The 287,636-nt window shown below is 39.6% G+C and overlaps 15 protein-coding genes and 2 long non-coding RNA genes across 21 annotated transcripts; 8 read left to right on the top strand and 9 right to left on the bottom strand.

Moving 5' to 3' along the window:
* Window positions 1-3,925: 3,925 nt before the first annotated feature.
* RFX6 (regulatory factor X6) lies at window positions 3,926-40,998 on the bottom strand. Its single transcript, XM_068677641.1, has 19 exons — window positions 40,726-40,998; window positions 40,446-40,602; window positions 38,621-38,744; window positions 37,015-37,076; window positions 29,679-29,756; window positions 26,228-26,255; window positions 21,229-21,336; window positions 18,651-18,728; window positions 18,450-18,563; window positions 17,213-17,262; window positions 16,274-16,433; window positions 15,334-15,478; window positions 13,903-14,012; window positions 11,655-11,772; window positions 10,426-10,548; window positions 8,827-9,036; window positions 7,788-8,297; window positions 6,561-6,779; window positions 3,926-5,393 (listed from the first exon to the last, which is right to left on the bottom strand). The coding sequence occupies exons 1-19, from the start codon at window positions 40,880-40,882 to the stop codon at window positions 5,227-5,229; spliced, it is 2,718 nt and encodes a 905-aa protein (XP_068533742.1). The 5' UTR covers window positions 40,883-40,998; the 3' UTR covers window positions 3,926-5,226.
* Window positions 40,999-59,252: 18,254 nt separating this feature from the next.
* GPRC6A (G protein-coupled receptor class C group 6 member A) lies at window positions 59,253-74,661 on the top strand. Its single transcript, XM_068677642.1, has 6 exons — window positions 59,253-59,636; window positions 60,976-61,279; window positions 63,231-64,058; window positions 66,913-67,125; window positions 68,543-68,666; window positions 69,620-74,661. Exons 1-6 carry the CDS (start codon window positions 59,404-59,406, stop codon window positions 70,738-70,740), a joined length of 2,823 nt encoding a protein of 940 aa, XP_068533743.1. The 5' UTR covers window positions 59,253-59,403; the 3' UTR covers window positions 70,741-74,661.
* A 109-nt stretch (window positions 74,662-74,770) lies between these two features.
* On the top strand, window positions 74,771-79,034 carry FAM162B (family with sequence similarity 162 member B). Its single transcript, XM_068677645.1, has 4 exons — window positions 74,771-75,299; window positions 75,579-75,690; window positions 78,409-78,517; window positions 78,753-79,034. Exons 1-4 carry the CDS (start codon window positions 74,786-74,788, stop codon window positions 78,849-78,851), a joined length of 834 nt encoding a protein of 277 aa, XP_068533746.1. The 5' UTR covers window positions 74,771-74,785; the 3' UTR covers window positions 78,852-79,034.
* Window positions 79,035-80,044: 1,010 nt separating this feature from the next.
* Window positions 80,045-99,141, bottom strand: KPNA5 (karyopherin subunit alpha 5). Its single transcript, XM_068677643.1, has 14 exons — window positions 99,000-99,141; window positions 97,588-97,721; window positions 95,079-95,180; window positions 94,897-94,996; window positions 94,021-94,115; window positions 93,208-93,339; window positions 92,329-92,417; window positions 91,380-91,479; window positions 89,642-89,805; window positions 88,513-88,591; window positions 87,361-87,486; window positions 86,518-86,645; window positions 85,479-85,657; window positions 80,045-83,654 (listed from the first exon to the last, which is right to left on the bottom strand). The coding sequence occupies exons 1-14, from the start codon at window positions 99,001-99,003 to the stop codon at window positions 83,467-83,469; spliced, it is 1,620 nt and encodes a 539-aa protein (XP_068533744.1). The 5' UTR covers window positions 99,004-99,141; the 3' UTR covers window positions 80,045-83,466.
* Window positions 99,114-107,353, top strand: ZUP1 (zinc finger containing ubiquitin peptidase 1). Its single transcript, XM_068677644.1, has 9 exons — window positions 99,114-99,395; window positions 100,533-100,649; window positions 101,741-101,850; window positions 102,635-102,803; window positions 103,237-103,425; window positions 103,778-103,946; window positions 104,634-104,785; window positions 105,131-105,351; window positions 106,539-107,353. Exons 1-9 carry the CDS (start codon window positions 99,224-99,226, stop codon window positions 106,584-106,586), a joined length of 1,347 nt encoding a protein of 448 aa, XP_068533745.1. The 5' UTR covers window positions 99,114-99,223; the 3' UTR covers window positions 106,587-107,353.
* A 17,443-nt stretch (window positions 107,354-124,796) lies between these two features.
* LOC137854352 (amine sulfotransferase-like) lies at window positions 124,797-133,441 on the top strand. Of its 2 annotated transcripts, none has more exons than XM_068677658.1 (7): window positions 124,797-124,956; window positions 127,475-127,645; window positions 128,750-128,958; window positions 130,072-130,198; window positions 130,877-130,971; window positions 131,619-131,799; window positions 132,842-133,441. In XM_068677658.1, the coding sequence occupies exons 2-7, from the start codon at window positions 127,507-127,509 to the stop codon at window positions 132,964-132,966; spliced, it is 876 nt and encodes a 291-aa protein (XP_068533759.1). In that variant the 5' UTR covers window positions 124,797-124,956; window positions 127,475-127,506; the 3' UTR covers window positions 132,967-133,441. The 2 variants fall into 2 exon arrangements, with proteins under 2 accessions (XP_068533759.1, XP_068533760.1); XM_068677659.1 differs by lacking the exon at window positions 124,797-124,956 and adding an exon at window positions 125,623-125,710.
* Window positions 133,442-136,217: 2,776 nt separating this feature from the next.
* LOC137854354 (amine sulfotransferase-like) lies at window positions 136,218-144,482 on the top strand. The gene is made up of 5 exons (XM_068677661.1): window positions 136,218-136,370; window positions 139,994-140,164; window positions 141,253-141,461; window positions 143,054-143,180; window positions 143,852-144,482. Exons 2-5 carry the CDS (start codon window positions 140,026-140,028, stop codon window positions 144,088-144,090), a joined length of 714 nt encoding a protein of 237 aa, XP_068533762.1. The 5' UTR covers window positions 136,218-136,370; window positions 139,994-140,025; the 3' UTR covers window positions 144,091-144,482.
* A 283-nt stretch (window positions 144,483-144,765) lies between these two features.
* On the bottom strand, window positions 144,766-153,054 carry RWDD1 (RWD domain containing 1). The gene is made up of 7 exons (XM_068677660.1): window positions 152,896-153,054; window positions 151,609-151,674; window positions 149,823-149,953; window positions 149,056-149,199; window positions 147,721-147,853; window positions 147,036-147,098; window positions 144,766-145,696 (listed from the first exon to the last, which is right to left on the bottom strand). Exons 1-7 carry the CDS (start codon window positions 152,966-152,968, stop codon window positions 145,584-145,586), a joined length of 723 nt encoding a protein of 240 aa, XP_068533761.1. The 5' UTR covers window positions 152,969-153,054; the 3' UTR covers window positions 144,766-145,583.
* A 1,098-nt stretch (window positions 153,055-154,152) lies between these two features.
* Window positions 154,153-157,080, bottom strand: CALHM4 (calcium homeostasis modulator family member 4). The gene is made up of 2 exons (XM_068677655.1): window positions 156,219-157,080; window positions 154,153-155,432 (listed from the first exon to the last, which is right to left on the bottom strand). The coding sequence occupies exons 1-2, from the start codon at window positions 156,774-156,776 to the stop codon at window positions 155,034-155,036; spliced, it is 957 nt and encodes a 318-aa protein (XP_068533756.1). The 5' UTR covers window positions 156,777-157,080; the 3' UTR covers window positions 154,153-155,033.
* A 14-nt stretch (window positions 157,081-157,094) lies between these two features.
* TRAPPC3L (trafficking protein particle complex subunit 3L) lies at window positions 157,095-186,973 on the top strand. 2 transcript variants are annotated; one of them, XM_068677663.1, is made up of 6 exons: window positions 157,095-157,217; window positions 157,518-157,659; window positions 168,897-168,994; window positions 171,936-172,035; window positions 185,103-185,288; window positions 186,066-186,973. In XM_068677663.1, coding segments are annotated over exons 3-6 (408 nt in total). In that variant the 5' UTR covers window positions 157,095-157,217; window positions 157,518-157,659; window positions 168,897-168,992; the 3' UTR covers window positions 186,186-186,973. The 2 variants fall into 2 exon arrangements, with proteins under 2 accessions (XP_068533764.1, XP_068533763.1); XM_068677662.1 differs by lacking the exons at window positions 157,095-157,217; window positions 157,518-157,659 and adding an exon at window positions 163,299-163,591.
* CALHM5 (calcium homeostasis modulator family member 5) lies at window positions 178,432-188,829 on the bottom strand. The gene is made up of 4 exons (XM_068677656.1): window positions 188,668-188,829; window positions 183,844-183,940; window positions 182,985-183,539; window positions 178,432-180,884 (listed from the first exon to the last, which is right to left on the bottom strand). The coding sequence occupies exons 3-4, from the start codon at window positions 183,522-183,524 to the stop codon at window positions 180,495-180,497; spliced, it is 930 nt and encodes a 309-aa protein (XP_068533757.1). The 5' UTR covers window positions 183,525-183,539; window positions 183,844-183,940; window positions 188,668-188,829; the 3' UTR covers window positions 178,432-180,494.
* Window positions 188,830-190,760: 1,931 nt separating this feature from the next.
* Window positions 190,761-193,385, bottom strand: LOC137853036 (calcium homeostasis modulator protein 6-like). Its single transcript, XM_068675112.1, has 2 exons — window positions 192,864-193,385; window positions 190,761-191,610 (listed from the first exon to the last, which is right to left on the bottom strand). The coding sequence occupies exons 1-2, from the start codon at window positions 193,383-193,385 to the stop codon at window positions 191,200-191,202; spliced, it is 933 nt and encodes a 310-aa protein (XP_068531213.1). The 3' UTR covers window positions 190,761-191,199.
* A 12,720-nt stretch (window positions 193,386-206,105) lies between these two features.
* On the top strand, window positions 206,106-208,954 carry LOC137854343 (uncharacterized). Its single transcript, XR_011095103.1, has 4 exons — window positions 206,106-206,163; window positions 206,434-206,486; window positions 207,518-207,646; window positions 208,784-208,954. It is a non-coding gene; the product is annotated as an uncharacterized lncRNA (long non-coding RNA).
* On the bottom strand, window positions 206,402-209,452 carry LOC137854342 (calcium homeostasis modulator protein 6-like). The gene is made up of 2 exons (XM_068677647.1): window positions 208,931-209,452; window positions 206,402-207,630 (listed from the first exon to the last, which is right to left on the bottom strand). The coding sequence occupies exons 1-2, from the start codon at window positions 209,450-209,452 to the stop codon at window positions 207,220-207,222; spliced, it is 933 nt and encodes a 310-aa protein (XP_068533748.1). The 3' UTR covers window positions 206,402-207,219.
* A 12,455-nt stretch (window positions 209,453-221,907) lies between these two features.
* Window positions 221,908-224,758, top strand: LOC137854345 (uncharacterized). Its single transcript, XR_011095104.1, has 4 exons — window positions 221,908-221,965; window positions 222,236-222,288; window positions 223,320-223,448; window positions 224,586-224,758. It is a non-coding gene; the product is annotated as an uncharacterized lncRNA (long non-coding RNA).
* LOC137854344 (calcium homeostasis modulator protein 6-like) lies at window positions 222,204-225,254 on the bottom strand. Its single transcript, XM_068677648.1, has 2 exons — window positions 224,733-225,254; window positions 222,204-223,432 (listed from the first exon to the last, which is right to left on the bottom strand). Exons 1-2 carry the CDS (start codon window positions 225,252-225,254, stop codon window positions 223,022-223,024), a joined length of 933 nt encoding a protein of 310 aa, XP_068533749.1. The 3' UTR covers window positions 222,204-223,021.
* Window positions 225,255-243,072: 17,818 nt separating this feature from the next.
* DSE (dermatan sulfate epimerase) lies at window positions 243,073-277,660 on the bottom strand. 3 transcript variants are annotated; one of them, XM_068677649.1, is made up of 6 exons: window positions 277,527-277,660; window positions 265,516-265,984; window positions 253,765-254,018; window positions 249,927-250,166; window positions 248,205-248,412; window positions 243,073-246,208 (listed from the first exon to the last, which is right to left on the bottom strand). In XM_068677649.1, exons 1-6 carry the CDS (start codon window positions 277,549-277,551, stop codon window positions 244,447-244,449), a joined length of 2,958 nt encoding a protein of 985 aa, XP_068533750.1. In that variant the 5' UTR covers window positions 277,552-277,660; the 3' UTR covers window positions 243,073-244,446. The 3 variants fall into 3 exon arrangements, with proteins under 3 accessions (XP_068533750.1, XP_068533751.1, XP_068533752.1); XM_068677650.1 differs by lacking the exon at window positions 277,527-277,660 and adding an exon at window positions 276,900-277,165; XM_068677651.1 differs by lacking the exon at window positions 277,527-277,660 and having other exon boundaries at window positions 265,520-265,658.
* Window positions 277,661-287,636: the final 9,976 nt, after the last annotated feature.

The raw sequence follows: 287,636 nt of genomic DNA on the forward strand, positions 1-287,636 counted from the left end.
GAGTGGCTCTGACTTCCTTATCATGAGGGTGATTTCTGGTCTCCATGAATGGCTGGCATTGAGACTCCGGGCAGAGCTCTTCTTTCTCTCTTGGAGATAGACGGTTGGAGCATGCCTCTGGTTATAGCATCGGATGGGAAGGTAATGAGCTCAGGAGCAACTTGGAAAATTATTTTTCTCCCTCTGTTTTTTTCAGATTCATATAATTTACTGCAAGTTTTTAAGTTGTGATGGAAATCTATTTTGTTTCCCACAGTCATTTTATTTTGTTGAAATTAAAAACCAAAAAGCCAGTTTTAAAAGTGGGAATTTTCTGACAGGATTTTCCGCATGAGGTCTTTATAATGGAAAAAAATAGGAGATCATCTGCCCAGTTCTCTACTGTCTACTTGCAATCATCATGTAATGGCAATATACAAACTTTGGATTCCAAGTACTTTTAGTTTGAGGGTGTTTGAATGGAGAGTGCTCTGAACAGCACAGATCAGCAACCTTCCTCATTTTAATAAATGATTTAGGGGATTATGATGAAGAATGAGGCTTTATTTTTTGTCAGAATTATTCAGCTTAAATCCAAATTTGATCTTTCTTGAAATCAAGGAGGGAAAAAATAAAAAAATAAAAAAATAAAACAAGCCAGCCTCCAGCATCAATCACTCACATTTTAAAATTACAAACAAACCTGGTATTTTCTTTGATCCTGTAATTCTTCATGGTTATGCTCATCTTCTGAGAAACACCCAGAATAATTTTCTTGTTCTCCAGACCTCTGCTTTAACTCCCCAGGAACACTGCTTATCAGACCTTATGGTATCAACTTCTCTTCTTGTTCTGACATTTTCCTTTGCATCCATTTACAGTTCCTGATATTATATTTACACATCCACACATTTTTCTCTGTTTGCAACATTAACCTATTAATACTCTTGCCACAATCAAAATTCTATGGCTGCCTGTGCAATTAGATTTCCAATTTGTGCTCATGACAGATCTGGCACACAAGTGTGCATAATGTAACCAGGTGGGTCCTTGCAGCAATATCCCCAAATCTCAGTAAAGCTGACTTTTGTAACTTATATCTAGGTTCAGCTTTTTCCCTTAAAATACCTACATGGTTCCTTTAAACAACGTTTCTCTCTCCTATGAAGAAAGGCTGGGAGAGCTGGGGGTGTTCAGCCTGCAGAAGAGAAGGCTCCAGGGAGACCTCACTGAGGTCTTTCAGTACTTAAAGGGGTCTTATAAAAAGGGTGGATAAGGACTCTTTACTATGGTAGATAATTATAGGGCAAGGGGGAATGGTCTTAAACTACCTGAGGGTAGATTTAAATTAGACATTAGGAAGAAATTCTTCTCTGGAAGGTGTAGTGAGGCACTGTCACAGGTTGCCCAGAGAAGCTGTGGATGCCCCATCCCTGGAAGTGCTCAAGGCCAGGTTGGATGGAGGCTTGGCCATCTTGATCTTGTGGGTGGCATCCCTGCCATGGCATGGTGTTGGTACTAGGTGATCTTTAAGGTCCCTTCCAACTCAAGCCATTCTATGATTCTATGATTCTATGAATGTTTAAGTAAAATAGACTTGAAACTAATTTAAAAGCTCTTTACAGCTCCAGGAATAGACTGAGTTCCTCAGTCAATATTATCTGTCCTGTATTCAAACTTCAGGAAGATCAGACCCTAAAACAAAATCTAACCATATACATGTACCTAAGCTTATACCCTGTCAGTTATGTATAGCTAAACTACCACATTGACAAAGACCCTTATTCTGGCTTGATGACTTCTTTCAGGCTTGCAAGTAATTTGGGTTTACCAGGTTAAGGTAATCTAAACCCCAGTCCTATCTAAGTGTAAACCCAGTCACTAGCCCAGACATAACATTAGAATTTACTCCAAGACTCACATTTTTGAAGCTGCTCTCCCTTTTCTGGAATGCCTCCTAGACTTAACATTGGTCCTAGCTCACACTGTTACTGATCCAGGCCTAGCTTTTATTCCACCTCTTAGATGAAGCTAATGACTGTGTCTATGGCTTTTACTAGTTTTAAGGCTCTAACTAATCTTAAATTCATAATTAGTTCAGATTCATTTGTTTATGCTGGCCTGAACCCCAGCCATGACTTTAAATTTCCCCGTGCCAGCCTCAGACTTGTGGTTGACAATATGGTCTCCATCAGCTAGAACCTCAAGTTATTCTCACTTAGAAAGTTTCTTCTAGGCCTGACTTTAACCTAAAGGGCCCATCTTCTTTTATCTCCAGATGTAAACTTCAAATCAACTTGAAGTTTACTTTTAAGACTAGACCTTGAAAAAATTATATCTAGGTTGCTGATCTGGAAACAGGTTACATATGAGTTCAACAGTCCCTGCTAAATGCACATTTCACCACTTTCTGACAAAGTAAATTTTACTTCTAACTATAATATTAATCTATATTAATAGATTAATCTATATTAATAGATTAGGTCTGTATTTTGTTTCATTTAGAACTAAGTACATTTTGTGAGTCTCTGTAAGCAGCAGCATTAAGCTGAGCTTGATGCTTCTAAATCTAATATTCACTCATGGTCTCAACTCCATGTTGACCCAACCCCTGTAGTTAACCCTAACGCCAAAACTGACTGAGACTGTATATAGGATATTGGCAAATAGATCAGAAGGATTTCACTTGTTGTTCTTCCTTCTCATGGAAAAACAAAACAAACACCAAAAAGATCCACTTTTCAGTAATATTCATTTGACACTGGTTGTGATCAATATCTATATATTTTTTTTAATCTCAGATTTCCTTGCATGCATATGTTAGAAACAATATATTAATGCATATACAGAAGTGTAACTAACTGAACTGAGTAATGCAGAGCACCAAGTGGCCACTCCATTAATTCTTAACGTTATTTTACTATAATGCTGCCACACATCCAAAAGTAAGAATCTTCCCACGGGGTATCCCCAAAAGCTGTGAGTGATTGTGTTTCCCACAGATAAAACTTACTCCATTCATCAAACCACATATTCGACTGAACTGGTCATAAGATGGACATTTCTCATTTGTTTTTGTTAGATACATTTATCATGTTTTTGAATATTAGATTTTTTTTTTCCCTGCTCTTTGTTGTTTATAATGGACTGAAATTTACAACAGTGTGATACTTCATGGTACTCTGAGTTTTGCAGTCATTATGAGAATCGGCACATTTAAAGCTGTTGTTTCTTATCTCAGATAAAGAGCAGATAACGTAGTTTATGCCCCACCCAAAAAAAAAGAAAAAAAAAGCCCCAATGCAAAATGGCTCACATGAAAAAAAAAAAAAAAAAAAGAGAGAGAAAATGACACATATAAATTACATATGAGTCACTATATGGCACCAACTGTGCTTTTTATGTAGGACCTGATGGACTAAAACCCCCTCTGCTAGTGGTTGCCTACTTCCTCTAAATTATACATATTTACTCTCATAAATTCAATGATCTAGGAGTTTCCAGTTTAAAGTAATTAGGCCATGCCATTTGTCAGCAGAGGGAGCCAAGTAGTTTAGAACAGGGATATCTCTTCCCCTTCTACTTCCCTTCCCCATTTTATCCCACTTGGAATGGGAGGGATCTTTGCACTAACAACAGATGAAATCTGTGTTGACCAGTGTAGATGGAGATCCTGAATTTAGGAGAATTTATTCTTGTTTTGAATAATTATGAAGCAATAACTCTTTTGCAGTAGTTACTTCACTTGCTGTAAAACCCTGCCCAATAAATATTTGCTTGTATTACCACAAAATATCATAGAGAATTTTTGTTGAAACCAAAACTTTCCTGCATCAGTAGAGCATTTTTGGTTGCAACATAAGACTTCACCCTGAATTAAGAAGCGATTGAGCTGGAGTCTTCATCTTAATTACTGAACTATGGTGTCTCAATTCTGCATCAAATATTTCACATCATGAATTATTCATTAGAAAACCCTGTCAATGTTCTTTATTACTTTTTTTTTTTTTTTTTTTCCTTGTGGTCAGACTTCATTACAGAAAACATGGAAGGAACTCGGACATTAAATAGGCTCAATTCAGAAGACTGCATTTAAATTCAAATTTAAATCTAATGTTGGGTCCATCTGATTATAAAATAACATCTGTAGTTTCATGACTACAAAATAAGCAAGAAGCTTATTTTATATGTATATTCTTTTCTCTGTCCTCTTCAATATCATTAAATAAATATTCTTCACCTGGCTTCTTCAAAAAATACATAAATGAATTATTTATACGTAGAATGTGATGGCACTTGTAAAATATTTTTAATTAAAACAGTAGATCTGGAGGGTTGCAAAATTTTTTGATCATCTTTACTACTTTGGGGCTGAATATACACAGTTATCTTATACCCATGAAAGTCAATGAACATCTTTTTGTGGATTTCCACCAGTAGAAATTTGGTGCTCATACCACAAGTAATATCAAAATCCCATGACATTTTGTGGCATAGTTTCATTTGTTTCAGCTATCCCGCTACAGTAGCAGGCCACTGAAATTATTTAGCCTATAATATCTGCATGTTTTGTTGGTTTTATTTTAAGAGAAAGTGGTCCATTTTAACAGAAAAAAAAAAAATCCCACAATATGTTTTATTTATTTCCTGAGGACTTTCACTTACACAAGTAGGCACTAGACATTTAAAATTGACTTTCCAGAGCACAACACAGGTAAAAAAGAAAGAAAAAAAAATTTGTTTAGTTTCATTTAAAACAGTAAAATTGACCTTGTAAACATTTCCATAGGAGGTAGGATACATACATTTGACAATTTTGTCAAATAAGAGAAAGTAAACAGTTACTCTGTGGTCCTAATAAATAATGAGCAACACAGGCATTAAATAAACATTTTTATATAAAAAGATATAAGTGAAAGACTAAAATAGCATTTTTAATAAATTAGGAAGAGATGTAATCATTTCTTTACAACTTAGTCTTGCTTTCAAGAATCACTGGTTCTTTATGCTCACCCTGAATTTCTGGCTTAAAAGCTGTAATGAAACCAATCCTGAGTGATTCACAAGCATGACACAATCTGAATATAGCTTCTTTTCCATGTGGAGGGGTGCTAATATCGCTAAAATGGCTTTTTTTACACCTATGTATAATACTTTTCTAATTCATCAGCATAAAAAGATTGTCATCATAGCCTTAATGTCTGAATTTGGAAAGTAAGCTTAAGGCACTGACATGTCTGTCCCAGTTCAGGTTCCCCCAGCAGCTGCTCCCATGAAGACTGTGTTGATTGGTGGTAAAGATGATACCATCTCTCTGCTTGGTGGGCCATGAGACTCCATATTTTCTTGAGGAGGGAACTGACCAGACGTGCCATACATACACTGGGAAGAAGATGTGGTTTGCATGTTTGAAGCTGTGGGGAAAAAAGGTTATAATCACTGCAAGTTTTCTATCTGTTTTATTTAACAAAAAACACAGTACAATTTAATCTGATGGAAGCACTTATCTACCAGGTGCATCATCAGAAGGACTGAAATTTCAACAGTCTTACACTTCACTCAATTCACTTATACTTCTATAATTTTTCTTCAGTGGCTCCTCAAACCATCAGGGTATAGGTCAAAATCACATGTCAATGAACTCAGCTAAAAATCCTGCTACAGGCCTGACAATTACAGCCTGAGTATAAGCCATCCCCTAGTGCTAAGCTATTTACATTTGCTATATTCATTATTCCATATCTTGCACCATTCAGGTCCATATTCACTGATGGTACTACTGTCAACATGTGGAACATATTAACACAGAATACACAACACACTTGGTGGGAACAATCCCTTCAGCATAGTGCTATCTTTTTCCCCTTCTTTAGCATCCTTAAAAGAACTGACTATTGAATTCTTGCAGAGACTTAAAATTTCAAGTAATGACTGATCTTCTGTGCATGCTTAACAGGTAAGTAGTAGAAAGAGGTAACCTTGTGGAGAAATGAACAGGCTGTGCCCTAGTTTACATCTTCCAAGCAATGCTTGTAAGCACTTTGGCAATATAAAAGCAAACTCAGCTACCATTTGTTTGATACACATACCAAATTAGGTAATTTCACCTAAAATTCACTGTCAGCAGGAGATTTGCCTAATGCACATAGTTGTTGAAGCACAGGACAGAAAGGGAGTATACTACAGGAAATATGTATGTAGACTTCCCTGACGTAGGGTTCATTTGATCTGCTTGACAGAGAGGATCGTAAAGAGCCCTTAGAGGACCCCACTTCATTATTAGCTCACTTAACAGTTAGAAAATGTTTCCTAATATCGATTTTCCTGCAGTTCAGGCCAGCCATTACAATCCTCATGGACAACATATCACAGCCCTCTTAACAGGAACAAAGAGTTATTAAACCCACTGCCTTGCAATTTTAAGGAAACAATATCTTATGGTACATTCCAGGTGGATGTATTAGCTGTTTCATCTCTATATTGCATCTTAAATGTGGTATATGTGAGCTACAGTTTAACTCTCAGCACTTGTTAAGATGCCAAACAGTTCATAGCTGTTCCTCAGTACTGGATATACTTACGCATAGGAGTCCGACAGACAATAGAAGGTGGGGACTCTGTGTAGTATGAGCCTGTTTGTTTTCTTCCGCTGTCATCCAAGATATTCAGTGGATCATGTATATCATTGTATGATGGCAATGATCGAATGCTACTTACACTGCTGATTACAGAAACATGTTGATCAACCATTGATCCAAGTCTGTGAGATTCTGGATAATTTATATTGTTTCCATAATATCCTATTGACAGGAGATTGAAAAAAAAAAAAAAAGACAAAAAAAAACACAGCAGAGCGAAATTACTATTGAAAAGAAAGGAATAGGTAATTATTGGCTGAATCCCTCAAGAATAAGGTTATTTATGTACACGTATCGCCTAATAACATCAGTAGCTCATGCAATGATTGACCCAAAAGAGGGGTAGGTAACGAGGGAGTAAAAAATCCTAGGAGTGCAGTCATGCCTTCAGCACAGAATTGCAGCTCCATTCTAAGTTCAGAATTAAAGAGCAGCCTGTTATCAGAGGAGAGAAGAGACACCGTATGGACTCATATCAGTCACGTGGACTCATGGAAGGGAGTTCAGTGCTCCCTTCTGAAGCTGACAAACAAGGAAAATATACATAGAAATTCTGCATGGTAATACAGCATACAAAACTTCATATATAAGCAATATTTCCATTGTGTCTTTCCTCCAGAAGAGAGTGGCCTTTTGCTGACTATATCTCTGAAGCAGATTGTGGCAACAACTTTACACTTGAAGAATGGGAAATATTAGGGCCAAAGTCTCAACTTAATGCTAATGCAAATTTTTATTAATTTCTCTTTCACCATCTTGACCCTGTGATTAGAATGGCCCACTATGCTGATCCCAAAAGTAAGTTATCTTATGCCTGCTCTGCTTCAGAGTAGGTGTTCTGGGGACTGTTCACGAGATTGCTAATCACAAAGGCATCCTGGTTTTGCTTCCTTTGTGCAAGACACAGCAATGGTACTAGAAGAAGATTGACATAGGTGCAACAGAGGCATTTGAGGCAAACTGAGGATTCCCCAGAGGAAAACAAATCCTGAAGTAGCTCATTAAGCTGCTTTGGAATCTATGTGTGCCATCAGAGAAGTGGAAAATGGGAAGGTATAAGTAAGAGCAGAAAAAATGCTTCCATAGGGAAAAGCATAGAAAGACTCTTTCACTCTGGCAAAGAAAGAGATACAGAAGAGAAAAATAAAATATATTTGTATATATTAGTACCGTTGGAAGCATTAGGGGCATAAGTTGCTCCTGGACAAGTAGACACTGAGTTGCTCAAGAAATTGAAGCTCCCAGTATTCAGAAACTGCATACTGTGAGTGTCCTGAGGCATGGATGAGGGACCATAGCTGGAAGGAGATCTGGCACTGTATGGAGATACAGCACAACTGTTGTTGAAGTAGTCTCTGGAGAACTGCTGTTCACTTAATGCATTGAATCGGCTGTGCTCTGCTCTGTGGTGGTAAACTCCCGGCGTGGAATGGGCCTGAGTTCTGAACATAGCCTGGTAGTTGGAATTGTTTCCATAGTAATTCTGGTTAGTTTGTGACAAAGTCTGATAAAGGGGTTCTGAGTAGGAAGAGCACTGTGAATGTGTGGATAACACCGGGCCTACACTTGGAGGTCTCACAGCCATCGGCCCCTGGTTGATAACACTTCCTCGGCTGACCAGGGCGGGTGAAATGGGTGGAGTCATCAGGTGACCAGTGCTTTCAGACAGCTCCATCTGACCTGGAATAATAAACATTAGCCATCAATAGTGTTACTATTGCAGTACAGCTGAGTACACGGAATGTGTTAAGACACTAATCCACTGGTGAAGTGCACATTACCATCTGAAACCTTTACAGCATTGGCTCCCACCCGTACAATGCTGGTTCTTTAATTCATGGTTTACGGCTAGGAAACTTCCCAATTTCATTTTCCAGGTTGGAGGCTTCCACATTCAGTGTGAAATTCCAGCAGATACAAGCCTTGTGTGCTCAAGATGTTGTTGTCTGTTCACACCTCACAAGAACCTCATCAAGCTATGACATGTAGGATATTTTTTACCACTGTACCAAGAGGATCTCTTACTGGCAGGGCTCTACAGTTGCCCCCTTCCATGAATCAGTGCAGAAGATGAGCTCATGAAATGTTATTTACTAGAGTTCCTCAGAAATACATATGGTCATTGTTACTCTTACAGTAATGTGATACTGTAGTCTGATAGAGTAAGAAGTAAATATGAGAAAGAGAGATTAGGAGAACAGATACATACCTGTCAGCTGCATATTTTCACTGTCTCCTGTGGCAAAGGGATTCAGACCTGAAGGTACAGTGCTGGGCTGGCTAGCTGACAAGGACACATATGTTTGCTCTGCTAGGCACTCATTTTTGACTGAAGTGTCACCGGTCAGAGGAGCAGCTTTGTTACGATTTGCTAGGAAGCATGAGCTGGGTGATGCAGTGAAGGTGGCTTTGCTTGCATCTGGAAGAGTAAGTGAAAACTGTTGGTGGCTGTTTTGAGCGCTCATTGCACATAAGTTAAACACTAGTATATAGGCAGCACATGAACTGCCTGATCTGTTCATGACTTCACTTGTTTATTTTAAAACCCAGGGAAGCCTCCATCTTTTGCATGCAGTCAAAAACAAATATGCCCTACTCTTGATCTTCCCAGAGGAACTGTCTGAATTATACTCCCCGACCACAGATCTACAAAATAGATGCTCTTGGTGTTATCAGCTCCTTACTGAAGTCATCGTAGTAAAGACATGGATCAAATTTATTTCCTTGTAATAAATGTCAGCAATGAAGTCAAGCAAATTACGCTAAGGCTCATGATACTTCAGCCTGAAGAATCAACAATTGGAGTTTTAGAATGCTTGAAGTCTGTTTGTTTTCATACAGACGTATAGAAAAAAGCATTTTTTATACTCGGTTGTTCTTCAGTTTTCTGCAGAATACTGATAAAATCAGTGGAAATTTTGCTATTTTCCAGTGGAAACCGTAACTTCACCCTGTGGTTTCAAACACTTCACCTAAGTGTTCAAGGAGAAGGCAATTGCTACACAGGACAAGGAACTTCCTGAAGGATGATTTAAAATAAAAAGTGCATCCATCTACTCTCAGATAAATTCTATGCAAGTTTCTTGCAGCAAAGTGTAGATTTAGAGTAACAACCACCAAAGATGTAAGAACTGATTACAGATGTTAATGTCAATCAAAAGTGATTCAACAGAACCCAGTGGAGTTCCATTGCATTTTGGGGGATTAACTTGAACCAGAATTTGATCCATTTCTTATAAAAGACCTGGAGCATATGTCTTCAAACTGTCTAATTCTGAAGAAGCCTGGTAGCTGGAAAATATATAAGATACTATTTTAAGCTCTTTTTGTTTTTCTTTCACATAGTAATACTTCAGTCAGATGCTAAGTAGGGTTCCAACTTGTGTTCCAGTCTTGCAGGGACATTCACATTTTGTTAACATTTAATACATTCCTAGTTCAAGGTGTAATTACATATTTCAGCTTTGGCAGAAAAACTGGATTGAGCATTCCTGCTCTCTCTATTTTACTTCTTTTCACACTGCAGTTTGTGGTCCTTCAGTTGCATCCACTAAAGTGTTTGAAGCACCCAAGATCACTTCAGTAATCCTGTGTATTCACATTCCCACAACGCATTATTAAGTGAACCATGGCTGACAGTGGGAATAAATTGCCGAGTGAATGTTCACAACCTTTTCAGGTGAATTTGACAATGTCACGTAGAACTACACTTTCAGAAGACTGTAAGGCTGCTTTTGCTTAAAGTTCAACAAATATGCAAAATTCTAAAAATGCAGGAACACATTCAAAAGAAACAAGCTCTAGTTACCTAAATTCTTCATGTATTTGTCTAGTAGATTCTGGAGTTCTTGTTCTTTGTCATTATTGAACTGTGTCTCCATGGCAAGCAGGATGTACTCATCTAGTAGCATGCGGACCAAATGAAAAGAACCTTTTGGAGGAGAAAGAGAGAGAGAGTAGCTGAGTTATCTTTGTGACCATCTCTCACCACTCTACAAGAAGCTGGTGAAACAAACAAATAATTGTGGACTTTAAATGACCTGGCAAGACCAACAAGGAATAGTGCCTAACTTCTAGCTCTAATCTCTCTTTGCACTGGCCCACCTAGCTCAATTGTTTACTGTCCTGTAGGCTATTTGACCACTAATTACATCAAAGAAAAATACTGATGAAAGTGAGACATGCTTTATACTTGAAGAGGGCACACAGTGGAGCTAGATAAGGCTGAAGTCTGCCAGAATGCCTCTTCTCTATTTCTGTTTGCCTTGTGCTAAATAACCAGACAATAACCGGTGAAGTCTTTGGCCTCATTTCAAGGATATATGACATTAAAAATGTGTCTGTCCTTACAGCTATTTCAAATAGCCTCTGAATTTTAGATAATGATGTACCTACAACTACAAAGACAACTTGGGAAATGATGTACTGGATTTAAAATGGATTTAATTTTCTCTAACATTTTCTATTTTAAAAAATATTCTGAGAATTCCCCAGTAAAATATTTCTAAAGATGGACCTGTGAACCTTAATTTTTAAAACCACAAATACTGTTGAATTAAATGTCTGCTGAACCCATAATTAAATAACACCAGCAACCTACCAAATTCATTGTGCTATTATGAAAACAAATCCTGCACAAGAACACCAATTTTTTGTTTGTTTGTTTGTTTGTTTTACCAAACTGGTCCACATGTAAAATTAATAATTAAAATCTTCAGTCTTCTACTGAGATACATAGTTATAGCTCCAGTGCCATATCAAAACACAGCTTCTAGCTCTTAAATGGCAAAGCAGTATCAAACAACAATTCAAGAGAAAAATACTTTCAGAAAATGAACATGTGACACAGATCACCAATAAGTTACTGCTACCATTTACTGTAAAATGTTAGTTTGAAAAGCACATTACACAGTATTTGTGGCTTTGATCAAAGAATCTTTAGACTATGACAGGCTTCTCCGCTGAGGAAGTAGTGGAAGGTAGATAAATGCCAGCACTTATGTACAAAATATGAGTGTTTTTACAAAGTCCAGGTACCAAAACTTGATGCGTTGTTTAGAGTTAGGTTATGCATCACCCGAGCACCAAAAAAACTCCATTTTAGAAGAAAGTCTTGAGCCCTCTTCTTTAATGACCTCCCATTTTGCTTGCTTGCCTGAAAGACAGAAGTAGTAAAATATTGTAGGTATGCTAACTTGCTTTCTACATAAGAGAGGATAAAGGAGAATTGAATATTCTTAAGAGTTCAAGAAGTCCTTGACTCAGGCTAATGTGGTAGAGTAGATCAAGCTGCCTGAATCAAACTGTTTTCATAACACATGTCCTAAAGTGATAAACAGCAGCATTCACTCTTTACAGTGCAAACAGAGTAGAGCTCTGACCATGTTAGATGAAGCAAACTGTTTACCACTTGGGTTCTGGCTGTGCTCTGAAAACATAAATTAGCTTGCATTCTAATACTTAAGATGGCAAATTGTTCTGTAAATATATGGGTATACAGAGCAAAAAGAAAACAAAAACAACAACAAAACACCCTCTAGTGCCATGTTATTCCACAGGGAACAAAAATTAGTCTCTGTAATTCAATGTTCTGTAAATGATTAGCTCCTACTTAATAGATCTAGACTCCTGAGGAGTCCTGAGGACTTGCTGGTATTTCTTGCCCCTAACTACAGGAAAACAATGCTAAGAAACATATCTGTTAACTTTAATAATACAGTACTAAATAGAAGATGCTGAATGGGAGAGGGCTTCAAATGTTTCTGCCTGGTCTGTTTATTCAGAATTGTGTTTTAAAATTGTGGAATTAATTCTGGACTGTAATCATTCCGTTCTAAAACAAGCTGTGATTGCTCAGCCTCACTGGGAGTTTTGTGTCTATGCAAGTGCATGTGAAGACTTGGTTGGGTTTTGTTGCCCTGACTCACCCAAAGCACCTCACTGTGCTGCTAACATATGACAGTAAATATTAGTAAATTCAGACTTCTTTAGAAAGAAAGAAGATATGACTCTCCACTGAAATTTGGGAAAACAGGTGAAGAAAGGGAAAATGACATGCCCATTTCTGTAGGTGGCAGAGGAACTCTTCTGCAAGCCAATCAAAGCTAACTGAATTGCCTCTGCCTCTTGCACCCATTCATATCAAGATAACATTTAATTTCCAGACAGAACAGTACCTGATGCGAAGACCAGTCTTTAGGGCTAGTAGTAAGCAATATCATGTGTAACATTTCTTTCTGCTACTTTACATTAATTAGTATCACAAATTAGGTTAATATCTCTTCCTTGAGCTATAACTGAGAACTCACTTTGTTCTGAACCATAGTGTAATTATTCAGGTACCTCAAAGGAGGCTGTAGCGAGGTGGGGGTTGGCCTGTTCTCCCACGTGCCTGGTGACAGGATGAGGGGGAATGGGCTAAAGTTGCGCCAGGGGAGTTTTAGGTTGGATCTTAGGAAGAACTTCTTTACCGAAAGGGTTGTTAGGCATTGGAACAGGTTTCCCAGGGAAGTGGTGGAGTCACCATCCCTGGAAGTCTTTAAAAGACGTTTCGATGTAGAGCTTAGGGATATGGTTTAGTGGGGACTGTTAGTGTTATGTCAGAGGTTGGACTCGATGATCTTGAGGTCTCTTCCAACCTAGAAATTCTGTGATTCTGTGTGATTCATTCATAACTACATCCATATAAAATACTTGTGATGAGAAAGCAGATTGTAAATCAGGGAAAAAAAAATCCCACCAAAAGTCTCAATTACCAAGTTAAGCACCTTAAAAAGCTAAAAACTCTTTCATCTTTGTCTGTAGAAATCCTTCTGCAGGTTAGCTACTTCTGAAACCATCTGCTGCACTAACCTATACCACATACACTACCATCTGAATAATATGAAGGAAAGATCTGCTTTTTTAAAGGACAACTTTGGCTCACCTTATTCACTGGGCAATACCCCTGTAATTCTGCATGCATGCACAGATAAGTTATTTTTTTTTCCATGTAGAGCTTGTGACAGTGTTGACTTTCATGTTTTAGTTAAGATACATAGTTTTTTCACAAACATAGTTTTTTCACTGACTTTGTTTTTTCAACAGCACTCAACATGATTAATTAGAACTAACGGCACTGAAACCTTTCACATCAAATGAAGAACACCCTGGTCACTATGAAGATACAGAAGCAGAAATGAGAGTCCCACATAGAAAGTTAGTGGGACTGCATAGTTAAAGGACTGTATCAAGAATAAGGGGAGTAGAATTTAGTCTTGAGTCAAGCAGAATATTTGACAGGTACCTTGATAACCCTTTGCTCAACCACAGTATCCAACCATTCAATAAATGATTCCACAGTGGCATTCTTCTTTAGAAGGTCCTTCAGTTCTTGGAACACTGTAATAGAGTCATCTACCACGTAAAAAGGAGAACATATCATTGCATGCTATTCTGAACATGAGAAAAAGCCACTCACCAGCCATATGACAATATTGTAGCATGGAAAGGAAAGGCAAAGAATTAGAGCAGTGAAGAAATTAATAATTATTCAGCAAAGTAAAGAGACACACATTTATCACACACACATACATATTTTAATTATTTTAGCATTACTGTGATTCAGTATAAATTTACAAGAAGATATAAGAAAAAAAACAACACAAAAAACACTACTATTTCCATTCATTTTTAGGTTCAGCCTTGAAAAATTATCTATTGCTAAGTTTAGCAGAACAGATCTATCTGTGATGTGGCTGACTTATACACTGTCTTAAGGTTTTCCTTATGTTTTACAAATTTCTCACAATATAATGTAAAGCTAACTTCCCTACTTCCCATTTGGGAGAAAGTGCCTGAAAGACCAGTTATTTTCCTTTTTTTTTTCTTAGCCTGTGTGGCAGAAGAGAAAAATAGAAAGCAATTACAGAAGAAATAGGAAATGGACTACTTGAATTAAAATGTGAATAGGATTGTGAACCATTTTGTGAACCATTATTTAAGAGAACAAACTTTCATATCAAAGTAACACTCCTTAGAAGATGACACATTGCTATTGCTCTTCTTTCAGCTCTCCAAACTCTGATCATCATGCTTCCTATGACAAAAGTTATATTTTCAAAATAGAAGACAGCTAAATCTTTTTTTTTCTTTTTTTTTTTCTTTTTCTTTTTTTTTTCAAGAATAGGAATGTATAGCAATATGTGAAAACAACAACAACAAAAAACACACCCTCAGAATTTGTACTTTACTCCATTCTATTTTGTCTATGAAAATAGCTATTACACTTCACAGATAATTGGTATGGGTTTTTAAAGATCAACTTTCAGTCAAAAAAAAAAAAAAAAAAGTAAACTAGCTCAAGTATCTATTTAATTAAGCTATAATTACTGTATACTTTTGAGACATTTTTCAAGAATCTTTGCTAATATCCCCACAGGATCAAGACAAAACTTCAAAAGGGCTTTTGTTACAATTAGCAACTGACATGAAAATTATTTTTTCAACAACTGTTTAAAATCATCTACCCAGGACGACTTCCCAGTGCAAGTTTCTATTTTTGTAGGATATACTAGGGCAAAAAATTGCTTTTCCTAAACTAATGTTAACACTGAGCCAGATCAGAAAATGTTGTATCACTGTGCCTTTTCTCAGTCCATCTTCAAGTAGAGTAGCATGGCAAGGAATGAAAGAGTAGATTTCTGTTAATGTTACAAATATATCACCATGGACTTACATTCACTGTAGACTTCCCCATCAGAATCTGTGCTCCCTGAGACTGCAAGGAGTGCCTGAGAGCCAATACTATTCAAATCAACTTTTTCAATATCCGACACCATGGAATTCACCACATGCTGATCAAACAGGGCTGGCCGAGCAATCTGTAAGAGAAAACAAGTAAAATGCTGAGAAGCTCGAAAGAATTCTCAGAGAAGAATCATGAGTTGTCTTTTCATAGCTATTTCATAGGTCAAATGTGATAATGTTTCTCTTCCATTAAAATTCTAATGCTTTTCTAATGTGCCTTAAGACACACAAGTCTGTCTTAATATTTATACAACAGAAAACTAACTCAAGGTGAATACATAGTGTATCTACAGTTATTCATGAGGGCTACACTCTCAAAAGCCCAAGCTGTTAGCATTTAAGCTCCCGGAAAGGTACTGTTTCCTTTTCTACAATCTAACAAACCATCCTGCGAGGCGTCTCCCAATTGAAGACACTTGTATCCTGCCAACTTAGTGTCGGAGCACTCAGCTACCTATCACTCACATTCCTTTCAGTCAAACTGCAAAAGAGGTAGGTTCACATAATGGGCAATACAGTGAAACTTTGCTAGGTGTGAAGGATTATCTGATATTTTCCCATTTAGAACTAGAACAAATATCAAAAATTACACTTTATCATATGATTGCCTAAAGTTCCCATGACAATAATTCACTATAACCACAGTCTTTCCTCTCTTTTTATTCTCTTTCCTACTACTTCTTTTGAATTTCAGAATGTCTTGATAAGATCTGTTTCTGTCCTCTTTCTTACGTGCTGAAAATGACAAGATGCATGTCTTTCATGGCTAATGTTGAAGATTTAAAACTTGATGCATTACATCTCCTAGCCAGCAAGATGAACTGAATGTAATTGTCAATTTTCTGATGTATAAGTCTTATTCTCTTTACCTGTGCTAGGTGTAAGAATGATGTCTGTCGTTTCAGGGAAGAAACAAATCTTCGTGCAATAGGCAATTTCTTATCTGTCAGGATTTCTGGTAGATTTTCCAAAGAAGAAACAACCCACTGTTCCCAGTTTTTTGCAAAATTTCTTATATCTGCCAGTAAACTACAACAACAAATGTGTTTTAGAGAAACATTAATTAAAAAAAAAAAAAAAAAAAGTTTTCAATCTGTGATACACAGGCTTCTGGACAGATCTGTGAATTATTCCTCAGGTAATCCTGAAAGGAAACAGATATCTGAACCCACTCTGAGAGAAAAAAAAAAAAAAAAAAAAAAGTAAGCCACATGCTAATAGAAATAGGTTGAAAACCACTAGCATTAAGAATAAACCATAAGAAATCCAAGAACTTTTAGCAATATCTGAAGCTTGAAGTCTTAGACATATAACTCCAAACATAACAACCTCCAAATAAAAAAAAGGAAAAGTGAGAAGATTCAGAGGTAATTTATAACAATCCTCTTATTAATATCTTGTTGAAAATAATGCTTAGATATCATGATTATGCATAGGGCCTGAAAACCTGAAAAGTGTTCTGGAAAAAAAAAATCTTTATACAATGTGAGCCTTTTTTTTTTGGGGGGGGGGGGGGGGGTAGGGAATGCGCAGGGCCTCTTCTAGGGTTTTAGTGTAGAAGAAACATATTTCAAGATATTAAACAAGACACTGAAATGGGACATTAAAATAGTGTCTATCATTTTAAGGCCATTCTACTTCTATAGCTGTCCTCAAAGCTGACAATATTTTGTCATACACATTCTACTGTTATAAAAATGAACATAAATATGGTGAGAAAATTTCTTTAGGATATTTAATTTCTGTTATTTACTCTATATCTTTGTGGAACATGCCTAGCAATCAGAATGTGGAGTTATTATACCTACCTTTCTGGCATTTCTTGCATTGTTGCAGGGATGAGTACATCTGTAAGGACCTTTAAAAAGGTAACAGAAAATGATAGCAAACTTCCACTGGCTATTTACTCATTAATGTCTTATCTACTTAGATTACAAAGTGATAAGGACAGGGAGTTTATACAGAATAAAGCCATTCAACCTACTGTCCAGATTTCTCCCAACACTATTAGGTAGGAACATCTTTATTATATATATTTATTATATACCTAGATACCTCCCATCCCTCATATATGCATCTTTGCAGCATGCTAGTAAGACAATAAAGTATTATCACTCCCGTCTTACAGTAATCTCCCAAGTTCTCAAGAGCTATTAGCAGTTTGACTCTTTTACCATACTGCATGTGGCACTGAAGGTGTTCAGGGTTTAGAATAAATCTCTTATGGCTAAGTGCGGTGAGGAGCTGTGTTGGCAAAAAACTCTGCCAACTGGTCTCCCTCCTGGGGCATTTTATTGCAAGAGACAAAGTTGTTGGACTATATTCCAAAAATCTGTTTCCACCAGCATTGTAAATGCTTTGATAAAAATACAGTAGTACTCCTCCTCCTTTCTGGCAGCTGCGCTGCCAAGAATATCTAACATGATTATGAGTGAGAAATGGTGAGATGGACAAGAGAGAGAATGATAGATTTATGGTTTTTGAGTAATTCTACCTTATCAATTTTCTAATTCGGGCTCCTGCAGTATTTCTTCTTCTGTCACTTTACATATTTATTACGAGTAGAGTTAGTATTGATCTACTGGGACATGAGGTTTATAGCAGGAAAAGCCTCATAAACACAAGGTACAATATAACCTCTACAAGTAAATGAGGCTTAATGACTCATCTCCAGGGTAGTAATTATGATCTTCAGTGCTAATCACCTTCTTACTTTATAGCTTGATATGTTTCTAAGACATACCTGTTTTTTTCCTTTGTGTATTTTTCCCCTGTTTTTGTACATTAAAGAATGACAAATGTATGACGATAAGGTAGTAGGTGCTAAACAGCCTCAAGTCTCTTCCTTTGACTGCTTAGTGTTTTTTATTATGCCATTAATTATTTCTTCCCATTGACAGGTAGTTGTCAAACGTGTTAGAGAGGGTATGACAATCTTTCTAAGTATATAACATGGCATCCTGATATTCTAACTGATATTATTTTTGCACAAACAAAAGCTATACTATGGCTGAGATTATCCGTTGAACTAAATACCTAACTTACCTTATACAGAATTGAGTCACAAACGCAGAAGATGTCAACAATGATAGGATTTTCGAGCAGGGGAAGAAGATGGTCAGGCATTCCTTGCCAAAAATGTAATAAGAAATGCTGAATCTAAAAGAACCAGAATCATGGACATAAACAATGCTTTCTTGTCTGCCTGTGCATATATACCAAGAATGTGTATTCAAACAATCTTACCTCTTCAAAGTTCCCATTAATTGCATTGTCAAGGACACACTGACAGTGTGTTTTGTACATCATGATAAGGGTATCTACCTATTTTGGAAAAAGAAAGATTAAACAGTTTCTTAACTCTCTCTCCTTTCTTGCTACAGTGATCTGTAGCTGTCTGTAGCTAGAATTTAAACATACAATATAAACTGTATTACAATGCATAATTACAAGTAGGGTCTGTATATCTTGAAGTGATGACATCATTCATCTCTCTTTTTTATCCACATCTCTAAGTCTCAATGTTACTGTCAGAACTGGAGCATTTGAATCCTGTATACAATGTGAACATGTGGATATCAAAGTAAGACAATAGCTAGATTAGCCAGTCAGATGGCAAGGTAAATTCACTTTCTGAAAGCTAAGATTAATCCTAAAGAGTACTGCAAGTTAATCATTAGGCTACTATAGGCGTCTATGAGTGTTCTGAAACATCATCTAGTTGGACAAATGAGAAAATAGCTGCCAGTTGTTTGGTCAAAGTTTAATCACTGCCTTACACGAACTGAACTTTAAAAAGCAGAACTCCTTTTCATCTCATCAGGCTAATTTATCTGACTGGAGTGGTCCCTTATTTTAATAACCCTGAAGAGATATTACAAGAGTTTGTAAAAAAATTACAGTAAGTCCTAAAATTTGTAGTAAATTACAAAACAAGAGTTTTGTTAAATATTTGAAGGAAAGAAAGATGGATGTTAGCAAACCCATTCTTACAGTGTAGAATCATGAAAAGTTTTGTTCCAGTTTGTGAACTTCTCCAGCAAACCAGTCCCAGGTTTTGAATGAATTTAGTACAGCTTTATTTCAATCGGTCTCACATACAGATTTCTTTGGAATGTGTTTTGCTGGCTTTCACAGCTGCTTTTGTAGCTACATGTCTTTGAAAAAGAGTGGTAAAGACTGAGATTCAAGAACATTATGAGGCTTTTTTTTTTTTTTTTTTTTTTTTGAAGGGTTTGATGAAAAATTTGAATTTTGGGTTATTTTCTTGAGAAATATAAAATGCAGAAATTATCAATTTGTTTTAGTGCAGACTGATACATTTATGCAATCTCCAGAAAATTCAGTTACAATTTTAAAACCTTTAATGAAGGAGTCTAACTTCATGTGTGGATGCTTCAACAGAGTATCTAAAGTTCACTTAGGCATTTCCTTGATTTTAAAGACTTGTACAGGTCATTTAACTTTTGTCCTCTGTTAGAGCTTTAAATATTGTTGTAATCATAGTATTTTGGATGAATCTTAATTTAGGGGACTGAGTGATGGGACTGTAAGTGAAGGGATAACAGTGTGACTGCGGGAGAGATTTCAATAACTCTTGGCTAGATAAGCTGAGTGAGGGGAATGACAATAGAGAAAGAAAACAGGAAGTAAGAACAAGGAATGAGGAAAAAGTAACAAGGAGAAAGAGGAAGACACACACATAAAGTCATCTCTCTTCCCACAGCTTCCTTGTAATTCCAGAAGTCTGTTCCCAGAGGAACACAACGGGCTCTCTTGGGCCCCTGGGTCACCTGGTCCCAACACCAGAGCAGCTGCACACTGACAATTCAAAATGAAGACAAAATGTGTTTTATCTTTTTGTTCATTGCTGGAGTGGTAAAATCCAGTTTCTCTTACAATGTTGTATTGGATCTGTAGGAACCTCAAATTCTACTCAGATTTATATGTTACAAGAACACTGTATATATGAGAGAAGTCAACTCACTAATGTAGTCTACTGCAGCAGGTGATGTACACTATTGAGGACACCAGTCCTTGGGCTTTCTTTAGAACCTGTAAGATTTCCACCTAAGATCTGTGTTCTACAGATGGCTCCTTTTGTTTAGTTTTTCACATCAGGAAACCCGGGCTTCACTACTTTTACAGAACAAACTTAAATCAATGTATGGCTTATAAAACAAAAATCATTAAAGCAACGCATCTCAAGACAACCACCATCAGGACCCATACTGGTGTTTAAACTGGAGAGTTCACAATTTGTACCAGAAAGATGTCTAGCACAGTTCAGGAATTTAGCAGATCAGAAATATAACACAGACTTAACACATATGCAATCAGTCAGACATAGAACATACTACAGAAATACTTCTAACTGACCCTTAGGATAATCTCAAAAATCCCATATAGTCAGATTTTCACTGATTCTTTTCAAACAATTAATGAATGAGTGTAAAGTTCACCTAATTATTTGTTGTGAATTATTTGTTCTGATCTAATCAGAACAAAATTTACCTTAAATCCAAAGGCATTTGGAATGAATACAACTCTGAGTTATTTGTTTGTTTAGCTCTCCCCGTCTTACATACCATCAGTTTGTAAAATACTAGGTCAGTTAATAGGTAAATAATTCAACCACCTTTCCAGTGGAGAGCCAGTTAATCGGTGTTAGTAAAGGTTTGCCCCCTCTATAAATCAGTCACCTCTGTTTGATTGTGGACATTTCTGGCTCTTTCATGTCAATACCTCAAAGGCTAAGATACGAAGAAACATTCTGTGGCAATTTTTGATCTGTAAGTTAGAAGAGAAGTAGCTCATATTTTACCTTGTCTTTAGAAATGCACCCTTGAAGCAAAAGATGTTGAGCACTTGGAAACTCTGGGAGGAGAGTTCCAGTTTTGGAACTCAGAGAATATTTCCGAGTGAAACCACCCTGAAATGTGAGAGAAAAACGGTAACATTGAAGTACTTAATACAGCTTCAACTGAGTCAAACTATTCATACTAAACTTGTAAAGTTTAAAGGGTCCCTCAGCATTCCAGAATATTTACATTCAGATCATCCTTCAAAATAATGATACTTATCCAGATCTGGATTTCTGCTCAGAAAGGCAATTGAGGATGTGCCTAGATCTAAATTCTACCAATTCGAGTTTTCAGAATGATACAGCCTTCGAGACACATTACTTCATGGAATTCTACAAGCTTTGAAGTTAGCCTGTGTTTATAAACTAAAGTAGAATATAATCTGTTACTCTCCTCTACAGTATAGGCTTGTGACATCCTCAGAGCAACCCTAAGTTTTACTGAATATGTATCTTTCTTGTGCAAGGATATAGGGTACTGGTGGTATTATTGATTTCATCTGCTCTTCCCTCTCTGATAGCACTACAGTAGTGGATTCTGCTGTTTTATTACAATAACCATTCAACCAAATTTAGTTGATCATAAAATTTGATAATATTTTATGGCATTATAGGTGTGATGGTATGTAGGGCCTAGGGACATTCCTGAATGATGTATTTATTATATAGCTATCTGTGATTGTGGAAGACTTGATGTGAAGCCCCAGAAAATATCTTCCAGTTCTGTCACCTACTGTACTGAAATAGATACACATAAACATATGTACCAAGAGCTTTGTAGGAAAAAAAGGCAGGATCCTGAGCTGCATGCCCTCCTGGGGTATGACACTGATTTTAACTGGCTTCCTCATAATCTGTTAAAATGACCGAAAGTTTGGCCATTCACCTCAGAGACACTAGACTTGGTGCTGTGAACATTTTTGGAGCATTTTGCTTTTGTCCATAAGAACAGAATAAAACTGTGCTGGGTAGTACAGGCACATACAGTCACAGATTTACACAATAGAAAGAGCCCTGTACAGCAACTCAGTCCTGAAGTTCCAAGTCAGAGGTTATAGACTGAACCTGGAAAGAGGAAATGCAGTTTCAAAGGGACTTACAGGAAAGGAATATATCATTTTGCTAGGGCTAACTCTTTAACAACAACAAAGAGAAATAAAATAGAAAGGGTGGTTATTAACAATATGATCTCAGTTTTATATGTCAGTAACTATGGTATTCCCAGAGGTTTCATGTTCTCTAGCTGCTTTGCTGAAGCACTGTCAACACTGACCTGGAGACAAGACAATTTTTTCTTGAATCATATTAAATTCTGCTGATCTGAGAGTTCCTTGCAGTTCTTAGAGTTCACCTCTCTAGCCTCTTTGGCTTGTAACTTCTGAAATATCATAAACACATTTTGTACTAGTTACAGACTGAGAAAACATCTTGAATAGCTAGATATGAGCCTCTGGAGAGCTGAGATTTGCCAAGGAAGAAACAGCCACTTTGTACATGCATGTATTAACCAGACGCAATATAAGGTAAATCAATCTTCGTTTAGTTTTGTAACAATACTCTCGCAGAATCTGGTTTGATCTTTTTCTCCATAAAGTATAACAGTCATATTTTGTAGTTACATGATATTACTATGGTTATATTAATAATGCATACCACATTATGCTTATTAAGCTCTAAAACAATATAAGATGAAACCCTCATCCTCAAGAGAAGCAATGAAATCTATACTATCATGCTGTCCTTACTGAATGAATCATGCTTATTCTCATAGGATTGCATTCAAATCCAGAGAAGACTATTTGGCTGAAACCCTTTGTTTCACTTCAGTCCACCCAGTTCTCATGTCAAGGCCTTGCACAGGGGCTTGAGCATGCCTGCTACATATTCCTGCAGTAAATCCACTACTTCTATGCAGATTCATTTTGTACTAATGGATGGAATTTATGGCCATGCCCTAGACATTTGAATAGTACTTGAAGTGGTATTTTGCTACCCTTTTCCATACAGTCAGATTTCACTTAACAGGGAATAATAGGTATATAGATAAATGTAGCATAAAGGAGTGCAAAAGAGAATATTTTCCCAAAAACTTACCAATTGGAAGCTGGCTTCATGTGAAATTATCTCAAATACTGAATTCAGAAAACTATAGCTGTACCTGGTTTATTCGATATATATATAACCCCCTATTTTTATAGGGTGGTATGTCTGCCTAAACAGATAGCCAAGGATGAGTACTTACATTATGTAAAAAAACTTTGCCTGTGCTATCTACTATCTAAGTACATATACACTCTAATTCCAAGAAATTAGAGAAATTTAAAAGCATTAGTACTTCACATCAATACTTTTGCAGTTTTGTAATTGCCTATAAGTAACAGGAGTTTTGTTTTGTTTTGTTTAATAATAGGAGTAATTTCAATTACTTTATTATGCAATTACCCATGAAATATATGAAAATGTCTGATTAAAAGAGATTAGTTCTTTTAAAAGAAGGCAGTGATGGTGGTGGGTGCCTTAAAAGAAGATAATTTGCAATGTTTTGTACCTTGCTAATGGACTTATATGACTGTGCCTCAGCTCTAGGCTTAATATTTTAACCCACTGCCACTTGCCCTTTCAATTTAATGCCATCTGTTTCTAATGGCCATTTAACATTAAGATAATGACAGTAATATTATCTGCCTAATTAACCATGCAGACTCTAATGGTGCACTAACTGGTTTAGATAAAAGAATTTGCTGATATCTCCCCCTACAGCGAGAATACTAGAAAACGTGATAAAACATACCAGAAGTAAACAGTGTCCCTGGCACTCAATAAGTGTTCATTCAAATGCCATTTACTCAGTATATTTAGACAATCAGTGCTTTAACATCTTTTCAATGTCTTTATGTTCTTACTGGGAATTATACCTTATGCAATCATTGTAAATCTTTCTGGAATACCTAATTGCATGTGCTTTCAAGCAAATGAATAAAGATATATCACCTATTCACTTTAATGGAAAGCATCTTGCCAAATTTTTAGTAAACTGAGATTACTGAAATTCAGTTTTGACCACAGAATCCTGTTTTTCTCTTAAGATCTGTCTGAGTAATTTCATATAACATAAAGCTACACAATTGAAACCTCATACTGGTATTTCTTTTGTCATTTATTTCCACTGACTTCTTTGTGATTCTTTTTCTGGGAGGACCAACACACTGAACTGTGGGGCAGAAGCAAAACAGGTTTATGGGACTGTGAATTCCCAAATAGATTGAGAATTCCACATCTGAGATGGAAAGAAAGTGTGTATTCATTCATTTATGCGAAGGGAACCAGAAATTTTCATCCTCCAACCCTGAAAGAACAAAAGTTTTAGCAGTGCTCTTAAATCCTTGAATATTTTGGGGATATCCCCAGCACAGCACTATCATTTTTTTGATAAGATAGCTGATTATCTGAATGGGGAAAATAGAGCAGATCTAATCTGGAACCTCACTAAAATAATTGACATGGTGTCACTATGGGAAATGATTAGTTATGCTGGTGAGAATAGGGATTAGTAGAAGAATGTAAAATGTTTAAGAAACTGACTCTAATTGTAATGCTAACATATTGTGTTGACGGTGAAAACTCTGGGCTGAAAAGGAATTGAAGTAAAGATTCTCAAAGATCAGACTTGGGACTGATGGCATTGAATATTTCATAGATTAAATTTGCTGACATGAGCTAATGAAATCATCAGTAAAGAGGAAGACCAAGAGGTCACATAGAAAGACCTGGATGGCTTAGAGATAATGGCAATAAAGGGGGTGAAAATCAATAGAGTAAAGCTACACTCTCAGGGACCAATAAGAATTTCTGCTATCAGCTAGGAATTGCTTATCTGGAAATGAAAAAGGAGAAAACCAGTTGTGTATCAGTTGGTCACAGAGGCTATATTTAGTCTAGTAAATTAAATGGAGTCAGGAAATGTTCCCAGACAATATTGGAATGGTATCACTCAGTATTATTCCTGGCCTTGTTTTTGCTCATGCCAACAATTCCCAGACATGCTTCAACAGCTACTGCATACTAGGGGCTTTTCTCCTTGGCATTGTGTCTGAGATGTGACTATGTTGTTTTGTAGGATTAGGAGTTTAATAGTATGGATACAGGCTATACATTGTAGTTGAACTCTGTGCCAAAGAATGATCCTGTGAGCAATCCTTAACTATTAATATAGGAATGCAAGAATCTGTCATTTTGTAGTACAAATATGACCAGAATGACAGTGACTGTCCCAGAGGGTAAAGTAGTGAAACTGTAGGTTATTTGTGAAACACACACACACAGCTCTATGATTCAATAGAAGGGATATTTCCGATAGAAATTGGAGCCTTTTAGAAAAAGCCTTTTACAATTTTTTTTAATATATATATATATTTAGAACAAAATTAAAATGTGAAGTATAGTGAAAGGCTATAAGGCCAATCAAAAGTGAATAGAGTTGCTGTTTGTTCTGTCTAGCAATCAAAAGCAGTATAAAGATGGATCATAGTAAAATGTTATGATGAGCCAAAAATATAAAAAGATAGTGCTGGTGAAAAGGTATAAAGTTCAGTTTATTAAAAGCATTTTCTCACTTCCAATCAGACCAACGAGATTCTGAAAAAGTCCTACAAAATTAATTGATGCAAAAAATTAAGAAACTAGACACTGATCCTTTGTTTGTAGGAGGGTCTATTACAAACTTCTGCAGTTGTGGGGAGATAGGTTGGAACATGAACCCTGGAATCTGCCTTCTAATCTGATTTTTCTTAAAGTATTTAGAAGAGCAGATACTCAGCATCATTAAAAAGGGTTATGCAGTCTAATCTTTAATGCAAGATACTGCTGGAATTTTAAAAGAAATGAATGTGAACAAAACCACAGGCCACAAATACTATTTTGATTATGACGGAAATGAAAGGAAACTGACTACAGCACTTACCTCATTCTTCAACTTGCTTCCAGAGAACCTTTGAAAATAAATATAATTAATTACTTTTTCATAAGCACATTTTTTATTTATATATATATATATACACACATATATATACACACACATACGTGCAAGCATATACGCATACATACATACCTATATATACATATAAAATAGTTATATAAAATAGATCTACTGGAAAAATGACTAGGTTTCTCCAAATGTAATGATAATAAAATTGTTGTTTTTTTCTTAACTTCTGCCATTGCCATGCAAGTGCCTGAGGGTATCAGGGAAACCTGCTGAAGATATCTTTTAAAGAAAACTCAGAATAGAAAAAAATAATCTAGAATTTATGCTTATTGGAAAAGAAATGAAGAAAATTTAATGATCTTTCACTCTCTTTCACCACAGTATTATTCTGATGCAGGCAAAATCCATTTCTGAGATGAAAGATTCATTAGCTGTCAAAAATATGTTGCAGTATTGTGACTGTGCTATTAATAGTCCAATTCAGAGATTCCCAATGACGTTATTGGACTATGAGGCAACTCTTCAATGCAAAAATTAGAAAACACACATTTTAAATTATAGTTGCTTCACTAGACAGTGTGTAAGGATAGAGATGCTAAAGGATAAGTCTAAAAATAGATGTGCAAGATAACTACAGCTTGCTTGATCATCATTTCCTGTTCTGCTAGCTGATAAGATACTGTGGGCAATATGAAGTCGTATAATTACTAGCAGAAATTTTGTGATTTCCTACTGTTCAGATGCTCTGCTGACAGAAAAGAAAATAAGAGGCAGAGGGACAATGGAATTCCACCTGCCCAGGCCAGGCACAGTTTACATCATGCGATGATTCATCATACGTTACTTTCAGAATTTCCTGATTTGTTGATAGATGAGCATGAAAGAAAGTGTAACTCAGTTGACTGTGAGTTGCTAATCAGCTTCACAGATAAATGTTTTTGTTAGGGACTGCAGATTTCCACGTGTACGGCATGAAGTACACAGAATGTACAGTAAAAACACTAAACAGCATCTGCTAGCATTACTCCTCCAGAGCCTTAATCACTATCTATAGCTTCTCAAAATGATGTGTACACCAACAATTTTGGTGTTAGGTATGGTCCTTTCACACTGCAAAGCTTGATATTTAAAGTAACTAGGAGGTCAATTTACAGCAGAATTTAAAGATTCAGGCATTGACAACCCTGCATTTAAGGACTACTGTGCTCAGCTCAATTACCTAAATATCAATATTAGAATGACAATTAAATCTGAAATGGCAGTAGAGGCCTATATTTAGGCAACTAAACCAAGGCCCCTTTTAATCTTTTGACAAGCTGCTATCTAATATGCAAGTCTTGTAGTAAAGACCTCCATATGCCTTTATTTGTGCTAGTAGGCATGGTGTGATCTGATACCATCATCAAATCGTATATTTTCCCTGCCTACTTCTGCTCCAAGTTTGACTCAGAAACCAATTTTATAGCTTACTTACTAGAACAGATATCAGGCAAAGGGCAGAGGTTAAGATGGATCATTATATTCAGCATCTAGCAACTGGCACATTCACTCTCTATTTTGAATCCTTACACTACCTGACTTTTCTTCTTCAGAAGCCTGTTGTTAAACCCAGGCTACTGCATCATTGTCTTCACACAGCCATATCCAAACACAGTGATGGCCCAGGGTGTTCAAAGTCAGTATTTGAGATTCTGTTCTAAATCAGTTAGTGTCTGCTGGACCCTGGAAATTCAACACCTCCAACATGAGAGCACAAGTCCTAAAACAACTAAAAGGTTCCTTACTAGTGAATCTTAAGCAGCTTATCTTCATAAGCTGAGAATCTAGTCCCTCTCCTCATATTTCTTTCTGCCTTGGTTAGTGAAACAGAAATGCTAGCAGTACACCAGAAAGCTATTTTATAAAGGCTGTATCAGAAATCAGGGCAGCAGAATATTCAGAACAAGCTCCCCAAGTACGTCTTACAGTTTATATGTCTGGGATGGATTGATTCAAATTGGCTTCAGTTCCTCAGCATCAAGAGTGCTGTTACGCATTGTGAGACTGCTACTGATGCACCTTAGATGCTCTTCTGACTTATCTATTTTCTGATCTCTCTAGAGGTCATTTTTAAAGCACTTCACAATGATTGTAGGGACAACTAGAGAAATCTGTACATTTCTTGGGGGAAAAACTTACCCGAATTTTAGGAATTTCCAGACATGATTCTTTTGGTGGATTTGGCATAAATTGCCTAAAGATACAGATATGTAGAGGGTGGGATTTTCAAAGGTGTGTAAGAGTCTTTCATTTGAAATAGGGGTTGACAGAACAGTAAGTACTCATGAAAATTTTGATATACTCAATGAAAATTCTGATATACTCAATACTTATGAAAACTGTCTGACGTAAAGCTGAGGACTAAGAGTGACTATATTCCTTTAAGTGAAAATAACTGTTTTTAGTCAATTAAATGAGCAATTTGTTCAAGATAATGCTGCATTACAGAAAAAAATGCATCTAGCTGTGTACCAGGAATACCTCTACAGCTCTGGATAAATAATGGATAGAGAAATGGCATATTCTAATCTTTTATACCTTAAGTCCTGCAGTAGAAAGATCCCACTTTTTCAGCATTACTGGCAACATTCCCCTCAATTTTTACACTTGCCCTGTTGTTTGGAAAAAGTATCTTTGGATATAGCGTGAATCTGCCAGCAACTGAATTTTCTGTGTGTGTTTATAAAATCCCTTATTCCTTTCCTTTCTCAGAGTCCCCACATATACAGGCACACTGCCGTAGACAATGAAAGCCGTCATTCAAGCCATATGTGAACAGAGACATTTGTTTTACGAACTATTAATCTTTGGCAAACCAACAGGCAGCTATCGTAACGTATTGATCCTGCTAGCTGTCCCTTAAATAAATATAATTAGAGCTTCCTGGGTTAGGTTTAAACTGATATTAGCCAGTCAAAGGATCTGTAAATATTAATCTACACTGACCCCTCCCTCCTGCCCACAGGTGCCAGCTTCACACCGTTCTCCAGACGTTTCATAATGGGAAGCTGTCCTGGGGAAAGAAATTGGAGGGTGACACACAAGCAAACAAAATGAGACAAGTGTTCTGGAAACCATGTTTTGCTGCTTTACACTAACAAATCCTCTTATGATGTAAACTGATGCAGCTCTACTCTGACTTCAATGGGGCCATACTGGAAGATACAAGCAAAAGATCTAGATCAAGATGTTAAATTAAATCAATATCTTTAGAGAGCAAACCGTTCCCTAAATCTGTGAATGCCAGTCACTGACATATACAACAACATTAGTTCTGATATCATTTAGTGTTCTATGATTTCCTCAGGGAAGTTTAAAGTTACATTTTTATTGACCATCTTTCTAAAGTAGGGATAGAAGCTATGCCTCAGATGTTATGTTATTGTACCTGGTTAAGCCTTTTCCAGAATACACAGAGTGGTAGTATGCACTGCTTTCTTTAATGCCAATGCCATAATAGTGATACCTGTGGAAGAGAAAAAAAAAAGAGTGCTTTTATTACTGTGTGACATAAAACAGACTGTCAAATTGGTTTTTGATGCTACATGAAAGCTTTTCTTTACAGTTTCCACTTATTCCTTTCACTAACATAGAAAAAATCTGGTCTCATAGAAAACAGTATTGTCACGATTTGATCCAAAATTCAAGGCTAGCATCTTCTGTAAATTTAAAACATTTTCTCTCTTTCAAGAATGTTTCTGGTAGAACAAATGTCCCAGAAACATGTTACATCTCTTTTCCCTGACATGCTTTCTCTTTCATTTTATTTTGTTTGTTGCAAGGGTTTGATCCATCAGGTGTAATCTACCAGACTTACCGCTGTTATGTTTAGACTTCTACAGAGCACTTTTCAGTTAAAAATAACTCCCCAGTAATTTTCTCCCCTATAAATTAGTGTTCAGGCCCCTAAGACTAGAAATGTTAATATCTCATTCATCCACTCATCTCTCAGGTTGTAGGCTGACTGACTGCTGCATTATTTAGTTGCTTAAGCAGTTATCAATTGTTTCCCTCACTGCTCTCCTGGAGATTATTGCTCCAAAAACAGAAATTAAAGAAGGAAATGTTTGTTGCTCAGCTTCTGCATTTCTGAGCACATCTTAACCAAAGACACTGAAGAGGGTGGGTTGGTGCTAAGAAAACTAGCTATGCTGTAGATACTGCTTTCCACTGATTTTTCTACAAAAGAAGTGACCTTCAGGAGTAGGGCAGGAGAGCAAGCTGGGGGCAGCTCTTTCTTCTCCAGTCATAGCAAAGTTTGCTTGAGTTCATCTATCAAGGGTGATAGGCCCTGTCTTAAAAATTCAACAAAGTACATTTAAAGTGGAGTTAAACCAAACTTGTCTAAGAATGTTATGGACTACATATTAAGGATCATTTGGTTTTAACTAAAATCATCTTGAAAACACCATAGCAGTTAAGTTTAACCAAACTGCTTCAAAGTACCACTTGCTGTTGAAGTACCTTGATTGCAAACCAAACATAACATACAGAGAGTACATTGCAACATCATTGCACTAATTTCACTGAAACATCTCAAAGACTTGCATCAAAGTTTACTCCTAAGACACAAATCCTCTGGCCAATAGTTTATAGAACACACGAGTTTTCAGCTCATCTCTGCTGTTCCTGGTGATGCCCATTTAAAACAAAAATAAACAAAAATTCACAATCTTTCTGTTTGCTTTTGTATAGGATAGTTGCAGATAAATACAAAAACCTCAAATGCTTTACATTTACAATGCTGACTAAAGGCATTAGATATATATTAAGGAGATGTTCATTAGGGTAATACGTTTGCTTAGCCTAGGTGTCTTTGAAAATCTTGGCAGAAAGAGTCATTCTGTTTCTGGACAGTCTGTTGGGTGCACTCAGGATTTTATAGCCAAGAAATTGTGGCATAAAGTGGCTGCATAAACCTATGGCATCACAGGTTTTATTGTTCATCTGAAATTGATGAGTATACATAGCACCACTGGAACACGGTGGTACCTGGTGACCCTTAGGAAGGCCAAAAGTTTCTTGATTATTTCTCTACTGTTAGTTTTCTTTCCCCATTAGCATATTTCTCTGATGAATGGTGATGTGGTGAACGGAGCATTTTAAAATATCTGTTCATACTCAGAAGCTCATAGGACCATCTGCTCAGTACAGTTCTCTTTTTACCCAGTGAAGTCAGAGCTCACTGATCAAATCAAAGAGACACTTCAAGGTGGTTTAGGATGCCTTTCATTAAATGTGACCTTTCTTTAAATGTCATAATGCTGGACAGTTGGCCTCCATCTCAGATACAGTAGTGCGTCATCTCTGTCGTGAATTAAAGTCCTGAAGGTTTTAAACCAACCGCTTTGATTTATGGGTATTAAACAGATGGACTTGAGCCAAACACCTGAATCTGAAAATTCCAAATATTAGACAGAGTTCTGGCAAAAATGCTAAAGGCATGAACATTTTTTCCTCTTTCATGGAAATTCAGTTAGTTTTAATGTGACACAAGAAGTTTTAAAAATATGTAAGTATGGATCTTTTGAAATAATAGCATTTACTTCAACTTGAAGTTGCACAGGATGAAAAACTAAATAGAGCTGTGACCAGTTCTTTAAAATTGCTACAGGCAGAGTAATTTCTTTGTAATTAGCTATGTTAACAAGCAGTGGCCTGCATCTCATTCCAACATCCCAAATCTCTCAATCACATGTCATTTTGTAAATTCTAAAAATAAAACTTCACACTTTCGCCACAAAACTGGAATTCCCTGCTGTTAAAGCTGGAGTGGGCCAGAGGCCAAAGAAAATCAGTAGCTTTTTACAAAGTTAGGATTCGATATCTAGATTATTCACATCTAATTCAGTATAAATATATTTGGACTAGAAACAGGAACTGTTGTATGATTCGGATGCTCAGGTTTCTGATGGCAGGTACAGTACTTGTTCCTGTTCTGGAATGCCCCAAGATATCAGAATTTACCCCTGTGACCTTTTTTTCAAACTGCAGAATAGATTATTTTTTTTCAGTACCTATTCAGTGTGTCTTAAAGGCACAGAAATTATCCTTCTAATTTCCTTGAATTTTTAGTACTAAAAAAGTACAGCTTTCCAGTCATGACACAGAAGCAATAAAAGAATAAATAAATTATAATCTGTACTTTTAAAGTTCTATCTGGAGTACTTCACAGAGGAATAAGGTATAAAGATCTCTATTCTCTTACACTCCAAAGTTCTTAGAATAGCTTTGACTCCCTGTTGATTTTTGACTTTTTAGACTTTTTACTCCTTGCTGATTGAAGTAGACTCATTCCAGACACACTGACCATATCTTTAACCTACATCTTCAAGTACCTTCTATGTCTTTATGTGTGTATTTATATGTTTATGTACAGTATATGTACATTCCACTCATATTTCTATTGTATAATTCATAAAAGGAAAACAGTCATCATATGGAACTTATTCCCTATTTTTGTAACAAACCTTTTAAAGAACAAACTAAACTGATTTTCTCTTAATTTCAGTGGCTTATTATAACATATGTTCCTATGTAGCTAGTAGCCCTGATTTTAGCATACACTGACAGAAATGATAGCTGATAAGGAAATGATAGGCTTAAGCTGTTCAGGGACTTGCAATAACTTGTTATCATGGGGCCAGCTGCCATATCAGTTTTATTAACCCACTAAATCACTCCTAATAAATAAGATAATAGTTTTCAGACATCATGGATAAAAGCTAAGATTCAACATTGATCAAAGTCTACAAAGAAATTAAATTGTAACTTGAGCTCAAACAGCCTTCTGTGTGTATGGTCTGAGCAGTATGTTCATTTTCCTGAATAGCTGCTCCAGGTAATTCATGTACCATGAAAAATATAACTAAATTCTAGTAGTAGCATAGCATGTTCAACATTGCCTATGCAAAAAGGTGGATTTGGAACCTGTTCCAGGTTTGGGTCTTCTGCCATTCAGCAGGGATACAGAAGTCTTCCCCTGCTATTCAGCAATCTGGAGTAAGCAGCATGGGTAGTGTTGCTAACAAAATTGTGTTTATTTTTTTGTACTTTCTTGGTCAACTCTTTAAATGAGTGTGTGCACTCTGTGCAAATAGGTTGTTGTATGTAAACACAGAGGGAGAGAGACTCTGAGGACAGTTCTCAATAATCAAAAGTTCAAGTAATCAAAAGTATTTATTAGAGCCATTTTAAGGCCCTCCTTTATCCAGAACCTCAGATGAGAAATGCTGCTCAGAACTAACATTGATGTAAGTTCTTGCACATTAGAGCAGCACCTGTGTCTCAGCTTAGATCAGCAATACTTTCTGAAGTTCAGTTCATGTGAATTTTAGAAAGAGCTTGGACTTGTTTTGGTGTGGAAGAAAAACGGCTGTCACCTTGGAATAGTTGGAAGAGGGAACTGACTTTCTTTGTTTTCTTCTGTCCACAGCCAGGCTCTATCAGTGTGTTACTGTGTATGCATACAGTATGCAGTAAGGTGCTTTATTCCTAGGGAGGTAGCTTTTCTTAGCACTATAAGAATAACGATTCCATTAGAAAGTAATTGTCTTCTTCCTTTCATGCTTCTGCAACATCTGAGTACTGGACATTGATTGCCTCCTAGGCAATGCCACCACACTAAACATCTCTGTCAGGAATAGTTAGTTCTATTACTGCTCCTCCTAATATTATAGCAAAATAACGACAGTAACAACAGAACTAAAACAATGTCACTCCACTATCACGCTTTAAAAAAATAGAATTTAACCACTAGTAAGAAGTGTCTCTTACCAGTCCCAGTAACATATCTTATAACATCTAGAGTTCAAGCTGATAAAAGCAGAGAATAACTAGTCATTTAATGGAACTGTCCCTTACCTTACATATTAATTTAATGGAAATACTTCCATAAATGATACTTGTACGACTAACTGCTACCTGGCTAAAGCAGAAATGACTTTGTTCCTTATTAGTGAGACTATGGTTCTGATATGATCCACAGCATCAGAGATACTGGTTATTGCTTATACTACTGCTTCTCTGTGACTATTTGCTGCTGTATTCAGTCTCTGAACTGAAGATATTGTCACTTGTGCCTTTTATGAGGCTCTTTTCTGCACAGCCAGAACAATGTAAATCTACTGTAGTGGAAAAGAGAACTGCAGACAAAAAGTCTCTGAGGAAAAATCTAGTTAAAAAAAAAAGGAGAAACAAATGCCAGATGTTCAAACAAAACCTGCTGATGCCTCATCCCTTTGAGGAAATTGCTCAAGAACAGTTAATCCATATGAAAATATGGCACATAATACCACCAAGGTCAGTAGGACTATTGGATCTGCTGAAGAAAAGCTGCCCATTTCTGTGATAGTCTTGGAGAAAAGTGAATTACACTGACACAATTACTTTTGTGGCGAGATTCCCATGTCAAAAACATGTTTTGAAACACACCCCTTTACTTTAAATTATGCAGATACATGACATTTTTGGAGGTTTGGATCCTGATTGGATCTTGTTTATCAATGTATTAGATATGTCAGATCAAAAATATAATGAGCATTTGGCAGTCTTTTCCCCTTGTATTCTCTCATTCATTATGACTTGAAAGTAGTTCTCCAAATACATTGGGTTATGAATGTAAGACTTAACCGAGACATTGACGAACGAGTAGGTTGTCAAATATTCCTGGGGACTATAAATGCCAGATCTCCTAAAAACTTAAACACAACAGCAATTGTCCATCTGCAAAGCTGACTAAATCTACAGTAGCTTATGCCTGTAACTATAGCTCAACTTTACCACAGCAGACACTCCATTAAATCTCTTTCCCCTATAAACTACCCTTCTAAATGTAACTCTCCTCAAAAACTCTCTCTTCAGCAACTACAAAATAGATTTTATAATACTTTTTCCTGAAAAAAAAAATCAATGGATTACAAATTTGTAAGACTGTGGCAGAAGCTAAACAAGAATTGTCTTGTATTATAGAAAGGAAAACATTCTATGTAGGCTTTCCTTTGGATTTGTTTTTATTAATGATTTATTAAAATAAATATATGAGATATACTAAAGAAATAATGTCTTTTAAAAATTGTAATTGAAATTATTTCCCACCTTTGTATATCAACAAAACCTAAAATTCATTAATGGCATCTCCAGTGAATTCTTCATCAAAAATAGGGTGGTCTTACCTGCCTATTTCTGATATTTCTAAGGTAGGAAAAGAGGCGAGCATAACAACATGAAACAACCCCTCCAGAATTGTTAAAGTAAACAATGCATCTTCCAGACATTCCTAATATATTACAAAGCACTTAGGAAAACCACAATCTTGTAAGTTTTTTTTTTTCTTACTCACATTTTTAAAGGCATGTATATCTCAAAATATAAGCATTAATAATAAATGTTTGACTTCTATGTATACACAGAAAGCTGGACACAATGCCTGTCTTAATTTGCTCCTCATAGCATTGTCTTATTTTTAGGACAAACCTATTTTGCAATCAATAGAAATTTACAGATAAGGATCTGATCTGAATTAGATTTGGGACTGAAAGCCCAAATTTAAAGTTTTTTGAAAGTTACTTAAAAAGAATAAAACTATTTAACTAGCCTTATTTTATGTAGAATGGTACAGGCACAGTAAGTTTAAACATATTTTTGTTTGTTTGTTTAATAAACAGAGATCAATAAACATTGAAACTACAATTTAATGAACAACACTAAGAAAAGCTCAGAACCTGTGTTGGTTTGGAGCAATACATAGCACTTTTGTATTTGTGACTCCCCAAACAAGGGCAGAGGTTTCCTAAAATTACCTAATTCATACCTTGACATCAGCAATACCCTACAGCATTATTTTGACTTCTCTACGTTTTTTACATCAATACACCACACTTTTTTTTTTTTAATTATTATTATTTTATTTCCTTAAGAAGGAGCATTCTAAATTAAAAATAATAAAAAAAAAAGTCAAACTGGGGACAATTCAGCAGTCTTGGTATGAGGGCACTGATGGGACAGTGGATGTAAGGGATGTTGTTCCAACTGTTCTCCACAGTTTTACACTAACTTTGTCATGGCCTAAAGCATGATGTCAGAACCTGAATCAGCAAAATATTTTGCCATAGGTGATGCATAAATATCTATTCCCACAGCCTAATATTCCACAGTTGAAATATACAAATCTACTGGATACATTATACATGAAATTCCTACACTACAGACTGTGTACTGATTAGAGCTTTTAAAAATTATCCATAACAAAGTGCAAATATATAATTTCTTTTAAATTTAAGAAGATATTTTTTTCTGGTGTCTTGAATTAAATCACTATTGTTATCAAGAGAACAGATTGAAAATTGTCATATTTGCGAAAGGCAAATCAGTTAAATAGCACATTATTTATAGAAAGATGAACGGCTGTAACAATATGTTATATGATTTTTTTATACATATATGTACATATATAACATCTTGACACGTTATTTGCAACCAATGCAAGGCTCTTTGAAAATGATGATGTTTTAGAAGCTTAATCAGTTTAGTTTTAGTAACTATGCCTGCAGTAATGTTTTAAATTCAAACACTGTATCAGTTTCATCAGGTGCATGAAAGTTAACACTAACAGTTTTACATCTGAATATCTCCTCTACCAATTACTACACATTAAGGAGGCATGGAAATGTATTTAATTCCTAGAATGTATTCTGTAAGTGGATACACAGATAGTTGTGCCTTACTTTGAATGGCCTCTTGTTCCAAGCCGCCTTGTGGTAAGGAGAGGGAATTTCTGGCGAATGGTCTAAAGAGAAAATAACAGTATTAATTTCTCACAATGGTACACTTTTTTTTTTTTTAAAAAAAAAAAAAAAAAGCAAACTCTTCATGGAAGAAACTGGAGGATAAATATGCAATCTACTGTATTTCATGAATAAGTATTTGTGACATGTAAGCCACAACATAAACAATTAAGCATGTTTTACACTGCAGGGGTCCTTCCATCCTCGTCCATCTCACTGTATGCCCCCAGTCTTCCCACCCTTTTTGTGTGTTCTTCCTTTCAATTTTCCCTTTTACAATGTGAAGTCTAGTTTTCTTCACTGTGATCCTACCCCATTCAGGTCCCTGAAGTACAACTGTGTCTTTCACTTCAGGGATCTAAACAGAAGTGAGGGAAAGATTTGGCTGCTAGGTATTCCATTTTGAAAGTCAAACAGCTAGAAATAAAGTGATTTATGTTTTGAAAATTGTGATCTGAAGATTAAGGCAAGCAAATATTTACCCTGTGGGCAATTCTATCTCCTTCACTATCAAAAGGCTGCACAGGCTTAAACATACTTATCCGCTCTGAAACCCTATGAAATTTTGGTTATGCTCCATGTTGCATATATAAAAAAAAATCATGTTTTGTGATTTAATCCAAATCAAGCAAACTGTTCGGTCAGTGGACTCCTGAGATTGAGATTAGTGTCCTAAAAATATTTCACTCTTCCTGTAAATGATGCTTAAGGGAAACGGTTTATTAAGTAAAAAAACTAATTCAGTAATAGAGGTAGAACTAACACCTTGATCTAAAAGCTAGATCATGGTCAAAACAATGTTTAAATGGAAAGCTACAGTCTTCCTCATTTATACTGAAACTATGTAATGAAAATTAGACATATACTTTCTCAGTATATCAAATTTGAGAGGAAAAAGTAAGTTCATTTTATTAACTGGATTTTACATCCATTATTATTATTTAATTAAATTAATGCATTTTGCTATCTATGAACAATGAACAGATCAGGAGTGTTTAAAAAAAGATGATCCTTGAAACATTTTTGGTTTCCTGTTTCACTAACTACTCAGGGTTTAATTTGAAGAGTTCACATCTCCCTTTCATTAAATGATTTCAGGATTAATTGTAGGGAAGGGTAGAAAAGAGGATGAATCAACAATTTTTTATTCAGGAGCTCTTTGTGTTATTAATTTTTATTCCTCTTCTTATATTGCTTATTGTGTCACTTCTCACTTTACACTCCCTTTAGTATAATTAAAAGTGTCTTCCATATCAGATTGGTTTTTGTGGAATGAGCCCTATTAATGTCACCATTAAAAAGAAAAAAAAAAGAAAAAGAGAGAGAGAGAGAGAAATCAAAGGGAACTTCAGTTCCATTCCCCTAAAGCTGTTGTCATGAAATCCTTCCATATGTTATAGTAGTGATTAATTTGACTCCATCTGCATTAGCAGTAGGAAAAAAAAATAATAATTTAACAGGTGTACCTGACACAGGTGTACCAAACTATTTGTTTTAGAATCTCTGAGAATTAGTCTAATGAATTATGAAGACTTTTACTCTTTACCTTTCCAAAAGTTGCAGCACAAGCAGGTTCTAGCTTCTCTTTTCTGCAGAAGTCTAAATAATGTGCATAAAGGATGCATCTTGGTAAACAAACTCCTTCACAGACAATATAGTTTTCTTCCAGCCTGTATAGAGAAAGAAACTGCGAGAGTAAAAAGCAACATATCATGTCTCTCCAATTTACTTTCCTTCTGTTTTTATGGCACTGCCCTCCTTTTCATTTTACTGAAGATATCCATGACAGCACACAGATGAGTTTCTAATGAACAAGACAGGCACAAGAGACTGACTCCACATTTCATGCTTAGGGAAGTTGCAGAACATGGAAAACATGGGGTTTTCAAACATATTACAAACATATAACATATATATTATTCAAACATAAGGTCCCTTATTCTTAATGAGCCTTTTTCAAAGTCTACACACTTTTGCTTTAAATAATTTTGATTTAAATGACTACCACCTCAGAGGCAGCCTTGCTCTGAAAATATGAGTACTAACTATGCTGTGAAAAAAATGGGTTTAAGGCTGTCCTCTGATCAGAGCAGGGGCTTGAACTTGCACATTCTCTATCTTTAATACCTAGAGTTATGTCTCTTTTCTTCCTACTTTTGCTTTTTAGTTTCCTCACTGGACCTGGCGCTATTTCTTGACCAAACCATACTGAAAATAAAAGATCTGACATTTTCTGGAGGGTGTGCACTTTTACACATCAATTTACAGAAGCCAAGTGCTTAGGCGAAGGTCATCAAAGTCTAATCTTAAAAACAAGTAAAAATTGTCTGTCTTCCCTTTAACTGAACTCTTGGTAACAGCTAGGTATTCCACTCTTGTCTATTTCTTTTCTTTATCAGTCTCCATTATCTGCTACTCCCAGAATGATTTGTAATAAATTTGTTTCTTTTCAAATTACAACAATATATATGAAAATACTATATAATAAACACTGCATGCCAAATAATTTTGCACTGACTCACAAGACTCAAATCCTTACAATTTAATGTCTGCTCTAAGAAGTCAGATGTAGACTAAATTAAAAATTTGCGCTATCTGGATTATTCTTGTTTGTTTTTCAGATGGAAGGAAAACTCTAAATTTACATCTGTACTTGGTAACCAAGTTCCCATTTATTCCATTATTAGCTCCCTAACTTCAGACATTTCAGACAATTCAGACAATTCATACAGGTAAAGACCTGTATGAATTGAAGTCTGCAGAATTTGACCTCCTACTTGTTTAATTTTTGCCCAGATAAAATAAAGGTAGGGTGTCTGTGGGTGGTAGAATATAATGTAAAAATATATATAGTGAGATGATGGAAGTCGAACAGCCATGGACATACAAGTTAATTAAAGCATCCATTTGCAAATGGGAAGCCTGAGGTAACTTTTCATTTCTGCATTTTTCAAGACCTTTGGGCTTATCCTTTCTGGGAAGAAGGAATAACCCGATTTTACGGGAACAAAATAACGTATAATCGGCTGTCCATGTGTTGATTACTACCGTGTTCCCGCACACCCGGGACGAGAAGCTTTGTAAGCTCCTGCCAGGTCTCTGCTGGATGCTTGCACCGTCGGTTCAGGCGCAGTAAGCCGATACTTGGTGATTTTTCTCTTGCATAAATTCGGTCTTTCCCGCTTTTTCCCAGCCAGTGCGGGTGTGACAGAGATCTCTGTTAACGGATAAACTTCTGGTAATTAAAAATAAAATAAAATAATCGGAATTTAGGGGGAAGGAGGAGCTGCTTTGTACCGGGGCTGATGGCAGTGAGCCCAGGAAGCCCCCAGCCCCCTGTCAGAGGCAGCCCCGCGCCCGGCCGGCCCTACCACTGCAGGGTGAGCTGCGTCTGCTTCTTCTTGTCCTTCATCATCTGCGCCACGCTCCTCTTCGCCGCCGGGCTGCCTCCCGCACCTTTCAGCTTGCCGTCGCGGCCGTCCCCATCCTCGTCGTCCTCCGAGAGGCTGTCGCTGCCCGCACGGAGCTCTGCGAGCCGGGGAAGGGAAGAAGCGGAGATGCCCGGGGGCATGGTGGAGGGGGGGGGCTCCGTTAGGGCCGCTACCTCCCCGCGGCTCCCGTTTAACGGCGCCCTCCCCACGGGCCCCTTACCTGACTTGATGGCCGATGGCTCCGGGAGCCCCCTCTCGGCGCCCGCCCCGTCCCGGGCGCAGGGCAGCAAGCCGGCGGCCAGCAGCTCGGCGTAGCGCTCGTCCTGCCCGGCCGGGAGGCGCAGGAAGGCTCCCTCCTCCTCGGCTCCCTCGGCCATGCTCCTCACCGGCACCTGCCGCGCCCCATGGGCTCCTCAGCGGCTCTCCGGGAGCCTGAGGGGAGGCGAGGAGGGGCAGGCGTGCCCCCGGGCCGGCCCTCCCTCCTCACGGCAGCCGGGGGAGGTCGGTGCCGAGGGGACGGGGCTCGGCCGAGGTGCGGGGAGGCTCGGGGGGGCTTAATGATTAACTGCCGGCGGCCTGAGGGAGCGGCGCCCCGCCGCCATCTCCTCCCAGGGCGGCCCCGGGGGGCTCTGCTCATCCCCAGCCTGTGAGGGTCGAGGAGGAGGCACCCCCCCGGCACCTGCTCCTTAAGTCGCCGTGGTTCTTTATTGCCTGGTTTAACTGTTGGTGCTGGAACAGCACGTCTTGGGTTTGTGCAAATAAATCGTGCCGGTGTTTTTCAGTATTTTTTTCAGTATGTTTTTCACCCGGAGAGGTGGCCAGGGACCATAACAGAAAGATGGAACAGCTTCTACACGACAGCTGTCAGCTGGATGCAAAATTAGCATCACCACTGCAGCATCCCCTGTTTTAGTACGTCCTCGTCAGAGCAAAATCCCGGGCCCTGTGCTCTTTTCTATAAAAAGGCTGGGAGATTCCAGCATGGCTTGTGGTGGTGACCAGCCCTGGGGTGTGCTGCCAGATGAATGTCAGAGGCTCTTTCAGCCCTGAGGTAGTGCTGGGCTGTCACAGGCACGAGGCTTGCAAGGAGCTGTTCTCCCATCTCCACTCTTCCATAACGCCTCAGCTCATCGGTCCCACCAATGGTACAAAGCGATCGAATATTATCATTTCCACTCCTGCACAGATACATCAGCAGACCAGATATCACCTATCGAATCGATATTTAACAAAACCACAGTTGTGCCCATATCTGCCAAAGGCCTCAAACGGCTTCACAAGGATGAGTGACAGGCTTCTGAAATGACAAACACCTGTGGGATAGTCCCAGAGTCAAAAATGACATTTAACACGAACTTTCTGCTGTTGCCATTTACTCCTCTGCCCATACCTATGTAAAATACACTTCCTTCCTTACTGGTTGCTCTATTTAAACATTTCTTCACATTTATCACGTCTCCTTCTTACTTCATATGTGATGCTATATTGACATTGTCCATATGGCTATGCCTGCACAAAATTCTGCCTGTGCATCAATTCTCAGCATAACTCTTTGAGACAGTTCAGCCTCTGGTTTTGATAGCTTTGTTTTGAAGTTGCAGCAAAATCACATTTGGCCCTTTAACTTCTCTGCGATTTTTGGCTGACCTGACTACTTTAGAGCCTGGCCCTTGAAGAGCGGTATTTCTACAGTATAATAAAACGTCCCAGCTACTAACTGTTGTGATGAATCTACACAATTCTATGTCTTCCTGGTAATATAGAACTAAATGTATCATTTACTGTGTAAGAGCAGGATTCTCTCTCACTGTTTCTTCAGAACATCTTTGATGACACTAACAAATTCCAGCCATCACCACACAGGGATTAACTGTGTGAGGGGTCTGGTCCAGGGACCAGCTAGTTTGCACCCCGGGGCAGCGACCATTTATAGTCCCTTCCTGCTGTTACTGAGGGCCAGAAACTGTTTTAATTAGCTTTACCTAAAATTGATGATTTAAGAGCCATTTTGGTAAATAGATGTTCTCATTGGATTTAGTAACTTTTTCTGGCTCATACAAACACTCCTCTACTTGTTCTTTCAAAGCCAGTGCATGATTGTTGTGTGGTGTTATCTGCTTTGTATGAAACCAAGCATATGTTTGCAGCAGTAAAGAAAAAAAAAAAAAAAAAGTAAGGCAGTGCTCCTAAGTAAACATGTAATGTTTAAAGCCTGCATGAGAAAAGTACATCATCCACTGCCAATATGTAAGGAAAAGTATCTGCTCTGTATTTAATAGAAATATGGCATTTTTTTAATAAGTAACATACAGTAAAATATTCTTATATGACAGTGTCCTTTAATAAACTCAAATTGTTTTTAAAAGTTTCCATACAAAATCTTTGACAATGAAACTAATTAATAGGAGAGGAAGATTAATCCCAGTATGCAAAGAGAAATTCTTGTGTTTGAACTGTTCACTCATACAGCAATATTATAACCAAATCCCTCTGCTTTAAGGAAAATATTTTTCTCCACGTTGTCTACTGTACACGAGGTTGGAGATGGCTGCTGTGTCTGGGTATGAAGTCACAGGGATTTCTGCCCAGCAGAGCCTATTACTCTTGTCACGATGTATCGTGCCCCTCCTATTGGCACGAGTGTGTAGGTTTGCATGGTCATGATGACGTACAATCATGAAGTTTGGGTTTGCTTGTTTTGTGTCTTATCCTCTGCTACAGCTTTCCTGCCGATGTTCTTGAAATTTTGGTTGTTGTCTCATACTGCATCGTTTTCACAGTAATGGAAAGTAGTGCCAAAAGACATAAAAGGTTGAAAGAAATCATATCGTCCCTCCCTTCCCTTCCCATGAAAACAAGGCAGGATTATAGACAGGTATCTTTGTATGATTCCCAGAACAGTTTGTCTCCCTGGTCCGTAAAGCTCTCCAGTGAGGGCAGGTCACATCATATCCTGAACATCTGTCAGCAAAAAAATGTTTACTGGTGTCAAACAATCTCCCTTCAACAGGAAAGACCTTCCAACACCCCATATTCCTCTATCCCAGCAAGCTAGATCTTATTTGTGATAGTATTTTGAACATCAGAGTGGAAAAGGAACATATTTTTTCTCTTTTCCTGAACTTATTTTTGCCTTTTTGTTTCACCATGTAAGTTTTCCATTCCTCAGAGAATACCTGCTCAGTGGTCATCGTGTCATGCTTTGTAGTCAGGGAGTTCTCAGAGTAGTTTTAAATGTCACATTTCAGATACTGGTGTGGTACATCTGTGGTATATTACTGGCACCGAGGAACTCCTGACATGGACTGCCAAACCCAGCCAAATAGCCCAGGGAGCTGTCCACAGATTTGCAGCCTGCAAGTAATTTTTTTTGCCACTTTGCAATTTTCATTGTAACTTCCTCAGAAATAATGATGCTTTTACATTATTTGAACTAGAAGAGTTACCCTTGCTTTGGTCTTCACCTTTTATCTTACTTATTTCACCCCTCTGCCTTCTTTCAGACAATTCCTACCCCTCTTTGTACCACATCACTTCCATTTTCAAATCCATTTACCAGTCTGATGAGCAGATCTCTTGTTTCAGCTCTGCCTTCAGCGACACCTTTGCTATTATTTATGTTTATTTGCCTGGCTTCTCTATTGCCTTTGCCTCACTAATGCATTCTGAAGCACTTAATCCAGCATTAGCAAACTATCAAAAGTCCATCTTCTGTTTACTGAACCTTAAAAGTGAGAAGTTGTCACACCTGCCTATTGAAAGCATTGATTTAGGGCAACTGAAAAGGTTTCTTGCAAAATAACTACCACACTCTATAATACTCTTTTTACCTGAAGGAGTTAATTCCTAGTTTTCTGCTGTTTGATGTAATCTCAGAAGCATTCATCCTGATGGAAAGGTCATATTTCATATAAACAAAACACAGTGCTTTCATTATCACTTAGTATTCTTATCCGTGTCCTGTCTTCCAAGGCTAGTATCATGGCTAGAAAAGTGCTCTGAGTCCTTTCTAGCAAACATCTATGAACAGCAAAACTGACGTTTTCAGAATAGTTTTCATGCTAGAAACAAATCTTCACAATTTAGTTCAAGTTTTGATCTGTTGCCCATCTAACAACCAGAATAGACTCCTGGACTAACCCTCCTGAAGCAGGAACAACTTTTTACCCTGCACACATCTGAGTAGAGCAGCATCTAACAAATAATGCAGCAGATGGGGATAAAACCTCCTTGTTTTTTAATCCCATTCCTGGGATTCAGAGGCTGACTAACCCAGCACAAAATCACCACCTCAACCTCTTTTGAGATCCACATACCCAATCCTGAGCAGTGGCAATAGGTGTTCCAGCTCTTTGCTGGAGCAAAGGACAGACACCAAAAGCTAAGGCAGCTAGACAATCCTACTCTCCCATTTGAGCCCTGTATGGCTGTTTTGGACAGTTTACCCAAGATTTGTGATCTTGGTCTTTGGGAGATGGAAGGAAGGGTGCAGATGCAGAATTGGGCTAGCTGGGGACATACAGGATAATAGCATGAACATTAGAGCATTGTTAGGAATTTTAATATCATTTGGTGTTGTGCACACTGAGAATTGTGGTCTCATCAATGCTGCTCATTGCTGAATGAAAGATAAATTACGAAGTAAAACTGTTGAAGTATCCACAGAATCTGTTTCTTTATTATTTTCCTGTTTCAAAATTGCACTTTTTTAATTATTATTGAATTGCAATCATGTTATTTGTCCCTGGACAGGAAGCATGGGAATACATCTTGTGTAACTGCCTCAGAGTTAGTTTTCTGAGTCCCATCTTCTCACCTCAGTCTCCCTTTGCAGCTAGTGGAGAAACAAGGTTATCTCACAGGGATAACTGATATGAGTCACATTACCCCTTGGAAGAAATCATCCTTTCACAAATCTGTTTCTCTTCCATGTCTGTAGTGAGGAAGCCTTACATGGTTTTATGTGAATTTTATATTGGTTTAATCCCACCAAAATTCACAAACTGGATAAGATGCTCAGATATATGGGATCTGTAGCACAATAGAGTTCTTGTTTATGATTTACATGTGAAACAACTTTTATGTCAGCACCCAGATATTGCAGCATTTCATCTTGCTTCAGTGTCCCTTGTTATTGTTTTCCCAACACATCACACAGCAGAAAAATGTTTTCAACTTCATTTACATCTGTGTGACTTGCCAATAACATCTTGAGGGATTCTGTGTGTTTAACTGAAAAATGTTTTGAAGATAAATGAAGCAATAGAAAAACAATTTGTTATTGATTTGTTCCTGTGTAACTTCATGATATTTACATAAGTGCTGGAAACTGTTTCACTTCATATCCTCCCCAGGAAAATGAACTACACAGAAGCTCTGATATGGTGTTGATGTCAGGGCTATTTGGTGTGCACTAACACCTATTTCTTTTCAAATATGCTTTTGAAATCCATTTCTGATTCCCTGCGACTCATTACTAGGAACAATTTTAATTTCCAATAGTTTGAACAAGAACTTAACTGTGGGGCTGGGAACTTCTGCCCTTTGTAGGGAAATGAGGGAGCATCCTTCACTGAGCAGATGCTGCAGCAAAACAGCGCAACCTGCACGAGTGCCCCAGCAAGCTCTGTGAGCCCTGCTGCTAGTTCTGATGGTGCAAAATCACACAAATGTGGTTGGGGAGTAGCTGTGAAGCCAAGAGAGTGAGCAGATAATGGTCAAAAACATGGATTTATTTTTTTTTTTAAGTTGCCATTCTGTCTTATCAACAGTTTCAGTCTGTATTATATCACCCAGAATATTTCGTGTTTGATTTCAAAACATTGAAAATCTTTTCCATCTTAGTGCTAAAAAGGTCCACAGACCTTGGCCTGCCAGCAACTGCATGAGCAGTGTCAGGTCAGTGAAAGCAGAGGCTTGCCTGACAAGGTAATTTGCTGTAGGAGCTTAGGGATCCCTTTGCAAGGAAGAGATGCTGGCATCCAGTAGATGGTGATGTTTAATAATGTATTTTCTGCTCTCACTCCAGCTGATACAGCCAGACCTGTCTGCCTCTCTTTTTACTTGTGCATTTTCCTTATTTCCTGCTCTTAAAACCTGTAACTTAAAAACCATTCTCTTTTGTACAGAAGTTGATAGTTCTGTGTGTTCACCACTCCCTCTCCAAGCAAACTTCAAAATAAACAAACTATCATTATGCATCTGTATTATAGTAGCCCCTTCACAGCTGACGTGTCTCCAACCTCTACAAACTCAGGGAGATTCCACAGTCTGTAGGGGGCCGAGGCAAACCGCAGCTGGGGACTTCATAGCCTGACCTTATGGAGCTACATGGAAGTAAAAATTGCCTATGCTTACCTCTCTCAAGGGTTCGTTAGTTATCTTGGGTTACTTATCTTAGTTTTAAAACACTGTTTTTTCAGAGGAAATGTTTTCTCTTTGCCAGATTGTGAGAAAATGTTTGTATTCATACAAGTACATGCTCTGACAAGCTTGCGGACTGAACAGCCACTTCACTATTCGTGTATTTGCATTGTGCTTTGGTAGGCAGCATCCATGGGAAGAAAAGTCAGGAGGCCAGCTGAATTTTAATCTGGACAGCTATACAAACATCTCCAGTTTTTCTGGGAATGATCCAAGAATAGAGCTTAGGTTAGAGAATATGTTCACCCTCGAAGAAGTGGTTTTGAGAGTTTCTGTAGATACTCCAAACAGCTCTATTAGCAACACTTGTTCTTGTATATCTAGCCTATCTGCAAATAACTGCTAAATAGGTGTTAAGAGAAGCAAACCACTAAAGTCAAGGGACTATTCTCTTTATGTAAAGTCAGGTCCCAGGGGCTCTACCACCAGTTGGGTACAGCTCCATAAGACACTGCATTTCACAGACAGCTCATCACTGCTGAAAATGGGTTGTTTTCCTTCTCTCTGCCTTGTGCAGCAATAAGCTGCTAGATCTGCTAAACTGAGTGTGTAACCACAGACCTGTTCATGGCTGTAACAGGTAACGTGCATCTGGCAAAAGATCATTATTAGATTCATGCAGCCTTCTTTGAACAAATTATCTCACACAGATACTGTGCAATATTACACTTCTGTAACACATTTAACTAACCTTTTATTTTTTATTTTTAAGTCAGGGCTTGGGTAGTGGGCAGAAAACCAGCTGTGTCCAGGGGAGGGAGTTGTGTGGAGCCTCACATGCTGCAGTGGACAGAGAAATCTGAGTTGAATTGTGCTGCTTGGTAGAAGAATACCAGATATGTTAAGTAATGGTCTGAACCATTCATGGTCTGAACTTTTGGGTAGACCTGTGCGGTGTCAAGAGTTGGACTTGATGATCCTTAAGGGTCCCTTCCAACTCAGGATATTCTATGATTCTATGATTCTATGATAATGGTCAGGTTGCTGGTAGGCAGGGCACTTTCCAAACAATCAACGTTAAACAAGCAGCCTTGCTTATTTCCTACTCTGTTTAACACGCTGAACCGAAGAAGGCTGAATACCTCCTCGGACCCAGCCAGCCTCAGCTAGTTCCCTCCTTTACCTAGAACACCTTCACCAGCACCTGTTCAACCTGCTAAATGTTGTGAAAACATTAGACAGGTCTTGGCTGTGTCTCTTATAAACAGAATGAGTGAACACGACATTTGTGCAGGATTGAGCACCCCGTCCCACAGTAATTTGAATGACTGCATGCTCTGATTCATGGTGTACCAAAATGATACCGTAGTTTGAAGTATTTCTCTGTTTCCATTCCAGCACCCACATCCTGACAAAGCAAGACACTTGCAGCAGGCTGATTATGCATCAGCTCCTAAGTGACTGAAGTCCTCTGTAAAATATCTTAATTCACATCTTGAAAGTGAAAAAAATTACAGTGGCTTTGCATCCTCTGAGCAGAGATTCATCCAAACTTTTATCTGTCCACACACTTCCTGTCAAATCTTTGACAGGGATACTTTTGTTGCCTGCCAGAAAAGGGTGGATTATTATGATGGTACATGGCAAAGGGTGCTATAAAAGACAGGTTTTATGGCTTGCTTTCCGTATGTCTGATTTGCCCTTGGAAAAGTCACCTGCCATGTCTGTAAAATAAAGTTAAATGTCTCCTGGAGTTCAGATAGCTTGTAAATCTTTGGGGGGAAGAACTACTTCTTCTTATGCGGAGTGCTTCCTCAAAGTCTCAGACTACAGAAGTATTACAAGCAATAGTGCATACTGATATCTATGAGTAGAACTATTACAATTGCCTTGCACAAGACAAACTTATTTTTGTAGTTATATATATATATATTTTTTTCTGACTCTTCAATGTAATCCTCCTATTATTCTTTATAAGGACTCCACAGTAGATTATCTGATAACATTTTTATTTCAAAATTAAGGGGAATCTCATAAAGAAATTTGTTTGTCCTGTCTATTTTGGGGTGCAAAATGATGATGTTGTAACAAAGACCAGCATTTGGTGTCTTTATTTAGCTACCTTTTTAATTTCTCATATATATGCACATAAAATTGAAGAAAACAGATGGATTTATCTTCTCATTTATCTAAATTCCAATCAAATGCTACTGATACACTTCATTAAAAACAAGGCACTTACACATGCACTGTTTACAAATGGGAAAGAACATAAATAAAACAGACTGAAAAAGGGCCAGACCTGATGAGAAAGATCTTTTGGGAATTAAATTCATGATGAGAAACTTTGGACATGATGTTTCTTTTTCAAAATATTTTGTGTTGTATTGATGAGAATAAACAACTCTAAAAGTTCATGTACAAGATTTTTATTAAACACCTACATATGCATTTTTTTCCTCCCTCTGGCACTTTATATATCCCACAATAAACATATTAATAATTACAGAAACAACAGGAACTTCCTCAAATCCTCTATTAAAGTAGTCCTGGAAAGGCAGTTTGAAGAATTACTTTTAAAATGTGTGTGCCTAAGTTAGTCTTCAAATGAGGTTATTATCTGTAATGTAAGCATAGAGGAAGCCATGTACAAAATGTGCAAAAGGAGTTAGGAGAGAGATTGCCAGAGATGTTGCATCTATGTTAAATCCTCTGAAACACAATTTTCCAATTAGTGAACATGAACCAGAAATGTTTTCCTTTCATCCTCTTATCTCAGAGAATGAAATTATTTTTAAAGTGAATATTCATTTAAATAGATGCCTTCTACTCTAATTTTGAATGTCTCATCCATTTGTATTCTCTGATTACTATGTGGTTACTGTGCCAGAAAACACAGGGTGATTTCAAACCTGGAGAACCATGCTATCTGCAACCTCCTGCAGCCAGAGTTTGGGATTTTCTGTGCAAATTGCTATAGAGGATTTCACCATTCTTAGCGGAGATCAGTGTCCAGAGGTGAACAGGCCCAAGATGAGCACTTCTTTTTGTTACCTTACTTTAAAGGAATTTCTCTGTTATTGATGAAAGGTAGGACAGGTGATACAACCATCATTGTTTGGCTCAAGGATATCATGTCATGTTGGGCAACTGGGAAGAAGTTAGATCAAGTCCATGTATTCATCCACCTCTTCTTTATGCCTCCCTTCAGAGAATGTACTATTTAAAAGTGTTCTGTTGTTAATAAACCAATTTAGTTCTTGATGCAATTCTTCTCAGTATTGGTAGGGAAGGGGATTTATTTAGCCACTAGTCGACAAGTCATTTAGTATCAAAAGTAAGGTTGCATAATAATTCCTACTAAGGAGATTTGCTTATGATTGTAGATGAAGGTTTTTGTTTATTTGTGCAAGAGAACCTGTAATAGTACTACTGTCATCTTGGAATATATAAATACAAATAAAGTGGCATCTAACTGGTATTCAAACTTAACGTTTCATTGTCTACTTCTTTTGTGTATGGTAACCTCTTGCTTTTTCCTGAAAACAAAATCAAACAGCAACAGCAACAACAAAACCATTTTAGTTTTACATCTAAACCAGTCAAACAACAAGCATGAATCATCAGTGTGTGATCATAGAATATCCTGAGTTGGAAGGGACCCTTAAGGATCATCAAGTCCAACTCTTGACACTGCACAGGTCTACCCAAAAGTTCAGACCATGTGACTAAGTGCACAGTCCAATCTCTTCTTAAATTCAGACAGGCTCGGTGCAGTGACCACTTCCCTGGGGAGCCTGTTCCAGTGTGCAACCACCCTCTCTGTGAAGAACCCCCTCCTGATGTCAAGCCTAAATTTCCCCTGCCTCAGCTTAACCCCGTTCCCGCGGGTCCTGCCACAGAATCCTTCCACAGGATCATGACCTGTGGAAGGACAGTGGATGGCAGGAATAAGGAACTATTTGATGTACATATACTGAATGATGCATCAGAAACACTATATTAAAATAAGTTGTACTCATGACAAGATCTGTCATGAGAAGGTCTGTCACACTTCAGTCCTGGAGCATACAGAGCAGTCTAGTGGAAACAAGACACCTCCACAGAATCAAGTTGTAAATTGCTCTGGTGTAATTCAGAACAGAATTTTGTTTTCTGTTTCCTATTTTTTCGCTAATGAGATAGGACTAGGTATTGTGCCTGTGTGCCCTTTCCTACTGCCTCACTTCTTGGAATCATGTAATTATGTATCACCTTTCATCAACCTATAAATACATTCACAGAGTCTACTGACTTACATGCCAGAGAACTGATGGAAATGCAACCCACCACCATCATCGCATTTTTATTGTGAAAATAATAATGAAATTACCTTGTAAAAAGCAAAACCTCCAGAACCTGCTGCCCACCTACAACTTCTTAGACAAATATATGTTAAAGAATTTTGCATTCATGTGAACTAGAACATTTATTCTATAGTCCTTGGAAACTATAATAAAACTCATTTCAATGTAGTAGAAGTAGGTGAAGGATTTTAACTGCTCTGGATATGGAAGTTATTATTACATCATGGACAAGAACTTGGGCAGCCATTGGTTATGAATTAACAGCTGTCATTTCTTTTAAATCAGGAGGTGTTTTTTTTACTTCATATTTTGGTCTTTTAAGGTGCCCACAAATATGATTTTTCTTATCACTAGAAACAAAGTGAAAACAGGAATTTCCCAGTGAGTGATGGAAATCTATGTAAACAAGTTGATGTGTGAAAAGAAGGAAACCATGCCGATTTTAAAATAAGAACAAAACAGATGGGGAAGCACTACGTGCAGTGGTCTCAGCCTTCTGAAGTTCTTTTTGCTCTCTGTCTCTTGGGATTACAAAGCTGATATAAAATTCTTTGCTGTTGAAGCGTGGGAAGTTGTTAAAGTAACTTGTAGCAAAAAGTTTCATGATTATCCTTTCAGATTTTAAAGTGGGACAATTTATTACAAGACATTGGTAAAATAAGTAAACTTATACAGATAAATACAGATATTTATCTCTAGGAAAATACCAACTTTGAAAATAACAAAAAATGAAACAAAACAAAACCAACCAAAAATACAACTGCATTTTTTTTTTAATTTTTAATTAATTAATTTATTTATTTATTATGAAATCATGCAATTTCTCTCTTTCAGTGTGAAAATGATGTTTTTGTCAATATAGGTCACAATGAGGGAACCTGAAAACTGCAGGGAACTGAATGCCTAAAAATCTACTCTGGAGAGATATAACTTAAAAAGCTGCAAAAATCACATAGCCAATTCCTCAGATACCTTTTTCTTTCCATCTTGGTAGATTCTAGCCAATTCTTTTAGTCTTTTGATTAGCTGTTGACACGAGTTATTCCTGCTTCCCATTAATGAAGGTAATGGTAGTTGTTCTACCACCTGCAACTTCTGAGGCTGGATGATCGCAAAGAGGTTTAATACCAAGTTTAAGATAAAGAATGTTTTTGTGTATTGTTAACTATATATTATTAACTGTGTATTGTATTTAATAAAGATGAACACATGTGGAGATGTAACTGCAGATTACTGATTTTGTCCATTCTTGTGGTATGTCTTCAAAGACAGTTTCTTGTCAGTGAGGAGGAATGATTTCAAGCAGATTTTTTTTCCATTCCTTGTTTAGCCAAAGCTAGTTATGCAGTATTTTTGTTTATATGAACCCTCCTTAATTGACAATGTAAAATATTCTGTAGAAAGAACGTTGAATGTTATTCCATGAGATTTAAGAGTGAACATTTCCCAATGGTCTTAAGTTGTGAAACTTTGTTGTTTTTTTTTTTTTCTCAGTCCTTCACTCTGAAGATTGAAGTCAGTCTCCAGAGTGTGTCTTGCAGGTTTGCTGTTTGGGGTTCTTTTCCTTATCTGAAAGGAATTTTTACGAGTGTCACCTGTTCTGCCTGTACTCTCTTTGCAGATGTATGTTTACTTTTATAACACACACAGTTCAGCCTTGTAAGGTGAGCTGAGATCTTTTAAGATTTCAAAAGAAAGAGAAAATAAATTTCAAAAGTCCAGAAAAAGTGTGATAGTGACAACCTTGAATCAATTCTCAAAAAAAAAAAAAAAGACAAAATAAGTTGAGAGATGTTGTCCAAACTTTTTGGAGTCAGTTTAAAATGTATTTAAATATCAAACTTGAACTACATTAGCTGCGGCAAACTCTATTTACTTTCAATAAGGTAATTCTCTGCCTTTGCTTGCCTTCAAAGCTCCATACAGCTCAGTTCAAGACCTTGGTCTCCAGTATGAAGTGAAGGAGGTATAGATGCCCTGAAATGGGGTCCCCAAAGATGAGCCAGCTGAGCTCAGGACTGCCTACAATTGCCAGTAATAAATACTGAGAAAAGCCTTAAATCTCAATTATCTCTTCTATAGTTCAGCACCAATGGACACCAGTCCTTCCCTCAAAACACTGCTGGAAGCAGTACTATCACAGAATCAGAGAATAGTTGCAGTTGAAAGGACCTCTGGAGATCATCTAGTCAAACCCTAACTTATCTTTCCCTGTTTCTAATAGCTGTGTTCAGGGAGAAGGTAAGCACATATGTATTGGCTCAGGTATGTGTTTTCAAGACAGTAACAAGAAGGGGACATTTATGAAGTTAAGTTCCCATTCAATACTTATAGAGATCTTATAAAAGGGATGAAGAAGGACTATTCACTAAGATGGATAATGACATCCCTGCCTCTGGCAGAAGGATTGGAGTTAGATAATCTTTAAGGTCCTTTCCATTCTATGATTCCATGAAATCAGGGCATGTGAAAAACAGTTCTTTCCCTGGTGTACCATACTAGATACTGCCAGCCAACATGTTCCGGAAACATGGTCTCTATTTTCCTATTTTCTATTTTCCTATCTTAAGATTTTTAAACTTATAATTTCCAGAATTATATTTGATAAAGTATGTTGAGAAAGGGATGAAAATGAGTTATCATTCTTTCTTGTGCTGATATTTGCACTGAATAACTGAAGGCTCTGGCCAAAGAGAATGTGAATAATTCCGTGATATCTCTTAGTGCTGAAGGTATTCCTTAAAAATTAAAGTTAGGGTCTACCTAACTTTCACTCCATGTTCCTAACACAGTACTATTTCATTTCTCTTATTCTAAATACTGCTTAATATTATTAAACCTATACCAGCTCCAAAACAGCTGAAGAAAAACACACATTTTTTTAGAGGAACTTTTATTGGACAAGTACTGTAAGAGTTAAACAAACAAACAAGCAAGCAAAATGCTAAGTACTATTTGCAAAAGTGATTTAGTGAGAATAAACACAAGGTCACCAAGGCAACTATTTGGATTTAGGTAACTAGCTGTCCCTTGAAGAGACTATGTTCAAAGCTAAGACCCTCAGATCCCCCATTTCATTTTAAGATATCTAAAAATCATAACCACTTATATTTTAACACTCAAAAACTAAAAGCCTTATTTTCTATTTTAAGGTTTGTTCATTACTAATAACACTGAGAGAATCAGCATCAGCTTCATACCTACTTGCTACTGATATTTTCATGTGAAATGACTCCCAGCCTGACTTTCTTGCATGTGGGAATTACTAGAATATGAATAATACACAAGGCACTACAAGCAGTACACACCAAGGAATTTCTGAACATAATGACTGTCTGAGGAGGGTGCCTGATTATCAGGCTACCAGAATTTTATCAAAAAAATCCTCAGTGGCATTTCAATGAGTATGGGGCACTGGGACCAAGAGATCTCAGACCCCTTCTTTAAGTAGCAAAGGTCTCACTGTCCAACAGCAAGCTGTCATTGACAGAAGGGCTGCCCCTCAGGCCTCCAGCCTTTCGGGAGAAAGCCCAAATATCTAGGCTAGAGGTTTTCTTTCCCTCTGGATGGCCCTTGTACTACAGGTTGGGCCCAAATGTTTACATTGTCAATAGGTGAATGACATTTTTACTCACTTGTTTTCCAATTAAGACAGGAGGAGATGGAGCAAAGGAGAAAAATTAAACCTGGTGAATAAGAAAAAAAGGATTTGTCCTCTCCATCATGCAGCTCAGCTGACATGCTCCAGAGGACAAACCCAGTGAACTTGAAAATTGAGTTAGTTTGTTTCTCAGGAATTAATGTTGCTTGGCTTTCATCCAAGTTCCATTTCATTGTTGATTTTTTTTTTTTTGTAATGTTTATAAATAAACATTTTTTAATTGGATACAAATAAAAATAATGGATATTTTCCTTTCTATTATTTAATTTTATTATCTGATATTAAGCTTAGAGAGTTCTCAGTTAGTAGATATTTTTTTAAAAATAATAAAAATGAAGTAATGTAATACCTGCCTCTATTTCTGCTCCATTGTGTAAACTTTCTTCACAAAAACTGTGTACTATAAAATCTTTGGGTTAAATACAGCAGCTCTATTAGTCTAGAAAGCTGGCAATCCCAACCAATATTGTCTCCTTGTGATATTTTGACTTCACTGCTCTCTCCTGTCTTTATTAATATAGATGCAGACCACGATACTGAAAGATAACATCTCCTTAAAGTGATTGCATGGAAAACAAAATTATTTCGCAAGGGACAATACCTTCTTGGTAGCCTGGAAGGTGTTATGCACTCATTTGTAATGGCTTCCCTGCAGGAAACAAATGTTGTTTCCAGTTGCAATTTTTTTTTTTTTTTTAGTGGTGATTTTGGAGAACTGTTCCACACTATTTTTCTTGGCATTTCAGGTTTTTGAAGAGTACCTAAGTACTCATAGTCAATACATACTGAGCTCCACGCTGACTCTGTTTTTTTCATCAGTATGTTGGCCTTCAACCAGCCTTTCATTTATAGTTGTGAAGCACAGCAGCTCCCATGGGCTTCAGCAAGACTGTGAGGGAGCTGTGGGCCACATGTGAGTCTTATATGCATGCTGCTTACTGCCCCCAAACAAAGGCAAGCCAAGGATTGTCTTGTTGGCCAAAGCAAAGGGATGCCATGTCATCTCTTGTGTAGGTGGGAGATGACAGCAGTCACCGGCATTGGTACAGAACAGCTTTCTAGGGTGTTAAGGCTTATGCATTTGTAAGGTATGTTCCTCTAATGTAGCACTGATTTGTGCAAGGACTTGGCTTAGTTTAGCTGGTTTTGTCCTGCCTTATCATTATGTTATTTCTTACTTGTATCAAAATACCCCACTTTACCTGGGGGCTCATCATAACCTTAGGAGAGTAGTTATTCTATGGGGCTTATGATCTAAATGGAAAGGCAATATTGTTTATCATTTTACAGATAAGATATACATCAATAGAAGGTTAATTCTAGAGTTTCAAGGCATTTCAGTACTAATTCATTTGAGAGAGTGATGGAGGTTTTCAGAAACCTGACTGTAAATGACAGGCTTGGGTTGGGAAGTTATGTTGGAAGTCTGTGCAGATCAGACACAAGTTAGTGGTAGAACTGGGGACAAGCTACTCAGTTCAGGGCTTTAAAACTGTGGCTTAGCTTCCTCATTTTGTGGCTCATAATTTCCATGGGAGCAATGTGAGAAGAGGTGGTTCCCCTTAACTCATGTCAGCATTAGCTTCCTTACAAATGATAGCCCTCTGGCTTCTCTTGCACATCCTGGATTGTGAAGCCTTTGCCAAAGGTGTGGCACTGTTGCAAAAAAAAATTGTTAAGCATAAATTCACAAGAAGTCACCTGCTGGATCAATGCTGAACTTGGCAGGGTTCTCTTCAAAACCATCTATTCTGGTCCTTCTCCAAGGGAAGCCAAAGACCAGGTGGAAGAAGCAGTCATTCTGGCATGGTCGCAGGTAATTTTGGGACATACAATGACCCTAACAGAGTATTTCTGTATGCCACCAGTTCCTTTAAAGGCTCGTAGAATTCAACTGTGACTCTCATTACATCTTTGGGTTTGGTATTTATTTATTTTTTTTCTGCTTTTCCATGGTTCATTAAAGGCTGCTTCTAAGACATGATGATACATCAAGAATTCCCCTGAATCTTACAACTGATTCTACTTGCCATTTTGCGTTTGACTTGTGGAGGTATCACATCCTCTTATATTTTTCTAAAGAAATACTCCTATGCAGACAACTGTGAAATTCTACTGACGCTATAATAATAATTTTAAATAATAATTAAATTTTATAATTAAATTTTAGGTGAATAACATTTTGTATTATACACTTATTTCTATCGGTACTTAAGAATCAAAGAAAAAAAGTATTTGCAAACACTTCCTGTTAATTCTGCAGTACCCAATTAGGCTTACCTATCTCAATAGTGTTTTGAAGTACTTCTCACTACTAACAATTGTGAGATGTAGTTCTTGAAAACAAGCAATAACAATAAAAAAATAAATAATAAAAAAACGCCTCCCTGTGAAAATATGTTACACTGTGACACAAACCCAATGTAGTTGAATTTAAAGCACTCCTCATTTCATTGTGTTTTTATACATAACATGAAATTAGGCACCAACTATATGTAATGTTTATTTTGTCAACTTCTGCTTTCCAGAATGACCAAGTAATGATTTTTGTTTCTAGGTAAAATCCTCCTCTATACAAATTAATAGCTTTCTAGGGACTGGGCAGAGTAGAGTTTATTTACTGCTTCAAATCATAGATTATAATAAGTGTAAAGTTTCAATTATCAGTACTGTATTTCGATTGAATCTTTAATGCAATACTTAGCTCCTCAAATGCTTTACTTTATACTAGAGGCATATACCTTAATATTTCTTGTAGCTTGCTTAACAAAATGATTAGTTCTGATCCCAAGCTTTAACTACATTAGGTATTACTTGGCAGAAAGTTTAGAGGAAGTTTTATGCAAAGTCAGGGAATAAGAAACACCTGAGTATATGGAGCAAGGCTTGAGTGAGAATTACTTGGGTGGAGAGAAATAGGTTCATGAATATTTGCAAGTGGATCTCATAAGTCAAGGTCAGAATCAGAATATACTTATGCTGCTATAAATCAAAAGGAATAATTTTGGAATAAATGGAATTTTTACAAGTCAGTATAGAAGCAGAATAAACTGCTATACTAATCTCCTCATAAACACACGTCATTAGACACATTAAGAAAAATGCAAGCATCTGTTTGCCCTGAACCAGCAGTGAGAATATCACACAGAAAGAAAGAAGGCAGATGAAAGAAACATAAGCTTTTATATGATTAAAAAAAAAAAAAAAAAGTTGCTGAATGGTGACTTAACTGGGGATTATCATTTGAATTTGCAAGTAGTATCTCTGTTGTAAATGGGTACTGTAATTACAAAGAGACTAGTGAGAAACAAGGCAAAATATAATAATCCAAATCAGTTATATAGTATGCATCGTGTTTATCAGAAAGAATATGTAACAGATATCCCATTTCTCTGTTTTGCTTGCAAGAAAACAAAGCTTGATTCAAAATTTCTAGGTACAGGCCAGCTTTCTTATAATACAGTCAGAGACAATCAGTACTATGACTGACCCCATTCCTTTGACACTGTTTTGGCATGCTGCCAAAAGAAGCAAAATATGAAGAAGCCATTATACGTAAATAGAAAAGCCAGTATCAGTAAAAGAGTTATTGTCAAATCTGTGTCTCTTACATAAATTGGTATTGTTTAGCAGCATCAGTAATGTTTCTATCCTAAAGAGGTTCATTTTGACGTCTGCGGTTGGAGTCTATGAAAGTTGAATGTCCAGCCCCTGCTTCTCTTCAGTTCCTTCCTGGCACAGAATCCTATTCTGCAAGTGGAATTCCTGCAGATCTGAGTGGAATGATGGCACTGAGAAGGGTTGCAGCTGATCCTCCCTGGTACAGGAGCTGCTTACATATACCGGTGTCCTCAGACAGAGGGGGAAGAAAGTGTGCTTCCCCCCTTTCATAGTCTGGTTTATAATACAGAACCTGATCCAAAGATTGCTGAAGTCACAGAAAGCTGCATGTGCATCAGAACCATGAAGATAAGCTTTTCCAAACCATTTTTGTACAAATAAAATAAAATTGGTTGAAAAAAGAGAAAGGTAGATTTTTATTTTTTTTTTTTTTTAATTTTTCCTGTTTGCTTGTTTTTAGACCACAGTCTGATCTAAAGCCCACTGTGGTGAGAGGGTCTTTTTTTGCAGCACTCTTTGGACTAGACCTAATCACAGTAATATCACTGCCATGTTATGTCATGACTCATTACCCTGCACTCAGCTGGAAAGCGTTCAAGACAAGCCCAAATTTATACCAAAATATTTTCTGCGTTTTTCAGATTACATGTAAGTCCAATAATCTTTGGACACAGCAGAACAGATTCAACGTTTAGCACTTCCTCCTGAACTCATTTATTTTTTTTCCCTCCCTCTTTTACTCTCACGCCCCTGCACCCTCACGCTTTCTGTGACAGCAAAATAGCCTAAGTCAGTCAAGCAAATACAAGCACCTTATGAGGTGTGACTAACTTTTGAGCACAGACTTTTCCTTTCGCTGCTGTTTATAGATGACATAGGAACACTTGTTGGCACTGTGGTTAGCTTAATGGACTTAAAGCTGGTAGTGAACAAGAGAACTAGAAACATGGCAATATTTAGCTTTCTGATCGTCTGCTTTGTGATCAGCGCTGACATCGCCTCCTCTTGCCAGAATACAGATGACTTTGTGGGTGCCAGTTCTCCAGGAGACATTGTTATAGGAGGCTTGTTTGCAGTTCACAGTGAAATGCTGCATCCAGAAGAGCATCCCATCAAGCCAGTCATTCAGAACTGTGCTGGGTGAGTAACATGAAAATTACATACATTACAGAAGAGATCACTGGCATCTGGCTTATGCTTCTCATATTAAGATCAACAAAATCTGTTTCTCTTGCATTTCTCAGTCTTTAAGAAGACCTTAGACATCAAATAAATCAATAATTATGTAACACAATGACAAAGAATGGGAAAATTACAGTAGAAAATATTATGGCTGTCTGATGAAGGGAATGATTATTTGATCCTATTTCAGTCTTCATATTTAATCAAGTAGCCTTTGAGGTTTGTGCTGAACAATCATTTAATTGCCCTGTAAATACCAATTTTTGGCTATATGTCTAAACTAGTCTGCTGTGCAGTTCATTATTTGTTATGAAGTTGCAACCAGCTGGTTTGATCACAAGCAGTCTTCTCTGTTTTATTTAAGCACATATAGAAGTGTGTCGCTCACCCCACAGGGCAGATTACTTATAATCTGTGATAGCACTTTGCTGACTAGATTGTAATTGTTGTAATCACTGTAGTTATTATATCTTGTACTAAAATTATGACATTATGTTACGGGATAGGAAATACAGACACCATGTCATGTGCGAATTCAGCTTTAGAATGTACATCAAAATAAGTCTTAAGTTGTCTCAAGACCATTTGAAATTTATTTTGGTTTGTAAGATTTGTAACTTCAGAAACCCTAACCTGAGATGACCATTGGTTACACTGCAGGCAGCCTGTTGTAGCACATTTCTGATTAAGAAAGTGTTATCATGTCCACTAGCAGGAAGGACAAAAGCTGTACTAAATTTGTCAGGTTTACAGAGGATTTAGGAATGTTTATGCAACCACTGGAAGACATCAACCTCTGAAATTTCTTCTTCTGTTCTGCAATATTTAGTCATCTCTTTGCTTCAAGCTTTTGTTGAAAATAAATTCATTTTTTAAAAATATGCTTGGTGGATCAGATGGAACAAATTGCAACAGCCCCACTGGCTTTGACAAATACTTGTTGATATCACTTGCAAATTTTCATATATTATAAAAAAAAATGGTTTTAGCACCATTTTTTCAGAAAAGCATTTTTATTCAAGCATAGTTGAAGTGTTTTTTTGACTTTGCTTGTTCTTCTATTTAGGTGAGACAAAATATATGATTTCTGGTTTTTTGTTCGCTTGTTTGTTTGTTTGTTTGTTTTGTACACTAAACCCAAGCAAATTTCATTAAATGTAATTTTCTTTCAATAACTGTCAAATTCTAAAGGATATGCTCAAAAAACAAACAAACAAACAAACACACAAACAAACTGTGCTTCAGCCTTAATCCTAGAAATGTTTTTCTAAAATGAAACTTGTGTGTTTCCTGACAGCTTCGAAATTCAAGTTTTTCTTCAGACACTTGCAATGATACATGCTATTGAAATGATCAACAATTCGACATTATTATCTGGAGTTACTCTGGGCTATGAAATCTATGACACCTGTGCAGAAGTTACAAAAGCCATGGCATCTACTCTGAGGTTCCTGTCTAAATTCAATTCTTCTAAGGATATTGTAGAGTTCAAGTGTAACTATTCAGACTACATACCAAGAATTAAGGCAGTCACTGGAGCCAGTTACTCTGAGGTGTCAATGGCAGTTTCAAGGCTGCTGGCATTGCAACTAATCCCACAGGTAGGTCTGAGGGAATTATTTCATTTTGGACAGAGGGTCAAATTTACCATGGCTAGAAGAAGATGTGGCACTGATTAGAGGGATTGCGAGTCACATCTTTGTTACACAGCAGGATTTGACTCAACCTGAGAATATCAGGAGAGGTGAGATTGAACTCCAAATGGAAGGCTTGATCCACTTGCCTAAACAAAGGCAGGTAGGGCTGTTTTATATGCCCAAGGTACACCCCTCCGCATGGTCTTCAAGCATGGCACTGTGTTTTTATCAGCCTGGCAGCACCACTGGATTGTCCTGCTTGGCTGTGATGGTTACTTTAGAGTACCTCAGTTGCCACTCCGTGCCTTTGTTCAGGCAACCAAATTGCACCTGCTGCGTCTAGTTTAGCTGCCAGTGAATATAAAAATGCCCAATCCCAAGTTAAAAGCCAAGGCACAATCTAATTCAGCCAGAATTTGGAAATTCTCTCCTGCCTGAGAGACATTGGATTTTGGAGTCTGGAAATGTTTAGAGAAATGTTGCTCTAAAATACAGTTTTAGTTCTGCTGCTCTTCAAGGAGCTGCAGAAGAGAAGGAATACAACCCTGTAGATTCGCACTGGTCCTTCCCAAAACACCCTTCTCTATTTCCAACCTGTCTAGTGCTAGTACTAGTGCATACAGTCCCATGCTTGCACTTAGGCCAGTGCTTCTGCTACCACTTTAACTGCTGTAGAGAAGTTGGGGTCAAAGCCAGGACTTGCTGTCAACAATGAAACAGGAGATCCACCTCCACACCATCTTCTGCCACAAGTTAGGCATGGTAATTTAACATATATTATCTTACTGCAAAGTAGCAACATATTAAATAAACCTGCAAAACACTTAAAATCTGAACTAAATATAATTCTAACTGAATCTTTTCCTCTGCAATTGTAGGAAATAATTATGATCTCCAGCTTCACCGTAGGAACTATAGTTGATATATAAATTAAAATGCCACACTTCAACTTAATTAAAAGGCAAGTGATGAAACAAATATTTATAGTGACATAGAGATGGAAAAGGTGACTCAGCAGATTTTTCTCATCTATAACATCTGACATTGTCAATAGTAGATTACTACCAATAGGAGATTAAGACTGATAGTAATCTGCTGACAGCATTAAGTTTGGCAACCTCTCCAAATAGGTGGTTCTCATTTTGGAAAGTTTAGATTTATTGTTTAGGAACTGTCAAGCAATGTAGGAAACACAAGTGTAGGGAAAAAGGAAAGAAGGAAGGAAGTAGGGAAGGAAGGAATTATACAAGTATCAAAAAGCAAATAGATTTTAATAAAAACTTTCCAACTATGTTTTTTCTTGCTACATTCACAAGAGAAAAAAAAAAAAAAGATTAATTTCTTTACATGAAAGAATTAAGAATGATTATATTATTCTTCAGTACCATTTTTTTTTCCAGTAGGCTCTTCTAACAGACCTTATGACCCCTCTAAAACACATTAATTAAATTTTGGAGAGAAAGTATATGCTGGGTGAAACAAAATATACTCAGTGTTAGAAAAATACTGCAAAATGTAAGTGTACTAGAAATTTGAATAACTCCAAGAAAGTTTGAGCACTTCCAGTGTTTTAAGTGTTGTCTTGAACAGCATGCTGATGGTATCTCAACAGATTAAAGCAAAATCCTTATGCTAGCATACCTGTCATAGGTATTTTGAAAGGTTTTATTCTCTGCCTTCACCAAAGCAATTAGGTGCATGAGGATGAAAAGAGTGGAAATGGTACCAGGTATGGGTCTGCATCCTAACAGCAGGGTGAGGAATCCTGCCCCAGCTGGGTGTACCTTGGTCATGCTCAGTCACGGGAGGAGGGAGCCCCGGCTCAGGTGGGATGAAGAAGTCGTGGCAGCTTTGGGTGTCTCAGCATCCTTTGGAGGAGAGCTCTTCCATAACCTAACTATTCTCTCCTCCTTAGGTCAGTCCCGCATCGTCGGCTGAAATCCTCAGTGACAAAATCCGGTTTCCTTCATTCTTCAGGACTATACCCAGTGATTTCCACCAGACTAGAGCAATGGCCCACCTGATCTGTGAGTCTGGGTGGAATTGGATTGGAGTGATAGCCACTGATGATGACAATGGGCGCTTTGCTCTGGAGAGCTTTGGGGTCCAGGCCATGTCAAACAATGTTTGCATAGCTTTTAAAGAACTGCTGCCTGCCTATCTCTCTGACAAAACCTTTCACACCAAAGTTGATCATGCAGTCGAGAAGATTGTCAAGGAAACCAGAGTAAATGTTATTGTAGTCTTTATGAGACAGTTCCACGTGCTCAAGCTATTTAAGAAGGCAATTGAGAGAAATGTAAATAAAATCTGGATTGCAAGTGATAACTGGTCAACAGCAGTGAAAATCAGTACAATGCCCAATATTAGACAGCTGGGAACTGTTGTGGGATTTGGATTTAAGAGTGGAGACATATCCACATTCCAAGACTTTCTGAAGAACCTTCATGAAAAGCCCACTGAAAACAACAAGTTTTTAGGTGAATATATTATGCTTTTGTCAGTCTGTGCACACCTGGAATATTATGATTTTCAAATGTGCATTTCAAACCAATCCCAGGATGATCTGATGCAAAATGTTGAGAATAAACAACACATCTGGAGAGATGACTTTTTGAATGCCAACATTGAACCCGGATTTATCCATAGTACTATACTTGCAGTCTATGCCATTGCTCACGCCATTAAAGGGCAATGCAAAGATAAAAACTGCAAGGATCCCTCTGCTTTCACTCCCTGGGAGGTATGATGTTAATTCTTTCAGGTGTCATTCTCTCTACGTAACTTCCTTCTCATTTTTCCTCCCACATTCCTGGATTTGCTGGCTTGGTCCTTGTACTAAATGCCTTTTTATTCCTGTTCCTGCCTTTCTTCACCACTGCATGGGCAAACTGAAATCACAATCCTTCTGCCAGAGCAACAGTTGCCAAGTGCTGCAGTGTTGAGAGCCAGCTTTGCCTTCCTTGTTTTGGCTCCTGCAGACACAGAAGCTCCAGGTGCTAAGCTATGTCTGTGTCCTGCTATAGATAGAGAAGAATTATTGCAATTCACACCCACCATCTCCTTCCTAATGGATACAGCAGCAGCAGCTGGAAATGCCTGTCTCCATTAGTGTGGATGGGATCGTTAGCTCCTGGGCTTCAATAGCTACCCCAACTCTTCCCACATCACCTTTAAAGGGCATGCAGAGAAGGCACCAGCTTGGATGAAGGCTCCAGTCTGTAGTTTGCTTGCTACCTTACTAGCTACCTGTGCAGGAAATAATAGAAATCTGTAGTCAATCTATGGCTGACTTATCATCTGTTCTGCTACTGAAGGTTGGCCCTGTTGCTGCAAACTACTGTAACACTCAGCAACAAGTGCTGAGTGGGTATTTGAGTGACGGGGATGGTACAGAAGAGGAAAGTTTCCCAAAGAGTTTCGATTTCCCCCTCTGTGTCCCCAGTTTGTCCATGTCCAGCTTATATACCTTTATAATGAATCTTTACTTGAAATTGAAAATGCAACAGACCATTCTTCTTTCTGATCTTGATTTATATTGAAGTGACTGGTAGGAAAATGTGGCGCCATTCTTAAGATGGGTTAGGTACTTGTTATCAGACTCTACTGAGTGGGAAAAGGACAGGAAAATTCAGACAAGTAAACCTGACCTGACCTTTTACCTGAGAACCTGCTCAGAAGTATTCACTTTTACACACTTTTACTCAGAGGATTAAACAAAAGTTCATTTAAAAGTCAAACATCTACTGAACCACTCTGACTTGCTCTGACCTCTTATCGTGGGTCAGGGCAGGTCAAACCAAGATAGGAGATTTGAAAAAAAACAAACAACCCCTCCCCCCCCCCAGAAAAAACACCCAGTAACAATCAAACTCCTACATGAATTTGTAAATGCAGATGGGACAAATTCAGGACTGGTCTACAAGGGATGCTGAATTCATCATTACTGAATTAAATCCCAAACCACCCAAATTAAAAGTCCTGTTAAGAGGCTTAGAACTCATGAAGCAAACCAAAAGAGAGTTATTCTCCCTGTGCTGTTTTCATAATACATTTTCTCTACACTAAACTAAAACCCTTCAGAAATCAGCATACTTAAAGCTAGGGATGCAACTAATCCTTATCACTTATCTCCACATACAGAGAAACAGCACTGTTATTGCTATTAAACACGTGCAAAAATAAATATAAATTAAATCATACTGTAGCTAGTTATTAGCTCTTTCCGTCTGAAGCTCAAGATGTATTCCAAAAGTTCTATTGTTTCCATAGTTTTTTAGGGAAATTGAAAAAGTGGAGATGAGAAAAAAATAAATGAGTAGCCTGAGGATACAGAACAACAACAATAAAAAAATCCTGTTTAATCCCACAAGACTTTGCAATGTTCAACTAAAATGAAATATCATTTAAAAGCACACTTATGTTTTTCATAAATTTATAAACATGCAGTGAGAATGTATGAACTCTCGTAAAAGTGACGTTATATCTGAAAAAATAACACGTCAGATTTGTTTATACATATATATGCCAGAGACTTTTAAAGTCATATATTTGTCAGCATTTTCTTTAAATGCTACGACTATCACAGAAAGATCTATGTAAGATTGTGCTTTTCAAAAGGCAGTTACATTCAGGCATTCACCAAAACCTTGGAGTTTTTTCTCATTAATTAACCCCTATTACTAAAAATTGTTAAGCCGGCAAAGGGATAAAGCCTTTGCTTTAATTAGGAGCCATAGTAGCTAATGAAAGACTTTTTATAGTCTCCTTGTCAATGGGGAGAAGGTAATATGAGCCTTAATCTCTTCTTCTCTAGATTCACATAGAACTTTTTAAACTGTTTGTGATAATGTAAAGAGAAATTTCATCCTACTGTACAGAATGGCTTGTAACATTAAGCTGGATAGTTGTCTTATCAAAGAGTGCTTGCTTTGATATTTCCTGTGATTTATCAAATATAGCCTTGCTGTCCATTGCTATTGTACCACATACCACCTCATCTGAGCAAGCTGGCATTTAGTGTTCATTTCTTGACTTGGTGTCCCACCTTGCAATATGGAGTATAAGAGTCACAGGTGAAAACTATACTAAAGTAGATATTTCCAGACCCTGGGAGAGGAAGTCTGGGGGAAGAAGTCTGGGTTGCCAATTTCCTTCCTTACTCTGGAAGGAAATGTCCATATCTACTTTGCTGACAGTACAGTAACAACAGGAGCTTCATTCACAGTCATTCTTTACAAGAAGGGAAGTCCCAAAGGCCATTGTTTCCTGAAGGCAAAATCTTTTTTTTTCCCAACGTTGTACCAAAACCTCCAAGGCTGGAAAGGAAAATATGAACATGGGTATTTGTAGACATTGCATAGAATTAAGAAATGATTATTTGTGCTTAATAGTATTTTTTTTAAGTCAACAGGATTGTCAGAATAATGTAAATCTGTATAGGATGTCAGATTAACAGTTATACAGATCCCTTTTAAGATTTTTTTTCACTCCTAAAAAGCAATATATTTTTTTATTTGGTATTAGCATATATATCTAAAAGTATTGAGTGTATCCCACTGAAATGATATTGATATGTCATCATTTCTTCTGTTCAGCTCCTTGAAGAACTCAAAAAAGTTAGAGTCATTGATGATGATAAAGAAATCAAGTTTGACTCCAAAGGAGATATGAGAACTAGTTATGATGTACTTCTCTGGAAAGAAATTGATGGTCGCATGGAAATCACCACTATGGCAGAATATGACACAGAGAAAGGTGACTTCATCTTTGAGGATGATGAGAAAAAAAAAGAATTTCTGAACTTAAAGGTAACTGTCAGTTTGTTGACATAACACCTGAAATTTGCTTCATATGTGTTTTTCTTCCTCTGTTAGTCACAACTAAAATATGTGTCAGCTAGAAATCTCTCATGTACTTTCATGTTTTCCATTTGGAGTGAAGCGTCCTCTCTGGGTATATTCAACTACTATATATTTTGAGAAGTACTTGAGCCTGTAAGCAGGCTCAGTGATTTGAAATTTAGTTATTTCTCCAGAATGCTCTTGAGAGGTTTCGTAAGTTACATCTGTCCTAAGGATGCTATTCCAGAATCTTGAATTGGGTTTTAAAATGGAAAATACTTATAAATGTACCCTCTCTTACATAAGGCAACCATTTGTTTTGTACATGAAGACTCATATCTGCTGACTTTAATGTTGGGAAAAAAAAAAAAAAAAAAAAAAAAGTCTTGTTGATTATTTACTCCTGTTAGAGCTGGGGTCAGCACAATTGAAAGTGTATGAGGTAGGCAGCACCATCTGGAGCCCTGGCACTGGTGTAGACAGGACTGGTGGGTGGCCCCAGCCAGTTCCAGCTGGGTAATGTCATCTGTGCATGGGTGAAGGCTTTGGTTTATTGTGTAGCTCTAACCAAATGTGGCTGTGCTGCAAAGCACTCACTGCTAATAGGACAGAGGAAAGGCAGTTCACTGGGTGGGATGAACATAGTTTTTATGTGAAGCCTCAGCCAGCAGGAAAGGCTGAGGATAGAAGAGGACTTCACATTTTGTCCCTTTTTGTGACACAGCCCAGGATGGCAAGGAAATGCCTCCATCTGTTTGTGAGCCCCATCTGGGAGGGAGAAGAAACAACAGTGTCCCTCAGGACTGCTTCTCCATTTTATAAAACTTGTCTTTGGAAGAAGGACCTGAACTCAGGCCTTGTGAGAAGGCCCTGATCACACACCTAAGAGTGGGGCTTGGAAATTCAGGGGTGATCTGCTGAGGGTGAGGCATGTTAGAGCTGTGGTTCAATGCACCCACAGAGCTGGAGTGTATGTCCTGGGGTGTCAGGACCGCACTTGTGATGTGGTCCACCCTACTCCCCTCTCAGAAGCTTCTGGGTTTTCTCTGGATCTGGATTCTAGAAGCCTAACTTCTAGTTTCAAAGCTGGATCTGGATTTTTAAAGGTATAGAAAATCACACTAAAGTAGGGCCAAACAAAAATAAATATATATATATCAGGTAGATAATGCCCCATCCTGTCACTTCTTGAGCGTGTGGAGAAAATGCAAGAAAAATTGCCTACATTGCCTTTTTACAACATCATTTTCAGATTCCCTTACAGTATGTTAGATACAAAAAGAGATTTCAAACCGTAGTGTTATTGGAGGGCTATTTTAAGAGTTCATTGTAATTAGTAACACCTGAGCTGATAGATATATGTTTCATTCTCTGCTCACTGCAGAAGGTTCAATCAACGTGTTCCCAGCACTGCAGACCAGGACAGATGAAAAAGGTTACAGAAAGTCCACACACATGCTGCTACGAGTGTGTTTACTGCCCAGAAAACCATTACAGCAATCAAACAGGTAAAAGAATTGTGATCCAAATAAAGGCTGATTTAGAAATCAATAGAATTGTTTGGTTTGTGTATAATGAGCCTTGGTAACCTTGGGTATAATTTTGGAATGAGATTAAAATATTTGTTTATGCTTGGTTTCAGAAATATGAAAGGGAAGAACACTCTTCAACATATAAAACTTGGTTTAAATATTTTTAGAAGACCAAGCTTTAAACAATCAGATTTTACAGTTGACTAGCATTATCCTTGATTTGGATGGAAAGTCTGGCTGACATTTCTGAGACCACATGAAAATAGAGCCTTGCTTCCATATCTTTCTGCAGGACAGCCAGCCTAGTGGAAATATGAAGTTAACTATTTTGCATGCTGGCACATATTTTTTTTTTTAAATCTTAAACAGGAGCACTGTGAAGTTAGATATGACCATACAATAGTATTTTCTAGTGTCAAATCCAATGTGTACTTTACTGATGGTTCATTTGTAGTGTGAGTAAGGTTTCTAAAAGTCAGAGAGTAAATACAGAGGAGAGAGATGAAATTAAGAAATTTGGTGTCTTCAAAATTATTGATAGCTAGCAGAAAGAAATTACTTTTTATCCCCTTTTCTACTCAAATAATAATGAAATTTCTCCCTATTTGGCAATGGGAATTTTACAGAAAAAGCTCTCTTTGAAAGCATAATCTACAGCAATGTTTATTCTTGCTGTTGTATTTCAAAAAATCTCTGAGAAGAGAAAGTATTTTCTTGTAAGACTAGGTGGATGAAAGAAACACAGTTCCTTTCTGGGTGGACAACCAATTCAATCCCAAACTACCACTCTGGTTTCACTGTGTCTTTCCAGAGCCAGCCACTGCTGGCTCCCTGGGGCCCCAGCTCCTCTGCCAGGACTGTGTCAGCAGCAGCCAGAGCCATCAGATTTATTGGGGTTCCGAATTTATCTTCCTTTTTTCTGCTTTCAGATATGGATTACTGCTACCGGTGCCACAACAAAACCTACTGGGCTCCTGTGAACAGTACTACGTGCTACAGGAAGACGATCCAGTTCCTCAGCTGGACTGACTGGTTTGCTATTTTCCTGCTCCTCCTCTCCGGTTTTGGGGTTGTGCTGATTTTCTCCATCAGTGTCATATTTACTAAAAACTTGAACACACCGGTTGTAAAGGCATCCGGAGGTTTAACTGTCTGCTATGTTATCCTCCTCAGCCACTTCTGCATTTTTTTAAGTACCGTCTTCTTCATAGGTGAACCCACAGAACTCAAATGCAAAACTAGGCAATCCCTCTTTGGCATAAGCTTTGCACTTTGCGTTTCATGTATTTTAATAAAGTCGCTAAAAATTTTACTAGCCTTTAGTTTTGATCCCAAGCTGCAGAATGTCCTGAAATGTGCATATAAACCTATTCCCATTGTGGTCATCTGCACTGGGATTCAAGTTATCATTTGCACCTGCTGGCTAGTATTTAGGACGCCTTTCGTAATGCAAAATTTCTCAATTCCAGGATCAATAATTCTGGAGTGTAATGAGGGCTCTGTTGTAGCTTTTGGGATTATGCTGGGCTACATAGCTGCTCTAGCCTTCATCTGCTTCATATTTGCCTTTAAAGGCAGGAAGTTACCAGAGAACTACAACGAAGCTAAGTTCATAACCTTTGGCATGCTAATCTACTTTATAGCATGGATTGTATTTATCCCTGTCTATGCAACTACGTTTGGCAAATACCTGCCAGCAGTGGAAATCATTGTTGTTTTAATATCCAATTACGGGATTCTCTGTTGTACGTTTCTTCCTAAGTGCTATATCATAATTTACAAGCAAGAAACAAACACGAAGTCTGCCTTTCTCAAGATGATTTACACGTACTCTTCCAAGAGCGCAGGCAGCGTTGCTGTTAGCCAGATTTCCTTGGATTCAAAGTCTTCCGGTTCCCAAGCTACTGTCTCAGGCTCCTGTAAAACTGAGAAAAACTCTGCAAATGGAAACTGCCACTTTCAAGTGCCTGGGCAGAAGCAAATAAAAGAGAAAATTCTTCCTAAAAGTGCAGTAAGGCGTGTGTCCAGGAAAAGACTGTCCAGCATATGACTGGTCAGCGCTGAAATACTGGAAGATGAAAAGCTATTTTAGTGAGCCATTCCTTTTTCAGGTCTCTCTCCTTTCGGTACTCCCCAAGGAGAACAGACCACCCGAAATGCCTCCAGCACTTTAGCAGTTACTCATTGATAAGCTTGAAAGGCTTTGCCTGGTCACAGGGTCCAGCATCTCCCTCCTTTTCCCCGTCCCACTCCCAACCCACAGGCCCTCTGAGCCAGGCAGAAGTGTTAGGAAGGTTTTACTTCTCAAAGAAAAAAAGGCATGCACATATGGGCTTACACCACTTTTTCTTATTCTTTGCTGCCCAGTTGCTTAAGGAGGTTTTCTTCTCACCCAGGTCTGTTTTACAGATCAAACAGAGCTCCCTCCTAGCTTTTGTTTTGCTAGGATAAACAAGCTCAGTCCTTTAATCTCCACTTTTAAGATAAGCTTTCCATTCTTATGAACATCCAAGAGTAACCATTTTCATTTGGTACATGTGAATCCTTTTTCTTTAAATAAATAAATCTCTGCCCAAAATTACATGCCTTATTCCAGATGTGTGCTACAGCAACTTCCAAAATTCCGTGTATTTACCAGGGTGAAAATGAGCTAGAGATAGGTCTATATAAATTGAAGGATTTCTCTGGTGCTCTATAGTTAAATGTGTGTTCATCTGCTTTTTACCCATACTAAGAGGAGACACATTGATTCATCTCATGCAACTCCTGTGACTTGTGCAGAGAGAGGACCTGTTATGCATGTCCCCAGGTGTGCTGTTAGTTCAAAACTTATGAACATCAATTTAGCATGAATAATGTAACAACCAGAATCAACATGAATGCATCCTGGGAATTTTAGTTTCTCTGATACATGTTAAAAAAAATCTGATTTTCAACAAGAACACAGTAATGCACTATTCCAATACATCAAAATCATGCAGGAATGAACTGCTGTCAACTGCACTGGCAGAGTCTCTGAGGCTCCATGACTACAGGTATGCAGCACCTTCTGTGCGAGTGGTACACTCCAAGAAGGAGGAATTTTTCAGTGGACAACTGTTCTGCCTCTCTAAGACAAAGACTGGCAAAGCCTTTCTCATGCTGAGAAGGCCACGGCTTTCCCTTCCTCAGCCAGGCTGGAAGGATTCCTCAAACACTAAACAGCAGAGCAGTGGTGCCAGTCTGGGACTGGGAAGCTCTTGTCTGTGTTCATAAAGCCCCTAGCCCGGACCAGAGAAATCATGGTTTGCAGTTTTAAGTTCTATGCATGTTACTGGGAAAGAATGCTAACTTCTTCAGTTTTGTCCACCTGTTTAGATCAGGAATAACTGGACACTCTGGCAAGCCAGAATGAAGTTCAGTAGACTTGATGTTACACAGACATAAAATGTTTTCTACAATATATCTGTTTTTCTATCATTTCTGTTTATATGTTGCAACCCATGTCTATATGATTTTCCTAAGATTCTGGTAAAAATATCTATGGATCACATTTCAGCAATGGACACAGGTAATGAAATTATTTGATGTCAGCATATATGTTGTATGCATCTGTGAAGACATTTTAAAGTAATTTAAATGGCAAGGGTCCAATTTACATATAAATTTCAGCAGTTATGTAATTTCTGTAGCTGATTAGAAGAATGAAGGTTTATGCACATACATTTATGTGATAAATGCTGTTTATGCATCAGTTGTTATGAATACTGTTTGGTATACGAAACTATGTATGATTAAGGTTAAAGTTCCTACAGTTTGGCAGCCAGTGCAGCAAAATGTCTTTCCCTCAAAGAGGAAAACGAAGCTTACATCACACAGTGACTTTCAGTGCTAAGCTGGTTAGAAAAGCTAATTTGGCTAGAATGTTGTACGTGTATTTATTGTTCTCAAAAGTGGTGAGCATGTCATGTCTCGAACAACAGGATGATTAAAGCCATGTTGTTATTTAAAATTGAGCTTGTTTATTTAATTTCCTTACCTCTCCCTATGAACTTTGGGTTGGCCTTGAACTGCAGCAACACACCTACCTGCGCAGTGCTTCCACCTGGCAGATCTGTGAGCTTTTTACAAGTGTCCTTCAGGTTGGCAGCCAAGCATGGGAGGGCGATTCCCCCTGCAGGACATAGAGGAAAGTGCCTTGGGAGAGCTATGACAGCACTATGAAGGTGTCTATAAAGGTGATCTTTAAGCAAGGGCATCACATGGGGCAGAATTCCAAGGGAAGAGCATAAAATAACAAGCATGAAAGGAAAAAAAAAAATTTTTTTTTTTGTTCTTACTGATCTAGTTTTAAATACCATGCCTCCTCCTCTCCTAGGAAGCTCTCCACTGCATACAAACTTCTCCACTTCAGTAGTGTCACCAAGTCCACTCTGTTAATGACTTCTGTGTGCTATGTCTGCCTTTCCAGCTACTCATATCTTCTCTGTAAAGCACAATCAATGAGATCTAAATGAGAGGATGTAACAGATTTACTAGCTAGCCTTGGCAGGAAAAAGAGAGAGGGAGAGAGATACCAAGCTGTGTTGTGTATGTTTTTAAATGTCTGTATTGGTCGGACTGCGTAGGCTGAAGAGGTTTGCTCTTCTTTTTGGCTCAGGGCACACTCTGCCTTCTTACTTTGAAAAGAACCCAACACAAATGGTCAGAGTGCTAATGTGTCCATCTTCGTGATTCTCATTTCTGAAAGTGATAGAGAGGACACATGGTCCCCAAACACAGTGCTGTCCAGAGAAGTCAAGCATAGAAATGCTATTTGTTGAGGTCTGTGGGAGGCTGCTCTATTCAATCATTTATGGTTTTATGTTATTTCTTGTAATAATACTGAATGCCCTCTAAAGCCAGTATCAGAAACTGTGCAACATCCTTAGAGAGAATGAAGACTGTGAAGGTCACCAATTTCTTCAAGCCCTCTCCTCCAGGGCACAATTCCCTGAAGATGTCTGCAGCAATGTCAGCAGCAGCAGATGTCAGGAGCACAGGTGTCCCTCATCTTTGGCACCATTCTGTGCTCTGATGTCCTTTGGCAACTGCTTACCTGAGCTCTGGGCTTCCTCCCTACACTTGTGCCAACTGCATTTGGAACAGCAGTGAGTGAAAGCACAGGGTGCCAGCATTACTAGTGGCTAAGGGCAGGATCTGGGATGCTGCTCACGGTGTGGGGAGCTGAGCAGACCCACCCCAGCCATTCTGGATCTTCCCACCCTTCCCAGCTGGGTCTCCAGGAGCAAGGAATGATGCTATGCCTCTCTGAGCTGGAAGAAGAGCTGAAGGCAGACTATAACCCTGGTCTTATCCTCTAGGTTGTTTCTTTTGGTGCTCCTCTGTCTCCCTCAGGACATTCTGAAACAAGGCAGAGCTGCTCTGTGTGTGTGCAGAGAGGCACTTGTTCTTCATCACCAGTATTTTTCATAGACAAGAGAAAGACAGAGTGTGGCTTTTATACAGGGCTCAAAGAAACGTGTTTTTCTGTATGTATAATGGCTCGTTTTCAGGAAGAAATTCAATTCCAAAATAAAATGTGGGAGGATTTTTTTTTTAATTTTTATTTGGTATTAGCTATTGGAATGGCTTTGATGGTTTTCCAATAATAAGGACATTTTGTTATTCTGATGATTTCAGAAAGCAAACTACGTGTGAGTAAGAAAATATCAACACGGGACTATTTACTGAATAATAACAATATAAAAAAAATAGTTTTCTTGAATGTTTTTCCAGAATGAAATGTTGTTCAAAAGATATATATGTATATATATATAAATTAATATCAACAATGCTAGAACCTGTTCTGATGAAAAAGATTGCGATTTTCTCTACTCAACAACTTGCTTTCAGAAAGAGCTGTCTACCTCAGGCTCTGTTGCTGGAAAACAGGGAACAAAGTTCTGGCTTGCCAACGATGCAAGGCTTCAGACTTGTGCCTTCAGTTCTATACTGACTTTTTGTCTTTCTCTTAGTATTTGTTGCAGTTCTTTGCTTGTTTATTTTCCCCGATGATATTTATGGTCTGTATTTGAAATAAAGGTTAACTCTGACCAGGACTTGAAAGCAAATACATGCATAACCAGTCCCCCAGACAAAACAACGCAGCACCAAAACCCCCTTTTCCAACTGAAATAAGCACTAGAGCTTGTCGTGTGGGGTCTGGGACCCCCGGGGGCAGTGATGGGCGCAGGTCGGTGTTGAGGGACCCGGGCCCACCCTGCGCCGAGGCCCCCTTTTCGCGTGGTTTCCATCTCGACGCTTGCAGGGCAGCGCCGGGCGAGGCGAGGCGAGGCGAGGCGAGAGGCGGCTTCTCGGGGCCGGCTTCGAGGCCCGAGGGGCCGCCCCTCGCAGCGGGCTGCCCGCGGCCCCCCTCGGGGGACGGCTTCCCCGGCGGCCCCTCAAGGCGGAGCCCGGGCCGTGTCGGTGTCCGTGTCGGTGCCGGTGTCCGTGCTGGTGCCCGCCGTGCAGAGCCAGGCCCGGCCATGCTCCCGCCGTGCCTCCGCCCCAGGCGGCTGCTGCCAGCCCCGCCGAGCCGCCCGGCCGCCACCGGAGGGGGGCCCGCCCGGGGACCCGGAGCCGGCCGCGGTAAGGGCAGGGGGGCTGCGGGGGGCCGGGGTCACACCGGGGCTCCCAGGCGGGATGGGGACGGTGGGGGGCGAGGCAGCTCGGGGCTTCTTCGCCTCTCTTCGCCTCCTGGCCCAGGTGGCCAGAGGTGAGGTGGGAGGGAGGGGGAGAGCCCCAGAGGTGCCCGCGGGGGGCTGAGTCCCCCAGCGACCAGAATGGGCTGGAAGAGGGGGTTCCCTTCCCACCCCACCCTTGGCGGGCTCACTCGGGGCCATGGGCTGTTTGTTTCTCATCTCCAAGCTGAGCAGGCTCACAAGGTGGTTGCGAGTTACAAACCCTCCAAGTTCGACAGAAAAATCCTCCTCTGGACCGGCCGCTTCAAGACGGAAGAAGAGATTCCTCCAAGGATCCCGTAAGTGTCCTGGCATGGTCCCGCTGAGCTGAAGGGAAAGAGGTGGGGTGTGCCTGAGCTGAAGCTTTTCCGAGGGGTTTGAACCAGCCAGCAGCTCCAATACCAAAAGCTTTGAGACAAATTAGAGGGAAGAAGAGTTTCCTGTGCAGGTTATAGGTTAGAAAGAAAAAGAATCCCTTACTGGAGACCTCATAGCCTATGCTTAAGAATTGGGTCATGGGTAGATAGCCTTGGTCATATATATATATGTGTGTGTTTGTGTGCACATGTATGTTTATGTAGATAATGTGTGTGTATATAAAATGGCTTGTTTATTTTGTTTATTCCTAATGTGTAACCAGAGAAGGAAGTTGTTAGTAAACTGTGTTCTGTTTATAGCTCCCATAAAGGCTCTAAGGGAGCTGACAGTCCCAGAATGATTACATCAACCAAATTAGAATTTATTATTGCTTGAAGAAGAATTTGTTGGAAAAAAAAAATAGATACAAAGGTTATGAGAAAAACATCTCTTCCTCCCCAAGGCAAATCCAAGGAAAGCCAAGTACTTGACATGGTCTTAGCCTTGCATTGACCTGCTTCTCACCTCAACTTGGTGGAAGTTACTGTTCCCCAAGGGAAGGTATGAAACCCCTGCAATGCCAACTGCTGCCTTTTTCTTAGGCTGTGGTGTCTTGCCATGGTGTCTCTCTCCGGGACATGGCTTTTTGTCATCACAGTATGTCCCTGCCTAGGGTGGTATGTTCAGCACAAGCAGCATACAGAGCCATGCACAGCAAGTGCATCCTCTAGCTGCTCCTCTTACTGTTTGTTCCCGACTGCAATGCTGCTGTTTCCCAAGCTGGGCAGCAGCTTTCTAGAGGGTCTGACATCTCTTGTTCCATGTTTATCCCACAGTCTTCCCCTAGGGAGAGGTTCAGGCAACTATAAAAGCTTTGAGTGGTTGGACAATTGAAATAGTGGAGAGGTGTTTGTAAAGACACGTGCCTCTGCTGATCCACACACATGCAAACAACTTGCTTCTGGTGTGTCACTGTCTGTTTTCCACACAAGCGATGTCTTTTTAGAAATCATCATAATATGCTAAATGAAGCTAATTTTATGACATTGAAGCTGAACAGTGTCACTGCTTTAACTGTCAGTAAAGAATTGCAAGATACTGTTACCTTTAAACAAAATCTAGCAGCTGAAGATATTTTGTACTAAGGCTCAAATCTGCAGCCCTTGGTCAAAATGTTTAAAACAACAGCAAAGAGCTGTTATGAATTCACAGGTTTAACCAGAGTCTCGATGAAGGGTTGAGTAACACAGGCCCTAATGTGCAATTAGAGATGATAATAAGGTCTGCTTTCCTTAAAGCAGAGGCAGAAAGCAAGGAGAAAGTGAAAATCTGCTTCAGAAGATTTTCAATTAGTGTACTACAAAATATGATTAGGTTAATAAGCCAGACTAATAACATTTGCAGTTTTGCTTTTGTTCTTACAAATGGATCCTAGATTAATGGTTTTATGCACTGATCTGTGGTGCGGTTTGTTTTAAAGAGGTTGTGTTTACCACTGTACACCACAGAAGCAGTGACTTAAAACCTCAGGCGCTGTCAGCTATCAACAAGAAACCTGCCACACACAACACGTGTGTGTGTGTGTGTGTTGTTGGGCATGGGGGTAGTGTAGCATAGCTGCTCACGACTTGCCCTCCACCATTCCATTAAGCCTTCGAGAGAAGTAATGGATATATATGCGTGCATACATAAAGTCAATTTAAGAAAATATGAAAAGAAAATTGTGCACAGTAGCCAGTATTATAATTGAACATCCTAAAAACAGTACTCCCAAGTATAACACCTGGCTCAGGAGATGGCTTAGCTGAAAGCCTTGTGAGGACTGTAGTGATACGGAGACGTCCCACACTCCTGGTGCTCAGCAGCACGCAGCCTCCTTCTTGGAACCAAAAACTGTGTGAGCGGGAGCTGCACCAACAGAGCTTGCTGGGCTGCAGAATGCCTCTCTGACAGCAACTACAGCCAAAAGCAAGGGCAGATTTCATTACTTTTGCTTTTGATGATGAGGAAAATTAATCTTTAGGTATGTGTTCTTGTAATAGCAAGCAGGCTGACATCAGCTGCCAACTTTAAACAATAAAGCTGCGGCTTTTTTAAAGAACTGACTAAAAGTTCTAGCTCAGAGCAACACAGGCTGTTGTAATCACATATCTAAGCACGTAAAGTCCCTAACCTACAGTGTACAGGATGACATCTTATCAGGTTAGGTATGACAGCAATTTATTTATAAAGATTATTTTGAATAATCATGGAACTTGCTTCCATCATTTCTTGTTAACACCACATATACATGTATTCTTCTATCAGATTAAAATAGATAACCTTCCCCCCATTTCACTATGTTTATATAGGACTTAAGGTGGGATTTCTGGTACAATTAGCCCAAGTATTTAAGTGCAAATACTTACTACACCAATAAACATTTTTTTCCTAGCTCAAAATGTTCCTAAATGCACTAAATATTGTTTTTCTATTGGAAATGGATTAGGGTCACAAAATACAAAGCTCTTGGGTAGCACAAAACTAAACATTATAGCAATCTAAAGATGCTTGCTTTACAAGCTACTTTATTTTTTACTCTGTAGTGGTGATGTTTGTGATGTCTTGAGAGATGCTTTTTTTTTTTTTTTAATGATTCAACTCAAAAACTTTAATTGCAGGCCAGAGATGCTAGACAGGGCAAGGAACAAAGCTCGAGTTAAAGCTTGTTACATCATGATTGGCCTTTCCATTGTTGCCTGTTTTGCAGTAATTGCTTCAGCAAAGAAGGTGAGTACATTGCTAGCTAGCTAATCTGTAGCATATTTAGAAATGATGTAATTCAGAGAGAAATTAATGGAGAAAATTCAAAGAGCAGCAACTTACAGCTGCCATAATCTCAGGTAATGTTCCTGTTACCCTGGAAATAAAGCAGTAAGTGGGTGGTGGTTCCCGAGATCTGATAGCATCCCCCAAGTGATGTTATTCACAACATTACTCTTAAGGAGGTGCTTTCCTTCTGCAGGCTGCTGCACGTCACGAGTCCTTAACAAGCTTGAATTTGGCAAAGAAGGCCAAGTGGCGGGAAGAGGCCGCCCTAGCAGCGGAGTCAAAGACGAAGTAACTTTACGTGAGGTGCCAAATGTTGTTGTATGAGGAAAGTTAACTGTCACCAAGAACGGTTAGGGATTTCACCAATAAATGGGCAACTGCACTATTACACACACTAGGGAGCTAACAATAGTAATTACAAGATCACAGAAAGAAATTGAGGTCTTCATAAGAGATACTGTATATACCTGTTGCATATGATTAAAACCAGTAATTAATATCAAAGGTGATGAGGTAGTTTCCTGAGAATAGAAGGTAATGGGCTGACCTAGTTTCCACTGTCTGCCATAAAACCCTTCTTTCAGGCTTGATTTTGAGATGTTACAGATTAAAGTTCCTTACTGAAAGATTAGTTGTATTTTTTGAATGAAAGATTAAATACAGCAAAGACCAAGCAGTTCTCTCCTATGTAGAAAGGCTGAGAGCTGGGGCTGTCCAGCCTACAGAAGAGAAGAGTGGGGGACCTTATTGCAACCTTTCAGTACTTGAAGGGGACTTACAAAAGATGGGGAATAACTCTGCTCAGTCTGATAATGATAAAACAAGGGGGAATGGATTTAAACTAAAAGAGGGGAGATTTAGATTAAGGGCTAGGAGGAAATTCTTCACTCAGAGGGTGGTGAGGCCCTGGCAGAGGTTATCCAGAGAAGCTGTGGATGCCCCATCCCTGGAGGTGTTCAAGGCCAGGCTGGATGAGGCCCCTGGGCAACCTGATCTAGTGGGTGTCCCTGCCTATGACAGGGGGGTTGGAACTAGATAATCTTTGAGGTCCCTTCCAATCCAAGCCCTTCTATGAAAGTACTGAAATTGCAAAAATAAGACATGCAATTCTAAGTACATAACAAATTTATCAGCCAGAGCATTTCAAGTTTTATATACTGAAGGGAGATTTGGGTAAGTGAGGGTAAGGGAAACAGATTGGTAATCCCATGATTTCTCAAGTCCTTACAAAATTCAGGAGAATTCCCACAAGTGGTCGGTTCTGCATGTGAAGACAGGGCTGTGACTATCATATAAGCATGTGTTTAAATATGTTTTGTAAATATCTAACCAAGAAGGTTTCTGTCTGGTGGTACTACATAGCTTTACAGTGCAGAAAACAGCCATTTTGAATTCATTTGCCTCAATGTTGTATTCAAAATTGCATATTTTTTTTTCTAGTTTAAAAAGCCGCATTTATTAAAACATTAAATAAATACAATAAACTTCTGCAAAATAGGTTTTATTGTTTTCTGTATGGTATTTGGAGATTTAACATTCCATAATATTGCATACTACTCATGTGTTTTGTTACAGTAATGGGCCTTTGGCCTGGATTTAAAGATGCACTATTACTATCTGAAGTCAATACAGGTATTTTAGTTTCTACACATTATATGAAGATCCTGTGCTGTAAGTAACTAAAATATCTCATTTGAAATTTCAGTGACCTCTTGAGGTCGAAGTTAAACTTTACATATCAATTTGAAGACCTATTACAAAAGTCCTCAGTTGTAAAATTTCATAACTTTAAACCAACTGAGAAATAATAAGAAAGACAATAGTGCATCTTTTTTATTTTTTTGAAGACAGACCCGACAATAAATATTTTCCAGTTGCAAACTTGTTCTACAGCTAACTTATTTCTGTGCCAACATTATTACTATTTTCTGATTGCTGCTAGCAACAGTGTTTAAAGCAAATACTAGAAAATTAAAAAGCTGTATGAACCAGTCCTCAGAGAAAAGTGCAATGATGAAGAAATTAGATATGATTCAGTGTATCAAGAGTAGGGAACTGAAAAATAATCTTATGCTTTGCATAGTTGCATAGATTAGCTAGCTGGTATTCACATTTAAGCAGAACAAGTGGTACCCTTTTAATACCAGGACCCCCCAAACCAAAACCCTGGATTTTGAAACAAACTTTGTAAATAATGGGGCACTTCAGTACATCATAAAATGCCCAAATACTCCCCTGCCTCTCCTATTTTCATCTGCTTAGGCAACATCATATTCACACCCCTACGTGCAAATGACTACACCAGAACTGTCCATAAGACATCATCTCTGGCTTTATACTGTTAATTAATGTGCTTTTAAACAAAATATGAAATAAATCCGATGATTAAACAGGAAAGGCCATATTGTACTTTATAGTTTAAAGAATAACTAATGATATATATATATATATATTTAACTTTAGGGTAAAGCAAGTGTTGAGTTTAATTAATGGTTTAATTAGCCAAAGTCCATCAATTTTAGTTCCCTTTTAAACTACTACACTTACATATATCAGAGGCATGAAATATATTTTTCTAAATGCATAAAGTGCAGTCACTAACTGTTCACAGATTAATATACCCACAAAAGTGAAGACATTTTTTCAAAACAAATATAATACTTCATATATCCCCTTCTTAAATTTTCAAGTCTTTTAATCAAGATCTTTATAGTTCAGATTTGGTTTAAGTTAGAGGGGCTTATAAATGTAATGTTTACAGGGTCCTCCAAATAAAAGCAGGCACAGCTGGTTATGTAACATTATCAAAACAAGTTTGTTAGACACAATGGAATACCCTGTTACCTGAATAATTTTTATATATTTTTTAAACACTAGAAGAGCATTGGAATTTAGCACTTACTAGTAATCCTGGTAGACTTCCATGATCACTACCCTGTACTTTGAACCAACGGGGGGAAGGAAGGTCAGTATATGAAATCCTAAAACTCTAAGAGTAAAAAGGGCACAAATACAATCATCTAACATCTGAAAATTTGGCAGCTGTACTCAGTATTATCACACTACTCAAAATTGTTGTATGCTGTACAAATCTAGGTTTAAAGTGTCATTTGCTAAAATATCTCATTATCCAGAGTTCGTAAAGTAACAGCACTCCTTATATACACACTTCTTACACCTCTAAATTCCAGTAAAAAGACTTCAAAAAGAGGTTTCTTTCCTGCCAGTTACATCTTAGTCAAAACTGACCATTAATCTTAAAAAATCCACTTCAAGTCCCACATTCAAATACAATATAGTATATATTGCTGTAACATCAAAGTGAAACGTCTTAGAATCTTAACTTGCACATACAAAAATTCTAAATATAAAATGATACGGTAAATGATACCACCTTGAACATGTATTTTTCAGTGCATTAAGATATTGATTAGTGACAAGCACAGTGCCATAGGATAAGTAATTTGGTGTTTGAATTGCAGCTTTTTATGAAGTATGAAATGCTGCCATATGCCAAAGATTTCACTTAACCCAGGAGTTGGATGTTAATACATTAATTACAGGTAAAGAAACATACATTAGTTAACCCAAAGAATTAATTTCTCCAAATGAGACATACTACTAATATTCCAGAAATACTATATGCAAGTCCAAGCACAGCATACATTTTTCTGTATTCAAAACTGTTGATACCGATATTAGAATTTTGTTTCTTTTAGTGTTTAAACAGCAAACACTGTGTATTGTAGAGCCTAAATATTTAGAATACAGTAACTTCTAGTTAGTTTTGGTGTCCACATACCTAATGCTATTTACAGTACAACAAGTTTTCATTCAGCTGGAGTGATTCTCTATTTATTCTTCACCGCAGTATTTCTAACCAAATGAAAACCGACTTATCTAATTGAAAGAGCAATTCAAGTGGCAGTAGCAGTATTTGGTCAAAAACGTAACACCTACTGTCTCAACTTTTAAGAGGCTACTGTTACTAGAAAGGCAAACATTGCAACGTTTCTCAAACTAAAGTGGTGTTTGGCAGGAGACAGCTGTAAACCATCTGCTTTGTATTTCCAGCTTTGCAGATGACCATCTCTGTCATTCATAATTGCAGCATTCTTGTGGTAACTACAGCAACTGCTTTCACAGCAAAGTACTGTATTTGTGGCTAACTTCTAATGCCATTTAGCAGCTTTAGTTACAGAGCACACATCAAATGACAAGCAAGCTCTCCACTGATTCCAATTTGGAAACCTCTGAAACAGTCCTCTTCCCAAATGATTCAGAAATATGTTTGTTATATTGCGTAATTAGCATTATATATATATCTATTATGTCTTTAAATACATTTTATAAATAAATTCCAACAGTGTGTTGTAAAGTAAATAATGTATGAAGTTTCACAATTTAAATAAATATTTTTCACATTCCAATTCAGCTTCTTACAAGCTCATCTTTATTTCATGCCTTAGTTCTGAAGCAAAGTTTTCGCTTCAATACAAGAGGTAGATTTGATAGACTGGGCAATTCAAGCCTACTGCCAAAAACGCAACTGTCAGTAACTGTATTGCTGATATGCAGTTTGAGACTACATGAAAGAGTCAGAACCACTGCCTAAAATCCTACTGAGTCTTAGCTTAACAGTTCTTGTTAAATCACATTTAAATGCTTTACTTTAGACATTACTCACAGTTGTTTTCTGTACATATGAGAATGAAAAAAACACAAATACAAAACAAAGAACAGTTGTATCTAACAATATATAAAAGTGCATGAGCTGCTTTCTTCATCTATTTCTGCAAAACATACTCAACTTCTCTAACTTTGGCCATAAAGAAAAGACCTCTAGAAAAAAAATAAACAAAAACCTACAAGTGTTTACATTTTATGCTTGTCTTCACTTTAATAGTTTACAGCTGAAATCCCTCCATTGGAGCCTCCTGCTGTTGGAACACAAACTGCTGTTGACTTTCATCCACCTGAGGTGCAATACTGGAATCCTCTTCTTCAACACCAAAGTAATGCTCTATGAGTTCAAAAGCCTTTTGGTAGATTTCTTGGTTTTCATGCCTCTGAAGAAATTCAATTTTATCAAGTCCTAAATTCAAAACAAAACATTTTCAAAATCTATTTGCTTCAGAAGAATTATGAATGCAAAGGCTAATATGAGTATGAAGACTTAGTGGTGGTACTCACATTAAAATAAAAAGGCAACCCCAAAACCATCTAAATTAATTCAATATCAATGATCTTCACACACAATTGCTTTTTTCCTCTCTCTCCATTCTTTCTGCCAAGTAATATGTCTTTTCTTCCATGCTAACTGATCCTAATGGATAAATTAAGGAATTTCTTAACCCATGTATTTCTAGGTTTAGTTTTCTGCAGCACCTTCTGCTGTTCAAACTGGTTTTAAAACTAGCAAATGAGTAACAGTTAAGATGAGAAGGCAGCTACTGTATCTATAAAGAAACATTCCTTATGTACAAAGAAAGCAAAATAGGGAATCAGGATAACACATAACTGCTTCCTGTAGCAATTTCCAAAATCCCCATTTCTTTTCTTTTACTCCTGCAGTCTTCCCCAACACTAAATTCTATCTCCTGTTATGGAGGTGTCTCTGGGCACAGCCTGTTACTTTTTTTCAAATTTAGTTCTATGATTTGAAAATTCTATCTTTTCCAAAGACTTATCATTTGCAAGCTAGAGGGAATAACCTCTGCTCTGCTGGCAGAAAAGTGCCTGGAGTTGAGTTAGGTTAGGACTCAGAACTCCTTTCTAGCTGTTTAAGATAACTCAGTTTTCATTTATGTTGGATTAGGAAGAGCTTGTAAGAAACCCTTCCAATGACAACAGAGGACAAAGAAATAAGGGTGATGTCATCAGCTGTTTCCCCTACTGAACTTGTTCTACTCTACAGTTTCAGTTGCCTACTCAACTAACAACAAAAAAAGGAACTAGACATTCAGTAGGTGAAGTTTTGAACAGACTCAAGAACTTGACAAGAATAAATTCCTTTAAACTCTCCAATACTTATTCCTCTTATACATTAGATTGCAAAAGTATGTTCTTTGGGTATGCATGATTTTAGAAATACAACTCCTTAACAGGGAATTCAGATTTACTGGTTACTTTGCAGAAAAATTAGTACTATCTAGTCAGATGTAACATAGCATCAGCTATTAACTGTTCTAGCTGACTGAAACACAAACACCTGCCAATTCCTTTCTTGTCAGAAACTACAAGAAGATAAGCCTCCATAAATAATGCTGGATTCATTAGGAGCCAGTTTTAACATAAATTTTGTTAAATCAGCAGTATCCAGTCATTAAATTCTACAAATGCAATTTTAGTTTTGATAATCTGCTTTTAATATGCAGTTTAACTCCAAGTCTTAAAAAAACAACAAACAAAACAACAGAAAAACGTACTTCCACAAAAAACCAGAAACTTAATTTTATCATCTGAAGTGGATTCTTGCTATTACTGATATTTACTACACTAAGAAGTTGTTGACTTTGTGAAGAAGTAAAACAAACTTTGATCTCGCATCCCTATTGGTAATGAAACTACCAGACAGGATTATATACTAAACTATATTTTGGGATTGTGTGATAGTTTTGCAAACCATGGCTCCAATAGACTAGAAAACCTACCTGTTCGTTAAATATTTCTGAGAATGTTTCACTTAAGGCACATTTCAGAAACTGACTGCAGACAAAGATATCTTAACATTTTCTGTATTTAATCACTTTTCCCACCATGCTGTTATTATTTTTTTAGTCATTTAATGTCCACTTATGCTTGAAAAGAAGAAACATTACATTAAACTCACCTACAAATTTCAAAATGGTTCATAAGGGATTTAGAATCCAAAATATAGAAATTTAGGTGTGCAGTTTTAAAGTAAGTAATTTCTTACCATATGCTTCCTCTATAAGGGCACAATAAGGATTAATGCCCATTCCATTTTGCTTAGACTCCTGCTCTCCAAGACGCAGAATATTTTCAAGTCCATTCAAAGCCACCTGTACTATTTTTGAATCCATCACAGTCAGGAGGTCACAAAGAGGCTTGGTACAACCTAGTGCTACCAAATACCTTTAGAACAGCAGAAGAACAGAAGGGGTTAGGGGAGGTGGGGGAAGGAGGACTGATAAACTAGTACTTTTATTCTGATATACTACTCTCTCACACATTAGTTATTATTTTGTCAAAAACAAAAAAGTCTGAAATAAAAATTTTCTAAAACCTTAGTCTGAAATACAATTAATACTCTATCCTAATGGGAAAATTTGATATGCATATTCGTAACTGGGCTTTCAGGCTTTTAAATTTTAATATTTTATACTGTCATTTCAAAATGAACTACTGATTCAAATTGTTCAGTATGTTAATGGCATTCAGAGAAACTAGAGAGCATTTTATTCCAGTTATTCAAGAAATCCACTCTTTGTAGTATTTTTAATAGCCACAGAGAGTAGAATTTTAATTAAACTCCATTTTGGAAAAAACATAGGTATCTGCTTTAATGTAACATTGACAGTGACTTCAGAGAGTGCAAAGAAACCACTAAATTTGCTGAAGCCTCTCCACAGAGAGATGCAATCCAACTGCATAAGTTTTCTAAACAACTCTCCCAAGGCTTTCAATTTCCAAACACTGAAACTGTTCATTAACTGTTGAAATTGTGTCTGACAACATAATACAAACTCTATAAAATAACTTCATGAAGGCTTTAGGCATAACACCCCTGAAACCAAATGGCTTCAATCAATTTATCAATTCTACTGCATATATTCTACTTATCGTTCTGAGCTTCTAGGTGATTGTCAATGTTCACAGAGCTTCAAGAAATTAGTTTGCAGGTTTTTCTTGCTCTTGTTTGTTAGGATTCAATTGCAGAAAAAAAATGCCTCAGAAAAGGTACTTAGGCAGAAAAAAAACATACACAATCTTACCTAATCTGTTCAGGGGTTCCTCCTGATGTTGCATTAGTTATGGCCCATGCTGCTTCTTTTCTGGTGCGAAATTCAGCTTTCTGAAGAATTTCAATCAATATTGGAAAAATATTTGCATCTATAACAGCCTAAGAGATAAAATGAGGCTGTTTAATAATAATTAGTAACATTGAGTATACAAAGAGCAAGAAGATCAATACTCTCACTACAGAAGTCAGTAATGCCTCTTCATAGCAAAAGAAACACTTTTGTTAAAAGGCACCACACTAATTAGAAATGCTAAACCGAAATTCTAACTACTCTAACATTGCAATTTGTTGGCTTCTCTCTGGTGAACAGTTGATGACCTTTTTACTGGATAGACCTGTTGAAAAATCATGTAACGTAAGCTCTAAATCTGAGTTTTTGAATTGGAGATCAAGCTTCACTTGATCTCAGCAAAAGTTTGGCCATTTTATTCAGGTTTGTCATCTCCATAGAAAAGACCATTTCTGTAATTGGAGACTGTATAACATTTTCATCTCTAATTCAAGGAGAATTAAAAAAATCATACTGAAATGTATTCCAATTCTGATTTCTCATTTTTGTCAAACAGAACCTTTTTTTCCAGGAAATTCCAGACACCTAGAGAAACAGGCAGGATTTCATAGTTAACGACAAGGTAATTCGCTACTGATGACATCGTCCAATTTCAGCCAAATGCTCAACATTTCCCAATAGGTGGAATTGGTAGAATTGTCCTTTTCACACAAACTAGTCCAGTGAAACGTTCCAATTTTTTTAAAGTAAAATTGCTTATTACAGGTATATTACAATGTGTAACAATGCATTTACAAGCTATACCTGAATCTGAGCTCTATTTCCTGCAGTAATATTAGAAACAGTCCAGCAGGCTTCTTTCCGAATAGATTCCTTGGGACTACTAAGCAAGTGCAAGAGACAGGGTAATGCAGAGCAGTTCAGAATCACCTAGAAAAATTTGAGAATTGAAAATTGTTTTGCATGTATATATATGTATATGCATATATAAATCACATTATGGATAACTTCATAAGAAATGTATTTTGCAACACATTTACACTACTTAGAAGTATGAAAGATAACATCCTGCAAAATTAAAATGCTCAATACGGTAGCATTTGAATAGACAATCCAATTGGATAGATAAATTGGAAAGAATGCCCTCAACTAAGTTAACACCAGAAGAATAAAGACAGGAAGGCTATGTAAGGCTGCTTAAGACTTGAGTATCAACTTTTACACCACCAAGAACTAAATTTTATTTGTTCAGTTGCTTGCTCACTTGTTTTTAAAGCAACAGATATTTTCTATTCAAGTCTTTAGTGAAGTCCACTCCCAAAGAGCTTAAAATAAATTATTTAATTAACTGATTTCTTTATTTACCCTCTACTCTGGTACTATAAGCCTTTTAAGCACAATTTTCTTCAAAACAGGATCTTAATTTTCCTGCATAGCTTCAAGCTCAATTCTGTTTTTTAGGATTAAAAAATAAATATTTGTAACAAATTGCATCAGTCGGTTTGTCATACAAATAGATACCATGTATCATACATACAAATTCAAGGACAAATCAAGTACGAGTATTGCTTCCAAAAAATGAGAACTCTGACTGCATTTGAATACTTGAAAAAGGGAATTAGAATAGAAAAGTGAATCCCAACTAAGGGAAAAAAGTTCTTTTCCTTATCAACGGAAATCAGCATTCATTTCTGTATGCAACATTGAAGTAATCTGCTGCACACAGTGCTGTAAGAAAATGTTCATTCTTGCAGTAATTTAATGATTAAAAAAAACAGTTCAAACTGACTGCCAAGTTAACAGCATAGATTTGGACAGAGTTTCCTTCACTGATGCACACAAATAGCTGTATTAGGTGTGTATTTTATTGCAAGCTTTTAAAAAAATAATTTATACAAAGATTTGTAACCATTTTTCTTCCTGCCAACTTATTTTTCTTTAATGAATTAGTCTTACCTGTGTTTGAATATCATCTCCCGTAACAATATTTCCAACTGCTCTTAATGCAGGGGATACCACCTTGTAATCATTATGCCTGGAGAGAAATATTGCTTGGTATTACCAAGTGCTACAGCATAATTTTGCATTTTCAGTGAACAAATGTTTACTTCAGGTACTAAATTTTTAGTTATAGAGAAAACAGCATTATTTTGTCCTATTTAACCAAGTTTAAGAAATGCAACCAAATGCTGGTTCAAAGAAAGGGCACCTCTGTGGAATGACAAAACAGAGTAATCTATCTGTCCAACAGACTCACTTCACCCAGCTCAATTATTGAATACGATACTGGAACCTGCATCATCCACAGAAAGTGTATACTAAAACTTAGCAGCCCTCTTTTGTAAGAGAACTTTCCCCTTTTGTAAGTCAATAACCTTAGAAGCCAGTATCTGAAGCCCCCATGCCCACATTCAAGTATATGGTATGTAGGGGAAGAAAACCTATTCAGCTGTCCTACAGCATCTACGCAAGAGAAAGCAACCTCGCCCTCTCCTGAGAGCTGTACAAATGAGCTTTTCACAGAGAATTGTGCTAAACTGTCAGTCTTGGGAACTACCATCTCTGACCTACTCTGTAGTCCCCATGTAAACACAGGAACTTAGTCTCCCTTTCTAGGAAAATAATGAACCATAAAACAAACATACTGGAATAGTTCAAAAGCAGCCCAAGCCTGCCTCTGGACTTTGTGAGTTCAAAAATTCTTTCAACTACATCTCCTAGAAAGGTAAGGAAACAAAATATAACAACATTAAAAAACTTGAGCTGAGAAATTTAGTTACAATTAAAGCTTCATCTTCAGTTATCACCTTCCTATTCTTCCACATGACTGAAATTATGAAGAATTTTTTTTTTTTGAAATATAAAAGACTACTTTAGAGAAAGCATTTTTCATTGTTTCATTGATTCCTGGCAAATTTCCAGGAGTCAAGAAACCTAGCAAGCAAGTGAAAAGGTGTCAGACTGAAATCAAGCTCATTATGCCTCATGAGATAAATTCAAACTATAAGTGAAAAAACAAAACTAAGTTTGAATTCCTTAATATTAACATCGCTATAGGACAGTTAATGGCGAAGAGGGAACTTACATCAACAGCTCCACCAATCTTCGACATACTCCAGAATCAATAACAGCTTGGATTTTATCATTAGGTCCATCTGAAAGGTAAGAGAGGGCCCAGCAAGCATCTGCTAATACATCCGGGTCACTGCTAAACAACAGTCTTGATAAAACATTTAAGCAAGGAGCAACCTAGGTTAAAGAAAAATGTTGCAAAATTCAGTGTTTTATATTTTTAATCTTTCAGAGAACATTTTGAAAAGGAATAACTCTGCAAAACTATTTACTGCCAAAGCACATGAGTTCAATAATGAACCAGGACCTAGGTGAAACATATCCTGATTAAACGAGATAACCAAATCAAGTTGGTGGATTGGCTAAGTTTTTATTAAGAGACTACGTATTTATATACCTAGTGTAGTACCTATGTAATTGCACAGCTTAAAACAAAACCTGCTTTTACATGTAACTAGATGATCGGGAATTACTGATCCTTTTTTAAAATCACTTGGAGAATAGAAATTCACAGTAACAATGCTTTTTGATATAGAAGTACCAGAGGTTATTTGTAATAACCAGTTTACAGTTGTTTTAACATAAAGAATCTCAGAGTAAAATCAACATTCACTGGAATAAATCAAATAAGCTATGGCTAACCTCATTTCAACTGTTAGCCCTGACCCTCACGTCCTCCATACAAACATATGGAGCAAACTGAACCAGACCATCTTACTATCAGTTGAAACCTGATATGTTTTAGCTATACAGATGAATCTCACAATCTCACACTTTGTAGAACTTAATTCTTTACCTTGCCTTGGTTATACAATTCAGCCTCCTTTATGTGTCCAGCTGCTGCTATTGAAGTTATTCTTACTAGCTACCCACAGGCTATCCTTTTTCCAACAAGGTTAAAAAGGTTTAAGCAGCAAGAAACCTTGCTTTTTTGCTACTGGAACAAAATACTACTTACAGATATAAAAACTGGGTAGAGCAATAGTGAGGTGATTAATTGACATCAGAGATCTCCCTTCCTGTTAACCTCTCTCCAAGAATTTTTAAGTAGCAATAACAGTAATCACTATTCCCTAACTTTCAGCACATTCTCTCCAAATTACCTTTAATGAGTATTTAATATTGGCCTAATCTACCATAATATCCAATGTTCAATTCCATCTTATATTGTCATTAACATTACCAGAAGTTAATTTCATACTCAAAATAAGAAGCTAATACCTCTACTAGTCTTTACATTACTGCCTTCCTAACTGGAGAGAGGTGGAAGTGGAGAGCATATAGGCAAATGACCTCTATCATAGCAGTCTGAATTAATTCAATTTTCTGCTCTGTGACTACAAGAGAAACCTTATTTCTTCAGCATGAACTCACATCTTATTAAACAACCATAAAATTAATAAAGAAGAAAAGCTTGAGTTATAACTCACACCCTGTAAAAAGTTCTGGAGAAAACACAGCTCAAAGGGGTTTGGTCCTCGCTGAATTACTTGTCCATCATTTCATAGCAATGAATGACTACCTGCATCTGACTAAGTAAGATCTCAGGCTTTTAAGTAGTTTGATTTTTTTTGCCTGACAGGTGTCAAAGTAGATGATTTTGTGCAGATACAAGAGATGGTCAAGACTGTGTGATCACATTGAAGAGATAAAATCAAGTCTATCTCAAAACTCAAAGATTGTGTCTAACAACATATTACAAATGTAAATCTTCATTTTTCTGATTTCTTGAAATGAGTACTTCATTATACCTTACTGAAGTCTGGAGGTGGATTCTTTCCTCTACAGAGATTTGAGAGCGCCCAGACCGCATTTCTAGTTGTTGTAAGACGATTTGAATTTGTTAACAGTCTGTCAAAGAGATGTAATATTAATTAAAAATAAATAAATAGTCACTTTTCATTGAAAAAGTTACGTCTTTTTCTCTTCTATTATTACCAACAATGCCTCATAACAGGAAAAAAATCCTATTATTTTTGAAAAATCCTATTAGTTTTACTGTTTTTGCTGAATAGACTGTGAAAGATTCAATACCTGAAAAATCAGGTTCACTTTCAGATACATATCAAATTGTTTGAAATCTTTAAACCCTTAAGTCTTTGAGGAAGATAATTACGTTATTTTAAGCTATTTTACAAATGTTTTATAGTATTTCAAGCAAGAATAAGTTGAAGAGTATTTGTGTTAGGTGAAGTTCTTCCCTGCGATGAAGCTCCTTTACATCCCGTTATAAGTGCACAGTAAATACTGGAACAGTAATTCTAGTGAAACCTTCTGGTGTAACAACTAGTCCACACAGGTCATCTCAACAACCAAATGGACAGCAAGACTGGAGCTTGGAGCTACTGGACAAGAGTAGGGAAGGCAGGGAGGATAGCCTACTGCACAACCAGCTGGAATCACAGAAACATACGTATGACTTAAACCACCTCTCTCCCAGTCTATATATCCAGAACTCTGAAATTTCAGAGTTCCACACATCACAGAAACTTCATACTTGTGATATAAAACTATTCTCTTTTTGCAGATATTTGAAACCTTCTAGTCACAGATGAATTAAAGATATATATGAAGCTCAGATAATCCAAAATGTTAGGCTCATAGAAATAAAACGAGAAATATTCTCAATTTAGCAAAAACCTTAAAGTTTTAAGTTGAAGTTTAGCATTACCCATATCAGTAACAATTTAAAATACTTACTCCAAGAGTGGTGGTAATATTCCACAGTTTAAAACAAAGTCTCTGCATTCTGCATTATCACCAGCAATGTTACCAAGAGCCCACACTGCCTTAAAAAGTAAAGCATCCAAGTGAGTTTATACATGCTTGCAAATCAACATTTACAGATAGTCTAAGTATTTTTATAGTAAATGCTTTGGCATCATGAAAGTCTGCAGTATCACTCTGACTATAAAATTTCAGAAGACTACTGATTTATATATGACTTTGTGTAAGTTCAGAAAAAAAAAAATTACCTACATTTGAAGTTATACTTTCAAGAAAACAGTCTTCTGTTCTGAAAGTACACTGATTTAGATGCTTTTCAATAAAAAAACATATATAAAACCTTTTAAATAGTTACATTTGCTCACTATGCATTCACTGATGTACTAAAGCTGGCTCAAAGCTGCACACAATGTTTAAGGAATAAAAAAAAAAGTTAAATCACTAACATAAATTTTCAAACATTCCAAACTCATGCTAAATAAAAGCCAGTTTCAAAAAGCCAGTTTTTTTCCAATTAGGAAATTAAGCTGCATGGAAACTTAGACAAAATCCACAAACATTGTTTTCTACTACATTTTTTGTATTTTCGTGTTTTAGATCCTCTCAGCCTATAAATAGCACAAGAAGTGAGGTGCTTTTCAAAGTATTCAGTAACATAAAATAAAAAACAGGTTCAAAGGGACTTGAAAGAAACAGGGAAAAAATAGCATGAGGGAAAAAAATACACTGAACGTGAATTCCTATCTTTCTGGAGCCAGATCAGTAAAATGGAACTCAAGACCTCTTTAACCAGACAAAAAAAGATTCATAAATTAATTTTATAGTTACAAAACACTGAAAGGAAACAGTTACCTGCTCCTGGACATCTTCATGTTCTGAACTAAGCAACTTAATAAAAATTGGAACAGCTCCAGTTTCAATTACGACTTTGGTGTGCAGAAAAGTTCCAGAGGCTATGTTTGTCAAAGCCCAAGCTGCTTCAAACTGTTGAGCAGAAAGAATACTATCTCAAACAACTCAGAATAAAAAAGAATAAGTTCACTGAAAACAGTTTGACATGAGAGTTGCAGAGGTGACTTTTCCAACTTTTTTCCTTTCCACTGAAATGCGGTTATTACTATTATTTTCTTCTATGGAAACTACCATAATCTTTACCGACTGGCACAAATTCCTTTTGTTTATGCTACATACAGTTGAATTATTTGTTCTAATATCCATGAGCACCATGCCTAAGTGCCATTTAGCTGGCTAACAGAAATAGGTAGTTACGCCTATCACACGTTATTTAATTTTCTTCTAAGAGTTTAGCCTTTTGGTTTCATGTATTTTTACAGCTAAAATTTCACAAAAGAAAAAAGGTACTATGCTATAACCAAAACATAAAGCAGATTCCACTCACACATCAATGCTGATGCTCTCAATACACCGCTCTCTTGAACAAAGACTGTTTCCCACATCCAAGAATTTGACCAGCTGAATACATCACCCTAAAGACTACTGTGAAATTCACAAGTTGGGCCACAATTTCAGTGGCAATAATTAACACTTCAGACAACTAAAACTTACAGCTTGGATATATAAAAATAATTTAATTATGCTTTCCAAAACTGTTCTGGGCATTTCTAATCCCATTCTGAACCACAAATTAGTACCAGCCAAACTCACCTGCAGTGTGTAATTCTCATTCCTCTCTAGAAATTTCACAAATCTCTGTACTACTCCTGGTTTTTGGATGACTTCATCTATGGGTGGATTAGGTTCTAGATTACAAAAATAAACATATTTGCGTAAGTCTAATGGAAAAGACCACAGACATTATTTTTCCAGTACGACACAAAGCAAGAATACGATTCTCAGGAAGTTCTTACCATAAACGTTTAGCAATCATTTTAATCTCAAAAGAGAGAACTAAATTTTTGGCTTCAGAAGACTGCTGGATCATCTCCATGAAGTGCTATAATTTGGTAAACACCCTATTGTGTATAATAATAGTAACACACACAATTACCCATTGGCATGTTAGTAGCTTGTTACAACACTGTTCCTTCAATCAGGAACTCAGATCAGCAGTTACTGTTACATACTACTTTGTATGAACAAACACACCCTTGTACAGCAGACTGTACAAATACCAGTATTACAGGCTGCTGGTCTATTTAATGTCTTGAATTTCAAGAACAACAAAGTTAACACCATTCTTTGACAGGCATATCACTTTTACCCCCTCATATACAGAACTAGAATCAGAAACCCAATCACTGAGACAAGCACTCTAAGTACTGTTAGTGTGCAGTTTGTTACTGCCCTGGACACTTTAATCAAAACATCCTTGCTTTTGTTACTTTGCCTGAAAAATTTAACATTAGAATAATGAAGTCTTTTGTATTTAGCCATTAGGTTTGAATGGATTTGTTAATGTTTTGCTATGAACACTTGAAGCATCAGCAAACTATTTTAAAGAGAAACAAAAATACATGTTAACTGATTCTATATGACTAGCATTCATAACAACATAGAAATAAAAAAGAAATGTTTACATACCTTTAGATAGCAATTTTCTGAATTTCTGAGTTGCTGTGAGCTGCTGATCAGGATCATCTGAGAAAATCATCTGCACCATATCTACTGTAATAACTTCTTCCTAGAAATGAAAGGAGGACTTCTTAGGTCTAGCACTAAGCACATAAACAGCTAATATTCTAAACATATTCTAGAGTAATTACCTCTGGAATAGGTACAGTAGAACTGACATCAGGATCCTGAATTGGACTTTCTACCATAGATTCTTCATTTCCCGGGAGAGAAACATTTCGGCGTTTAAACAACTGAACAAAGAAAAAAATGTTGGGAATATATCAAAACTTCGCATAGAAAGGGTACTGATGACATACTTGAGCAAATGTTTTCACCAATATTAGCCGAAGCATTTCAACTACTCACCTTCCCAATCATCCATGCAAACGGTTGAGTACAGTAAAGTTTGAAGAACAGAAAGGAGAAAAACACTACTACACATAAACAGCACTGTAAGCCTCCAGGGAAACCCTCAAGTTCTTTTTTAATTAGAAAAGATCTATAAATGTCTCAACTGTAGGAAAAAGAATCATAGAACATCCCAAGTTGGAAAGGACCCACAAGGATCATAGAGCCCAACTCCTGGTAGACACAGGTCTTCCCAAAAATTCAGACCATATAACTAAGAGCATAGTCCAAATGCTTCTTTAATTCCGGCAAGCAAGATGCAGGTCTTCCATTGTTTTATCCCTCATAATTCAGCATTTATATTTAAGCAGAAAATAGTATTCCACAAGCTACTTAGTTCGTAGGCTGAAATCATCAACACAGAGCCACAGTCTATGTTTCAGCACACCTCATTCTGTTAAAGGGGGGAAAGTCTAAACTTTATGTACCTATGTACCTACATCTAGCACACAGTTTTACAAAAAATAAAACACTTCTAATATAGTTGGAGGAAAACATGGTATAATTTCAAGGTGAACTTTCGAATTATGTAACCTTAAATGTTTTGTGTGTCCAAAAATCACTTTGGCTTCATGAACTGACTATGCTTAAAATACATACCTGCACTTTAGTGTTTAACAGGCTATACTTAATGAGTGCCTCATCATTTTCTGGCACGCAAACATAGCATTCATTACCCTGTTTTCTTCCAGAAACCAAACCTATTTATTATTTTGTTTAGTCTTGAATCCACTACTACACTTATAGTCTGTAATAATCAACAATTCTAAGACTATGATGTTGGTATCCTTAAAAAATAAACATGAGAATCCATGGAGTGTCTCAGATTTCACCTCTAAGCATAATGGTGAAACCTCCTACTAAGTTCTGAAGAACATTTTGTCCTGAAAGTTGTCTATAGATATCTACATTTCGGCTGTCACATATGCCCAAAATTGAGTAAGCAGCTCCATGTTTACATCTAGCCATACAAACAGGAACCTAAAACAAAGCATTAACTCCCTCATTCAACACATTTCTGGATTGGGCACAAACCTAGGCACTAAACAACTGCAGAATCCTGGACACAAACAAGTTTTAATTACATTTAAATCCACAAATGGAAGAAGAAACAATATTCCTCTTTTTAGAGGACCAGCTGGTCTTTCTAACATTCAGCAATGACGAGCCAGATCCTGCTTGAAACATATAAACTGTTTTTTGTTTAGGAACATGGCCTATCTACAATTTATAACTTTTACTGGAGCAAAACAATCTCTTTTCCCTGCATAAACTTGTTCCCGACAGCGCAAAAACTGCTGACAACACTAGTCTAACAATTAAGATTAAGGTATTCTCACTGTTACAAAAACCAGCATGGGAAGCAACCCCTGTAGTTATATATAAAATTTAACTATGTAGTACTTATTACAAAATACACAAAACTTTCACCAGAAGGTGCAATTCAGATGAATTCATTCACAGGTAAATACTCCGGTAGGATTCTACTTCCTTTTCTTACCTCTCTGACCCAACTAATACAAATTCTTTTTCCAAGCAGTAGCACCACTCTCCCAGGAGAAAAGTAAGCATTCCCGCCTCAGAGGAGACTGTAGATCAGTGCCTGGGACACTCTCTAGGTGTTGGGAGACACAAGTCTGCCACTTTAGACCAAGCAGAAAAACAAACTGTATTCCTTACTTTCCAGACAACAAACTACTAAACATTTTGGAAAAGGAACTACCACCAACCATAACACTATACAATGCTCCATGCACTCGGATCACTAACAATTCAGTAAGGACAGCTGCAAATATTAGAAAAAAGAGTCTAGAGACCGCTATTTGTTGGCTACTTTACTAGGCTACTGATAACAGCTCTTGAGCAACCTGAAGTACAGCTTCAAAGATGAAAGCTCCCCTCACCCCTAGCACTACATCTTTGGCCCGAACTCTAGAACGGAATCCAGCTTTTCTGATCCTTATTAGATACAAGGGTATCTTTCAGCCCAGTCCTACACGTCTAAACCTAGATTAGAGATTAAATTTAAGCCACAGGTATCTCCTCGTGTGCCCTTGTGATTTAAAAGGGCCTCTGCTCACTGTTTTTGCTCTTTGATCCAACTGAGAGGTACCTGGTGCTCCCCAAGATTGCACAGAAAACCTCATGCTTTGGATTCTGCTTCACATGAAGAATCTAGTCAAGGCCTTTCACATATGTGAATTTAACTTCACAAGCACTTAACAGTCAACAGTTCATGGAGGTGCTTACCTGTTCTTCCCTTTTCTGTTTCCGAAGCTGGATTCCTTCCTCTTCTCTTCGTCTGCGCATTTCTTGAGGATTAAGTGCATTATTCTTGTAGCTTTTCATTCTGAAGTTATCCTTCCCCGGGCTTGACATGTTGTCTATTAAAGAGAAAGAATTACTTCAAGAGGACAACAAGAAAGCAAACCTTCCATCTCCTGTGCTACAAAAGTATCTAACAACTCCTATATGTACACCTGTAGCTGTTGGCGATATCCAGTTCATCAACAAAAATCTCCAAGAGAGAATTCAGAGAAAAATCTTTGCCTAGACAGTCATTTCTAAACTGCAGATTAAATTGCAGGTCATCTCAGCGATCAGACACTTCGTTAAAGGGCATAACCTAGTGCCAAATTAAGGTACTGATCTTATGAGCAAACTGTAAATTTTTACACAGGAAAAGCAAAAACACTATTTTGCTGAATTTTGACATAGATTTGAAGGAACTGTCAGCAAGTACAAGAGCTTGTTTTCCCCTCTCAGAAAGTAGACATCAAGTGTATTCAAAAATAAGGACAAATCCTAGAAGAAAACCTGCAGTAATTACTGCTTCATTTAACATCCCACTGCACTGCTTCCTTTTTTTTTTTTTTTAATGCCAGTTGCACAAACACAAAGCAGGATCTAAAGGCGATGCTAAGTCTCCTTTTAATCTGTATACAGAAAAAACTCTGCAGAAAAAAAGGGGATCAGTAGCACCCAGAAAGGCATACCCTTTTCAATTTTAAGTTAAAAAAAAAAAATTGACTCATTTTAATTAACGTCTCTTTTGATGTGTAAAGAGGATGGGAATCTGCCCATCATTTCAGACGCATCAGTTGTGGAAAGATAAAAGCAATACAACGTGATCTGTCACCGAAATGATCAAACTGACTGAAAAAAAAGGTTGTTAATAACCCAGTGCTAATTTTCAAAGCTAGAACCGTAGCCTTCATCTGAGGAATAATTAACTGTCAAAAACATGGTTCAAGACTCCAAGCAAACTCAGTCGTATGAAATTCTTGATGAAATTCTTTCACAACAAGACCACACGCAGAAGAACACCTTAACTACGCTTCTAGAGCTGTGCCACACGTCAACTTCCACAATGAGATTTGTCTTTTTATTTGCAATAGCAGCAGCACCGAGGGCTGCTTAGTAACAAACACAGGCTGGAAACAGGCCCTCAGCCCCCCCCCACCTGTCGCGCACCGCCCCGTTACCGGCCCGACCCCCCCGGCCGAGCCCAGCTCCCTCAGCCCTCAGCCCGCTGCCCTCTCCCCTCCCGTCCCCTCACAGCAGCCTCCGACCCCTGACCGGCAGGACGCCCGCGCCGTGCCGGGGGCGCACAGCGGCTACCGCAGCCCCCCACCCCCGTGAGGCGATGCCCGGGGACTCACCCATCGAGGCGCAGCCGCTCGGCGCCCGCCGCCTCCACAGGAGAAACGGCGCCCGGCTCCCGGCGTAAGATGGCGGCCGCCGCCCCGCCCGGGGGCGGGCCCCGCCGCTCCCAGCAGCCTCGGCGGGAGGAGGAGGAGGAGGAGAAGGAGGTGGCGGCGGGCTCGGCTGCCCCGCTGGGGAATGGCGGCGGCGGTCCCTGTGAGGCGCTGAGGCGGTGGCTGCCATGTTGGTGTGCGACGGCTGCGGGCGGGCGCTGCCCTGCGAGGCGGCGCGGCGGCACCCCCGCTGCCCGCCCTGCCAGCGGCTCCGGCGGCACTCGGCAGCGGCCCGGCCGGAGGCGGCGGGGAGGGAGTCGGGAGCGCACGGGTGGAGGCTGCTGGGTGCCCCCGCGGCGGGTGAGCGGCGGAGGGGATGGGGGGGACCCGCTGAGGGAGGGGGCGGTGGTCGTGAGGGTTGGGCATCGCCCCCGAAACCGGCTGGGCGCTGGTCGGCTCTCAGCTGGAGGTAGCCATTAATATATTATTTCTGTTGGTGTCAATAATGCAGGCTTTGAATAAGTTAGTTGCGTACGTACGAATTTCTCTTTTCAAAATATCTGTATTAAGGGTGGTTATTTGTTTTTTTAAACGCACGTAATGCATTCATGTTGGTTCCTGAAACACTTGGAGTGTTACGCAGAATGTTGCAGGTGAGCTCAGGTTATTATAACATCAAATTCCCTCCCAGCCAGTCACGAGCTTTTAGCTTGGGCGAATGTTCTCCAGAACAAGTTAACAAAAGCACATTACATCCTGCGTTTTGTGAATTTAAGAAAGTGGAAGTGACTCAAAAAGAGAGCACTGAAGATGGGGTTGGCTTTGTCTCGGTGCTGACCAGTGACAGACAGGATGGCAGGCTGTGAGTGAAATACAGGAAATACCACTTAAACTCAGGAACACTTCTTACTGTGAGAGTGGCCAGTCACTGGAACAAGTTGTCCAACAATGTCGTGATGTTTCTGTCGTTGAACTTATTTGAAAAGTGACCGGAAAAGGCCCTGAGAACCCGAACCTGTCTGGCCTGACCCTGGTTTGAGGGACTAAATGATTTCTAGAAGTTCTTTTGAACCTTAACTGTTCTATGTTATTCTATTTCTGTGTTATCCTATTTCGATGTTATTCTATGCTATGTTATTCTAAGTATTCTTCCATCAACAGCACAGATCTTTAATAAGAAGATCTGACGATTCAGACTAGGCACTTCTTAATAACAATATTATAAGGACTGTGGTAAGTTAAATGGGATAAAACTTGATTAATAGAAGGAAAAGGTTTTCAGGCTTGTCAGGTATTTGTGAGATATAAAATGGTTAACAATAATAGCTGTTTAGCATGTGCCGCCTTTCTGTGAGGAATTTCAATGGCAACATAAAATTTCTTAATGTATTTTTATTTTAGACTGTATATATCAGTCGGGGGATGATTCTCTCTCAAAAAGAAAACCACACAAAACCAGGAATTGCATTAAGCAAGAAACTGCATTTCTTTTTTTAGACATGGGAAATGGTGAACAGCTATATGAATGTCCCATATGCAGCCTTACCTGTACAAACCTTCAGTTTCTTGAAGAACACGTGGATTTACACCTAGAGGAACATAGCTTTTCAGAAGGTATGTGAAAGGATACAAGCTTGATAATCTTTGAAAGCATTTGCAGTATTTGCATGTTGCAGTATAGAATTTCATACAAAATGTAGAGTAAGCGTTTCTATAAAAAGAGAACTGAATATACCCATAATGAAATTTATACTAAGTATTATTGCTTGCCCAAGTGCTCTACATATGCAGAAATATGCTTGTTAAGTAAGTTCACTATGTGTTAGACAAAACTAAAACTTAGAGTGGAAAATATGTAAAAGATAGCAGTATTACATATATTTTCCTAGCTCTGTTGGAGGATTATGTACATATTTCTCAGAGAAGTTGTGGCTGTCCCATCCCTGTAAAGTGTTCAAGGCTTGATTGGGTGGGGTTTTGAGCAACCTGGTCTGGTGGGAGGCATCCCTACCCATGGCAGGGAGTTGGAATTAGATGGTCTTTAAGGTCCCTTCCAACCTAAACCATTCAGTTATCCTATGGTACGGGGTTTAGAGTGGTAAATATCCATGTAAAGAGTTTAAAATCTATACCTTTTGATAACGTCTTTTTTTTTTTTTTTACTCAATTCTTTACTCCAAATGTTCATGCTTGTTCAACAGTCATAGTGATAAGGTAAAGGAATCAAAATAAGTTTGCCTTATATGCATGGCTAATAGTAATCTAGAAATTCCTTACCCAGTCCTCTGAACCTGTTTCTTTTTGTCACTGCATTACGAGGTTGCTAACAGCAATCCTAGAAGCTAATAGGTCTGTGATGTTCAGGAAACTAGGATTTCTTGCTAATAATTAAGTGAAACATAGTAAACAAAAGTTTTACTAATAGTAGAGGTGTTACTTGAACTATTTGTCAAGCAACAGCACCGTGACTCTGCATACATTTTGTGGAAGTCAGGAGTCTGAGTCTTAGTAGACTGAATGTTGTCAGTCCTGTTTAGTATTCCTTGCTAATAGCTCAATATAGTGTGGGATCCCTCTCTGAAAAGTAGTGCCTAGTTGGCCTTGTTTATGTCTGCTTAGAAAAGAATCTTTAAATAAATGATCCATCAAAGCATTATTAACCTCCTGATCAAGTCCTCTGTTCTTGAATCGTTACTCTTGAATAGGTGGAAACATGAGAGATCTAGAACTGGCTCAACAGCTCCAACATGAAGAAGATAAACAGCAGAGGCTCGAAGAAGAAAAGCGGGAGAAGGAAGAATTTAAAAAGCTACAGGTACCGTAATGTTTCAAAATGGCAAAATGTTGAAGAGATGTGCCATTAGAAGCTGATCATGTTGAATTTGTTATGTTTTGTTTCCTGGATTACATGAAAATAAGAATGCACAGGTGTGACCTAGTAATGCCAGTCAGGCTGACTGTGCTGTGTTGGTGCAGGAGTGGCCTGCAGGCAAATTCTCAGCAACCCTGATCTTGGCACTGGTGTGGGGCATGCCTACCTCAAGCTACTTGACTTTACTGCTACCCTGGGCCAGGTGCTACCTGTGTGTGTTGCACTGCTCTCACCAGGCACCCTGCCACCCCATACTGCATCCCACCCAGCTCTAGTGCTCTGCTTTTCGGCACAGCCTGGAGTATATTACCTGGCAGAGTACCTGAGGTCTTGAGCATCCTGGCTGTCCTCTTTCTGGACACCATCATCTGCTTTAGTGAGTGCCCCACCACTAGATTCCCTCTGTCTCCTACCTGACAGCACTGATAGCATCGGTTTCTGCACTTGCTACCTTCTGGTAATTGACTGCCTCTGCCAATGGCTGTCAGCTCAAGGGGGAGCAGGGAGATGTGTCTGCTCTTCCAGGTATAGCTGTCCTAACTCTGCATTTCTAGTCAGGAGTGAAGCTTGGCTTTCAGCTCTAAGAGGTTGTAAATCTGAAGATCTTATGTCTCAGTGTTCACTGTTTTTCGTTGTTACTGATGCAACTGGTGCATGCAGCCTCTTGCATCATTAAACATGAATTTTAAAAACGTGCTTTTAGTCATGAACGTTCTATCCCTAACAGAGGCAGTATGGCTTGGATAGTTCTGGAGGCTACAAGCAACAATTCCTAAAGAACATGGAAAGGGAAGTTGATAGAGGAAGGATGCACCCTTTTGAATATCACAAGAGAAAAGCTGACATGATGGAAAGTTTGGCTGTTGGTATAGATGATGGGAAAACAAAAACCTCAGGTACAAATGCATTTTCAGCAACTAAGCATGTAGCTTAGTCAATGCGTTTGATGACCAAAGCAGTTTTTAACAAAGTATTTCAATACTTAGGATTAGAATTAGGATGCAAATAATATTAATCTGTGACAACTTAGTTTAATAATTTAATTTAAGTTTGACATATTCTTAATCCTTTATCGAACCTGAAGACTTGTGGAACCTTGGAAGCAAGTTAAGAGCCCAAATGCAATATGTATCAGAAGTTGAAAATCTCTTACTGAATGAGGGTTGTCTTTGGGAATATGCTTGTTTGCTACTTAGTACCTTTTGCTTCCTAACCTAATTTAGCTGTTAAAATTCATAGCCACTTTTTATATTGTGTTTCAGTTAGTTGTAATCTGTTTCCGGAAAAGTAATGTTTTTTTACAGATAAACTTTATATTTGTTCTTCTAGGAGTAATTGAAGCATTGTGCAAGTACTATCAGAATGAAAACAAAGATGTGAAACGTGTTTGGCTTTCAGCAGGAGTAGATCACTTCCACTCATCTTTGGGTGACAAAGGCTGGGGTTGTGGTTACAGGAATTTCCAAATGCTCCTTTCCTCACTGCTGCAAAACAGCTTGTATAATGACTGCTTGAGAGGTATTAATCAGAATCCTGACTACTTGTTTTGCACGTCTTCAGTGACAACCTATTGATCTGTGTTTTACTTTTTCATTTATACAAGGCTTACTAGTGGCATACCCATTGGGATACCCATTTTTATACCATTTAATGCGTATCCCATTAAATGTTTCCTGTAACACTAAACCATACCATGAAAAGAATCAAAGGCATGACTATTGGCAAGGCATTATGTGGCCGAAGCTTAACCTTTGGGTTTTTTTGGGGGGTTATCTTTGTAACGTCAATTAGCTCTTACAAAAGAGGCTGGATGGGTTTGATGGACTATTTCAGTAACTGTTGCTACAGTTCAAAAGCTTTTCTGTTTCAGATACTGCACTAATTCCTAGTATACCGAAGATTCAGTCCATGATTGAAGATGCCTGGAAAGAAGGCTTTGATCCTCATGGGGCATCTCACTTCAACAACAGATTACGTGGTTCCAAGGCATGGATAGGAGCATGTGAAATTTATTCACTGTTAACCAGTCTCAGGATAAAGTAAGTATTACTTTTTCTGATGTTGTTTTTAAGTGATAATTAAGCATATATCTTTTAAGGGTCAGAATTAAGGTAAGAATTAAGCTATTAAGCAGAAGCCATCGTAGTGGTTTTATATTTAAACTGCCTATAAGTGAATAAGATTTAGTGCAGTGTGAAAAGTTGTGTAAATACTTACGCAGATACATAAATTGAATAACTGTTTTGGTCATTGAGACTTGGTGAGGAATTGTGCCACATAAGCTTTTAATCAATATTTGATTTTATGCCTAATTTCGCTCCAGGTTTAGTCTCAAGAAGAATCTGAATTTCAGCTAGTCACTTCACGTATTTAGAATTCTTAATTTGGCTCTGTGCTGTAATTCTACAAAAATCAAATGTTTTAATTTTGGCAGACTTCATAAGCTTATTAGGCTTATTAGAGTCGAGTAATTCTTTGCCACTGAGTAAATACTGTGGTCTTGAACAGTGCATACTGCATTGCTTTGTACTTATATATTTTCTATGCCTGTATTTAATTAAAAAAAAAAAGTGACAATTACCACTTGATGCCTGCAATTACTGTTGTTTACAAAACATTTTTGGTGTAGGAGGAAGGGACTAAAGTGAAATTTAAAACAAAAACAACAACAAAAAAAACAACCTGCTTCAAATTTATCTGTTGCTTTTATTTTAAATGTTTTATAGGTGTCAAATTATTGACTTTCACAAACCGACTGGTCCAGCGGGTACGCACCCTCGTTTGTTTGAGTGGATTTTGCGTTACTATTCTACAGATAATGAAGGTGCTACAAAGGTAGTGTGTACTTCCAGACCGCCTATCTACTTGCAGCATCAAGGTCAGCATCACAGTATACTGGTTTCTTACTATCCTCTATCTTCATCTATATGTGCTGCAATTCAGAGCAGCATCATATGTTCCATCTTCATTTAATTGAAGGCCTAGCTTTATTTACTGTTAAACTTCTAAGAAGTAAATGTAACATTAAAAAGCTTGTATTTTTACTGATGGAAAAGCTGGGTGTGAGCAGGATCTCAGCATGTTGGCGTCTGCTCTACACTTAAAATTACCTTATTAAATTTCAAGTATTATGTTCCTTGATCTGAAAATAAATAGTATGCTACAGACAAGTAAATTGGATTTTATGTGTGTCTAAAATACTGAAAATCTGTTTTGAAATTAGGTCACAGTCGTACTGTTGTTGGAATAGAAGAGAAGAAAAATAAAACCTTATGTTTACTACTGTTTGACCCGGGATGTCCTTCTCAAGAAATGCAGAAACTCTTAAAACAAAGCACCGATGGTCCTGGTCTCAAACTACTTCGGAGATTTGTGGGTGGCTTAAAAGAAAAGCAGTACCAGATAGTTGCTGTAGATGGCATCCTCACACTGGAAGAGAAAACGGTAAGTATTTCAGGAAATAGTTTTTGTAAGAAAACATACAAGAATCTGCATCTCCTCTTTCAGACTCAAGTGTGTGTGTGGTCACATGGTGATTTGTTTTCACCTATTCAGTTTCCTCATTCTTTGTTTCCTCTACTTTCTGCATGTTCTCCGTTAATTGAGTAATCATTAGGATATCCAGAACAGAACAGTTTTGCATGTAAATGGGTGCTACCTTGATATAACTGACAGCTCAGAAATCTCTTATGAAGCTTACACTTGCTTGCCTATGTAAATTAGGCATTTTTTTTTTGCATTTTTTGTAGTATTCTAAATAGCTTATCATAGGCATATAAGTTACATGCAGAGCATTCATAGTACAAAAGTACATTCAGGGTGTTTCTATTTCAACTTTATAAAGCTGTGTGACATCTATCAGTATTTGATAATTGAAGAAAAAGGCACATGGATACTGAAGCCTAACCACTCAATGTCTCTTCATCTTGGGTAATAGAACTAGCACGTTCTGCTTTCTTAGAGTAGTTAGAATGTAAAGTATTCAACATGCAGCTCTGATTACCTTAATATGTTCAAGCTGTCAACATTTATTATAAATCCTGTCTAGATGATTCACATTGGGCATTGTAAGTTCTTTGGACCTTGAAGTTCTTTCAGCTGAATGTCAGATGTAATCTTTTTCTTAAGTTTCCACTTCCCTATGTTAACAAATTGATTTGCTGGATCTGTGTTCTGACTCCGTGGTGTCTTATGCACACTATTCAGCATCTCCAAACTTCAGGACAGACTTTGTGTAAATTATGAAATAACTGTTGTCTGAGTCACCTGCTGAAGTGTCTTTAACAGCTGTATATTGAAATGAGACATTATCTAAGTGCTTCCTGTCCGTGAACACGTCAGAAATAGCAGCAAGACACACGCTCTCTCTTACCCTTACTGGCAAAAGCATTAGAATTCAGGTCACTGTAATTAAGGAAGTGTGTCTTGTAGGGTTGGGTGTTTCTTAATTCCAAAGGTTTGATTTAAATTTTAAAATTGTATTTGTTTTGAGTTTTATCTAGAAAAATCACAGATGAAATATAACCTCTTACATGTTAGTGAGCTTTTCAAATGAATGGTTTAAAATGGTGTAATAGTTCATTAAACTGTTCTCTCTCCTTTCTCACTCCCCTACCCACACTTTTTTTTAGGCTCGCTGCCATGCTTCTCGGGTCTTAACATCAGAGAAGATTCCTTAAAGGATGCCTTTACTACCTCTTCCTGGAATCTGTTGGGTGTGAAACATTAAATGGATGGACTGTGACCCTAACTTAACATTTTCTAGACTTAAATTATGCCTTGAACTAAGTTTCAGGGGCCCTGGAAAAGCACAACACTGGCATTAACCTGTAGTTTTGATCTTCAGTCAAAACACTTCTGTCCAGATGAATCTGTAACTCTTCAGTTTTAGTTCTTACCTTAGTAGAAAACTGGGTATTTTCTTAGTTGCTTAAATTGAAAATTAATACCCACCTTCCTGTACCAAACTATTTACCATAGTTCACTGTCAATAAGTAGTGGGTAAACATACCGTGAAGCTACCTTTTTTTTTTGGAGTGCCTGTTGAAATTTACCTCTGTAAATATATTTATACCACCTCTATGGCTAATGCTCCATCTCTTACAAAATTTGATCAAATATCTATTACATTCTCTGCAACTTCTCCTGCAACTACTTGCAAAGTACAGAGACAGTTCGCTGACTTCACGTGGCATGGTTTGTTCCACCAGGGATTAATTTGCTACTGCACTTCTTTTTAATTAGCTGGCTTCTCTACACGCACCACCTGTAAACACAAACGTGCTTATGAGGTGGGTCAGTGTTAGTGTGGGGCATGAGACCGAAGACAGTGGTGTCCAAAGTGTGGGGTGTGTGTGGTCCAGGGGTGTGTGCAAGACAAACCGCAGGGGCGTGGAAAGAAAGTATTTTTTGTACTGTGAATAAATAAAATACTTTTTTTAAAAAACACTGTTTATTTTGTCCTTTTTTGGTTATAATTTCTATTTATGTTTTCTGATTTATAGCTCAAAGGGGGCTCTGAGACATGACTATTGGGCAGGAGCTCTGTTATACGGGCTTAGTGCCATTGAAGACAACGGAGCCATTTGCTGAAACAGGTGCCTTGGGCCTTAGAGGTGCTATAGTGTATCTAAGATGTTGCTCTGACTGTAAAAGTCATGTTTCTCTAGCCTGGTAGCTGGAGGCCAGGGTGGAGTGCAGGGGGTCTCACATTGCAAATAGCTCTAGATGTTTTGTTAAGCTATTGAATCATCCCATGACATTCATTTAAGGAGTTTAGGTACTTCCCTCTCATTTGGATTACTGCGTGTTGATGCCTTGATGTAAGTGTTGGGAGTTTTACCATTAACCTGTTTGTCTCATAGCTAGTAGTCTCTAGTGAATGGATATGTAAGGATGTTGCAATCCATACCTTAGTAACATCTCAAACATGCATGAAAGTAAAAACAAAAAACTTAATCATAGGAATATATAACTTCTGGCAGGTATATGGAAGTGACCTATATATTGGAAAACGGTGTCGTGGTTTAACCCGGCCGGCAGCTAACACCACGCAGCCGTTTGCTCACCCTCCCCCCTCCCTCTCTGGGATGGGGGAGAGAAATGGAAAGTGAAAACCCGTGAGTTGAGATAAAGACAGTTTAATAAGACAGGAAAATAATAATAACAATAATAATAATAATAATAATAATACAATGATGACAATAGTACTACCACTAATAATATGTACAAACAAGTGATGCACAATGCAATTGCTCACCACCTGCTGACTGATGCTCAGCCTAACCCCGAGCAGTCCGGTCCCCCTCCCCCGGGTAGCCACCCCTATATATTGTTTAGCATGGTGTCAGATGGTGTGGAATACCCCTTTGGCTAGTTTGGGTCACCTGTCCCGGGTCTGTCCCCTCCCAGCTTTTACTGCACCCCCAGCCTGCTCGTTGGCAGGACAGAGCAAGAAACTGAGATGTCCTTGGCTTAGTATAAGCACTGCTCTGCAACAATTAAAACATTGGGGTGTTATCAGCACTCTTCTCATCCTAAGCCAAAACACAGCATTCCACCAGCTACTAGGAAGAAAATTAATTCTGTTCTAACTGAAACCAGGACAAAGGGTTAAATATAAAGGACACTGCCTCGAGTGGCTGATGTTAGGGACAGATTTCCTGGGAAGCAGTGATCCATCCACTCCCCTATTAGCAGTGGTCTTAACAGCTAATACACACGCATGTTCTTAACACCACGTGAAGTTTTGCTGCCATACTGTCACTAAGACCCTCCCAGATATGCTTCAGTCTTTCTGTGCTGCTTCCTCACTCTCCCTTTGACTGAAGCTGTTTATTCCTGGTTAAGAGTTCTAATTCCAGGCCAGACTGAGAATATTCTGCCCAGTGTGACTCAGTGCCCTTGTGTTTACATGCACTGTACATCCAAAAGCCAGTAAATTTAACTGCAGCTCTAAGGGTTTTCGAGTCTGCCTTTCATCCATGGGTCACTGAACACTTAGGAAAAGAAAACTGCGACTAATACTGGGAGTTTGTGTTTTAAGTGCTCCGTGCAGCTTCGTTAATTGTCTTTCTGGCAATTACATGTAGGTTTCCCTCTCAACAGGAGGAGGGCATCTTCTGTCCTGTCAGGCTTGGTTTTACTTGCTACATGCCTGCAACAGCCACCTCCAGGAGGGCAGGGCTCACCCCACGGCACAGCTCCTTGGGGAGACAAATGCCATCACCCCAACGTCCCCCCTGTCTTCTCCTTTCCCCCAGCTGCTGTCACCGAGCCCGGTGCCACACGGTGTGGGACATCCCTTCGGGCAGCCTGGGCCAGCTGTCCTGGCCGTGTCCTCTCCCAGCTCCTGGAGCACCCCCAGCCTCCTCGCTGGCTGGGCAGCACCAGGAGGAGGAGAGGCCTTGGCTCTGTATGAGCACTGCTCTGCAGCGACTGAAACATCCCTTTGGTGTCATTCCTATTTTCATCACAAATCCAAAAAAACAGCATCGTGTTAGCCTCTATGAAGAAAAGTAACTCTGTCCCAGCCAAAGCCAGGACATCTGGGATGTCATTTTTTTCTTTGCCCACCTTCTGGAGGAACGGAATAAAATAATTCAGCAAAATCTGAGGGCTAACACAGTGAACCTGAATACTGTCAACAGCATGAGGGAGTAGAAATAATTCGGCTCCTGGTAAGCACTCACTCTATAAAGAAAAAATACTTTGCAGATGCTATTATCCTTCAGAGGTATCCGTACTTCTCCCAGGTTGTCACCATATCCTGCTTTCCTTTTGCTTGCTTCAAGGACAAGGCCAAACCCAGCCTCCCTAATCCTGGGGGAGGATGACAGGGCCTTTTCACCTTATAGAATCACAGAATGGCTCAAGTTGGAAGGGACCTTAAAGATCATCTAGCTCCACCCCCCTGCCATGTGCAGGGACACAGCTGTAATGCTTCCCATTAAAACTATCTGATGATCTTTGATGCTGTTCAGTCTGGAAGCCACGATTCCCCTGGTGGCATAACTCACAGTAGGAGATACGTTGTTATTACGTACCTTACAGCTTTGATGATGACTTCAGTATTCTGGAAGGGGCAGTTCCCTGCTTGATACAATTTTCCAAGTCTTGGAACATTTTCTTAATTTTCTAGTGATGTATTTTCTATTAATTCTAGCAAGAAAACGTGAATTTTTGCTTGCCTTCCAGTCCCATCCAAAAATCTTGTTGCTCTCATTGTGTGAATTACAGCTCTAATCTTTGATGCCATAAAACCACTACATTCTGGTCTGTTAAAATTTTTAGTATTCTTATGGTGTTTCAGAAGTTCAAGGTGCAGTTTAACTAATTTTAACTGCCAACAAGATGCTTAGCATTTCTGCAAGTTTTTTTTAAGTATCTCATATTGGCACTGAAAATAAAGGCCTTCTAGTTAACAAACAGCTCAAGCATTTGGTCCAGCATTATTTAGGGTCATTGTGCCCAGGAGAGAAACACGTTCTTCTTTAGAACAGAACCTATTTTACCTTTCTGAGCTCCTTTCTGTCCTTGCACTCGAGCGCTCTGCCTTATTCCCTGCACACCTTTCATCAAGTACGATGAGCAGTCAGAGAATCTGCAGACCCAGCCCTGATTATTTCCTTCTTTATGATCTCCCTGTACCCTGCAGGAGGCAGTGGTCTCACAGGGGAACTGGCGAGCAGTTGTGCTGTCAGGCTGTCTGTACAAAGGGCTGAATAACTTTAAAACCAGACTTTCATGACTTACAAAGCTTTGACACTTTTAATGTTACTTACCTTTTAATGTACATTTCAGATAACCCCACTGCATATTCTGTCATGAGAAAACACTACTGTGAATTGCATTAAGGATTAGTAATGTCTCATTAATTCATAATTACATAATGATTAATTTAATTTGTAAGGCCAAATGACACACCTCTATGTTTGTGAATGGTATAACTGAGAAACATCTCTATTATTATCCCTTCAGCTAAAAAAAGGATGTGTACTTGAGTACATTTCACCTCTTGTACTGACAGAACTGTGGCTATCTGCCTGCTGGGCTCCATATCTTGCCTTGGATGTAGAAAATAGCAAAATAATGGTGCCTCCATGCCACCACCCCTCCTACCCAGTCTCTCTGCAGCGGGTGATGGAGGTTCTACAGGGTGCAGTGCTCTGATCTCTTCTGCTCAGCATAATAGAAAACAAATTAACTGCAGCAGGGCCAGATGGGACTGAGTGATTGGGGGGCAAGGGGGGTGTAATAAATTAGGACCAGAAATTCAATATAGATAAATGTAAAGGTCTGAGGACACTAATGACACTCCAAACTGTGTGCCTGTCAGTGTGGATGAGGTAGCTCAAAACCACCTGGATGCTGACTATGCTTTAGAGTTACACTTGCTGGTAGTTTGCATGGCCTAGGCTTTTACACACACACACAAGAAAGTGGCAGCTAAGGGCTGAGTTTCTGCAAAGGTGGTAGACCTTTGAGGAAACTGTAAAGTGAGGGCCAAATATGCAGCGGGTCTGACATGAGGTCCTGATGGCCACACTGGCACGGCGCTGCTGACCTCAGGTCTCACCCATGCCACTGCTTTCAGGATGGGGAAAGGAATCGCACCCCCAAATAGACATCAATGCTCAGGTGATAACAACTCATATGTTGAGTTTGGCTGGCTGCTGATCTCAAAGTGTTCCCACATGGGCTCTGACTTTCTGTTCCAAAAAGCTCTGTGGTCATCATTTCTCAGCAAGAACCAGGGCATGTGAGTTACAGTTACTGTGTCTCTGGGCACCAGGGCTGTGCCTTGTGCGTACCCTGGGCACTTAAGTCATTAATTTCCTGCATGGTCTGCCAACTGACAGGAGATAAAGGACTGAGTTGAAGTAAGGGACCACCTTCAGAAAAGGTGCTAGCTGAACCCCCAAGGCACCTGCACAGCAAAGCCTGCACACTAACCAGTGCAGGAGTTCTCCAGGTGGGAAACCTGGACTTCCTAAAGCTTCCCCTGGGAAGTTCTTGCTGCCTACTATTCACCAACTATGCCAAGATAAGGTGCTTTTGAAACCGTTTCTGCAGAAATGATTGCTTAGGACAAACTTTTGTATGTAGTTCAGATAGTTAGATGTTTGTCCTTTGTTGAAGGTGATTAACATTGATGGATCAGACACGTGCAGGACCATGGGGGACTGTAAGTGAGAAGAAGAATGGGATCCTCACCTGACCCAGATGAAGATGCCTCTGTAAGGGCCCCTGCAACGACAATTCCTGACACTACCTGGACAGCAACCAATGCTGTGAGATATTTGATTCCCTGTGTCAGCATGACCTTATGCCAAGCTCTCAATAACTTCGTTTGAGTTTATTTTGTTTTAGCAAGCACTCTGTGAGTGTCAGAGCAACACAGGCCTAATTACAGAGTTCCTAGGGTCAATCTACTGGTGTCTCACTGTTTCAGTCTAACTCTAGGAATGAAATTTTCAGTGAATTGCAGCTGGGGCAGAGTAATGGGTAACTTTCAAACAGTATCTGGGAGCCACCGAGAAGAAGCCAGTGGGGTAAAAAAACAAACAAACAAACAAACAAACAAAAACCAACAACAAAAACACGCAGAAAATAACCCTAATGAGACCCTAGACAAATAGCCTGATTTTCTACTGAAGGGTTGCCCTGAGAGACAGAATGAGTACGTTTAGTCACAATCCTGACTGAAATAACTGTTTAAGGGATGTTACCTCTTATCGTCAGACTCCACTGTGTTCACAGAAATAGAACTTTTTATCTTCTTTGCAAATAGTTGCGTCAAAGGAACAATTGGATCTTATTTGGATCAATTCGCAAGATCGTGAATATTTGAATAACCACTTGGGTGAAGAAACTTACAGTATGTTCCCAAAATTCCATGAATTACTTTCATCCAGTTTTCTCTTTGTAGACAGTGGGGAAATAGAAGGAGTAGTACAATTTTATAACCAGAAGTAAATCACAGACACTTGTCCTCTCTGGTTGTCCTAGTCACTCGTATTCAGCTGCAAAGTGTATTTACTTAAGAAAGCATTGAAGGAATGTCTGTGAATCTACACAAAACAGCACAACATGATTACCAAAATGCCTCCTAAGTCTGCCATACACTGACTGCTGAAGCAGTTGATTCTTTATGTGCCATTACCTAATTCAAAAAAAACTTCAGGTGACTATCAGGAAAACTACCACTCAGGTTCATCAGAAACAGCAACTGTTTTACTATAATTTTAAAAATGTGTTCATTTCTCCTTGGAAAATATGTTAAAATTTTCCAAGTTCAAAAAAAAAACAAAACCAAACAACTGTATATATATATATATATATATATATATGTATATATATTTATTTATTTACCAAAATGAATCATTTTTACTTATTTATATTCAATTAATCTTATATATAATTTAAATATTTGTATATACTGTAATACTAAGCACTTATAGAGACTATTATTTGAACATTATTTGAAATAAAAAATCAGCTCATTTAATTCTAGTATGCTAGTAATATTCCAGTAATTCTGGTAATTTAGGGACATTCTATTAATTCTATTCTTTAATTCTAATTCACAGTGCTTTATATTTAGGTATTTTTAGATAAACATTCCTACCTGAAGGCTCCAGTGAAAAATGTGGATTTTGGTGATCCCTATGTTTTTCCTCACAAAAATAATTCTAACAGAGTCTAATTATTTTTCAGTGAATTTCATTTCACTTTCCAGCCTTGAAAGTGATGATTTCCTACATGCATACAACAGTTCACCTGTACAGTGTGATTTCTAGCTTATTTTTTCAGTATTAATACTCTCCTTTATAGAGGTGGCATGAGGGACGTGCCAGGGTGTCCTGCAGGAGACAGCCATAGACCAAAGAGAAGCAATAAGTTTTAATTACATCTCCTGGTTATTTCAGAATAGCTTTCTTGTACAGAGAGCTATCAGACACCTACAGATTACAATGAATTTTCAATGCAAGCATAGCAAATAGATAATTATTTTATTTTTAAACCTTGATCTTGTTCCAGACACTGAATTGTTTAGAGAAAACAACTCTACAAAACTCTGACAAAACACTGCTATCTAGAAAACAGGATTCTTCATACCACATGTATTGCCAAGTAGCAGCAAATGCTGAGAGGGCTTGCTTTCCAGCTGGGAATCATTTATTTCCTAAAAGTTGCCAGGTGCCATACATCAGCTTTTCATCATATTCTAGCATCAGCACAAAGTCATTATTCATCCCTGCCTGTTCTAGCATCTTAGGTGATAAATTCATGCTTATGGATGTGTCCATTCCCCAATCACACCTAATTAATGTTTTGAGGTAATATATCTTCGATGAGTAAAAAAAAAAATAAATTATGAAAATTCATGGATAATCTCATTTTTCATTTCATCAGAAATATAACCAATTTAGAGAAGTCAAATCTGGAGAATTTTCTGAAGACAGAACACATAAAGTTTTATCTATTGTAAGTAAAGTGAAGAAGTTATTACTGTGCAAAATAGTAGGTTTCTCCTAAATAAATATGAGAGGAGATATAAAGATTTTGCTTGAAGTAGGAACAGAACATTGATATATAACCACTCTTTTATCAAGCTTCCTGATTTTCATGCAGTGCTACCATTACTGTCAATGAATGCTGGTGATGTGGCATTTTTCTTATTAATATATATTTTCAAGATGAATAAATAACCTCTTTAAAAGCCTCAGTAAAGAGCCAAAAGTAAAAAAAAATAATTTAAAATTTCCTTTAGTGTAAACTATTTTTCAGTTTCTTCCCTCTAATCTGTATCACTAGAACACTCTTTTTCCTGGACTTTTCTCTTCCTTTCCCTCTCCCCACCATGTTCAAACAAAAGCAGTGTTGTACAGGAGAAGTCTATGCTTCTGTAAAAGCTGAAAGTCCCTTTAGGCAGTACTTTGCTGCTGATATCCTTCCTGGCTGGTGGAACTCACATGCTATTATTTCACATTAGTATGTGCAGTAAAATATTGTTTCTATTTCTTTTATTCCCTTCTATTCATTATTTGCAAACTCATTGTAAGATGAAGGTAAAGGTTAGTACATGTGCAGGAATGACTCTTTTCCTTTCTTAGGAAGAAATTACAGAGCCTATGGCTATTTTTACAACCAGACGTGCAAAAAAGCACATCAGCAGCTGAGATGCACTTACAAAGTGGTACAATGACAATTCTTGCCTCAGTGCAAATGAGGTTTCTTTAAATGATGAACAGAAATTATTCAGATGTGCACAAACCTTCATAGCAGGAGTTGTAACTTTCATGTGAAACCTTAATAAGACTAATCCTGCTTTTCCTGATTTTGGTCCCTTTTTTTCTTTATGCGCCTTTCAGATATTGCCTGGAAACTCTAAGCAGAATTCGAAATAGAGGCCAGTTACATGCTATTGGTTTTATAGAAAAAAAAACTTTGTTGAAATATCTGTGCACCAGCTTATGTTCATTTTATTTCTTTATACGTTTTTATTCTGATCATAGGAGCACAGTGACTGACACCAAGGCATTTTCTATACCTGGTGTCTTCATTTGAATGTTGTCTCTCTTGAGTCTGTTGCTGCAGCATTTAAAATACTTAAATAAAAAAAAAAAAAAAGAAAAGAAAAGAAATAAAAAAAGCACAGGTTAAATGACAGGTACATCTGTTTTGTTCAGCTGTTGAAGAAAAGTATATGATTTGTTTGAAGATGTATGGCTTTGAAGTTATACTTCAGGAAACAAGCTTTACCTGCATGTACTATTTATTAGAAGAGCCAAAAACATCTTTCAGCAAATTTACACGAGTTCATGTATAACGTAATTCTGCTGAAGTTGTTGATATTAAGAGTACACACTTTTTAATCTTTTCTAGAAATGCTGAGGATGTGGGAAAGTAAAGAAAGTAAAACCTAAATAAAACATGGAGAAAATAAGAAGAGGATGCTGGAATTAGAGAGTGCTAAATTAAAATTGTTATGCAAAGTGACAGGGTCAAATACAGACCCAGCTTGCCCAAAGATGGTTTTAAGAAGAGCACCTGCAATGTACCTACCCAATGTTAGAGACTGAAGACCACTCTGATTTAGACACTGTTATTATAATGCAATGTCTCCTGTGTGATTTGGTACATAGACAGAAGTCTTAGCCTTTCCACTGGCTGTGTGAATCACAGTGAGTCTGAGATGGACTGGCCGCTGGTTGCCATGAGCCATGTGCAACCTCTTGTAGCCCAGTGAGAATCTGGGAAATAATTTACAAGATGGCAGGATGGGTTATTAGCGTATTTTGCCACCTCAGTTTGCTAGCAGTAGTGGGAAGCTTGTGGTTTGACCATTTTAAGGACAGGTACTCACATGAGGTTGAATTTGCCATTCTCTTCATTTCTCAGAACAAGAACAAGGTAAGAATGGTCAAAATTCTTATATCAAAGGTGAACAGCCAAAAAGAGCAATGACTGTTTTTTTGGGAAAAAAAAAAAAAAAAAAAAAAAAAAGATATTAAGTATTTTTTCTGGTAAAGCAAAACACTAAACATAAAGGAACCTGCTTCTTTATACTATATGAAGGATCCCATGATTGAAATGTAGACATTTGTAGCAGAAATATGAAAGTCCATGTACATGAAAATGATTGGCAATGAAGTGTACCTATCAATTTACCCATGACTCTAGAATCGTAAAATCCAGCAACCAGACACCTAAAGGTGCTTGGCCCGTGCCTTGGAGATGTGTTTCCCCAAGCCATTCCTGCAGGAGCACAACCCCTTGGCAGGTACGTTGAATCCCTCTGGACCCACTGAGGCACCAGAAAGACATTACGAGCCCCAGCCATGTTAACATCACAGCTAAAAGCAGAAAGAGCCACAACACTGCCACAGCCCTTCCTACAGGCTCACTCTGGCCAGTGCAATCCTACACATTAGTGTAACTGGATGCACAGACAGCTTCATTGCTTATCTGTGCTCAGATTGCACTTTAAAACTTTTATTTTACTGGTAATTCCAGCTGTGGGGAATCTTTTGCTGATACATAGGACCTCTAAGTATATTACTAGCTTGTTGAAATGAGACAATGCTGATAGGAACACTTTGATATGATATCAGGACAAAGTGACCTGACACCAGGATGATTTCTTTGTCTTGCCAAATATACCTGTTCTGATAAGCCCTACTATGTGTCTGTAGACAGTAAAAGGAGTTACCATGTAGGCAGAACGGCACGCTGCAGCTCATGTAAATGGAAGGGCTGCTCATCCAGACCTCATCTCTCCCACCAGAGAGCAGCACCACCGAGTGCTGCACATGCACTCTGCCCTCCAGGACCCGCTTGGTGCTATAAAACAAATCCTATTGCACTATTGCAGCACCCTAAGAACTAGCTTTTTTTATTATTATTATTATTTTTATTATTTTTTTTATTATTATTATTTTTTAATCTTCTACCAGGGCTCAGTCTTTGGGACAGCACAGGGAAAAGCATAATGTAATAGCAGTATCCTCTAGATGCTCTCCTTCCTCTGCCTTGGCTGCTTCAAGGGCTGCACTGAGCTCTGACAATTTAATCACACCAGTTGGTCCATGGCAGTCCATAATACTTTTCAGGCTCCTCTAAATCCAATAGTATTTTCAAATGCCTTGAAAAACAAAATATCATATGAGTCAGTGATCCCTTCCATAAACTCTACCTACAGAGATAAGTTTGCATGCAGAAAAACTGGGGAGAAAACTCACTGCTTTGTACTTGCTGCCCCATTGGGGAGGCTGGCCATATAATGCTTGTCAAGCAATAGCTGAGGCCATGGCTGATTTGCAGTCCTATCATAGTTGCCAAAACATAATACTTTCTAGTATTATTTCCTGTATACCAGGAATTTATCACTTTTTTACCTTTAAACATGCACTTTGACTTAGACAACCTGAAACCAAAGGTAGCTGTTAAGACATGTTTATGACATGCTATTACCCCTGAACAAACATGGTCATAAAACAGTCTTTCCTTCCCTTCACCCTCGATTGCCTGCCTAAAGGAAAAAAAAATAAGCAAAACCAATTGGACAAATAAAATTTTTAGGCCAAGGAACTATTTTCTTGGATGTGGTCTAATAAATAAATGATTTTTGCTAGAAGGTTTACTTGTGTGTCTGTACACTATAAATCACAGTATGGTTACCACTGCAGCTCATATAGGTGTACGATATTGTACCCTCCACAGTGGCTATAACATGCCTACAGTCTTGGACCAGCAGGAAAGGTGGGTTTTGGGGTGACAGACACAGTGAGAAACAATCTCACATCCTCCTCCATCTTTTGGAATGTTTGACCTTCATGGTAGCACTGGTTTCTTTAATACAGAAGGAAAGGTTTCTGTATGGAAGGTGCATGGTGCAGGGAAATACTGTGTCACTGACTCAGTGAGATATACTAAATAAAACCCAAATTTCTTTTCAGCTTGGGTATTTTCACTAATGTAGACATTTTATTATAAATAAATATCTATAAAATAATCAAAATAACATCTAAATGACATGTTCTGCACATATTATTTAGAAAATCATTTATAGCTTATAAGGACTACCTGAATCTTTTGTTATAACTGTCCTGTGAGGAGGACTCCCTGTCTAAAACCCATAGAATTTTTTTTTTCCACAAAATTCCTTATTCTCACTCTAGTTACTTATCTTTGTGTGTGTGTGTGTGTTTTCATTTGTTTCTTTTTGTTTTCACAAAAAAAAAAAAAAAAAAAAAAAAACAACTAGCAAACAAAAAACTTTAAACAAAACCAGACTTTATGCAAGACAGATCACTAGCTCTTATTCAAGACTTTCGTGTATTTCAGTTTGTTGTACTCTGGGTCTGGTGCTATGTTGGCTGAACAAATCTGGGATATAAGATGTTAAACACAGTGATATTGTCTTTTCCTTCTTAGTCTCCTTGTGTGTAAGGAAGAGTATATATGAACTCATATTTATGGCTTTATCAACTTTTAATAGCATCCATCCATGAACATGGTAGTATTGGAGAGATAAAATATGCATTAAAAAAAATGAACATTTGTAATGGAAGAATAATTAAATGAGCTATGATTAATAAGGATAACTGCATGATAGTTATGCATAGTAATTGCACAATAAACAGACAAGGAAGGATTTTGTTACCCTCTTCCCTTGCTGCCCTCAGAAGCAGGATGATGGGGTAAATTCTCTCTGTAGTTTGCAGTTTACTTTTGTGTGCACTTTTCAGGCAATAATTTTATTCACAGGGATATAATTGCAGACCGTGTTTTCACTACAGCTTTTTTCTCCTTCACATTTTGCCTCCAGTTTACAGTGCAATATAGGTAATGGGCTGCATCTTTAACTTGAAGGTAACTTGCTAACATAGGAAAAATCATACCCTAACTTGGACCACAGTGTCCAACACTTGTCAGTCAAAAACGTGCAGTCTTGTCCTTATTTTTAGATGTTCAGCAATTTGGAATGGAACGGAATGGAATGGAACAGGACAGAACAGAAAGTAGTGTAGAGTAGAGTAGAGTAGAACAGAACAGAACAGAGCAGAGCAGAACAGAATAGTTCAATTAGAAGCAACCTACAAAGATCATGCGGTACAACAGCCTGACCACTTCAGGGCTAACCAAAAGTTACAGCATGTTATTAAGGGCATTGTCCAAAACCCTCTTGAACACTGACAGGCACGGGGCATCAACCGCCTCTCCAGGAAGCCTGTTGAAGTGTTTGACCACCCTCGTGGTACAGAAGTTTCCCCTAACGCCCAGCCTGACCTTTCCCTGGTGCAGCTTTGTGCCGTTCCCTCATGTCCTGCCATCTGTGACCAGGGAGCAGAGGCCGGCACCTCCCTCCCCACTTCCCCTGCTCTGGGAGTTGCAGAGAGCAACGAGGTCACCTCTCGGCCTCCTCTTGATCAGACAACCCAAGTGTCCTCAGCCTCTCCTCACAGGACATGCCTTCACTCCTTGTTACCAGCTTTGTTGCTGTCCTCTGGATGCTTTCAAGGACCACAACATTCTTTTTTATATTGTAGAGGCCAGAACCGCATGCAATGTGCAAGGTGACGCCACACCAGCACTAATATAGAAGGAGCATCACCTCTTTTGACCAGCTGGCTGTGCTGTACTTAATGTGCTTCAGTGCTGTTTGCCCTTTGGCTGCCAGGGCATGCTGCTGGCTCATGCTGAGCCTGCTGTCACCAGCACCCCCAGTCCCTTTCTGCTGGGCTGCTCCCCAGACACTCCTCTTCCAGCCTGTGCCTGCGTCTGGTGGCTCTTCTTTGAGAAGAGTTGTATCGAAGCAGACAGACTAAACACATTTTTTCCATATTTCTTTTTTCTCTCATTAATTGATTCTAAGCCAGAGACACTGAAAGTTGCTCTTTTCAAAACATAGATTTTGGCATCTAACCTTGTTCAAAGTGGTACTGAGAACTAAAATGTACTGCCTTGACAAACCTGGTCTTGAATGGGACATGATGGGGTACCTTAAGTACTGAATCCTGCTCCAAACTCCTGCTACTCTGTCATTTGCAGGATCTCAGAGACACTGTGTTGCAAATCTACAGATCTAAAGGAAACAAACAAACAAAAAAAAAAACACAACAACAACAAAAACTAAATTAAGAATGAACCAAAGGCTGTGGTGTGAACAGGTTACATGTGAAGATAATAAAATGATCCCAAGGCAAACTATGAGGCCTTGCCAAAGAGGTTGAAGAAGAAAGTTTCTTATTCAAAAGGCAAACAAGAGTGACAAGCTGTTACATCAGAAGCTGAATCAGGATAAAGGGAGAAAAGCAGAGCAATAAAAGGCAAGTGCTTGTACATACCACGAATATGAGAAAGTGTAACAGGGTTAGGCAAATAATATTACAACAGCATAAGTCAGCAGCACTTTAAATAGTTCTAGAGAAAATGTAGGCTTTGGAAATTTTAGAGGGGAAAAGACAAAAGTAATAAGACATCTAGCTGATAATTTTTGCTGTATGTACAGAAAAAAATATGTAGATGGTGTAATGCTTTTCAGCTTCTGGGCATGCAAAACAGTTGAAAGATTTGGGATCTTTATTACAGCTGTGAGAAAAAAAAAATCATGTTCTCCATTCCTGACCTTTGAAAGGGTTCTTTTCTTCTGCTGAAAGATGCACATGTGCACGCACACACTCTGTGTGAATTAAATACATGGATAACTGTCACCAGTTACGTTTTATTGTAAGGCAGGAAACACAAGGAGATAGTCCCACAGTATTTTATGAAAAGGAGACTTTTGTGCATAGTTCTAGCCAAAGTAAGTGGTTAGATTTTGTTCAAAAAGAACGTTTTAGGCATAACTCAAAAATTATCTTATTGTCATATCATTGGCTTTGTTGCATAATTGGTTTTGTCACATTTCTTAGGCCAGACGTATTTAAGACCATGTAATGCTTATAGTTTTTAACATTCTTCTCAGTTTCCTTTTAACCTAGTGGACTTCAGTATTTTAAATTATTGAACAAGTCATTAAAATGTTTTAAAAAGCCATTTTCCAGTTGATGGTTGCTTTCATGGACATGATGTTCTCAGGTTCTGTGTTCAAATTTTAACAATTCCCTGTTGTAACCTTCTCTTTCACAGAAAATATAGGAAAAAAAAAAAAAAGAGAGAGAGAGAGAGAGAGAGAGAGAGAGAGAGAGAGGAATTAAACACTGGTGACAAAACAAAGCTAATGAATGCCAAATTTATATACTCAGAATTTTGGGAGTTGATCATTTAACAAAGTCAATTAAAGACTGAAAACCCACATAGGTCTTGTTCCTCAGAGAACAGTACAGATCTATTCTGCCTACTGTTTATTCTGTTTCTGCTTACTCAGTCCAGATTTTATGGGAAGATTGAATAAAAGGTAAATTTTATTTTTTAGACATTCAGACATTTAGTGATTTAATTCATGAATAAACAGAAAATAAACGAGCAAAGTATAAATTGTTTTCATGCAGTCTTTCTATACTTTTTCTGCTCTTCTCACATATCTTGAAGAACTACTATCTATTTGTAATCTTTAATTGATATTTAATCCTTAGAGAAAGGGTAGAAGAATACTGGAGATAGATAGCCATAAAAACTTGCAGTTACAAATTATTTGACATCATCACAAAGCACTGTGAGTACTTTTGGGGCCAGTTACAAGGACCTGGTTATGCAATGGAATATGTAATATGCATATGTATAGCTTGTGTAAAGCATAAGTAGAGCAAAATACATAATATTGGCAGTAATTTTGACAATGCATTTGACAATGCATTTGTAAATTAAATCTGTTTATGACCAGATAACAGGACACGTGCCCTCAATGAGAATGGTAAGGCTGGCTATGGAGCATATTGATATAATTAATATAATATATTCTTGCAATATATATTTTATATATTATATATTTTATATATATTGCTATATATGAAAGTATATATATATATATATATATCATATATATATGATACATATAATAATGTGTTACAATATAATATTGCTAAGGTATTCCAAATATTAAATGAGATAAAATACTTTGATACGGTTTTGCTTCTAATTCCAGTTAGTCAAATTATCCTTTACAATACACTTCATAACATTTAACATGGAAACTGCACTTTTATATGTATTTACCTGAAGAAAATTTTGTATGTTTTCTTGAAGAATGAGCAGCCAGTGTGGTTATCTAGTGGTAATGATATTCATGCAATACAAAATTAGAACTTTATAAAATAGAGCTAGATTATATATATATATATTTTGTATATATACATATATATATATACGTATACAATCTGGACACAACCAGATTGTATAAAACCCCCTTCCCTTTGCTGAACATAGGAACTTGGATACAAGAGACACAGGTAAGACACATTCAATTGTGAATTACAGTAGTGAAAGAAAGAGGGAGACAGAGCATACCAGTGACAGAAATCCCGTAGGAGTAAGCAGACACCATACTCATGAGAAATGGTTGCATTTAACCTGTGACTCTGTCTATTGCTCTTAGGTAATATAGATTTTTGAGAAAATTCTCTAATGTCATGTATCTTTGGCACTCAGGTGTCGTGTATCTTTGGCATGGATTTAGTGCAGTAAAAGGCAACGCAAGAATATTGATGGGGTGTTATAGTACCTGAAGAACATCTAAAACAAAGGAATATAGTACAAACTTTATTATTTTTTTTTTCTCAGTTGGTGGGGTAACAATCTGTTCCTATACACATACATAAAATGAGGGTTGAAATGGCCTAATTTGGTCTTTTTGCTATGATGTGTTGAATGTATTTTGCACTAATATATGAAAGTTTTTTGGGGGATTTTATGTGCCTAACTTAGGCATTCACTTTACTTTTTAACTTTACTGTATCAGTAGGCAGGAGATGATTCTTTTTCTGTTGTGTGTCTAGGAAACTTGGGTGCTTATTTAGGTCCACCAGTTTACTAGTAACACCTTGTGAAAGGAAAGCTAGTATTAGAATGAACAGAAATGTATTGTGTGAAAGTACCAGGGGAAGCAACCAGAGAAGGACTTAAGAGGCAGATGTTAATGGCACTGAGAATGTTGGTTTTGTTTAAACTATACAATAAACCATAAATTTACTTTCCTAGACAGTCTCAAACTGAACTTTGTGCAACTGTACCTATAAGGTAAGTATATGTCAGGTATCTGGATCCCATGTTTAATCATTAATATTGTAATGGACTATTTGTCCCCAAACAGATAGTGCACATGGAGATTATGTACAATTACATGCAGATAGACTGTGATTCAGAGCTACTGACAAGGGACAAGTCCTAATTCAGGATGCTGACACTTTAAAATATCTTTGGGATTTGTATGTTTTCCACTCTCACCGACTGTCCAAAGACCAAGTAGCTTTACAGGCTATTTGTTTTCACTGGAGAATGCTGCTTCTTGCCCTACCTCACACTTCTTGGCTCCTCAGCTACATCACGAAGCTGATGTGTGTCCATAGCTGGTGCTCTTGGGGTACTTCAGAATGCCTGTGGAGCAACTCCCTGCCTAGTTTTGGGATCAATAGCTGTTGCCTTTCACTATTATTAACCACATAGAGAAGAAATTGCAGTTACAAAATACTAGAGGAATGCCTGATTGGAGCAGAAAGCAAAGCAGAGCAGGCCTAATCTTTTGGCTTCAGGCTTTCCCCTGTGATGAAAAAGAAAGCCTACTTCACTTTCTAGCCCATCTTCATGCTGCCCAACCTGACTGATCTGTTGTGCAAGTTCAGGCACTACCTGGGGAATTGATCCAGGTTAAAAAGTAATCCTACACAAAACACAGAACAATACCGGGGAACAAAATGTTCTTTTTTTTTTTTTTTTTTTTTTTTTTTTTGGGATATGGTTGGCAAGCAACTTGCAGTCAGAAAGGTCTCAGGCAAGATTTTGTTTCAGTTTATCTCACAGAAAAGCTTAACAGGAGCACATGCATGTGTTGAATCCAAATAGTCCATTTTTTGTCTGAGACCAGGTTTGACCGGTTCGACCCCACTGAGATGGAGGGCAGTGGATATTCAGGTTGTTCTATGGAACTACTGGAACTCAAAGTTTGAGGTAAAACCACTGTGGGCAAAAGTTCAGTGGGAGTGGAGTTAAAAAATAAATAAAATACAAATACAAATACAAATACAAATGCAAATGCAAATGCAAATACAAATACAAATAAAAGTTTGTATTAACTTCTGCTCCTCTCTACTCCTCCTTAATAATGTTATCAATAAAAAGAGGAACAAAAATTAAATCAAGCATCTAAATAATTTCACCAGTCTCTCAGGACTGCTTTAACCTTTTCATGGGTTATGTCAGTTCTCTAATCTCTGTGTTAGAGATAAGCAAATGTTGAATGGAAGCCAAAGAGCAGGGTGGTTGTGGGTGCACGCCTTGGTTAAAAAGGAAATGTGACTACACAAACCTCTCTCAAAGTGTTTGTGGTCACCGAAAGGGAAAGAAATAACATATATCTCCGTGGGCACCAGAAAGACAGCAGAGAAGGTAAGTGTGCCTGAAATTAATTATTGCAAATGTAGATCTGTGAGTTGAATGATGCTATATTACCCTGCCAGTAAAACGAGAATAGTTGTGCACAGACCTCTTTTGTTGAACATTTTGAGAAGCGCTGTGGGAAGGAGATGCATAGGAACAGGGGCTGTGTGGGCAGGAGTTCAGCCGTGAGGAGCTGGGTGTCTGACAGCTGGTGCAGGACGATGGGTTTTACATCGGTTTTCTGTACAATTCGCAAAGGGATTGGGGTTGTGGCTGTGAGGCAGTCAAATAAGCAGAGTTGAAGTGTACAGTCACTGCGGGTGCAGGAGGTGAATCAGGGGACACCTCTATGTCTGCAACTGCAGGCAGAATGTTCGACACATTGTTCAGATTCATATCTGGCTGGTAAGAGCATATTTGAATGCCTATTTCTTCTCCCATCAGATATGCTAGACCATGAATAGGCTCTCCAAACAAGAGATCCTTTATTTATTTATTTATTTATTTACAGAATAAGATCAAGAAATATTTCTGTTTACATGGAACGTGTCTTCTAGTGTTTCTTCCTTTAGTTTCTCAGAAACCCTTCATTCTTCCTCTAGGTAGCCATAAAAGTATTCCCTCAAATATTCACTCATTCCCCATATCCTTGCATTCTTAGGACTTCCCCAGCTTTCTTGTCATGACTTGAATTCAACTGTGTACCAATTCCTCAGTCTCTAAGTGGTGTTACTGCTGCTACTTCTCTTCAGCCTTGTTTCTGGTAATGACTCATCGGTTATTTAATCTGGCCCTATGAAAGAACCCAGGAATATAAAAAAATAGATAAAATTGAAACTTTTTGCTTGGCTGTTCCAGCAGTGTGGCTGAGATCAACTAGGCGTGCAGTTCCCCTACAGATGCTGGTGGTGGGCAGCTGGAGGGGAGCAGGGAGCATCAACCCCAGGCTGAGCCACGGAACCAGCCTGAGGGACATCCGTGTGTCCTCCTGAGGTTATACCATGGCAAGAGGTTACCCGGAGAAGCAGCTTGTGTGCCCCTTGCTGCTTTATTTTGGCACCTGCCTTTTGGTGGAGCAGCCGCCAAGGGCCCAGTGGCAGCACAGGCCCCGTGGGTGGTGTCCGTGTACACGCACGTGCCTCACCGGGGGCAGTCCAAGGGTGTTTCTCGAGGTACCTGGCTAAGGCTTGGCAGACACGTCACACAGAAACACTGCTGGGCAATCCTGTGGCCAGCTGAGCTCACAGAGCGGGAGAGCCTAAACAGGAGAGAAGCTGGGCAATAAAGGATGGTAGTGGTGGCCTCATTTGCAAGAACTGTCTGCCATGATGAACCCAGGTCACTTGGCCAGTGGGAATTGCGTAAGCTGCTGATCTGGCAAAACTGAGCTACAGTAAATAGCCAGGTGATGAGGCAAGGGCAAACACTGCAGGCAGAGAGGACAAAGGACGTATCACCTATACTTTGCAAGGGGGAAGGCAGGGGACAGCAACCTGAATAAAACTCCTGATTGAAATGTCTCTTTTTCCAAATATTTTTCAACCCAAATAAAATAATGGTTGTGATATCCAAGTCTGAAAATGGACTTGCTCAGGTCATTTCTCCTAAGGCTTCTACATTGCTGAAAGTACATGTGCTCACTTGGGAGAGAGAGCCCTGGATATTCAAGTCACTGAAATCCATGGATGTCCAGCTCAAAGACAGTAGCAGGGACAAAAACCTAAACCTTCAAACCTGGATGTTTATGTTGCTCTTGCTCAGCTAGAAGAGTCTTTTCCCTTTGCTTCTCTTGCTGTTTTTCCCAAAGAGTTCACTCTTCCCTGTCCATCACAACACTTTTTTTTTTTCTTTTTTTTTTTTTTTCTGACACATATACAGCAATGGTATTAAGATACAAGAATATGTCATAAAACCAGTAGGCATGTTTGAAAACTTACATTTATGCCTGTTTGTAGAAATTATGCTTACTATGGGAGAAGCACTGATAAGGAGATAGAATAAGTAGAAGACATAAATTAAAATAAAACATGCAGAACACAATTTCAGTCAAAACATTTAGAAAGAGAGCTTGGTTAAGCCAGCTCCATTTAAGAGATGATGAGAATCCAAAGGAAACTTTGTAGTTGCTCAAATCCTAGAGAAAATTTGACAAATGATTTTTTACACAGGTTACCTTTAGTTATGTTAGTTTTTACGTGTGTATAACATACACTTGTATGTGAATAAAGGATCATGCTATATATCTTTTTTTGTTGTTGTTATTATTAGTAGAGATAATAGGCTGATGTTCATGTGAAAATATGAAAGTTAAATTTCAGTGTATTGTTGTAGCAAAATTAGTTTTCCTAGAATTTGCAAGAACCAATTGTTTGTTTGTTTGTTTGAATCACACTTTTGGTGTTTTGTTTTGTTTTGTTTTGTTTTGTAGGGAGGTGGGGTTTTACTTGTTGTTGTTTGTTTGCTTGTTTCTTTTCCTGTGAGATGACAATGAAACAAGAAGTTATAATTTCATATTATCTTATTGCAGCTTATTCACCACTAAGAGACTAAAGATTAACAATGGAACCATCAAAAGAGTTTGTATTCAAGTACAAAGGGTTTTACTTTGGTGTAAATACTTCAGTCGAGCACGTAGCTTCTCTGGAGAATTTTGAAATCAAAGACAGTGACATATTTATAGCTACTTATCCCAAATCAGGTAAGAATGGAACTGTTTCCAAAGAGGAAATAAATCTGCCTTTATTCAACCACCTAATCGCAGCTGTGCCTAAGGTTGTTAGCTTTGCTTTTAGACATGAACCGTCTCTGAGGATATGCGGTGCAGCATTAAGTACAAATCCTGCATAGCCATGGCCTGAACAGCAGGACACAGGATGCCTGCTTTTGTCCAACTGAGTTGATCTACCTCATTCTTGGACTCAGTGCTCAGAACAAGCTATGGCCAAAACAAGCTGAGCTCTTGAAGGTACAAGAAGCCTGTGGAGAGGTCCTGAGTGGCAGTGGTAGGGGACAGAAAGCCCAAGTGATGCTAGCTCATCATCAGGTGGTGCTGGATCAAGCCGTACAAGTAGGCAGAGGGTCTGGATGGGAGGGCAGCATTTAAGGGACAAAGCTGTAACTGCACTGAGATGAGCACATCTTTGGGAGCGAGAGCTTTGTGTTGCAAAGTGATGTAGCACCCAGTGACAGGAAAGAGTTGGAAGATGATTTTGAGTTATGAATTGCACAGAATATCATCTCCTTCCCATTCACATCTTTCCCTCTGTCCTGTCCCCCCCCCTTCTGTTCTTCTTCACTATCTATATAAGGTGCCCTCTAATCCTTCTGTTGAAGCTCCACTGCTGTGCAGAAAAACTGTCCGGGTTGATGATGCCAAGCAGAGTAAGACCATCATCACAGCTGTGAAATTACGATTTGTGCTTTCTAAGCATGGTGTTTGTTTTGTGGCATATTACAACATGTTTCAGGAATTCAGGAAGCAAAAGTCTTTCTAGATCCCTTACAGATGAAAATGTTTTAGAAGTGTGGACCACAGAAATTATACATCTCATTTTGCTACAACAACCTGAGGAAAGACACAATTTGTGTGGAAGCTGAGTATGCTGAGTGAAAGGACTGAAGGCTTAGTTACCTGCCATGGCTTTTATGTTTGTTATCTTCAGTATGCAAAGCTGTATTTATATTCACAAAGTGAAAAAAAGTACAACTGTACAGAGGCAGTATTTATGGCAATATATTGTCTTTAAATAAAAATAAAAATAAATAATCAAACAATGTTCAAACAAAAAGGTTTTCTTCTCAGGAACCGTGTGGACTCAGAACATTTTGAGCTTGATACTTCATGAAGGCCACCGAAATGGAACAGAAGATATGGAGCTCATGGACAGAATCCCATGGCTGGAATACAATATAAAAAATATAGATTTTACAAGTCTTCCTGTGCCTCGTGCTTTTGCCACACACCTGCCTTACTACTTACTTCCAAGAGACCTGAGAAACAAAAGAGGGCGTGTAAGTGATGTTATTTTTGCAATGTACTTAAACATAATGATGAAAATTTGCCTCAGTGATACCTGTGGCAGAGCTGTGCTCACAGGAGCTGTGGAGGCAAGCCTGTAGTGCTGCAGTTAGGTTCTTCACAGATACAGGGGTAGTGGAAAACTGCAGAGTTCTCACCACTTTCTTCTCAATCCCAGTGAAATTTGAAAGAGAAATCTCCCACGAAGAAAGGAGGATTTGAAATGCCCAGCAAAGAATGGGAAAATTTACCAAAATCACACGGGCTGCACATGTCAGAAAATATATTGTGATTTCAGGAAAATCTTGTTTGGGGGCATCTTTCCCCCCTCTGCTAGAATACATAATTCAGTTTGTTCTTATTTTATATCAAACAATAGAAAGTTGTTTTTTTGTATTTTTTTTTTTCTCTGTGATTTCAACTCAGAGCTTTTGAAATTGAGTTCATTGAGTTCTCTTGCACTGTATCTAGGGATCCTTATTGGAAATACACCTTGGAAATAATAATTTTGTTTTGCTAAAGGCAATCAGAGAACTCTTCAGTTAACAGGAGTCTAATGCAGTAATTTTACCCAGTTAGAAATGCAGTTTGAGAGCAGGGTTTTTCTCTCTCCCTGCAAACACCTGTAACCTCGTAAGGGCAATGTGCCCATCTGAGAGGCAGGAGGGTTCCCATCTTACTGGAGGTGCCCAGTGTTTGCCTGAGGCAGAAGTCAGCAAGAGCCAAAATAACCCTTGACTGTAACAAGGATTTCCTTTAGGACGATGGGGCTCCCCCTTGTCATTCACAATCTTTCTGTATGCTGCCTCTGGCACCAGCACCATGGAACAGCAGTTCAGGTCACAGAGCATGAATGCTGTTAACACTGCACCTGAATTTTGATTTACCATAAATTATTGTACATTTCCTCATGAGTGCCTACAGAAAGTACACCACAAAGGGAAGATTTGCTACATTACCTGTAAGCTTAACATGATTGTCACATTGAGACTGGTTTCTCACACTTTTGGTGGTAACTGTAAGGACATCTATGGACAACTGCACTGATGGTCGGGATAACAGAGCCCTGTAATATCTCTGAGACCAGTGTTCCTGTTGTTTTGCAGATTATTTATGTTACCAGGAACCCCAAGGATGTGCTGGTTTCTTACTACCACTTTTCCAAATTCATCATCACACTAGAGGAAGTTCCAGATTTTAACATTTTCATGGAGAGGTTTTTAGCTGGCAAAGGTAGGATATCTTTCTTACTTAAGGAGTCCAAATCTTGGCCCATGCCCTCAGATTGAATAGAGATTCATTTTATCAATAAATAACAAGTACCCAGAACCCTCAGCTATGCTGTAACCTGGATCCAAAGCTGCAGAGGCTGCCTGAGCTTAGCACCATTTTCTGATTAACTTGGGTCCAAAGGTGGTAGCATAGTCAAGGCGTTGCTGCTCCCCAGCAACGTGCAAACTGCTTGTCTCATCTGCGTTGGATGCCAATTCAGAATATAGTCATTATGACTGAGGAGCTCTTAACACCTTCTGCACTTGGTTAGTGGAGCTGAACCCATATGAAAAGACACAGTACGGGAAAAATAGAGAAGTAGGTTTTTGCTTCTGCCAGTATTAGTGCGGATTGCCAGAAACCAGAGGGGGTTTGCCACATGAGCATAAAGAATTGTCACTCATAGGCTGTGAGCACACATCCCACACCCCCTGTAAAAAGCCCAACTCATTATGCCTTTATGGACATAACTGCCCTCTGAGCCTTGGGGAAAATGATACAGAAGAGAGGAATGCCTATGCTCCTCTCCCCAAAAATACTGCACAGGCCCAAAAATGACTGATATTGTTACTGTTTTACTGTTAGCTGTAAATAACATTTCTCTCTCTCTCTCTCTCTCAATTATTTTCCCTTGATAAGTGCTTGCCAGTTCTTGGTTCGATCATGTTGCAGGCTGGTATGGCCATGCGGAGGATTTCAATATACTCTTCCTTACTTATGAAGACATGAAAAAGGTGAGGTCAATTATATCACTGCATTCAAGGTTTTCTCCTCCCATATCAAATGCATTTTCAGATTGTTCTTTATAACTATGTTTTATATTGGAAAGTGCTTAGTCCCTTATGGAACCGAATCAAATTGAGATTTTTGAGAGAATAAAGGGATTTTTTCTAATTGGTGCAAGATTGTTATCAACCACTAAATAATTATTGGTTTGATCACCTTCTACTAGGACAAAAGTAATCTTCTGTACCATCCCAAAACAAACAAACAAACAAACAAACAAACAAACAAACAACAAAAAAATACATAAAACTTTCTGAAATAGTACAGGAAAAGAATTTGGTGAAAAAAAAAAAATCTGAAATATTATAGGACAAGACTTTTGTGAATAACAAAAAAATATTCTCATAACAGTTCCACTAACGAAAATTAATACTCTATGGGGTCTTCCTGTGTCTTTGTGCAACTTCTCTTTTCCCCAAGGCAGCTCGCTGCCGTAGCAGGCTACAGCATCCCTAACTCGAGAGCTCAAGACATGCAAGTGAGACTATGCTCTCATAAAAAACATGGCCTCTTTTGAACACAAATTCATACCCTTTTATGATCCTGTATTTAGTTCTTTGCGTCATCAAGACCCTTCAAAGTAACATTATTGCAGGACCTCAGAAGTGCTGTGCTGAAGATCTGCAACTTCCTAGGCAAGAAGCTGAGTGAAGAGGAAATAGAAAGCGTTGTGAGACAGGCTACATTTGAGAACATGAAGAAAGATCCCAGGGCAAACTACGAGAACCTGCCAGATGACATCGCAGACAAAAACAAGGGTAGATTTCTACGAAAAGGTAAAATGGAAGCAGTCCATTGTAACAATTATCTAATTCCTCTTCTCGGTGCAAGATGTACCTAGGGCTTATGAACTTAGCTGGAATGCCCCCATCATCAGAGGGACAGGTCAGGTGGGCCATGATTAAATTCATAAGAGCTGTTTTATTGTTAAGGCATCACTGATTTTACCACATTTTCCTAAGGATGATAAAACATCGTGTTTTACTGATTGCAACAGAAGTTGCAGAAGGCCTGCATGATATCAGAGAAGATCTGAGGGTTGTGCTGAGCCAGCGGTAAGGTTACCCTTGGTTCTCACTGGGGGCTGACATGGTTATGAGCAATTTGCTAAATGGATAAGTAGCTTTCACTGGGGAGAAGAGAATCTCCCAGACAAAAAAAAAAAAAAAAAAAAAAAAAAAAAAAAAAAAAAAAAAAAAGTGGTACTTCCAGGCCTCCAAGAGACTTACCATCTAGACACAAGAGTGAATTGATTTGAACAGTGATGGTCTACCAGGAGAAGCTATTTAAGACTGAAAACAGTGCAGCCCTCCTTCACAGATGTTTTTTCTTACTTTTCAAGGCAAGAGTCATCTTTACAGTATGAGCATAGCCTCTTTTATCAACTACCCTCAAGGTAAATACAAGGCATCCTGGGCTTTCTTAGGATGTCCTGATGCACAGTGTAGGACGAGAGCTCTAGAGGTTAAAGAGTGGTGCAGTCAGAGAAGAAGAAGAAAAAAAAAAAAAAAGAGGTGTTACTTTTAACACTTTCCCCCATCTCTTCTTTGATCTTAAAGGAATCACTAAAAAACACAACCAGTGAGCTGAGTAACGTTATGGAGAGACAGGACTATATGCTGCACTTTATTCACATCACCTAGACTTGGAAGTCAGTCCTCTGAAGAGCACACGGAGTCTCTCCCAGGGGACCAGCAGCTGAGAGATGCTGAGGAAGCCAGGAAGAGCTTCGTGAGGATAGCACTCGCTGTCAGCAGGCAGGCTTTCAGACAGGTGCATGTTCTGCTTCTCACCCCTCCTTGTTGCTTCTTTCCTCAGGCACCGTTGGAGACTGGAAAAATATGATGACAGTGGCGCAGAGTGAAAGGTTTGATGAAGTACTTAATGAGAAAATTAAGACCCTGCCCATCAAAATCACCTGGGATATGAACAGTGAAACGTAGGCTGGTTTTGACTCTCATCATCCTATGGAGTTTACAGTCGATGGATGTACCTGAAGTTCTAGAATAACAAAATACATCAGTTTTCACCTGTGTTATAGAAAAAATACTGTAGCATCTCATTCAGAAAACATGCCTTGTCTGAGAGCTATTCAATTTCATCAGTTTCCTCTTTGTAATTTTACAAGATACTTACAAGTTAATTTTCAGAGTAAACTGTGAGTTCCTTTCTTTGTGTTTGCTTTTATATTCACTGACTTTAACAATACAGAAGTTGTAGAAACCCAAGTGAAGATAGATTGGTGTTAAGGATAGTTTAAAATTGTATGGAAATGTTTCTACTTGTGAATTTCTCGAGGCTTCTTTTGGTAGACCTTTAAATGTCTGGACTGCAAATAAGATTGACTGTCTGTGCTATAGATCTGGTTTCATATATTTGAATTTATACTAGCTTGGTAAACTCAAATACTCAACCCAACTGGCCTTTTTGTTGCATTTTCTGGTGTTGCCTGTTGACTGAAACACTTCATTGCATTGCCCATTACAGTTCTTTGGGTCATGTTTCACAATTTGCTGCTTGAAGTTTTTGAGAAAAACACACACCATAATCACAGTGTTTTTTTAAGTGAATGCCCACTCTGTCCTACCTGATGATCTACTAGACCTATAGAGGTAAAAACCTGACAGAACCTGTGACTCCAATACACATTAACACACTATCAGGGTTTAATCTGTCCATGATACAACTCCATGCAGTGGCTTCCCCAAGGGCTTCCCATGAGAAGATGGCTACAGAGATGTATCTCAAGATTTTTTTCTACCAATAACTGAAAAAATATTTACTCCACCACTCCTGACATGCACCCGGTCTGTGATATATTCACCTTTCTAGACAGCAATGTCTTTTATGTAGCTTACAAAGGGAAGTCCATCTCCTGAATATTTATCAATTTTGTCCATTGAAATTGCTCACAAACTGTAGCTCTCCCCCTTCCCAAAGACACTGACAAGTCTCTGATATTCCTCCAGCATTTTTCCCCTCTAACACTCTTCTGTGTCTTTCACTATGGTCTTACTCAAGAGGTCAGAAGGAAGGATCACGATCTAAGGAAGAAACATTTTGTTCCATTTTTTTCTCTTTTCTTACTTTTTTATTTTATTTTTTTTTAATTTTTCCAGACACCAACTGCACTCACTGCTCCCAAAGACCAGCTTGCTCTTCTCATTTTCAATCCATCTGCTTTAGCCTTCTCACAGGTTCTACCTGCTTTTTGCTGGACAGAAGTGTTTTATGCACGGCATGCTCTTGGCTCCTTCAATTTGACATAGGTGACCTTATATCATTAGCTTACAAGAAGGTTTTTACGTACCCCCAATGGTACAGTCAGATCATCTTTTCTTCTGGAACTTCACATCCCCAATACCAAGAAAATTTACAACAAAACTCCGTAATTTACAAAATTGCTACACCCCCTGGCATACAAGTTTGAGCTTCAGACATGGGGACTGGTGATTTTTTTCCACCTGTACATATTTACCCTGGCCACAGAAAACGTAAATGAGTTCAAAGTCAGAAGACTACTGTGGGCCTTTTGCTGAGTTTACCTTTAGTACAAATAAAGCCTGGTACAAGTTGGACCTTGACCTTTTTTTTTTTTTTCCCAATTGTAGACTATACCAACAACACCAATCATAGCAATAAAAAGCCACTTACTTGTCATGCTACCCACACAGTGTTCCGCAGCCCACTGATAACAGCTACCTCTATCAGTTGGCAGATTTCACTAGCACTATCAATCAAATTCCCTTTTATTTCACAGATGTTAATGGATAATAAAGCTAAACAAATCAAAAGCTCAGTCTATGTTACTGAAATGTCTGTCAAAGACTTTGAGAAATGGACTTAAGCAATTCTTTTTTGTTATTTCAATCCTTAGTACCTCTGCTTGGAAACAAAAGATGCAAGTAACAATGAAAAATACATTTCTACATTTTAACTTGAGAGTTGTAACTTTAAACAACACATCCTCTGCGTAAAAAACAATAAAAATATTAATGTGAAAACAGAATAGAAAACCCCATTAATCTAGGAATACCATTAGCAAGAAACTCGTTTTTCTCACTTAGATAACTCTTGTATCATCAATGACTTAGAAAACTTTTTCAGATTACCACATTTTGCACAGATTACACAGTATTCTTGAATTCAGTCCAGATTTAAGGAGGACCAAATCATTGTTTTTATGAAAAATATCCTAGTTTTAAACATATAAACTGACAGTGGAAAGTAGTTTTTTTTTTTTTTGTTTGTTTGTTTTTGAATGTAGCTGAAATGAGGCATAGCAGAAGAAAATTAAATTCAGTGTTGAACAGCATTTTAAAGTACACTAGCAATTGCACAGGAAGCTGGACACGGTCACTATGAAGCTTTCAATCCAACTGCATCTTTGGAAAAGTCAGATTTAACATCACATTAGCTTACAAGGGTTTTAAGCATATTTGGTCATGTCTGCTGGAACACAGATCCTGCTTATTGCTTTGAAACATACATCATCACTGAAACCTAGACGCTTCTCTGGAGTTCTTAGGTGCCAAAATTAAAAAGATCAAATAGAGGATGGTAGGAACAAAGGCACATGGTTAATTTATAAAAGCATTTATAGGGTACTTGAACATTTATTTCTGTCTATTAGAAACGCTTATTTATTCATCTTGAATAGAAAAAGACATGACTACTGAAACATGTTAGATCAGATCATCCTAAACAGATGTTCTCAAGTGGCGCAAGCAGGTGATCTTATATATCATTAAATTATTTCTGGAATGAAACCTCTCATCTTGCATACGGAATTTCTAAACCCTAAAGTTCAGAATTTCTTTATTCCTCTAAGCACTGATTCTAAGTTTTTAAAATCTTTCCAAATAAAAAAGAAGTGTCTTATTTCCACAAATACTATACATACACAGTGAAATTAATTCCCTTTAAGAAAGAAATACCAAGAGGGAAAGCTCTATATCCCTTCCATTTCATTGTCGTACCTGTGCACACTGAATTAGACCAATAAAAAAAGAAAGAAAAGAAAAAGTAAAAGATTGTATTAACTTCTGCTCCTCTCTACTCCTAATTACTAATGTTGTTGATAAAAAGAGGAACAAAAATTAAATCAAGCATCTAAATAATTTCACCAGTCTCTCAGGACTGCTTTAACCTTTTCATGGGTTATGTCAGTTCTCTAATCTCTGTGTTAGAGATAAGCAAATGTTGAATGGAAGCCAAAGAGCAGGGTGGTTGTGGGTGCACGCCTTGGTTAATAGGAAACCTCAAACCTCTCTCGAGGTATTTGTGGTCACTGAACGGGAAAGGAATAACATACATCTCCGTGGGCACCAGAAAGACAGCAGAGAAGGTAAGTGTGCCTGAAATTAATTATTGCAACTGTAGATCTGTGAGTTGAATGATGCTATACTACCCTGCCAGTAAAACGAGAATAGTTGTGCACAGACCTCTTTTGTTGAACATTTTGAGAAGCGCTGTGGGAAGGAGATGCATAGGAACAGGGGCTGTGTGGGCAGGAGTTCAGCCGTGAGGAGCTGTGTGTCTGACAGCTGGTGCAGGACGATGAGTTTTACATCGGTTTTCTGTACAATTCAAACAGGGATTGGGGTTGTGGCTGTGAGGCAGTCAAATAAGCAGAGTTGAAGTGTACAGTCACTGCAGGTGCAGGAGGTGAATCAGGGGACACCTTTATGTCTGCAACTGCAGGCAGAATGTTCGACACATTGTTCAGATTCATATCTGGCTGGTAAGAGCATATTTGAATGCCTATTTCTTCTCCCATCAGATATGCTAGACCATGAATAGGCTCTCCAGAAAAAGATGCAAGACTATTTTTTCTCGTATATTTTTTAATGCATTTTCATATATGTGTAAGAAAGAAAAATGTTTTTTGTTTTGTTTTATTTTGTTTTGTTTTGTTTACAGAATAAGATCATGTAACATTTCTGTGTACTATGCATGGAATATGTCTTCCTTTACTTTCTTAGAAACTCTTCATTCTTCCTCTAGGTAGCCATAAAAATATTCACTCATTCCCAATATCCTTTCAGTCTTAGGACTTCCCCAGATTCAAATACTGACTTGAATTCAAATGTGTACCAAATCCTTGGTCTCTAAGTGGGGTTACTGCTGCTACTACTCTTCAGCCTTGTTTCTGGTAATGACTCATCAGTTATTTAATCTGGCTCTATAAAAGATCCCAGGTATATAAAAAATAGATAAAATTGAAACTTTTTGCTTGGCTGTTCCAGCAGTGTGGCTGAGATCAACTAGGCGTGCAGTTCCCCTACAGATGCTGGTGGTGGGCAGCTGGAGGGAAGCAGGGAGCATCAGCCCCAGGCTGAGCCACGGAACCAGCCTGAGGGACATCCGTGTGTCCTCCTGAGGTTATACCATGGCAGGAGGTTACCCGGAGAAGCAGCTTGTGTGCCCCTTGCTGCTTTATTTTGGCACCTGCCTTTTGGTGGAGCAGCCGCCCAGGGCCCAGTGGCAGCACAGGCCCCGTGGGTGGTGTCCGTGTACACGCACGTGCCTCACCGGGGGCAGTCCAAGGGTGTTTCTCGAGGTACCTGGCTAAGGCTTGGCAGACACGTCACACAGAAACACTGCTGGGCAATCCTGTGGCCAGCTGAGCTCACAGAGCAGGAGAGCCTAAACAGGAGAGAAGCTGGGCAATAAAGGATGGTATTGGTGGCCTCATTTGCAAGAACTGTCTGCCATGATGAACCCAGGTCACTTGGCCAGTGGGAATTGCGTAAGCTGCTGATCTGGCAAAACTGAGCTACAGTAAATAGCCAGGTGATGAGGCAAGGGCAAACACTGCAGGCAGAGAGGACAAAGGACGTATCACCTATACTTTGCAAGTGGGAAGGCAGGGAACAGCAACCTGAATAAAACTCCTGATTGAAATGTCTCTTTTTCCAAATATTTTTCAACCCAAATAAAATAATGGTTGTGATATCCAAGTCTGAAAATGGACTTGCTCAGGATATTTCTCCTAAGGCTTGTACGTTTGTAGTGGGTTTATCTGGCTAGGTTTTGGTAGCAGGGGCAATAGGAGGGGCTTCTGTGAGAAGGATCTAGCTGCTGCCCCATGTTAGTTAATGGCCCCACTGCTGACCAGAGCTGAGCCAGTAAGTGATTGTGCTTCTGTAAGAGCATATTTAAAACAGGGGTAAAAACACTGCACCACACAGCAGCTGAGACAGTGAGAGGAGTGAGGAACAGCCTTGCAGGCACCAAGGTCAATGAAGAAGGAGGGGGAGAAGTGCTCCAGGCACCGGAGCAGAAGTCCCCTGTGGCCTGTGGTGAGGACCATGGTGAAGCAGGATGTCCCCCTGCAGCCCATGGAGTACCGCGGTGGAGCAGGGTTCCACGCTGCAGCCCGTGGTGGAGACCACGGTGGAGCAGGTAGACGTGCACCGACGGAGGCTGCAGCCTGTGGAAGACCCCTACCAGAGCAGATTTGGGGCCAGACCTGTAGCTCGTGGAGAGGAGACCACGCAGGTGCAGGGGATCTGGGGGGAGCTGGTGCCCGAGGGAGACTCAGGTTGGAGAAGTTTGCACCTCAGCTATGGACCCTGTGGTATGGAATCATATCTGGAGCAGTTCTGGAAGAGCTGCTGCCTATGGGAAGCCCACGCCGAATCAGTTCATCAAGGACTGTATCCCATGGGAGGGACCCTACAGCACAGGGGACGAGAGTGACCGAGAAGGAGTGGCGGAGAAGAATCACTACAGACTGACCATAACCCCCGTTCCCCCATTCCCCTGAGCCACTCAAGAGGAGGAGGTGGAAGAGGGTGGATGGGGGGGAAGGTGCTTTTGGTTTCTTTCCTTTGTATCTCACTTCTCTAGCTTGTTAGTAATAATCAATTAATCTTACTATCTCCCTATGCTGAGTCTGTTTTGCCCATCACAGTAATTACTGTGCGATCTCCTCATCCTTGTCTTGACCCTTTTTATCGTGTTTTCTCCCCGCTCCTCTTTGAGGAGGGTGAGTGAGAGAGCGGTTGTGGTGGAGCTCGGCTGGGAAAACCAGCACAATGTTGTCTGAAGTACATCTGCTCACTTGAGAGAGAGAGACCTGGATGTTCAAGTTGCTGAAATCTATGGATGTTCAGCTCAAAGGGACACAAACCCAAACCTTCAAACCTGGATGTTCATTTTGCTCATGCTCAGCTAGAAGAGTTGGTCTCTCTCTTCACTCTGTCAATCTTGCTGTATCTCCCAGAGAACTTGTTCTTCCCTACAATAATGATTATTTTTTTTATTATTATTTTTTTTCTGGAAATATGCAGCAATGGTATTAAGATACAAGAATACGTCATAAAACCAGTAGGCATTTTTAAAAACTCACATTTATGCCTACCCATCCCTGTTTGTAGAAATTATGATTACTATGGGAGAAGCACTGATAAGGAGACAGAATAAGTAGGAGACATAAATTAAAATAAAACGTGCAGAACACAATTTCAGTCAAAACATTTAGAAAGAGAGCTTGGTTAAGCCAGCTCCATTTAAGAGATGATGAGAATCCAAAGGAAACTTTGTAGTTGCTCAAATCCTAGAGAAAATATGACAAATGATTTTTTACACAGGTTACCTTTAGTTATGTTAGTTTTTACGTGTGTATAACATACACTTGTATGTGAATAAAGGATCATGCTATATATCTACTTAAATTTATCTATTTAAATTAATTTTAGAAACATATCCTGATATTCTTGTGAAAATATGAAAGTTAAATTTCAGTGTGTTGTTGTTAAATCAATTTTGCTAGAATTTGCAAGAACATTTTGTTTGTGTTTTTGTTTTTGAATTACACCTTTGGAGTTTTGTTTTGTTTTGCTTGGTTTGGCTTTGTAGGGTGGTGTTTTTTTTTTTTTTTATTTGTTTTGTTGTTGTTGTTGTTGTTTTTCTGTGAGATGACAATAAAACAAAAGGGTATAATTTTATATTTTCTTATTGCAGCTAATTCACCAATAAGAGACAAAAGATAAATAATGGAACCATCAAAAGAGTTTATGTTCAAGTACAAAGGGTTTTACTTTGGTGTAAATACTTCAGTCGAGCACGTAGCTTCTCTGGAGAATTTTGAAATCAAAGACAGTGACATATTTATAGCTACTTATCCCAAATCAGGTAAGAATGGAACTGTTTCCAAAGAGGAAATAAATCTGCCTTTATTCAACCACCTAATCGCAGCTGTGCCTAAGGTTGTTAGCTTTGCTTTTAGACATGAACCGTCTCTGAGGATATGCGGTGCAGCATTAAGTACAAATCCTGCATAGCCATGGCCTGAACAGTAGGACACAGGATGCCTGCTTTTGTCCAACTGAGTTGATCTACCTCATTCTTGGACTCAGAGCTCAGAACAAGCTATGGTCAAAACAAGCTGAGCTCTTGAAGGTACAAGAAGCCTGTGGAGAGGTCCTGAGTGGCAGTGGTAGGGGACAGAAAGCCCAAGTGATGCTAGCTCATCATCAGGTGGTGCTGGGGCAAGCCATACAAGTAGGCAGAGTGTCTGGATGGGAGGGCAGCATTTAAGGGACAAAGCTGTAACTGCACTGAGATGAGCACATCTTTGGGAGCGAGAGCTTTGTGTTGCAAAGTGATGTAGCACCCAGTGACAGGAAAGAGTTGGAAGATGATTTTGAGTTATGAATTGCACAGAATATCGTCTCCTTCCCATTCACATCTTTCCCTCTGTCCTGTCTTCTTCACTATCTATATAAGGTGCCCTCTAATCCTTCTGTTGAAGCTCCACTGCTGTGCAGAAAAACTGTCCGGGTTGATGATGCCAAGCAGAGTAAGACCATCATCACAGCTGTGAAATTACGATTTGTGCTTTCTAAGCATGGTGTTTGTTTTGTGGCATATTACAACATGTTTCAGGAATTCAGGAAGCAAAAGTCTTTCTAGATCCCTTACAGATGAAAATGTTTTAGAAGTGTGGACCACAGAAATTAAACATCTCATTTTGCTACAACAACCTGAGGAAAGACACAATTTGTGTGGAAGCTGAGTATGCTGAGTGAAAGAACTGAAGGCTTAGTTACCTGCCATGGCTTTTATGTTTGTTATCTTCAGTATGCAAAGCTGTATTTATATTCACAAAGTGAAAAAAAGTACAACTGTACAGAGGCAGTATTTGTGGTAATATATTGTCTTTAAATAAAAATAAAAATAAATAATCAAACAATGTTCAAACAAAAAGGTTTTCTTCTCAGGAACCGTGTGGACTCAGAACATTTTGAGCTTGATACTTCATGAAGGCCACCGAAATGGAACTGAAAATATGGAAATCATGGACAGAATCCCATGGCTGGAATACAATATAAAAAATAAGGATTTTACAAGTCTTCCTGTGCCTCGTGTTTTTGCCACGCACTTGCCTTACTACTTACTTCCAAGAGACCTGAGAAACAAAAGAGGGCGTGTAAGTGATGTTATTTTTACAGTGTACTTAAAAACAATCAGGAAAATTTGCCTCAGTGATTTGGTCCAAATCCTGTCTTTTTTCTGTTTTATTTCCCCATGCCTTGGTATAAATATTACCAGCTTAATACATGTGGGGAGATCAGTGACCTTCTAGAGCCCATCAGTTCTGTTTCCTCTTGCCAAATCTCTCTGCCCTAACACTGCTAGAGAGATTGGTGGTGCAGCAGTGTATCTCAGGAGGACTTGCCAGGGTCAAAGACTTGGACTGATCTTACTCTTGGGAAAACCTCCAATTCCAGTGAAATTATTAGTCTTGAAAAAAAAAAAAAAAAGCCTCTGACACTGATGAGTGGCACAGGACTACAGTAGAAAGAGAGATAACATGAAACTCACAACTTGTTTATCGGTGCTGGGAGTTTCTGAATCAGGCTCCTTACGGTGAATTGTGTCACAGCTCAGGGAGTCTCTTCCATTACAAAAAACTCCTAGAAGCAGATGTAGCCAGTCTACAACACTAAGGCTCACTTACTGAACATGGACATACAGCAAAGTCTGAAGACATACAGGCACTACCTCGTTCTGACATTGAATTGCCTTAACCACCTTTCAACAAATTCCTGCATTGCTCCCTGGCAAAGTATCTCATGACAAGATGCTTCTGCTATTCTTTCTTGCAGCCCCATTTGCCCATTCCATCCTCATTTCTGCTGTGAGGCTTCCTGGGGCCGAGTGAGCAGATACCTGTGGCAGAGCTGTGCTCACAGGAGCTGTGGAGGCAAGCCTGTAGTGCTGCAGTTAGGTTCTTCACAGATACAGGGGTAGTGGAAAACTGCAGAGTTCTCACCACTTTCTTCTCAATCCCAGTGAAATTTGAAAGAGAAATCTCCTAAGAAGAAAAGAGGATTTGAAATCCAAATGATGCCCAGCAAAGAATGGGAAAATTGACCAAAATCACACAGGCTACACATGTCAGAAAACATATTGTGATTTCAGGAAAATCTTGTTTGGGGGCATCTTTCCCCCCTCTGCTGGAATACATTACTCGGTTTGTCCTTATTATATCAAACCATAGAAAGGTTTTTTTTTTTTTGGTCTGTGATTTCAACTCAGAGCTTTTGAACTTGAGTTCATTGAGTTCTCCTGTACTGTATCTAGGAATCCTTACTGGAAATACACCTTGAAAATACAACTGTAGCAGAGTTGTGATTTACCAGAAGTTATTGTACGTTTCCTCATGAGAACTTGCAGTATTTGCAGAAATATGATGCTAACTCAAAGAGAATTTTAAAACAATTTTGTAGTGTTGATATTTCAACCTGACTGCCTTACACAAGTGAAAAGTATCACTGTAACGTGGACCCCACGAGGAGTTAGCCACAGGCACTGAATGACCACAAAGGGCGTGCTTGCTGCACTACCTGTAAGCAAAATGACATTCTCCAGTATTTACTTAACATGATTGTCACATTGAGACTGGTTTCTCACACTTTTGGTGGTAACTGTAAGGACATCTATGGACAACTGCACTGACGGTCGGGATAACAGAGCCCTGGAATATCTCTGAGACCAGTGTTCTTTTTTTTTTTTTAGATTATTTATGTTTCCAGGAACCCCAAGGATGTGCTGGTTTCTTACTACCACTTTTCCAAATACATGAACATAGTAGAGGAAGTTCCAGATTTTAACATTTTCATGGAGAGGTTTTTAGCTGGCAAAGGTAGGATATCTTTCTTACTTAAGGAGTCCAAATCTTGGCCCATGCCCTCAGATTGAATAGAGATTCATTTTATCAATAAATAACAAGTACCCAGAACCCTCAGCTATGCTGTAACCTGGATCCAAAGCTGCAGAGGCTGCCTGAGCTTAGCACCATTTTCTGATTAACTTGGGTCCAAAGGTGGTAGCATAGTCAAGGCGTTGCTGCTCCCCAGCAACGTGCAAACTGCTTGTCTCATCTGTGTTGGATGCCAATTCAGAATATAGTCATTATGACTGAGGAGCTCTTAACACCTTCTGCACTTGGTTAGTGGAGCTGAACCCATAGGAAAAGACACAGTACGGGAAAAATAGAGAAGTAGGTTTTTGCTTCTGCCAGTATTAGTGCGGATTGCCAGAAACCAGAGGGGGTTTGCCACATGAGCATAAAGAATTGTCACTCATAGGCTGTGAGCATGCATCCCTCAACCCCCTGTAAAAAGCCCAACTCATTATGCCTTTATGGACATAACTGCCCTCTGAGCCTTGGGGAAAAACAGAAGAGAGGAACACCTACGCTCCTATCCTTAAAAATAATGTGGGTGCCAAAAAAGTGACTGATATTGTTACTGTTTTACTGTTAGCTGTAAATAATATTCTCTCTCTCTCTCTTAATTATTTTCCCTTGGTAAGTGATCGCCAGTTGTTGGTTTGATCACGTTGCAGGCTGGTATGGCCATGCGGAGGATTTCAATATACTCTTCCTTACCTATGAAGACATGAAAAAGGTGAGGTCAATTATATCACTGCATCCAAGGTTTTATCTTCCCGTACAAATGTATTTTCAGATAGGTCTTTATAATTACACTTTATATTGGACATTGCTTAGTCCCTTATGGAGTAGAATCAAATCGAGACGTTTGAGAGAATAAAGTCATATTTTTCTCTTTGGTGCGAGATTTTATCAACCACTAAATAATTATTGGTTAGATCATCTTCTACTAGGAGAAAAGTAATCTTCAGCACAACCTCAAAAAAAAAGTTTCTGAAATAGTACAGAACAATGTTTTTGTGAGTATCTTCAACACAAAAAACGTGCTCATAAGAACAGTTCTACTAAAGGAAACAAATGCTTAAGAGGCAGTTGCTAAGGCACTTGAGAAGCTCTGAGATTGCTGACCAAATGTTCCCTGTTTAGTGTCTGTCCGTGCCTTTGTGCAATTTCTCCTCCCTCCTAGGAAGTGCTCCAAAAGGGCACTGCCACAGCGGGCTACAGCATCCCTAACTCGAGAGCTCAAGACATGCAAGTGAGACTATGCTCTCACTCTCTCTAGCCTGTTTGAATACCACACTTCTTGTAGTTGTTTTTTTTTTGAAGATGCAAAGGGGGAAGGAGTCTACCATCAAGCTAGTAGCTCCATATGCAACTCGTCTGAATGGTTAACAGTGTAACATCCCATCCTCTAGTTGATAGGCAACTTTACTGTATGTTAATACTTTTACTGGCTGCCAACAATATGCTTCTAAACCAACTCTCGTTACATTCAAACTTACATGCACTCTGTAAATAACATTACTGTATTCTGCTGATAGTGTTTTCACAAACATTCTTTTTTTTTTTTTTTTTGGAGGGGGGGGAAGGGAGGAACATGGATGTTTGTTAATGCACAAAAAAAAAAGGGCTTTGTAAAGCCTTTTCTAAACAAATCAAACAATGTTTTTTTAAAAGGACTGTATGGCTCAGATTTATTTTTCTTTCTTTTTTATTTTATTTATTTTATTTATTTTTCTACAAAGTTGAACTAGTCATTTTGAAACTATTATCCTGAACTATGGCAAAAGATTTTACTTTAGTAAAATGGATATGGCTATGCCTTATTAGAAGTTGACTAGTGCTGCCAATCTGCAGCTGTTCAGCTAGTAAATTGGGACATCAGAACAGAACTGACCACTACTTGCAATGTGTGTTATAAAATTTCAAAGAAAAAAAAAACCTGCATAGTATGTGATCCCTTTTATTCACTAAACTTGCCCATGCATATCCTAGGTGGAAGATAGCAGAACAGCTGCTCAGCCTTTGAATGTAGATGTGTTTAGTGACTGCTATGACATCTTTCTGTCTTGCTTCTTGTCACAACTCTTCACAGGACACTCACAGAAGTGGAAAGGAAAAAAAAAAAAACGAGAGAAAATAGAGTATTTTCAGACAGAACAATATGCCTCAATTTTTTCATTTGAAATATTAAAGTCAATTTATTTATAATGAAAGTCATCAGAAGACTGTTCTCCTGGATTTAAAATATTTTTTCTTTAAAAAAATAAAACCAATACACACTACTACAACCACAGATGCTGTGGCTTTTCTGCCTGCTTATCTCTCCTTACATAAGTCCATGCTGATGACAGAGCCAGTACAAAAAAATATCTAATCGCTATCTAAATTAACAGGGTTGTAGTCAGGGTCATCCTCTTCATCCTCCAACTCTAAATCATCCATTTCTTGGAATAAAGATTCATCAACCTCCACACTGTTTCCAGCTGCAAAGAACAGAAAAATAATTTATTTTTATGCAAGAAGAAAACAGTACCTGAACAACAAAATACACAATGCTTGTATATTCATTCTTTGTACATTCATTCTTTGAAAAGAACGGCACTGAACATTTGCTGTTTGTTTTTTTTGTGTATTTTAATCCTCTTTCTCTTATATACTCAGTCTTAAGTTCTAAGTCTCCTCAGTCTTGCTTGAATTCTAATGTTGTTTTTTAAATCTTCTTGAATAAACTACGTTCAGTTTGTATTGCTTAATTCTTATGAAACCATTTTCCATATAATCCTTCCTATTACTATTTATTTCCATTAGTAATTATTATCACTAATTATACATACAAAAATAAAATGAATATTCCCATGTATTCTTAAGACAATTTTTCCAGAAATCCCCATATATGTATAAAAATACACACAATAAGGAACATCAGAACATACAGAATTATTCTTTAAAAAGTATTTTCTCAGCAAGCAAATTTGAAAGGCAACTACTTTAGACAGTCAGTAATATATAACAAATAATTTTTTTTTTAGATTTAAATTATAAAAGAAAGCTGAAGCTTTACATGCTTTTATATTTTCTTCTGAAATGATTAAAAGTTAACACATTAATCCAACTCATTTAGGCACAGAGCCCAAATACAGAGGTGAAATTTGTTCCTCCTTTGAGACAGCAAAATGTTGTGTCAATAACCCAACTTCACTTTAAGCATTTTGGGAGGAAGGCAAGGTTAAATTATGCCCTCAAAGAAGAAGAAACAAATCCTCTGTGACTGCCATTTCAAGTTTATATTCAATGACATTCATGTACAACTTTTTTTTTATTATTATTAAGTTGTTACATTCACATAAAACTAGACTCTTCTGCCTGGGTGTTTCTTTTCAATGCCAAGAGATAATGCAGTTACATTAGAGGATTGCCCTAACTCAAGATCAGTCTTTTAAACTAGAACACTAAAAGGAGGTACAGCAAATTAAATAGATGGTATGTGACTGGGAGTGGATTTGATTCATCTTCAACAGACTTGCAAGTTTTACGTCTTTGGGCATAGTCTTACAAAACATTCAGCTGGCACCAGAACATTATTTTCAGTAAGATAATAGACAAACCTACACAAAAGCACAAAGAAGAAATGTGTTGCACAGAGAACAGTAACATTTAATTTGATATACAAGATGTTCATTATTGGTGTTGAAGTTCAGGGAAAAGAAAACAGAACTTTAAGATGTGTGACTGAAATGGGATCAAGAAGGCTGGCTAATAGAAAAAAAAAAACAACAAACTTGAGCCACTGTCTTTCAGTGGTGGAAACAAACAGAAATTTACCTTCCTCCAAGAACTGGATGTCAGATGTGTCAAGGTTGTGATCCATTTCAAACAGCTGTTTCCCTATAAGTTAAAAATAAATAAATAAATAAATATAACCAAGCAGAATTGTGAAATAAAAGCCTATGCTCTGTCCTTCCTGCATCAGTCCTCATCTTGCATTCCACAAGAAAACCTCTGTGGGAACTGGAGATAAGATGCCTTTTCCATCTTTTCAGATGGATAGGGCATAAAGGAAAAACAAGATGGATCTGTACATCAGTCACCAGCTCCTACATCTGCGAAAACATCACATCATACAAAGTAAAACCTTTCTAGTTGGGAGGTAGGGGAAGAAAAGGCCAAATCAGTAAACTGTCTGATGTAGAGCCTTTCTGTTGTTTAACAATACCCAACTATTTCTGCCAGAACAATGCTCAAAGTGGTATACCATCTGGCATAAAACCAAAGAAGCTTAAATGTGGTTTGGGAACATTAATGACTTCAGCAGAAATCTTGAACCAATCAGCTGTATTTAACCCAATACAACACACAAAAAGACTTCACAAAACATGAAGAACAATCATTTAATACTATTTTAAAAGTTAGTTACTACTATTGTCTTTAAGTGTTAAGATTACTTTTAAGGCTCGTCATGATATTCTGATAATATTGCAAAAGCTTCAGAACCAGTTTTATATCATACCGCTTAATTTATTTTTGCCTGCTTGTTCATCTTCTTTCATTTTTTTCCTTTTTATTTCTAGGAGTTCTGCATCAAACTTTGCTTTCCAGTTTAGGAAATTCTCAATTGTAACAGGAGTGCCATGAAAACGTTGCTAAAAAAAAGAAAAAAAAAAAAAAAAGAGCAGAAAATAAATCCGCAAATACCATCAACCAGCACAGCTAGGAGTGAAGATAAGCATTCTTTTCCTTATTTAAATTACAGCATCCCAGACACATCTGCTTGCTGTAGAACATTCTGATAAAGTAATCCTAAAGCCAAGCATATGCAAACACATTCTTACTGTTTTTTCATTTTATTTTATTTTGCATCACGGAACTCACCCTTCAGAGTGCTGCACGGAGGTAGCAATTATTATGGAAAAATCCTAAGTACTATTTTTGACCTATAGTAAGTGTAATGGTTAGCAAAATATCACTTATAGAGGTTATCCTTAAATAGGCAGCACTTCTTATCACCTCTTACGTGCAATCTAGACTGGAATTTTCTACAGAAATATAAATTTCTTTTTATATTTTTGGAGTTTTATATTTTTGTATTTTATTATATAAAATATAAATAATATTTTATAAAAATATTATTTTATGCAAAATATATTTTTGGAATCTATTAAAAAATACTCTTCTCTCTTGTTAACAGAGAACAAGGGCTGTTTTGTGTTTTTTTTTCCTGCCACGTTCAGAAATACTGAACCTTCCAAGTTCCATTTCCCTCTAGCTACAGAAGTAAGTGAAGACTTAAGTAGTTACCACAGCACATCCCATGGATGGAGAACTATTTCACAGTAGTTGGTAAAAAACGTGTAGGGAGGACAAACCATGTCCTGAAGACTGGTCCCACTGCTTCCACTCTACCTCCTCTGTCTACCAAGGACGAGACACCTCCTTAGACCAAGAGCAGCCTATGTGCAGCACAGCACATACTATTCTTTTTATTTTTATTTTTTAATTTTTTTTTATTACCCACCCCCCTCTTGCCTCTTCAAACAAGAAACTGGCTACAGTGTCTTTTGTTTTCAGGGAAAAATCCCTGCTCCAGCCTTAAGAAGTAATGCTAGAGGTGACTGTGAATGTGCAAAACACCTCTGGAAAGACTGCTTCAGAAAATGGTTGGATGGGGGAAATCACTCAAGTATCTTCTAGTCTGTAAGTTTTAATTACATCAACTTTGAGCTGCATTGAGAGGAACATCTAGCCCACAGCTGCTCCTGCATCAAACCCATGCATAAAAAAGGCAAACAAAAAAAAAAAGGAAAATCTTTAATAATTTTTTAGTTAGAAACAGTGTTTTACATACTTTTTCTTCTTCTTCTGCTTCTCTTTCTTTCTGTTTCTTCTCCTCTTCTCTTCGTGTTTTTATTTGATCCACTATTTCATTTAATTTCTCCTGTACTGCAGAGACTAGAGTGAAGATCATTACCATTCCTAAATTTTCTTCTGCCTACAACACAAAGAAGGCAATCTCAAACAGAAGGAGAACCTCATAACTTCTGTAGCTTAATGCATGTATCTGTAAGGCAGACATGACTTGACAAGAATTACTGAATCAAAAAAAGAAAAGTGTTTCCTCCTCATACCTTCACAATGTACTCTCTCTAATGCCAAGGATTGAAGAGTATCTTGTCTACCCCAAAATAATTATGTTATTGAAAATAATTAAGGCAAAAGTATTTTTTAAATCTTTCCAAATAAAATAGAAGTGGCTTACTTCCAAAATTACCATACATACACAGTTACATGAATTCACTTTAAGACAGAAATGCCAAGAGGGAAAGCCCTATAGCCTATAGGGCTTATAGCCTATAGCACAATTTCATTGCACACTTCCATGTCATCTGTGCACACTGAATTAACCCTATATTTTACCTCTATAATGTCGTTTAACTCACTAGTGTTATTTACCAAATTCCAAGTTCAAAGTCAGTCCTTACAGTATGGAATATATTTCATCAGTAGGCCATCCGCTCAGAGAACAACTGACTTGAGGGATAAATTCTGGCTAAAATGAGAAGTGGTATCAAGAAAGTGATATCAAGATCAATCGAGGTATTCCATTTTCCTTACCTGTTGTTCTAACAGTTTTATTATGTCTGTGACATCATTATCTTCAAGATTCTCCTGGGAGACAATTTCATACAGTGGAGTTTCATCAGGATATTTTTCTCTATAGGTAAATTTAAGTGTTGTTTGGACAGCTACAAGACAAAAAAATGTAATTCTTATAGTGACTACTTTATGTAACTCTAATCATATGTTCTTCTGTTGCATCAGTAGCCTAAAGATTTCACAGTAGGAAAACAATCTTGTCTTAAAGGAACATCTTACGCAGATATTAAAACTATATAAAAAGATTTAAATATAAGGCAAGAGTGGTGAGAAATGAAGACTATGAAATTTACCCTTATAGAAACTAATCCAGGAAATTCATGCCTGAAAGGACTTTAGGAAGACTCAAAAACTTTCCGTGCAAGAGTGGGCATAGTAACGTCTTTTCCCCTACATCCCACTCACTGCTGGAGAAAACAAGGCTGAGTCGTAACAAACAGATTTAGACAAAACCTCAGCCCACTAATGCTTTAAATTCTGGATACCTGGTTGGAGTATCAACCACTGCATCAGGAAACAGGGTTCCACATGCCTACTATCACAAGAACACAAGTATCCAAAAGATGTTAATAAGCCAAGAGAAGAGCTTCCTAACGATCACACACTCAACCTGATGCCACCCAGAGCTAGGTTAACAAGGCAACAAGGCCAACAAAGAATCAAGCTCCTTCCTTTCATGCATCCTGCCAGAACACCAGGGAGAAGCCTTCTTTCAGTTCAAGACTCGCAGTTCTGGCAGCCCAGTTTACATGCTTCACCACAGATGCCTGCTCCGCACAGGGCGTGCTCCTTTAAAACTGAAGGAGATGGCAGCCGTTCCTTCCTTCTAATACAGCCCAAAATTCACTCACAGACACTTGCAGAGCTCAGCTGAGCACACTTGTGCTGATAACAGAAATTTCAAATTCATGCACCCACCATCCTGAGAGCTAAAGCATTCTTGGATGTGCCGGAGTATTTTGGAGCACCACACAGCCTTTCCATACCAGAAGGGTACCAGATGCTGATGGCCCCAGCAGCAACATACTAAGAACAGAATAACTACAGTCAGCCCTTCTGTAAGAAGAATTTTGGACAGACAATTCACAGGATGATAAAGTTTAAGAGCTTTCTGCACACGCGGTGCCTTACTTTACAGTAGTTGAGAATGTTTTTCTTCCATCTTAAACATGACAACCCTATTCCGTTTTTCACATATATCTTCCTCTGGGTAAGCCATGGCTCTGACCTTCGTGGAAAGGAACCAATCCAGCAAATCAATCATAATGCATTGTTGAGGCTATCCTAAGTACAGTTTAATAACCCTAAATAGTTATTTCAGCTTTCAGAAACTGCTCCACAACAATAACTAAATCAACATTTTACAGCAACAATCATAAGCTACCCTGAAATGAATGAGCATGGGACAGAACAGCTGTTCTGCGGCCAGTATGGACAGTTCAGGCATTAGGTTTCTAATGCCATGTGAATGAAAAACTTCTCGTTTGATCTCCACAACTTTACAGCCTAGAGAGAAGGACGTTTATTTTTACCCAGCCCCTGGAAGAGAGCATCAAGGATTTCTACAGTAGCTTAATAAATGTAAGATACTTAAAGTGGAAGTAGACTTCAGAAAAGAGCAGCCAGGTATATGGAAGCATAAGTTGAAAGTAGTTATATACATTAAACTGAAACACGGTTGTAAACTTGTATGTTAATAATATAGGAGGGGAGGCTATTATTTTGTAAGATGTGATCAACTTACTTTCGTCATTTTCACCTGCTTCAGACGTCACAGTGATTGTGAAAGTCGTTGGCTTTTCTGACAATACTGTTAAAAAAGAGTGGTAAAAAAAGAAAGATACCATAAATTAGACAACTACTTCACATCGCTGAAATTGAATTTCTCTAGGACTAATGAGGCATAGAAGCACCTGGTTACAGCATTCAGAGCCTTTTCAGCCTATTAAGAAGCTCTTTTCAGTTAACAACTGTCTTCCTTAGGATAGTTTGAAGTGCTCTTTGACTGACAGCATATTACATCAACAATACCAAAAGGTTTCTCCATGGAAAGAAAGAGTGGAGATCTACCTACCACTAAATGACTTGTGACAGAGCACCAAGCACGTGCAGAAAGATCCCAAAACCAGTCTGCTGTATTGTGCTAGGTATGTACGGTAGGTATCCAGTGCATTCATGGCCCTAGACTTTACAGCATATCTGTTCCTTCTACTGTATTTAGAACAGCTTAAAGTAACAAATGTTTCTTAAAACAAAAAGATACACAATGGTACACAAAAATATACACTTTCCTTCAAGAGCATAGGTCTGGAAGTAGCCTAAAAGGAGAAGTTTTAAACAGTCAATACCAAAAATTAAAACTGTGAGCAGGAAAGTTCACCTCCAAAAGCAAAGTATGGTCACTTTTAGTGCCCAGCTGGGAAGGAGGCTGCTAGAAGACAGACAACAAGCAGTTTTACATAGACAAAAATAAAGGGGGCAAGCTCTATAACCTACTGTCAGGGACTCGATGGCTTCACCCCATCACTCAAGCGTGAGTTGCAGACCAAATCCTTGAACAGGGGTTAGTCTGAATCACGGATATAACCTATAAACGATCTAGTAGACACGATTTGTTGACTGAATTTTACCTATCTGCTTATATATCGCTATCACAATCTTTTCAAAATCCTTCCTCCTTTGAGTACAAGCGCATTACTTGAGAGCACAGAAGCAAGAACGGGCAGGACATGAAAACACATCACAACAACTGACTCAGCACCCTCAGCAGCCAGAGACCGCCTCACGCAGCTTTAGCAGATAACCGCGGAGAACAGCAGCAGGTTTTCGGCTGAACTCCACAGAGAAGCGAGGCAGGGCAGGGCAGGGCTGATGGCGAGCACGCAGCAAACCCTCAGCGACTCCCCGGCGCCCACTCCCGGCCCCGAGGCCCTCACAGAAGGAGCCGGCAGCGACACCCCGAGCTCCGCAGCGGCGGCTCGGGGCCGCCCGCGGCTCGGGCCGGGCGTGAGGCGCGGGGGGCGGCGCTCACCGGTGAAGGAGTCGGGGTAGATGGACTGCAGGGCCTCCACCTCGTTGCGCTGCTCCTCGCTGTAGTCGGTCATCGCCCGCCGCCGGCCGCCCGCCCGCCCCCCGCAAGCGCGCCTGCGCCGCCCCGCTCCGCACAGCGGCTGGGCAGGCCTGGCGCCGCCCCGCTCGGCCGTGGATGGCTTTGGGCTTTTGGGGGATGTTCGCTTCATCAGGGAGGGTAATTAGCGCAATTAACGCTAACCTGCGTGCCCGTGTTCTGGGCTGGGGACCCCCGCGGCTGGAGGCTGCCTGCAGGGCCGTGCTCCAGCCGTGTAGGGGCAGGCTGGCATCAGCACGACACACAGAGCTCCTCCTTCAGAAGTGTGGCCCCGTATTTTTATTTTATTTTTACACTTTAGTTTAAAACAGGAGCTGGGAAACACGAAGGTTCACTTAAAAGTTACACTCCCACAACAAGTAAAAGGCTGACAGCTCACTTTCGCTTATCCACAAATCCCATATCATGTTACAGCAGCACCATAAAACAAGGGATAAAGTACAAAAATACACAAAATAAAGGTAGCAGCTTCATCCCCCCCCCAACCCACCCTTCATTTTAACTCTGAAGACAACATAGGATTTCGCAGAAACTTTCAGATACACAAATCAATAGCCCAAATCACAGACTGCGCATAGTTAAAACCACTCCAAGAAACCCAAAGAATTTGAAGTGAAATTAGCGATTGTGCTCACTAGCAGATACTTGGCTTCCCAAGCTTGTCATACAAGCCATGGAGTACGATTACCAGAAAGTTTAGGATTCAAGTGAAACACATACTTGTGAATTCATAAGAATTTGTTTAGTGATGTCAAATATGCATTATTCCAGCTATTCAGTATATACATCTCTTGCATGCCCAGAAGTGCTTGCTTTTAGGATTTTAACTCTTAAAGGAAGACTATGCACACTTACCAAGGCCTGCTGTTTAACATACTCTTGGCTCCTGCATTTCATGATAGGAAGTGCTAAATAACTGTATTTCTCCAACTGAAAACTTGTCTTCCCCCCCCCCAAACAGCAGATAGCATCCTGTGATCTAGCATGTGGCTTTATAGCACACTCTGCTGGCAGCAAGGCAATACAGGAAGCATTAGGAAAAACCTGTGTTGTCCATTTGTCCGTGCTTCTAACCCGAAGTGCGTGCACAGGGAGCTAGAGGAGATATCAGTTAGTAACATCACATCATAACATGCAGAATTAAGATAAAAACTTCATTAAATCTTTTTTTTTTTTCCATTAAAAAAATCAATAGCTTTTAACCACAGTAATACTTATGGGCACAGTAGAATGACTGAATTGTATTTTTTTATTTTCCTCCCACAAACCTTACTCTAGGGTGAGATTTTCCCATCCTGATTTGCTATTTGTGTAGTAGGCTGGCACACAGGTGGAAGCTGACAGTTTTTGTAGTACATGCAAAAGATTTACTCTGCTATTGCTCTTTTTTTTTTTTTAAAAAAAAAAAAAAAGCTGCTATGTGCTGAACCCCTCTATCCAGTGCATCTTGGTGAGAATTTTATCATTTTTAGCAGAACTCAAAGTTCTCTTATCACTATATCTAGACTTAGCTTTTGTTGCTGAAGTTTCCCTATGTTTCTTCTGTACTGCTATATCCACAGATTTAATTTGTAGTTAGCTCAGTAAATTTAATCAACATAATATAAGAAAGAAGTGGAAGGGGAAAAATAAGGCATTTCTGCTAGGGGTCAGTAAGACAAAGCTGAGTAAACACTTACTTTGCACAGAATAGATCAGGCTCATACAATTTAATTGCTCAGAATCTAAAAAAATATTTTAAAATTAATAGCTAATGGGTGGGAAGAAAAAGCATTTGGGGATAACTTTCTTTCCCAATAAAACTCATCCTTTTTGCAGAAGTGCTATAGGCAATCTGGACGTAGACCATCACATCTCACAGGAGTTAGACGCCATCAGGAGATACCTATAAGCACCCAAAGGACGACAGTAACAAGGTATTATTACATAAAGCACACGAGCAAATCATGTCTCAGAAAGTTCTGCAGCAGCTCGGGTGTGAAGCTGAGCTAGACACATTCCTGCTTTTCTACAAAGTGTTGGTGGGGTTCAGACCCTCAGAACTAAGTGGCGGTCACAGGGTCTTCATCAAGCTTCAGGTATTTCCTGTCTACTGAACCCTTGAGCGCCCAGTCGTGGAGGAGGCTGTAGTCATAATGCTCCTCATCCACTAGTTTCAGGAAGGCCAGTCCAGAAATGGCTTGCCACTCTCTGAGAGATGGGATGCGGATTTCTCCTACATTTTCACTCCCTGGGACAAAGCCGAAAAACTTCCTTATGTGCTGTATGGCATAGAGCTTGGAGTGCTGGTCTGTCGCTTCATCAAAGAGCTCCTGCTCATTATGGACATAGCTGGTCCAGTATCTGAAGTGGAGGAAGCTGAGCGGGGAGAAACAGCTTGCCAGGCAGTAAGACAGGAAGACGGTGATGACTACCACAGCAATCAGAAGCCAGCCAGCCACCTTCCACAAACAAAGAAAAGCTGTTACAGATGAAAATACCCATAGTGGTCACTTCTGAGTGTTAAAAAGTCCATAAGACAATCATTATTTGCTTTTCCTGAATGAGATGGCAGTAGTCACTTGCTAGGTTTAGACCTTGTTAGCCATCATAACCAGTCCCCTGCCCACTGCAACCAGCCATGCAATACATTTATTCCCATCAAGTTTAAGGAAGTTCTGTTGTAGGGTATATTAAGGATGTAGCCTCTACAGCTATTATTGTGAGCCTGTAATAGAGAAGCCCTCTAATTCCTAGCCCAAATTATCTTACACCCCATTTAAAATCAATTTTCTTTGAAGTAACAACTTAATATTCCCTCTAGTATTTATCTCACATATAAGCTCCTAGAATTGAGTCTGATCTAAAAGAAGAAAAAAACACACAGAACTTAAATTTGGCTTATGTGGTGCTCTCTCAGTCCATTAGTCACATTGCTTATGTTCAAATCAAGAATCTTCCTGCCCTCCAGCGGCTCTCAGACTTCCACTGGTTTTATTTGGAGGTACTTCTCAACATACAGGAATACCAGTAGCAGGTAGCAAATGGGACAGTCAGAAGTAATAACTTACATACTGAAAGTTTAATTACTCTTACTGGAACAAAGCAGGCTTCAAAACACAGATTTGGCACTCAAGGCAGAAGATATTGATCCTGTTTTATCCTCACACTTTCCCTGCTGAATTAACTCACTGATAAAATTAGATCTGCAGGCAACATCTCTCACAACAGAAACATGAGTTACTTACTTGTGACTGGTATCGGAGTAGGAGAATCACTTCGTCTCTCGCCCGGCTCAGCTCTGGAGGAACTAACTGACTGCAAGGGAATGCAGCCAGGATCTTTTTGCGGTCACTAGCAGTAACGTTAGGATTAGCTCCATAGTAATATACAGAGACATACTCGCTCATGGCACACACGTAGTAGGAGCCATTTATCAGGGTGACCGCTAGCCACGTTACAGGAGCAACCAGTGCCCTCCCGGTGATGCTGCACAGCACAAAGCAGGTCAGTTTGCATTGCAGCAGCTGGTTCTGCGTTCCCTCCGCCTGAAGGGGAGACCTTTTGCCCGTGACCAACCTCCAAGTCTGGTTGTTTAGAGCAAAGCCAACAACCAGAAGGATCAGCGCAGGAACACCTAGGAAGGCCAGCCCGTAGATGAGGTTCTGCCCCACATGACAGGGACAGCTGAACGTAAAGAAAGAGAAGAGTTGCTGCCCACCAATTGTCAATATTGCAATTATAGCATTAGCAATAACAACCTCTTTGCCTTTTAGAAAAGCTGGCCACTTTGGAAGGAAAGTCATTTTTAGATCTTACACTTTACCAGATGCTTTTGCCTTAAATCAATAACAGTTTTTAATTGTAGTTAACTAACATTAGTAGCAGACTACACTGGAAACAAATCAATTCCAATAGCTCAAAATAAAACAACCACAAAAACAAACAAACAAACTGCTAGTTTTTCCCCTTCAACTAATTTTTAACTTTGCTCCTTAACAGTCAAAAGCTTGTTTGCTAGCTTTATATCTACTTGCAGACATCCAGTCACATGCTTTAATTGATCCAGTAATTTCCCTCAGCAGTTCAGGAACATTCAGCATTTAAGCAATTGTGAGCTCTGCCAGCCCCTTGCTAATTGTCTAAAACCACCAATCAGTCCTCCCTACCTTGTGAAGGTCATGCAATGCTAGTAAACTGATTGCTACCCTGCTAGGGGTAGTTGGCCAGCAATTTTCTAATAATTGGTAATTAGCAGAAGGATCGTGTAGGACTAGGGGAAAAAATGGAGAGAAATGGGGGGAAAAAGAATAAAAGGGATTGCTTTCACCTATTCTTTATTAAAAACAAAGCAAACAAGCACAGAGAAAAACAAGCCAAAACAAAACAAAGAAATCCTTGTTGAGTGGATCAATGATAAAAAAAGGTCTTTTAAAAATGCTTCAACATTAAGATAAAAACGGAAAGGATACTGTAAGCTGCACAAAGTTTGGAATCCCCATTCTGTTAACATTTAACATCAGTTCTGGTTCTATTTGCTTCCCCAGTTCTGGAGTCTGAGATGTGGTTAGCTGCTGGACCACAAGGATTTTGTTGTTTCACCTGCGGTTGGCAAGAAACTGGCATGCCTCATTTTATGACAGCATTGAACACTCCTTTAGGCTGTCTCCTTCAGAAAGATTTTCTGTGGTAATGTATAATTTGCTATTCATGTGGTGTCAAGCCAGCTTCAGACGTACTCATGATAACAGCTGGCATTTGTATAGCATGTTCACGATTCAGATTTTTAAGATGTTATGTAGGTATCGTCAACCCCTCTGTGGGCAGAGTAGATAGAAATTTTTTAGTTACGCATTCCAGAGCCGGTTTCTATACTAGGATGCATGAGCTGGGTTCTCGGTGCCTCTCACAAATCAAGCCTTAATCAGAGGTTAGTTTAAAACATTTAATTCCTGGTGATTTTGTCCAGATTGCACTTTGTTTAAAGTCATGCCATCCGGTAGTTCTGTCCACTGTACACTCCTGTCCGATTTGGTGGTGAATATGCAAATGCCTGTAAACATTTAGGTTCTGAAAAGTCTAACTGACTGTAATATAAAGATTTTTACCAAGAACAGGAAAAAAAAGTAGCCAATTTAAACAAACAAACAAACAAAAAAGTCTTGCCTATTTACAAGGCAAGACTCTATTCCTCTAGTGCATTTGTAGTGTGGACATCTGCTTGTCCCATCCTCATTCACACTATGAATGAGGCCCTTGCTGACATTTGGCTCACAAATCCATGCGACACCATTCCACTACATTAAAAGTGTTAGAGAAATGTGTTGAAACATCCATCAGCACTTTGCCACTGCTTTGCTGGAATCTGTTGTTAAGTTCTTGGTTGTTTGGGCAGTGTAGTACCATAACAAAATTCCAGTGCTGTCTGAATTGTGAAAATTCATTTTCTTTCAACAACACAGATTTTTTGATATTTATATATATATATGTTTAATTAACTAGTGGTATTATATTTTGACAAAATTTGCCTCCTTTAAATTCAGTAGAACAAACCCAGTTGCCTATTACAGAATTATTTTGAAAATTTGCTTTATAAGATTCTTCCATTGTGCCTCAGTTCTCTTTAAAATCTCCAATTGATTGCTGCTGAGCTTTCTTTGGGCATCCTTATTGCTTATAAAGGAGGCAGGCTTTCCCAAGCATCACTTGTTTACTCCAGAAGCACATTAGATGTGAAACTGAAGAGGTGCACTACACTGAAATATTCATAGTCAGCCTAAGGCTGTTGAATGAGGCAATTTATACAATCAATAAAACAACTTTGTAGTGCTGCATTGTCACTTTTTCTGCATTTGCTTTCATGTTGTGCTGTAAAAAGCCCTGATGGGTCATCCTATTGTGGAACAAATTACAGGTTGGATCCAATTAAGAGCTTGGGCGGCACATCAAACCTTTAAGCAGTCGCCTTTGCAGAGCAACCCAGAGTCCTGAGGTAGACATCTAGTCTCTTTATCTGATGCCCAGGAGGAGTTAGGATTGAATGTGATCCAAGGTACTACAGCCTGGGGTGACAGCCAGCTCACCTCTGAAGCAAAAAATTGTAGCTGATGTCTGAGGCAAATAGCAATACATGGGCAAACCTTAGCCATGTTTCTCCTTGTCATTTTGCAGGGCTCTGTCAACTTGAATTCTCTGCCAGGAACTTCATTATGAGAATAAGTGCTTTTTTCTGAAGAACTGAGCATGGTTTGCCATTTTCTGTTACAACATGTTGATTAGAAGACATATTACATCTTCCTATCCTTCCATATGCATAAAACAGTTTTTTTGTACTCATTTGTTTTTTTATTGAAATAAAGCTGCTGTGGCAGAAGAGAGAGGTTGGTTTCAGTTCATCTGCCCGCCTTATCTAGTCAAAACTCACTCACTCATCTCACTCCTCATTCCAGCCATTGTGGCTGTTGAGGTGTTGGGAAGAAGCTGACTCTACCTGACTCAGTTCTACCAGTCATGCTTAGCTGGTATCTTATTGGATCAGAAAAAGATTTGGATTTTGTTATCTTGTGGTCAAGAAAGGGTAGCGGAAAAAAAGGGGGGATTCCTCTATTTTTCATCTGAAGGTTTTATTCCTGTGGATTTCAGAGGATGAGATTGAACCCTGGTCTATTCCATCCTGCACAATTGTTTTCATCACCAAGCAGTCAAAAGGCTGATGTGCCGTGCCTCCTCTAGCTGCGTTTTGGACCTTTTAGAGTAAGTCCAGAGGAGGGCCATGAAGATGATCAGATGGCTGGTGCACCTCTCTTCTGAAGACAGGCTGAGGGAGTTAGGGTCGTTCAGCCTGGAGAAGAGAAGTCAGGGAGACTTATAGCAGCCTTCCAGTGCCCAAAGGGGGCCTACAGGAAAGCGGGGGAGGGACTCTTTGTCAGGGCGTGTAGGGATAGGACAAGGAGTAATGGCATTAAACTGAAAAAAGATAAGTTTAGATTAAATATTAGGAAGAAATTCTTTACTCAGAGGGTGGTGAGGCACTGGCACAGGCTGCCCGGAGAAGCTGTGGATGCCCCATCTCTGGAGGTGTTCAAGGCCAGGCTGGATGGGGCTTTGGGCATCCTGGTCTGGTGGGAGGTGTCCCTGCACATGGCAGGGGGGTGGAAATGGATGGTCTTTAAGGTCCCTTCCAACCCAAACAATTCTGTGATTCTATGGTTTTCAGTGGGTGTCAAGCCTGCCTGTGCTCTTAGGTAGTACCTGCACAACAGATTTCTGGGGCAGCTTAGGGGTGCATGGTCCATATCCTGCATTCTGCATGGTCCTGGGTTGGCTTCAGGCTGCCAAGACATTTTCATGGACTCTTTAGCCTGGTTAAGGGAGAAATTCCTTTCCCATTAACCAGGACAGGCACTGGTGAGAAAACCATCAATAAACTACATTTTAAGGGAAAATTAGAAACCAGTTAATGATTATTTATTTATTTATTTGTTAACTTACATCTTTTGCTTCAGCTGTGCTTTATAGGGAAAATTTATAGAGATGTTAGGTGTCTGCAGTGAGTTTCAGCAGAAAGTAGGTGCCTGAATCTGAGAACATTCCCTTGGAAAGCTGTTCCTGGGCTCTGTAACCAAACCAAGGAATTTTCAGCAGGTCAGGCTGAAAATGCTTCCCAGATAGGGCACTAAAGGAAAGGTGGGAGCAATGGCACTACTTTCTTCTGAAACACAGCCAAAGCAGCAGCCACACTGGGCTCTGAGAAAGAGCCCTCATTTGCGATGTGGGAAACCAGTGCTCAAGTACTTTTTTTATTTTTTTCATGCATCTCCAAACCCACATCAGTTACATTCTTACAGCTTGAAATAACTCAATTCTCTGTGTGAAATATTTAGCACAAGATCTGTCAGTCTGAAGACAGAGAGCAAACAAAAGCCCAACCCTGTATTGTACTTATTTGGATACCTTTTTTTTTTTTTTTTTTGGTGGGAAATATATTCTTATTTTGGCTCAAAGTAATTTTTTATTTATTGTTTTTTTTGTTTGTTTGTTTTTGTTTAATATATTGAACACCAAATGCACTGTTGCATTCTAGTCTGGAATATTCATTTTTGGGAGAATCCTTAGATACTGGACTACTGAAGAGATCATGTACTTAGCCCTAGAAGTTTCAGCTTTCTCATAACAGCCAGTCCACTGTAAGAGGTAGGATACTGGTGCACACGTTTATGCATGCTTTTGAACTTCATGAGATGTTTTGTGTATATTTGTTTTCAGTGTATTATAAAGGGAGGGAAGAACTGTAATGCTCAAACAGTCACAGAATCATAGAGTCATCTAGGTTGGAAGAGACCTCCAAGATCACTGAATCCAACCTTGCACCACACCAACAGTTCTTGGGGCTAAAGACTAATATCCTCTCCTGAAAAACGTAAGAGGAAGGGAGGTGGAGGGTGATGTTAACATCCCCACTATTCAAATTGCCTTGGATATATTCTGAGAAGGCTATGTTATGGTTTAAACAGCTGCCAGGTGTGTGCCAACATCTACTGTTCACATGGGGCTGCAAGTCAGACAGCAGTTAAAATTATGAAGGTGGCTTTGTCCTGTTCCTAAAGGTGTGGATTCAAGCTACCAATGACTTGATTCCCTCAGTGGAGCCATTTAATTCCCAGCTTGTTTGGACAGAGCATTGCTGCTACATTTTCTCTAGCGTGTGCAAACCTCTCAAAACATAGCACATACTCTCTAGTGCATCATATTATATATGAGCAGTTAGCTACATACATGTATGCATATAGAGTATCTTCCAAACAAAGCTGATGTGTTCTTTACCAAACATTGCACCTTCTGGGCTGCAGTGATCCTTCATGATTTTAGTATTAATAATTCAGATTGAAATAATTCATTCTTATACTCAGAACTAGATAAATAAAATGATGTTCACTTATGGGTTGCCTTAAGTGCTTTGTGATAGTTTCACTGCAGATAATTTATGCTAATGATAATCTAGAGATTATTTATTTATTTTTAATGCAGTGCAGTACATTTTCCTACAGGATATGGAGTGTCTCTTGCAGTGAGAGACATATTTGGTGCTTGTGGCCAGTTGGAGACAATCTGAGAAACAAATCCATCTCTGACTCCATTTAGAAATGCAAGTGATTATCTGGAGAATTTTAATGCCTGGCTTTTATAATTTACTTAAATTTAGATATGGAAAGTACCTATTAAATATTTTCACTTAGGAAATTGAGTCAGCTTTTACAGGGACAGAAAAATACCTACAAAAAAAATGGAAGAGGTTTATTTTAATGTACAGTTGTCCAGACTACCTCATTGTGGGTACAATGAAAGATGTTAGAATCATTATATTTTGCACAAGACAGACTAAAACATGCTTATAATTGTCCTTATTTTTGTTGTTGATTTGTCTTATAATTTTAAGCTACCATTTTTTTTTTTTCTTTAATAATCTTCCTTATCCTAAATGAGTCATATTTGCTGCTTTCTATGTGTCTGGAGATATATATATATGTAATTTTATTCCAGCACAGAATCTATTAATGAATTAGAATTTAATAACTGCACAGCATTCAGATGAGTCCACAACCTTTTACTTGCTCTCCTGAGAGAACTCAGTAGGAATGTATGTGGAGAAAAGTGGTATAAGGAAAGACAAGTATCAGATTCATTTTTAAATTGCCTAGTGATCATAGCCTAAATTTGTACCAAATATGAACTAATTAAAAATACCAAAATTGACATAGGTGAAAATAGGAAAAGTAAGGTGAACCTTCCTGGATATTTGTAACAGGGATGTTTACAAGTAGGGGTAATAGCAGGCTAAGAATAATGTAAAATCTGCTAGAAACATTGATAATGAAAGTGCCATTTGTCAAAGTTGGCAGCTGTAGGGGGTACCCAGTTTATTCCTTTGGGAATCTGGGTGCCCTAGATCTATCCCACCAGCTTTACACCCCCAGTACCATGATGATAGTAGTCCTTGTAACCCATGCTCTTCCTGCCCAGGCAGACGTTAACTCACCAGACTACAGCTGTCACAGCTAATAGAAGACTATTGCTCCTTGAAGTTGAAAATGATCAAATTTTAATTACCTTATACATCAGCATGGTGTAATTGTGATTTTGTTCTTCAGAGAGGGAGCATTTGTTCACTCTCCAAACACTAAAACCTGACACAAACAACAAAATGAATTTGTTGTCTCTAAAAAAAAAAAAATAAGACCTGCAAACTCTTGATGCTGCCTGGTTTTACTTTCCGTAGATATTTACTGTGCACTTAATTACAGCCCATTTTTATGGATGGAGCAGTTGTTTATGTTGTGTACAAGGGCAGATCTGCTGCCAGTCAAAATCCCAAAGGGCTCGATACACGTAGAGAATAGGAGGAGCATCAGGAGCATTACAGATTGCAGCGAGCACATCTCATGTAAAAGCCAGAAGATCAGAAAAGAGAGAACTTTAGAGGAGGGAATGAGAAAATTCGGTAACTGGGAGAAGAACGTGCTGCTTGAGGAAGAAAATCTATAAGCTGACAATCACATATTTCAAGCATTACACAAGCAACATGTCACGGCCACCAGGAAGAAAGCAGGACAGCCAGAAAATAGTAAGATATTTTTGTGATGTGCAACTGAAATTGTGCATAGAGTAAAAATAAGCTATTATTGTATTGATGTGTTTTGTGCAGATGTGTTTCTGAATAGCTTGAAAGTACAGAAAGGATGGGGATGAGTCTGCCAGTATTAGAACAGAGGTGCTGGCAGCATTTATACCTACAGTTGGATGCTCTGGTGGACTGCCAACAAGTTGCCAGCTATTAATATGTGGCATTAAAAAATAAAAATAAAAATAAAAATAATAAAAATAAAAATAAAAATAAAAAAGGCAAACTCATAGGACTTGGAGTCTGATTTTGAGCAGTAATGCTAAGATTTGCTTTAGAAACATTCATATATCTCCAGCTACCTGGAGACGTGACATGAAATTATTTTCAGACAGTCCTTCAGTATGAATCCTGAAGCCAAAACTCTGTTCTTATTTTGGAGAAAAGAAGCAATGCCAGCCTCGTCTCTAGCACATGAGCAGTTACAGGAAGAGTTGTTTCATCTGGGGCTGCAACATACCTGGCACCTGCTGTGAGCCCCATAAATAACAGACCATGTCTTCTTTTGGGGTTTGTGTTGCATGAGCAGGGATCCTTCTTCATCCTCCTAATGTGACAATTTTTCATGCACAAGGAGTGCACTATCATAGGATCTCAATGTGTGGCTTTAAGGCTGAAGTCTGAGTCTTGAGAAGACAATGGTAAAACTGTACCACTTGTCTTTAAATGTTGGCTTTGACCATTGATCATTTAGCACAGAATTACATCAATTAGAAGTTATGTAGACTTCCATTTTTCTTTTTCTTTTATTTTTTTCTTTTTCTTTTTTTTTTTCTTCTCTTCACTTCATCTTAATACTGTCCTAAAGCTCAGGCAGTTATTTTAAGCATGCAGAATTTTCCCAGGAGGACTTCTTTAGCTGCATGTTCATAAAGAGGAGTATTTTGTACCATTAAAGATATCAATTATTGTTCTTCTTGTTCTCTTCAAGTGGTATTTAAAATATGAAAAAATTAGATAGCAAAATCCAGTTTGGAGGACACTTTACTTTTAATCATTTGTTCTGAAACCTATGCTTTAACATTACTACTTAGCATCTTCTCCCAGAAAATGGATGTTTTGCTCTGTTTTAAATCACTTGCAACATGAAATGAGTCAACCCATCCTGAATGATTCCATTTCTTTATGCTTCAAAATTCCTTTCAGTGAGAACTAGACACCACAATGGCATAGGGCATTAGCCATAGTGTTTCTAAAAGTAAGAATTCTCTCATCAACAAACACAATTTTGTCTTAGCCAATACGCTTTGCAAAAGTCTGGATAACAAAGTCAGTTTTAATAGCAATAAATAAACGATTAGTTCAAAAGTCAGCAGGATTAGTGAAAATTTCTTTTTAATTAAATGTAGCTCCAGGACTATATACACTCTCTTAACAAAGGTCACAGTACCCTCCACAGTTCTGGTTCCCCACTGAGATGTCTTCAGTCACCAAGACCATTCTGCAGTCACATACTCCTATTCACATCGCTTTTCTCATACAGCATTCATGTGATGGTTATCTCATTTCTCTTCCCCACTATACCTTCAGTTCTCTTCTGCATCCCCATCTTAGTGACAACTGTACCATCACCTATCCTGTCATCTCCAGAGACACCAATTTCCTTAGTATGTAATGATTCTTCATGTGTATACCTCCATGAAGTGTGGTTGAGATTATATGGTGAAGTCAGTAGCTTTTAAGAAAAACCTGATAGAATGACAGTGGGATCATGTAAACCTCACGTCCTTAGGTGATCTGACTCTAAGCACAGATTCTTGATGTTTCAGGTCAGGAAGCAGCATGAGGGTGAACAAAGATGGACAGAGGTTGCTGTTAGATGGGGCAGTGAGAGTGGCAATTGACAGAAGCAGAGGTAGTTAACCAGGGCTTGCACTAGGGACTGTGAAGTGCTAGTGATGGAATCAGGAGAAGGGTGGTGCTGCTTGTACCCCACTGGGGGTGGTGAGTCCTGGGACCTCCTGCCAGTCATCTTTCTGTTCTTGCCCCCATGAAACCATCGTATTTGCCAAGGGTGAGCTGGTACTGTGAGTTCTCCAGATCAGGATTTCTACACCTTAGATTGCATTCACAATGTGTCCCCACATTGGGAATGACTGATCTAAATGTCTTATGGATTTATTATAACATATTGCATAAAGTGAGGTACATTTGCTTTTGCTACAGAAATCACTTAGAAATACTATGTGCTAAAGGAGAGTGTGTAGTGGAAAAAATATACTTATGGAGAACTTCAGTGTTCATGGTCATTACACGCTGCTAATACTAAGTTTCTACAGAATTTATTTTTCATTGAAGATTTCTAACTGTCTAGGAATATTTTACCATAAATACAAAAGAGCAATACAGAAGTAAGGCCACAGTAGTTAAAAAAAAAAAAAAAAAAAAAAAAAAAAAAAAAAAGCAATAATACTGTGTTAGAATAGAAAATGTTTGCATCTAAAAGTATAATTATGACACACCCGTATACATATAACAAACTGAAGAGAGGTTAAGTTGCTAGTAAGGAAAAGAGAACATAAGTAATTGTAGAAAAGGGATACCAAAAACAAAGTGAATGTCTAACTAGGCACTTAACTGCATTTTTCCCTTTATCTTTAGTTCTGAAACTCTAAACAGGCTTAGGAAAGACATGGACACAAAGTTTCTAAGACTGGAGTCTGCTCAGAAACAGAGACCTAAGTGCTTAGAGAGCTGTAGGGTCAAAGAAAGAGTGAGTTTTAATATGAGCTGGGGGCAATGGAGAAGTTCCAGAAGGCTCTAATACAAGGTACCTATTTCTGAAAATGGAAAATTTGGTGGGTGACAAAGGTCTCCACTGAAAAAGAAATATAAGAATATAATGTAATTAACGTTAACTTATCTTAATTTATGGGAAAAAAATACTGTGTCAAATAAATAGCTTCTTTCTCCAACACATTGAAAGAGTGGTCAATAATGCACTTTTATTATTATATTTTGCTTAGGTTTCTCTAAGCCATTTGTCTTGTTACAACACAGACTTTTTGTTGAGAGTAGAACAATACAGAACCTGTACAACATCCACATACTGCATTAAGAACTTGTTAATGAGAAATTGGCAAATTGTCCAATGCTATTGTAAACAGGAGTTATCACCATGGTGAGTTTAGGATAACATTCCATGCTACTTAACATTTTAAACAGTGACATTAAAATGGAAAAAATTAGTAAACTCCAAGCTGTTGATGCAATGGGGACAGGAAAAGGTCTCTCCACCAAGCCATTCTTCCTGTTCTATGTTTTCATTGGCATTTACTATTATTTTTCCACAGACTATAAACAAAAAGCACCTCCAGCCTGCCCACATGCCACAAGCCTGTAGCACTTCCTTGAATTTATTCCTGTCCAAGAATTTTATGAGTGCCAATATAATCTCTTAGGCCTAAAGGCCAGCTGCTACTCCTGCTAAATACAATCAGTTCTGCAGTGCCATGGGGGTGATCTGGCAGGATCCTGCCCTAGGGTAAGGAGGGAAAGAAGTTTCCCAATATAACGACATAAAACTGGTAGAGAGTGTCCAAAGGAGGGCTACAAGTATGGCAAAAGGTAGAGAGGGCAAGGCATGTGAGGAGCCTCTGGGTTCCTTTGGTTTGCTCAGCCCAGAGCAGAGCAGGCTGAGGGGAGGCCTCATGGCGGCCTGCAGCTCCCTCACGAGGGGAGCAGAGGGGCAGGCGCTGAGCTCTGCTCTCTGGGGACAGCGACAGGACCCGAGGGGACGGCATGGAGCTGGGACAGGGGAGGGTCAGGCTGGGGGTTAGGGAAAGGGTCTGCACCCAGAGGGTGCTCAGGCACTGGGACTGGCTCCCTAGGGCAGTGGCCATGGCCCCTGGCCTGCCAGAGTTCAAGAAGTATCTGGATAATGCTCTCAGACATGTGGTCTGATTTTTAGGTGGTCCTGAGTGGATCCAGGAGTTGGACTTGATGATGCTCTTGTGTCACTTCCAATTTAGGGTACTTTATAATTCAATGATTACTTGTAATGACTGGTAAAGAAGGAGAAATGTCAATGTGACAATGTGACTGATTCTTTTTTGCTTTGCTCATTGTTATTCTTTACACTTGTGCTGAATTATAGATTGTAGATTGTTTTCATTATTCTGAGCTAATATTCTTTAATTTTTTTTTTTTATTTTTTTTTTTTTTTTGCGGGGGGGGACAACTGATGATCTGAATCAAATCAATCATACCTTTGTGAAAGAATTGGTATTTCACTGTATATACTGTTCCTATTATAGAGGGGCTAATAGTTAATTGCATCATTTATTCTTCCTGCAGTTAAATGCCTATCATTAATTTTGGGTAGCATATTACAGCATTTATCAATTCAGCATTCATATGTGCAGTTGCAGGGCACAGGAATGTATCTGATGAAAGTAGCTGTATCCCAACAAATGACATTTCTGACTACCAAAAATCCCTGTGCAGAAACTAAAGTGATGATTAAATCAGGCTCTGTCACACTTAATCGTGGATTTCAGTGATTACATGTCATAGAATCATAGAATCATAGAATATCCAGAGTTGGAAGGGACCCTTAAGGATCATCAAGTCCAACTCTTGACACCGCACAGGTCTACCCAAAAGTTCAGACCATGTGACTAAGTGCACAGTCCAATCTCTTCTTAAATTCAGTCAGGCTCGGTGCAGTGACCACTTCCCTGGGGAGCCTGTTCCAGTGTGCAACCACCCTCTCCGTGAAGAACCCCCTCCTGATGTCAAGCCTAAATTTCCCCTGCCTCAGCTTAACCCCATTCCTGCGGGTCCTGTCACTGGTGTTAATGGAGAAAAGGTCTCCTGCCTCTCGACATCCCCTTACGAGGAAGTTGTAGACTGCGATGAGGTCTCCCCTCAGCCTCCTCTTCTCCAGGCTGAACAGGCCCAGTGCCCTCAGCCGTTCCTCGTACGTCTTCCCCTCCAGGCCTTTCACCATCTTCGTAGCCCTCCTCTGGACACTCTCCAACAGTTTCATGTCCTTTTTATACTGTGGTGCCCAGAACTGCACACAGTACTCGAGGTGAGGCCACACCAGCGCAGAGTAGAGCGGGACAATCACCTCCCTTGACCTACTAGCGATGCCGTGCTTGATGCACCCCAGGACACGGTTGGAGAAGCTTCTTTATTAATGTAAATGGTATTTTTTTTTACTTTTAATACAGTAGCAACTCAACACCATGAAAACATTTAATTATAATTTATTTCATTTTTTATTTCCATCTTTTTCTGGCAGAGCAGAGAACTTTTTGTGCTCACGTATGGGGCTTTGGTAGCCCAGCTGTGTAAGGATTATGAAAAAGATGAAGATGTCAACACCTGTTTAGATAGAATGTAAGTACTACATTAAATATCCAGCTTCATTGATAATGTTATTTGTCTACCTGTATATTACCTTTTATATTTGTCCCTTAAATTTATGACTTCCAGCGCTGTCAAGGATTACAGAGGTAAGGGGGTAAGGCTTGATATTCTGTAAGCAGAAATAACATTAATTTGTGAATTATGATGAGCAATTAACCTTTGAATTCTCAGAAGAAAGGTGTCAGGATTGTTTTAATTGTTTACCCTTATTCCTTGTTAATACTTTGTTGAGCTAGTTAATAAGATAGACTTATAAATTTCATCTCCTATTTTCACGTACTCATTTTCAACTTCCTTGTATACTCTCCTCTTCTGTCTTTCATATCTATGTTATTTCAATCTTCTCAAGCTTTTTACTTCTCACAGGTGTTTCTCAGGTATAACATGCCTACTGTCCTACTGTGTGCCTACTGTCCATGTGGCCTTCCCAGGGCTTCCCCTCATCTAGCAGGACTATGGTTTGTGACTTGGATGCTAAGAAGTAATCACACTACCAGGGTCCTTCTGTAGTCAACAATCTTCCTTAAGGGTGCAGTTCAGGTGTTTCACTTGGGCACTTTGTTTTCCTCATGGATCTGTTTTCCTCAGCTAAGGGCCAGCAGGCCTCTCATCTTTACAAAGACCATACAGCAGTGAGTGACATAGCACAAATGGTCAATGAGAAACTTTTTGTTTTGTTTTGTTTTGTTTTATACAGATAACCACTTCGGAAAATGAAGATCCCATGTAGGAACATGCCATCTTTACTGAGATTCCTAGGTACTATCACAGGCGAAATAGTATCACAGAAAATTAGTAAGAAAGAAATTCTGAACTGGTTAACAAGAAGGTATAATAAGATGCTACTCAGAAGAGGAGAGCTCAGACATGCCAAGGATTTACAACAATCATACTAGACAGAATACCTAAACACTTTACTCTTAATCTGAAAACTTGCAAATGAGTTATAGTCCAATAGTTATTGATGGAAGCAAGTAAAAATTATTGATTTGAAAGATAAAGTAATTTATTCACAACTAAAAAAGGACAATATCCCTCCAATTTTTATTTGATATTAATACCTCATTCAGCCCTGATGAAAATAGTGAAAAAAAAAAAGAACAATAAAAATAGACTTGTATCTGATGCTATGGTATCAGTTAGGAAAGGGTAGTTTTGGAATATCACAGAATCACAGAATCACAGAATTTCTAGGTTGGAAGAGACCTCAAGATCTTCGAGTCCAACCTCTAACCTAACACTAACAGTCCCCACTAAACCCTATCCCTAAGCTCTACATCTATATGTGGAGACATATTTTGCTCTTTGTGGTTTTGTTCTTATAGCTTTTTCTATAAGACCTTTTTGTTTTTCTCAATAAGAAAAAGACTCGATAAAATATTGATAGTTTTCATTGAAACAATATGATCAGCTTTACTTCTGTGATGATAAAAGGAGCCCATCTTGAGGAAGAAACAGATTAGCAGATATTCTATTCTTATCTCTCTAGATATGTATATACATACATAATCTGTTGTGAGATGGGTGTTTTTCACCATATAGTTGCCAAGTATCAGCTTGCCAATTTATTATTGTTTTGACTTTGCAAATCTAAGGCATAAAAATTGAAAAGGATCTTGTGCATCACTAATGCGTACCTTGCTAACTGCTGATGACATTTACCAACATTATTGATATTGATACTTAGGCAATAAATAAATATTTCATCATTTTCTGATGCATGAGATTCTACAGCTTCAAACCTCATGCTGCCAAGAACACTTTCTGTCTTGTCATCACATTGAACATCAGATCACTTTTTGGCTTCTTGTCAAAGACGTGGTAAAAAATCACTAAGAAACTCCATTGACTGCAGCCTTCCTTGCAGAGGGTTTAAGGCCTCTGCCAAACATGCAGAAACTAAGAATATCCATGCATATGGACATGAAAAATTCCCTTAAAACATTTCAGAGTTGGTTCACATTCTTTCATAATGTTTCTGTCCATCTCATAAACTTTCCTTTTTATTTCAAATTTTCCTTTTTATTTCAAAAAAAAAAATAAAATAATGATTGGAGCAATACAGGCATAGTTATTGTGCACACTGTGTTGTTACTGACCCTTTTATTTACATGAGAGCTAGAAATAAGTACTTGTTTGATGAAACTTTTCATTAACTTTCATTCTTTTTTACTTCATTTCTCTGAATTTGTAGTATTTTAAATACAAATAAAGGTGGTGGTACATTGACAACTTCCGGATTTGTTCTGCAGCTGTTAGATGGAGGGAGATAACATATTAGAGAAAAGGTAAAGAGGAAATTGTGGAGGAAAAGCAAAGAAGGAGGTGAAAGGATAAGAGGATAAAGTGAAGGAGATAAGGCGTGTATCCCTTTCTTGTGAATTTGCCTGATTCCAGAACTCTGCAGTGAGGGTGCCCAGAAGTCCATGCCAACCCAGAGATGAGTGCTGTGATTTCCTTGGTGTGAGATGAATTCTGGGGATCACATAGGAAAGGAGAAAATCCTGTCCTGTGTAGTCCTATCCTATTTTCAGTGACAAAACAGTATTAATCAGCCTTCATTTGTGTATTATTTATATGGCTTTATATATTACAGTCATATCTCATATTTGTTTATATATGTAAATATAAATATATGCATGTGTATATAGTCATAATTCTTATGATGTTTGCTGGGAATATCATGCTTAAAGGAGTATGGTTCTTTATATGACTACATGAACTACATCCTACTGTGCTTCAAAACGTGGTAGAAATAAGAATCTAGACCACAAAAATCTGATGTCCTCAAAACCATTCCTTCAGAAACATGCACGTGGTTTGCTGAGAAAGTACAAGAGAAAGATTTGGGAGATAGTAGGTGTGAAAAAAATACTTTTTTGAATGTTAATGTTCTTTGTTTTCCCCCTAGGGGATATGCCATTGGCATAAGGCTGATCGACGATTTTTTAGCTCGTTCATCTGTGAAACGGTGTCGCAGTTATTCTGAAACCGCAGACATGATTGCACAGGTAAATAAGATTTACATTCTGTAGAACTTTGTCACCTTCAATGGTCTTAGCTTTTCCCTCCTCCTCCATCAATTTGTTCCAGAACAGTTATCTGCATTTCTTGCTATATCATGGTTGTCTTAACAACAACAACAAAAAAGCTGTTCTCCACAACCAAACCCATGCTTCCTTTGTGTGAAATATAGCCTTTTCCTTATTTACATTCTCACATCAATCAGTAGCTCGTACAGGTTCTCCTTGAGAGGAAATACCAGTTCCTAAAACACCAAAACATAGCATAAAAATGTGATGCTTAATGAGATGAGAATCTTGCAGTTGGTTTTGATAAACCCACAATGGCAAGTTTAAAATAAAGAATCATCAGAAACACAGAACTGCTTCACATGGGTAATAGTTTTGTATCTGAGTTGAGGACACACACAACAAAGTGAGAGCTGTGAAAGGGTGCTGACCCTTGATCTAAACTTAAAGTCATTTAACTTCAAATTAAAGTCATAACTTCAAATTATTCATTAAATAACTTCAAATTATTACCCCCCCCCCTTTTTTTTTATTATTTTCTAGGAACGTAAATGGCTTAAGTATCTCATGCAGATTCTTAAAATTTGGTATTATTCCTGCCATCTGAACTCTCTTCAGCATTTCCTTATTATCTCAGACATTTTTTAACCTTGGAATGGTAATACTAGGAAGAAACTGCAGGATTTTCTGCAAAAGCAAGACTCAGCAACGGAAGAGAAGTAACTTAAGAAAGGAAAATGAGAAACATTTCTCTCACTCTCCACCAATCTAACAATAAACCAAAAGAAAAAATAATAATTGTGGGTACTTCCTCCCTTTTTGATGGAAAAATTCCTTTTGAGTAGTCTTTTGCAATACTGCCAGCAAATAAATATCTAGGAGAAAATTTAGTAGCAATAATGAAGTTCTAAAGACATAGCTTTGACCCCAGGGGCAACTCTATGGAAAACTTGAAGAGAAATCCATAGGACGTCTAGCCCTTCTAGACAGCAGAGACACTGTAAAGGAGGTGGTAGTTCATGGATATGAAGTTGGCTCAGACTGATACCCGCTCAGATCATTGTGAATGATTCATTTTGTCCTTAATGATTTTCATCTATGAAATGTTGTCAGTGAAGATATGCCTGAGCTTTCCCAATGGTAAAAATTAACCGCACTTTATAACAAAGAACTCTTTTCTAGGTGGTCATTTGCTCTAAGTGCAGAGATTAAGGAATCAGTTAATACACCAGAGGTTTGTTTAGAGGGGATTGTTTTAGAAGACAAAAGTATGTCTGGCATACTTTTTGAGAATTACTTAAGAATTACCAGCAGCATCAGATAAATATGATGTTGACTACAGAGCTGGGAAACACTAGGCTGTTTGTACAGTCTATACAGTATAAACACCAGCCTGTCAATACTAAGGCAGCAGTGTATGCTAGTAGCACAGGCATATCTTATGTCTAAGTGATTCTGGCTGGTACCAGGTAATGTGTGATCCTGCTCACATTCGTCACACCATGTCAGAAATACTTAAGTTACATCTAACTGAAGTGGTGGGACAGAAGTAATATTATCATTCCAAAATACTTGTCTATGATGGCTGTCATAGAAATAAAGGGCCTCTCTGCATTTCCTGTTGCAAGTATAGCTATAAAGTAATTCACTGCCCATGCACACATGTAAAAGACACACACACCATAATCTACCAAAGTTTCAAGCAGAAACCAGTTACATTACAAAAAGCTAGTCATATTCAGCTAGCTCATAAAAGAGTAGAAACTACATTTTGTGCTGAAGCAAAGCGTGCTTTGGAGTCTCAAATCAGAATAATGTATAACAAAACCTGTTCTTAGCAGGAGCTGGTGCAGGGTAGAGGATCCACTGGTGGTACTGAGGTCAGCTGAACGGAAAACATAAGGGAAGCAGCATTTCAATCACTGTGTTAAAACGTGCTGTCTCATTAGAAGAATGATACCAGGCTGCAAAAACACCTTGCTGTTCTATTTCATGTTCTTCTTCAGATAGCGTATGTTCTTTGTTTTCTCTGCATTTTCATATATATGCCAGATTTCTGGTTTGCAGAGTCTTGAATTTCCTCGTAGTTTCCTTATATACAGTTGCTGTAGTATAGCTGAACCATCGTTGTCCAGTACAGGAAATGCAACAACAAAATACAGTGAGAAGTTAACCATCCAAATAAGAAAAAAGATACCATTTCCCTTTTTATACAGGCTGGACATCAAAATACACTTACTGAGAGAAATCATGTTACTCAGAAAGATTGGAAAAGACTTTAAAGCAGAAAGTCTCTTGAAAATTCTGTTTTCAGCAAACTAAAAGAGGAGTTCTGTGGAAGTATATTCTTTCTGAGACAAAATATGATATGGAAAATGTTTTCATGTGCCTTTGCCAAGCATCTGTGAAGCAATCTTCAAGACCATTTGTCTGATGCATATGCCTATGAAATATATGCAAAATGACCCAGGGAGTAACTGCAAATACAATGTTGAAGTTGCTGGTTCAAAATTACACAACTTTTTACATGACCTCTTTAACTCTTCAGTAGCAGTGTTCTCAACAAGGAGAAAAAAAAAAAAAGTTTAAATACTTCATTGCACTAACTCTTAAACAGAAATCTGTTTGAAAATGACTGTGTAGAGTAAGACCGGTTAAAAGGTTAAAATAATTAAGACAGTTAAGCAGCTAAAGTAGTTAAAGCCAACCATCTTGTACACATAGCTGTTATCCTGCAGTCCTTTGGAAAAAGACGAAGTGCAAAGACGAAGTCTGCAAGGTCATGCTGTGGGTGTTTGCTGGAGAATATTTCGGTGTAAATGGAAAGAGATGAAGCAAAGGAAAAAGCAGGAGTATAAAGCCAGCTTGCTATACTGAGAAATAAATAGTGGAGGAAAGCTGTACGTAAGGCAGTCATTTCTGTGATCCAGTGACTCAGACTGCGGAGCCTGGGGTTTACTGCTAGTTTACATGGGACTGAAGGAGGGCCAACACAGTTTGGTGATGAGCCAGAGCCCTTCTACGCTGAGTTCCCATGGTGTCCCCTGACTCTGTGTGTTCATGCTGTGACTTTGCGTGGTTACAGTAGGGACAGAATGAAAAAAGACAAAACAGGCCATGTAAAACAGGCTTTCTGCTAACTGGCAAAGTGGTATAAGAGAATGGAAACCATCTGAGAACAAAGCTCAGCTGAAGAAATATCATCCAACACTGGATTCAGTGTTTGGGTCAGGGTATAACTGAGAACTACTTTTCATACAATCAGAAAATCATATGAAACAAGGCTGATAATTTTACACTATAGACCTGAAAAAATCAAAGTCTTACTTCAGTCCCTCCTCAAAAGATTCCAAGCATCACTGATCTGATTAAAAAAAAAAAAAAAAAGATGCAAAAAATAAACCAAAGAACTCAACATTTATATCTATTCTTAGATCTTCTGGTATCCTAGACCTAGAAGCTTTCATAGCACAATGCCATCATGCCCCAGGAGGCGTATGTGTGTGATACAGATGGCAGCAGCCGGACAATACCCATGAAAGTCTGACAGAAGCTGACAGAGTTCACAAAGCTGGTAAATGTTGTTTTACAGATCTCACCAGTGAGCAGGAAATGCAGATTGCTGTGCTAAGTGGCAAGCAGTAAACTGAAACATGAAATGCTGCACTGTAAAGAGTAAAGGAAAGTTTGTGAGTACATGGGATAAAGAATGCATGACAAGGCCTTTGAAGTATTTTATTCTTCCCAAACACTGACTGTGGAAAAGTACTAAGAATTAAAAATATGCCAGCAAAAAAGTTATTTTGGCTGCCCTCCCCCTTCTAAGTAGATGAAGTAATCTCCTTGATTAATCTTCTTGTTATATCATCTGATTTTATAGTTTTATTTTTTTTAACAGTGTCAGTTACTTTGCACCATTACTTGTATATACAACATTCTGTAGAGTTGTATATACTACCGGGAACTCTTCACTACAGGGACTGATAAGTTAGTGGATTCCCAACTGTTTCAGTAGTTGTAGAATGCATCTGATCACTGTCAAAATGTCACCGAATTTTAGTCTTGCTGCTGGAGAAACAAAGGCTGCTGGATGAGAATCTGAAAAACACGTTTTTATTTGTTTAGTGCAGAGATTTCTTGTTTGACATTAAGCAACACATAATCTCATAAAACAGCAAGTCACATTTTCAAAAGAAAGACAGCTGTGCTTTTTTGCTTTTTATGGGTTCATTTTAATGGCTGGCTATGTATGTGTCTAAGCAGATATTCTTTTTTTATTCCATTTCATAAAAGTAGCAATGAGGCAAATTTATGGATGCAAGTTTCAAAATGGTTCATTCGTTTTAATTCCCTCTTTTTTGGAGTCCTGAAGAAAGATCGAAAGGTTTTTGTTTTACCCTCAGAGAAGTTGTACATGGTAGTTTTAAAGGAATTTCTCTCCAGTCATAAGCTGGTTTCCAAAAAACAATTTCATTTCTTATCTATTCAATGAATAATTTATGTATGTACTTAAATTACTTACGAGAGTGAGCCCTTTTAACAATTTGCACTTTATAGCTTTTCAATGTTGCCTTAATTTGGTGCTCTATTGCACTGCAAGCTGGCTACTGGTTTTGCATAGTTTCCTTGCAAGTTCTCTTTTACACCGGAAATTTTAACAATAGGATTTTGAAAGATTCGTCATAACATAATGCAAAACACAGATGAAATTAAATCAAAAGCACATGAGGGCCTAGCACATTTAACCAGTTACTGTCTTGTAAGAAAGACCTGGAGTTTGACAGAGGGGCAGATGTGTACAAGGAGTGTTAAAAGTACTTAGTTGAGAAAACTGGTTTCTCGCTGAGGGGAAGAAATAAGTAAACTGAGGTAAAGAACATGGAGTAGAATTGAACAGACATTACTTGTTTATTTGTTCATTCTATTTGATTGGCATCAGAGTTAATGCAAAATCTGTTTCCTAAGAGAAAATGTTGATTCCTTTTTTTTCTTTTGATCACTTTGTTTTGGATTGTGTTGAAAATGAGCTGCTGTGGTAGCTACTGAACTTTAATTCATGGACAATGCTGATACAAAACAGCTTTTATAATAGCTGCTTGAGGGACAGAGTTAAATTTGCCAAAATCAGATTCTAGCTGAAAAAAATAGGGTCAAGCTGGTTTTTATTTCTGTCTGTTTTGATAGAAGTATTCCAGGAACCGCATGGCAATTGCATTAAATCACAGACATTTTGGAAAGACAACACAGTTAGAATAACACAGCCCTGGGAACAAGCATCAGCAAGGGCTGAGGCGCCTATCAGGCACATACTGCAGCACTCAGCAGCTGCTCTTCAAGGTAAAGACTAGGCTGTGAGGCACAAGGAAAAGGGGGTACAGGAGAAACAGCTCCCTGTAGCTGGCTGGGCAGAAATGCCAGCTCTGTTTCACGCCATGGGGCCAGTGAGTGCAGCCTGTGCCCCAGCAGCCCAGTCTGGAGGACTGGTAGCCACAACCAGCACCTCCTGGTGCTCTCACCAGTCATCTGGTAAGGGGGAGGAGAAGACAGTAGATCCCAGTTTTGTCATTCCATGAGAAATAAGAAGGCCAGGCTGGGAAGCACTCACACTTCATATGTTTCTGACTACTCAGATGCAGAGCTTTGAGCACTCCCTGGAAGAAGAAAATGTTGCTGAAGCAAGGTGAGAGGTGGCACCTCTCAGTCCTCCTACCTTTTGTTTTTCTGCCACATACACTTTTACCTTTGTTTCCCAGCTGTTATAGGACAGTGAAGTCCTCATCCTTACATCAGCCCATTTGTTCCCCATACCTATTGATGATCTCCTTAACCTACTTAGTGTCCTCCCTTTTGCATCCCAAGTTGCTTTGGTTTTCTGTGGTACCAGTGAGGAGGGAGGTGTAGAGATAAGGCAAAGGAAGTAAAGTAGTAGCCCTGGATTTATTTTCAGTAGGTGTGGGGTAGAAACCTGCATGGGCTGGAAGGTGTTTAGTCTTTCCTTATAAACTGCATGTGATAAACATTCTCACCTTCTGCATCAATGCTTAATAAAATGTATCTGAATGGCTGAGCCTCTCGGGTCAGCCTGAAGCCTCTGTGTTTTGGCTAATTTGTCGCAGAACACATCTATTGCTCTTGGAGCTTGGGCAGAACCCAGAGCTTCCTCCTTCATTGACTGGCTACTTACTGTTGCCATTCTCCATACAAACATGTGCTGGAAACCAGACAAAAGCACTCCTGTTCCTGCCTGGGAGTCGTGTAGTTGTAGAGATGCACGTGTAAATGGATGAAGCAGTGTGGAGATGGCAGTACCATATACCCAGCACTGCAAGTAGTAGCTCCTTCTGGGAAGCGACCAAAAAACACTTTTAGTAGGGATTTAATTTAGGAATTGTACTTTATTATTTTAATAAATATTCTGGCAAGTAGAAAACTGATTATATGAATGTCAGAAGAAAATAGGTAAAGACAGCAAATCAAAGGGAATGTGAAATTGTTACACAGACAAAGATTAGGTTATAATCATTTTTCTGGTTGGGATCAGAAGATCCATGATATGGGCTTTTACAAAGAACATCCTTCCAGTCTGTTGTAATCACACAGCCCGTTGTGTTCAGAGCTTCCCACATACTCTGGCCATTTGCTACCATGAACTTAGCAAAGTGAAATGCTGCAGTTCTGTGACCACCTGCAGGTCTGACTTACTGGTGTCAGACATGCCTGCTGTTGGAGCTTTTATGCTGGCAATGTTGCCTCTCTGCTTTCAGCTGCAACAGGTACATTTAGGCATACAACACGGTCCATGTCTGCTGCAAAGTGGGGCAGCCGGGATAAAAAGCAATATAATATTTGCTCAAAGACCACAAAATCTTCTAAACACACAGAAAAAATAAATAAATAACTCTAAGCAGATAGTGGAAATAGCTCTTGGATTTTGTGTTTTTAAAACATAATGGTCTGTAAATGCAGATAGTTGTGATGTTGTTAGTTAGTCTTTTTTTTTTTTTTCTTTCTTTTTTTTTTTCTGTCTTTTTTTTTTCTTTTTGAAAAGACCCAGGCAAAGTATACCGTTTTTTTGATAAGAGTCTGATTCAACCTGTGCAAAAATATGATTCTTTGCAGGCTCAGGGAGATTGGCAGAAAAATGCTGCATAAAAGCCTACCCAGTCACCCCGGGGAAAGAAACTTGGCAGAAACTTTGTGCCTCTTTTACACAGTGTTTGCAGAGGCTCAGGCAACCTGTGCGAGAGCCACGTGGTGAACTCCACGTGCGTGAGCTGAAGCAGAGGGCTCAGAGGTGAGAGGCCTTTAGGTAGGGGCTGTGCTGCCACCCCACCTGCCTGGCCTGCTAGCCCCTCTTCTCCAGACACATTCTACATTCCCTAAGACACTAAAAAAAAGCAAAATCAGCCCTCTGCAAAAATATTTTCTTGTCTTAAAATGTGAAGTTTTCTTCTAGGGTCTCTATTGTATGCTGGCTGCAGGCCTGGTAAAAGCAATGCGAGGCAGCTCTGCGGGCTGCAGCCAGCATCTGAAATATGCTCCAGGGAGGAGCTTCGTACCAGTACAATGGGAAGCCTCCCAGGTTCTCCGTGGGAGAAGATAATGGCAAGTAGTCTCTAGAGACAAAATATGCATTTTAATGTGCATTTTAGTTATTGTAACAAAGCTTAGGCAGCTACTCTAGTTCTGTTTGAAAATACTATTATTATTATTATTTTTAACAAAGACATACACGTAGAAAAGTGAAACCATTTGGGAATCTCAAGTTATTGGTACCCAACACTTTGACTGCAAAATTTGTCCAAGAAATTACGTGACACCTCATTGTCAAGTGAGGTTGCTCCTCCATGTCTCAGAAAGGCATCTCAGGGACAAGAAGGCCAGGGCTGAACAATGAGGCCATCCATGGCATTTTAGGTGCAACAGGAGATCAAAGACATTGGGATGCATTCAGTGACCGAGTACCTTGGTACCACATAAAAAAAAAATAAAAAAATAATTAAAAAAAATCACTGTGCCTGGAAGAGCATGGAAGCAATACCTTTACTTTCTGTGGACTGTCAGAAAGACACACATCTATTATTTTATGCATACATTTTGAATAGTATTACCTTATGACAGTCTTTTGATTTACATAGTACAGGTGTGCTATAAGGCCTTTTACATAGGGTATTGTTTAAAACCTCCCATAAGTCATTATTCAATCCTCTTGGCTTTTGACCTGGAGCCAGTAACATTAGCAGAGCATGAGCCTGAAGTGCCAGTGAGGACTACAGTCTTTTCACTGTTGTGCAGAAGTAATTAAAAAAGACATAAATATAAAACTGGGAGGGAATGTGATCAAGAAGAAAGAGACCATTATGAAAAAATATAGATGAAATCAGCTGGAGGTATGCTATATTAGCAAGATATAAAAAGGCTGAAAATATATATGTGATCTATGGTATTTCCCTTCTGTCTACAAAGTCTAGTGTTGTCTCTCTTTCCTCATTGATTTCTTTCTGGCCTTCTTCAACTAGCCTGTGAATTGTGCTGTAATGCTGTTGGCTACTGCTGAAAGAATAGAGCTGGGAAGCATCTTCCCATGCCTGAAAAGCTGGCAGGGGAATAACCTCCGGTTTCTTGTTCTCAAAAAAGCACTTCAGGTTTCGCTCGCTCAGCTTGGTGGCATACAGCTGGAAAGTCTGCTCCAGTTGCTCCTTCTCCTTCTCGGCATACACCTTCCAGAACATCAGCTGGAGGTGGCTGACTTTTGACTGGCAGCTGGCACAGCAAGTGGTTAGCAGGGAGAGAAGGGCCATAGTCACTATCACACACCAGCCTAAAATCTGGGGGGAAAAAAAAAAGGAACAGGTGTCAGGTTAAAGTGGCCCAAGTAGAAATGCTATTTAAATCAAGTGTCCAACAGTGACTGCTGTTTGTACAAAGGGCCTGCTGCTCCTCTGGGGGACCTACTCCAGACATCACTTTCCAGTTTTCATTTGGTGCCTGCCATTAGTCTTAATGGGCCTGACACATCTGGACCAAAGGGAGGGAGATGAAGTCAGGGTCAAATAATGTTATGACTGTATAGTGTAACTGTAAAAAGATTGGACCTGAGAGCAGAAGTAGTGTCTTGATAATTTAAAGATGATTTGATGAGAATTTATTGAAAAAATCTAATGGTCCAGCATGTAGTATATTGAAATTGCTGAATTCTGTCACATAGAGGGAAAAGTGCACAAGTCGAATAAGATTTCATGATCACTAGTTGGTATAAGGGTTTCTATTTCCTGAAAGCATTCATAGAACACAGCAAGAATTAGACTTAAGACACAGTTATGAATTGTGAGCAACTATCAACCTTGATCAACCTGTGAGCAAGGGCTGAGAGTAGAAAAATGTGCTAGCAATTGTTTTTGTAGGATGTTCTCCTTTAAGGGGATCAGGGGTATGAATGCAAATTATTCATGCTAAGTACTGCTGATCTAGCCAACAGCTTTACTCACCTACTCCACTGCAATGTGGACATAAAAAAATGAAATGAAATACAATGATTTTTATTTATTTATTTATTTATTTATTTATTTTTCAAATGGGGGAAAAAAATCCAGTGTGGAAAGGATCTTTTAGGTTTCAGAAACCCATATGAATTAGAACTGATTTGGTAGGGATGATACAGGGAGCCTGCCTCATGTAAACACTTGCAGTGATGTTGGAAAAATAATGGCCAGTAAAAGTCTGTGTTTAGCTGATGGAACTATAGAAAGTTTTCTCAGGGAAATATGTGAAACCAGGAAGCCTAACAAACAATTGTTTTTAGGAACTGCTATGGAAGAACAGTTTCATGTTCTTTCATATTCTGGTCACTTTGTACTGATGATATCTGTGGGTATTTGAGATATTGCTCTTTTTAGCAGCTTTTCACTCTTTTACAGCTTAGAGAATGAACTTATGTATTCCCATGCTATTCCCACTCTGAGCCTTTGGTCTATTTCTTTCTTCATTATTTCCTTCTTCACTATTTCCTATACATAAAACCTTAAGTCTTAGAACTATTTGTTGCTTCTTTCTAAATCTCTCAATTAAATTGCCTTGCCTGCACTGCAGTCTTTGTCTGCATTCCAGTCCTATTCGCCTGAGGACTTGAAAATAAAACCAGGTCTTGGGTAGGAAACAGTTCCAGATGGACACAATTGTCTGGCAAAAACTTGCTGGCTCCACAGAATGTTTCTTCTTCCTGCGCTTTGCTGACAATCATCTTTCCATCATTTTCTGTAGCACTTTTTCTTTTTTCTTTTTTTCCTATGTTTTGATTTTTTTTTGTCTTAAAATTTATTTACATTACAAGGCAACAAACAGAACTGTAACACAAATATAGTAAAATGTTATCATTTTATCTTAGCCTTGCATATTCTGGTTTTATTTTAGTGTTTCTTCCTTCCTTCCTCCAAGAAGAACAAAAACATGCTCTCCTCTGGCATCATATACTTAAGAAATGCAAATAGAAACAAGTTAAATAAATAATGCATCACAAATCTGATTTCCCAGTATTTTCTCACTGCTACTTATGCAACATTTTTTTACAGTGTCAATAGTAGAAAAAAAAAAAAAAAGAAAGAAACTGTGGTATGGATTTTTAGTTGAACAGACCCCTCTGGGTGACATCTGTTAATCTGGCTTCCTAAACAACTGAATAATGTTTTTCTCTTCAGAGCTCTCTTCTTTCAGAAAAATAGCTTTAAGTTACCTGGCCTTACTGATCCTGACTTCAGTGGGACCCCCCAGGAAACAAGTCATGGCTCAAGCTGAACGAAGAGATTGATTATTGTATTTGGCAGGACTGCATCATGCCAAAACTTGGTTTATGTGGAACCAACAGTTTTATTTTTGCACCTTCCACAGCAAGTAGTACAAACTCTACGATCCTCTTTATTTGTTTCTCTTACCTGTGACTGTGCCTGAAGAGTTAGCTTGAGTTCCTCGCTCTCTGAAAAGGGCATGGTGCTTTTGCCACAGGCCACCTTGTGCAGCTCCTCAAAACACTTCACAGATTTGTTGCGGCAAATGGCATCTAAGTAGGCAGGATTTTTCAAGCCACTCATGGCACATTCATAAAAAGTCCCATTGAGCAAAGCCACAGAAAGCCACATCACTGGTGCTACCAGAGCATTTAAAGTGATCTGTCCAAAGATGTAGAAGAAATGGCAGATATTCCCTTTGGGGAATATTTTTCTGGGGTTCACCCAGCAACCTGTGAAGAGCTTCCAGGTCTTGCTGTTCAAGAAATATCCAATGACCAGCAAAACAAAAGCTGGGGAGAAGAGAAATACTAAACCATACCTGAAGTTTTCATTGCTGCAGGGACATCTGAAAGCAACAAGAGAAAATACACGTTCACTTCCCAGAGTCAGCAGAGCCATAAAACTGTAACCAATAGCAGTTCTCCGGTTTATAAAGAATTTCAGGATTGTTTGGAAACCATCCATGTCCGATGATACTCCCTGAAGAGGTAAAAATCAAAACACTTGTATCTTCAGCTGTAGGAGTCTGTAGCCGTGTATTAGGGGAGGGCTCTTCAAGGGAAGCACAGCCTGCTGCCAGCCTGGCTGCTTCAGCGCTGTCTAGATCCTGTAATGATGTCACTGTCTGTACAAATGCACACACATGGGGACCCCTCTGCGAGCAGGGCAGAGGAAAAGCACACAATGCCCTGTTATCAAATACATTTGCAGTCTCGGCAGTCTTATTCTTTTTTTTTTTTTTTTTTGGCTGTAAATAGAAAGCAGAGTAAATGCACACACTCACCAGTTGCAGGAGTTCCTGAGCTGTGATTATCAAAGTTGCCAGCAATGTAGGGAAGGACCTAATATGGAGCTAATGGTCCCAGGGGAGCGTGACGCCACTGAAAGCACAAGTTATAACAATAAGACTGTTTTGTATGGTGCTGTAAGCAGAGGAACATCAAGAACAGAATAAGCAGCCTTACACTGTACTTCTCTGGAGTAACACATAGCTCCAGATTTCTTTCTCTGGCTCCAGCTGAGTGCAGAAGAGACAAATCTAGTTTAGTCTCAAGCCGTTCTGCCCCTTAGCCCTATTTACCTTGAGCAAAGCTAATCTGCAGGATGGTGCATCCTATAATTTATTCTCTAGATTCAAATGGCAGAGTTTCATATAATTATAGGATGGCTTGGGTTGGAAGGGACCTTAAAGATAATCCAGTTCCAACCCCCCTGCCATAGGCAGGGACACCTCCCACCAGACCAGGTTGCCCAGGGCCTCATCCATCCTGGCCTTGAGCACCTCCAGGGATGGGGCATCCACAGCTTCTCTGGGCAGCCTGTGCCAGGGCCTCACCACCCTCTGAGTGAAGAATTTCCTCCTAACGTCTAATCTCAGTCTCTCCTCTTTTAGTTTAAAACCACCCCACCTTGTACTACCATTGTCTGCCTGAACAAAAAGTTGTTCTCCATCTTTTTAATGTCACCTTTAAGTAATTGAAAAGCTGCAATAACTTGAACCTGGAGCCTTCTCTTCTCCAGACTGAATATCCCCAACTCTCTCAGCCTGTCTTTGTAGGAGAGGTGCTCCTGCCCTTTGATCAACTTCATAGCACTCCTATGGACCTGCTCTAACAGCCTCACATCCCACATTGTGCTGGGGGCCCCAGACCTGGATGCAGCACTCCAAGTGGGGCTTCACAAGGGCAGAGTAGCGGAGGACAATCCCTTCCTTCGACCTGCTGGCCACTCCTGTGTTGATGCAGCCTGGGATGCAGTTGGCCTTCTGGGCTACAAGCACACGCTGCTGATTCATGTCAAGCTTTTCATGCACCAGAAGCCCCAGGTCCTTCTCTGCAGGGCTGCTCTCCATGAGTTCTTCTCCCAGTCTGCACTCATGTCCGGATTGCCCCAACCCAGGTGCAGCACCTTGCAGCTGGACTTTTTGAACCTCATTAGGTTCACATGGGCCCACTTTTCAAGCTTGTCCAGGTCCCTTAGGATGGCACCCCTTCCTCCTCGTGTGTTGACTACAGCACTCAACTTGGTTTCCTCCTTTTGCAGGTTGCTTTCAAGATGTACCTTGGGGTCACCCCCAGTGTGAGCTGCAGTAGTGCTGCAGGTAATGAATTCTCCTTAATCCTGGACAAAAACCCATTGGTGGACTTTGTGGAGGAGCTGCCAGCGGAACGAGCATCACTTTGCTATTGCAACCTTCTCTGTGGGGTGATTCGAGGTGCCTTGGAAATGGTAAGGAAGTGCACATCTGTTTTCTCTGCTCTTTGCTAATGAGCAGAGACACAGGAAAGCAACACCACTTGCTCAGATAACTGAAGTAAGCTTAGTAGTGTTCAGCCCCCCTTTCTGATTAAATGTCTATATTGGCATAGGAAGGGCCAGGCTGATCCTGGATGCCAAGAAGCACACAGCTTGGCTCACTGAGCTCAGTCTCAGCTGCGCTCCTTTGGTGGCTGATGGAGCTGGGGAGTCAGCTAACACAAAGCAGCCAGAGCCAAGGGGTCATGCTGCACTTCTCATTTGATCCTTGATCCTGTATCATTTTCCTGCATAGACGTTACAGTAATAGCCATCCCCGTTTCTTTCCAAATGTATGAAGACAAATAAAGCATATTCGGATCACAACAACACAACTGCAGATCAGGCGAAAGAAAGAATCATGTAATGTTAAAACCCAAACATCAGAAGCGTATCAGATGGCATTCCAAATTTAATTTCTCAGAAATTTAAGTTCTCAGAACAAAGCAAAACACTGGAATCATGATTAACACATTATTCAAATTCCAGTGTACATAACCTTCCTTTTTATTAACTTAGTTTGGAAAGATATTCTTAAAATTCTAGAAATCTGTTTCTTATGAAGCCTGTGAAAGAGGGTCCCCTTGTGGTGAGGGATAAGAAGATTGTTACACTGGAGGGAAAAAAAAAAAAAAAAAAAAAAAAAAAAAAAAAAAAAAAAAAAAAAAGGAGTATTTCTTTGCTTAGCTAATCAAACCTGCTTCTTTCCAGGTTCACTTAGCAGCAGAAGTGACCTTCCTGCAGGACAGGCTGAAGGGCGATGCCGTGACAGAAATAGGAATTACATTTTTAAGGAAGGCTGAAGACAGAAAGCACAGAAGAAATAAATGAAAGAAATAAATGAAAGAAATATTGGGGGAAACTTTTGCTAAGTGATGTTGTGCACCTTTTGCTTCTGAAGATAACGTAGAGGGTAAAAATGTTTCCTTGAGTCAGCTGCACCACTCAGATGTTGGAAGGGTGAAGAGAGCTGGGAAGCAAACAAAAGGGCAGAGCAGGGGGAAAGCTATCTTACTTATCATGACACAGGTATTGATACTAAAGATCAAAGTGGCCTTGCCCTTTCTTCTCACATAACCATGCTCTTGAGCTCACTGGAAGTTTTACCTCAGTATTTAGTGCATGCCTGATACAAAATATTCAATCAGACAGCCTGCTATTTTCAGCTAAACATGACTATCTATTTCCATCTTGTTTGTTGGTGATTAAAAGCATGGCTGGTAAGAGATGCTTTATTTCCCTGTCTGATTGGGGTTCAGAATAATAAATCCTTTTGCTGTGACTACCAGATGTGGTTTCTCACTGTGAAGTGTATGCTTAGGTATGTGATGATTTGCCACTCACAGTTCTTTACACGAGGAATCCTTCTGCCTCTGATACCCAACAGACATGCAATTTGTCTGGTGCGGGATATAGTGTGTTAGGGCTGTTTCCTCTGGGCTGGGGTGCCTTGTGTGTGCATCAGGCAATCATGGCAGTGCTGGTGTTGCTCCAAACTTTAGCTTTTGTGCCATTCCCACATTGGTCAGCTCTACAGGAGCACTGATCCTCTGACCACACTGAAAAAAAGCATAGCATATTTGATATATAACCACCGTGGATCTGTACTTCAGTTAAGGAAACTTCAATAAAAGGTCAGTGATTGCCATACAACCAACTTGCTGGTCAGTGTGTGTGTTCTTACATGACCTTTGTCAACATCTTCCTCTTGGCAATGGACTTCTGTTATCACAACATGACAGAATTAGAGAAACACCATCCTCACAGGCACTTGGGTTACAGGAAAGGTTTAATGCTGTCTGGTGTAATGAAAGAAACCTGGGTATAGGTGGGAGAAAAGCCCAGGTCCCAAATCCTCATGCAGTGCCCTACCTACAGAGCCAGCTCACTGCAGAGCTTTAAGAGAACAATTTTACGCAGAGTAAAAATTAAGCTTTTCATTACTCACCCTTGGGCTCAGCCCAGTGTGTGGTAATTGCTACAAATAACAAGTTACAGCATGTAACAACATGTTATAATGCACAACAAGTTCTCTAATTGCTTTTTGTAAAAATTGATCTTAAAGTTATCATGGAGTTTGCCTGATTTCACTGCCTGTGCAGGAGCCCTCAGCAGGTTTTCTCTGGTTGTGCCCAAGCTCTTTGTGACGGACACTTGGCAACTCTGTCTGCCCACAGAGGTGCTTTCCAAGGCAATGACCATTTTTCCTCTCTCTAGCAACATCCTGCCAACGGAATATTCTCTGTTTGTAATTATCTGCAGAGTGAATAGCCTGTGCCGTCCTTCTTTTGTGGAATAATATTCTCTTAAACCTCTGTTGCATTAGACTTACACACAGGTGCATACCCCTTCCTTCTGTGCCAAACGTTTGTGGTGATATTTGGTGTAGGACTCCAAAGCTGCTGCTTTCTATATTTCAGAATAAACAGCCCAATGAAACCTCTTCTGTTATTTAGACTTGATAAGGTTTGTAAGATAAATTTCCACAGTCCAAATGAACATATAGCAGAAACGCCTGAGCCAGTCAAGCCAGCCCAGATCTGAGATTGAGCCTGGAGATAATGTGATACTGCCAGACTAAATTGGGTGCAGTTCATACTCATTTCACCTCATTCTGGTGAAATCAGGCATCTGGTCCTGCGGCATTTCCTCCTCTTGGCTCCCCACTGCCTTCCCTTGTGCTGGGTAGGCATGCTTGATGTACACACATTGTTCTGCTTTGTTTTTTGCATTTTCATCCCACACTGGATCACCTTGTCTATTGTATTCCAAAGAATCACAGAATCACAGAATTGTAGGGGTTGGAAGGGACCTCAAGAGATCATCAGGTCCAACCCCCATGCCAATGCACGTTCCCTAGAGCAGGTTGCCCAGGTAGATGTACAGATGGGCCTTGAATATCTCCAGAGAAAGAGACTCCACAACCTCCCTGGGCAGCCTGTTCCAGTGCTCCGTCACCCTCACCGTGAAGAAGTTATTTTGCACGTTGGTGCGGAACTTTCTGTGATCCATTCTGTGGACATTGCCCCTTGTCCTGTCCCCACAGACCACTGAGAAGAGGTTCGCCAAATCCCTCTGTTTCCCACACTTCAGGTAAACGTTGTAAACATTGATAAGGTCCCCTCTCCGTCTTCCCTTCTCGAGGCTGAACAGGCCCAGGTCTCTCAGCCTTTCCTCATAGGGAAGATGTTCCAGGCCCCTTGTCATCTAAGGAGCATAAGAAGGAGCAAGCAAATTCTAAGCAGTATGTCAACAGAAAGTGGTGGTGAAACAACACCCATCCATCACAGCCCACATTTCAGAGAGCATTCACCTCTGTGTAGAGAGTGACCACAAAGCCCCTCCACTTTTTTCCAAACATCATCTTCCTGTACATGAGCTCTGAGATGTCAGTGGTAATTTTTCCATCAATGTCAGGCAAGCACAAGCTCACCATTTCAGCTTTTGGACATCTCTCCAGACACATGAAGAAGGTCTAAAGTTCCCTGCTGAAGGGGAAGAAAGTGATCAGCAACGTGACACACTTCTGTCCATGGCAGAGCAGAGTGGTATCATGCTACAGTTGTTTATGAAAACAGGAGGAAGTTAAAGAGGAGACATTCTTAGAAAAATGGTAACAAACAATAGGAAAAACAGTGACACAAATTACATTACCATTAGTTGCTGACATTAGCTGACCTGTAGATGTACAGATTTTACTTGTCTTATTTAGGAAGATATTTTCAGAAGGTTATTTCTCAGTGTTTCTTGCTAGTGTATACATTTCTTTTGGAGCTGGCTGATGGAGCCCCCAGAAGTGCACTAAGGTTTCCATTTGAAATTTCTTTTCATTTCCTTCATAAGTACACAGAGAAGATATGAGTATTAAATAAATATGAGGAAAAATCAAAAATTCAAATATGACTGTATATGAAAACATTACATAAATATCTTCTCATATCCTTACACACGGGTAGAATTTTTCTCCTCCCCCTAAAAGTAATTTTATGTTTAACACATAGACTGCACTGGCAGACTTGAAGACATGAAGAAGACCTTCTGAAGCCTTTGGTCTTTCATTTTAATGAGAAGTACTGGCTCTACCTCTTCCCTGGAAAGTCAAACCAGCTTTGGTAATGGGACCCTGGCAGTTGTGGTTGTGAGTAGGAAGTGGCAAAAGCCGACTCAGATACAGCTGACAGGATTAACACAAATTCTGTTGGTGTTTTCACTGCAGGTTCTCATCAGAAAATGAAATAAACATGGTTTTATTTTTAAATCAGATGCTTTATATACATATATATATATATATATGTGTGTGTGTGTGTGTGTGTGTGTGTTTTATTTTAAACCAGATACTTTTGGTCTATCCTGAGTTATTTTATGTGTCTTTATGGTAAAGCCTGGCCCCACTGAGTCAAGGACCATTTTGGTGCTGAATTCAGTGGAGCCAGGACATTGTTTCCTTCCAATTTATGACATCCCAGAGCAGATTTATTGTTTTCTAGATGTCAGCGAACAAATGAACTCTGTAATAGGAGAGGTAAAGTGGGACATTTTAAACTGAACTGTGCTTCCTGGAGGCACAAATAACAATCTGGACACCTGTAACACTCTTAACATCAGGTTCCTTGGAAGAAAAAGAGCCACTGATTAAAGTGCGGTGAACACAGGATTAGATCCTCTTTTCCTTTTACATGTCGTATATTCAACTTTGAGTTAGAATGAAGCCACCAAATCTAGTTTTGTTCATCTAATTTAAATGGCCACTTTCCTGCTTCCTCATTTGAAAATGGCTGTAACAAGCAACATTATGGGATTTCTCTCTATCTTGCTGAATAGTTTCCAAGTTAGAGTTTTCTTTCTACAAAGAGAAGGTTTTCTCACAGTATTTGTTTTCTCACAGTATGTGGAACTGCAGATTTATAACTTCCTTAAATGTGCGGCTGTAAGTATAAGCTTCACCTACACTGTCATATTATTAACAAACCTAACTCCTCAAGCCATGTAAATTTGCACTTGGCCTCTATTCTGGATCGAATTAGACTATTTGGTGGATACATCCAGGGGTAGCTTAGGTACTGTTGACATGGCCAGAAATCTATGTGTAGTATTATGCATTAAAAGTACATAATATTTATTTTTTGTCAGATAAAATAGAAATGAATACAAATGGAATATAAATTGGAAGTTATGCACACTTTATTTTTTTCCACAGAAAACTTTTAGAATAACAGGAAATGAATAGTAGAAGAAGGCCTGCTGTAAAAGGTACTCAAGATCAGACAGTGGTAAAGAAAATCCATCAGAGTGAAAGCTTTTATTTTCACTGTTATCTAAAACTAGACACACAGGAGTAAAATGGCTGGAATTTATTTATTTATTTATTTACTTATTTATTTATTAGCAAATATTTTAGTCTAGAGCTTGTTTTAAGCTCTACTGAAATATTTATTGTCAAGTCAAGTGATATCTAATAAACTAAACTAAACTTATGGTCAAAATTTCAATTCCTTTTTGTCTCTGTGTTACTGACAGGTACAAAAGTTTGGTTTTGTCACTCCAGCTGCCAAATTCTCATAAGGCATTTGGAAATAATTTGACATAGTACACATTGACATCTTTGCTGTGGATCCTTGTTATTTTACATGACTCTTTCTTAATGAACATCAACATATGAAAACTCCCATTGTGAACCATGTATTTATTTAAACGAACCTAAACAAAAGTATAGTTGATTTAAAAAATAAATCTCCTGAGGTTTACATGCAATATCTACATACTGATTTCAGTAAGAGCTCAGAATAAGACTCTTTTTATATTAGTAGGTTTAAAAGATTACCAGTGTTACAAAGAGTATGTTTCATCAAAATCCAGATTCAATTCCATGTGCTTCATCCACAAATGCTAAAACATTGTGAATCTGATCTGTTCCACTGGATGTCTTGCCTCTGTTTGTGTTCACATACTTGTGTATCATGCTGTAATGCTGCTCTTCTGTATTGAAGCCATATGGGAATGAAATATTTTGCCAGTCTTCATTGCTGGGAGTACAAAATGGTGTTGGGTCAGCAGGTTCAAAAAATAAGTGAACGTTTCTTTCTGCCAGCTTGGCTGCATGGTCTTTAGCTTTGATTTCAAAGACCTCTTGTTCCTTTTTCAAGTAAATTTTCCAGAACTTCAGCTGAAAGTGGCTAACTGGGGAGCAATAGTAGTTTAAACACATTGAAATGAATGCCACAGTCATGATGATGGCAATCAGCAACCATCCTGCCACCTTGGAAAAGAAATAGGTAGGTTAACAGTGTTTTTACATGGTCCTATGTAAGGGTATAGAACATAACATTGAATCAGACATGGAAACCGTATGTTTTGTAGGCATAACATTTGACTATTAAATACAGGAATCATTCCTGGTTTGTACAGGGTTTTATCATACCTAGAATGTTTGGTTCTTAATTTTGCTGAAAGTAGGTCAGGTATAAAAAATAATGTACATTAATCACAATGATCTCATGTGTCTTCCATATTTGTTTGACTTGTTTGCTTCTTTTAATTTTCATTGAAATATCAGTAACAGTCCGTCTTCCTTGATTTTACTCCTTTCTTACACTATCAGAATTCAACTATATAAAATTTGCCCCTTTCCAGTCTTTCTCTTGGAGACTTCACAAGCTAAATATTTAGCAAATTTAAACACTGTGTGTGTGTGTGTGTGTGTGTGTGTGATTATCTCTTATAAATCTAACCAGCTGTACAAATAACCAGCCAAATCACTAACCATGTTTCCCTGAGAAAAAGTGATGAAAAATGGGTTATTTCATGGAGCTAATGAGAAGACCAAACAAACAGAAACAAAACTGTAGTGCTGCCAAAATGCTTTAGATTCATTTCACTGCAAATGAAAAAAAATCCACTTGCGAGTGCTACTGATTTTTTGATCATGCATTTTTCTTTCAGCGCTACAATAAAACTGTAGTGCTGTAATAAAATAATAATACTGTAGTAAGGTAGATATATTTTGAAAGCTATTCACGTAGACTACAAGTGTGAATTTAATAACAGGTCCAAGCTCTGAGGTTTGTAGTCGAACCAGCCATCTATTGCTTCACTCGCCAGTTCTCTTTTGCAATGAGACATTGGCTTTCTCTCAGCTAATGCATACTTACAACAGTTTGAGATATTTAGAGGGGTAAAAGTGGAAAAGGAGATGAGATTGTGCCAACTCTAATCTAAATGAGAAAAAAAAAAAAAAGCAGCCGTGGAAAGTTCTCTGCCTAGCTCTGGAAAAGGTTTTGCAAGTGCCTTTGCCAAGAAATTGTTATGGAAACATGCTAAAACAGAAGCTAGCACAAACAGCCACTTGTTACCTTTCTGTTAGTATTTTTGACCAGCGAATTTTTGCTAATAGTGTACTTTTGCTAGTCAGTGTGAGAGATAAGGGCTCTTGCAGTCCCCTGCAGGCACCAGTGTGTGTGAAGAGAGTGGGGCTGGGGTCCATCAGGGAAGAGCATAGCAGAGAGGCTTTACCTGGGACTGGGCTTGAAGGCTGTGAAATTCACCTATCTTCTTGGACAACTCCTCGTCACAGGGTATTTTCTCCAGCGATGCGTTGCAGTACTCTTTGATGTCCTTGCACACCAGCTTTCTGATGAAGCTGCTCCCGCTTGCTGCGCACACATAGAAGCTGGCACTGAGCAGGGCCACCGCGATCCAGGTGAAGGGGGCCACCAAGGCACTGGCTGTCACTGGCACCAGCACTCTGAGAAAGTATCCACAGGAGTCACAGCTGCACTGGTTCTTTGAAGAGCATCTGCCCGTCACCAAAAGCCAAACCCTGGTGTTTAGCATGTAGCCGAGCAGGAAGAGGAAAAAGGCTGGCGCTATGAGGAAGGCACAGCCATACAAGGTGTTCCAGGAATTGCAAGGACACTTGAAGACCACAGAGGAGAAGATATATTCACTGGCAGCTGTCAGCAGGGACACTGTGCTGTAACCCAGAATCTTCTGGTGGCGGATACAAAAATCTATCACAGTGCGTAACTTTTTCATTTTCTGCTGCAGACTCTAGTGGTCTCCCTGTGTTTCGAGGATAGTGAAATCTCAGTCAGGAAAGAAAAAGCAAAAGTGTCTTCAATGTCCGACAGCTTATAAAAGCCCACAGAGCTTTCACTTTCTGTTGGTAAAGCTGAATCAGGAAGTCATTGAAGAAACCCTTTAGGGGGAACAGAAGAGCATGAACTCGCTGCACAGTGTGACAGTCAAGTGGATACCCCAGTGGAAGCCCACCCCAATAATCAGCATCAAAACAGAAAAGTCTGTCTTTGTTTCTATAAAAATAGTTTTATATTTGTCCAGACATGCCTGCATTACAACTAGCAATGGCTTAAACCTCAGTCTTCTAAGGGAAGCTTTAGAATAAGGCATCAGATTAAGTGTGAACAAAATGTAAGGAAACCACCCACAATTGTGTACATTCTATAATCAAATCTTATTATTAGCAACACAATATGGCTTGTTCTTTATAGAAGAAAATTCATCTATAATCATGTCAATTTTTAAATTTTTAAAAATGATTAATTTTTAATTAATCATTTTAAAGTAACCGGAGAAGGTTAGCCAATGTACACCTAGCATTGATCTAGGATTACTGAGTGGTTTGGCTACCAGAGTGCCTTCTGCCAGGAATCAGACTGTGGACTCCCACCAACATAGCAGCTAGTGGCATCTGTATAGGTTCTCACCCCCCAAAAAACCCACCTGCTCCTAAAAAGCAAAGATTAAGCAGCTAAGCCAATGGCATAAAGTGGAAAAATGATGCAAAAGGCTTGCATACGGAAGAAATATATCTGGAAGGGATTGGAAGACTGAGCTTCCTGTGAAAACATTTGTTCCCAGATTAAACAGGTTTCACTGACACCCTGGGGGGCTTTGACCAGATCCCTAAAAAAGATTTTTCTCATCTGAGTTGTCAGCCGGACATTTGTAGAAATTATTTCAAGCAAGTCAGCAAGTATGATGTGGTGCTGACTGTATCACCCATGCTACAGGAAACAAGCACAGAGCAAGTAAAATGGCTCTGGTGAGAATTATTGCTGATGAACGTTAAGAGTCATTTAAACCTTCTGAAGTCTTCTAGTGCACAGTTTAAGGGATGGTCCTCACAAATAAAGTGATGAGGTAGCACTAGGCTCTTTGGGTTGTCACACTTGCTACATTTTTATGACTGAAAATAGAGAGCATCTGCACCCAGGTTATGTTTAAAAGAAGGAAAAGAATAATAACAATATAAAATGAAACGTATAAAATCATGATGGATACTGGGGAACCCTGCGTAGAGTGGGTAATTTCTTTAGTACGTATGAGAAGGTGCTAGTATGATGTTCTTCATAGATTAGTGACCCATACACAGTCATCCAAGTAAGCTATCACATGTATTCATAGAAACATAAAATCATTGAATGGCTTGGGTTGGAAGGGATCTTTAAAGACCATCCGGTTCCAACTCCCCTGCCACCCACAAGGGATGCCACCCACTAGACCAGGTTGCTCACAACCCCAACCAGCCTGGCCTTGAACACCATCAGAGACGGGGCATCCAGCACTTCTCTGGGCAAAGACATACTTTGTTTCAAAAGGAGACAGAGGCTAATTTTCCCGAAAACATTTTTATTTTTATTTTTATTTTTATTTTTATTTTTATTTTTATTTTTATTTTTATTTTTATTTTTATTGTATTTATTTTTTCTGGTCAGATTTTCTTGCTACAAAATGCTGCTACTTTTCATCTGGTTATTAAAGGTCCCTTCAGGGTCAGCTCCATGAAAGACATCCTAGAATTAAGGGCTAACTAGCTTTTATGATTGTGGAGTTGGATTTGCTGTTTCATTTGCTTTTCTTTTCCTTTTTCTTTTTCTTTTTCTTTTTCTTTTTCTTTCTCTTTTTCTTTTTCTTTTTCTTTTTCTTTCTTTTTCTTTTTCTTTCTTTTTCTTGTCAATCAGGAGTTGTCAATCAGGACTATTCAGGTAACAAGGCAAATAAATTTGTACAGTCATGAGGCAGGATAATGCAACTTAGCAATTTGCTAGAGCACTCTCCTGCTAACACTTGAGCACTACCAGCCTGAATGAATGTTTCCAAAAGTTGGCATAAAAGAGATTTGAACAAAGAACTTGACAAACAATATCTTCCTTGTCAAAATCAAAAGATTTTGAACACTGTGGAGTGCAAAAATATGTGTTATCAACCTGTCATCCTTGTACTGAACAGGGTCTGTAAGACTGCCATGTTGCAAGCCCATCCAACACAAGACTTTAACATAAATAAAGAGTTTTACATATATATATATGCACACATAAAAATTATGATACATATATATACTACTTGTGTGTAATGCATATAAAGAGAGTGTGTGTGTGTATCCATATATATTTCCCCCTGTACTCAGCTCTGGTGAGGCCGCACCTTGAGTGCTGTGTTCAGCTTTGGGCCCCTCTCTACAAGGACATCGAGGCCCTGGAGCTTGTCCAGAAAAGGGCTATGAAGCTGGTGAAGGGACTGGAACACAAGTGCTATGAGGAGCGGCTGAGGGCACTGGGGTTGTTCAGTCTGGAGAAGAGGAGGCTCAGGGGAGACCTTATTGCTCTCTACACCTACCTGAAAGGAAGTTGTGGGGAGCTGTGGGTTGTGATAGGACTAGAGGGAATGGCCTCAAGTTGCACCAGGGGAGGTTTAGGTTAGAAATTAGGAGAAATTTCTTCTCAGAAAAAGCAGACAGGCATTTATATGATTTAATAACTTAGTGGGTAGTATTGGTGATAGGAGGATGGTTGGATGAGAAGATCTTGTAGATCCTTTCCAACCTTGTGTTTCTATGATCCTATGATTGGAACAGGTTGCCCAGGGAAGTGGTGGCATCACCGTCCCTGGGAATGTTCAAGGTTGGATGCTTAGGGACATGGCTTAGTGGCATTGATAGTAGGGAAATGGTTGGACCAGATGATCTTGGAGGTCTTTTCCAACCCTAATGTTTCTATGATTCTATGTTACACTGATCAGAGGCTAGAGCCTGAGCTGGAAAAGGTCATGTGGAACATGTGAAACAAGGTAGATAAGCTGCAATTTGCAAGGTCCTGCAGTTTTTCCACCTAACCTAACCCATAAAAGGGGCCTACAAGAAAGCTGGAGAGGGACTCTATCAGGGAGTGTAGCGATGGAACAAGGAACGATGGCTTTGAACAAATGGAGGGGAGATTTAGATTAGATGTGATGTGAGGAAGAAATCCTTCACTCAGCGCACAAAGTGCACATGGGAACTAGGGATGAAGATGCACCTATTTTAGGTCTATGGGACCTAAAGACATGAATCCCAAGATCCTGAGGGAACTGGCTGATGTAGCTGCCAACCTCTCTCCATCATAGTTGAGAAGTCCTGGCAGATAGGTGATGTCCCTGGTGAATGGAAAAAGCCCCTACATCATGCCCCTACTCTTCAACAATTAAAACAAAGAATTGGACAAGAAGCACGACTCTTCAACAATTAAAACAATTAAGAGTCATTTCTTTTCAGAAAGAGTGGTCAGGCATTGGGACAGGCTGTCCAGAGAAGTGGTCAAGTCACCATCCCTGCAGGTGTTCAAGGAAATCACAGAATCATAGAACATCCCGAGTTGGAAGGGACCCATAACGATCATCAAGTCCAAATCCTGGCTCCACACAGGTCTACCCAAAAATTCAGACCATATGACTAAGTGCACAGTCCAAACACTTCTTGAATTCTGACAGGCTTGGTGCCTTGACTATGTCCCTGGGGAGCCTCTTCCAGTGTGTGACCACCCTCTCAGTGAAGAGCCTCTTCCTGATATCCAGCCTGAACCTCCCCTGTCGCAGCTTGACACCATTCCCTTGGGTCCTATTGCTGGTCACTAAAGAGAATAGATTGGCCCCTCCCCCTCCACTCCCCCTTGTGAGGAAGCTGTAGACTGTGATGAGGTCCCCCCTCAGCCTCCTCTTTTCCAGGCTGAACAGTCCAAGTGACCTCAGCCGCTCCTCATGCACCTTCCCCTCTAGGCGCTTCACCATCTTAGTGGCCAAGGAAAGGTTGGATGTTGTGCTTAGGGCCATTGTTTAGTGGGTGACATTGGTCATAGGGTGATGATTGGACCAGATGATCTCAGAGGTCTTTTCCAACCCTAATGATTCTATGACTCTATGATTATATGTATATATATGTATGTCGCTCACAAGGGGAGTGGAGACACAGGCACTGGGCTCTGCTCTCTGGGGACAGCGACAGGACCTGAGGGAATGGCATGGAGCTGGGACAGGGGAGGGTCAGGCTGAGTGTTAGGGAAAGGCTCTGCACCCAGAGGGTGCTCGGGCACTGCAACAAGCTCCCTATGGCAGTGGTCATGGCACTGATCCTGACGGAGTTCAAGAAGTGCATCGACAATGTGCTCAGACACATGGTATGATTTTATCACCATGCATATGCGATTGCCTTCTTGAGGGAGCCGCCAGGACCCGGCAGCCCTCGTGAGGGAGGCTGACGAGGCGCAGGCGGAGCCAGCAGCGCCCCCTCCCCGGCCGTTCAAAAGCTGCCCCTAGGGAGCGCGGCGACCAGGGCGGGCAAACAGCGCGTGGCGCGGCAGAAGAGAGTCGCGCGGCAGTTCGAGCAGGAAGGGCGGAGAGCAGCCCCCGCCCACACGAACACCTGTTAACGACAGCCGTTAGCTAGGCGATAATGGTCTCCACCAGGCACGGTGGGCTCTCCAGGAAGTCGGTACACACCCAGACCGACTGCCCGTTAAAAAATGCAGCAGTTCAGGTCACCGGATGCAGGGAGTGGCTGAGCCTGTTGCTGCCATCGGCGAGAGGCAGAGAAACTGCGTGCGTGAGGTGCGAGCAGGTGGATGACCTGATCCGCATGGTGGTGGAGCTCAAGGAGGAGGTGGAGAGGTTGAGGGATATCAGGGAGTGTGAGCGGGAGATAGACTTGTGGAGTAACTCCCTGCAGGGCCTCAAGGAGAGGTACCGGGATGAGACACCCCAAATGGCGGTGGACCCCCTGCCCTGTTGCTGTCGGGCAGAGGGAGGGGATCTGGGAGTTGGGGAGGAATGGAAACAGGTCCCTGCTCGACATGGCAGGCAATGCCCTCCCCCACCGGCCCCACCTTCCCAGGTGCCCTCAGGTTTGAGGCCCTGGAGCTTGACAGACCAGTAGCTGAGGAAGAGGTAGCAAGTGTTCCCAGGAGGATGCCTAGGGTGAGGAGGTCGACTCCACGCCTCAGGACTGCCTCCATCAAGAAAGACAGAAGGGTTATTGTTGGAGACTCTATCCTTAGGGGAACAGAGGGCCCTATTTGTCGGCCTGACCCTACCCATAGGGAAGTCTGCTGCCTCCCTGGGGCCAGGGTCAGGGACGTTGCCAGGAAGCTTCCCAACCTGGTTTGCCCCTCTGATTATTATCCTCTTATGATAGTTCAGGCGGGCAGTGACAACAATGAAGAGAGAAGCCTGAGGGCTATCAAAAGAGACTTTAGGGGGCTGGGACGGTTAGTGGATGGAGTGGGAGTACAGGTGGTGTTTTCATCCATCCCTACGGTGGCAGGGAGGGGTACAGAGAGGACACAAAAAGCCCACCTGTTAAACACGTGGCTCCGGGGCTGGTGCCAACGCAGAAATCTTGGGTTTTTTGACCATGGAGCACTTTACTCAGCACCTGGCCTGATGGCCGCAGACGGGTCCTTATCTTTTAGGGGAAAAAGGATCCTGGGCCAAGAGCTGGCAGGGCTCATTGAGAGGGCTTTAAACTAGGTAAGAAGCGGGATGGGGCTGAAGCAAGGATTGTTGGGGCTGTGCCAGGGGGAACAATGGCAAGGCCGGAGGATAAGGTAATGGCCCAGCTGAAGTGCATCTACACCAATGCACGCAGCATGGGTAACAAACAGGAGGAGCTGGAAGCCATCGTGCAGCAGGCAGGCTACGACTTGGTTGCCATCACGGAGACGTGGTGGGACCAGTCTCATGACTGGAGTGCTGCAATGCCTGGCTATAAGCTCTTCAGAAGGGACAGGCAGCACAGAAGGGGTGGTGGTGTGGCTCTCTATATTAGAGAGTCTTTCGATGTTGTAGAACTCGAGGCTGGGAATGACAAGGTCGAGTCCCTTTGGGTTAGGATTGGCTGGGACAACAAGGCTAGTGTCCTGCTCGGGGTCTGCTATAGACCGCCAAACCAGCATGAGGAGACGGATGAGGAGTTCTACAGGCAGCTGACAGAAGTTGCGAAATCTTCAGCGCTTGTACTCGTGGAGGACTTCAACTTCCCTGACATATCCTGGAAGCACAACACAGCCCAGAGAAAGCAGTCTAGGAGGTTTCTGGAGAGCGTAGAAGATAGCTTCCCGATGCAGCTGGTTAGTGAACCTACCAGGGGTGGTGCCCCGTTAGACCTTCTCTTCACAAACAGAGAAGGACTGGTGGAGGATGTGATTGTCGGGAGCTGTCTTGGGCAGAGTGACCACGAAATGGTGGAGTTCACTATTTTTGGCGAGGCCGGGAAGGGGACCAGTAAAACCGCTGTATTGGACTTTCGGAGGGCTGACTTTGGGCTGCTCAGGACACTAGTTGGTGGAGTCCCTTGGGAGGCGGTTCTGAAGGGCAGAGGGGTCCAGGAAGGCTGGGCGCTCTTCAAGAGGGAAATCTTAATGGTGCAGGAGCGGTCCGTCCCCATGTGCCCAAAGATGAGCCAGCGGGGAAGAAGACCAGCCTGGCTCAACAGAGAACTGTGGCTTGAGCTTAGGAGAAAAAAGAGGGTTTATAATCTTTGGAAAAGCGGGCAGGCCACTAGGGAGGACTATAAGGATGTAGTGAGGCTGTGCAGGGACAAAATTATGAAGGCCAAAGCTCATCTGGAGCTCAATCTGGCTACTGCCGTTAAAGATAACAAAAAACGTTTTTATAAATACATCATGTCCTGGTTTCAGTTAGAATTAATTTTTTTCCTAGTAGCTGATGGAATGCTGTATTTTGGCTTAGGATGAGAAGAGTGCTGATAACACCCCGATGCTTTAATTGTTGCAGAGCAGTGCTTATACCAAGCCAAGGACATCTCAGCCTTTTGCTCTGTCCTGCCAACGGGCAGGCTGGGGGTGCAGTAAGAGCTGGGAGGGGACAGACCCAGGACAGGTGACCCAAACTAGCCAAAGGGGTATTCCACACCATCTGATGTCATGCTAAACAATATATAGGGGTGGCTAGCCGGGGGGAGGGGGCCGGACTGCTCGGGGTTAGGCTGGGCATCGGTCAGCGAGTGGTGAGCAAGTGCATTGTGCATCACTTGTTTGTACATATTATTATTACTTTCCTATTATCACCATTGTATTATTATTATTATTGTTATTATTATTTTTTTTTTGTTATTATTATTTTCCTGTCTTATTAAACTGTCTTTATCTCAACTCACGGGCTTCACTTTCCATTTCTCTCCCCCGTCCCAGAGAGGGAGGGGGGAGGGTGAGCGAACGGCTGCGTGGTGTTTAGCTGCCGGCCGGGTTAAACCACGACAATCAACACAAAAAGGAGGACTAAGGAGAATCTCCATCCTTTACTGGATGCAGGGGGAAACTTAGTTACAAGAGATGAGGAAAAGGGTGAGATGCTTAATGCCTTCTTCGCCTCGGTCTTTAGCGGCAATACCGGTTGTTCTCTGGATACCCAGTACCCTGTGCTGGTGGAAGGGGATGGGGAGCAGGATGTGGCCCTCACTATCCACGAAGAACTGGTTGGTGACCTGCTACAGCACTTGGATCACAGAATCACAGAATTTCTAGGTTGGAAGAGACCTCAAGATCATCGAGTCCAACCTCTGACCTAACACTAACAGTCCCCACTAAACCATATCCCTAAGCTCTACATCTAAACGTCTTTTGAAGACTTCCAGGGATGGTGACTCCACCACCTCCCTGGGCAGCCCGTTCCAGTACCTAACAACCCTTTCAGTAAAGAAATTCTTCCTAACATCTAACCTAAAACTCCCCTGGCGCAACTTTAGCCCATTCCCCCTCGTCCTGTCACCAGGCACATGGGAGAACAGGCCAACCCCCACCTCGCTACAGCCTCCTTTAATGTACTTATACAGAGCAATAAGGTCACCCCTGAGCCTCCTCTTCTCTAGGCTGAACAAGCCCAGCTCCTTCAGCCGCTCCTCATAGGACTTGCTCTCCAGGCCCCTCACCAGCTTCGTCGCCCTTCTTTGGACCCGCTCAAGCACCTCGATGTCCTTCTTGTAGCGAGGGGCCCAAAACTGAACACAGTACTCGAGGTGCGGCCTCACCAGAGCCGAGTACAGGGGGACGATCACCTCCCTAGCCCTGCTGGTCACAGTGTTTCTGATACAAGCCAGGATGCCGTTGGCCTTCTTGGCCACCAGAGCACACTGCTGGCTCATATTCAGCCGACTGTCCACCATCACTCCCAGGTCCTTCTCTGCCTGGCAGCTCTCCAACCATTCCTCACCCAGCCTGTAGTTCTGCTTGGGGTTATTGCGCCCCAGGTGCAGGACCCGGCACTTGGCCTTGTTGAACTTCATACAGTTGACCTCAGCCCATCGGTGCAGCCTATCCAGATCCTCCTGCAGAGCCTTCCTACCCTCGAGCAGATCGACACACGCACCTAGCTTGGTGTCATCTGCAAACTTACTGAGGGTGCACTCAATGCCGTCATCCAGATCATTGATGAATATGTTAAAGAGGACCGGCCCCAGCACCGAGCCCTGGGGGACGCCACTAGTGACTGGCCTCCAACTGGACTTGGCTCCATTTACCACAACTCTTTGGGCCCGGCTATCCAGCCAGTTTCTAACCCAACGAAGCGTGCGCCAGTCCAAGCCAAGAGCAGCCAGTTTCTTGAGGAGAATGCTGTGGGAGACGGTGTCAAAAGCCTTGCTGAAGTCAAGGTAGACCACATCCACAGCCTTTCCCTCATCCACCCAGCGCGTCACTTTGTCGTAGAAGGAGATCAGGTTCGTCAAGCAGGATGTGCACAAGTCGATGGGGCCAGATGGGATCCACCCAAGGGTACTGAGAGAACTGGCAGAGGAGCTGGCCAAGCCCCTATCCATCATTTATCAGCAGTCCTGGCTATCGGGGGAGGTCCCAGTTGACTGGCGGCTAGCAAATGTGACGCCCCTCTACAAGAAGGGCTGGAGGGCAGACCTGGGAAACTACAGGCCTGTCAGTTTGACCTCAGTACCAGGGAAGCTCATGGAGCAGATCCTCTTGAGAGTCATCATGCGGCACTTGCAGGGCAAGCAGGCGATCAGGCCCAGTCAGTATGGGTTTATGGAAGGCAGGTCCTGCTTGACGAACCTGATCTCCTTCTGTGACAAAGTGACGCGCTGGGTGGATGAGGGAAAGGCTGTAGATGTGGTCTACCTTGACTTCAGCAAGGCTTTTGACACCGTTTCCCACAGCATTCTCCTCAAGAAACTGGCTGCTCTTGGCTTGGACTGGCGCATGCTTCGTTGGGTTAGAAACTGGCTGGATAGCTGGGCCCAAAGAGTCGTGGTAAATGGAGTCAAGTCCAGTTGGAGGCCGGTCACTAGTGGCGTCCCCCAGGGTTCGGTGCTGGGGCCGGTCCTCTTTAATATCTTCATTGATGATCTGGACGAGGGCATTGAGTGCACCCTCAGTAAGTTTGCAGATGACACCAAGCTATGCACATGTGTCGATCTGGTCGAGGGTAGGAAAGCTCTGCAGGAGGATCTGGATAGGCTGCACCGATGGGCTGAGGTCAACTGCATGAAGTTCAACAAGGCCAAGTGCCGGGTCCTGCACCTGGGGTGCAATAACCCCAAGCAGAGCTACAGGCTGGGAGATGAGTGGTTGGAGAGCTGCCAGGCAGAGAAGGACCTGGGAGTGATGGTGGATAGTCAGCTGAATATGAGCCAGCAGTGTGCTCAGGTGGCCAAGAAGGCCAATGGCATCCTGGCTTGTATCAGAAACACTGTGACCAGCAGGGCTAGGGAGGTGATCGTCCCCCTGGACTCGGCTCTGGTGAGGCCGCACCTCGAGTACTGTGTTCAGTTTTGGGCCCCTCGCTACAAGAAGGACATCGAGGTGCTTGAGCGGGTCCAAAGAAGGGCGACGAAGCTGGTGAGGGGCCTGGAGAACAAGTCCTACGAGGAGCGGCTGAGGGAGCTGGGCTTGTTAAGCCTGGAGAAGAGGAGGCTCAGGGGCGACCTTATTGCTCTCTACATGTACCTTAAAGGAGGCTGTAGTGAGATGGGGGTTGGTCTGTTCTCCCATGTGCCTGGTGACAGGACGAGGGGGAATGGGCTAAAGTTGCGCCAGGGGAGTTTTAGGTTAGATGTTAGGAAGAACTTCTTTACTGAAAGGGTTGTTAGGTACTGGAACAGGCTGCCCAGGGAGGTGGTGGAGTCACCATCCCTGGAAGTCTTTAAAAGGCGTTTAGGTGTAGAGCTTAGGGATATGGTTTAGTGGGGACTGTTAGCGTTAGGTCAGAGGTTGGACTCGATGATCTTGAGGTCTCTTCCAACCTAGAAATTCTGTGATATTATATTATATTCTGTGAACCCCCATGCCAATGCACGTTCCCTAGAGCAGGTTGCCCAGGTAGGTGTCCAGACGGACCTTGAATATCTCCAGAGAAGGAGACTCCGCAACCTCCCTGGGCAGCCTGTTCCAGTGCTCCGTCACCCTCACCGTGGAGAAGTTATTTTGCACGTTGGTGCGGAACTTCCTGTGATCCATTCTGTGGACATTGCCCCTTGTCCTGTCCCCACAGACCACTGAGAAGAGGTTCGCCAAATCCCTCTGTTTCCCACACTTCAGGTAAACGTTGTAAACATTGATAAGGTCCCCTCTCCGTCTTCCCTTCTCGAGGCTGAACAGGCCCAGGTCTCTCAGCCTTTCCTCATAGGGAAGATGTTCCAGGCCCCGTATCATCTAAGAAGCATAAGAAGGAGCAAGCAAATTCTAAGCAGTATGTCAACAGAAAGTGGTGGTGAAACAACACCCATCCATTACAGCCCACATTTCAGAGAGAGCATTCACCTCTGTGTAGAGAGTGACCACAAAGCCCCTCCACTTTTTTCCAAACATCATCTTCCTGTACATGAGCTCTGAGATGTCAGTGGTAATTTTTCCATCAATGTCAGGCAAGCACAAGCTCACCATTTCAGCTTTTGGACATCTCTCCAGACACATGAAGAAGGTCTAAAGTTCCCTGCTGAAGGGGAAGAAAGTGATCAGCAACGTGACACACTTCTGTCCATGGCAGAGCAGAGTGGTATCATGCTACAGTTGTTTATGAAAACAGGAGGAAGTTAAAGAGGAGACATTCTTAGAAAAATGGTAACAAACAATAGGAAAAACAGTGACACAAATTACATTACCATTAGTTGCTGACATTAGCTGACCTGTAGATGTACAGATTTTACTTGTCTTATTTAGGAAGATATTTTCAGAAGGTTATTTCTCAGTGTTTCTTGCTAGTGTATACATTTCTTTTGGAGCTGGCTGATGGAGCCCCCAGAAGTGCACTAAGGTTTCCATTTGAAATTTCTTTTCATTTCCTTCATAAGTACACAGAGAAGATATGAGTATTAAATAAATATGAGGAAAAATCAAAAATTCAAACATGACTGTATATGAAAACATTACATAAATATCTTCTCATATCCTTACACACGGGTAGAATTTTTCTCCTCCCCCTAAAAGTAATTTTATGTATAACACATAGACTGCACTGGCAGACTTGAAGACATGAAGAAGACCTTCTGAAGCCTTTGGTCTTTCATTTTAATGAGAAGTACTGGCTCTACGTCTTCCCTGGAAAGTCAAAGCAGCTTTGGTAATGGGACCCTGGCAGTTGTGGTTGTGAGTAGGAAGTGGCAAAAGCCCACTCAGATACAGCTGACAGGATTAACACAAATTCTGTTGGTGTTTTCACTGCAGGTTCTCATCAGAAAATGAAATAAACATGGTTTTATTTTTAAATCAGATGCTTTATATACATATATATATATATATATACATGCATATATATGTGTGTGTGTGTGTGTGTGTTTTATTTTAAACCAGATACTTTTGGTCTATCCTGAGTTATTTTATGTGTCTTTATGGTAAAGCCTGGCCCCACTGAGTCAAGGACCATTTTGGTGCTGAATTCAGTGGAGCCAGGACATTGTTTCCTTCCAATTTATGACATTCCAGAGCAGATTTATTGTTTTCTAGATGTCAGCGAACAAATGAACTCTGTAATAGGAGAGGTAAAGTGGGACATTTTAAACTGAACTGTGCTTCCTGGAGGCACAAATAACAATCTGGACACCTGTAACACTCTTAACATCAGGTTCCTTGGAAGAAAAAGAGCCACTGATTAAAGTGCAGTGAACACAGGATTAGATCCTCTTTTCCTTTTACATGTCATATATTCAACTTAGAGTAAGAATGAAGCCACCAAATCTAGTTTTGTTCATCTAATTTAAATGGGCACTTTCTTGCTTCCTCATTTGAAAATGGCTGTAACAAGCAACATTATGGGATTTCTCTCTATCTTGCTGAATAGTTTCCAAGTTAGAGTCTTCTGTCTACAAAGAGAAGGTTTCTGGGAGAAGTGAAAGGACAGTCTGGACCAAACAGCCCGACTCAACTTGAAAATATTTTCAGAGAAAAAAAAATAACTTTATCAATCTTCACTCCAAACTTGTGTATTTGCTTCTTATCATTAGGAGTTCTTTGATAAGAACATCCGTGTTTTCTCATAGTATGCGGAACTGCAGATTTATAACTTCCTTAAATGTGCAGCTGTAAGTATAAGCTTCACCTACACTGTCATATTATTAACAAACCTAACTCCTCAAGCCATGTAAATTTGCACTTGGCCTCTATTCTGGATAGAATTAGACTATTTGGTGGATACATCCAGGGGTAGCTTAGGTACTGTTGACATGGCCAGAAATCTATGTGTAGTATTATGCATTAGAAGTACATAATATTTATTTTTTGTCAGATAAAATAGAAATGAATACAAATGGAATATAAATTGGAAGTTATGCACACTTTATTTTTTTCCACAGAAAACTTTTCGAATAACAGGAAATGAATAGTAGAAGAAGGCCTGCTGTAAAAGGTACTCAAGATCAGACAGTGGTAAAGAAAATTCATCAGAGTGAAAGCTTTTATTTTCACTGTTATCTAAAACAACTAGACACACAGGAGTAAAATGGCTGGAATTTATTTATTTATTTATTTACTTATTTATTTATTGGTTATTCCAACTGATGACCAGCTGAAGTCATGCTTAGCATTTCCAATGGACTTTGTGCACATGTGGCTCCAAAATGTTAATTGCTCCCCAGATTTTAAAAGACATAATCTTTGCCTTGAGAAACTAATTGACTGAAAGCAAATATTTTAGTCTAGAGCTTGTTTTAAGCTCTACTGAAATATTTATTGTCAAGTCAAGTGATATCTAATAAACTAAACTAAACTTATGGTCAAATTTTCAATTCCTTTTTGTCTCTGTGTTACTGACAGGTACGAAAGTTTGGTTTTGTCACTCCAGCTGCCAAATTCTCGTAAGGCATTTGGAAATAATTTGACATAGTACACGTTGACATCTTTGCTGTGGATCCTTGTTATTTTACATGACTCTTTCTTAATGAACATCAACATATGAAAACTCCCATTGTGAACCATGTATTTATTTAAACGAACCTAAACAAAAGTATAGTTGATTTAAAAAATAAATCTCCTGAGGTTTACATGCAATATCTACATACTGATTTCAGTAAGAGCTCAGAATAAGACTATTTATATTAGTAGGTTTAAAAGATTACCAGTGTTACAAAGAGTATGTTTCATCAAAATCCAGATTCAATTCCATGTGCTTCATCCACAAATGCTAAAACGTTGTGAATCTGATCTGTTCCACTGGATGTCTTGCCTCTGTTTGTGTTCACATACTTGTGTATCATGCTGTAATACTGCTCTTTTGTACTGAAGCCATATGGGAATGAAATCTTCTGCCAGTCTTCATTGCTGGGAGTACAAAACGGTGCTGGGTCAGCAGGTTCAAAAAATAAGTGAACGTTTCTTTCTGCCAGCTTGGCTGCATGGTCTTTAGCCTTGATTTCAAAGACCTCTCGTTCCTTTTTCAAGTAAATTTTCCAGAACTTCAGCTGAAAGTGGCTAACTGGGGAGCAACAGTAGCTGAAACACGTTGAAATGAGTGCCGCAGTCATGATGATGGCAATCAGCAACCATCCTACCATCTTGGAAAAGAAATAGGTAGGTTAACAGTGTTTTTACATGGTCCTATGTAAGGGTATAGAACATAATATTGAATCATACATGGAAACCGTATGTTTTGTAGGCATAACATTTGACTATTAAATACAGGAATCATTCCTGGTTTGTATAGGGTTTTATCATACCTAGAATGTTTGGTTCTTAATTCTGCTGAAAGTAGGTCAGGTATAAAAAATAATGTACATTAATCACAATGATCTCATGTGTCTTCCATATTTGTTTGACTTGTTTGCTTCTTTTAATTTTCATTGAAATATCAGTAACAGTCAGTCTTCCTTGATTTTACTCCTTTCTTACACTCTCAGAATTCAACTATATAAAATTTGCCCCTTTCCAGTCTTTTTCTTGGAGAATCCACAAGCTAAATACTTAACAAATTTAAACACTGTGTGTGTGTTATAAATCTAACCAGCCATACAAATAACCAGCCAAATCATTAACTATCATTAATGTTTTCCTGAGAAAAAGTGATGAAAAATGGTTTATTTCCTGGAGCTAAGGAGAAGACCAAACAAACAGAAACAAAACTGTAGCGCTGCCAAAATGCTTTAGATTCATTTCACTGCAAATGAAAAAAAATCCACTTGCAAGTGCTATTGATTTTTTGATCATGCCGTTTTCTTTCAGCGCTGCAATAAAACTGTAGTGCTGTAATAAAATAATAATACTGTAGTAAGGTAGATATATTTTTTAAGCTATTCACGTAGACTACAAGTGTGAATTTAATAACAGGTCCAAGCTCTGAGGTTTGTAGTCAAACCAGCCATCTATTGCTTCACTCGCCAGTTCTCTGTTGCAATGAGACATTGGCTTCCTTCCTATTCATAACCTCAGCTTTCTCTCAGCTAATGCATACTTACAACAGTTTGAGATATTTAGAGGGGTAAAAGTGGAAAAAGAGATGAGATTGTGCCAGCTCTAATCTAAATGAGAAAAAAAAATGCAGCCGTGGAAAGTTCCCTGCCCAGCTCTGGAAAAGGTTTTGCAAGTGCCTCTGCCAAGAAATTGCTATGCAAATATGCTAAAACAGAAGCTAGCACAAACAGCCACTTGTTACCTTTCTGTTAGTATTTTTGACCAGCGTATTTTTGCTAATAGTGTACTTTTGCTAGTCAGTGTGAGAGATAAGGGCTCTTGCAGTCCCCTGCAGGCACCAGTGTGTGTGAAGAGAGTGGGGCTGGGGTCCATCAGGGAAGAACATAGCAGAGAAGCTTTAACTAGGACTGGGGTCCATCAGGGAAAAGCATAGCAGAGAGGCTTTACCTGGGACTGGGCTTGAAGGCTGTGAAATGCACCTATCTTCTTGGACAACTCCTCGTCACAGGGTATTTTCTCCAGCGATACGTTGCAGTACTCTTTGATGTCCTTGCACACCAGCTTTCTGATGAAGCTGTTCCCACTTGCTGCACATGCATAGAAGCTGGCACTGAGCAGGGCCACCGCGATCCAGGTGAAGGGGGCCACCAAGGCACTGGCTGTCACTGGCACCAGCACTTTGTGAAAGTGTCCACAGGAGTCACAGCTGCACTGGTTCTTTGAAGAGCATCTGCCTGTCACCAAAAGCCAGACCCTGGCATTTGTCATGTAGCCGAGCAGGAAGAGGACGAAGGCTGGCGCTATGATGAAGGCACAGCCATACAAGGTGTTCCAGGAATTGCAAGGACACTTGAAGACCACAGAGGAGAAGATATACTCGCTGGCAGCTGTCAGCAGGGACACAATGCTGTAACCCAGAAACTTCTGGTGGCGGATACAAAAATCCATTGCAGTGCGTAACTTTTCCATTTTCTGCTGCAGGCTCTGGTGGTCTCCCTGTGTTTCGAGGACGGTGAAATCTCAGTCAGGAAAGAAAAGTCAAAAGAGGTGTCTTCAACGTCCAACAGCTTATAAAAGCCCACAGAGCTTTCACTTTCTGTTGGTGAAGCTGTAGCAGCAAATCACTGAAGCGGCCTTTTAGGGGGAACAGAAGAGCATGAACTCACTGCACAGTGTGACAGTCAAGTGAATACCCCAGTGGAAGCCCACCCCAATAATCAGCATCAAAACAGCGAAGTCTGTCTTTGTTTGTATAAAAATAGATTTATATTTGTCCAGACATGCCTGCATTACAACTGTCAATGGTTTAAACCTCACAGTCTTCTCAGGGAAGCTTTTGAGTGAGGCATCAGATTAAAAGTGTGAATAAAATGTAAGGAAACCACCCACAATTGTGTACATTTTTTAATCCAATCTTATTATTAGCAATACAATATGGCTTGTTCTTTACAGAAGAAAATTCATCTATAATCATGTCAATTTTTAAAGCTAACCAATTAATCATTTTAAAATAATCAGAGAAGGTTAGCCAATGTACACCTAGCATTGATCCAGGATTACTGAGTGAAGGTTTGGCTACCAGAGTGCCTTCTGCCAGGAATCAGACTGTGGACTCCCACCAACATAGCAGCTAGTGGCATCTGCATAGCTTCTCACCCCCCCCAAAAAACCACCTGCTCCTAAAAAGCAAAGATTAAGCAGCTAAGCCAATGGCATAAAGTGGAAAAATGATGCAAAAGGCTTGCATACTGAAGAAATATATCTGGAAGGGATTGGAAGACGGAGCTTCCTGTGAAAACATTTGTTCCTGGATTACATAGGTTTCACTGACACCCTGAGGGGCTTTGACCAGACCCCTAACAAAGATTTTTCTCATCTGACATCTTTTCTCATCCGGACATTTGTAGAAACTATTTCAAGCAAGTCAGCAAGTATGAAGTAGATTAGTGACCCATACACAGTCATCCAAGTAAGCTATCACATATATTCATAGAAACATAAAATCATCAAATGGCTTGGGTTGGAAGGGATGTTTAAAGACCATCTGGTTCCAACTCCCCAGGTTGCTCACAACCCCAACCAGCCTGGCCTTGAACACTATCAGAGACGGGGCATCCAGCACTTCTCTGGGCAAAGACATACTTTGTTTCAAAAGGAGACAGACGCTAATTTTCCCGAAATCATTTTTATTTTTATTTTATTTTTATTTTTATTTTATTTTTATTTTTATTTTATTTTTATTTTTATTTTTTTTTATTATTTTTATTTTTATTGTATTTATTTTTTCTGGTCAGATTTTCTTGCTACAAAATGCTGCTACTTTTCATCTGGTTATTAAAGGTCCCTTCAGGGTCAGCTCCATGAAAGACATCCTAGAATTAAGGGCTAACTAGCTTTTATGATTGTGGAGTTGGATTTGCTAAGAAAATTGTTTCTTTTTCTTTTTCTTTTTCTTTTTCTTTTTCTTTTTCTTTTTCTTTTTCTTTTTCTTTTTCTTTTTCTTTTTCTTTTTCTTTTTCTTTTTCTTTTTCTTTTTCTTTTTTTTCTTTTTCTTTTTCTTTTTCTTTTTCTTTTTCTTTTTCTTTTTCTTTTTCTTTTTCTTTTTCTTTTTCTTTTTCTTTTTCTTTTTCATTTCTTTTTCTTGTCAATCAGGAGTTGTCAATCAGGACTATTCAGGTAACAAGGCAAATAAATTTGTACAGTCATGAGGCAGGATAATGCAACTTAGCAATTTGCTAGAGCACTCTCCTGCTAACACTTGAGCACTACCAGCCTGAATGAATGTTTCCAAAAGTTGGCATAAAAGAGAATTGAACAAAGAACTTGACAAACAATATCTTCCTTGTCAAAATCAAAAGATTTTGAACACTGTGGAGTGCAAAAATATGTGTTATCAACCTGTCATCCTTGTACTGAACAGGGTCTGTAAGACTGCCATGTTGCAAGCCCATCCAACACAAGACTTTAACATAAATAAAGAGTTTTACATATATATGCACACATAAAATTTATGCATACATATATATACTACTTGTGTGTAATGCATATAAAGAGAGTGTGTGTGTGTATCCATATATATTTCCCCCTGTACTCAGCTCTGGTGAGGCCGCACCTTGAGTGCTGTGTTCAGCTTTGAGCCCCTCTCTATAAGGACATCGAGGCCCTGGAGCTTGTCCAGAAAAGGGCTATGAAGCTGGTGAAGGGACTGGAACACAAGTGCTATGAGGAGCGGCTGAGGGCACTGGGGTTGTTCAGTCTGGAGAAGAGGAGGCTCAGGGGAGACCTTATTGCTCTCTACACCTACCTGAAAGGAAGTTGTGGGGAGCTGTGGGTTGTGATAGGACTAGAGGGAATGGCCTCAAGTTGCACCAGGGGAGGTTTAGGTTAGAAATTAGGAGAAATTTCTTCTCAGAAAGAGCAGACAGGCATTTATATGATTTAATAACTTAGTGGGTAGTATTGGTGATAGGAGGATGGTTGGATGAGAAGATCTTGTAGATCCTTTCCAACCTTGTGTTTCTATGATCCTATGATTGGAACAGGTTGCCCAGGGAAGTGGTGGCATCACCGTCCCTGGGAATGTTCAAGGTTGGATGCTTAGGGACATGGCTTAGTGGGTGACATTGATAGTAGGGAAATGGTTGGACCAGATGATCTTGGAGGTCTTTTCCAACCCTAATGTTTCTATGATTCTATGTTACACTGATCAGAGGCTAGAGCCTGAGCTGGAAAAGGTCATGTGGAACATGTGAAACAAGGTAGATAAGCTGCAATGTGCAAGGTCCTGCAGTTTTTCCACCTAACCTAACCCATAAAAGGGGCCTACAAGAAAGCTGGAGAGGGACTCTATCAGGGAGTGTAGCGATGGAACAAGGAACGATGGCTTTGAACAAATGGAGGGGAGATTTAGATTAGATGTGATGTGAGGAAGAAATCCTTCACTCAGCGCACAAAGTGCACATGGGAACTAGGGATGAAGATGCACCTATTTTAGGTCTATGGGACCTAAAGACATGAATCCCAAGATCCTGAGGGAGCTGGCTGATGTAGCTGCCAACCTCTCTCCATCATAGTTGAGAAGTCCTGGCAGATAGGTGATGTCCCTGGTGAATGGAAAAAGCCCCTACATCATGCCCCTACTCTTCAACAATTAAAACAAAGAATTGGACAAGAAGCACGACTCTTCAACAATTAAAACAATTAAGAGTCATTTCTTTTCAGAAAGAGTGGTCAGGCATTGGGACAGGCTGTCCAGAGAAGTGGTCAAGTCACCATCCCTGCAGGTGTTCAAGGAAATCACAGAATCATAGAACATCCCGAGTTGGAAGGGACCCATAACGATCATCAAGTCCAAATCCTGGCTCCACACAGGTCTACCCAAAAATTCAGACCATATGACTAAGTGCACAGTCCAAACACTTCTTGAATTCTGACAGGCTTGGTGCCTTGACTATGTCCCTGGGGAGCCTCTTCCAGTGTGTGACCACCCTCTCAGTGAAGAGCCTCTTCCTGATATCCAGCCTGAACCTCCCCTGTCGCAGCTTGACACCATTCCCTTGGGTCCTATTGCTGGTCACTAAAGAGAATAGATTGGCCCCTCCCCCTCCACTCCCCCTTGTGAGGAAGCTGTAGACTGTGATGAGGTCCCCCCTCAGCCTCCTCTTTTCCAGGCTGAACAGTCCAAGTGACCTCAGCCGCTCCTCATGCACCTTCCCCTCTAGGCGCTTCACCATCTTAGTGGCCAAGGAAAGGTTGGATGTTGTGCTTAGGGCCATTGTTTAGTGGGTGACATTGGTCATAGGGTGATGATTGGACCAGATGATCTCAGAGGTCTTTTCCAACCCTAATGATTCTATGACTCTATGATTATATGTATATATATGTATGTCGCTCACAAGGGGAGTGGAGACACAGGCACTGGGCTCTGCTCTCTGGGGACAGCGACAGGACCTGAGGGAATGGCATGGAGCTGGGACAGGGGAGGGTCAGGCTGAGTGTTAGGGAAAGGCTCTGCACCCAGAGGGTGCTCGGGCACTGCAACAAGCTCCCTATGGCAGTGGTCATGGCACTGATCCTGACGGAGTTCAAGAAGTGCATCGACAATGTGCTCAGACACATGGTATGATTTTATCACCATGCATATGCGATTGCCTTCTTGAGGGAGCCGCCAGGACCCGGCAGCCCTCGTGAGGGAGGCTGACGAGGCGCAGGCGGAGCCAGCAGCGCCCCCTCCCCGGCCGTTCAAAAGCTGCCCCTAGGGAGCGCGGCGACCAGGGCGGGCAAACAGCGCGTGGCGCGGCAGAAGAGAGTCGCGCGGCAGTTCGAGCAGGAAGGGCGGAGAGCAGCCCCCGCCCACACGAACACCTGTTAACGACAGCCGTTAGCTAGGCGATAATGGTCTCCACCAGGCACGGTGGGCTCTCCAGGAAGTCGGTACACACCCAGACCGACTGCCCGTTAAAAAATGCAGCAGTTCAGGTCACCGGATGCAGGGAGTGGCTGAGCCTGTTGCTGCCATCGGCGAGAGGCAGAGAAACTGCGTGCGTGAGGTGCGAGCAGGTGGATGACCTGATCCGCATGGTGGTGGAGCTCAAGGAGGAGGTGGAGAGGTTGAGGGATATCAGGGAGTGTGAGCGGGAGATAGACTTGTGGAGTAACTCCCTGCAGGGCCTCAAGGAGAGGTACCGGGATGAGACACCCCAAATGGCGGTGGACCCCCTGCCCTGTTGCTGTCGGGCAGAGGGAGGGGATCTGGGAGTTGGGGAGGAATGGAAACAGGTCCCTGCTCGACATGGCAGGCAATGCCCTCCCCCACCGGCCCCACCTTCCCAGGTGCCCTCAGGTTTGAGGCCCTGGAGCTTGACAGACCAGTAGCTGAGGAAGAGGTAGCAAGTGTTCCCAGGAGGATGCCTAGGGTGAGGAGGTCGACTCCACGCCTCAGGACTGCCTCCATCAAGAAAGACAGAAGGGTTATTGTTGGAGACTCTATCCTTAGGGGAACAGAGGGCCCTATTTGTCGGCCTGACCCTACCCATAGGGAAGTCTGCTGCCTCCCTGGGGCCAGGGTCAGGGACGTTGCCAGGAAGCTTCCCAACCTGGTTTGCCCCTCTGATTATTATCCTCTTATGATAGTTCAGGCGGGCAGTGACAACAATGAAGAGAGAAGCCTGAGGGCTATCAAAAGAGACTTTAGGGGGCTGGGACGGTTAGTGGATGGAGTGGGAGTACAGGTGGTGTTTTCATCCATCCCTACGGTGGCAGGGAGGGGTACAGAGAGGACACAAAAAGCCCACCTGTTAAACACGTGGCTCCGGGGCTGGTGCCAACGCAGAAATCTTGGGTTTTTTGACCATGGAGCACTTTACTCAGCACCTGGCCTGATGGCCGCAGACGGGTCCTTATCTTTTAGGGGAAAAAGGATCCTGGGCCAAGAGCTGGCAGGGCTCATTGAGAGGGCTTTAAACTAGGTAAGAAGCGGGATGGGGCTGAAGCAAGGATTGTTGGGGCTGTGCCAGGGGGAACAATGGCAAGGCCGGAGGATAAGGTAATGGCCCAGCTGAAGTGCATCTACACCAATGCACGCAGCATGGGTAACAAACAGGAGGAGCTGGAAGCCATCGTGCAGCAGGCAGGCTACGACTTGGTTGCCATCACGGAGACGTGGTGGGACCAGTCTCATGACTGGAGTGCTGCAATGCCTGGCTATAAGCTCTTCAGAAGGGACAGGCAGCACAGAAGGGGTGGTGGTGTGGCTCTCTATATTAGAGAGTCTTTCGATGTTGTAGAACTCGAGGCTGGGAATGACAAGGTCGAGTCCCTTTGGGTTAGGATTGGCTGGGACAACAAGGCTAGTGTCCTGCTCGGGGTCTGCTATAGACCGCCGAACCAGCATGAGGAGACGGATGAGGAGTTCTACAGGCAGCTGACAGAAGTTGCGAAATCTTCAGCGCTTGTACTCGTGGAGGACTTCAACTTCCCTGACATATCCTGGAAGCACAACACAGCCCAGAGAAAGCAGTCTAGGAGGTTTCTGGAGAGCGTAGAAGATAGCTTCCCGATGCAGCTGGTTAGTGAACCTACCAGGGGTGGTGCCCCGTTAGACCTTCTCTTCACAAACAGAGAAGGACTGGTGGAGGATGTGATTGTTGGGAGCTGTCTTGGGCAGAGTGACCACGAAATGGTGGAGTTCACTATTTTTGGCGAGGCCGGGAAGGGGACCAGTAAAACCGCTGTATTGGACTTTCGGAGGGCTGACTTTGGGCTGCTCAGGACACTAGTTGGTGGAGTCCCTTGGGAGGCGGTTCTGAAGGGCAGAGGGGTCCAGGAAGGCTGGGCGCTCTTCAAGAGGGAAATCTTAATGGTGCAGGAGCGGTCCGTCCCCATGTGCCCAAAGATGAGCCAGCGGGGAAGAAGACCAGCCTGGCTCAACAGAGAACTGTGGCTTGAGCTTAGGAGAAAAAAGAGGGTTTATAATCTTTGGAAAAGCGGGCAGGCCACTAGGGAGGACTATAAGGATGTAGTGAGGCTGTGCAGGGACAAAATTATGAAGGCCAAAGCTCATCTGGAGCTCAATCTGGCTACTGCCGTTAAAGATAACAAAAAACGTTTTTATAAATACATCATGTCCTGGTTTCAGTTAGAATTAATTTTTTTCCTAGTAGCTGATGGAATGCTGTATTTTGGCTTAGGATGAGAAGAGTGCTGATAACACCCCGATGCTTTAATTGTTGCAGAGCAGTGCTTATACCAAGCCAAGGACATCTCAGCCTTTTGCTCTGTCCTGCCAACGGGCAGGCTGGGGGTGCAGTAAGAGCTGGGAGGGGACAGACCCAGGACAGGTGACCCAAACTAGCCAAAGGGGTATTCCACACCATCTGATGTCATGCTAAACAATATATAGGGGTGGCTAGCCGGGGGGAGGGGGCCGGACTGCTCGGGGTTAGGCTGGGCATCGGTCAGCGAGTGGTGAGCAAGTGCATTGTGCATCACTTGTTTGTACATATTATTATTACTTTCCTATTATCACCATTGTATTATTATTATTATTGTTATTATTATTTTTTTTTTGTTATTATTATTTTCCTGTCTTATTAAACTGTCTTTATCTCAACTCACGGGCTTCACTTTCCATTTCTCTCCCCCGTCCCAGAGAGGGAGGGGGGAGGGTGAGCGAACGGCTGCGTGGTGTTTAGCTGCCGGCCGGGTTAAACCACGACAATCAACACAAAAAGGAGGACTAAGGAGAATCTCCATCCTTTACTGGATGCAGGGGGAAACTTAGTTACAAGAGATGAGGAAAAGGGTGAGATGCTTAATGCCTTCTTCGCCTCGGTCTTTAGCGGCAATACCGGTTGTTCTCTGGATACCCAGTACCCTGTGCTGGTGGAAGGGGATGGGGAGCAGGATGTGGCCCTCACTATCCACGAAGAACTGGTTGGTGACCTGCTACGGCACTTGGATCACAGAATCACAGAATTTCTAGGTTGGAAGAGACCTCAAGATCATCGAGTCCAACCTCTGACCTAACGCTAACAGTCCCCACTAAACCATATCCCTAAGCTCTACATCTAAACGTCTTTTGAAGACTTCCAGGGATGGTGACTCCACCACCTCCCTGGGCAGCCCGTTCCAGTACCTAACAACCCTTTCAGTAAAGAAATTCTTCCTAACATCTAACCTAAAACTCCCCTGGCGCAACTTTAGCCCATTCCCCCTCGTCCTGTCACCAGGCACATGGGAGAACAGGCCAACCCCCACCTCGCTACAGCCTCCTTTAATGTACTTATACAGAGCAATAAGGTCACCCCTGAGCCTCCTCTTCTCTAGGCTGAACAAGCCCAGCTCCTTCAGCCGCTCCTCATAGGACTTGCTCTCCAGGCCCCTCACCAGCTTCGTCGCCCTTCTTTGGACCCGCTCAAGCACCTCGATGTCCTTCTTGTAGCGAGGGGCCCAAAACTGAACACAGTACTCGAGGTGCGGCCTCACCAGAGCCGAGTACAGGGGGACGATCACCTCCCTAGCCCTGCTGGTCACAGTGTTTCTGATACAAGCCAGGATGCCGTTGGCCTTCTTGGCCACCAGAGCACACTGCTGGCTCATATTCAGCCGACTGTCCACCATCACTCCCAGGTCCTTCTCTGCCTGGCAGCTCTCCAACCATTCCTCACCCAGCCTGTAGTTCTGCTTGGGGTTATTGCGCCCCAGGTGCAGGACCCGGCACTTGGCCTTGTTGAACTTCATACAGTTGACCTCAGCCCATCGGTGCAGCCTATCCAGATCCTCCTGCAGAGCCTTCCTACCCTCGAGCAGATCGACACACGCACCTAGCTTGGTGTCATCTGCAAACTTACTGAGGGTGCACTCAATGCCGTCATCCAGATCATTGATGAATATGTTAAAGAGGACCGGCCCCAGCACCGAGCCCTGGGGGACGCCACTAGTGACTGGCCTCCAACTGGACTTGGCTCCATTTACCACAACTCTTTGGGCCCGGCTATCCAGCCAGTTTCTAACCCAACGAAGCGTGCGCCAGTCCAAGCCAAGAGCAGCCAGTTTCTTGAGGAGAATGCTGTGGGAGACGGTGTCAAAAGCCTTGCTGAAGTCAAGGTAGACCACATCCACAGCCTTTCCCTCATCTACCCAGCGCGTCACTTTGTCGTAGAAGGAGATCAGGTTCGTCAAGCAGGATGTGCACAAGTCGATGGGGCCAGATGGGATCCACCCAAGGGTACTGAGAGAACTGGCAGAGGAGCTGGCCAAGCCCCTATCCATCATTTATCAGCAGTCCTGGCTATCGGGGGAGGTCCCAGTTGACTGGCGGCTAGCAAATGTGACGCCCCTCTACAAGAAGGGCTGGAGGGCAGACCTGGGAAACTACAGGCCTGTCAGTTTGACCTCAGTACCAGGGAAGCTCATGGAGCAGATCCTCTTGAGAGTCATCATGCGGCACTTGCAGGGCAAGCAGGCGATCAGGCCCAGTCAGTATGGGTTTATGGAAGGCAGGTCCTGCTTGACGAACCTGATCTCCTTCTGTGACAAAGTGACGCGCTGGGTGGATGAGGGAAAGGCTGTAGATGTGGTCTACCTTGACTTCAGCAAGGCTTTTGACACCGTTTCCCACAGCATTCTCCTCAAGAAACTGGCTGCTCTTGGCTTGGACTGGCGCATGCTTCGTTGGGTTAGAAACTGGCTGGATAGCTGGGCCCAAAGAGTCGTGGTAAATGGAGTCAAGTCCAGTTGGAGGCCGGTCACTAGTGGCGTCCCCCAGGGTTCGGTGCTGGGGCCGGTCCTCTTTAATATCTTCATTGATGATCTGGACGAGGGCATTGAGTGCACCCTCAGTAAGTTTGCAGATGACACCAAGCTATGCACATGTGTCGATCTGGTCGAGGGTAGGAAAGCTCTGCAGGAGGATCTGGATAGGCTGCACCGATGGGCTGAGGTCAACTGCATGAAGTTCAACAAGGCCAAGTGCCGGGTCCTGCACCTGGGGTGCAATAACCCCAAGCAGAGCTACAGGCTGGGAGATGAGTGGTTGGAGAGCTGCCAGGCAGAGAAGGACCTGGGAGTGATGGTGGATAGTCAGCTGAATATGAGCCAGCAGTGTGCTCAGGTGGCCAAGAAGGCCAATGGCATCCTGGCTTGTATCAGAAACACTGTGACCAGCAGGGCTAGGGAGGTGATCGTCCCCCTGGACTCGGCTCTGGTGAGGCCGCACCTCGAGTACTGTGTTCAGTTTTGGGCCCCTCGCTACAAGAAGGACATCGAGGTGCTTGAGCGGGTCCAAAGAAGGGCGACGAAGCTGGTGAGGGGCCTGGAGAACAAGTCCTACGAGGAGCGGCTGAGGGAGCTGGGCTTGTTAAGCCTGGAGAAGAGGAGGCTCAGGGGCGACCTTATTGCTCTCTACATGTACCTTAAAGGAGGCTGTAGTGAGATGGGGGTTGGTCTGTTCTCCCATGTGCCTGGTGACAGGACGAGGGGGAATGGGCTAAAGTTGCGCCAGGGGAGTTTTAGGTTAGATGTTAGGAAGAACTTCTTTACTGAAAGGGTTGTTAGGTACTGGAACAGGCTGCCCAGGGAGGTGGTGGAGTCACCATCCCTGGAAGTCTTTAAAAGGCGTTTAGGTGTAGAGCTTAGGGATATGGTTTAGTGGGGACTGTTAGCGTTAGGTCAGAGGTTGGACTCGATGATCTTGAGGTCTCTTCCAACCTAGAAATTCTGTGATATTATATTATATTCTGTGAACCCCCATGCCAATGCACGTTCCCTAGAGCAGGTTGCCCAGGTAGGTGTCCAGACGGACCTTGAATATCTCCAGAGAAGGAGACTCCGCAACCTCCCTGGGCAGCCTGTTCCAGTGCTCCGTCACCCTCACCGTGGAGAAGTTATTTTGCACGTTGGTGCGGAACTTCCTGTGATCCATTCTGTGGACATTGCCCCTTGTCCTGTCCCCACAGACCACTGAGAAGAGGTTCGCCAAATCCCTCTGTTTCCCACACTTCAGGTAAACGTTGTAAACATTGATAAGGTCCCCTCTCCGTCTTCCCTTCTCGAGGCTGAACAGGCCCAGGTCTCTCAGCCTTTCCTCATAGGGAAGATGTTCCAGGCCCCGTATCATCTAAGAAGCATAAGAAGGAGCAAGCAAATTCTAAGCAGTATGTCAACAGAAAGTGGTGGTGAAACAACACCCATCCATTACAGCCCACATTTCAGAGAGAGCATTCACCTCTGTGTAGAGAGTGACCACAAAGCCCCTCCACTTTTTTCCAAACATCATCTTCCTGTACATGAGCTCTGAGATGTCAGTGGTAATTTTTCCATCAATGTCAGGCAAGCACAAGCTCACCATTTCAGCTTTTGGACATCTCTCCAGACACATGAAGAAGGTCTAAAGTTCCCTGCTGAAGGGGAAGAAAGTGATCAGCAACGTGACACACTTCTGTCCATGGCAGAGCAGAGTGGTATCATGCTACAGTTGTTTATGAAAACAGGAGGAAGTTAAAGAGGAGACATTCTTAGAAAAATGGTAACAAACAATAGGAAAAACAGTGACACAAATTACATTACCATTAGTTGCTGACATTAGCTGACCTGTAGATGTACAGATTTTACTTGTCTTATTTAGGAAGATATTTTCAGAAGGTTATTTCTCAGTGTTTCTTGCTAGTGTATACATTTCTTTTGGAGCTGGCTGATGGAGCCCCCAGAAGTGCACTAAGGTTTCCATTTGAAATTTCTTTTCATTTCCTTCATAAGTACACAGAGAAGATATGAGTATTAAATAAATATGAGGAAAAATCAAAAATTCAAACATGACTGTATATGAAAACATTACATAAATATCTTCTCATATCCTTACACACGGGTAGAATTTTTCTCCTCCCCCTAAAAGTAATTTTATGTATAACACATAGACTGCACTGGCAGACTTGAAGACATGAAGAAGACCTTCTGAAGCCTTTGGTCTTTCATTTTAATGAGAAGTACTGGCTCTACGTCTTCCCTGGAAAGTCAAAGCAGCTTTGGTAATGGGACCCTGGCAGTTGTGGTTGTGAGTAGGAAGTGGCAAAAGCCCACTCAGATACAGCTGACAGGATTAACACAAACTCTGTTGGTGTTTTCACTGCAGGTTCTCATCAGAAAATGAAATAAACATGGTTTTATTTTTAAATCAGATGCTTTATATACATATATATATATATATATACATGCATATATATGTGTGTGTGTGTGTGTGTGTTTTATTTTAAACCAGATACTTTTGGTCTATCCTGAGTTATTTTATGTGTCTTTATGGTAAAGCCTGGCCCCACTGAGTCGAGGACCATTTTGGTGCTGAATTCAGTGGAGCCAGGACATTGTTTCCTTCCAATTTATGACATTCCAGAGCAGATTTATTGTTTTCTAGATGTCAGCGAACAAATGAACTCTGTAATAGGAGAGGTAAAGTGGGACATTTTAAACTGAACTGTGCTTCCTGGAGGCACAAATAACAATCTGGACACCTGTAACACTCTTAACATCAGGTTCCTTGGAAGAAAAAGAGCCACTGATTAAAGTGCAGTGAACACAGGATTAGATCCTCTTTTCCTTTTACATGTCACATATTCAACTTAGAGTAAGAATGAAGCCACCAAATCTAGTTTTGTTCATCTAATTTAAATGGGCACTTTCTTGCTTCCTCATTTGAAAATGGCTGTAACAAGCAACATTATGGGATTTCTCTCTATCTTGCTGAATAGTTTCCAAGTTAGAGTCTTCTGTCTACAAAGAGAAGGTTTCTGGGAGAAGTGAAAGGACAGTCTGGACCAAACAGCCCGACTCAACTTGAAAATATTTTCAGAGAAAAAAAAATAACTTTATCAATCTTCACTCCAAACTTGTGTATTTGCTTCTTATCATTAGGAGTTCTTTGATAAGAACATCCGTGTTTTCTCATAGTATGCGGAACTGCAGATTTATAACTTCCTTAAATGTGCAGCTGTAAGTATAAGCTTCACCTACACTGTCATATTATTAACAAACCTAACTCCTCAAGCCATGTAAATTTGCACTTGGCCTCTATTCTGGATAGAATTAGACTATTTGGTGGATACATCCAGGGGTAGCTTAGGTACTGTTGACATGGCCAGAAATCTATGTGTAGTATTATGCATTAGAAGTACATAATATTTATTTTTTGTCAGATAAAATAGAAATGAATACAAATGGAATATAAATTGGAAGTTATGCACACTTTATTTTTTTCCACAGAAAACTTTTCGAATAACAGGAAATGAATAGTAGAAGAAGGCCTGCTGTAAAAGGTACTCAAGATCAGACAGTGGTAAAGAAAATTCATCAGAGTGAAAGCTTTTATTTTCACTGTTATCTAAAACAACTAGACACACAGGAGTAAAATGGCTGGAATTTATTTATTTATTTATTTACTTATTTATTTATTGGTTATTCCAACTGATGACCAGCTGAAGTCATGCTTAGCATTTCCAATGGACTTTGTGCACATGTGGCTCCAAAATGTTAATTGCTCCCCAGATTTTAAAAGACATAATCTTTGCCTTGAGAAACTAATTGACTGAAAGCAAATATTTTAGTCTAGAGCTTGTTTTAAGCTCTACTGAAATATTTATTGTCAAGTCAAGTGATATCTAATAAACTAAACTAAACTTATGGTCAAATTTTCAATTCCTTTTTGTCTCTGTGTTACTGACAGGTACGAAAGTTTGGTTTTGTCACTCCAGCTGCCAAATTCTCGTAAGGCATTTGGAAATAATTTGACATAGTACACGTTGACATCTTTGCTGTGGATCCTTGTTATTTTACATGACTCTTTCTTAATGAACATCAACATATGAAAACTCCCATTGTGAACCATGTATTTATTTAAACGAACCTAAACAAAAGTATAGTTGATTTAAAAAATAAATCTCCTGAGGTTTACATGCAATATCTACATACTGATTTCAGTAAGAGCTCAGAATAAGACTATTTATATTAGTAGGTTTAAAAGATTACCAGTGTTACAAAGAGTATGTTTCATCAAAATCCAGATTCAATTCCATGTGCTTCATCCACAAATGCTAAAACGTTGTGAATCTGATCTGTTCCACTGGATGTCTTGCCTCTGTTTGTGTTCACATACTTGTGTATCATGCTGTAATACTGCTCTTTTGTACTGAAGCCATATGGGAATGAAATCTTCTGCCAGTCTTCATTGCTGGGAGTACAAAACGGTGCTGGGTCAGCAGGTTCAAAAAATAAGTGAACGTTTCTTTCTGCCAGCTTGGCTGCATGGTCTTTAGCCTTGATTTCAAAGACCTCTCGTTCCTTTTTCAAGTAAATTTTCCAGAACTTCAGCTGAAAGTGGCTAACTGGGGAGCAACAGTAGCTGAAACACGTTGAAATGAGTGCCGCAGTCATGATGATGGCAATCAGCAACCATCCTACCATCTTGGAAAAGAAATAGGTAGGTTAACAGTGTTTTTACATGGTCCTATGTAAGGGTATAGAACATAATATTGAATCATACATGGAAACCGTATGTTTTGTAGGCATAACATTTGACTATTAAATACAGGAATCATTCCTGGTTTGTATAGGGTTTTATCATACCTAGAATGTTTGGTTCTTAATTCTGCTGAAAGTAGGTCAGGTATAAAAAATAATGTACATTAATCACAATGATCTCATGTGTCTTCCATATTTGTTTGACTTGTTTGCTTCTTTTAATTTTCATTGAAATATCAGTAACAGTCAGTCTTCCTTGATTTTACTCCTTTCTTACACTCTCAGAATTCAACTATATAAAATTTGCCCCTTTCCAGTCTTTTTCTTGGAGAATCCACAAGCTAAATACTTAACAAATTTAAACACTGTGTGTGTGTTATAAATCTAACCAGCCATACAAATAACCAGCCAAATCATTAACTATCATTAATGTTTTCCTGAGAAAAAGTGATGAAAAATGGTTTATTTCCTGGAGCTAAGGAGAAGACCAAACAAACAGAAACAAAACTGTAGCGCTGCCAAAATGCTTTAGATTCATTTCACTGCAAATGAAAAAAAATCCACTTGCAAGTGCTATTGATTTTTTGATCATGCCGTTTTCTTTCAGCGCTGCAATAAAACTGTAGTGCTGTAATAAAATAATAATACTGTAGTAAGGTAGATATATTTTTTAAGCTATTCACGTAGACTACAAGTGTGAATTTAATAACAGGTCCAAGCTCTGAGGTTTGTAGTCAAACCAGCCATCTATTGCTTCACTCGCCAGTTCTCTGTTGCAATGAGACATTGGCTTCCTTCCTATTCATAACCTCAGCTTTCTCTCAGCTAATGCATACTTACAACAGTTTGAGATATTTAGAGGGGTAAAAGTGGAAAAAGAGATGAGATTGTGCCAGCTCTAATCTAAATGAGAAAAAAAAATGCAGCCGTGGAAAGTTCCCTGCCCAGCTCTGGAAAAGGTTTTGCAAGTGCCTCTGCCAAGAAATTGCTATGCAAATATGCTAAAACAGAAGCTAGCACAAACAGCCACTTGTTACCTTTCTGTTAGTATTTTTGACCAGCGTATTTTTGCTAATAGTGTACTTTTGCTAGTCAGTGTGAGAGATAAGGGCTCTTGCAGTCCCCTGCAGGCACCAGTGTGTGTGAAGAGAGTGGGGCTGGGGTCCATCAGGGAAGAACATAGCAGAGAAGCTTTAACTAGGACTGGGGTCCATCAGGGAAAAGCATAGCAGAGAGGCTTTACCTGGGACTGGGCTTGAAGGCTGTGAAATGCACCTATCTTCTTGGACAACTCCTCGTCACAGGGTATTTTCTCCAGCGATACGTTGCAGTACTCTTTGATGTCCTTGCACACCAGCTTTCTGATGAAGCTGTTCCCACTTGCTGCACATGCATAGAAGCTGGCACTGAGCAGGGCCACCGCGATCCAGGTGAAGGGGGCCACCAAGGCACTGGCTGTCACTGGCACCAGCACTTTGTGAAAGTGTCCACAGGAGTCACAGCTGCACTGGTTCTTTGAAGAGCATCTGCCTGTCACCAAAAGCCAGACCCTGGCATTTGTCATGTAGCCGAGCAGGAAGAGGACGAAGGCTGGCGCTATGATGAAGGCACAGCCATACAAGGTGTTCCAGGAATTGCAAGGACACTTGAAGACCACGGAGGAGAAGATATACTCGCTGGCAGCTGTCAGCAGGGACACAATGCTGTAACCCAGAAACTTCTGGTGGCGGATACAAAAATCCATTGCAGTGCGTAACTTTTCCATTTTCTGCTGCAGGCTCTGGTGGTCTCCCTGTGTTTCGAGGACGGTGAAATCTCAGTCAGGAAAGAAAAGTCAAAAGAGGTGTCTTCAACGTCCAACAGCTTATAAAAGCCCACAGAGCTTTCACTTTCTGTTGGTGAAGCTGTAGCAGCAAATCACTGAAGCGGCCTTTTAGGGGGAACAGAAGAGCATGAACTCACTGCACAGTGTGACAGTCAAGTGAATACCCCAGTGGAAGCCCACCCCAATAATCAGCATCAAAACAGCGAAGTCTGTCTTTGTTTGTATAAAAATAGATTTATATTTGTCCAGACATGCCTGCATTACAACTGTCAATGGTTTAAACCTCACAGTCTTCTCAGGGAAGCTTTTGAGTGAGGCATCAGATTAAAAGTGTGAATAAAATGTAAGGAAACCACCCACAATTGTGTACATTTTTTAATCCAATCTTATTATTAGCAATACAATATGGCTTGTTCTTTACAGAAGAAAATTCATCTATAATCATGTCAATTTTTAAAGCTAACCAATTAATCATTTTAAAGTAATCAGAGAAGGTTAGCCAATGTACATCTAGCATTGATCCAGGATTACTGAGTAAAGGTTTGGCTACCAGAGTGCCTTCTGCCAGGAATCAGACTGTGGACTCCCACCAACATAGCAGCTAGTGGCATCTGTATAGCTTCTCACCCCCCCCAAAAAACCACCTGCTCCTAAAAAGCAAAGATTAAGCAGCTAAGCCAATGGCATAAAGTGGAAAAATGATGCAAAAGGCTTGCATACTGAAGAAATATATCTGGAAGGGATTGGAAGACGGAGCTTCCTGTGAAAACATTTGTTCCTGGATTACATAGGTTTCACTGACACCCTGAGGGGCTTTGACCAGACCCCTAACAAAGATTTTTCTCATCTGACATCTTTTCTCAGCCGGACATTTGTAGAAACTATTTCAAGCAAGTCAGCAAGTATGAAGTAGATTAGTGACCCATACACAGTCATCCAAGTAAGCTATCACATATATTCATAGAAACATAAAATCATCAAATGGCTTGGGTTGGAAGGGATGTTTAAAGACCATCTGGTTCCAACTCCCCAGGTTGCTCACAACCCCAACCAGCCTGGCCTTGAACACTATCAGAGACGGGGCATCCAGCACTTCTCTGGGCAAAGACATACTTTGTTTCAAAAGGAGACAGACGCTAATTTTCCCGAAATCATTTTTATTTTTATTTTATTTTTATTTTTATTTTTATTTTATTTTTATTTTTTATTTTTATTTTTATTTTTATTTTTATTTTTATTTTTATTTTTATTTTTATTTTTATTTTTATTTTTATTTTTATTTTTATTTTTTTTTATTTATTTATTTTTTATTTTTATTTTTTTTATTTTTTTTTATTATTTTTATTTTTATTGTATTTATTTTTTCTGGTCAGATTTTCTTGCTACAAAATGCTGCTACTTTTCATCTGGTTATTAAAGGTCCCTTCAGGGTCAGCTCCATGAAAGACATCCTAGAATTAAGGGCTAACTAGCTTTTATGATTGTGGAGTTAGATTTGCTAAGAAAATTGTTTCTTTTTCTTTTTCTTTTTCTTTTTCTTTTTCTTTTTTTTTTTCTTTTTCTTTTTCTTTTTCTTTTTCTTTTCTTTTTCTTTTTCTTTTTCTTTTTTTCTTTTTCTTTTTCTTTTTCTTTTTCTTTTTCTTTTTCTTTTTCTTTTTCTTTTTCTTTTTCTTTTTCTTTTTCTTTTTCTTTTTCTTTTTCTTTTTCTTTATTTTTATTTTTATTTCTTTTTCTTGTCAATCAGGAGTTGTCAATCAGGACTATTCAGGTAACAAGGCAAATAAATTTGTACAGTCATGAGGCAGGATAATGCAACTTAGCAATTTGCTAGAGCACTCTCCTGCTAACACTTGAGCACTACCAGCCTGAATGAATGTTTCCAAAAGTTGGCATAAAAGAGATTTGAACAAAGAACTTGACAAACAATATCTTCCTTGTCAAAATCAAAAGATTTTGAACACTGTGGAGTGCAAAAATATGTGTTATCAACCTGTCATCCTTGTACTGAACAGGGTCTGTAAGACTGCCATGTTGCAAGCCCATCCAACACAAGACTTTAAAATAAATAAAGAGTTTTACATATATATATATGCACACATAAAAATTATGCATACATATATATACTACTTGTGTGTAATGCATATAAAGAGAGTGTGTGTGTGTATCCATATATATTTACCCCTGTACTCAGCTCTGGTGAGGCCGCACCTTGAGTGCTGTGTTCAGCTTTGAGCCCCTCTCTACAAGGACATCGAGGCCCTGGAGCTTGTCCAGAAAAGGGCTATGAAGCTGGTGAAGGGACTGGAACACAAGTGCTATGAGGAGCGGCTGAGGGCACTGGGGTTGTTCAGTCTGGAGAAGAGGAGGCTCAGGGGAGACCTTATTGCTCTCTACACCTACCTGAAAGGAAGTTGTGGGGAGCTGTGGGTTGTGATAGGACTAGAGGGAATGGCCTCAAGTTGCACCAGGGGAGGTTTAGGTTAGAAATTAGGAGAAATTTCTTCTCAGAAAGAGCAGACAGGCATTTATATGATTTAATAACTTAGTGGGTAGTATTGGTGATAGGAGGATGGTTGGATGAGAAGATCTTGTAGATCCTTTCCAACCTTGTGTTTCTATGATCCTATGATTGGAACAGGTTGCCCAGGGAAGTGGTGGCATCGCCGTCCCTGGGAATGTTCAAGGTTGGATGCTTAGGGACATGGCTTAGTGGGTGACATTGATAGTAGGGAAATGGTTGGACCAGATGATCTTAGAGGTCTTTTCCAACCCTAATGTTTCTATGATTCTATGTTACACTGATCAGAGGCTAGAGCCTGAGCTAGAAAAGGTCATGTGGAACATGTGAAACAAGGTAGATAAGCTGCAATTTGCAAGGTCCTGCAGTTTTTCCACCTAACCTAACCCATAAAAGGGGCCTACAAGAAAGCTGGAGAGGGACTCTATCAGGGAGTGTAGCGATGGAACAAGGAACGATGGCTTTGAACAAATGGAGGAGAGATTTAGATTAGATGTGATGTGAGGAAGAAATCCTTCACTCAGCGCACAAAGTGCACATGGGAACTAGGGATGAAGATGCACCTATTTTAGGTCTATGGGACCTAAAGACATGAATCCCAAGATCCTGAGGGAACTGGCTGATGTAGCTGCCAACCTCTCTCCATCATAGTTGAGAAGTCCTGGCAGTTAGGTGATGTCCCTGGTGAATGGAAAAAGGAAACATCATGCCCCTACTCTTCAACAATTAAAACAAAGAATTGGACAAGAAGCACGACTCTTCAACAATTAAAACAATTAAGAGTCATTTCTTTTCAGAAAGAGTGATCAGGCATTGGGACAGGCTGTCCAGAGAAGTGGTCAAGTCACCATCCCTGCAGGTGTTCAAGGAAATCACAGAATCATAGAACATCCCGAGTTGGAAGGGACCCATAACGATCATCAAGTCCAAATCCTGGCTCCACACAGGTCTACCCAAAAATTCAGACCATATGACTAAGTGCACAGTCCAAACACTTCTTGAATTCTGACAGGCTTGGTGCCTTGACTATGTCCCTGGGGAGCCTCTTCCAGTGTGCGACCACCCTCTCAGTGAAGAGCCTCTTCCTGATATCCAGCCTGAACCTCCCCTGTCGCAGCTTGACACCATTCCCTTGGGTCCTATTGCTGGTCACTAAAGAGAATAGATTGGCCCCTCCCCCTCCACTCCCCCTTGTGAGGAAGCTGTAGACTGTGATGAGGTCCCCCCTCAGCCTCCTCTTTTCCAGGCTGAACAGTCCAAGTGACCTCAGCCGCTCCTCATGCACCTTCCCCTCTAGGCACTTCACCATCTTAGTGGCCAAGGAAAGGTTGGATGTTGTGCTTAGGGCCATTGTTTAGTGGGTGACATCGGTCATAGGGTGATGATTGGACCAGATGATCTCAGAGGTCTTTTCCAACCCTAATGATTCTATGACTCTATGATTATATGTATATATATGTATGTCGCTCACAAGGGGAGTGGAGACACAGGCACTGGGCTCTGCTCTCTGGGGACAGCGACAGAACCTGAGGGAATGGCATGGAGCTGGGACAGGGGAGGGTCAGGCTGAGTGTTAGGGAAAGGCTCTGCACCCAGAGGGTGCTCGGGCACTGCAACAAGCTCCCTATGGCAGTGGTCGTGGCACTGATCCTGACGGAGTTCAAGAAGTGCATGGACAATGCTCTCAGACACATGGTATGATTTTATCACCATGCATATTTCCTGAAGATTCAAAAGACTTCTGTGAATGACAATTAATATGAGATTGTGAGCTGAGTTGCCTCCAATATACGGATAGTCACCAGTACTTCAGTCTCTCCATGGACAGTCTCTGCTGTAGTAACACCCAGAGTAAATAGCCAAAAAAGCAACAGGAACAGACATAGAGAGAAATTTTGATTGTGTTTCTGCTCATTTTTAGTCACAGTCATAATGAGGGGACCTGGATGTCAATCAGCCCTCATCATTGTGGCTTCAGTAAGCCTGAAGGCATTAAACAAAACTCTAGCTTTAGAGAGGTGATGCTAAACAAAAGGAAGACCACAAGTCTAAGGCTAATGAAGAACAACCTTAGGTTTTATGTGACCTGTGAGTACAGCAGAACTGCAGGAAAGATGGTGATGCAGAGGATACTTGTGGGACAGAGCTGAATCTTTGCCTTTCTGCTACTGGATAAAAGAGTTGTCCTATATTTTTCACATACTCAGAACACAAAATAGACAAGATAGGGAAAAACATGTTTCTAAACACAATTGGCTAGAGTGTGGCTACCAAGTGACTGTGAAAATCCACACAATGTACAGCTCCCTACATTTTATGCAGTGTAAAAAAGGTTTGTGGTTGTATAGCATGATAACCTGCAGATGTAAACAAAAGATATCATTCATTCCTTTGTTTAAAGATATGACCTAGGTATCGCAGGTGAGCAGCAATTTGGGCAGCTGAGTAGGTGGCACAGAGGCACCAGAGCAGGCACCAGAGGCATTGGCAGCCACTGGGCTGTGCCAGCTCTGTCATGCTCAGCACCGAGCTCCTGCTACTGCTGCTGTGGAGGAGGAAAATGCGCCACCACCTGAAGTGCTTGCCTCAGTCTGAAGAGATTTTACTTCTTTATTATTCTGCAGACATAAAAATTGTTTGAACTTTGAGGGAAAAAAAAAAAAAAAAACAAAAAAAAACATGTACACCAGCTAAACTGGCTGGACTGAAACAGTGAAGGCTGAGTTAGTCTGCTAACCTCTTGCTGAGAATGGCTACAGTAAATACCTGGGGAGGAGCACAAGGACAGAGAAAGCAAGCTGAAGTACTTTTTCAGAATGTATTTACACCCCAAAAATTTGCATTTCAGGGGTTTCCCTCACATCCAGAAGCTGTTGAGATATTTCTCCTCTTTGTCCAGTTGCTTTATTAAACCAAGCACACATCTTAATATCCAAATCATTGTGTAGCAAGCACGTTTAATAGGGATGAATCATGTTCATTCAAACCTGACACCACCCAATTAGATGCCCCCCCCCCCCCCCCAGGTCCCAGCAGAGAAAGGGAGAAAATAGTTGATTCTTAACTGGTCTCTCTATGTCATTCATACTGTACACTTTCATCGTATCCCCTTCTTTTTCAGGCTGAGGAGCCTGTAGTAAAATCAGTTATTCTTTGTCTGATGGGCTGTATATCTACTATTTTTTATCCATATTGCCACCTCAACCATTAGTCCATATTGGACTAATTATCCATATCCATATATCCATATCCAACCATTATCCATATTGTAACCTCAACCAAGGTTACCCCAGGATTTGGGTAACCTTTTTAACATGAAGAGACATGGAGGGGCGTACAAGATTTGCAGTGCACTAAAGGTGGATCACGGTTTTCCACACCTGCATACTGATGTTATTTATTTCTCTATTTCCTTGTAACGGTTTCTAGAATATTGACTGCTTTTTTATCATCTTTGAAGCAGTGAGCTGATATTTTATTGAGATCTGTATTATATAAAAAAAATTCTCAGACTTGTGGAGTAATTTCAGTCAGCCCAGAGTCCATCAGTTTATATATTAAGGTAGGAATAGGTTTCTCTTTCATCACCACTTAATCTGCACCTGCCATTCTGCTTTCTGGTCAGATAATCTAGTAAATTATCTCTGCAGTTCTTTAAACCAGAAGTTTTTTTTGTTTTGTTTTGTTTTGTTTTGTTTTTTAACTCTGCAGAACAACTTCATGTTATTAACAACTGTTGTTGCCTTGATTTTTACCCTCTTTTAGGTCACATAAAAGATTGTTAAACATTATTCTCACAGTACCAATGCACTACTTTTTTCAATTTTTAGAAAACTTAAAAACTCTGAAGATCTTTCTTCTCACTCCAGAACTGCTTAGTCTTTTATTTTTTTTCTTAAATTCTGCAGGGCAAAATGTGAAATATGTTTTTGAAATCCAAGTAGAACCAAATCAAATCTCCTTTATCCACCTTCCTGTTCACCATTTCACATCATGTTAATGTATGTATACACTAATTTCATTCTTCGCTATAGTTTCTACTTATTTGCCCCGTACAAATACCAGAAGTACTTTTTTTTCCATTTCATTTTGCAAATTTCATTATTACCAATAAAAAACTTTGCTCTGAAAAAAAAATGCATTTGGGACAGCTGCATTTTCTTTACACAAAAACTACTGTTGCGAAAATGTTGTGGTTTAACCCAGCCGACAGCTGAACACCACACAGACATTCGCTCATCCTCCCCCTTCCCTCTCTGGGATGGGGGAGAGAAATGAGAAAACTGAAGCCTGTGGGTTGAGATAGAGACAGTTTATTAGGACAGAAAATTAAAAAAATAAAAATATAATAACAATAACAATAATAATAATATGTACAAAACAAGTGATGCACAATGCAATTGCTCACCACCCGCTGACCGATGCCCAGCCTATCCCCAAGCAGCTGGCACCCCACTCCGGCTAGCCACCCCTATATATTGTTTAGCATGACTCCAGATGGTATGGAGTACTCCTTTGGCCAGTTTGGGTCATCTGTCCTGGGTCTGTCCCCTCCCAGCTCTTGCTGCACCCCCAGCCTGCCTGCTGGCAGGACAGAGTGAGAAGCTGAAAAGTCCTCAGCTTAGTTTAAGCACTGCTCTGTGACAATTAAAACATCAGTGTGTTATCAACATTATTCTCATCCTAAATCCCAAACACAGCACCCTAACAGCTACTAGGAGGAAAATTAACTCTATCCTAGCTAAAACCAGGACAGAAAAATACTCATTTTCTATGCAAATTCAAGTTTCTGGCAAAATAAATGTAAAAAAACCTTGCTGATTACAGTATTTTTAACTATTTATTTTTAAACATCTTACCAGATGAGGAGCAAGGTGAGGAAGTTTCAAAGTTTCAGAAAAGATGTCTGAGAAGAAGTTCCCTTTCCTTTTTTTTTTTTTTTTTTTTTTCTTTTTAAATTGATTGACTTTACAATGTTTCAAACTCAATGTGAGGATCCTCTACATAAATTGTGAGAACTAATGAGAGCATTCAGACAGCCCTATATTATGTGGGATGCTTGTCTGAGTCTTCTGCAATTGGCAATTAATTAGGCTGTGTTTGGCTTTATGGTGGGGACTGGAGCTAATGGCAGCAAGAGGAGCTCATCAGCTTTGTGTGCACTACCTTCCTTGCCCAGGAGGGGTTTTTCACGCTCTGAGAGATTTGTGCACTGGGTTGGAGCATGGAGGTGAAATTGCTGTGGAGGTACTGTCCTCCTCATGGTGGCAGGGACACTGCTGTATCTGAGAACCACCAATTGAACAAGGAAGCCTGAAATCAGAAGCAGATAAAGTTCATGCAGGGCATGAACTTTAGACAACTAAAGACAACAGCCAAGGAACCCTGCTACTTCACTTTCTATGTCTAATTTTAGCCATCTTTTGTTTCTCTGTAATAAAATATGAGTTCAGAAGCAAGCTTCCTGGGAAAAGGGAAGGGAGCTCCATGTGAAAAAGGATTAACCCTCCCCTCCGAGCAAAATGTTTCCAGTAAACACTGCAGAAAGAGGTGGGAGAGGGGAGACCACCCAGGAAGGAAGGAAGGGAATGCCTGTGCTACGAGTCAAGGCGTGAGGCTGAGGTGGCGATGGTCCCCCAGGGGGTACGGGCAGCCTTGGGAATCTGGGGGGCTGGAGAAGACCCATGGTGGAGAAGCTGGAAAGACAGAGAGAACACAGAGCCCCCTGATCAGGCTGTTGTTAACATCCGGTTCTGTCAGTGCATTGTTCTCCCAGGGCAGCTATTTCTTGATCTCTAAATTAGCACTTGTCTCTCCACAAACAGCTGTAAAGCATTAGCTGTAAAGTGGTCAGAAAGTTTTCCGTTAAAGAATGCAGGATTCCAATTTAATGGTTACTTTTGCATTGATTCACGTTAAATTTCGTGCCTTCCAAGGGGGATAGAAACTGCTAGAATGAAAAAGAAACCAGATATTTTCAGAACAAAATGGTGATTTTTGTAATTTGAAACATTTCCATTTTGATATATGCTTTATTAAAATGAAGAAGTCAGATGAAAAGAACATTTTATCAAGTTTCACCTTAACGTTTTAAATTCTGTCCTTTCCTCAGACATTTTCTGTGTGGAAAAAGCTGTAGTCCAACCAGTTCTGCTGTTGTATCAAATGTATAGTATTGGTCTTAAATAGAGCAAGTGTGTGTGTTCATGAATGCTGAGGGGTTTTGCCAATAGTTCATTTTGTTATATTCATCTTAGTAAATCCTTGCAATAGGTCATTTATTTATTTATTTTTGCAGGACATTTACTATTTGTTTGGTCTAGCAGAAGACTGCTTTTGTTTTTGCAAATCGTTCTTTCCTAGCTGCTCCTGTGAAGATCCATCCTGTCCCAGATTTGTGTTGCTAGTCTTATCAAGCTCAACTTCCTCTTTATTAACCTAAAAGCTTGTTCTTTATTAACCCTAAAAGCCATGAACACAACAGAGCTTGAACACCACAGAACTGCCAATAGGTTTTATTTTTGTAACTACTTGTTTCTTCAGAAGTATTTCTCACTTCCCAGTTAAGAAAGACAGATGGTAAAGTCTTTTTATTCTAGGAAAATTCTTGTAATACTTTTTGTCTCTTTCCAGGTAAAATTAATGCTTAACTAGTGGGAGTCTTGTCCGCACACAGCTCTGCACCTACCCTCCAGGTGGACTGACCTCCCCTGGAGGCCCATTACCTTGGTTTGTGAAACTGAGGAAGTTATTCTGGCTTTCTGACTGAACCAGCCTTACTTGTTTGTGAACTGTCATGCAGCTCAGTGGCACCACATAAATCATTAATAATACTAATACTTAGTTGAGCAGCAGCCTAAGAGTTAGCACTGTGTCTGTGCATGTACAGCTTACAAGCATTTGTGTACATTATTCTGGTATTTTAAGACATTCTGATATTTTAAGACATCACATTTATTAGCAGTCTTTGGCTGAAAAAGAATTTTAGTGGGTAGGAAAGAACCAGGATGGCAAAACCAAGCACAGCTCCAAAGGAGGCCCTAGAGGGTGAGCTGTGGTGCTGTCGCACAAGCCATTGCACCAGCCTTCTCTTGCTGTTATTTACTGCTGCTCTTTTAACACCAGAGGCTCACAGAGTCTCATTTCTGGACAGTGAGCTTCCTGTAACATGTGGCCTAGAGCAACCAGCTGCCTGAGGGCTTTATTGTTCAGCTACATTAACCTACAGTCTATATACGCTATAAGTCAGTCTGTGCAGTTACTGGCTGTGATCTGTGAAATATTTGCTGAGCTTGTAAGAAAATATATGATATTTTCATAGGATTAGAAAGGTAGAAGTTGTCAGGTTTTATGGAGAAATCAAGAGGCCCTAGTGTGCAGATTATAGAGTAAGCTCATTTGTAGCCAGGTAATTCACCCTGAGCAGCCAACTAGTCAGTTCCAAGAAAACAAACTCAGTCTTTTTCCCTTACTATGTAAAATGATATGCCATAAAACTACTTTTTCAATTATGAGCACATTAAAACACAAACATTTTTATAGTCTCATATGTATGTCCTTTATTTTTCATGTCTTTGCTGTCTTCACATTATGCCATCGCATTGTGCTATCTTGGTACTGCTGAACAGCTGAGATTTCATCCTGTTCCACTCTTCTAATGTTTATCACCTAATGCTGTCTGATTATATGCTACAAAATATGTTTTATATGCTTAAAATTACAAAAATCTGTAATTTTTCATTCAATTAATCCTTTTCCCTCTTTGTAAACTTGCACTAATTAACTATTTTATCCAATTTAACTAATGGTTCTTCAGTTTATGGTAATATGTCCATTTCCCTTGCCTTCAGTTTCACATTTTGGGCTCTTTTGCTACCCAAATTGTATTAGGTAAAGAGATTTTTTTCCTAACAGAAAGGCAGTGCAAGAAATGAGACTCTATCCCTTTCAAAGTTTCCCACATACCTATTGTAGTTACGCCAGTAGGTTCAGAGGCTTCCCTGGGTGCAATCAAGTGAGAAAGATATAAATGGAAAAAAAAAAAAAAAAAAAAAAAAAAAAAAGGAAGAAGAAGAAACCTACTTAATTCCCCTTGGTCTAGAAGACAATTTATTTTTCAATTATTTCAATTTTGCGGATTCAACACAGAACTAAAAAAAAAAAAAGAAAACAACAAAATTTCTGTCTCTCTGACAAATCTAAGCCCAAATATTATTGGAATAGTGTCAAATAGCTATTTTTGGCTGATGCAGTAGGTTCACATTCATCTGAAATACAAGACACATTTTACCTTATTTGTGGGGTTGTGAAATCACCACATATCTTTCACAAGGCAGAAAACAAGTGTTTGGCAGACTCAGATGGTCTTTACAATATACAGAGAAATGCCACCACCTCCAGATCCTTAAGGAGAAGACTTGATCTTCCTGTTAAAGGATGCTGTCATTCCTTCTTTGTAAGTTTAGAAGACTATAGTTTTTCTAACTGATCTCATGTCTTACCTTCAAAGTACTCAAACAATTTCACTTGCCAGAAATGTACCAGCTCAGTCAGACTGTATGGTAGCTATATGTGGCATGCATTAAAGGGCAAACTCCATTGCACTCAACAGCACTTGGGGGCACTTTCAGTACTTCCCTGTTATAAGCAGCTAGTCCTTCTGTCAGGCTGTCCTGCTGCTTCAGAGAATCTAAAATATTGTTGCTAGCAGAGATTTATTTATTAATAGGAAAATATGGTAGATGAGACATAAAGGGAGAACCTTCCCAGCTGCCTAGATTTTATGTTGGCAGTAACTTTGCAAGTCTTTGAGTCTGCCCTCATTTATTCTGCAATGCTGAAATACTTCATCATCATCATTGTCATTTTATGTGCAAGGTGTTTGCAGCTGTGAATATTTTATAGCAATTACTGAATGCCTTCTATATTTCTGTACCTTATATAAAGCCACCGTTATTTAATTGTCCTCTCAAGGACTCTGTTCCTCTGTCCATTTTCCCATTGCTAACAGCCTGCGGTTAGGTCCACCAGAGGAAACTTCATGAGATTTACAAGACTGTTTTTCACCACTTTACCACTTCTGCTTTCATAGTCATATTCTCATGCAACTAGGTTGGAGGAGTATCCTACAGAGCCCTGGCCCCTTGAGGCAGAGTAATATATATGGCATTTTAAGGCTAAACTATTGCATACCATTCACTACTGAGTGGGGAAAAGGTGTCCAGTCATTACCAATAGGTCAGTCACAGTCACCTTCACTACCCAACAAACTTAATAAAAACAGGAATACAGTTACATTATTTGGCCAAGAAAAGGTTAGGCCACATAACAGAAGACAAGCACGAGAGAAGTGAATTAGTTCTAAACCATAATTACCAGTTAAAGCCTACTGCAACTACTTTAGTATCTTGGCTAGGTCATAAAATGACCTAGCCTTCCTTAGCATGTCCTGAGGAGCTCAGCTACTCCTAGTGATCCTGTTCTTTAGGGAGAAAAAGAGATGCATATGCTGAGCAACTACTCTCCTTTGCAACAGGCTGATTTCATTTAACTTACTGTTACAGCAGCATGAGAGTAAGCTGCTGAGTAAGAGCAGCATTCCCAGCTTTCTGTGTTGCAACCTCTCTGAAGACAAAGTAGAAAACCAGTCATTTTACATTCGTGATTTTAGAATCATTTCACCTCCTAATTTTGCTTGCAGAATGCCTTTCAACTAGAGAACAAATGTATGTTAACGTTGGAGAAACACCATGAATTTGTATTTCTTTTTGCCATGGATTAAGACTAATCATGAGGATCAGCACTGTGTAGAATGGAAGCAACAGGATTAAAAGATTAAATCCATAACAGTTATATTATCCACAGCATGCTGTCGAATGCAAGCAATGAATTTGATTTGTGCTAGTTAAACTCTTCAGCTCAGGTTGCTAGAAGAGTAAGGCTGCTTGCTTTCTGACGGTTTTTAAGCCAAAGTAAACAATCCTAAAATGGTTATCCACCCATCCCTTTTCAAACATCAGACATTCTGTATTTAAAACTTTGAAGACTGTAGTATCCTTTTAAATGCTGTAGTATCAACCAGTTTGCTGGCCTGGTGAATGAGTTACATGAGTCACAGTTAAAGCAGAGGGTAAAATCCAGGGCACCTTTGTGCATATCAGCTGTTGAGCACGAGTTTATGCTCCTACTAACTGCCAAGGAAGAGCTGAAGTTGTTCACTTTAAATTCACATATACTCTTTGTGTTTGTTTTGGTAAGAATTGAAGGCAACATAGTTGCTTGCAGGTCAAGTGACACAAGGAATTAGAACAAATAAACAGAATATTCTTAGCACCAAATAGCCATGGTATAGGATGATGATAAAAATTTCCTATTGAGCTTGTACATCATTCTTGTTCTGGATATGCCAACTGCCAGTAACTCAAATTCTAAAAAGCTGCCAGTTTTATATCTATTTAGCTATCCAACAGGCATTGCTTAATCACTTGTCCTTCATTCAAGCAGGATCCTTCAAAGCAAGAAATGTTCTCTTAGAGTTATGAATTCAAGCCACTTCCAAGAGTAAAGTCACCCTAACGACTATTCCTGCTAAAAGATCTATGATTATATTTTTCTAAAGATATAACCCATCGACTCATTTTACATGGAATTTTAAATAATTTATCTTTAAAAAGTTAAAGCTTACCTGAGAACAGATGAGAAAAACAGTTTTCACAGCATCACCAAGACCCAAGTGGACTGTTAGGATCTCACCATTTGTCTTTTAGTATAGTGAGGATTACCACAATAACTTTAGTAGCACTGCAGGCATTCTTGGGGAGACCATTGTTATATGCATAACAACAAAATCTCTCCTGACTTTTTTTTTTCCCCCCTGCTTTTTGGACATTTGAGTAAGAACAAATCTGTGGAAATTAGATGTTTAATTCCATTACCACAATAACATCATGTCACACTCAGCAATAAAAAGGGGGGCTCTCATGGGGGAGGGGGATGTTCCTAAAAACTGAGTGTGTATGTTATATGCATCACTGTGACCAAAGGCAACAAAGGGAACATGGGGCCCAGGTTCCTGCAGGACACCATGCTGGTCCCAAAACCATACTGGCCCCAAAACTTCCTGGACCAAGAGACATGGCATTGAGTGGGTGTATCACATCCCTTATCACCCACAAGCCTCTGGGAAGGTTGAGAGGTACAATGGACTGTTAAAAACTATGCTGCGAGCATTGGGTGCTAGAACATGGAAACATTGGGATATAAATCTACCAGAGGCCACTTGGCTAGTTAACAACAGGGGATCTGACAGCCGTCCTGGTCCCTGTAGTGCATGTGGGAAAGTGGATGGGGAAGGCAGTGTGGGTTGCCCCTGCCATGGGGAAAGGCAAACCCACTCGTGGGATTGTCTTCACCCAAAGACCAGGGTATACCTGGTGGGTAATGCAGAAAGATGGGGATATCAAGTGTGTGCCTCAAGGAGATTTTAACACTGGGAGAAAATTAATCTGTAATCCAAGTTACATGTTGTAGGAGGACACTGCAGAACCAATGACAGGTCAACTTCGCAAGGAACCGGGCAAGTGCAACAGTGATGTGAGCTAAGCTGGTGTCAAGAAAACCAACTTCACCTGCCCTGAGTGACCACTTTGACATATGAAGCTGAAACCATCAACAGTTTTTATGAACATTTTGGGAAAAGACCTATGGAATGAAAGGAAGTACAGACATATAAATACTTCAATGGACAGAGAACAATGGTGATGAGAGCATCTATATACTAAACTGTACCTGATTGTGACACAAATGTTATGGAATAAGGGGTGGAGGTTGTGTTGGGTCTATCTGAGCTGGAGTCACCTTTTCCCTGCAGCACCCACACAGTGCTGTGCTCTGCACTCGTAGCTGGAACAGCACTGATACCACTCCAGTGTTGTGTCCATTGCTGCGTAGTGCTGGCACAGCATCAGGACTCCTTCCAAGCCCCCAAGAGCCAGCAGGCTGGGGGTGGGCAAGTGATGGGGAGGAGACATCGCCAGGGCAGCTGACCTAAACCAATCAAAGGGATATTCCATAACACCTGATGTCACACTGAGCAACAAAAAAGGGGGGCTCTCGTGGGGGAGGGGGCTGTTCCTCCTGAACAACCACTACGCCTTTTGAGGCCCTGCTTCCCAGAACATGGCCAAACATCACTCGTTGATGGGAAGTAGAGAATAATTTTTTTTCCCCTCTCTCTGTGCTTCTGCACAGACTTATTGTTGCTTTTGTTTCTTTTTCTCCCCATTCCCTTTCCCTATAATTAAACCTTTCTCATCTCAGACCTTGAGTTCTTTGTGTTGTATTTTCTCCCCCTTCCTCTTTGAGGAGAGGGGGAATGAGAGAGCAGTTGTGGTGGAGCTCGGCTGCCCACCTGAGTAAAACCACCATACATCACCACCACAAAGCCTGAATAATTTGTTGTTTTCTTGCTGTTTTTGTTAAAGTGAACTAAAGCAGAGAGGATACAGCCCTGTATATATGAATTCATGTACTGCTTAGTATCTCATGGCTACTGCAGTCATGTTCAGATTAACTGAAAACTGAAGATAAAATGTGAATTCTTATGAAGTTACTAGTTTTTCTGTTGACTACAGTAGTAACCAAGGCAAACAAAAAGTTAAATTAATCACTCATCTTTATTAGTTATTATCAGGAGAAAAACTGATGCTGTTTTTATTATTATTAATTATTATTATTATTTTCTTTGAAGTGCTTTGACATTATTCATTTCAAGGTTTAACTCATTTAGAAAACAGGCTGTGTACTGAAGACAGTATGGACATATCCTGCAGTGGATTGCATGGGCCTCCTGCTGCAGAGTACTCCCGGAGTCATCCACCATGGAAGGACTGAAAATAAAATCTTGTCTTCATTATCCGAGTCTGACTTAACTGGCTTAAAGTTATCCTGCTGAATTTTAATGGAGTAGACAGAGGAAAGGGATTAAAGTTAGACAAAAGTAAGTTTGATTCCAACTAAGATTTTTACAGACCCAATAAATGTGATTGTAATGGCCTCCTGGTGTAGAAGAAATACAGCTATTTTCCAAATATTACCTGCTTTCAAACACTAAGAAAAAACTGTTCATCAGTGGAAAATACAGAAAATGTGGCCAACAGAACAATCTGATACGTTTCAGACTATAATACTTCAGCATCAACTTTGATCTTACAAGTTTTAAGAAATGAGGTAATGTGCTCCATTCCCTTTGTTTCCTTTGGTCACAATGATGCATATAACATACACACTCGGTTTTTAGTTGATCTCATAAATCACTTAAAAATCTAAGAACCAGATTCTGCCCTCGAACATATACACAGCTACTGGTGAGCTGAATTGCCATTGAACTAACTTCAGAATAATTTAGACTACAACCTTAAATGTATGTGATAGACCATCAGGTATTGAACAAAAATTTAGAGAAATCAGAAGGGAAAAAATTGAGAGAAATCATTAAGAATACAGGAATCCCTCTACATACACCTGGTTATAGAATAGCCATTTTTCCTGTGATCAGAGGTGCAGAAAATTAACATTTTCAGAAACCAAAAAGAGGGAGTCCAGCAATAGGAGCAGAGGCATGTGCAGGAAACACTTCAGTAGTGTGACTCCATTTAAAACAGAAAGTAAGAGATAACTTTGCTGCTGGATACCATACAATGACATTTTGTTGTTCATTATAACCAGTCCATGTGAAACTTGCGCTAAGTGCCTCTGCCAGGGACATAGAGGTCACAGTGATTGCTTCTGTCTTATATTTCAGACCAAGGACACAGATACAAGGACAGCAACCTCTTTTATGTTAGCAAGTGTTAAGGACACCAACCTTAATGACAACCATACAGTCCTGTTAAGGACACCTCCTCCACAGTCCCACCAGACAGTAGGGCTGGGCTGATCCCATGTGCCTGGCTCCTCCTCATTACACTTCCTGGTAATGCACAGGCAGATTTTTCAGTGCATGTCGCCCTATGAAGGCGTGAATTGTTTCTTTCTGGCCCGTGACACAGACACTTCTAGCCCACAGCCCAAGTTCCTGGTTTCTGACATCATAGAAACATCTGTTCTTTCATTTGCTTCAAATTTCATTACAACAAATGATGATCTTTGTTACAGAATGAGAGAAAAAGGGAGAAGAATGGAAGTGAAGAATGGAAACAAAACTTACGTGGCCATTGGAGAGACACTTTTAAGGAATAGCTAAGAGATTGTTTTCATGTCTGAAATATACACAGGACAATTATGGGCTTCATCACTGGTTGAAGCAAAGCTTACCTGCCCTATCTGACTAAAAATCATATCTGTGTAAGTTGAATCAATAACATTCATGTTCAGGTAACTCATAAATCTTTCAGAGAGATGTATCAGGTACAAACCAAGCACAAGCTGGAACAACCCTTAGATTCCCACTTATGCTGAAACAGACCTGGTCTTCCACTCAGGAGGATGGACTTTTCATTTCCCTTCATTCCATCATTGCCTGTAAGTAGCACTGCCACAAACATAGAATCATTATGTTTGGAAAAGATCTCTCAGAAATTTAGTCCTACCATCCTCCTACCATCATCATCACCCACTAAACTATGTCCCTAAGCAGTCCAACCCTTCCTTAAACACCCCCAGGGCTGGTGACTCTACCACCTCCCCGGGCAACCCATTTCAATGCCTGACCACTCTTTCTGAGAATAAATTTTTCCTAATTACCAACCTGTCCAACATGGAACTATATGGAGTGACATTCCCCAAATTCAACTTCCTTCACCTTAAGCAATTAACTGGGTGATTTGAAACAGGTGATTAACCATTTTACATGCCTCTTTCAATTAGCAGGGAAAAGTGTCTTGGTGTTTCAGGTCTTAGGTAGACTAGCAGTCCAAAGGCTCTCTCCACTGACTACAGACAGAGCAGAAATTAACTGGAGTCCTACATCTTTGTCCAGACTAAATATCAAATTTTGTTGGCTAAATCAAGGCATTGGAGACTGTAGCAGGGCTTCTGTATGTGAATACAGTGCTCAGAACTGTCTCAGTATTTGGAACCTAATGAAAATATTCAGATCTATTCACTGAAGATGTTAGACAAGAAAAGCTCAACACATTTCAATACGTAAAATCACAGAAGGTTTAAAAATAGCAATGTAGATAATAGATACTTAAACAGGCGTAAGGAAGATGAAATAAAGTTTCACGGTCGAACAAAGTATTTACTGCAATTACCAGGAAAAGTATTTTAATCAAATAAAAACATCTTTTCCATAGAGACAATTATAATGTTTTTATTTAGCAAATGTACTGGAAAAATTGTTTTTCTGTAAAGATGTACAGATATGCCCCAATTCCATAGAGTTGCCTTTCTCTCAAACGGCTATGATTTTTTGAATTAAGTTTAATTAACAGAAGGGGACATATGTGGAGATGTCAAACTTATTTTTGTCATAAACCACATGATTCCATTTACCACTAATCCCCAAATAATTGTCCAAGAGGCCACCAAGAGCTTGCAGAACTCTTGATGGTGCTTTACTGTGGAGTGTACACAATTTTAACTGTCCTCTGTTTCTAGTCATGTGAACAGAAAAAAGACATTAAGTACTTCCTTAATACCTTTTTTTCCATACTGACAATTGCTGAGGTTACCACAGGATCGCTTTGTGTTTTTTATTTTATTTTATTTATTTATTTATTTATTTATTTTGCATTTTTCCAATTGCATATGGAAGAGCACTGATATAGGGTATTATTTCCCTGCTAAGATGCACTTCAATCTATGGAAAACTTTTGTGAAACCCTGCCTTGTAAAACTGAGGACAGACGCTACAGCATTCATCTTTCTGCAGTCTAAACTTGACTGAAAGAAAAAATGCTTTTTTTTTTTTTTTTTTCCTGAGAATTGTGTTCCTTTATATTTTTGAACCAGCCCCTTATTTGCCTTCTGCTACTGCCTACTAAGCATTGTGCTGCTCACTTGGTAAGTACTGACAGGATTCCCATCTCCTATCATGCCAGATTGTAAAGCACGGAAGAGAGCATGGAAGAGATGACACGATGTAAGGGTCTGAAATAATTATACAGGAGTGCCCCACATTGAAGCATTCTTTGGTCTGGCAGAGGGAATTGAAATCTACTGCTAAGATCTGCCCTGCATACTTGTGTTCAAATGTCCTTTTCTTAAGAGCATGTCCACAGACATCCATAGCAGCTTGTAATGAAAAGTCACTAAATGCAAATCCAATTCTGTATAAAAAGGAAGCCCTTAGAAACAAATCATTTAAGAGAGCTCTTCTCACCAAAAATTAATTACAACTTTACATTACTGAACTCTGATGAACAAAACATAATATTCCCTCAGATGTGAGGCCCAACTCAAAACTCAAAGGAGGAATACTTATTAAGTACTTAGTTTTCTGAGAAATTCATTGCCTGCCTTATTTGTCAATCCTTTCTGGTCTGAAACCAATCTTTCCCCAGCTGTTTTTGGAATGTTTCAGAAAAAAAAGAACATAAACTTGGCCCTATTAGGGTTAATGCTTTTGCATAGACATATATGACCATAAACTGGTCAACTAATAGAGATCTGCTAACATTGTGACTGAGAACAGAAAGAATACAGCCACAATAATATACAACTGTCTACTAGAAGTATTGCATACAGACATCTTTGGCCATGCAGTCTTTTGGCCTTCTGAAAATACGTGAGCTGCATTGCTAACATGACAAAAAAAATAGCAATGTTGAGAATGAGAAAGAGGCGGGTATAAGAGGCTGATATTGATGGGGCGCTACTTCGAGCAGTTGTCACCATCTGTGCCAGCCCTGATCGGCCTTTGATTGACACTCCAGTTTTGTGCTTCACATAAGTGATATCTGCAAAATCCAAAAGATCTTTCATTTCCTCATCTTCATCTACAGGCAACTCTTTTTGTGCTTGAGTCTGTGCCTTTTGACGCACTTTTCTTTCATTTACCTCAATTTGTGCAAAAATGTCAGGAACAGCATCAACAAATTTGTAGCCTTTGGCTACCTTTCTATTTTTCTTTGCTCTGCTATGCTGCTGCTGCTGCCTCTGTGAGATTGCAAATATTCTGTCAATGGCCTCCTCTGTCTGTCTTTTATCTGAAAACCTCAACAGGCGCTCAGCAGTCTTCCTAAAGCTAGCTGTGTTTTGTACACGAGACAGTATCTGCTTCTCCAGCTGCTGGAAAACTGGCTTAAAATGCTGCAGGTTCCTCTCCACAATCCCTACGTAGTCCTTCACTTCCTGCACTGCAGAGCTCCTAATGGCAGAGGCACGGTCAAAGACAATTTTCTGGCGGTCTGCAATAACCTGTGCAAAGGCAGAACGGGGCCCTTCCTCAGCAGTCCACAGGTAAATTGCATAGGCGTGCTCACTGGTGGTAACAAAAACATCCAGCTGCCGAGAGTCTCCGCGGACTGTGAAGCTCTGCACGTCGATGGAGGGCCCAATGAACAGGTAAATGGCTCTCGTGACTGGGTGCCGCAAGAGGGTTGTTACATTCACATAGTTCGTTCCGTTGTAAGGGTAGCCCCGGGGATACATCCTTGAGGCAATGGTAGCTTTCTCACTGTGGCCAGTATCATCCATCCAGTACATCTTATATATCCCATCACGGTGTCTAATAAATGCCCCATGGACCTCATCAACAACAGTTTCTTCAAAAGGCACATCCACATTGTGGAAGAAACTGGTTGCTGCCACCAGGGGGCTGTCATCTTCTAGGTGGATTTGGTCAACCACCAACAGAAGCTGAGGATGGAGAAGTATGAGGTTTCTTTGCAATTTTCTCAGCTTCAGTTTAGGATTGTATGCACCCACTCCTTCTCCCCTGATAAAAACCACCCCGCTTCTCTCCATGGCAGCAACCACTCGTCCCTGACAGTCACCAGCCAAGTCATGTTTATATTTAAGCCACTTTGAAGAACAGTCCTCTGTAATCTGCCCTTCCCATGGGGAGAAGCAGCTCTTGGACACAGCAGGGGAAAACATCAACACATTATTAAAAAAAGTATATTTTGGCCCATACAGAGCTTCTGTTATGAAAGGTACACCATTGGGAGCAAAAGTAAAGGAGTTCTGGTCCGGGTGTTCATGACCAGCATTAAAGTTCCTCCATCCCTTGATCCACTCTTTGTACTTGTTCTTATGAACAATATCATATATTGCACGTCCTCCCAGCTTTCCTGACTTGAAGGAAAGGAAAGGCCTGTTGATTTCAGCTGGCAAAGCACTTCCATAGGTTACCACTCCCCAGTCCTCAAAGTAATGCAGCTTTGGAACTCCGAAGTCTGGTGGAGGTACAGAGCGCAAACTTGCATCATACCTGACAAAAAGATGAGAAAAATGGGTTTAAAAATCACTTGACTGATTTCATCAGTACCCATATAAAACTCAAAACGCAATTCAATACTTATATCAAGGAGCAACCTAACTATATGAAGTCCACAGGAATCCTTCCTGAACAAAATAAGCATATAGTTATAATGCTATTTACCATACTAATCTCCATGCAAATTTGTAAGAGTCAAATGAATGTTGTATCTTTTTTTATAGAATAACTGAAAGAACCTGCTCTACATTTAAAACAAACAATCCTTCTGCAGTCCAAATATAAGAGTACCATGAACTATCCTCAAACAAGCCATGTTACATTTTATCATAAAGCTACCGACTGCAATAGAAATATTTTAAAAATCACATTAGAAAGGCTGTAGGCACTATTTGCATGTGACAGCAACAGTTGCACCTACCTGCTGACTACTTAACCAAGAAAAACAGAGAACCCATTTCCTCAAAATTGATGAGCAAACAGAATTAGTAATAAACTAAAAATTAATAAAAAATATTTTAAATATATTTTTATGATTTATTTTGCTTAGGATATGCTATTTTCTTTCTCCTGCTATATTGAAGAAAAATTTTACAGCTTTCTTGTATACATTTCAAGATATAAGAAGTCTGTTTTAAAAAAGAGGTTTTAATTCCTGAAAAGATTACATTACTTATAATTTTTTGTTTAATTTGATTTACATGAGTAAAGGCAAGAAAAATGACAACAGGCAGGAAAACAAAACCCAAACTTCTGGTATTGTTGAACCAAAATAAATGAAACCATCATTAAGTATAGTAATATTTCTGTTAGATGGTTCCTCATCTGAACTATTCTCTATAACTAATCAGGAGTCTCAGTCAGGCCCTAGACAACCCTAGCTCATGTGCTGCATATGGCTTCACGTAGTTCTGATCAGCCCCCAAACTGCAGAGCTCAGGAGTTTACTCTATAGCTAGTGGTCCTTGATGGAGATCCCCCTAAAAGCAAACCTCTTTCTGAAGACTCCAATGCAAGTGGATGTGCTCATCAAAGGAGCAAAACTGCAGCACAAGGAAAAGACAGATGTTGGGATATTCATAGCTTGTTGTTGTTCTGAGTCACTTGCTCTTAAAAACATGCCTCCCTTCAGCATCAAAGAGAAATTTCAAGTATATTAATTATAAATTTGCAAGGTTTTCACAGAGAAACAGGAGAGAAAATGCGTGAATGGGGTTGTAGAGGAAAGATTCTGCATTTTGCAAATAACAAGCTAAAGGGTGCTTGGAGCCTAGTAAACATGCATTTTAATGTGTGTATCATAAACACGAAGCAATATATTTAATAATGCTTTTCTTGTATCAGTGAGAAATACAGCTATACTGAATCCTCAAATGTATTTCTTCTTTCTACAGACTGAGGGAATTTATATGTAAATTTATACGTACATCTTGGAACTTTCATTTCTTAGCTTTTGTAGACTAACTGTAGTTAGCAGAAGTGTAAATTACAAGGAAGATATAGGTGCAGTCATCTATCATGTTATTTTTTCTAAATATAATTTGCAAATTACATACAACTAATAGCAGTCATTATCTTTTATATTGCTTATAGGATTTTTTTTTTTTAAGAAATCTATGCTTTAAATAGTTGCCTAATTATTAAAAAAAAAAAAAAAAAAAGCACAACAGGATTAATCATCAGAATAGATTGAACAAGCCAAAGAATATATTCAGAAATTTTCAGTCCTTTTGGAAATGCATGTATTCTATAAAACAACAGACAATGGAAGGAAAATATGGAAGCACACATAGGATGAGACAAAAGTGTTGCCTGTAGCAACGCATTCTGAATATCTTTGCCAAGTGAAGTTCTTGTGAGCCTAAAAACTCAGGGCTCCACATGGCCAGCACAATCTCTGCTTTTACAAAGCAAATCTAAAGATAACAGCTTATCACAAACGGCAAGCAGCTGTCTAGTCCCTTCCAAGCCCACTCATCCCCTTTCATACCAGAGAAATTCAGTGTGGAGAGTGCACCACCTCTGCCCTTTGGATGGAGTCCCTGGGCCCTCCACTACCCGGTTCCTTCTGATCTGCTCTGCCAACCAGTTCCCGCTGCCGTTGCGCATGACAAATTTGTCAAGAAACACCAGCTGGCTCTCTGGCCCATAGAACCAGTTGTAGTTGGAGTCCGCAATGGCCACAGTTCTCTGAAACCCTTGGGAAAAAATTAAAAGGAATGTGAGAAAGAATAAATGATGATGAAACCAAGCAGTAAAAACACAAACAGAAGCAGCCTTCTCATATGTTCATACACCTACTCATAAATGAGCCATAGACACGTTACACAGGAGCTGTTTCCTTCTGCTGTAGATAACTCAAATAGTTACCTTTCTTCGGCTATGAGCTACAGACAGTAAGTACTACAAAAATGTAAAGCATTTAAAATTTAAATTGCTTTTTAAAGCAACATCCCATCCACTTTTCCTCCTCATTCAAATTTTGCAAAGATAACTCTCTTTACAGTTTTTGCTTTTCCTTTGTCAATCCAAACTCTCCAAACAACAAAAGAGAGACTCCCTCAAGGAAAAACAAACAAAAACCAGTTTCACCCTGAAACAGCTAAAATGAGTTCACTTTGCTTTTTTTGGAACCTCTCCCCAGCAAATGCCTAAGGTATCGCATGGATTTAATGCAATTCCTTACACATCTGTGCTAGCATGCCAAAGCTGCACTCATCCCCTCTTACACACAAAGCTAGATCTGGGCTTTCTAATATCCTGTAAAATTATTCCACTCTTTTTTAAAAGGAGTTTGAACAATATAAGTTCCTAATGAACTCTCCTACAAAGAAGCGACACAAAACCATCACTGGAAACTTGCAAGGCTACCCAAAACTAAATCTCTTCTGAAACCTACAAGTGGTTGGCAGTGTTTATTAGGTTATAACTGTTTTCATATTTGTAGATCTCCATTTTTTAGCCACAACTAGGATTTCATACCAGAGATGCTGAAACAAACTGAAACACTGGAGAGATTCAGCATGAAAACAGAAATACTAAGAAGTCTGCAAAACAGGCCCATCAGTGATGTCTGATATTTCTCTTTAACTCACATTGACAAAAGAAAGTGATTCATGTACCCCTGATCTGTACTGAAAAACCTATTAGTTAAGTCATTTACATTTTCCATATGAAAAATATTTTGAAAAAATGGTTGTATGAATGGATTTCAGTATTTGCTGGAAAATCCAGGATCGAGTAAAACTTTCCCACACTTCCTTGATATTTTTACCCCAGCTTTATGATTTTCTACTCTTTTCACCCAATATTTTAGTGTGATCGTTTTTCTTTTTGGGAAAATAAAAAAAAAAAAAAAGTCAGTAATCTCAAAGAATGTTATTTTTCAAGTAGAAAATCCCCAAAACATCTGATCTTCAAACTCTGAAAACCAGAAATCAAATTCTGAAGTACTGTTTGTTTTTTTTTTCTCCCAAATAATGTTCCTTTCTTTTGACTGATTGAAAAAGCCAGAGTTTAATAAACAGTGTTCAATAAGCAGTGAAAAATCAGCAAAAAATGATATCAGTGTTTCCATGCATGATGAAGGTAAAATCCAGGGAAAAGGTTATTTTAAATATCCAAGTACAATGCTAATTAAAAATGCTCTAATTGATATGTGAAGTTTCTTTGAGAATTAGAAGATGCATCTTCATTGGTGCAAATGACCTACCTGGCAGGACAGTCCTGTACATAAATGCAAAGTGCTGCTTGAGCCAGGGGTGGCTGAAGTGATTGATATCAAAGTGCCTTTGGACAAGAAACATGTACTGAAACAACGATCTGGTTGTGTAGCTGCCATAAGCCACCCCTTCATAGAGGGAGCCATCTGTGACCTCCTGCAGCAGGACCACTGACTTCTCCATGATTGCCAACACTTGCTTGGTCCACAGGTAAGCTTCCTGAAGGTAGCCTGAAAGAAAAATGTTAGAAAATCTGGTTACAACACTATAGGTCATAGATGATGTCACCTGTATTCCGCAGCGGGATCCTTCACAGCAAAGAATACACAAGAAAAACTGTCAGAGCTTTAAAAGGTGACCTATTACTCCAGAACTCCTGTATTTCCAGGGTGAAAAATAAAGCACTATACTTAAACACAATAAAGTAAAGTTACAGGAGTGAAAGAAAAAAAAAAATATATATATACGTATATATGTGTATATATATATATAAACACCTTTTTGCTAATAATGTGGGATTATGCTTTCCATCTTAAAATGAAAATTTTCTTAATGCATTCAGAACATGCAAAAAGGGTAGAGTCGCATCAAGACTATGTATTTCAGTTCAAATTAAAGTGCTAGGGAAACAAATTTACAGTGCCCACTAGAGGGCTCCATAAAGTAAATATTCTGTTCAGTCATTTTTCATTGTAATTATCACCAGTGTGATAAAAAGATTCTCAGAGTTTACAAAAAAGTTGACACTTGAACTGCACTTAACTGATATTCTATTAAGACTGCTCTATTTTAAGACCTTCTGTGATTCCACTTACATTTTCAATGTGTTGCACAATCTAAAGGATTATCTAAAATAGAAGTTCTTTTGGAAAAGATTTACATGTTTAATTCCAAATGCAGATTCCTCAATTCCAGAATAAAGTTAATCGTCCAACTAAGATAAGGTCCAGCCTCCACAAATACAAGTCCTTATCAGTTATATTTCTTCTAAAGAAGAAAATTCTAGAGATATTATTTAGGTCCGCTCTATGCAAATCAAGAGCTGGAAGGAAGTTGCCCAAAGCCCTTCTCAGGACTTGTCTGCCTTCACCAAGAAGCAAGCATAGGCACAAGAGCTTCAGCTGTATCTACATATTGCAGAAGCATGTGCGTTTGGAAGGCAGCATACGGATCCCAGCAGCCAAAAGTCTCCATGCCTCGTATTACTCTTTTGGATCCACTGGCTGGAGAGGTAGGAATAAACAGAGGACAATTGCCTTGCACGTCACTTAGTGACTACACAACTCAAAGTGTCTGGACACAGATTTAACCAGACTTATTTCCACCATATAGCAGAGCTCAATTTTAGGACAGCTGGCACAAGTTATATCCCATTACTTGGTGTAGTGGTGCCTGATGAATGAAGCACACATGCCAGGCTGAGAGAGTATGAGCTACATTCAAACCCGCTACCAAGAATGTTTCATTTTATTGCCACAATTACTGTATTTATGCTCAGCAGAGTGATGAGCAACTCAGACTTCCTAGCAGTCAAGACTGCCAAATCCTGCTTAGTTAACAGAGAGGAAAAAATTGCAATGTCTAAGTTAAACAGACAACCTGATTCTAAAATGGCATTTTTATCCACTGGCTGAAAGGAGAAATACATGTATGATTGAACAGGACAGCAGGCAGCACTACATACTTCTGCCTACTTCACTCCTGTTTACTTACTTGATGCTATGACCTTATAGCTGTAGTACCTTAATGAAATAATAATACATAAGAATGAAAAATGGTAGAGACTCAACACTACGTCAGGCTACACAATAAAACATAATGAAACTCACCTATAGATAGCAACATGTATATCACATTAGGCCTTACTCAGATCTCTTTTCAGAATATGTGTGTGTTTATTTTAACTGCAAAAGCTTTAATATACGTGGGTGCCTAGAATTTATTTCAATTAGTTTCATTTTTCAGTCCTATGTCAATGTTTACATGTCTTTAAGTTGGCTATTTAGCCTCTGCCTACTTGATTAGCTGAGTACAGTACTTAAAATTATTCAAACTTTTTTGGAAAAAGGTCTACACTGGGATACACTATTTGCAATTGCTTTGAATCTGATACTGGAAAAGATTTACATGTTTCCTTCCACCATCTCCTTCCACCCCCACCCCCTTTTTTTTTTTTCCTCCTGAAGAAAGTCTTTCATCTCGGAATGAGAATTTTCAATAAAACATTTCAAAAAAATCATTCTAGACCAAAAAAGAAACTTCATTTAAGTTTTCATTTTTAAAAAATAAAGCTGCCTCATACTGAGAACAATTGATGTTTCATTTAGAAATATACAGCCTGGATGTTTTGAACTGTTGTCATTTAAAATATCTGCACTATTTCTAAATTGCTCAAGTGTTAGTGAATTTGCATTTTATTTCTTTCTTTCCAAAAATATGAAATTAGGTGAAATAAATATTACCCAACTGATGTTATCATTGTTTGGCATGAAGTATACTTCTGTCTATACTCTAATGAAAAGCAGAGTCATCTTGTAAACTGCCAGCTTTTTGCAACAACAGAGGATCAAGGAAGGATGGAATTATGAGGAATTTAGCAAAACCTACTGAATAAACATGATAATCTTATTCTTCAATTTGTGGAAAGCAATAATTTCTATGTATACCCTTCCTGCTTTTTATCATATGCACATTAGTGAGTGCATTTGTTATGATAAGCTCTTAACAAAAAGATGATCCCCCTCAAACACAGGAGGTGCCACATTTTTTTTTGAAACACATTGTTTGGGTGCCCAAAAGCCCAACAGCGTGCAGATGTGTCCTTGCTTACTTAGCAGGGCTGAACAGCTTGGCAATATCATCAGCATCCAGAAATTAGTTTTTCCTTGATTTGCATCAAGTAGTTCCATCAGGTGTCATGTCTTCAAAATACATCTAGCACATACCAAATAAAACTTGATAAAATATTGACACATTCTTATAAGCAGGAGCTGGCTCTATGATTTTCACTTCTCAGCCAAGGTACCATTGGGTTTTAAAGCCAGGATTTCTCACCAGCTCTTTCCCTCTTACTCCATGACTTGCACTAACCTTTACAGTCTGCATCACTTAAACAGGAGGAGAGGGATATTCCCCATGCAGGCAAAAGCATGGGGGCATCACATTTAAAGGGAAAAAAGGTAAAAACCCGTAACTCTCCTTAGCAAAGGATGCTGAAAAGAAAGGTCCAGAGCTGTGGTCTGTGAGTGGATAAAGGTACAGCTTTGCAACCATCTCAGGGGAGATAGGACAAAAGGCCTAATCAAAATTTCAGCTGATCGTATTGCCTGGCTCTCAGCTCAGAGCGTAGGGTGTTTCTGAGTACTGACCTTCTTGATGCATTGTGCAAGGAGACCAAGTGCATCACTCCAAGGGAGCAATGGTACACTCCCCAAAGGTGTTAGAACAAATTCTGAACTGATAATCTGCCCTGAAAAACTGGACTGGCAATCCAACACATGAGCAAAGTGTTAATTTGCACCAACAGTGAAGTAAGAAATCCAAAAACAGTTGGATAGCTACATTTATATGCACAGCTATACCTTGTACACCTGCCCACAGATTTTTGTTCTATTCAGTAAATTACATTTTTCTAAGCAGCACATGAGCAAACTCAATACAGCCGAGCTCTCAGACCACACAAGGCAGTGCACCTTCTCAGTTGGCTGCCATAGACACTTAATGCAGAAAGAGCAGAAAAAAATATGTTTATCAGTTTCTGTACATTGTTTCACAAAGGAGCGATTGAGTTGATGCACTGCAGAAAAGCATTCCTGATTTAGCACATACCTTGATTCATCAGAACCAGGCTTCCAGCCAGCAGGGCCACACAGTTGGTAGGCTGGTGGTTATGGAGGTACTGGAAACCCCATCCACGTCTGTATGATGTTTCGTACATATATCCTGAGGCATTGGCAATTACCTCAAGAAATCTCTCCTGTTGAGTCTTGCTAAGATAGCTGTACAAGAAGTCATAAGCAGTGGCAAAGCCAACTAAGGAATGAGCAAGAGGGACCTCATCCCACGGGGCATCCTTCACTAGCCTGTCAATAAAGAAAGATGCCAATTAATTAAGTTTCAACTATTTATTTTTCTACATAACCATACTGTGAGTTGTGTATGACCTAACATCTCTGAAGTTAAGCAACTCATGCTGAATTTGATACAGGAGTAAGCTACTTACCATGTCTCTGAGACTATTTTATTCTCTCCAAAGTATGGACAATACTAAGCTTCAAACCTCATTAATTATATTAGAAAAATCAAATCTTTAAATACTAAAGCAGGGCTTGCAATATTCTGGGTTTTGTTAAGAGAAATAGGTATGCAGAATATTTATTGCACTGAAACAGAATCTATTTATCTGAAAAAAGATTCACAGCATTTTTGTGAGAAAGTAATATCCCATAGTTTATACTCTTCCAGAAAACTAAAAGAATCTTATTTCTTTTCCAAAGCAGTTGAATGTTAACAAATTCCTAAATGGTGACTATGGGACTGAAGCTGTCTTTAAAGCAACAACAATACAATAACTCACAATGCTGTTTCTTAATTTCACAAACACAAGCAAGGATAGAAGTAGAGATGATGGAAATTATTTTCATGGCTACAGTTCAAATCAACATACTTCATGTCATTAAAAGAAGAACAACAATATTTAACATAAAATATGTAAAATGATGCCATAACATGTTTTCGAGGAACTACCTGCTTGTATGAAATAATTACAGTCATTTTAGCAAAACAGTAAATTTTTACCAAGAAAATTCATAACAAAGGTGGAGGCAGCACAGAACAAATATTTCTCTTAAATCAAGCATATGTTGGCTAATAAAGACTTCAGTTTTTCAGTACAAAGAGTACTTCCAGGTGATAGTCTGACAAAGAAGGAAATGTGAAGGAATGCACAGTGAAACAAACAAACGAGCAAACAAACAACCCTCCCCCCCCCCCCCCAAAAAAAAAAAAAAAAAAACACTTGATAAGCTTAATAATTATCAGTTACTTTCATGGTTGTTCTCTTCACACACTTCGCAAAACTTTTTCTACTACAGAAACTAACTTTAAATTGTTGAGATAGATAGTGTCATACAGTTACCAGTGGAAACTATGTTGTACCCCTGAGGACATGCAGCTATTCTGTGATTCTATAAATACAATTTCTTCCTGGATTTCTATAACCAGTAGTGAACAAGCAGATAATAAAAACAAGCAGATAAAAAACATCGAATTAACAAGATCTTAAACAACCCCCCAAAAACAAACAAACAAACAAACAAACAAACAACTCCTCATTCAACTGGAGTAGGTGCTCAACAGGAGCACCTACTTACATTCAAAATACATAAATGAACCAGAAAGTATAAATACCAGGCTAGGGCAGGGCAACTATGGTTAAAACACATGGTCTACAAGTGACGAAAATGACCCTTAACTTTTGTTTCAATACACCTAACTCCATTGGAAGAACTCAAATGACCTTGGCAGATTCATAACTGTATGTAAGATAAATCTCCACAGGCTTTTTGATTAGCTGAGTTTCCAACAGTTTAAGTGTTCATCTTCACAGAATCACAGAACGGTTGAGGTTGGAAGGCACCTCTCGAGATCATCTAGGCCAATTCCCCTGACAAGCAGGGTCACCTAGCGCACATTGCACAAGAAACCTCTCAGTTTCAATCTCATCTTCTGCTGGGTGAAGCTATACATTCATTTTTTCTTTTTTTAAATGAAATCATTATCTCAAGGATTTTAAATTAAATACAGGAACTTATTCAGTATTACTGAACACAGCAAAATGTGACCTCTTTTTGAACCAGGATTTTTACTAGGCTAGATGATTTTATTGTGAACCAGGTTGTGAACAATATTAAGACAGCCAAAGCTGTGGTAACATCAGCCAAAGCATTGGGAAAAAAGTTCTCAAAATTTACTTTTCATCTTCTCCATAACCACATTACATTCTTGGTGGCCGCTGTTGGGAAAATTTATCTGTCATTTTCCTTCTGGTTCAAACTCTGAACTCATCAACAAAGGCTTCCAGCCAGGTATAGTAAAATTTTTATATTTATGCTTTGGGTTAATTGTTGTGGGAAAAAATTACAGACCTGTAGGCCAAAACACTTACATGCTTTACCTAGGAATTCATTATTTCCATACTTCAAGACGGACTAGAAGAAACCATAACTGAACTGGGAAAGCAACTCTTCACTGGGTATATTTATACTGTGTCATGGAGGCACAAAAATTGAAAATCTCAGTTAACAGGTCATTTTTCAATCTCAAATGATTCTATGACTCTATGATTTCTGCTTATTCTTTGGTATCATTGGAAAAACTCTTAAAATGTAATTAGACATATATGTAAAAATGAAACTCTATTCTATGCTGGATATACATAACATCTTTATCTCTGACCAGCTATATCATGAACCCAAATTTGCAAAGTACTTTTAATTTTGCTTTTCACCAAACCTTTGCACATTCATAGATCAGAATTCAAATAGGAACAGGAAATATGACTTTAAAGACCTTAGTATAGAATAATTAGCACATGCTTGAGGCTAAGCTATATATTAATAGAAGGAAAGAATAACGAAATAATTTGACTTAAAACATTTAATTCAATTTCAGTATACTTATAACAACGTATAAACTGCTAATTAGAATGTGTTAAAATCCATTTAATGGTCTTTATCAACTTCACCTGAAACGGGATTTGACAATAGAACTGATTTATTGTGAATTTCCTTGTTAAGATATTTGGCTTGATATTTGCTAACTTCGTATTTTGTTTTGAGCACAACCCAGCATCAAATTCTATAGCATAAGATTTTACATTAATGTCTGTGGCAACATTTCTGATAAAATAGAAAATGCTCTACAAAAGAAAGGATAAGCTGATCAGTTATTACTACATTTAAGTTGACTTCTTCAGCAAAAAGAAAAATCAAATCTTTCAGTGGAAAAAACAAAAACAAAAAAACAAAACAAAACCAAAAAAACACCTTATGTTGAGCTTCCTAAGCCTAAACATTGTTATAGTGAACCCCCTCAGGTTTAGACGAAGTAATTTTGTAATTACTTCCATCAAATAGCAATTGTGTATAGTAAGTAAATAAAATTTAACAGAGGAGATATACGCAAGTAACAGGGAAAACTAAACATGATGATTTAAATACACTTATTTCTAAACATACAAAGCTTACAGCTAACATCTGTTCTTAAAATGAACTTCCCTTGTTCATTTAGCGATTTAGCTGATATAAATCTGTGTGCTTCCATTAACTTCATTTCAATGGAATCAAGCAATGTACACTAAACAATGTGTGAAATTATTCCCAAGAATGGTCAAGTAGTAAGCATTAAACACTTTTTGTATCTAAATTGTGCTCTCATATTTCAAATAGATTGCGAGTGTCAGATGTGGTAAACTGCCTGGCTGATAAGCCGTGGGAAAGCATGGTACCACAGGCCTGCAATGAGCATGGTCTGTGACAAAAGTTTTCAAGGCTATTATGAACTACTCTGTTCTGAAATATTAAAGTTGTTTGTATTAATACAAGTAAAGATGGGTGAAAACATGCTGAAAACAGCTCTTTTCTAATCTTATCTAGACTGAAAAAACATGAGCCAGTATGAACCTCAGCTTAGCAATTAACCATGTCTGAGGGCAGCAGGCAATCTTTTAGTGCTGTAGCCAGCCTCTCCTGTCTTTAAAAGGTATCAGATGTTAAAAAAATAAAAATAAAAAATCCAGGGATCCAAAGTCCAAATGTCTACAATGGATTCTTTACTGCAGAACAACTACTTAGTTGCAAACACATGCCTGGGTTGCTTTGTTCATTTCTCTTTCATAGAATCATAGAATGGCTAGGGTTGGAAGGGACCTTAAAGATCATCTAGTTCCAACCCACAACTTTGTTGTTGTTGTTGTTGTTTAAATTATTTTTATTACTTTAAACATTAACTTTGATGTAGATCCTCCACGATGAAACTTAAAAGATCACAGATAAGGTTTTATGTAAGTAATGGGGTTTTCCTACATGTTTTGAGTATTTTAGCATAGCATAAGGTGGTGTGTGTGTGTGTTAGATTTGTCACCTTCTGTAAAAAACAATGAACCTGAAGTTGATTATGGTTCAATTCTTCAGTTTTTACTGTCAGGAACCACCATGAGTTCACTGCACCGTCCAAGATTAATGGCATATATACCACCTTTTTGCATAGGAATTAAAAATCAATATCCCGTCTCCTTGAAACAAAAACAACACCAAGAAAAATCGTGGTAAAATTACCACAACCTCATCACTTCTTGACAATACCACTAAATTTGCTAATGTCTCGTCTTTCAGTAGAAATTGTTTTTTTGTATTATTCCCTCATTTCTCTCTACTAATAACTACTGCATTATCAAAAACAGGAGTATTATCATTTCTCTGAGAAATGTAAGATAAGAGGAAAAAAAATATACTGTATGTCCATTTCAAGGCAGGATTTAAGACAAGCAATTCTCCCACTTAAAGTGAGGTCCTTGATCACTGCCTATGGGATATTTAGAATCAGCCTGCCTTCACTTTGTATCCAATTCTTAAAAACAAATTGAACTAAAAAGGAAAATAACTCGCTCTAACTTGAGAAACATAATACCTATCTGGGTATTGTGTTATCTGATTTCCAGCTTCTGTATCAATAAATAACATGGTATAGCTGACTGCAAAATGAAGCACTAAGCATATCCTGACACATATATTACGCAAGTAATCCACATCCCGAAGCTTAATGCTCCAAACTTCCCCATGACAAATTACTTACTGCAGAATAACTTGGAGGTTGAGGGCAGATTAAGCTAATGATTGGAGGAAACATGGCAGAAATCACTTCACAGTACTGGAACTCTCATTTGCATTAGGTAGATGCAAAGGCAAATGAATGAGGGCTCTATTCAGGAGGATTACAGCTGAAAATTAGTCCAAGGACATCCCTTTAGTACTTTTTGATGTAATCCATCTTAGACATAGTAGCTAGGTAACAGAATGGTTGAGCTTAATGCACGCTAAATGTGAAGCATGGATGCGAATGTGGCATGTAATAGTGCCAACTGAGCTCTCAGTCCTGAGGCCAACTGTATAATCATACAGATTTGCCAATGCCAACGTCAACATCAACACCCTGGAACTCCAGATAACCTTGCTATTGTTCTGACCTACTTCTGGGAGTAGGTGATACAGCTTTAAACCTTCAATCAGGCAAAGGAAATATTCTTTCTTGAACAGAGGAAGCATACATACCAAGAGGAAGCATAACCACCAAGGGAAATGAGACCACCAGCATTTATTTTATAAACTAGACTCAATGTCCAGTATTTTTCTTAGAAAGTCTCTAAAACAAAATATTTTCTTGTGCTTAAATTGAATACTTTGTTCACTATCAGAACAATGTCTTCCTTTTTTTTTTTTTTTTTTTGAAAGAAGAAAATCCTTGAAAAAATCTCTTCCATCCAAAACAATGTCTCAGCTTTCACTGTTCCAATATTTTTCTGGTTGCCATCAGAGCAAAAGCCATATTATCTGCAAAACTCAAGTGCTCAACCATTTGCAACCATAAAAATACTAAGAACTTTTTTTTTAAAGTCCCTGAAAAACTGATGACTAATATTTCCTATGTCTAAGGTAAAACATAAGTTTGCACATATCCCTTTATCATCCGTGTTTCAACAGCAGTCACTGAGACCCACTCATGCTTATTTCATCTCAGTTCATAAGCAGACAAGTAGTTCTTAGGTATAAAAGGTTAAATTTATACCAGAAAAAAATGACAACATACAATACTTCTGAAAAATGTTGTCTGAGAGCTTATTATAAAAGTAGGGTTGTACCACTTAGGCACTGAGGAGGCAACTACAATTTTACTCCTTTAGAAACTTTCAGCTACTGTCTATCCTCTCTTTCTCCATGTTTCCCTATGGGCTTATAACCATCATTCTACTACTTCTAAAACTGCTTTCATATCATTTTCAATCAGTTTTGTCTTTGATGATAAGACAGTCCCTTTCAAACTTGGCTCTCTCTTAGCGTCAACCATGATCCTTCCACACTGACAAATTAATAAACAAGAACCAAATCTGTCTTGATAGTTCTCAGTACCACATAAAGCAAACACAGAAATTTAGTTATGTTATTATTTCTAGATTACCTCTAGCTCTCATTGTAGAGAATTTTTATATTAGGCACGTGAGCTTCCTGTAGTCACTGCAGAACTTCAGCAACAATTTATCTCCTAAAAAACCTAGCTGGAACCATACATTAAAATAGAAAATGTAGGAGAAATTCTTCAAATTTCAGCTAGCCAGACATTCACAATTCACAAGTCAATTTTACAGACACATACAATTTCTGTTTTTAAATGCTACAGGTGAAAAAGATAAAAACAACATGGAGGTTCGATATTTCACTTACTAAAATAATAAATATTCCAGATATCAGATTCATCCTCCTACCCTTCTTTTTCTTCCTCCCTGTAGGACACTATCTCAGCATCCTCCTCCAGGCTTCCTATATACTAATTTCTATTCTAGTATTATAAAACCCTTCTGAGTATTCTTTGAATGTGTCTGGTGGTTATTATTAGGACTCAAACAGATGTGCTAAATTTGTGTTGTCAGCATAGAGCCTCACTTGATTTCAACTTAGCACATGTGAATGGATTCTATTTGTACATTTATCTACACATTTAAGTATTTGTATATCTTTTACTTTACAATTCATGTTGTTCTACACTGAGCGCTATCTGGACACTATCAGCAACAGTCCTACAGCATGCTCCGATACTTTCAATAAACATGGACTAACAAAGCTACTGGATTGCTGGTTAACAAGAAATACTGGGAGGGCCAAAAATTTGTTATGACGAAGCCTCCTATTAGCTTTTACTTCCTCACTGCTATTTCCTTGGAATGTTTGCATGTGCTTGACAGCAATTATCTCCAATGTGAAACCCATGAAGTCAGGCTTGCTGTCAAATCCTACACCTTACTGTACATTGGTAACATACTTGTGTTCAAAAACTGGTGTGTGAACTATGCGCCCTCCCCCCCAAGGAAAAAAACAAAAACAAAAACAAACAAAACACAGAAATCCCTTGTCTAGCAACTCTAAAGAGGGAAATACCTGTGAACAGGGTGCAGAATTTGTGAACTTCTGAGGTATTTGTTCATACAACAGGCTTAGTAAAGAAGAAACTTTTTCACTTTGTCCAAAATACAGAGTCTGACTGGACTCTTATTTCTGCATGATGTGTGACTCTAATTACATCACTTTACTCAGTGCTGGAAGAGGCCAAGACAGCATATGGAAAAAATCACTAGTGCAGATCCCCTCTGCCAATAATGCATGTCTGGTAGGGAGTGTTCAAGAAGCAAGCTGGAGATAAAATGCCAGAAAGCTGATCTATATCCTCTGCTCTCTGTAAAATAAGATAATATGGCTTAAATAAGGACAAACTTTCCCTAAGTTTTTAGACAGCATTTAGTTATTGAATCATGAGAAGACCAAGCATGTTATTTAACACCAGGTTTTAATTTTTAACAGTAAAAATTCATCTATTTTCATTGAAACAATTATGTACTACATTTCCCTGCTCCTGCTAACCTTCAAAACATTGTCTGTTCCTGTATTATTTAGATGATTATTACAGTGAACTATTAGCCATTGACCCTTTGTTTATTTTAAAATGTAAACCTACTCCAGGATGTAGCAATTATGGATGCTCTGTTATGAGCAGCATGACTATCAACGGCGGTTGTTATGACAAACAGCTCAAGCTCTGTTAGCCTACACGGATGGGAATTCAATTAAGGGTGTCTTTTATTATGTGATATATACTGACTATCACAGTAGTTGAGAAAAGACATAAGTGCTTCATTACATGCCCGTTCAAAGCATGCATCAATTATCAGTAAACTATCTTATCTTTGTCCTGGTAATATTGAACTATATTTGGACTATAGAGGATACTCACTAACATAAAGATGAGATTTAAGAATGTCAGTCTCCTTGCTCTCTTGACATTCTTGGACAAATAACCAGCGATCTGTCCAACTAGTGCACACACTACCAAAACATACTTTTTTTTCCTAACAAGGTTTAAATTTTATTTATGATTGTTATGAAAATTAGAGGAAACCACTTAACTTTTTTTTTTTAAATTCTAGAGTTACTTTAAAAGTCAATGCCATTTCAGCAAAAGTCAAAAATAAATACAGATTATATTCTTGAAAGGATTAAGCTGCCAAAAAGTAACATATATGACAGCCAGATCTAACTTGCTAACACATGTTGATTATTCCTCGGAGATAAAAAGTAGTTTTTAGGGCAATTTACATGGCAGTCTAGACACCTACATTATAGAAGTATCTGAAGAAAAATGTTTATCCAGACTTACTTTTATTTTACTGATACATTTCCGGACAAACCCTCATTACTGCTGGCATAAGCAGTTTTGGCAGATGAGCCTCACAACATTCAAGGCTCTAAACTTGAGCATCATGAAAACAAGTCCTTCTTTCCACCCTCCTGTTAAGAACTAAGCATGATTAAATAGACTGAACAAAAATTTTATGATAGTTCCATTTCTGCAACATTGCAAGAAATGTTCACATCCAGCCTTATTCAGGACTTAAGTCCAGAACTTCTAATTGCCTACTAGTAGTGATCAGGCAAGAACTCTCATATGTGCAGTGTTTGTTTTTCCTAGTTTTATCCTAAGTGGAGAAGTGTGTGTAGTAAAATGTTTCTCTGGTACTTTTTAAACTGCATTGCTTGGGAAGAACAGATTTATGAAATCTGTCTGTCCACTCCTTCAGCTTCTGAACCTGTAGACCTATTTGAACAAAGCCAGCCATAACAATAATACCTCAGTGATGCTACAATCCTACAAAATCTCCATTGGACAAGGGACAGGAATCTACAGTTTTGGGCTCCCCACTACAAGAGGGGCATAGAATTACTGGAGGAGGGCTATGAAGATGAGAGGACTGAAGTACCTGTTGTATGAGGCCAGGCTGGGAGAACTGGGCCTGTTTAGCCTGGAAAAGAGAAGACTGAGGGGAAACCTCATCAATGTATATAAATATCTGAGGGGAGGATGTCGAGACAATGGAGCCGGTCTCTTTTCAGTTGTGCCCATTGACAGGAAGAGAGGCAGTGGACACAAACTGAAGCACAGGAAGTTCTGGCTGAATATGAGGGAGCACTTTACTGTGAGGGTGAGAGCCCTGGCACAGATTGCCCAGAGAGGCTGTGGAGTCTCCTTCTCTGGAGACATTCAAAACCTGCCTGGGCGTGATCCTGTACAGCATGCTGTAGGTGGCCCTGCTTGGCAGGGGAGTTGGACTAGGTGGTCTTCAGAGGTCTCTTCCAACCTCAGCCATTCTGTGATATGACTACCATCAATGATGGAGACAGTGTGAACTCCATGCTGACAGCATTTTCAGCCATAAGTTCTACAGGGAGAAACAAAATTGAAAAACAGGTCCCTGTTCCTGTTACAACATTTGAAAAGCTGACTGCTAGACATGCTTGGAGGTTATATGGGTTAGTGATATGGTTTAGTGGTGGACTTGTTAGTGTTAGGCCAGAGGTTGTACTAGGTGATCTTGGAGGTCTCTTCCAACCTAGATGATTCTGTGATTCTGTTATACAAAGAGCAGCTCACCCCAACCCTATTGCCTACACACAGAACATTGATTAGGCTTTGACTGCTTGCTTAACAGTGTGTCTGCATCTTATTCAACTAAAACAGTGACAGATGGCCATATAGCTACATATTTCCACTACCCAAAGTGAGTGTGAGCAATGAAACTAGGGAGGAAGGTGATGAGTTTGGAGCTGTCTGTAGGTCGTGCTAGAGATGGTCACACATTCTGGGATTCACCTAGAATATACAGCTGTCAGTCTACCAGGGGAAAGGCAGTTCTACAGGCTGCCTCCCAGGCTATGTGGTGAAATGAAGGTAAGACTGAGAGTTTGTATTGCTATACATTTATTTTGGATGGCAATTTCCTATTTTTGAAAAAAACGTGGAACCAAACACCATCTTTTTGTGCCACTACTTTTCTTCCTAACTCTCACGTGTCCTCTCTTCCTTAACATACAATCAGTTTAAACCCACTGCAACTCTTCCTCCCACCACTTTTGTTCTTCTCTATGTATTTCTGTAGCATTCAACAGCTTAATACATGGTATAGGGGAACCAGAACAATGTGATAGCTTTTAAATCACGCCCATCAGGATGATACAGATCCCAAGTTATGTAATCTCCATCTAGCATATTTCTCATGAAGGTCCAGAGCTGGAAGTCATTTATAGGACATTACTAGTTGATCTTTCCCCAGAGAGGGTAGGGAGTAGTGGTCTGAGCAACAAATACTGCTTGAACAGCTAATGCTTCCTCCTATGCTGACTTGAAATCTGACTTGGACTTCTGGTGAGCTGCTTCCACCACAGAGCTGTTGGACAGCAGCTGCCACTGTTGGAGGGATATGGTGTCCCTTTCTAGCTACAGCTAACTGTCATGGGCAGAAGCCCTTGTTCCGGCAAAACCCCTATTTCTATCCTCTGACCTCCTCAAAGTGACAGCAAACCTGGGGCATAGTCAGGAAGGTGCACGAAGTAGCAACTGCTGCTAGTGGATAGGAGAAATACAGCTGCCTGAGAAGAGGAGGAAAGAAGATAAATTGCTGGTAGGTACGAAAAAGGAAGGTGAGGAGGAGAGAAACTTTGCATTTCAATTGCTAGACCTACTTATACAGAGAGAACATTAACTTCTGCTGTAGAGAGAGTATGGGCAAGGACAGAGTAACTCATGTATAACAACTCATATCCAGGTGAAGTTAATCCTGGCCATAAAAATGCCAGATGTTCAAACAGTTGTAGTAAAGTATTTACAGGGACAACTATTTTTATCATGTCCTAGTAAGTCTTAAGGAGAATAATTGTGTGGCAAAGTGGAGCTGTAAGCCTGAACTGAAGCTCAGACAGATGTTGGAGCATTCATAAAACACCTGACTGAGGAAACTCAGAGAGTCACTTGTACCTACACTTAATGATACCTTTATCACAGGTTCCCCTTTCCTGAATTCTTCCTAGGGAAACATTACCCAAAGAAAATGTACAAGTCTGTTAAAAAAAAAAAAAAGGAAGAAAAACACTTTCAGCACTTCTCACTACAAATCAGATGTGAAACCCTGGCTTCTGATCTGTGGTGGTTTGTGACTGTTTTTTATATTTAATGCAGTTGGGATGGTATACAAAGACCCTTCTTTCAGCATCAGTTTACAACAGGGCAGTTACAGTGAGGGTCAAAAGCTGTGTGGCACCACTGGTCCAGATAGGGGTAAATGCATTCAACAAGTTAGTTACTGTCAAAGAGAATGTCAACTTAAATAATTCAAGTAATTCACCTATCCAACTCACTCTTCCAGCTGCAAGCATAATATACATTAAGAACAGCAACTTAAAAAAAAAAAAGACAAAAATCTACCAACTAGGCTGAGCTGCCATCCTCTCCATGTAATCCTTGGCCATGCCGATGGCCTCAATGTTGTCTGGGTAGAGCACGCAGAACATTGCCAGGGCCCCAAGATTGTTGCCGTAAATTTCATTCCACCGAGCGCTGAACTCCTTCGGGTCCCAGGGAGGCAGGTACTCCAGGGGATTGGAGAGCATCGTTTGCACTGCCTCGATCAGCCGAGCTGCAATGTGCCGGTGCGTGGTGGCTGCCTGGAGACGCAGACCCTCCACATCCCCCTTGGAAAAGTAGAGCATGGGATAGCTGTCATAGTTGGCGTTGACAAAAGGAACCATTGCATCCGGGTTCTCCCTGGCTCCGAAGGCAAAGGCAAAGCAAATTGTGTGTATGAAAAACACACTTGGGGCTCCCCGTGTGTGAGTCCTCATTGTGGCATCAGATCTCCAAGCCCCAGTGGGAGCCAAACCATCTTTGAAATATCCTACGGAAGACAGATGAGAAGGAGTTAGAAAAATAGTCTGTGAGGCAATATAATTAAGGATGCTTTCTAGGAAATATGATTCCATCTAGACTTAAAAAATAATAATAATGGATTGTCCAACTGGCTTTCAAATCATTTCTATATGAATCGTTCAGACAAAACACCTACTGAGCAATTTATCCTAAAGGAAAGCCTGTATGCTTTGCAGAAAGCCTCTCCCTCCCACGTCTTTCCCTCCAGTAGCTGATACAAGGCAAATGAACACACTGACATCTCTTGGTGCTCTGAACTCACCAAGATTTCAAGTAATTGCAGCAATGCCTAATTCAAAGCACTGCTGACTGTACTGGCAAGCAGAGACAGCACAGAGGGAAGGAAGGAGGCGTGGAGACAGCCACTGAGATGGTGCTAGCAGCAGCCAAGCCTGCGTGCTGCATTGGCTGATGTTAACAGCTGGAGAATGAAGGATGTGGAATGCTGGAGTTTGCGCAGGGGTCATTTTATACTGTGCTCAGGGCCTCCAGTTCTGACACGTCCTCACTTAAAAAAAAAAAAAAAGAAAAAGAAAAAACAAAAACACCCGCACATCTAAAAAAAAAACAACAAACATACACTACCACCTAAGTATTATTATTATTATTAATAATAATAATATCCGACATGACAAAAAGAAAAGAGAAAAAGAAACAGGCTGAACCTTAGAAAAACAGCTGAAATACCTAGTCTCTAGGGCATTTAGGTATTTTGTATTATTTTTTTTTTTTCCTAAGGGGCTCACCATTTTGCATTTGGAGATTTACTGCCAGCTACCAAGAAGGCTGAAGGTTAAAGTACATTTTTTTCTACATACACAGCTTCTCAAAATGTGCTCAAATGACAAATCTATACTGAGGTTAAATGCAACTATTTAAATATAGTAAGCTACTTCGAAAGAAATACCAACTATCTAGCCTGAAGTCTCAGATAAAACATGGCCAGGATCCCCCTGAGGAAAGCCAGCAAATTCCTCAAATTCTTCACAGGGGAAAGGTTACAGAAAGCAGACCCAAGAGAGACAGTTTTATGTAAATAATGAACAGTAGTTTTCAATTATTAAAAAGAGAAATAGACAGAAAGAAAGAAAACCTAAGAACAATAACAATCTTTTTCCATGGAAAACTTGTTTCATAGGATTCAGTAATAAAACTCTCAAGAAGCTGAAGTACAAAGCAACCTTTTATTTCTCCCCACAGCTCTGAACATATAGATGCCAAAATTTCCTAACAGAAACTTAGGCTGCCGAAACCTTATTTAGAGACCCACATCCTGATTCTACAATGTCATTAATACACACAGAAACAACAAGATAACCTTGTTGGACTGTGTCCCTCAACAACCACTAGGTACACAGAACCTCTAGTCGTTCATGTTCAGCTCCCAAAATTAATTTGGGAGAAAGTAATTTTAGCCAAGAAGTACATCTTTTCTTGTGCATTCCTTCTTAGGGTAAAAATAATATTGTACTCTATAACTGCCTACTTTTTTGCATTACAGTGCATAGCATAATTGCTTTAACAGAGAGTAATGGAAGATGACATTTTCACAGTATGCTAATGCATTTTGCAGGTAAGTTCTGCCCTTTTTTGGATGTAAACCAACCATTACAGGACACATTACACAGATCAAAGAGTGGTTTAGTTGGTAATACTTTTACTATGTCTACATAGCCTCTCACCACATATGCACACACAAAGAAACATGCACGGTAGTTTATCCAAACAGACTCTAGCCCCTTGGTATCCTCATCTGTAAATAATGGAATCATACAAAAGTATATTTTGAAATGAAGGAGCTAAGAAGCTGCCAGACCAGCACATCATGTTTAAAACACAATACATTATTATTATTTTTTACCTTGTATATTAGAGGCAACCACCAAACCACAGTGTTTGGCCTAAAAATAGGATAACTAGAAAATGGGTATATCATATACTCATAACTAGCATACACAGAATGAGGGTATGGAAAAGTCAATAGACAGTGACAAAAGCAAGACTACTAAGTCATTGTTACTTATTCATGGTCAAATCATACTAACGTCCCTTCTATGATATAAAGACAACAGCCCATGGTGGCAGCAATTTAGCAAGGCCTGTGAGCCCTGCTCCTCAACTTCGCAGGGCTCAGCACCATGAGACTAGTGGCTGGAGGAAGCAGCTAATAAGGAGCCCACCTTCCTTCCCATGCAAACCTCTGTGGAGGCACCAGCTACAACCACATGGTTGATATCACTGAGGTGAGGACCCAAAATGGCATGAGTATGGCCCCAAAGATTCTACAGAGGATGAGAAGATTTAACACAGAAGATTTCTGTGTTTTCTCAGCTGTGATGCCCTTAAGAGCAGGACCAGGAAAATTAATAATAAGAATCACAAAGCTCCAAATATAATAGAAGTGTGGATGTCCACTATCACCCAGATAGCAAGGAAATACAGACTATGTGCTTACAGACAGCCCAGACTAACCAGTCCCAAAGGGATTACAAGAAACTAAACTGCCTTGAACTACACACTCAACTGAGGACTTCCCTGACTAGAACCAGACCTGAGCATGCACTGCACTGATTTACTGACTTGTTCCAGTAACTCCACAGGGCTAAGGGGTATGTTTGATCATTCTCACTTCTATAATTGTTTAGAAGCTAAATTGGTTTATAAGACATCTCCAAAAACATTTCAAAAATTATCAGGTGAGAGAGGCTCCAGACTGCAAAAGAACCAAAGCACCTCCAATAGGAGAACCCGACAAAAGCCAGTAACATTTAGGGACTATCTAAATTTCTTTACAACGGTATGTGTACCATTAGGTGGAATAACACCAAACCACCAAAGCATAATGCAGATTGTGTGTGTTGAACTCCATATTTTGATGTTCCCTCAATTAACTTACTTGCATATTAAAACCTGAAGAAAAATACACCATTATTTGGAAATGTACATATAAAACCCGATTATCTCCATAGCTTAGGTGAACCCAAACATGGATAGATAACTGGCCACATAAATTCCAGCTTACCAGTTGTGAGTGAAACTGCAACAAATTTGTTCAATACACAGGGCACAAACGTAAGGGAGCTTGGGCTTTCTGATCACTTAAATCTCACTCACAATAATATTTTTTTTTTCATTAAAAGAATTTCTTGTTCTCATATTACACTACTTCATTACCAACTGAATTTTCCAAGAAAAACTTTACCAAGCAACTCAACCTTCTCTGAAACTTTTTTTTTTTATGTATTATTATTATTCAGTTTGGAAACCTCAACCTGATAAAATATTAAAAATAAGGAGAGTGAAGGATGTTTGCCTGCAGAAGAAAATGTTAATATACCATGTGCTTTGAAAGGTTGTCACTCAGTCCTAGACTGAAAGAGCATTTGGCATGATTTCCACTCCATTGCCAGCAGAAACAAACAGTAAAGAACATCATTTATTCTAGAAGAAAACAGACTAAATCTTAACTATTTCAATTCTCCCCATTGCATCAAAGAGTGGATGTTCAACTGGAGAAAAAAAACAGGAATTGTTAAACTAATGCTACTAATTGAACTGGACATTGGTATATACACAGTAGGTTCACCAAATAAACACTGTTTAAAGGAAAACCTAGGCCCTGTTTACTCCAGCTACTTATACAATGAAAGACAGCACCAGCAGCGAGAAGGTTGGAGCAGGAGAAGGGGGAGCGGAGAAAGAACAGTGTGGTTGGGACCACCAGCCAGCACAGCCATCCTCAAAGCAATTTGATCTTCTTGTGGAACACTAAAAAAAAAAAAAAAAAAGCCATTTGGAGAACCGTGGTTTTCTGCGGTATCAGTTCTGAAGAGCACTATACTTTGTGCATGATTTTTGCTGGGGCAACACTTTTATCACTTCCTAGAAGAAAGAAGTCACAGGTGTCTCTGGTAGCATTTCTGAGACCAGCCCATGCGTCACCTCTCAAATGGTGCTCTCATCAACTTGTATATCCAACATCAGAAAAGGTAGTATTTTAGTATTTGGGATTGCTGGTGATTAAAATTTCCATGAACAGAAGGCATCACAACACCATGGATTATTCAGGTTTCTGTATGAGAGCACTTCCCCAGAGCCAGGTCTGGGACACGTACAAACCACACCTGCCCACTCAGTCCCACTGGGTATGACTGTCACAGCACAGAGCTCTTGCCTCACCTACGCCCACAGAGGCCATGGGCCCTCCTCCACCTCATGGTGGAGGACCAGCATATATAAAATTGAGTTTATCAGCTGGAAGTAGTGATGTTTTAAAACCACAGTGCTTATAGCAATTGAGGATTTATTTTGTCAGTTTTATCACTGATCAGAATATTTTGCAATTGTATTTAAAAACAAGAGAGCAACCAAGTCACCTACTGAATCCAATGACATTTAAGGACAAAACAATGCAGACTAACCCCATGAAAACAGAGTGAAAGGGTCAAGAGACCAATTCCTGTATGTTGCCATTCAGTTCCTACTGACTCATAGAAAAATCTGAGCGCAAAATTAGGCAGCACAGCAGGACCAAGAAAAGTATAAACGTTGTGCTGCAGCAATCACAACAAATCTAGTGTCCAAACTCCCAAGCTATACAGTTCCCACATCAGCAAGTACTCCAAGTCCCTTTCAAAGCAGCTGGGCTGGACACCAGTGCAGGAGAACCTCACATTCCAGAACAAGAGCAGTTGGGAATCCTCCTTCCAGTCTCCTTCTGAGCAGCCGGATAAAACCAGTTTCTATCTGTCTCTGCAGTGAAAATGCCGGGAAGGTGTAGAATCACTGCTTACAACTTGAAAATACCTATTATGACCTTAACCACCAGGGGACATTACTTCACTTCTTCCTCTGATTTTTTCCACTATGAGAAATATGCTACATTGCAATTACATAATGTCAAAAGTATTTAAAAGCTTATATACTGAAGTCTTAAATATGATTCTGAATCAGATCTACAATAAAGAATATATAGCTCAGGTACCCATGCATTTGTTCTAAAATGATCTGAAATAACTTAAAATAAGCTTCACATCAGCTCATGTCTGTATAACAATTGTACTGTGAAAATCATAAAGACAACCAAAAAGAACCAGTTCCTAAACTAATTATCAATATATGACATCATGTCAGCTGTCAAGATTTAAACTTGTGCCTGTCCTTTGATCTAAGTGCAAAATTCAATGGATCTATTTAGCACAGTAAAGAGCTGTGTGAGTATCATTCTTTGACAACGATGGCTTACACTCATTCTACACTGTGCTACAGACAGAACAGTAACTACAAAATATTTTTATAAGTTTACAGTAGGATGTGTAAGTTATCTGCTGTGGAAACTTCATCTGCTTATTCCTTTCATTTAAAATCTTGTTTGTCTATTTTACTACCACATATATAAATTAACATACACACTGAATGCATAACCTTTTCTCTGCCTCAAGTGAAAACAAGATTTAAATTGTCTGCATGCCCAAACCATAGCCTGAGAATTTGGAATTTTCTGCTATTTTATAATTTATTCCACCACACAAATGCTTTCTCAATAATGTTTTGGTTGTACTAATATTACTATTCTTAACTCTTACTGGGATCTTTTATTCCATACACTTCACTATGTAGAACGAATAAGAAAGTTATTTTGATATACAGAACCATAAAGGCACTCATTCCCAACCAGTACAGACATGCCTGTTAAGGCATCCACAGTCAGTGGATGAAATGAAAGCTCAGTCACTTTTACCATCAAAGACAAAACTTTGAATTACCATTGAAACATCTCCTTTAGAGCAGCAGCACTTATTTTTAATATATCCTGAGATGAAATAATTTGTAAAAGGCCATTTAGATAATAAAAAATAGCTTTCACAGAAGCTACCACTAAAGAAAGTTTGAGAATCTTCCTACAGGCCAAAATAAAATATTGACTCCACTATCCCACTGATGTCCCAGAGGTCAATCTGCAAACCACTCGTTCCTCTGCTAAACTGTTATGGAGTGCAGGACGCTGTTAGGGACTAGGACTATTGTTGTAATAGACAGTGCAGAAAAACAGAAAAGTTCCTGTAACAATTTGGGTGGTGAAAGACAATTAATCTGGCAGCTGCTAAAAAATACAGCTATTTCTGGCCCATGTAAGCCGACCCATTCAGCTATCTGGAAGAGTGTGAACGCTTGGGCTCAGGGTATCAGAAACCATGCAGAAGGATTCCTGTGAAGGAAGCCCACCAGCTAACAGCAAAACAGTGTCTCACAACAGGAAGTAGGCAAAGGAAGAGATTATTTGAGGTTACTGTGATCTATGCATGGATCATGCAGAACTACAGCACACAGGAAAAGCTGCAAAACATTCAGAGCATGACTGCCAATAGGCAGGAGGTGCAAATAAAGGACAAAAAATTAATCATACATGTAAAAGGGGAGAGGCAACTTTACTGCTGTCAAAATGAAGTTCATCTTTGTGATTAATACAGCCTACTCGAACTGTTGCATGCCATGGAGCTTCCCTCACATTTAAGGTGACTGATTACAGCACCAGAGACTTCTGATACTGACACTGGTGTTTTCATCTCTGACCTTAGTTTCTATCTTCTTTTCCAACTAATACTTCTTTATTAACCTCAGTCTTTACTCCTCTAAATATCTGTAAAAGTTTTAAGTCCCCTGGCTTGTTGTTCATCTCCACTGTGTATAATGAAGTTTTAAACTTTCATGCTTATTGTGATCATGGACCTTCAATCAATGAATCATGAATCCAAGATGCTGGACATGAATGTCACAGATGCAGTTTTATAAAACCAGTTCTTTCCCTTTCTTCCTATCTACACACTTCAGCAGTTGAAGATATCAAGTATTTATATCTGTAAAGTACTTCTGCAGGATGTCATACCAACAATGGAAATGCATCAGGCAGTACATCCTTCACTTGCTATGGAAGCAAAGCACATTTTAACTGTTTCCATACCCTGTTAATGACTCAGTCTAGCATACAAAACTATAATAATTTTTACTTTTCATTTCTGTTAATGTATACTAACAGCACATAGGAGCACCATCAAAGACCAAAGACATTTATGCTAGTCAGCTCAAGAACACAGAATTGCAAAATGAATGCCTGTGTTTGTGGACCTAAGCTGCACCACCCTACCTGATAGCCACATCTCACACAGATCAATATGCTGTTCTTTATCATCAGATGCATCTGACTTTTTCCAAGGTACAAACTCAAGAGTGACCATCAAGATGCATCTGACTTTTTCCAAGGTACAAACTCAAGAGTACCATGTGGCTCCTTCAGGGTGATTACAATATTACTGTTGCTCAAAACAGTCCTGATATGAAGTACCAAGTACATTTTCCTGGAAAGAAGCCTCAAATACAGATACAGTTAAAGGCTTCGCTACTACTGCAAAACTTAGCTTCTCAGTTGGGATTACAAATTTACTTGATTAGTCTTCAACACAACCATAAAATTAATAGGCTGATCTTGAAATTTAGAATTGTGTTGTCTCATTTCTGACCTTGAGCTATGCAGGCAGGGCTCTTGCAGCACAACTGAAGCCTCACAGACTGCTTCAGTAGAAAAACATAATACACCATAGTTATAAGGATATGATTAAAAAGCTTTAAAATGATATGAAAGCCACAGATTTTTTTCAAACAAATTTTATGAATACTTTAATAGCTCTTAGCAGCCAATTAATTAGAACACTTAGGATGGCTCTATCAAACAAAAAAGGCAACAACGACAACAACAAAAAGCAAGACTATTAACCAGGACAACTGTAGCAGAACTCTAATGTTAAAATATTAAAAGTCTATCTGCTACTGAAATACAATACCTACTTGAGTAAAACAACCAGAGTACATGCAATTTGTTGTCTGTTCTGAATAAGGCTGTTGCTAATCCCTGTTGTAGGAGGGATTGAGTCTAAACTGGGTGGGGAGGACGGGATGTGACAACAAAAACCAAGCAATGGTAATTTCAAGCTCAATAAATAATGGCCTTACTGTGCCTGGGCTTTAACATCTATGTCCCAACAGCAGATTAAAGTGGGACATCAGCATCTGATGGGAGAAGCAATTTCCAGTGCTCTGTCCTTCACACGATCCCCAAAATGACCAGACCTCATAGGTCAGGACTAAGTTAACAACACCTTGCTTCCGCTAAACTTCTGATGACCAAGCACTAGTGAGAAAGGACCCATATCACATCAGCAAAATTTAATTTTTCCTGGCAGGCTTTAATGCAGGCTCTGCTCTGTTCCCATCGTGAGCAAACAACTGAGTCCGAAAAAAGTGCAATGTACAGGGGTTTGGGGTTTTTGCTAATGAAGCAACTTCACACCTCACCATATTCCCACTGTGCTTAGCTGTGCTGACAGACACATACCAGGGGTTTTGCAAGAGGAAGTTTTGAACCTGTGGAGTGAATGAATCCTTGTATAGGTGAGCAGAAACTTGACCTCCTGATTATAGTGAAGAAGTCACACCTTAATGCACACTTGGGACATCATCCGTGGACCACGTTCCTTCATACTTTGGTACAAGTCTTATCCACCCAAACAGAGAAGCAGCTCAACGGAAAGGCTTTCAATCAAATATTAAGCCTATTTATTATAAATACGTGGCTGCAGTTGTGAACACAAATTGGCACCACGTTGTAGTAACTTCAGGGGACTGAAGTTCAGCTCTTTTGTCTAGATCAGCTGAGTGGAAACAGCAAGGAAAGTGCAAAAAGCCAGGACAAACTTGCGGCTGAAATATATTTGCCAATACAGCTTGCTAAGTAAAAAGACATTCTCTTCTACTCTCCTGACTTGGATTATCAAGTCTAAACCAAGAAACGATGGTTACAGAAAGTTGTTTCCTTGTTTACATTTTTAATCTGTTCAGAGGGAAGAAAAAAAAAAAAAAAAGCTTTATTTGTTTCAAAATGTCCAGGAACAAAGCAGTAGTAACTAAACTTTTCTGCTTGTTGCTAGAGTATGTTGTGGGTGCCAGATGTACAAGTTTCCAAATGCAGTCCTAGGAATGTGACTCAGTTTTAACTAAATGCAATCACTTCCATGAGAAGGAATGTTTCAGTTGTACAGACTCATTGACATCCTCATCTGACCTCCGCTCTCACTGCTCAAACTGCCAGGTACTGATGGATGTGATGGATTTCTCCACCAGCAAATCAGATGGTTATGTACATCCACAACTCAATAGCTACCTGTTAATGGTAATGACTCTCTACCACCACTGATCCAGTCTTTCTTTATTTGGAGAAAAAAAACAAACAAACATTACCCAGCTTTTTCAAGAAAGTGTATGTGTATGTGCTGTTAGAGTACTTGAGAATAAGAAATGCAGCACAGTGTTTGAGATGAGCCTTTAAGAAGTAGCAAAACAGAATCACCACTCTAAACTAGCTTTTGGCTAGTCCTTTTAACTTTATTGTAACGGTATGCAACCTATGAAAATCAAATCTAACATTCATCCTGGTAATTAAACACATTTTCCTCTCCACTATGATACAGAACTTTACTGAATACCTAATTAAAACATGTAAAATAAACTCTGATAACAGCTGAGCTCCCTTGGGCAACTAAAATCTCTCAGCTTTTACCATAAGAAGCCAACTCACACATTTCTTCTGTATATTCTGTGACCAAAGTACTGGTTTTGGAAGAGATTGTACATGGCTATGGAATGACAAACCAGCACCCAGTGTCTTCTGAGGCCTGTACCCATGGCACAGGATACAGATATGTTTATAAACTATTCTCCTATCTTGCTCTTGTATTAAATAACAGCACTCTTTTTTTTTTTCATGGCAATGCAAGACTATGCTAAGTGTTCCAATACTTCAAGCAACAAAACCAAACTCTTATATTGAATAATAAAAGGATATTTTGTTAAAGCACTAACTGTTCTTTCCCAATGAAACTGCCTAGGATCAGTGTATTTTAGTTTTTTCTTGCTAGTGAAGTTTACAGTTGGGAAAATCCCACTGCAGAACTGGTTCTTTGCTGACTTCCTTTAAAAACTTTAACTAATGTAGGTCACAAAAGAAACACATGTAGGCAGCGACATACAATAAAAAAAATCCTAGTTGGAATAATAGTTAGTGCTTCTGTAGAAAAAAAAAAATGCACCCAATGATCTCCAAATGGTTCTGAAAGAAATTCATTAATTAAGCCTCTCAACACCTCCACGAAGCGGGCAAGTGAATTTATCTGTTTTACGAGGGAAGAAGCAGAGATGTGGAGAGGTGGGGCGACTTGCCCAAGGCTACACAGCAAGAGTCTTTCAGAGCAATAAGCAGAATCTGAATTATTGATTCCCATTGCTGCCCTTCAGTTGCATTGTTCCCTTCTTGAAATACTGCGCTGAGTTACAATAATTGCTGGCAAGATAAACGTGATGTGGCAATCCTTAGCGGAGATTTGCTTTGCCTTTGTTTAGGCTACATTAAAACCTTAGCGTTAAACTGCAATTGGTTTTCTCAGGGTGACCAAAACCCCCCAGCCGCTTGAGCAACATTTCCCCTATTTCATTCACAGCTGTAGCCACTTCTTACGCTGTCAGTGCTCACGTCCAGCAAGGCAGCAGCTCCAGCTTGAAAAAAAAAAAAAAAAAAAAAAGCAGGAAAACGTCGCAGCTTTACATTTTTTGGAGGTCAGCGAAGCGTCTGCATGCACGGATGTCAACGTGAGAGCCAGCGGAGGGGCCGGCTGGGCACCACGAGTTACAGCAGCGACTTCCCCAGCAAAATAAAATAAATAAACAAAAAATAAATAAAAAAGAAGGAGGAGGAGGAAAGCGGCAGGAAGTCGTACGGGGCAAATCCCCCTTTTCCTGCTCCTCGGCTTCCCCAAGCGCCAGACACGGGTGCCTACCTTCTACGGGAGCGGGGGCTCAACTCATCGGCGGTGCTCCGGGGGGCACGGGCAGGTGAAGCCGCTGCTCCCCAGGACTGGGGCTGGGACTGGGACTAGGACCGGGACCGGGACCCACTCACCCCAGCCTGGCCCAGCTCGGCTTTGCTCAGGCTCCTCAGCCACGGCTTCTCCCCCGGGGGACAAGGCGGGGGGACGGGATGGGGGTGCGTTTTTCAACTCAGGAAGAAAGTAGCTCCCCCTTCCCCCTCCACCCCGCCCTCCGCCCGCCTTCCTTACCTCTCCCAGTCCTCCTCCTCCTCCCCCTCTTTCCCCTCCCTCCCCCCGGCGGCCCCTCACGCCGTGGCAGCGCCGCAGCCCCGCTGTGGCTGTGCCCCCACCAGGTTCGGGGAGAGCTCCTGGCCCCCTCCTGCTTCCCCCACCCCAGCGGGACCGAGGTGGGGAGAGCCGTCAGCGAAAAGCAAAAATATAAATAAATAAATAAATAAGTAAATAAATAAATAAATGAACGAAAAGGAAATACGCGCCCGCCCCCCCCCCCCCCCCGACACTGAGTGTCGGCGGTGTGGTTTTGCGCAGAGATTGATGAAACCATCCGGGATGATCCAGCCGATACCCGTCTCTTACCGTGCTGTGCGCTGGGACCTCCCATGCGGAAAGTTCCCACAAGGCAGCGAAGAAACAAAAAGGCAATTTGCTAATCTGCTCCCCTAAGTATGGTGGGGCTATTTATATAAATGTTTCCCGTGTAAAGCAGAAATGCGAAACGCCAGGACCGATCAAGCCAATCATCCTAACCTTTTTCAAGATACCTAGGAAAGTAATGCAAAAGAAGACAAAACAAATGATCCTTTGGAACAGTCGTTTATGCTTTCTTGGTCACTGTAACCAGGAAAAAGTAAGAAACAAAGGATTTCGAATGTTTGTTGGCTTCAGAAAACTGAGCACGCTTTGTCATCCTCAGACTATTGGACTGGGATCAAAATAAAAATATTTACATGTGATATGGGTTGGGATGCAGTCCAGGTACCTGAGGTTTAGATTTCCCAAAGCTTATTCTTTATTTTAAGTCAGCTTACTGGTGCTACTGAGTCACTCAATGGCCTATAAGTGCTCAGTTCCCTTGCTCTGACAGCGTTAAACTGCATTTTCTGAGAGGGGGATTTTAAACAGGATCTTCATGGTTTACAGCAGTGTGATTTCCTCCTGTTCTATAAAGATTAGTAAACATGTAGAAACTAGGCAAAACTAGAAACTATACATTTATTTTAATTCTTCTGTTGTATTTTCCAGAAGTATCTATTGACAGTCATCGCATAAGGAATAGGGATCTGCAAACTCAGAGCAGTGCCAGAGCGTGGAATGAAGCCTCACTTTTTACCAGTAATGACATGCCTAAAAGCACAAAGTGCTTTGGTTTCAGTCATGCAAACACCAGATTAATCATTAGAATATATGTTTCTAAACACCTATTTGAATAGTATTGTGCTATTGCATTGACACTGCGGTTGTAAAATATCGATGTTGTGACATGCATGAGCATGAGGAGAGTTGCAAACACCGCCAGATGTGGCTCAGAGGGAAATTTGGCTGGAATTTCTGAAATTATCAGGATGCCTAAAATGACGAGGAGGGAGGTGTCTACGTACTGGTTGTACAACTGCATCATAAGGTATTTAAATGCACTGAATATCTGATGCTAAGTAATACGGAATTAGACCTTGCACTTCTGAACAGCATAATTTGAAATCCTGGCCTTAGTCTGTGGTTGTGCCTGTTTGTATTTCAGAGAAACTGCACTGTGCTGCTTTGTCCCAACTGAATACCTGGGCAAAGCACACTGCAGATCCCATGTAGGCTGTGCAGTCAGGTTTCTTTCCCATAGAGGATGTGTTGGGCTGTGCTTGGGTCCTGTTCTGATGTGGAATTAGACAGTGGTGGATGTCCATGTGTGAAGTGGAGAGTCCCAAAGCCTCTCTGCCTTATGTCTCCTTGTGTAAAATGGGGCTTGTGTAAAAAGAGAGCAAGATATTTCTATTCTAGTTTAATTTCATCATTGCCACTAATAATTTTCTGTTTACATCCAGTAAACAGATGCTGTTTACTTCACCATCACCCCTACAATCAGGAAAGGTTTATTGCAGCATTTCTTAAGAATTTGTGAATTTTCCATTCATTTGTGTATAAACAGAAGAATTATTTATAAGACTCAGGAAAAAAAATCCTTCTACCCTAAACAAATAAAGCCTTAGCTGGATAACTGTATTCTGTTTCAGCCACCACACTTTATTTAAGATATGGACCATGTGGAGAGAGGAGAGAAATGAGAAAGATCCCAGGTCTAGCGAGCATTATGTACACAGGAAGACTGGAAAAAATAGCCTAAGGATGAGAATCTGACTGGAGGAAGATATGACAACAACCTTCAGCTACATAAAAGCTGCTGAAGAGAATAATCTCTTATCCACATCCTCTGGGAGCAGTGTGTGTGTTGCTATAAGAGAAATTTAAGCTAAATGGGAAAAGCAACAACAACAAAAGTATCTGTAAGTGTAAATAAAAGTTAAACTAGCAGGAATAATTGACATTGCTGTCGCTGAAGGCTTTTTAAGAACAGTTCAGCATGTACTTAACAGGAATAGTTCAGGTCTAGAAAGTCTGATGGAGCTTTCCTTTAATAACAAGGTCATGACCACATGACCTGCAGGTCCTTCCCAGTCCCACTCTGTATGATTATGTTCAAAATGCAACTTGCATAGGCACGTTTGTGATCTCTGATCTTCCTATGTGTACTGGCTGGAACGTTAACTTTCCCTGCAGCAGCCCATACAGTGCTGTACTCTGCACTTGTAGCTGGAACAGCAGTGTTATCACACCAGTGTTGTGTCTGCTGCTGAGCAGTGCTGGCACAGCATCAGGACTCTCTCTAACCCTCCTAAGGGGTGGGCAAAAAAGTGAGAAGAGAAACATCACCGGGGCAGCTGACTTCAACCAACCAAAGGGATATTCCATACCATCTGATGTCACACTCAGCAAGAAAAGGTGGAAACAGGAAGAAGAGGGGAAGGGTGGGCTCTCGTTGGGAAAACGTTAGTCCTCCTCCCGAAAATAGGCTACGTTGAGTTGAGGCCCTGCTTCAAGGATGTGGTCAAGCATCGCTCATTTGTGGGAAGTAGAGAGTAATTTCTTTCCTCTGCACTTCCACATAGCCTTTATTTTATTTATTTATTTATTTATTTTTCTCTTTCCACCTCCCTTATCCCCTTTCTCTTTTTTCCCCCTTTAGTTAAATTTTTTAGTTAATAATAATCTTTCCTTAATAATAATAATTTTTTTTTTTTTTTCCTTTAAATAAATTATCTTCATCTCAACCCATGAGTTGTTCTTTACTTTACTTCTTCCCCTCCTCATCTAAGGAGGGGGAGTGAGAGAGCGGTTGTGGTGTTTAGCTGCCTAGCACGGTAAAACCACCACACTATGCCCTTCACTTCTCTGAAGTGGCTTAGCCACACAGTGGCTATAACCTGCCCTGCTAAGGCTGGGTGTGCCGGCCTTGCCACATACCAGTGAATTTGTTGCTGAGGGCAGAAAGGAGAAAATGATAAAATGATATATCTATGGACAATAGATATATCTATATCAAGATAATTTATCTATGTCAATTAAATGATTGTAAAACAATTAAACAATAAAGCTTCTGGAACATAAATTCTGGCTGTTATATATCTAACCCTTCCTTAAACATTAAATGTGTTATGTGCTTTTGTTCTATGGTTGGCCAATAAACCACCTCTGATGTAGTCACATTAGGCTCCCTTTATAACTGCAGAGAAAAGTAAGTACTTTTTGAACAGAATTTGTCTGACCTGTTTAGGACATCTTTAGGACATGATGAATCACGCCCCCAAGCTACTTATTCTTACCACCAACACTAAAGTTGGCTTAAATGATTGACTCAGTAACATATCATCATACGATTTTCACTCTCATGGTACTTCTGTCCCTGAAGTGTCTCGCTCCCTCTCTGCTCTCAGATATCAGAAACCCTTATTGTTTATTCCTTTCTCCTTCTCCTTCTCCTTCTCCTTCTCCTTCTCCTTCTCCTTCTCCTTCTCCTTCTCCTTCTCCTTCTCCTTCTCCTTCTCCTTCTCTTCTCAGAAAAATCCCACTGCAATTAATAAATTTTGTAGCTATCATTTCCTTAAGTTACATCATGCAACAGTGAAACATATAGCAAATTGACATTTCAGGTGGCATTGCTCCATAAAGGATTTAGGAGAGGAGTTATATTTACCTTTTAGAGCTGAAGACTATTGACTTGGCTAGTTCTGCAGTGCATGTTCCATGGAAATTGTTTGAAAACCCTTCAGGTCAGAGACGGTTTTGCTCGTACGTCACATGCTCTTTATTTATTTTTCCTTGGCCTTTATGACAAGCAATGTTACTAGGAACAGGAAATGCCTGGTGCCTTAGAGAATGAGCCAAATGTACATGGTAGAGGTAGCTCCATTCCAGGAATGACAGGTTTTTTTTAGTGAACACACAGAGAAGTCACTGTCTTAGACGCGTAAGCATGAAATGTAAGTCTTCCAAAAGTCCACCAGTGATTTTGACATCTATCCTTTTTCCCCTCAGAGTAAATGTTTGAGAAGTGACAGTATCCAAGATGACCCTGTGGACAGCTGGCTTAGAGCCCAGAGAGAAGGGGAAAGGTGCTGGGTGCAGACAAGGAAGGAACGCTTTATTTCACTGCTGCACTGCCCAGGAGGATGTGAAGGGGCAGCAACCCCCAGTGCTGTGCTATGGCAGTGAGAAAGGGAGATAGCAGGGTGGCATGAAGCCAGTGATGGAGGGCCCACCCTTTCTGGAGGAGACATGAAATACCTGCTGATGATTCGTACATTTTAAAGCCTTTGGTTCTTATTTAGTTGTGAAAATGTGGGGACGTTGCTTTTTTTAGGACTGAACATGCTAGCTTACAGGTATGTCTTTCTGTCTGTTTCACATACACAGTCTTGGCCATTTTTACCTTTCTTCCTTCCAAGCCTACGCAACAGCAAGTCTTCTCCTTTTATTATTATATAAACACTTCTCCTGTTTTTATTTTTTTTAAGTACCTCCCTCTCTATGAAGTCCTATTCTGTGTGATGTGTTCAGTCCCTAATTTCCATGTAAGAGACACTTCTACTTTTCTTATTAAGTGACAAAACTCTTCAAATGAAAAGAGAGAAAAATACAAAATTCTCCAGATTCTTTCACTAATTCCCCAAAACAATTGATTTTCCTATAACTGTAACCCTTGTGTTCCCTTCTGCTCTCATGTTCAGATGTGATGATTTCTGATCTCAGCCTTGTGAGCTGAAATCTTCAGTACAAGAACATAAGGCCAGCCTCTTCTTGTCACTGAACTGCAGAATTGCAAATCTGCATCCTTGCACAATGCTCACCCTGCCCTCTTTGGTCTGGGCTGCTTTGCCCAGTGGTTCCCCCTGGACAGTATTAGTGCCACATGAAGGGAGCTCTAATTTTCAAAACTTATCCTAATTGCAGACTCATGTGGGGGAATGTTGGCTATGTCCTCTTTTCCAGGCAGGGTGTGGACCAGACAGTTTTAGTTGTTACTACTATGTCCTTCAAGTTTATGAGAGTATTGCGTGATTCATACCACTTACTACTTGGGGATTTGGGGCTCTGGCTCGCTGTGCAGGCAATGGGCAGAAATAGACACAGGTCCAAAACTAAGTAATTGAAAGGAGTGGCCTGAAATCAGCCCTGAGAATCAGAAAGAATTGGAAATCTGGAAATCTTTTCTAAGCTTGCTAAGACACCTTTTTGGTTAGGGCGCACATAGTGTGGTGCAAAGCAATTTCTTTCACAGGAACATCTAGCCAGGTGCTTCTTAGGGTCTATCATGTGCCAGGTACAGTCATGGGATTGGAAGAATACCAACAAATGCTTCTCCTTCCTCCGTCTTCTGCTACATCTACACACCAGAAATGCTTCTCTCTATCCCAGATATCTTTACTCCTTTACATGGCCAAAGTACCAGTGCTGTAGCTGGAAGGGGAAGGCACCAGCTGTGTTTCCTAAACAGCTCTTCCTCATATGTAAATGGAACATCTTTCTCTGCTTTACATTTCCTTTCTTTCCTTCTTTCTAGCTCTCACCATGTGTTCAGACGGGTTTAGCCTGAGGCCAGCAGACAGTCAGATCAGAAAAAATTCCTGCAGATTTCTTAGTGAATGGGGAGATGCAACACCAGTAACCTCAGCAAGGAGAGGTAACACACTAGTGAGTGGAGACAGACCCTTGGTCCTCAGACATCTCTGGAAGATAGCAGCCGTAAAGCAGGTAGACAGATGCTTTTTATCAAACATCAGAGAAGACCTCTTTCCAATAAAAAATGAGATGCATCTTCTGGTGTCTGCCTTACAGCAGCAGAGTCTATTATGGTGACTGTAGGACAATATCAGTTTTACCACTTTTGCATTGCTGTAGACATCAATCGTGTTTAGGTTTATCTCTGCCTAGCAGCTGCCACATTCCCTCACTGTCCTGCTCCTTCAGCTCTTGCCCTTCCTTGTCTCTTACGACAATCAGAACAGGCTGGAGTGGGGGGACCAGCACCATATGGCTTTTCATTCAGCTGAACTTGTTGTTACTTTATGTTCTCAAATGTGTGATCTTTCTCAACATGTCAACATCTTTCCTTCCAAATTTCTGCAGTGTTATAAACTGAGCAGTGTCCCCAGGGAAGAACAAACCATTAATGCTCATACCAAGAGAAACCTTCAACAGACAGGCTTCATCAGTCCTCCCTGAGAGCCGACAGCCACATTCTCCCTCTCTGGATGCCAGATATGTTGCAATAATGTTTTCCATTTGTAACACACTGTTTTCAATGAATGGAATTTTTAAAGCTTGAATCCACCTATTTTATGGAGTCACCCGATATGTGGAAAGCCAAGCAGACAACTAAACAACTGCTGGAATCCATAAAAATGTTTAAAAATTGCCTACTTTTCCCCCCAACCCCAGAACCTGCGTTTCATGCTCCCATGTCTCTCTCTTCCTCCTGACGCTAGAGATGTGTCAACAAAAAAGGTGTGGCTTAGAGATTACATTTGAGCTGTTGCTGAATCCCCATTTGTCTTCATAATCATCTCGCTTTGGTTTGCTGTGACTCAGTTACTGCCAAGACTCCAAGGTGGGATATTGGATCAAACACAAACACAGGCATTAGAAACTCATTTCAGGAACTCTTATTTACAGATAATTCTACTAGTAATAACAAAAAACTTAATAATGGAGCCCAGCAACTATATATACATACATATATATACACATACATACACATACTTTTTGCAGTAATTTTAATCTCTACTTAATTACAGTCATGTTAATGGTTGTTATTAAATCTGTTTTCTGAAATTCACAGAATTGTTTTGTTTTCTTTTTTTTTTTTTTTTTCCTGCTTGCTACCTAAAAGTGATGAGTTTATTTAACTGACATAAAAAAAAAAAAAAAAAAAAAAAAAAAAGTACAAACAACCCTTCCCACTCTCCAATGCAGATAATTCCCTCAGTCTCTCGGGTTCTGGGTTCTGTGGTCATGGAGTCCTTGCCTTTAGTTGCTGTCAGTTTATATGTATATATGCATGGGCATTAATGCCCTTTCTCTGGACGGCTTTGACGGAGAAAATGGGCAGAAAAGTTCTCTGCTGCTATTGATCTCCAATACCACTGCAGCTGTGTCAACAGCAACCCTCCAGTAGATATTTCTAAAGTTTTGTGTCAGTATAGGACAAACAGTTGTTGTCTCTCCATTTCATAACATCATTTTCTTTTCACAAAATTTATGGTGTCATCTTCTTTCTCTGGATTAATATAATTTATAGATTGCTCAGCACCTACTTAAATTCTTAGTGTGGGCCTAGGCCTCAGGGAACTATGTTGCAAGAAAACTGCAATTCTCAGGAACTGTTTTGAGATATGGCAAGAAAAGAGTTACTATATTCACCTAGATACTTTTATTCCTCAGATCTGTTGGAGCCTTTAAAAGTTGACCTTTTCTTTTTAATATAAATGTATTAAGCACATAGAGCCACAGTTTTCAGAGTTGCATTTATGTTGTGATGTAACGAGCATTACTGATTGTTAATGGATTTGTTTTCCCAAAAGATACCCTCAGGATACCACTCATAAATTTTGGACAAGAATATCTTTTTTTTTTTTTTTTTTTTTACATCCTGTGTACAGAGTGTAGGATATTTTGTGATTGTTTTCTTCACTCTTAAAGCACTGTAAGTTCTTTAACCTTTTAAGAGGAGAAGATCAAATCGAGTGTTTCATACAATCACTCAACATTCAGTAGTCAACTGGAAATATAAATGCCTTCCCGTCTGAGGGAACTGTCTCTGTCTGGGCTGTCTGATCTGTGGTGGGTGCACTGCCTGCTATTCTACTTGTACAGCTGCCATTTTGTGCCTTTCACCCTCTAATTTGCAAAAGGATGGAAGGCATAACATGGTTTTGAAGTGGCTCAGACGGTTTCTCACCCCAGTGCAAGTATTTAAAAGCTGTTATAACCATGTGTGAGAGAACGATGTGTGAACTCTGGCAGTGTGAGTGGGAAGCACGAGGGACTTTCAGCCCAGTTTTGATTAAATCAGTTTAGCTACAGTGGGGGCAGAAGTTAGACGCGGTGATTCAGATGTTTGCCCTTCTGTGAACTGTGACATCTGGTCAGCTTCAAAACCTCTGTGGTCTTGCCATGCTTGTCAGAGAACTGCTGTGGGTACCCAGCTCATCCTGAAAAGATTTCCCTTAGACCTTCGTCCTACATTCAAGAAAATGACTAGTCACGCTGGCCACAACACTAGTCCATTGACCTGCACACAGGAATCCCCAGATTTTGCCCTGTAAAGATGTTGGCAAGTTTTTCGAGCTGGAAATCTCCAAGTCTGTTAACTTCCTGGATTCCATCTTATTTTGGCCCTCATCCATGCTCAGTTTTCAAGTAAGCATTTCTATTTATAACAGTTATGGAAAAGCAGGATTTGTTCCTTTCGCTGAAATCTTTCTGAAGACAATTTCGATTTTTTTTTATTGTACGATTTTTTTTTTTTCTCCTGTGAGTCACTGAGGAGATTTGATGTTGCACTTACTATGAACTGCAGAAAACAGAGTTCTAGGAAACAGGACTGGTAATGGGATTGAGCCTTTTCCTGGGGGCCTGCATAGCTGCTTGAAGGGGTGGTTCTTGGGTGGCTGCTAACAATATGTGTCTGTGGCTGCACCATTATCACCATTTTTGCATGGTACTTCCCTTATTTCTAAACCTTACTTTCTGAGGAACTTTCTCTGCTATAAAACATCAATATTGTGTACAAAAGCACATTTTACATTTACTGTATTTTTGTTCTCTTTGGTGGCAAAAGAACATCGACATCGAAGGTCATCCATTATGTTCTGACTGTTGGCACCTCCATAGAAATCTATATGTTCTTACACTCTGCTGCAATCTGACTTGATATGATTTAATGTATGTTTTGCCCCAGGAGGAAAGACTTAAAAGGTGAAGCTACAATATTTGCTTGGTATGTGATTGGACAAGTCACAGTCAAGCAGTTTTCAAACAACGCCACTGTGAGGAATGTAGAGTCCAATTGATGGTAAGAACGGATGATTACTAATTCATATTATTCCACACAGTTAGAAAATGTGACTGTGCAACCATAGGAAAGAGAACCCCTCCAATGCCAGGTTGGAAACTATTCGTTTTGATAGGGCAATAGCTGTAGGCCCTATCCTACTCCTCCCTCAGGTTATATTAGGACTCCTGGAAAGCAAATTGAGTCTTCTGCAGAATGACATTTCACAGGAAAACAGAAGTGAATGGGTTTGAATTAGAGCAGGCTCAGTTGTGGTATGTGGCAACTCAGCCTTTATTGAGGGTTGCATGGTCTACAGCCTGGTTGTGGCCAAATCTGACGAAGTCAGATGGAGTCCTTCTGCACCCCAAAAGACCTGCCCACTGCATACCCGCATCAGAACCCCTCTTTTTGTGTTATCATGTCCCTGTTTAATGGTATTTCCCCAGGTAGGTTAGGTCTCTAGCTGTCATGCCCACCGGGGTGACATCTAGTTGCTACTTGCAGGTTTAAATCAGTTTTAGGACTGCTGCTTTCTGGTGCCTACTGTCAGCGTTGTTATCTCAAGCACAGCTTACCCAAGCAGAGATTTTCATGGAAATTCCAGAGGAACTGCTGCCATGGGCTTCGGGCAGCTGTGGGACTCAGCCAAGGTAAAGAGCCTCCAGCAGCCTCAGCGAGGCCTTTGTCTAGTGGTGTCCTGGGTCTACCACAGAGATAAGCTATCTGCGTTTATTTGTTTAACTTTTACTCACTGGGGATTAAGAAGCCTTTAGTTTCCAGGATCATGTCCTGTTCAGGAAATGCTTACACTGGACTTTGCTCTATATCAAAGCAAAAGTTTCTTATTAGTACTAAAGGTATTACTTTATTACAGGTATTAATTTATACCAGATTTTGTTTGATTTACTTACCTGTTATTTTGAGTAGGTCAAGTTTGGCTTTGTTGGAGGCTGCAGCACTGACCTAGAATGACCTAGTCCCCCTTTTTTCTTTCTGCTGTTCAGCTATAAAGTAAATTCAGAAAACATACACACACACATATACATATATATATATATATATATTTTTTTTTTCAGAAATAA

This window comes from Anas acuta, chromosome 3 (assembly GCF_963932015.1).
Source record: "Anas acuta chromosome 3, bAnaAcu1.1, whole genome shotgun sequence".
Taxonomy (NCBI): Eukaryota; Metazoa; Chordata; class Aves; order Anseriformes; family Anatidae; genus Anas; species Anas acuta.

Bases quoted from the DNA above. Each gene is read 5' to 3' on its own strand.
- TRAPPC3L (XM_068677662.1), top strand. From the start codon at position 163,550: ATGTCACGGCCACCAGGAAGAAAGCAGGACAGCCAGAAAATA. The intron at 163,592-168,896 runs GTAAGATATTTT...TTTTTCTGGCAG, and splicing joins AGCAGGACAGCCAGAAAATA to AGCAGAGAACTTTTTGTGCT. The intron at 172,036-185,102 runs GTAAATAAGATT...CTCCTTTTGCAG, and splicing joins CCGCAGACATGATTGCACAG to GTTGCTTTCAAGATGTACCT.
- ZUP1 (XM_068677644.1), top strand. From the start codon at position 99,224: ATGTTGGTGTGCGACGGCTGCGGGCGGGCGCTGCCCTGCGAGGCGGCG. The intron at 99,396-100,532 runs GTGAGCGGCGGA...TTCTTTTTTTAG, and splicing joins GCTGGGTGCCCCCGCGGCGG to ACATGGGAAATGGTGAACAG. The intron at 102,804-103,236 runs GTACAAATGCAT...TTGTTCTTCTAG, and splicing joins TGGGAAAACAAAAACCTCAG to GAGTAATTGAAGCATTGTGC.
- DSE (XM_068677649.1), bottom strand. From the start codon at position 277,551: ATGGGAGGTCCCAGCGCACAGCACG. The intron at 265,985-277,526 runs GTAAGAGACGGG...TGTCTTCCGTAG, and splicing joins AGGTCCCAGCGCACAGCACG to GATATTTCAAAGATGGTTTG. The intron at 254,019-265,515 runs GTAGATTTTTGT...CTTTATTGACAG, and splicing joins ATGGCAGCTCAGCCTAGTTG to GCTAGTGAAGGATGCCCCGT.
- KPNA5 (XM_068677643.1), bottom strand. The intron at 89,806-91,379 runs GTATAATGAAGT...TCTTTAACCTAG, and splicing joins CACCTCCAGACTTCAGTAAG to GTTGCTCCTTGCTTAAATGT. The intron at 85,658-86,517 runs GTAAGATTGTGT...GCTGTTCTAAAG, and splicing joins GGAACCCCTGAACAGATTAG to GTATTTGGTAGCACTAGGTT.
- LOC137854354 (XM_068677661.1), top strand. From the start codon at position 140,026: ATGGAACCATCAAAAGAGTTTATGTTCAAGTACAAAGGGTTTTACTTT. The intron at 140,165-141,252 runs GTAAGAATGGAA...TTTTCTTCTCAG, and splicing joins AGCTACTTATCCCAAATCAG to GAACCGTGTGGACTCAGAAC. The intron at 141,462-143,053 runs GTAAGTGATGTT...TTTTTTTTTTAG, and splicing joins TGAGAAACAAAAGAGGGCGT to ATTATTTATGTTTCCAGGAA.
- LOC137854342 (XM_068677647.1), bottom strand. From the start codon at position 209,452: ATGGAAAAGTTACGCACTGCAATGGATTTTTGTATCCGCCACCAGAAG. The intron at 207,631-208,930 runs GTAAAGCCTCTC...TTCTTTTCCAAG, and splicing joins GCCTTCAAGCCCAGTCCCAG to ATGGTAGGATGGTTGCTGAT.
- GPRC6A (XM_068677642.1), top strand. From the start codon at position 59,404: ATGGACTTAAAGCTGGTAGTGAACAAGAGAACTAGAAACATGGCAATA. The intron at 59,637-60,975 runs GTGAGTAACATG...GTTTCCTGACAG, and splicing joins GTCATTCAGAACTGTGCTGG to CTTCGAAATTCAAGTTTTTC. The intron at 64,059-66,912 runs GTATGATGTTAA...TCTTCTGTTCAG, and splicing joins CTGCTTTCACTCCCTGGGAG to CTCCTTGAAGAACTCAAAAA.
- CALHM4 (XM_068677655.1), bottom strand. From the start codon at position 156,776: ATGACTTTCCTTCCAAAGTGGCCAGCTTTTCTAAAAGGCAAAGAGGTT. The intron at 155,433-156,218 runs GTAAGTAACTCA...TGTTTGTGGAAG, and splicing joins TACTCCGATACCAGTCACAA to GTGGCTGGCTGGCTTCTGAT.
- LOC137853036 (XM_068675112.1), bottom strand. From the start codon at position 193,385: ATGAAAAAGTTACGCACTGTGATAGATTTTTGTATCCGCCACCAGAAG. The intron at 191,611-192,863 runs GTAAAGCCTCTC...TTCTTTTCCAAG, and splicing joins GCCTTCAAGCCCAGTCCCAG to GTGGCAGGATGGTTGCTGAT.
- CALHM5 (XM_068677656.1), bottom strand. From the start codon at position 183,524: ATGGATGGTTTCCAAACAATCCTGAAATTCTTTATAAACCGGAGAACT. The intron at 180,885-182,984 runs GTAAGAGAAACA...TTTTCCCCCCAG, and splicing joins CTCTTCAGGCACAGTCACAG to ATTTTAGGCTGGTGTGTGAT.
- LOC137854344 (XM_068677648.1), bottom strand. From the start codon at position 225,254: ATGGAAAAGTTACGCACTGCAATGGATTTTTGTATCCGCCACCAGAAG. The intron at 223,433-224,732 runs GTAAAGCCTCTC...TTCTTTTCCAAG, and splicing joins GCCTTCAAGCCCAGTCCCAG to ATGGTAGGATGGTTGCTGAT.
- RFX6 (XM_068677641.1), bottom strand. From the start codon at position 40,882: ATGGCCGAGGGAGCCGAGGAGGAGGGAGCCTTCCTGCGCCTCCCGGCC. The intron at 40,603-40,725 runs GTAAGGGGCCCG...CCCGGCTCGCAG, and splicing joins GCCATCGGCCATCAAGTCAG to AGCTCCGTGCGGGCAGCGAC. The intron at 11,773-13,902 runs GTACCTGTCAAA...TCTGTCTTTCAG, and splicing joins TTGAGCAAAGGGTTATCAAG to GCAAGCAAGCAAAATGGGAG.
- FAM162B (XM_068677645.1), top strand. From the start codon at position 74,786: ATGCATAACCAGTCCCCCAGACAAAACAACGCAGCACCAAAACCCCCT. The intron at 75,300-75,578 runs GTAAGGGCAGGG...CTCATCTCCAAG, and splicing joins GGGACCCGGAGCCGGCCGCG to CTGAGCAGGCTCACAAGGTG. The intron at 75,691-78,408 runs GTAAGTGTCCTG...CTTTAATTGCAG, and splicing joins GAGATTCCTCCAAGGATCCC to GCCAGAGATGCTAGACAGGG.
- RWDD1 (XM_068677660.1), bottom strand. From the start codon at position 152,968: ATGACCGACTACAGCGAGGAGCAGCGCAACGAGGTGGAGGCCCTGCAG. The intron at 151,675-152,895 runs GTGAGCGCCGCC...CTTTTTTAACAG, and splicing joins CTACCCCGACTCCTTCACCG to TATTGTCAGAAAAGCCAACG. The intron at 149,954-151,608 runs GTAAGTTGATCA...TTTGTCTTGTAG, and splicing joins AGCAGGTGAAAATGACGAAA to CTGTCCAAACAACACTTAAA.
- LOC137854352 (XM_068677658.1), top strand. From the start codon at position 127,507: ATGGAACCATCAAAAGAGTTTGTATTCAAGTACAAAGGGTTTTACTTT. The intron at 130,199-130,876 runs GTAGGATATCTT...TCCCTTGATAAG, and splicing joins GAGGTTTTTAGCTGGCAAAG to TGCTTGCCAGTTCTTGGTTC. The intron at 130,972-131,618 runs GTGAGGTCAATT...ACATTATTGCAG, and splicing joins CTTATGAAGACATGAAAAAG to GACCTCAGAAGTGCTGTGCT.